Source organism: Macrotis lagotis, chromosome 4, assembly GCF_037893015.1.
Source record: "Macrotis lagotis isolate mMagLag1 chromosome 4, bilby.v1.9.chrom.fasta, whole genome shotgun sequence".
Classification (NCBI taxonomy): Eukaryota; Metazoa; Chordata; class Mammalia; order Peramelemorphia; family Peramelidae; genus Macrotis; species Macrotis lagotis.
Genome location: NC_133661.1, coordinates 256,341,846 through 256,630,203, shown reverse-complemented (window position 1 = coordinate 256,630,203; position 288,358 = coordinate 256,341,846). Strand labels below are relative to the sequence as shown.

The 288,358-nt window shown below is 36.9% G+C and overlaps 2 protein-coding genes, 1 long non-coding RNA gene and 2 pseudogenes across 8 annotated transcripts; 2 read left to right on the top strand and 3 right to left on the bottom strand.

The window, feature by feature from the left end:
• Positions 1-8,139: 8,139 nt before the first annotated feature.
• Positions 8,140-9,309, bottom strand: LOC141522894 (ribosomal L1 domain-containing protein 1-like; annotated as a pseudogene).
• Positions 9,310-48,203: 38,894 nt separating this feature from the next.
• On the top strand, positions 48,204-140,000 carry LOC141522410 (deubiquitinase DESI2-like). 6 transcript variants are annotated; one of them, XM_074235842.1, is made up of 6 exons: positions 48,204-49,456; positions 121,150-121,222; positions 123,203-123,296; positions 124,708-124,849; positions 137,449-137,638; positions 138,087-140,000. In XM_074235842.1, the coding sequence occupies exons 1-6, from the start codon at positions 49,427-49,429 to the stop codon at positions 138,185-138,187; spliced, it is 630 nt and encodes a 209-aa protein (XP_074091943.1). In that variant the 5' UTR covers positions 48,204-49,426; the 3' UTR covers positions 138,188-140,000. The 6 variants fall into 6 exon arrangements, with proteins under 6 accessions (XP_074091943.1, XP_074091942.1, XP_074091947.1 ...); XM_074235841.1 differs by having other exon boundaries at positions 48,205-49,723; XM_074235844.1 differs by lacking the exon at positions 48,204-49,456 and adding an exon at positions 60,690-62,418.
• A 9,540-nt stretch (positions 140,001-149,540) lies between these two features.
• COX16 (cytochrome c oxidase assembly factor COX16) lies at positions 149,541-264,602 on the top strand. Its single transcript, XM_074235848.1, has 4 exons — positions 149,541-149,726; positions 180,959-181,030; positions 222,532-222,594; positions 264,230-264,602. The coding sequence occupies exons 1-4, from the start codon at positions 149,658-149,660 to the stop codon at positions 264,344-264,346; spliced, it is 321 nt and encodes a 106-aa protein (XP_074091949.1). The 5' UTR covers positions 149,541-149,657; the 3' UTR covers positions 264,347-264,602.
• On the bottom strand, positions 154,129-155,292 carry LOC141522409 (endophilin-A2 pseudogene; annotated as a pseudogene).
• Positions 245,192-254,526, bottom strand: LOC141522413 (uncharacterized). The gene is made up of 4 exons (XR_012478210.1): positions 254,391-254,526; positions 250,863-251,505; positions 246,922-247,044; positions 245,192-245,451 (listed from the first exon to the last, which is right to left on the bottom strand). It is a non-coding gene; the product is annotated as an uncharacterized LOC141522413 (long non-coding RNA).
• Positions 264,603-288,358: the final 23,756 nt, after the last annotated feature.

The following is a 288,358-nucleotide window of genomic DNA, read 5'->3' as shown; positions in this document are numbered from 1 at the left end:
AGAGGGAGCTTTTACAGATGAAGGACAGGAGAAAGCTGAATTTGAAGATATAATATGGTGTAAAAATGGAGTTAATAAATAAAAGGGAAATGTAATTGGCGGAAGAAAAAGGAGAGGAAGAATAGGCTAAGATATTTCATATAATAAGATTTTTCTTTATTACAGTGAGCTATTGCAATGATATGGAAGGGGAAGGCAAGGGGGAATGAGGGAATCTTTGCCCTCATCAGAGGTGGCTAGGAGAGGAAACAGCATATATACTCAATGGGGTATAGACATCTGGAGTAAGAAGGAGAGAAGGGGGAAATGTGAGTGATGGAGGAGAGGATGGACCATGGGGGGAGAGTGGTCAGATATAACACATTTTCCTTTTTTACTTCTTGCAAGGGGCTGGGATTGGATGGCCTGTCCAGGACCATAGGGCTGGGTGGATGCTGGGCCTAAGGGCCTCTTGGCCCCAGGACCAGGGATCTATCTGCTGTGCCACTCAGCTACCCTACAGCAGAGACAGAGTGAAAGGAGAGAGAAAATACAGTACATGGTAGTGGAGAAGTAGGAATGGAGGGAGTTGCGATAAACAATGCCAACAGTAGAAAAATATGAAAGTAACTTTTGTGACAGACTTATCCTCAAGAATGTGATCCACCCGTGACAGAGCTGTTGGTGTTGGAACACAGACTGAAGCACATTTATTATTATTATTATTATTTTTTTTTTTGGGGGGGGTTGCAGGACAAATGAGGCTGGGTGGCCTGCCTGGGGCCACACAGCTGGGTGATTGTTGGTTTGTCTGAGGCTGGATTTGGACTTGGGCGCTCTTGGCTCAAGGACCAGTGCTCTGTCTGTCATCTGGCCCTCCCTACTATTATTATTACTATTTTATTTTATTTTGAGTCTTTTTTGTTTTTGTTTTTTGCAGGGCAATGGGGTTGGGGTCACATGGGGTCACACAGCTGGATGATTGTTGGGTGTATGGGGCTGGATTTGGGCTCTGGTGCTCCTGGCTCCAGGACCAGTGCTCTGTTCACTGCCCCACCTGGTCATACCTACAATTATTATTATTATTATTATTAATTTTAATTTTTTGTCTCCCCTTTATCGCTCATGTGGGTCTTTTTTTTGGGGGGGGGAGAGGGGGTACTATGTTTACTCTTAAACAAAAATATTTTAGTAATGTATAAAAAAACATTATTTGTACAAAATAAGAATAAACAAAAAAAACCTTAAAAAAAAGTGATAGCAAGCAAAGGATATTCAATAAAGTTACAACATTCAGTTAGATAAAGATCCCTGACCTCTGTATTGACCAATCAGAACTGTGAGCAAAGAACTGTGTTGTATCTACTGGCAAACTGACTTTTGTTCTTAGATCACCTTAAAAGCTACTATATCTAGTGGTTTGAACCTCATTTCCCTTAAGTTTAAGTATAGTTTAGGGAAAAACTAGCCTATAAGCCCTTCAAGTTATTTTCCCTCAGTATCACTGGAGCATTTACCTGGTCTGTCTTGATAGGTCAAGAAAATGGATACTTTTGGAGATGCCCTGGGCAGTTATATCTTGGGTCACATATGCTTTACTTTATAAGACACCATGTGGAACAAGGAGGAATATCCACCCTGATCTTGGGAATTTAAAAGGTCAGTATTATGTTCTTTACTTAAAAACCCTATGTGGTTTTTATATATAATATAGATATAACAGTGGTAGAAAGACTATAACAGGTGGTCAGGAAATTATATGGGATAACTGAGTTGGCCAATGTCTTCTTAATTCATATCACAATGAACAAACAAGCTTAGTTTGCTTTCATTTGGAAGGGAGTACTGTATATATTCACAGTTTTTCCATAGGCATGGGAACTCCCCTGCACATATAATTAGGTGATACTGAGGTATGACACTGGCTATCATCATTGCACAGATGATCTACTGGTCAATAGCAAGAATGAGTATAAACAAAGCTGGGTATAATCCCATTATTTAATTTATTCTATCAACCCCAAGTTACTGACCTCATTGAAAGATGGAATGGGTGCCAAGACAAACCCAGGGATTATATGAACACAATTACAAAACAGTTTTCATACAAATAAAGATAGATCCACACAATTGGAAAAATATTAACTATTTATGGGTAGTAGGCCAAGCCAATATAATAAAAATGTCAGTTTTACCTATATTGGTTTATTTATTCAGCGTCATACCAATCAAACTACCAAAGAATTATTTTGTAGAGTTAGAAAAATAATAACAAAATTCATCGAAAGAGCAAAAGATCAAGATTATCAAGGAAATCAATGAAAGAAAAATGTGAAGGAAGGAAACCTCATAGTACTAGATTTCAAACTATATTACAAAACAATAGTCATCAAAACAGTCTTGTACTGGCTAAGAAATAGAGGTAGATTAGTGAAATAGATTAGGTATACAATACATAGTAGTAAATGACCATAGTAATGACAAAAATTTAAGCTTTTGGGTCAAGAACTTACCATTTGACAATAATTGCTAGAAAACTGGAAAGCAGTTTGGAAGAAATTAAGCATGGACCAACATCTTGAATCATACCAAGATATGGTCAAAATACATAATTTAGAAATAAGGGTGATACAAACAAATTTGGGGAGTATGTAAAATTTTTGCCTGTCATTTCTATAGATAGGGAAGAATTTATGACTAACTATGAAACAGAGAAGAAGTAAAATGGATAATTTTGATTACATGAAATAAAAAAGTTTTTGCACATTTAAAACAAATGCATCCAAGCTTAAAAGAGAAGAAACTGGGAAAAAAATTTTACAGGAAATTCCTCTGATAAGCCTTGTTTCTCAAAAATATATGGAAATAGGTCAAATTTATATATATATATAAATTTGACCTATTTCCATATATTTTCCATATGTAGATATATATATATATATATATATATAGAACTATTCCCATTTAATAAATAGTCAAAGAATATGAACGGGCAGTTTTCAGAAGAAGAAATCAAAGCTCTCAGTGGTCACATGAAAAAATACTCTATAAGGGGCAGCTAGGTGGAGTAGTGGATAAAGCACCGGCCTTGGAGTCAGGAGTACCTGGGTTCAAATCTGGTCTCAGACATTTAATAATTACCTAGCTGTGTGGCCTTGGGCAAGACACTTAACCCCGTTTGCCTTGCAAAAACCTAAAAAAAAAATACTCTATATCACTATTGATTAAGAGAAATACAAATTAAAACAAGTGTAAGATACCATCTCACCCCTATCAGATTGACTAATATGACAGAAAAGGAAAATGACAAAAACTGGAAAGAATTTGAATAAATAGGTACACTGATGCACAATTGGTGGAGATATGAACTGGTTCAACCAATCTGGAGAACCATTTGGAACTATGTCCAAAAGACTACAAAACTATGAATACCTTTAAATTCACCTTTTAATTCACTACTAGACTGCACTCCAAATAAATCAAAGAAAAAGGAAAAGGATCTATATATTAAGAAATATTTATAGCAGTTCTTTTTGTGGTGACCAAGAATTGGAAATTGAAGGAATGCCCATCAATTTGGGGAACAGTTGTGGTATATGATTGTAATGGAAAGCTATATATGTAATATAAATATATAACAAATATATATATATATATATATATATATATATATATATTTAGTTTTTGCAAGGCAAACGGGGTTAAGCGGCTTGCCCAAGGCCACACAGCTACGTATCATGTGTCTGAGGTCGGATTTGAACCCAGGTACTCCTGACTTCAAGGCCGGTGCTCTATCCACTGCACCACCTAGCCACCCCCTAACAAATATATGTGTGTGTGTGTGTGTGTGTGTGTGTGTGTGTGTGTGTGTGTGTTTGTAAAATGCTTAAGAAATGAAAAGCAGGATGATTTCAGAAAAACCTTGGAAGATATGAACTGATGCAAAATGAAGTGAGCAGAACCAGATAACATTGTATACAATAACAGCATTATTGTAAGAATGATCTATTGTGAAAGACTTAGCTATTCTTTTTTAAAAAAAATTATTTAAGGCAATGGGGTTAAGTGACTTGCCCAGGGTCACACAGCTAGGCAATCATTAACTATCTGAGGTCACATTTGAACTCAGGTCCTCCTGACTCCAGGGCCAGTGCTCTATCTACTGCACCATCTAGCTGCCCTAAGACATAGCTATTCTAATCAAGATGATCATCCTAGACAGTTTCAAAGGACCCATGGTGGAAAATGCTATCCATTTCCAGAGAAAGAACTGATGGAACTCCAAATGCAGATTGAAGCATACTTCTTTACTTTTCCTTTTGCAACTTTAATATTATAGGAATGTTTTGCATGACTTCAATTGTATAATTTATATCTTATCATTTGCCTTCTCAATGGGTGGGAGAGGTACTACAGGGAAGGAGAAAATTTGGAATTCAAAATTAAAAAAATACTAAAAATTAATAGAAAATTTTTTTAAAAGGGTTAGAATGGGCTTTTTAGTCACAACCCTGCATTTTTTCTCCAGAACTGACTACCTAAAAGGTGTAGTTGTAGTACAGAACAACTGGAGTGTGGTCCAACTCATCAGTACTTCCAAATCACCATCTACTTACTGATGTTACCCAAAATGAGAGTGAAAAGGACTCACAGTGGAATACACCCCCTTTGGGAACTACCCAAGTCCTTTTAATTTGGGGAACTACAAAACTGGTAGATGGTTCTCATTTGTATGTTTTCTTATTTGTGAAATAGAAGCTACAAAGGGAGACAGACAGTGAGGCATGCTATGCAGAAGTATCAGGCAGAGAGAGAATAGCTGCTCTGTTTGAATTATTAGGGGGAGTAGCCCCCCCCAAACCATGAATCAATGAAGTGAAATGCAGTTTAAAAATTAATCTACTCTGTGATAATTCAGGCAGTTCACATTTGGGAAGTGGTTTATCATCCACATCATGCTCTGTGAGAATATTGCCCAAGATTCTATCCTGAGCTTTCTTCTTTTCTCCCTCTCAATCTTCCCTCTTTTTTTTTTGGATGATTTCTTCTTTTCTTTTCTTTTATTTTTTAATCTCATTTTGTACAAATTTTTTTTTTACATTAATAAAATATTCTTGTTTAAGAGTAAATGAAATACCCCCTCCCCCATGAATATAGACTTGCTTGAGCGATAAAGTAAAGGGGAGAGAAAAAAATTAAAATAAAAAAATAGTAATAATTGTAGGTATTTCCAGGTGGCTCAATGGACAAAGCACCAGCCCTGGAGCCACGAGCACCTGAGCCCACATCCAGCCCCGTAGACCCAACAATCACCCAGCCATGTGACATGCAAGCCACCTGATCCCCACTGCCCTGCAAAAACCAAAAAGAAGAAAAAAAAAGACCCAAAATAAAATAAAATAGTAATAATAGTAGGGGTGGCTGGGTGACAGACAGAGTATTGGCTCTTGAGCCAGGAGCACCTGGGTCCAAATCCGGCCTCAGACACCCAAAGATCACCCTGCCATGTGGCCCCAGGCAGGCCACCCAGCCCCACTTGCCCTGCACCCTCCCCCAAATAATAATAAAAATTGTGCTTCAGTCTTTGTTCTAACACCAACAACTCTGTTGTGGGTGGATCACATTCTTTATGATAAGTCCATCGCAAAAGTTACTTCCATATTTTTCCACCATTGCCATTGCTGCTTGCAACTCCCTCCTTTCTTATTTCTCCACTACCATGTACTACATTTTCTCTCTCCTTTTACTCTGACTCTGCTGTAGGGTCGCTGAGTGGCGCAGCAGACAGAGCCCTGGTCCCGGGGCCAAGAAGCCCTGAACCCCCATACCACCCCTTAGGCCCAGAATCCACCTGGCCCTATGGTCCTGGGCAAGCCATCCAATCCCAGCCCCTTGCAAGAAGTAAAAAAAGAAAATGTGTTATATCTGACCACTCTCCCTCCATGGTCCATCCTCTCCTCCTTTACTCACATCCCCACCCATTCCCCCTGCTCCCCGCCTCCTTCTTACTCCAGATGTCTATACCCCATTGAGTATATATGCTGTTTCCTCTCCTAGTCATCTCTTATGAGAGCAAAGGTTCCCTCATTCCCCCTTGCCTCTTCCCTTCCATATCATTGCAATAGCTCATTGTAATAAAGAAAAATCTTATTATATGAGATATCTTGGCCTATTCCCCCTCTCCTTTTTCTTTCTCCCATTACATTTCCCTTTTTTTTCTATTGACTCCATTTTTACACCATATTTTATCTTTGAATTCAGCTTTCTCTTGTGCTTCAACTATAAAAGCTCTCTCTACCTGCTCTATTAACTGAGAAGGTTCATATGAGTATCATCAGTGTCATTTTTCTATGCAGGAATACATGCAGTTCATCCTCATTAAGTCCCTCATATTTCCCCCCTCTCCTCCAATCTCCATGCTTCACCCTAGTCCTGTATGATGAAACCGTCTGTTCAGCTCTGGCCATTCCAAAAGGAACATTTGAAATTCCCCTGGTTCATTGAAAGTCCATCTTTTTCCCTGGAAGAGGACATTCAGCCTTGCTGGGTAGTTCATTCTTGGCTGCATTCTAAGCTCTTTTGCCTTCCAGTATATTATATTCCAGGCCCTACGAGCTTCCAATGTAGTTGCTGCTAAGTCCTGTGTGATCCTGACTGCAGCTCCATGGTATTTGAATTGTGTCCTTCTGGCTGCTTGTAATATTTTCTCCTTGACTTGGGAGTTCTGGAACTTGGCTATAATATTGCTAGGGATTGGATTTTTGGGATCTCTTTCTTGGGGGGATCGGTGGATTCTCTCCATTTCTATTTTGCCCTCTGCTTCTAGAATATCGGGAATTTTCCTGTAGTAATTCTTTGAAAATGATGTCAAGGCTCTTTTCCTGATCATGACTTTCAGGTATTCCAATAATTTTTAAATTATCTTTCCTAAGTCTGTTTTCCATATCAGTTGTTTTTTTAATGAGATATTTCACATTTTCTTCTAATTTTTCATTTTTTTTGGTTTTGAAGTATTGATTCCTGATTTCTGGTAAATTCATCAATCTCCCTGAATTCTATTCTTTGCCTGAAGGATTTGTTCTCCTCAGAGAGTTTTCTTATCTCTTTTTCCATCTGACCACTTTTGCTTTTTAAAGCATTCTTCTCCTCAATAACTTTTTGAACTGTTTTATCCTTTTGACCTAAGCTGGTTTTTAGCATGCTATTTTCTTCAGCATTTTTTTGGATTTCCTTGACAAAGCTGCTGACTTCATTTTCATGTTTTTCCTGCATCTCTCTCCTTTCTTTTCACAGTTTTTCTTCTAACTCCCTCATTTGATTTTTGAAGTCTTTTTTTTTCTTGTTCAATTATGTTTATTTAGAAAAGTCTTAAAACAAAAATGAAAAATATAAGTACATTATATTGACGAAAAACATACTGTCATGAGTTTTTTGATACACCGAAGAAATTTTACAGCAACTGTCTAAATTTCATAGTAGTTCTTTCATTATTTTGAATTTTTTTTATTTTGTTACCTATAAACTATGCCTAATTGAGAAATTATTCTTGAGTAGAAATTCTTTTTTTTTTTTTTTTAAGGTTTTTGAAAGGCAAACAGGGTTAAGTGGCTTGCCTGTGGAAATTCTTTAAAATAACCTTTTTACTGGGACTGTCAAAGAAAAATAAAATGAAATGAATGAACATAAAATTATTTTCCTGATTTTGATTTCAATCAAAAACAGTGAAAGCTCTAAGAATGTAAACATAATGAATTTTTACTGTTTAATGAAAAATCAAAGCCAAAACTGTATTATCAGCCAATAGATCTAGTCTATTCTGAATATACTAACTTAACTCTACAGACTTGTTTGGTTGTAAGGAAGGAATAAAGAATTGGAGAAAGGGGGAAAAAACTTTGCAAACAGAATTCTTTAACCTTTAACCTTTGTTAATTCTCTGATCACCTTGATGAATGACTAGATTATTTTAAGTTATTAGTACAGTGAACAAATGCATCATATCCGACAATAAACTTTCAGTAATAAGTTTAAATAACATTGCAAGAAAACAAGTAGAATAGACATTTTAAACACTTCATAAGACTGGCTCAAGAACAAAAGCTACAACGTATTAAGGTAATTGAAACGGTGATATGGTATTGAAAACCATTTTTTCCCCCACTGTGCGAAGTAACTAGAAAAGCAAGTAGAAAGAGACTTCATTTTAAATTCATTCAATTTTCCCTACTTTGTTATGAGCAGTAAGTGACCTCTTAACTTCGCAGGAGTCTAATGCAGGGTATAACCTCTACTGAGGAATTACTCACTTTCTCAAGTTTTTTGCGGAATTGATTGTAGGTTTCTTACTTTTGCCACTAGCTGGGGTCTTCTTCAACTTCATGGAACCTGTGTTAATCTGTTCTGGAGTCTCTAGAGCTTTGGAGGCTTCTCTCTTTCCAAGATGAGTTTTAGCTTGTGGGTTTCAGCACTGAGACTCTCTCCTGTAGACTCCTTTTTTAGGGCTGCTTTCTTTGGGCACTTCTGAGGTGTTGCTTGAATAGGGACTAGTTGTGGAATCTCATCCTCAAAATCAGGTTCAGCTTTATCTTCCTTTTCTGCCTCTAGTTCATGGCCATCCAAAGGACATTTACTTTTAGATTTCACTGCAGTCTGGGCAGCCTTGGTGGCCACTTTTTTGCCTTGCTTTAGCTTCTTACTTTTCTGAGAATCCAAATGGGAGACAAATGAAGAAAAGATTGGAAGGGAAAGAGATTTTTCTGTTTTCAGGTGTAGAACTTTTACACTCTCCCATTTCTCTGGAAACTTTTTTGAAATCACGTCTATAGCAGGAACAATATTTTCCACTAGTTGATCTACAGGCATTCCTGTGTGACCCACACGTGATGTATTGCCACAACCATGATTGGTGACCGGTAATGAAGTTCCCTGGATAATTCTATTGATGCGTTCTGACAAATTTTTAGTCGTGAGGTCTACTGATAAAGGTACTTTCTTTCTATGATAGAAATGCTTTCCTATGTGTGAGGGTAAAAGTCATCTAATTCTTTGGTCAGCAAGGAAAAGGTCATAACTGCCCAAAAGGCGTCGCTTAGCTTCATAAGGTTTATATTCTTGTTTTAACCTTTTGTATGGAATGACCTCAGTAATGCTTGTAATTCCCTTCTTTTTCAAAAGCTGCTTGTAGAAATTTTCTGTCTGTTCTGAAGTTAAATTGGATTCATCTTTGGTAAATAAACAAACTTCTTTTGTATCAGGTCTAATACCATGTGGCAAAGATCTGCTCGTGAGGCACAAGCTGAGGCTCTGCCTTCTGCTCGCCACGGCGCCCATTTTCCTCCGCTACACGTGTCCGAAGGTGCCGGAAAGGTCAAAGTCTTTTTTGATCTCTGTCATAGCCTGAGCCCAATTTCTGTTTTTCTTGGAATCTTTAGATGTAGGAACTTGTGCTTCCTCATCTTCAGACTGAGTATTTTGATCCTTCTTGGGCTCATTTGTAAAATATTTCTCAATGGTGTTCCTCTTATTTCTCTGCTTGCTCATTTTCCCAGCCTGTGCCTGGTTTTGGGGTGCTTCCTGAGCTTTTGGGACACTCCCACAAGGGTCTCAGTGTGTGAGGCTCTGTCCTCCCTCCTGGTATGTGAATGACCATATGCACCCCCCCTCTTCCACAGGGCCGAGGTGGGGGGGGGCCCTGCTGTTTTATGGGGAGGGCCTAGACTGTGATCAGGATCTGAATGTGGTCAGAGCCCCAGAATCCTGTTCCAGAAGCGGAGGACAGAGCTCTGCAGTCTCTTCACTCCCCTCCCTCAGCTCAATGGGCTCATGCCCTGGAGGCTCCTGTTTACTGGCACCGCCTGCTTCTGTTTCTGGATCTGGGCTGCTGAAAAACCAAGCTGCTCGCTGTGTGCCCTGAGGGCTGGGCTCCACGTGCTTGCTCTGGCAGAGGTCCCCCGCTGTCCTCCCACTTTGTGCCCGGTGCTCCCTGGGGTGTAGCTCAGGAGACTCCCAGGGCCCTGGGGCTGCCCCCGGGAGGCTGAAGTTCTTTGGCTCTGGCAGGCCACCCCTCTGGCAGGCCGCCTCTCCGACCCTGGGGAGCAGAGCCTTTCTGCTCTTTTCCAGGTTACCTTGAGTAGGAGAACTGCCTCACTGGGTCCGTTTGTGGGTTCTGTCTCTTGAAAGTTTAGTTAGAGTCCTTAGTTTAGAAGTTTTATCAGAGAGATACTAAGACTAGATCCTTTCTTGTCGTCATCTTGGCTCTGCCCCCTCAATCTTCCCTCTTATTAGTTCCTGTGGGTTTAACTGTTATCTTTAGGTAGATGATTTCTGAATCTATAAATCCAGTTCCATTCTCTCCCTAACCTTCTTGTTTGCCCCAGGAATTGTCTATTAGATATTTCAACTATTTTACTATCAACCACTTTAGAATGGAACTAATTATCTTTCCTCCCAAACCTACTTCTCTTCCAAACTTCCCCATTTCTGACAAAGGCACTTTCATTTTTCCATTATCTTAGGCTCATAATTTTGGCATTATCCTGGACTCCCAATCAATTTCCTATATTTCAGACAGTCAATCAGCTGCCAACTCTTGCCATTCCTATCTTCACATTATCTCTTGTAACCTATCCCTTCTACACAGTTACCACATGGGCCCAGACCTTCTTCATTTTTCATGTAGCATATCTAGTTTAGACGCATCTAGCTTAGACTTTACCTAGCTTAGACTCTCCAGTTGTATCCCTGTTTCATCTCTTTCCACTCTGGTCCATCCTCTACACTTCTGCTAAACTAATTTTCCTTAAGCACAGATCTGACTCTGTCACTCTACTACTCAATCATCTCTAGTAGCTTCCTGTTGTCTCTAGGATAAACTGGGGTGTATGGGTGTTTAGGAGGACTAGTGCCTCTAGTGTGAGGTTTTGCTGACAATTTTCCAGGGCTGCTCATCCATCTTTGGTGACCACCTATTACCCAACTCTTACCCATGGCTTCAAGGAGCTGTGGTATTATCAGTGGTCACATCCTGGTAAATCATCTTGGGTTAAACCAGGTTGAAAATAGGCTTCAAACCTGTGGGTGGGTGAGTTAGTTATCTACCCCAAGCAAATGAACATTTCCCCCAGAAGATGAAAACAATTTGTTCCAAAGCTATGAAGTTGATTGAAGCAGACGCTGTTGGAAGGCCAAGATCAGTCCCTGCATCCTGGGTCATAGTCAGTAGTCTTGACTTTGTTTTGACACAGTCACAATGACTCTGAAAAAGTGAGTGAAGTTGGCTACTTTGTGCAAATCTGCCTCACTTAAATCCAACATCACCCTATGATGTCATTGGTCCTTTTCAAAAATGAAGGACAAATGACATGTATAAGCTGTAACTCTTCCCCACTCAACCATCTTTAATAACTTCCTACTGTCTCTAGGCCATAGTGAATGGAGCACAAGGCTTGGCTCATCTTCCTGAGTTCAAATTTGGCCTCAGATACTTAATAGCTGTGTGACCCTAGGCTAGTCACTTAATCCTGTTTGTCTCAGTTTCCCCATCTGTATAATGTGCTGGATGGCAAGCCATCTAGTATCTGTTGAGAAAACCCCAATGGGTTTGAACATTACTGAAATGGCTGAGCAATAATAATACTATGCTAAATGCTTTATAAATATTATCTCATTTGAGCTTTACAATAATTCTGGGAGAGAGGTACTATTTTTACCCCCATTTTACACATAATGAAACTGAAGCTAAGAAAGGTGACTTGTCCAGAGTCCTGCAGCTAGGAAATGTCTGAGGTTGTATTTGAACTTAGGTCTTCTGGACTCCAGGCTCAGTTCTCTATTCATTGGGCTATCCAGCTCTATCTTTCTTGTTTAGCTTTTTAAAGCCCTTCACAATCTGGTGCCTATATTCCTTTGCAGCCTAATTAGACATGACTTCTTTTTCCATACTCTGTTATACTAACTGTCCTCTCTGTTGCTCTTATACACATGATACTCTATTTCCCCATCTCTGTATTTTTTGGCTTGCCAACCCCCTTTCTGGAATGCTCTCCATCCTTTTGACTCACAGGCTTTCTCTTATTCTTCAAATATAGCTCAGGTACCATTTTCTGCATGAAGGCTTTCCTGACTCCCTCAAAAGCTAGGACCCTTCATCCTAAACTACCTTGTAATTAGGACATCTATATGGTACTATGGGTAAGGCCCTGGCTCCTGAGTTCAAATGCAGCTTCAGATACTTACTAGCTGTGTGACCTTGGACAAATCTCTTAATTCCTATTGCCCTAAATCCAGGGTCATCTCCAGTTGTCTTGATTCATATCTGGCCACGGGACCCAGATGGTTCTGGAGGAGATCGTGAAGTTGGTGACTTAGCATAGCATCCCCCTCACCCAAAATTAATTCACTTGTTTGTTATAGTATCACCTCCCTAAAGTCATGGTCTTTTTTGAAAACAAAGGACAATCACCTTAATTAACTACTTTGTGTGTGCATCTATATGTATAAACATCCATATACACATACACATACATATACAGAGGGCAGTTAGTGGCACAATGGATAGAGCGCTAGGAGTCAGGAAGATCTGAGTTCAAGTCCAGCATCAGACACTTCCTAGCTGTGTGGCCCTGGGTAAGTCACTTAATCTTCTTTGCCTCATTTTCCTCATATGTAAAATGAACTGGATAAGGAAATGGCAAACCACTCCAGTATACTTGCCAAGAAAATCCCAAATGGGGTTATGAAGAGCTGGACAAAAACAACTGAAGAGCAATACCTATATATGCATACATACATAAACTGTGTGTTTTTTAATTTTGTCCTATGTATTTTTGTATATGTACTTGTCTTTCACATTAGAACTTAATCTCAATAGAAGGAATTAATTCTTGTATTCCCCAATCTAGCATAGTAGGTACTTAATACACATAGTAGGTATTTAATAAATACTTAATTGATTTAAAGTACAGCAGCATATCATCTGTCAATAGAGATAATTATCTCATCTTTATTGATGTTTGTACCTTTACTTTTGCTTTCTTATCATTATAATAAGCCTTTTTTAAAAGGTATATAAAATAACAGTGGGAAGAGGGAACACACTTATTTGTCTTGGAGAGCTTCTAGTATTTCTCCTTTCTGAACAAAATAAGCTCTTGATTTTATGTATATATATATTTTTGATCATATTAAAATCCTACCAGGCTTTTTTAGGTTTTTAAAACATAAATCAATGACTGCTTTATTTTGCCAAAGGCCTTTTCTGAATCTATTGAACAAATCATGTGAGTTTTGTCATTTTTATGGTTTATATAATTAATTATTCTAATTGTTTTCCTGATGCTGAACTATCTTTATATCCCTGGTATGAGTCCAACTTTGTCATAATGGATTGTTTAATGAATATATTGTAGTCTCCTCATGTCTACCTCCTAGTGCTGAAGCCTTCTCTTCCACCTAAAACCTGTCCTTGTGACTCTGTGTTCTGATTGGTGAAATTTCACCTTATTTTGCCTGGTCTCAAGTCCATACTCTACTTCCTGGACACCTCTGCCATAGTACTGACCCTGTACATTCCAACTCCATCTCTTCCCCCTCTACCTCCAATTTTAGTTCAGAGAATAGTAATTAAATTAAAACCATCATTTCTGGTAAGAACATAGCCATAAATGTTCCTGTTAATCCAGGCACTTTTTTGTCCAAAATATTCCTCCCTGACTATCATCATCCCTCTATATGTATTTTGTTCCCTTATTTGAAGGAAAGCTCTGGGAGTATGATTGTTTTACTTGTTTGTTCTTAATATCCCCAGTTCAAATTTCTTTTTTGTTTTTGTTTTTGCTTTTTGGCAAGGCATTGGGGTTAAATGACTTGCCCAATGTCACAAAGCTAGGTAATTATTAAGTGTCTGAGGTCGGATTTGAACTCAGGTCCTCCTGAGTTCAGGAGGTGCTCTATCCACTGCACCATCTAGCCATCTCCCACCCCATTCAATTTTTGTAGCATAGGTATTAACTGAACTTTGAATAGTTAAACTATTCTAGTGTAAATCCATCTAGCCCAAGGTTTCTTTTCCTTTAGTAGTTCATTTATTGCTCATTCAATTTTATTTCCTTAGGTTAAGTTTTTTAAAATCTCTATTAATTGTTATTAATTTAGGTATTTTATATTGTGGATATTAACCAACTTCCTTTTAATTCTAAGTTTTTTAATTACATATTTGTATGTAGTAATTTTTGATATTTCTTTTTATTTCCTTTTTGTTATGAATAACCAATGTTCATTTAATTTTTCTGTCTTTTATGAATTACTGTACCTACTTTTCTAAGGTGTTCTTGTTATAATGTGCTTATTTTTTTCACTTTTTATTGATCTATCTCACAATGTTGCTATTAATATGTACAATATTCTCTTGGTTCTGCTAACTTCACTCAGCATCAGTTCATGAAAGTCTTTTTTTTTTTTTTTTTAGGTTTTTGCAAGGCAAATGGGGTTAAGTGGCTTGCCCAAGGCCACACAGCTAGGTAAGTGTCTTAAGACAGGATTTGAACCCACGTACTCCTGATTCCAGGGCTGGTGCTTTATCCACTATGCCACCTAGCCACCCCTATGCAAGTCTTTACAAGCTTTTCTAATGTCAGGTCACACATGATTACTTATAGAACAATAGAATTCCATAACATTCATATACCATAACTTGTTCAGTCATTCCCCAAGAGATGGGCATCCCCTCAGTTTCCAATTCTTTGCCACTATAGAAAGAGCTGCCAAAATATTTTTATGTATATGGGTCTTCCCCCTTTTTTATGATCTCTTTGTGGCATATTATGTATTTCTTAATATCATATCTTTTCTCTAGCTTATTTTCACTTTCTTTTTAAAAATAAATTTATTTATTTTGAATTTTACAATTTTTCCCCTTAATCTCACTTCCCTCCCTCCACCCCCCACAGAAGGCAGTCTATTAGTCTTTACATTGTTTCCATAGTATACATTGATCTAGGTTGAATGTGATGAGAGAGAAATCACATCTTTAAGGAAAAAAATAAAGTATAAGAGATAGTAAAATTACATAATAAGATAATGTTTTTTTAAAAAAGGTAATAGTCTTTGGTCTTTGTTTAAACTCTACAGTTCTTTCTCTGGGTACAGATGGTATTCTCCATGATTGTTGCACTGATGGAATAAGCAAGTCCATTAAAGGTTTATCATCAATCCCATGTTGCTGTTAGGGTGTACATTATTCTTCTGGTTCTGCTCATCTTGCTCAGCATGAGTTCATGCAAATCCTTTCAGGCTTCCCTGAATTCCCATCCCTCCTGGTTTCTAATAGAACAATAGTGTTCCATAACATACATATATGACAATTTGCTTCATTTCCCAATTGCTAGACATTCACTCAATTTCCAATTCTTTGTCACCACAAACAGGGCTGCTATGAATATTTTTGTACAAGTGATGTTTTTACCCTTTTTCATGATCTTTTCATCTAGCCTATTTTCTAAACTGCTCTCTTTGATCCCTAGGTTGAGTCCAAGGGGCTGACTGAAGGGGTTGAGTAATAGTCACTTAGGAAATTGCTGAGGGGAGGGTACTGAGAATCTTGGGCAAGCAGACTTTTTTCCCACCTTCCTATCATCTTTCTTCTGGTTGCTCATTTCCTCCTACTATGTGAAATATCTATAACCAAATTTCTGATTTCCATAGGCTTATGCCCAGGATTCCATTCATAGCCCTCTTTCCTTTATCTCTGTCCCAGTTGGATTCATAGGCTTCAATTTTTCCTAAGTTGGGGAGACCACCAGAGGATTGTTTAGGACTGCTGTGAGAATATTATGTTCTTCTTACATTTTTTTATGGGGTGAAACAAAGGCACCTGACCTATAGATTGTAACCCTGAATTTTTGAGTGGTATCTAGGGATCCTTTTATACATATCCATGAGGACCTAGATAGGCTATATTCTGATATTTGCCAGGAACAACTTTTGGTGGGAACAAAATAGTTTATTGAGAATGATTTTTGAAGTAACCTCTTGATTAAACCTAGACCCTATAGTTTTGGACCATGGTGAACAAATGTTAAACAAGATATAAAACAGGAAGATATATGTTTACTAAAGATGTTCACTACAGTCATGGATGATGTCCTGCACATTGGAAAATGATTCTAAACAGATGGGAAGCTCTTCCAGATGTTTCTCTTTGTGGATGATATAGTGCTATTTGCTTTAAGTCCCAGAACATCATAGGGCCTCCTCAATGAGATTCATGATAATTCAAAGGAAATCAATTTAATAGTCCACAGAGGAAAAATTAAATTGATGAAAAATGTATTTTGCCTGACTATGAATGAATGAATAAATGAAAAAAAACCTTCTTTAAATGCTTACCATGTTCCAAATACTGAGTTATAAATATTGGGGATATAAATATTAATAGTAAAAGCAGTCCCTGTCCTCAAGGAGTTTATAGCTTAATGTAATAGACTGTATATGAAAGGGAAATAGTGATTAGGGAAGGGTATTTTGACTTGAAAAGTTCCCTGGATGGTAAGTGTAGTCATAAGGAAATAGATTATTTCTGGATGGGGTATGTCAATCAATGATAGTGTAGATTTGATCAGGGTTCATGATTTGTGAGAGGCTGTGGGACATAATGAAAGAAACTTCAGAGGCCACTGAATCCAACACCCTCATTTTATAGTAGAGGAAACTAAGGTACAGCAGTTTAGGTGACCTGCCCACAGACAAATAGTTAATTTGTGTCTAAAGCAGAATTCCAGGAGTGGGGAACCTTTTCTCTGCCAAGGACCTTTTGGATATTGATGACATCATTTATGGGCTATATTTTTTTGAATATTTAATAAATTCATCCCTAAAAAGCTCCTAAATTTATTGAATTTTGAGTCCTGCCTCCAATTGCCTTGGCAATTTCAGACTACCATGACCTTTGGACTGGAAGATCTCCACCCCTGAAAATCAAGGTCGGTCTTATTCCAAGTGTGGTGTTTGATCTTTTAAGTCATTCCTGCTTCTCATGGTCTTTCACCTGTCCCATCTCAGAGTCTTTTGTATTGGCAGTAATACTTGCCCTTTTGCTTGTTCCCAGGTCCATTACTCCTAATGTTAACCATTGTGCTCCTCTTCTAGAGCCTGCCTTACCTTACCTCAGCTGCATCTCCTTTCTACCCTGCTTCTCTTCTGTGGTTTGGTTGATCAAGAATTGTTAAACACAGGTAAGACTCTCTGGGTATTAACTACTTCTTTCTTGTGTGGTCATGCTCTAATGGGACAAATTGTCCATCACCTCTTCAAAATAAAATTTTTCTTGGCATGAAGAATTTTGCTTATGGTCCTTTTTATAACTAGAAAAGGAGATGAGGTAATCATGCAACACAATCAGTAATACAGGAATCAAGAGAAAGGTTTCCAACAAATTGAGCAAATCCTCTGTGGAGTTTCTATGGATAATAATTGCAAAAGATGTCATAGATGAGATAAATTGCAATCTGTAACATTGGAGGGAATATATATATATGTATTATATATATATATATATATATATATATATCTCCATGTTATCACTAATTCACTTTTAGCAAATATGTTACAGGATTTGGTTCATACTCACTTGTAAATCATTTTTTCTCTCTGACCTCCACTGGACTCATTGCTATATGTCTAATTTATTAATGCTGTGCTCTATAGTGATCTGGGGATATGCTGGATAATTTCTCATTAATAAATTTGCCATCTCCTTTCATTAATTAGTTTGCATCTCCAACTCAAATTCATTAAATTCAATGAAGCCTCTTATTCTACTAATAGTCTTGTTGATCTTTTATCAGTGATAAGATTACTAAACATATATAATTTATTAACAAATGAGAAATAATAACTATATATGTACTATTTACAATAGTACATAGTATGACCAATGTCACTTCCAAAGTTACCTCATGCCCTCAAAATATCGATTATTGATTCCTATTCACTCTTCTGAAAACTCAGTCTCAAATCCTGAAATTTTCTCTAAATAATGATTAAAATCTCTTGAAAACAACTGAAGATTTTTTCTCAGGATTAGTTCTTTTCCTTTGCTCTGTCTTCAATGAACATAGGAAAATCTTTCCAAAATATCTTGTACTTCTAACTTCTCACTGATTCTTCATACATTTCTCTTCATAAAGTTCTTTTTATAATACCAAAGCTAAAATTGTTTCAATAGAGTTGAAACCTCCTTCCTGTCTTCTCCATAGATTCTTCATATTTCCTGTTGGATCACCGAGTGAAAACACATTTTCTCTCTGACTCCTTAAGGGGAAGGACTTTACTTATGTCATTTTCACTACCAAATTTTCATAGATTTCTAAGGATCACAGATAAATAACTCACCTTTTCTCTAATTTCATAGGACATCAAGATATTTTTCTCTATAGCATATAACTACCAAGACAAGTCTTTTTTTTTGCATCATTCTAAGTTCTTAAAACTATCTTATCTTAACAGTTTTCATGGCCTCCATAAAATAGACATCCATAGCAAAGGTTATGCATTGAAATATTGAAATGTGGAAAATGTTATTTTTCTCTATTTCTTCTCTTTAATTTTAGGAGCCTATTCTCTGATAGTTCCACTCATCTGTTCAACATTTTCAGTTTGCTATTTATTGCTTCAAAATTGTCTTATTTGCTTCAAATACTGAGAGCTTCATTTGTTAACATTTTTTTAACTGGAAAATATCTGCCTTAAACCTTTCTGTTTCTGAGGGTTGCTTTTCTACTCATTTTCTCCATCTTTATCTTTTCTTACGATTGCAGAGTGTCAGAAAACAAGGGGACCTTATTTATTATCTCATTCAATATCTTTATTGTACAGATAAGAAAAATTAGGGATTCATAAATCAGGTGACTTGTTCAAGATTATGGTGAATTAGGTCATTCTGGGAATATAATCAAGTTGCTGAATTTCAGTCCTGCATTCATACTATCAGATTGTGTTGTCCTCTTATAAAACTTTCCTTTTGATTATAGTCATTATTAATATTGCATTTTGAAAGCATCCTTTGGCATCATCACTGTTTCTTTCTCAGGTTGACTAATTTCTGGACCCTTTTTAAAGGAAAAAATGGGAGAATATTAGTGAGAGAGCTAACACATTAACAAGAGAGATGACACATTAGACACTTTTATTCTGCATGGTTATTTGGTCATGTTGATGGTTCTTCTTCGTTGCAGTATTTGTCTATTCAAAAATCTCAAGGTACTTGATAGTTCTTAACTCTGAGATCTCTTACCTCTAGACTTCAGAATCTATCTCTCAATCAGAGACTTGTTAACAGAACACATTTTCCAACCAGAACATATTTTCCAGTGCTTACTGAGGGCTTTCCCCATCTGTGCTTTGGCTCATGCTGTTCATTTGGCCTGGAATGCCCTCCTCTCCCTTCTCTGCTTTCTGGGGACACTGGGGATACCAGCCAGATTGAAGCAGAGGATTTATGTAGAGGAATAGTGCAATCTGAAAGTTCTATTAAAAGAAACAGTGTCCAGAATGAGGAAGGGAATGTCCCTCGTCACTCTGCCTGGTCATCTTACATCTGGAACATTATATTTGATTCTGGGTAGTGATTTTAGGAAGGGCATTGCCAAACAAAATACATCTGGGACAGAGTAAACAAGATGGTGGGACTAAAGATTTTGCCATCCTAAGATTTTTTTTCAAGGAATAGTGAATTTTTAACCTGGAAAGAAATCTTAGGAGGGATATGATTTAGTTCTTATGAAGGGCTGTCATATAGAGATAGATTAGACATTATTTTGGTTTTCCTCTGAGGGAAGGAGTAGGAACAGTGTGTGGATGTATAATGTTACAATCAATCAACAAGCATGTCTAAAGTATTTGTACTAGATATTATTCAAATGATGGGGATATAAAGCTAAAAACAAAGTAGTCCCTCCCCTCAGTAAAGTTAGGAGTAGAGTAGAGAACACTGTGTGTGTTGTTTGTGTGTGTGTGTGTGTGTGTGTGGCATATTATGTTGCTATCTTGGTGGGGAGGGCCAGTCACTTTCTTTCACTGGTCCAGCAGTAACTGCCTCTGTCCCCCCCTTTTTTTTTCAAACTACCATGGAGGGCCAGCTAGGTGGAGCAGTAGATAGAGCACTGGCCCTGGAGTCAGGAGTTCCTGAGTTCAAATGTGACCTCAGACACTTAATGATTATCTAGCTGTGTGACCTTGGGCAAGTCACTTAACACCATTGCCTTGGGAAAAAACTACCATGGGAAAAAATAAAAATAAAAATAGCCAAGGTGCCATTTCCAAATGAATTTTAAGGAAAAAGAGAGAACTTTCAAGTCAAGGATCAATAAGATGACACATTCAAACCTTTCTGAACATCCATATTACCTCTCAAAATCTCCACCAGGAATTTTATGCATTGTATTAAATAAAGCAATTGCAAATCAGTTCTATAAAGAAATTATTATGAATCTACATTTGTTGACTCTAATTCTTTTTTTCTCTTTAGGTTTTTTTTTTTTTGCAAGGCAAATGGGGTTAAGTGGCTTGCCCAAGGCCACACAGCTAGGTAATCATTAAGTGTCTGAGACTGGATTTGAACTCAGGTACTCCTGACTCCAGGGCCAGTGCTCTATCCACTGTGGCACCTAGCTGCCCCTGTTGACTCTAATTCTTAAAAAGTAGACAGAATTTCTCTCTCACCAACTTCTACATATCTTTCAACAGTTCAAACACTGATCAATGGGTATATAACCTGTGATTCATCTTGGATCTCACAACCCCCTTTAAGAAAATCTGTCATCCTTTTCCTGCCTCTGACCCTCCAATATGTGATAAACTAACTTATTATATTTGCAAAGCTTAACATAAGTCATTGATATTTCTCTAATTTTGTTTTATTTCTGTAAAGAGTGTTTTGTGACTTATTAATATAACTCCTGTGTGTGTCTTGGTTAAGTGGACTCACAGGCATTTTATAGAATTTATAGCTATTTTGAATTCTTTTTTGTATTTCTTCCTGTTGAGTTTTGGTGGTTGAATATAGGGTGGCCATCTATAGGTCATATATATGATGTCTTTTCATCTATTTTATAACCTGTTAATTCACTGATCTTATGAATTATTTCAATAAAATTTTTAGTTGAATCTCTAGGGTTCTTGTAGATATTTTATTTTATATTTTAAAATTTGATATACAGATTTTTTTGTTTGACCATATTTTCAGAGATTTTGATGTTTCTGAAATTATCACTTTTTGACTTATTTTCTGGGTCAGTAATTTCTGGTAGTAGATACCTCACATACTCTTCCCTTTTTCTTATAGGCTTTTCTTTTTGTTTTAATCTTTCTTGTCTCAAGGAACATTGGCCTCCTTTTGCATTTTTCTATTTTTCAGAGAGTTCACTATTTTAGTAAGGTTTCATACCTTATGTTGTAAACTAATTAATTTGTTCAGTTGTTTTCCCCCCTCTATCTAATTTTGTTCCTTTCTTTGACTCATTCCTTTCTATGGGTACTACTTAATCCTTATTAAATTATTCTCTTTTCTTTGCTTAATCTTTTAGATTTCTCTTAATTATTCACTGATTCCTTGTGTTTATTGATATATGGGACTTTATGTAGGGCAAGCTTCTTTCTGTCCTGCATTTTTAGATAAGGTGGACAGGCCTATTTGGTCCTGCCTCCTCTGTATTCTGAATGCTGCTGCTGTTTTAACTCTGGGTGGGGAGGTTGGGTCCAGAGCTGAAATCCCTAGTTTCTGCCTGTCTCTCCTGGTGGGTCCAATGTAGTTGTTAGCCTCAGCCTTTCTTTGTCTCTTTTTCCTTGCATAATTAATCTTTAATTAGAAATTGGTTCCTTTTAATACTGTGATTGTTATAGGCACCAGTCAGCTGGCTTGAGATTGTGCTGGTTTTAGGTCTACTGCCAAGCCTCCTGGAATAAGTGCCCAACCATTGAATTGGTCTTGTCTCCTGCTGGGAGTTCAAGTGCTCCAAAATGTTCATGGTCCAATCTTGTCTCTCTGGGTGGCATATCATGGGGGCTGCTAGGAAGGGAGTAGAATAGGGACCAGCCAGAGTCAAGATTCCATTGGCTTCATGTACTCATTACTTTAGCTCAGACTGGCTTCCACCTTGCGCCTGCAGATCCATTTGAGTCAGTGTTTTGTCAGGTCCTGAGAAAAAAGAAGGGCCAGGTGACCCACAAGGAACACTTAAGTAAAAAAATTGGAGACTACATACATTCACCTACACTTTTTGACCTTCTTCAGGATGGAAACTGTTGTCCTAGGAACCGAATAAGCAGAAGGATTTAAATTAGTCATGCATCATCTGTAAAGTGAATGGTCTATAAGTAATAAAAAGCAACATAGCAAATCCTTACCTCCCTACCTTGCTTCTTGAATGTAAAAATGTCCTAACAACAGGAGACTAATTTATCAAAGAGCTAACAGTGGTAATAGATCCATTAAACCTCCTAGGGATAGGATAATTGTCCACTCATGAGACAGCATTAAATAAGGAAAAAGAGCTGAATTTGGAATCAGAATAGGAATTCAGACCCCAGCTTTATTACTTGTTACTAGTGTGATTTTGGGAAAATTCACTCAATTTCCTAGAATTTCTATTTTCTTAGAGACTGAACTAACCTTTCTATTTCTTAGCTCTAAATCTCCATATGCCACTTAATTTTATTTTATTTTTTCATTCTCTTAAAATTTTTCCTCATTACATGCAAAGATAGTTTTCAACAGTCATCCTTTTGCAAGCTTTTTGAGTTCCATATTTTTCTACTATCCTTCTTTCCTCTTCCCTCCTATGGCAGTGAATAATCTGACAGAGGTTATAGAATCATGTTTAACATATTTCCATATTAAGAGTGTTGTGAAAGAAGAATCTGAACTAAGGGGAAAAAAGAACAGGAGAGAGAAAGAAACAAGAAGTTTTAAAAAGTGAACATAGTATGCTTTCCTCTGCATTCACACTCCATAGTCTTTTCTCTGGAATGATGGCATTGTCCCTAACAGGTCTCTCAGGATTGTCTCTGATTACTAAATTGCTAAGAAGATTGTGTTTCTATCTCACAATGTTGTTGTTAATGTGTACCATATTCTCCTGGTTCTACTCACCATTCAGCATAAATTCATGTAAGTCTTTACAGGCTTTTCTAAATTCCAACATCTTGTGATTTCTTACTGAACAATAGTACTCCATAACATTCATATACTTGTTCAGCCATTCCCAATTGTTGGACATCCCCTCAGTTTTTGATTCTTTGCTATTATAAGAAGAGCTGCTATAAATATTTTTGTACACATGGGTCTTTCCCCCTTTTTATGATCTCTTTGAATCCAGATCTAATATCTGAATCAAAGGATATGCACAGTTTTATAGTCCCTTGACATAGTTCCAAATTGCTCTCCAGAATGGTTGAATCAGTTCACAATTTCACCAATAGTGCATTAGTGTTCTAATTTTTCCCACATCCTCTTCAATATTGATAATTTTCCTTTTTGTTGTCATTTTGGTCAGTCTGATAAGTATAGGGTAATGCCTTCGAGTTGTTTTAATTTGCACTTAACTATTTTATTATTCCTTTAGCTACTATTACTCCTTGTATGGACTTGTTTTTACAGGTGGCTAGGATACTGTCTTATTAGTGATGATCATAACCAATCCAATCAATTAATGAGCATTTAGTAAAAGCCTACCATGTATGAATCAAGTACTGTCCTAGTTATTGGAGAGAAAAACATAAAGATGAAATAGTATCTACCTTCAAGGAGTATACATTCTGTCAGAGGAGACAACACACACTCACATATATACATGTATATATATATATATATATATATATATAAATATAAATATGTATGTATGTGTTGGAGACAAGAGGAATTCACAACTGGGAGGCAATAACAATGTTATATATAAAGTGTTATATACAAACAGAGTTTTCAAGAAAACTAGGGTAAGCTAGGTGGCATGGTGATTCTGGGCCTGGAGTCAGGAAGACATCTCCCTGAGTTCAATCTGGCCTCAGATACTTCTTATCTGTGTAACCTGGGCAAGTCACTTAACTGTATTTGCCTTAGTTTCTTCATCTGTAAAATGAGTTGGAGAAGGAAATTGCAAACCACTCTGGTATCTTTGCCAAGAAAACCCCAAATGGGGTCACAAAGAACTGGACATAACTGAAAAGACTTAACAACAAGAGGAAAAAGTAAGGATGAAATTCATGATAGGCATGTGTCACTGCAAAGACATGGGGACAAAGATGTAATGTCATGGGTAGGGATGATTGGATCATACAATGTATGAAGAGTAATATATGTTAAGCAGGTGGGTTGGAACTGAGTTGTGAAGGGCTTTAAAAACAAATTGAGGAGTTTATAATTGATCCTTAAAATATCAGAGAACAGCTAAATTGAGTAGGGAAGGGACATGGTCAGGCCTGGGCTTTAGAAGAAGTGTAGTAAGTATCCCTGGGTCCATTTCCTAGTTTTCATCTCTTGGCAGAAGACAGCACCTTTGCCCCCTGCTATGATAACTGGCATTATTCTGCCTTATAAGAGGATGAGAGAGTAGAAATAGCAAGCCATCACAATATTTAGAAAAAGAATTCTAAATTCATTCAAGTTCATGGTGGGTCAAGAGCACCTCTCTCTCTCTCTATGAAGTACATGCCTACATTCCATTTACAAAGTAGGACACTGGAAAGGGGAGCAACAATGCCTACTACCTTTGGAAATTTGGCCTGGTAGTTTGGGTTCCTGGAAGCTTGATGGTTCTGCTTGGTAGGAGTTATCCAATTTTGAAGGAATATCATTCAGAACTGATTATTTTTTCCAGAATTTTTAGCATAAGAATTTTGACTTTGTGGATTTTTTTAAAGGTAGGTTAAATATTTTTTGACTAATATTTTTAATGTTTTAAAATCAGGATCAGAAGAGGAGACAGTGACATATGAAGCTAATTTTTTTAACAGTTATTTTTTTAGAAAAGCACTCTACTGCCTTCTGGGAATAGCTTGCTAAAAATGACCTGTTTTGCTGACTCAGTGTTTTTTGTTCTCTCCTTTTACTCAAGCAGGCATATTACTTCACAGGATAATTTTTGAACAAACATTATGGAACTGAGGGAGGGTCAATTAACCTAATGTATGGGGTGGCTGGTAGATAATAGTAGATCAAAAATAGTATAGTTTTTGGTAAATTTCCCTTTCTAGCTCTATTTTGACTGACAGAAGGACAGAGAAAATCCAAAACAAGTGTTTATTGAGGATCTACCATAGGTCCAGGTCTGTACTAGCTGCTGACTGGTTTGCAGAAGAAGCATTAAGCATGTATCACATGTAAGCTCTTACAGTCAAGAAACTTACACTCTGTGTAAATAATATCAATATTGGCATGTGAAACTAAGTATAATGTAGAATACCTTTAACAGATAAGTTATAGAGTCATTGAATCAAATTAAAGGGGAAGAAGGAAGTGAATAAGCCTTTATAAGCACCTAGTTTGTCTAGGAAACAGCTAGGTGACACAGTAGATAGAGCTTTGGGCTAGGAGTCAGGAAGACCTGAGTTCAAATCCAGTATCAGACACTTATCTGTGTAACTCTGGGAAAGTCATTTTAATCTCTGTTTGCCTCATTGTTGTAGTTTGTCCTTCATTTTTTTTTTTTGCAAGGCAATAGGGATTTTGCTCAAGGTCACACAGCTAGATAATTATTAAGCGTCTGGGGCTGGATTTGCACCTAGGACCTCCTGACTTCAGGACCAGTGCTCTATCCATTGTGTTAATTAGTTGCCCTGTTCTTCATTTTTGAAGAGTACCAATGATGTAATGGGGTGATGTCTTGACTTGTGCATGAATTGGATTTAAGAGAGGCAGAGTTGCACAGAGTTGTCAGTCCCTCTCTTTTTTCCAAAGTCATTGGTGTACAGGACAAAAGTTAGGATGCTTGGTGATGACCTGGGTTGGAGTGGATGACTGTGTCATCTTCAAGGTCTAACCATGTTTTAAAGTGCTCCACACATCTGCTTCAGCCACTAAGCTAGGAAAATGTAAAGGTGTTTAACATGTGTTCAATCATCAATCAATCACAAGGATTGAGTTTATACTATTTGCTGGCACTGTGTTAAAAAATGGAGTCATAATTACAAAACTTGAGACTGTTCCTGCCTTCAAGGGGCTCACAAAGAAGCATCATGTATACATGAAAGTAAATACAAATATATAAAAAAAGAAATAATTTCAAGATGGGAGTGGGGAAGCCCTCAAAGTTGGGGTGATCAAATAAGAACTTTTGCCACTTAAGTTGACCATTGAAATTTTTTGAGCAGGGCAGTGACATGGGCAAACCAATGCTTTGGAGCTATTAGTGTGATTAAGTATCCTTTTTTACCCTCTTTCCCTTTCCCTTTAATTTTAATTTTATTTTTTTCTCAATTACATGTAAACAAAAATTTTCAGTATTACTATATAAATATTTATTTTTTCTAATTATATACAAGAGTAGTTTCTACCTATCATTTTTTGTAATGTTTTGAATTTTACAAGTTTTCCCCAACCTCCCTTCCCCCCCACAAAAGGCAGTCTGATAATCTTTACATTGTTTCCCTCAGCATTCCTTTTTTTTCTTTAAGATTTTATTTATTTTGAGTTTTACAATTTTTCCCCTAATCTTCCTTCCCTCCCCCCCCAAAGATAGTCTGTTAGTTTTTACAATGTTTCCATGGTATACCTTGATCTAAGTTGAATATGATGAGAGAGAAATCATATCCTTAAGGAAGAAAAATAAAGTATGAGATATAGCAGAATTACATAAGATACTATATTTTGTCAAAAGCTTTTTAAGCATTTTTTGATAAAATCATATGATTTCTGATAGGTTTGTTATTAATATAATTAATTATAATAACAGTTTTCCTAATATCGAACCAATTCTGCATCCCTGGAATAAATTCTACTTGGTCATAGTGCATTATCCTAGTGATAACTTGCTGTAATTGATTTGCTAAGATTTTTTTTTAAGATTTTGGCATCTATATTCATCAGGGAGATAGGCCTATAATTTTCTTTCTCTGTTTTAACTCTTCCTGGTTTAGGTATCAGCACCATATTGTTGTCATAGAAAGAGTTAGACAGAGTTCTGTCTCCACCTATTTTTCCAAAGAGTTTATATAGAATTGGAAACAATTAATGTTTGATAGAATTCACTTGTGACTCCATCTGGCCCTGGAGACTTTTTCTTAGGGAGTTCAATAATGGCTTGTTGAATTTCTTTTTCTGAGATAGGGTTGTTTAGGTTTTTTATTTCTTCTTCACTTAACTTGGGCAACTTATTTTTTTTGTAAATATTCATCCATTTCACTTAGATTGTCAAATTTATTGGCATAGAGTTGGGTAAAATAATTCTGAATTATTACTTTAATTTCTTCCTCATTGGTGGTGAGTTCACGTTTTTCATTTATGATACTAGTAATTTGGTTTCCTTCTTTCTTTTTTTAAATCAAATTGACCAGAGGTTTATCAATTTTATTGTTTTTTTCATAAAACCAACTCTTGGTTTTATTTATTAGTTTAATAGTTTTCTTGCTTTTGATTTTATTAATTTCTCCTTTAATTTTTAGAATTTCTAATTTGGTATTTAATTGGGGTTTTTAATTTGTTCTTTCTCTAATTTTTTAAGTTGCATATTTAGTTCATTGATTTCCTCTTTCTCTAATTTATTCACATAAGCATTTAAAGATATAATATATCCTCTGACAGCTGCTTTGAGTGAATCCCATAGGTTTTGCTATGTTGTTTCATTATTGTCATTATCTAGGATGAAATAATTCTTTCTATAATTTGTTGTTTGATCCACTAATTTTTTAAAATGAGGTCATTTAGTTTCCAATTAGTTTTGGGTCTGTATCTCCCTGGTCCAGTATTGCATATGATTTTTACTGCATTTTGATGTGAGAAAGATGTGTTCGCAATTTCTGCCTTTCTGCAGTTGATCATTAGGTTTTTATGCCCTAGTACATGATCAATTTTGTATAAGCGCCATGTACTGAAGAAAGAAAGTATATTGTTTTCTAACAATCTCTCTATCTCTTTACCTTCCTTCTTACTTATTTTTATGGTTAGATTTATCTAAATTTGAGAGTGGGAGGTTGAGGTCTCCCACTAGTAGAGTTTTGCTGTCTATGTCTTCCTATAGCTCTTTCAACTTCTCTTCTAAGAATTTGGATGCTGTATCATTGGGTGCACACATAATTATTATTGAAATTACTTTTATTATCTATGGTACCTTTTAGTAAGATATAATTTCTTTCCTTATTTCTTTTAACACTATCTATTTTTGCAGCTGCTTTGTTTGAGATAAGAATTGCTACCCCTGCTTTTTTCACTTTAGCTGAAGCAAAATATATTTTGCTCCAATCTTTTACCTTTACTCTATATGCATTCTCTGCTTCAAATGAGTTTCTTGGGGCAGCTAGGTGGCACAATGGATAGAGCACCAGCCCTGGAGTCAGGAATACCTGAGTTCAAATCCGGTCTCAGACACTTAATAATTACCTAGCTGTGTGGCCTTGGGCAAGCCACTTACCCCTATTGCCTTGCAAAAACCTAACCCCCCCCAAACCAAAAAAACCCCCAAAACAAATGAGTTTCTTGTAAGCAGCATATTGTAGGATTCTAGTTTTTTTTTTATCTACTCTGCTATTTGCTTACATTTTAAGGGAGAGTTCATCCCATTCACATTCAAAGTTATAATTATTAGCTCTTTATTGCCCTCCCATCAGCATTTCCTTCCCATCTTCCCACCTCATTTCTTTAAGAAGGCAAGCAATTTGATATAGTTTATACATGTATAGTCCTTCAAACCTGTCCATATTAATCACATTACAAAAGAGAACACAGACAAAAAAAACCAAGAATAATAAAGTTTTAAAAAGTTTGCTTCAATCTGCATTCAGATTCTACTAGTTATTTTTCTGGAGGTGGATAGTGTTTTTCTTCATAATTCTTCATAATTGTTTTGGATCATTGTATTGCTGAGAATAGTTAAGTAATTCACAGTTCTTCATCAAATAATACTGCTATTACTGTGTATGTATATAACATTTTCCTGCTTCTACTCATTTCACTTTGCATCAGTTCATATAATTCTTTTCAGGTTTTTCTGAAACCATCCTACTTGTCATTTCTTATAGCATAATAACATTTCATTATTATTATATACCACATCTTATTCAGTCATTCCCCAGTTGATGGACAACCCCTTAACTTCTATTTCTTAGCCACCACAAAAAAGAGTAGCTATAAATATTTTTGTATGAATAGCTCCTTTTCCCCTTTTTATGATCTCCTTGGGATAGACCTAACAGTGGTAATTCTGGATCAAAGGGTGTGTGATTTTATAGCCCTTTTGGGCATAATTCCAAATTGCTTTTCAGAATAATTGGATCAGTTCACAACTCCAACTGGGTAACTTTTAATAATCCAGAAACCTCAATGAACTAGAATACTTGAGTCCCTATATGTCTTTATTATTATGTCAATTGTTAAACAAATACAGAAGTCAGTATACCCTTTGTTTTGTGTAATGGTCATGTAACTTTTTTTTAGGTTTTTACAAGGCAATGGGGTGAAGTGGCTTGCTCAAGGCCACACAGCTAGGTAATTATTAGGTGTCTGAGGCTGGATTTTGAACTCAGGTACTCCTGACTCCAGGGCTAGTGCTCTATCCACTGTGCCACCTAGCCTCTCCTCATGTAACTTTTTGATATCTATATTTTAACTTCCCACTATTACTCTGCTAAATATGTTTACATAGCAAATATAAGTACAAATATAATAAAAATTTATCCCAGCAATGTTCTCAGTTTAACCCCATGACTAATTTTATGTCATAACCTGATTACAATCTAATGATAGCTGGTGTAGTTGATAATGTGTTGGGCCTAAATTTGAATTCTTCCTCAGTCACTTATCTGTGTGACCTTGGGCAAGTTACTTAACTTCTATCTGCTTTAGTTTCCTTATCTATATAATGGGTATAATTATAGCATCTCCCTCCTAGGTGGTTATAAAGCTCAAATGTGACAATATATGTTAAGTGCTTTGTAAACTTGAAAGAGCAATGTAAATGCTAGCTATTATTGTTTATTTGTAGGCTAAGTTTTCCCTGTACCTTTAGAACTTATGATAGAAATAGAAAAATACCAAAGAATGATAATTTTAAGAGGGGGAGAGAAAGCTATTAATAAATATAAAGGTTATAGCCTTCTTCTGGACATGTTCCCACTTATCAATGTTCTTCCTAATATATAGTATCCAGAATTGAATGAAGTACTACAGATGTGATGTGACCTTGATAGAAAACAGCAGGATTCTCATTTCCCCTTTTAAATGCATCTGTTCATACTACCTAAGCTTGAATTAGTTTCTTTGACTGCCTAATCACATTGCTGACTCCTATTGAGTTTACAGTCCACTGATCTACATTGCCTCCCAACCTATCCTAGAACCTCCAGGGATGCTTGTGATGATATTGAATGTGATGGGAGATAGCAGACTTCCTGGGGAATGCTGAGCCACGGGACAGCTGTTGTTGGAACTGGAGAAGGCAAAGTGACCTTTCAAACTTCTAATAGTGACCTTGTTAAGAAACTTTGCTGTTAGGGAGGATGTCTGCTATTGGTCAGAGGGAGGCAGGTGGTCTCTTGGTTTAATAGATCTGGGTCCTTCATGCACAGGATGGGTTAATACAAATGAAATAAAGCTTCCAATCTCCATGATTATTACTCTCATGGTTCAATTTTCAGTTTGAGCATTTATACCTCAGAAACTGGAAAATACTACAAATCAGAATTTGATTTATTGTTTTGTTGATTGATGTCTAGGCATAGAAAAGTGATGGAAAAAATGTTAGTAATACAGATTAACTTAAAAATGCATCATGTGTACAATTTTTTCCACCTAGATAGTCAGTTGTTAAATATTTACCAGTATATCCCTACTTCCTACTCCCCTTTTCCTATTTAAGAACAATATACTCGAGATAGAGAAAGTACACATAGATTCAGGGAATACTTGGAACTACACTCTTGCTCGATTAGAGACTGGTCAATGGATCAGATCCAAGCCTTTTGTATGTGGCAATCTAGACACACACACACACACACACACACACACACACACACACACAGACAGACAGATACACACACACACACACACACACACACACACAAATGAAGATCAGATTAAAGATCAGATTAGGCAATGTATGTGAAAAATTTTTGCTACAGAAAAGGCCTTTATAAAGGTCTTCATTGGCCAAGAATCCTCAGGTCAATGATCAGCTCTATGATAATTATATTATTACCTTGGCCTAGACACTTCCTTGGTTCTTAGTTCTCTCTCTCTCTCTCTCTTTCTCTCTCTCTCTCTCTCTCTCTCTCTCTCTCTCTCTCTCACACACACACACACACACACACACACACACACAAAGACACATATTACATATAAAAGAGTTGTACTAGATTAGGAGTTCTTAACCTTTTCAATGGCATAGATACCTTTGCAGACTGATAAAACCAATGGATCCTTCTCAGAATAATGTTTTAAAAAATATATAAACTAAATATAGAGCATTACAAAGGAAACCAAAAATATTGAAATATAGTTATCAAAGTATCAAAGGGAAGTTCACAAATTCTGGACTAACAACCCTTGGACTAGATGATCACTAAGATCCTTTCAAACCCTCAAAAATACCTACTATGTATCTGCCACTGTGCTAGGTACAAGAGCTACAAAGAAAAATATGAAACAATCTTTATCCTGAAGGGGCTTATATTATTTTTTTCTGGAGGTGAAACATATCTGTTGGTGTTTAATGCAAATTTAAAGTAATCTTTTGATGACTGAAAATGAAGAGGAATTAAGATGTTTCTTGATGAGAGTGAAAGAAAAGAGTGTAAAAGTTGGTTGGAGGCTTAATATAAAAAAATACCTAAGGTCTTGGTAACTTAGTTCCTTTACTTCCTGGCTAATAGAGAGAGAAGAAATGGAAGCAGTGTCAGATTTAATATTCTTGGACTCAAAGATCACTGCAGATGTCAACTGCAACCATGAAATGAAAAGATGCTTGCTGCTTGGAAGAAAAGCTATGGCAGATCTGGACAGTCTACTAAAGGGTTACTAAGGTCACCTTACTGACAAAGGTCTGAATGGTCAAAGCTTTGGTTTTTCTCCAGGAGCAATATTTGTCTGTGAAAACGGAACTATAGGGAAAGCTGAGCTCAGCAGAATTGGTGCTTTCAAATTGCAGTGATGGAGAGAAGACTTTTGAGAGTTGAACAATCAGGAGGACAAATCAGTCAGTACTTAGAGAAATTAATTCAGGCTATTCACTGGAAAGACAAATACTGAAGCTGATAAGCTATAACCACATAATGAGAAGATGGACTCATTGGATAAGGTCCTGATGTTGGGAAAAATTGAAGGCAAAAGATAAAAGGGATGGCAGAGTGAACTGGATTAACAGACTTTGAGAGGGAATGGAGGATAGAGCCATGCAATAGTTCATGGAGTCATGAAGAATTGGATATGACTGAACAAGAACAACAAAATAATCTTTAGTTGAGAGAAAGCTCTCTCACCTTGTTAGGATAACTACATAGAAATATATCATTCAATGGAGAGTAACATGGCTCATTAGCTTCAGAGAACTGACAATAAAAATAATGGCAGAATATATCTGCAAATCTTGATTTGAGATCCAACAATCCAGGCTGAGCAGAGGACATGTCTGCACATTCTGAATAGCTGCTTTGATAATTTACTTGCCCTGGATTGCACTCTTGTGATTGTGTGAACCTTAGTTTTCTCATCTATAAAAATAAAAATGTTACTTGCTCCTAAATAATACATACTCAGGGTTTTGAAATCATTTGGTTAGAGATCTTGGATAAAACTGTTTTATTAGTATTCATCTTCAAGAGAAAGTTACAGTAAGTAAGGACTCTGGATCATCTTGGAGCAAGATGGGAGGGATATCCCTAAGGATTCCTCTAAATCCTCTACATAATAGTTTGCTAACCTTGTATAATGTCTAATGTGTTTTGTTACTGTTTTTTCCTGGTGTGAATTATAATGGCTCTTTTAGAGACATTACTGCATATTTTGTGACTTCATAATGGACCATATTCCACTTTCAGTCAGGTCTGAACAATTCCCACTGGCTCTTAAGTAACTGGGGGGTTAGGATTTAACTCATTAGTAGTAGAATTGTGGTATGATATGTAGAACCCACTCTGGTTCATGCATATAAAAAATGGTTGCAATTTTTACATTCTAGTCTATCTTCCAGTGCATGCTGGGGAGGTATGAAGTGCTCTCAGATTATTCTAAATCATCAAAACATCCCACAGATTGCTTGTTCCTAACCCAAGGATCAGAGATATCACTTTCATATGATGTGACTTAATACTATGTCTTCTCCCACTTCATTCCATAAAAATAAAAAATGAGTCATGATGATATCCATGTTACTTTCTAGCTCAAATATTTCATGAATTTTTTCATAGCTACTGATAATACAGAATAGAAAACTCTCATTGAAATCTGCTATAAAGGCTGCAGGCTGTCTGATGACACATGCACTGGAAAAACTGAAAATTGAAAAGACCAATATGTGTTTTAGGAAGTTGATTGAATGTGGGCCCACTTGATATGAAGTTTTAGGTTAAGTCCAAACACTGGTATGGGTCCAGCCTTCTCAGAACTTATACATACAGCTTCTTTCTGACTTCCTGAGTAAGTTTATCTTTATCATCCATGACTGATGGGCATGAAATAGTAAGATAGCATAATTAACAGTTGAGTTTGGAGAACAGGTGTCATTCTACCAACAGGGAAGTTATGTTCAATACAAACACATACATACACAATATAAACATACAAATGTACAGCCACCTAGCTGTATATATGTATGTATGTATGTGTGTGTATCTATTTATATCTATATCTTCATAGCTATATAAAAGCTAGGTGACACAATGTAAAGAATACTGGGTCTGGAGTCAGGAAGATTCATCTCCTTGACTTCAATCTGACCTCAGACACACATTAGCTATGTGACCCTGGGCAAGGCATCCTGTTTGCCTTAGTTTCCTCATCTGTAAAATGAGTTGGAGAAGGAAATGGTGAACCACTCTAGTATCTTTTCCAAGAAAACCCCAAATGGGGTTATGGAGAGTTGGACTTACTAAGAAACAACTAAACAACTATATTTTTTTGTGTGTGCATGTGCGTGTGCATGTGTGTGTGTGTGTGTGAGTGTGTAGAGAGAAACACACACACACACGATGAGACAGAGACAGAAATAGAGACAGAAAGAGACAGAGATAGACAATGTCAGAGAAATATAAGGGGTTATATCAAAATATTGATAACTTTACTGTTAATAAAATAATTTACATTATTATAAACTAAAGTAGGATAATGATAACTGAGAGTGAAGGAGGAGTGAGTTGTGTTCATGAATTTTTTTTAATAAGGTTCTGAAACTGGGGAGTCACTAAACAAATTGAGACACTATAAATACAATGGAATTTTACTGAACTACAGTTGGTGATAAAATAATACATAAGAGGGGTGGCTAGGTGGCACAGTGGATAGAGAACTGGCCCTGCAGTCAGGAGTACCTGGGTTCAAATCCGGTCTCAGACACTTAATAATTACCTAGCTGTGTGGCCTTGGGCAAGCCACTTAACCCCATTTGCCTTGCAAAAACTAAAAAAAAATAATACATAAGAGAAATCATATGAATTGATTCAGTGAAGTAAATTGAACAAGGGGAAAATATATATGATGATTATAATGATGTAAATGAAAACCACTACCACCACAACAAGCAAAACAAAAAAAAAAGATGAAAATGTACCCTATTTTTCTATGCAGAGCTGAGGGTACTATGGGTGTGGAACATTGGATACACTGTTGGCCAATTTTTTGCTTAATATTTTTCTGGAACAGCTTCCTCCTTTCCTTTGTATTAAGGAATGATTTGCTGGCTGGGGGCGGGAGAGATATATTTGACTATATATCTGTATCAGTCCTGGATCATTGAGTCCTCTTGCTTGTGTTCTTTTAGTTCCAGAGAATTTCTAGGAACGCCTGTTTCAATCCAAGTTGCAGACTACACATTTGGGTCCTTTGTCTTGCCCTGAATCCTTTTCCAGTGCCGTGAAGGCCTTTCTCAGATCAGATACATTCCCTATTGCCAGCTCCTGCCTCCTTTGTGGTACCCTCCCGCAGTCAAATCATCACCTATTTCTGTATGTTGTGAGTCCAGCCTCCAATATTTCTTGTGATTCAGCATCCAACTTGCTGTGGGGTTGGATCTTGAGGGATGATGGTTTGAATAGACTAATCACCTCCTCTGAAACTCTGCTTATACTCTTTCTTTAATGGTTAGTTAACACACTCCCATCCCAATTATGCTATATCCATTATGATTTTGAACCCCTGGTTGTCATTCTATAAACGGAATTCCTAATCCTTCATTATCTTTTTCCTTATTCTTATCTCCCTCAACCCATCCCTCCCTACTAGTTGTCCCCCTCCAAATAGGCCTTCTTCTTCCTCTGTGCTCTTTGGAATGGCTTACTCTATAGTTAATAAACTTTCTTTAATCTTAACCTTTTCCTTTCCCAGTTCTTTATATCATTTGTCACATACCAAGATCTGATGAATGACATACTTTCCAACCTCAGGGCCTATCAGTCTTGTTCTCCATCCCAACTCCTGCTCTCATATTATGGGACCTTAGCATGCATATTGATACTTCTTTGAACATATTACTACCCCACTAATTCAAAATACTCAATACTTTTCTCTTCTATGCTATCTAAGCTACTTATATAGAAGGTCATACCCTTGATATGTACAGCTGGGTGGCTATACATCCCCTATCCTATGTGTTCTACTTCCATATTCATGAATTCAGAAATGTCTTTATCTGATCATAACCTGTCTTTACTCTATCTGTACCTCTGCCTTATAACTGTTAATCCTGATTTTTGTCCTCAAGATGACTTTCAGTTCCTCCACCACTTTGTTGTTTCCCAGACCATTGCCCCATGTACTGTTCCATCTCTGTCTTGATCCCATGGTGAACAAGTTCAATTCTACACTGAAGACTCTTTGTCCTCTTATCTTAACACATTAATGCCTTTTAGCCCCAACAACAGATTTTTTCCATCATCCCTTGCTTTCCCTTATATTCATGTGCTACTGAATGCAGTTGGGAAAAATCACAAGACTTCTGAGTTCACTACAAATTTTTGCTACATAAATTTCAAAGGGATTCTCATTATAGCAAGGCAATCCTTTTACATCTCTTCATTGCATACAGTATTGCAACAGAGATGTTTCTAAGCCCTTTAGCCCTCAAACTTCTGATGGCCTTTTCTCCCTGACCCTCTTAGCTGAAAATCATGCTTCATACTTCAATAGAAATTCCAGGACATCTGCCAAGAGTTCGTCTTTCCTTATTCTCATCTCATATCACTTAGATATTTTCCCCTCACATCTCCTCCTTTATCTGTGTCTCATGTGAAGAGGTTAGCCTTCTCCTTGCCAAGGCAAGTCCCTCTTTATGAATCTTGATCCCATTCAGTTCCATACAACCCACCAGATTGCCTGCTCTCTTATCTCGACTTTCTCAATAATTTTCAAGACCCCCAGTTACTTGCATGGACCCCCTTCTATCCACTCACACAGATGCTACCTAGGTGCAGGAGTCCATTACTTCACTCCTCTTCTATTACAATAGCCTGCTGCTGATGTCCTTGCATCAAATCTCTTCCCATTCCCATTCCCACTATTCAACTGCCAAAACAACTGGTCTGAGAATGTACTAACACCGGACTCCACTCCCCTATTCATTAAATACCAGTGACTATTATCTCCAGAATTAAATATAAAATCCTCTGGTTTTAAAAATCCTTCACAACTTGACCTTTTCCTATATTTCCAATTTTTTTTAACTTTACTCTCTGTTACTGGCCCTCTTGCTGCTTCTTGTTCATGACATGTTCTCTAGACTATGCTTTTTTTTTTTTTACTAGCTTTCTTCCATACCTGGAATATTCTTCCTACTTATTTCTGCCTCATGATTTCTATGTGTTCCTTCAAAATTCAGATCAAATCTCTTCTACAAGAGACCTCTCCTGATTCCCTCCTGTCACTGCTCTAAGACTATCTTCCATTCCTACAAGATACATATAGTAGGGCAGTGAGATAGCACAATGAAGAGTGCACTGGGCTTGGAATCAGGAAGATTCATCTTCATGAGTTCAAATCTAGTCTTGGACTAGCTGTGTGACCTTAGCAAGTCACTTAACCCTGTTTTCCTCGGTTCTTCAACTGTCAGTTGAACTGGAGAAGGAAATGACAAATCACTCCGTATCTCTGTCAAGAAAGCTCCTCAAATGGGGTCATGAAAAGTCAGATGTAGCTAAAATGACTAAATAATAATAACAGAGTTGAGTTTAAGGGCATCAAGGTGGTGCAGTGCTGGATCTGGAGTCAGAAAGACTCATCTTCCTGAGTTAAAATCTAGCCTCAATCTCGCTGTGTGTCTCTGGGCAAATCACTTCACCCTGTTTGCCTTAGTTTTTTCATCTGTAAAATCAACTGGAGAAGGAAATGGCAAACTACTCCCGTATCCTTGACAAGAAAATCCCTAATGGGATCATGAAGAGAGGCCATGACTGAACAACAACAATATCTTGGCTGTATCTAGTTAACTGTATTTTGTCTCCTTCATTAGCATGTGAGCGCCTTGAGAATAGGAATTGCATTTTTGCCTTTCTTTGTAACTTCAGCACTTAGCATAATATCGGGGACAGTGTAGATGCTTAATAAATGTGTGTTGGGTGGCTGACTATAATAAAGAATTTGGAAAAATCAAAGATATCAGTATATTTAAAAAAATTCTAAAGCATAGTTTCAAATCCTGGGATAAAGTGATGGATTGATGAACAAAAAAAAATAGTAGCAGTCATGATATCTTGGGAGTTGATCAATAATGGAATGGCTATTTTTTTTAGGTTTTTGCAAGGCAAATGGGGTTAAATGGCTTACCCAAGGCCACACAGCCAGGTAATTATTAAGTGTTTGAGGCCGGATTTGAATTCAGGTGCTCCTGACTCCAGGGCTGGTGCTCTATCTACTGTGTCATTTAGCCACCCCTGGAATGGCTATTTCTTAACAAAGACATTTAAACAGGTTTTAGGTTGTTGAGGGCAGCTTGTCATCAGAGATATGAAAGACAACAGATGCTTGCAAGTATTCATAATAAAAAAAGAGACAGTTATATGTTCATGATTATTAAAATATTTTATTTGAGGCAATTAGTTTTGCAGCAACTGCCATATATATATATGTATATGTATACTTTCATATATTTATGTAGAGAGAAAGAAATCCACAACAATAATCATTTTCAATATGAAGGATAATGAAATAGAAATAGGACTTTATATGTAGCAAGTTTTGCTTTGTTTTTAGTCAGTAAGGAAGCATTTATTATGCCAAGCATAATCTATGGATGAGGGTATGTATATGTAGTATGTTCATGTGTGCATGTTTGTGTATGTATATGTATTATAAGGTAAGAGCAATATCCTTCAGGAGAAAGTTATGATCAAGTAAGAAAAAGAGTAAATCTCAAAATGGATGATTCTGGCTATATTAAATTAAAAAGGCTTTGCACTAATAAGATTAGAAGCCAATATTAGGAATAAAGTAGAAAGTTGGAAATAATTTTCACAGCTAGGGGTTCTGATAAAGGTATCATTTCTAAAATATACAAAGAATTGAATCAAATATATAAGGTTATAAGAGACTCCCCAATAGATAAATTGTCAAAGGATAAGGACGGGCAGTTTTCAAACAAAGAAATTAAATCAATGCTCCAAATCATTATTAATTAGAGAAATGCAAATTAAAACAATTATGAAGTATCACCTAACACCTATCAGATAGGCTAAGTTGACTGAAAGGGAAAATATTCCAGAGGGTGTGGGACGATTGGGACATTGATGTACTGTTAGTGGAGTAGTGAACTAATCCAACCATTCTGGAAAGCAATATGGAACTATACCCAAAGAGCAATAAAATCGATCATACCCTTTGGCTAGTAATACCAATACTAGGCTGATATCCAAAAGAAATCATAAAAAATGGGAAAAGTTCCACATGTTCACAAACATTCATAGCAGTTCTTTTTATGGTGGCAAAGAATTGGAAATTGGGAAATGGCTGAACAAGTTATGATATATGAATGTTATGGAGTACTATTGTTCTATATGAAATAATGAATGATCTGACTTTAGAGAAAAATGGAAAGAATTACACAAACTGATACTAAGCGAAGGGAGCAGAACCAAGGTAGCAATGTACACATTATCAGCAATATTATGAAATGATCAACTATGATAGATTTAGCTCCTCAGCAGTTCAGAGATCTAGGACAACCCTAGGAGAGCTGTTATGAATAGCACCATCCACACTCAGAAAAAACCAACAATAATAAAAATACAGAATCTGAATGGATACTATGATCACCATATTAAAAACTTCTCTTATGTTTTTCCTTCTATCCCATGGTTTTCTTTTATTTCCCCTTGATGCTAATTCCTCATATACAAAATGATCAATATATAGGCATGTTAAATATAGATATACATGTACAACTTTTACAGGACTGTTTGTCACTGAGGTGGGGGTGTGTACAGGGGTGGAAAAATGTAAGTGGATGAATGCTGAAAGGCTTTCATGACATGTAGTTGGAAAAATAAAAATAAAATATCAAGAGATAAATGATGAACAAGATGCTCTCAGGAAAAACCTTGAAAAACTTATATGAGCTGTTGCAAAATGAAGTGAACTGTGTACAAAGTAATAGTAATATTGTAAGATGATCAGCTGTGAATTACTTAGCCAACCTCAGCAATACAATGACAGAAGACAATTTTAATTGACTTATGATGAAAAATGCTATCTATTCCCAGAGAAAGAACTGTGTCTGAATACAGACTGAAACATACGTTTTTACTTTATTTTACTTGAGTGTTTTATCTATATTTTCTTTCATAATATGACTAGTATGGAAATGTTTTGCATTGCACACATGTATAACCTATATTGAATTGCTTGCATTCTCAATGTGGAGGAAGGGATAGGAAGAGAGAAAAGGAGAGAATTTAGAACTCAAAATTTTGAAAAAAGCATTAAAATTGAATTTATTACATTTAAATATAATTGTTGAAAAATAAAATACTAAGAAATAAAAAAAATACCTCTCAGGTGCTTTTGAAACAAACACATCAAAATATTACTGTCCATATAACAACTTATTAACAGTAACCTATAAGGCTAAGATATAAATTAATATTTCACTACTGTATCAATTATCAGAATCACCACCAGAGTCACCTTTCCAAGGACATGCTGGTAAATATGAACAATTCAGTTCTCTGAAGAAGAAAAAAAAAGTTTACATAATACACTTTTGTCTTATTAGCATTTTTTTCTATCATTTTCTTAAGTCTAGAAATCAGCACAACAATAAATCAAATCCCGATCTGTAGCATTTGCCAATTTCTGATGTATAAATGCTCACATTGAAAAATCTAACTATTGGCTTTAGCTGGTTCTAGCACACCCTTGCCTTTTAACCATTGGCTGCAATTATTGAATCCCCCAAAATATAGGCACCACAGACCAACTATAATTCTCTCAGGATAGCAGTAGAAAGTCTTTTATTAGGGATATTCTTTCTACAGAATATCTTCTCCATGGATTAAAAGCTAAAATCAGCTCTTTCAAAATGTCTTTTTTAGTATTTCTTAAAGATAGGAATGTTAATTCTCCTCAGGAAAGAAGTTTTTTTAGTTCTCTAACAGAGTCTCAGACATTTTTTCTGTGTCAGCTAATTTCCTTGGTTTCTTACAGCCTTCTGCTGTCAGTTAACTGTATATCCTTTTTTCCATCACTCACTCACAGGTTTTTTTTTGTTTAAACTTGGTTCCTTTAATTTTATTCCTTCACTTTTAATGGTATGTTATTAAAATGCAAAGTCTCTATTAGAGGGGATAAACTGAGGATTACACATATATATATATATATATTACATATATATATATATATACATATATATATATATATATATTCCCTCAGTGAGACTTAGGAAAACTTCTGACTTCTCTGTTTTATGCAAATTTACCCAAATTTGTTCAGTGATGAGGTACTTGATTAGGACTCTAAATATGTGTGGGCTGCATGATTTTTTTCTAATTTTAACAATTCTACAAAATACTATGCTTTCTTTTTTAAAAAAGTGATATATTTTACTGATATATTGCTTTCATTTGTGAACATATTCCCACTCATTCTTTGACCCAATAAACTATTGTTGCAAAAAAGAATTCTAAGAAACAGCAGTTCAATAAAACCAATGAACACATTAACTGGGTATGATAGTGTATGAAGTATTTTCTACCTGTTGTCCCTTACCTTTGCAAAGAAGGGAGGAAGATATATTTTTATCAACTGTACTCCATGATTAAGACTCTTGATTATTATAATTATATGGTTTAGTTTTATATAACTATATGTTTTAGTTTTGGTCTTTTTATTGTTATTTGCTTTAACACTGTTGTGGTCATTGTATATTTGCTTTCCTACCTATTTCACACTGCATCAGTTAATAGTTGATGCTTTTCTGAATTCCTCATAGTTATCATTTCTTACAGGACAGGGTTGTAAGAAAGGACTGACTCAAACCAATCACCTGGTTTTATATTGGAAAGAAAGGAAACACTCACAGTTTATATAAGTAAACACAAGGTTCTCTATTTGGCTATTATAGCAGGGATTCAGTGAAGACATATATTGATTCAGTCCAGTGTGCCACTGTGGTGCCATACTAAACCTGGTAAACCTTTTGTTTTTTTATATTCAAGCAACAGGAAACCACATAAATTACACTAAGTCTCAGTCCTTTGAAACAATTAAATCTTGAGGACATTTTCAATACCTTTGAAAATAGGCCAAATCACCATGGGCATATTGTTCCCCACACTTAATGTTTCTTTATTTCCTTGGACCATAATTTCCTTATTCATTTCCTAATTGATGTACATTTACTTTGTTTCCAGCATTTATCTTCCATAAAAAACGATTTCTATGAATATTTTGGTTTACGTGGAACTATTCTTTTTGTCTTTAACTAAATTGATCAAAGGTATTGACATTTTAGTCACTTTCATAGTGTAATTCTAAATTACTTTCTAGTGAGCCAGTTCATATTGATGCCATTATTATTTTCATCTCATAATTTTTGCCAAAATGCTTTGCCAGGAAAAAAGTGAATTTGCTAAGTGAGTGAAACTTTAGAGTCATTTTAATAGTCATTTTTCTTATTATTACTAATGACTTAGACCAATCTTTTAAATGTTTATTAACAGTGTGAAATTATTCTTTTGAGGCCTATTTATTCATATTCTTTGATGACTTATTGATTAGGTGGTGATTATTCATCTTATATATAGTTTTGTCAGTTTCCTAAAGATGTTGTATACCAGACCTTTGTCAAAGATATATGATAAAAATACTTATTTTCACCCTCCAATGGCTCTCCTTCGTTTCCTAGTTGCATTGATTTTGTTTTTACAAAACCTTTTCAGTTTCATGTGGTCAGGATATCTACTTTATCTTTGTATCTACCTGGAATCAGGAAGAAAGTCCTCACTTCAAACCCAGCTTCAGATAGTCACTAGTTGTATGAGCAAGTCACTTAACTCCTGTCTGCCTCAATTTTCTTATCTATAAAATGGGGATGATAATAATAGTACTCTCCTCCCCACACCCGTTAAAGTGAGGATAAAATGAGATAATAGTTGAAAAGTTTTTGCAAAGCACTATTCACACACACACACACACACACACATAATTGTTGTTATTATCATCATCATCATTATTATTATTTGACTAAGAACTCTTTTTTTTTAAAATTTATTTTTATTAAAGATATTATTTGAGTTTTACAATTTCCCCCCCAATCTTACTCCCCCCCTGCCATGGAAAGCAATCTGTCAGTCTTTACTTTGTTTCCATGTTGTACATTGATCCAAATTAAGTGTGATGAGAGAGAAATCATATCCTTAAAGAAGAGAAGAGAAGTCTAAGAGGTAACAAGATCAGACAATAAGATATCTTTTTTTCCCTAAATTAAAGGGAATAGTCCTTGAACTTTGTTCAAACTCCACATTTCCTTATCTGGATATAGATGGCACTCTCCTTTGCAGACAGCCCAAAATTGTTCCCAATTGTTGCACTGATGGAATGAGCAAGTCCTTCAAGTTTGAACATCAAACCCCATGTTGCTGTTAAGGGTATACAGTGTTTTTCTGGTTCTGCTCATTTCACTCAGCATCAGTTCATGCAAATCCCTCCAGGCTTCCCTGAAATTCTGTCCCTCCTGGTTTCTAATAGAACAATAGTGTTCCATGACATATATATATATATATATACACATATACACATATACATATACATATACATATACATATATATGTGTATATATATATATATATATATATATATATATATATATATACCACAGTTTGCTAAGCCATTCCCCAATTGAAGGACGTTTACTTGATTTCCAATTCTTTGCCACCACAAACAGGGCTGCTATAAATATTTTTGTACACATGATGTTTTTACCCTTTTTCATCATCTCTTCAGGATATAGACCCAGTAGTGGTATTGTTGGGTCAAAGGGTATGCACATTTTTGTTGCCCTTTGGGCGTAGTTCCAAATAGCTCTCCAGAAGCTGATTAAGAACTCTTCCCAGTCACAAAATAGGATGCTGGTATAAATCTAACTTTTGCACATTTCTTTCCAGTTTTCTCAGTGGTTATTTTAAAATAGAATTGCTTTCTTCAGAGTAATTTCGTTTATTAAGTTTATTGAATATTGGATTATTGAGTTTGATAGTTTCTGATTTTTCCTTATATAGATTTCTAGTTTACAGCCAGTACTAAATCTCTGTCATGATTACAGTTTTATGATGTATTTTGAGATCTGGATAATGTGTTTTGAGATCCTTGAGATCCCTTGTCATTCCAATTTTTTTCATTATTTCCCATGAGATTCTAGACCTTTTGTTCCTAGAAATAAATTTTGTTTTTATCTTGTCTAACTGTATAAAATACCCCTTTGATGCTATGATTGGTAAAGCACTCCAAGAAAATAGTAATTTTTATTATATTAGCATTGCCGAACTATGAGCAATGAATAACCTTGCAATTATTTAAGAGAATTTGTTAAAGAGATTGCACATTCACAGATCCAGGTTTATTAGTAGATTTTGGATAAACAGAACCTAGAGACTCTGTGACCCAGAGGATAGAGAGGATTGTTGCACTCGGAAGCAAAAAGACTTGAATTTGAATCTTGTTTCAAAAACCAAGTAGTTGTGTGATTTTTCTACAAGTCACTTAATAACTCCAATATTGGTTTCATCATCAGTAAATTGGAGCCAATAATGCCTATAGTAATTATCTCTGGAGCTAGCTACCTTATTTGAAGCTTTGTTTGTTGTTGTACACATTACATTTATGAACAAAGAATTTGCTCAGTAATTTGATTCAATTGATACCACCAGTGATAGGTGACCTGCAGTAAAAATTGTAGGATTCTTGACTTGTACTCGGTCATCTGTGATGAGGTGCATCATTCTAAAGTGCTTTTAAGTAGAAAGGAAGCTCAGAGATGATCTTCAACTCAACTCCTAACTCTCCCTTGTTAGGCCCTCCTCCGAAGTACCCTTAACAAATGCTCATTTAGCTCTGGAACCCTTTCATACAGTCAGTAATTTTATTAAGAGCCTACTATTTGCTTTTGTTTTTGTTGTTCAGTAGTTTCAGATGGGTCTGACTCTTCATAACTCCATTTGGGGTTTTCTTGGCAACCAATGGAGTGATTTGCCATTTCCTTTTCCAGTGCATTATATACAGATGAGAAAACTGAGGATCAGTTTCACATAACTAGTGTTTGAGGCCAGATTTGAACTCAGGAAGATGAATCTACCTCCAGGTTCAGTACTCCATTCACTGCAGCAATATGTTAGGCACTTTGCTAATCACTGAGGATTCAAAGAAATAAAAGAAAGTCCCTACCCTCAAGGAGCCTACAATCTAATGGGGGAAGTCAATACATAAAAAGAAGTTGAAAAACTGGGGCAGGGGGAAGAAAGTGTACATGGTGCTGGAGGTCTGGAGAAGTACATCAGAGAGAAGCAGGGTGGGGGAATAAAGAAATGGTTACTCTAGGGATCCTCCTTAAATGGACAATGTGGGAGTACTTCTGTGTTCCACTCTCCACCCTCTATGATGTTGGGCAAGGGGCAGGTCACAGAGAGGTGTGAGTTTCAAGCCTAATGTAATCTTACAGGATTATGAGATTTTGAGAAAGTCCAAGAGGGCAATGAAATAGAAAATGAGGAAGAACTTAACTGGGAATGCCAAAGCATTGGATGATTAGATAATCCTAATAGGTAGAAACCCTTTCCCTATATTGACCTTACTTTTGTCTTTTTGTAAATTTCATCCATTTTCTGAAGTTCTCTTGCACCACTCAGAATACATCTAATCCATCTTTCTCATGAGTGCTCTTCATTTATTTTATTTTATTTTTTTTTGGCAAGGCAATGGGCTTAAGTGGCTTGCCCAAGGCCACACAGCTAGGTAATTATTAAGTGTCTGATGCTGGATTTGAACTCAGGTACTCCTGACTCCAGGGCCAGTGCTCTATCCACTGCGCCACCTAGCCGCCCCCTCTTCATTTATTTTAATAGTTATTATTTCTCTTGGTTATAAGTTTTTAGTTTCTTAATCCATATGACATGATTTCAATTGCTGCCAAGATAGTTGACTGCCTGAATCTTGTCTAGAGTCACAAGTTTAGTAAGGGTTTGAGGTTGGATTTGAACTCTGGTCTTACTTCACCTAGAATAGGGGTAGTAAACAATGTAAATAGTTCTGGACTTGGATCCAGATTCATGTTCTAGCTCTGACACTTGCTCTGTTTTACATCTCTAAACCTCAGTTTCCTCATCTGTAAAATGAAGATAATGCCTATAGGATCAAATGATAAAGCATTTTCCAAAACTTAAATTGATATATAAATGTAAGCAATTATTAGTAATAAGAGATGTTTGAAAGAAAACTAGTTTTAGATCAAGTTGTTTCTCACTTGTCAGTTTAATCAAACCGAATAGTCCTCTGGGCTAATAATTCCTCCTGGAATTCACATATGAAGTTCTACTTTCACTCACATCTCTCTAGGATATTGTAGATTCCAGATTATTTTTTTTTGTTTACAATTCAGATTTCCCTCTTAGTCAATTAGGAAATTCTTCATTGATGATAGGCTTTGGGTGATTCATTTCTATACCTATGAAAATTTTAATTGTGAATAAATAAGCCAATGCACTGAATGTCCATATGGGGAATGTCCACATTAGGGAATAGATTTTAAAAAAATCATATACTACCAGGGATTTGTTCAATGTACAGAAAACAGAACAATTCAATCAAGATCTCCCAAGATAAAACCCTCAATTTACAAAGTCCTTTTCATTATTCAATCTTGACTACCCTTATTATAAGCTCCAAGTGTGTCTCTTAAAATATGGTACCTCAGGGGTGGCTAGGTGGCACAGTGGATAGAGCACTGGCCCTGAAGGCAGGAGTGCCTGAGTTCAAATCCAGCTTCAGACATTTAATACTTACCTAGTTGTGTGGCCTTGGGAAAGCCACTTAACCCTATTGCCTTGCAAAAACACACATACACACACACACACACACACACACACACATATATATATGTATATATATATATATATATATATATATATATATATATATATATATATATATATATATATGGCACCTCAAATTGGCCTCAGTATTCTAGATGTGATATGGCTAAGGGAGAGAGAGGAGTCTAATACCTCTCTCTTTTTGGGCCCTATATTTTTAATCTACAAAAGACACCTAACCAATTCACTACCTTCCAAGTATATTTTTATGGAGTAATAAAATGTACCAGCACACACTCCTTTAAACAAAGTATTGTATCTAAATACATGGTTTATAGCCTTGTTCTTTATCCTAGAGTATTTTTTACTACCATCCTCCAACTTGTTAAATGGATTTTTCTCTTTTTAATTGAGGGAAAAAAAGCAGTGAAAAATGTCGGTGATGTTTTCACAGACGTGAGAAATGTTCAGCACCCCACTCCCTCCCTTCTTTTCTCGCTTTCTTTCTCCCTCTTCCTTCTCTCCCCCTTCTTCCTCGAAGTTAATCACCAGCTGTATTATTTAGCAAGAATGGATGAGCAGAGGGCCTCAGTGCTGCGGGGATTCTATTCTCTTCGTTATCACTTGAGAACGGGGCAGAGAATCTGGTTGTTTCCGACCTCAGTGTGCCTCGCTTGACCCTTGCAGGCAAGGGGTGGGGGAATGCTGGGTTTTTTCTTATGTAATAGGCTCTCTGTAATTTTCATTCAGATCTGGTTGGCTGCAAGCTGGCAGGCAGCCGGAGCTACGCCTCCAACTCAGATGAGCTCATCCATCCCTAGCTCCCAGCCTATTTATTTATTTATTTATTTTAGAAAATGGGAAGTTGGGGGGTGGGGGTGGAGGTAGCAAAGGGGAGGGGTTGGGAGGGAGAGGGGAGCGACTACAGCCAAAATTCTTGCTGCTTCAACATTAAAGAGGTTTCCACCCCCTACACCCTTCCCCCACTTTAACAGTTTCCCCCCCCCCCCCGCACTGAATGCAGAGACCCTTCCTCTCCTCCTCGCCTTCTCCTTCCTCCCTTTCCTACTCTTTCCACATCCTTCTACCCCTTTTTATTCCCTTTGAAGAAGACGGAGGGGGCGGTGGGGAGGAGGGGAGGAGGAAGGAGAGGGAACAGGAAGAAATTTACCGCAATGGGTTTCACAGTTGATTCTCCTCTAGTTCAGATTTTAATTGCTAGTGGGTGTCACTGGTTAGGAATCGGCCAACGAGGGAACTCCCCCTCCCCCATCTCCCTTTCCAATTAGCAGAGGCATTCACTACCAGGCTCACTTAGTCCTGTGCTTCTGCCAGCCTCCGCCAGATGCATCAATCTAGAATCAGCTGCAAGTAACGCTTCGGCTACCGCGCGGAGGAAACTGTTCCTTCGGGTTGATCTGATTCAGAAATAGAGCTGCTCCTACTTCTTGCCCCTGCCCTGTCTTGTTCTGCCCTACGAGGCTAGGCAAGGCCAGGCAAGGCAACCCAGCCTTTGCATTCCCTCTCCTCCAGCCCTCCAGCCGCTGAAGGCAGGTGTGACTAAAGGGGCACGCGTCGGGCGCAGAGCCTCCGACCTCGGGTCGCGGCTTCTGGAGGGGTCCGGAGCTCCTTTCAGCACCTTGGAGACCTCCTGCGCCTGGGAGCTCTAGATGGCGCCTAAGCCCAGAGACCCCGGGAGATGCTAGTGAACCGGCCGCCCTCTCTACGGCTTGCCCAGAGAAAGGACCCACCCGACTCCAGCCTTCTAGAGTCGAGCAGATGGAACTGAAACACTTTGGACAGATCTCCCCATTCTACCTGGACTGAAGCTGCGGCTTCAGACCCTGTGCTGTCACCCTAGCTCCTGTAAGGGAGGCATGGAGGACGACGAAGAGAGAGACATAGACACAGGCATTTTCTCCTTTCCGTCGGTCCAGGGTGACCTTTATCAATAGGAGCAGATCAGCTTCAAATCTCCAGAGCAGTTTCCTAGTGGGCGGTTCTATCGAACCTGGAAAGAGGCGGCAATCAACAAACTCTACCCTCATGGCTCTGGGTGAAATTATTCATCCTGAAATGCGTGTTGCTTATTTGTTTAAGTTTATTCAAATACATGTTTCTGGTTTTTTTAAAGGTAAAATGCAATTGCCTCGAAATCAGAAACGATAGAAAATTTTTAGATCTCCATGAATAAGAGCCGTCTGCTTGCAGCAAGCTGAGACTTGGAACCTGAGGACTCAACTCCTGGCAGGGGAACTAGCCGCTGAGTGTAGCGCCCTTTAAACTGCACGGGTTTTTCATGCATCATTTTAAATGTGTACTTTGCCTAGTGTCTACTCCATTTTCCTATTACCATTCCTGAGAATCTCCTCTCTTCTCTCTCGCTTCCACCTCCCCCATCTTTCTCCTGGGTTCTGTGGACATACGTAGCAACTAGGGTTTGGAGCTCCCTGCAATTGCCTTGACTTTTGATTTTTTTACTTCTTCCTGGATTACAAGACTGGATGGTGCACCGTTAAGTCCAGAAACCCCGATGAGCCGCAGTGTTAGGAAGAATCCCGGTGTGAGTGTGTGTTTGTACTGTTGTGTGTGTGGGGGTGCAAGAAAAAAACAACTTTGGAACCCTCAAACCCCTCTTTCCTCCTCATGCAAGTTTCTTTGGAAGTCGTACTATGAGGAATTCTTTTGCATATAGCTGAGGGCAAAGCCCAAACAGTACCTGGGGGAGGGGGGCAACGCTGCAACGGGAAGGGGAAATAATATTTGCCCCCAGTATTCTCTACAATCAACGATGGCAAATGAACCGGTGATTTTGAATGTCTATGATATGGTGAGTATGAAACGGTAGGAGGTTGGGTGCAATGACAACATATATGCCCCTTGTGATTGGACACAGTCGGGCTAATAAGAGGAGCCCAGCGCAGAGTCCAGGAGAGACCGGCTGTCTGTCGGGACTGACAGACACATAGACAGATGGACACGGTGCTTGGCTCCTGCTACTCCCATCGCATCTCCCAGGAAATGGAAGGTAAAACGCTCTGGTTTGACTAGTTGATGCACTCTTGGGGAGGGGGAGATATAATTACCTTCTTTTGCAGGCAGCTCTGGCTTCCAGGAGCTGCAGGCTCTGGTTTCTAGAACTGAGTTGGTTTGCCCTTCAATTTCAACCCTGGGGAGCCCAGGAGTCATGGAAAACTCAAGTTCTTGTAAGGAAGAGCAATTATTTAGGAATCTTAAAAGGAGAGTTCCAGTGAGGGGTGGACGTTGGCTTTGGAATGTAGAATCAAGTTTTCAGTTGACAGTGGCTTTGTTAAGTCTTGAGTTCTGCATCCAGATGCAAAATCCTGCAAAATTCGCAACTCAGTAGAAATTTTTCCCCCACTCCTCCCTTAATCTCCAACAATGCATTCATCCCTAGTCCATTTTCTTCAGATATTCAGCACTCAGTTAAAGAACTGAAGACTCTTTGCACTTTTGCTTCAACACCTTCTAAGAGAGGCAGATTGCCTGGTTTATATTGGACATGTGATCCCTTAAACAAATCCACACACAGTAGATCAAATGTAAGAGGAAGTATAGTTCTGAACCAGAAAGGGTAGCTTTGAAACCAACTGTGTTAGCCCTTTTCTCTCTTATATTTGTGTAGACAGAGGGCTTCCCTTATTCATCCTACCACTCATGTTGGGGGGGGGATAAGAACTCCATGAATTCTGTAGGATTTTTTAGGACATCTTTAAGGAATTCAAGAGGGACACAGATTTTAAGATAACCTTATGTTGGGGGGAAATATAATACCAATAGACAAAGGTGCTGCAGAAATATCAACCTCATACTACCATGGAGGTAAAATTGGGAAATGATGTAAAAAATAGGAATGTCTAGGAAATATACAGAAATCACACATAGGGATATTATAATGACTATAAATGTACATACAATATAGGTTTATGTTTTGGCAGCACCCACAGCATGGAACCCTTATGTTTCTCCATATGAATGATATTGGTTTTTGGGGGGGCCAGAGGAAAACTGGGGGTGTATCTTAAAATAGTGATGTGGAAAAAACTGCCACAGTGATGGGAGCTCTAACTCCTACTCCTGCTTTGGTAATTACTTTTAAAATTCAACTTGCCTGTAAATGGTTTCAAATAATTATCATCAGATAAAAATCTATTTTCCCAAATTTAAACTCTTATATACAATGGATTGTAGAATCAGAGTCAACATTAGCTTTCCTTTTCCTCTAGAGGCCCCCTTTTTAGTGGGGTTGGTCAAGTCATCCAAATTTGCTCCCTTTCTTTGACTTGAGTGAGCTGAATCTGTTGCTTAAGACCTAGTTTTCCTAGTTCAACAAGGAAAGCCATGTTTGCTATTGGAAGATATGGGGAAGGTATTATCCTGGAACAAATTTTTCATGTTGCCAAGGAGGGTAGAGTCTGTCTTGGAGGTTCTGAGCTGAAAATCCAGATTGCTATGTTCTTTTCTTCTCTACAAAGAGAAAAATATAGAAATGTGGATTCAGAGCTAGAAGGTACTATCTAATCAAAACCTCCTGAATTTGTTAGACTTTGTGTGTTTCTGTTATTCCACAGAATCTCAGAATTGAAAGGGATATCAGAAGTAACTGAATTCAATCCATCTATATCTGAACAGGAACCTACTTTATAACATCCCTAACAAGTTAAGATTTCCAGAAAAGATTGTGGCACTACCTTCCTATATTCTACTTCGGAATAAATCTATATAGTGAGAAAGATGTTCCTTGTTCTGCTCTATGAGATCAACAAAGCTCTTTAAATAGTTAATAACTCATTTATTAAACACTTATTGTTTGCCTGGCACTGTAATAAGTACTGAGGATACCAAAAAAGGCATAAGATTATCCTTGTTCTCAAAAAGCTCACAGTCAAATGGGATAGACAGCAAGCAAACAAATACAGTATTTACAAGATATAAGATAAATTAAAAACTTATTAAAAGAGAGAAAGTACTAGAATTGAGGGGTTGGTAAAGACTTCCCATAGAAGACAGAATTTTAGTGGGTACTTGCAGGAAAACAGGGAAAGCAGTAGGTGGAGATAAGGAAGGAGAACATTCCAGATATGGAGATAGACTATGAAAATGCCAGGAGAGAAAGCCAGTGTCACTGGACTGAAGAGTATGTGATGGGGGAATAAGATATAAGAAACTTGAAAAGGTGGGAAGGGGTTAGGTTATGAAGAATTTTGAATTCCAAATAGGGGGTTTTGTATTTGGTTCTGGTGGTGATAAGGCACAACTAGAATTTATTGAGTGGAGAGGGTTACATGATCTGGCCTGTGCTTTAACAAAATCACTTTGCTGAATAGGGGATAGATTGGAGTGGGGAATGACTATGGACAAATATAACCACCAGCAGATTATTGTAATAGTACAGGCATGAGGTGATGAAGGCTTGAACCAGATTGGTGGAAGTGTTACAAGGAAAGATGATTGAAGGCAGCTTTCACAGAGACAAGCATGGTCCAATGGAGAGGGCACAAGATCTGGAATCAGAGAACCTGGCCATGTTATTTACTTAACTACTTGACTTTGGTCAAATGACTTAATCTCTCGAGGTCTGAGTTTCCACATCAGTGGAAAAAAAAAAACATTGGATTTGATGGCCTCTGAGATGCTTTTCAATTCTCAATATATGATCACAAGTTTTATTTTCTCTGGATTAAGCTTCTGAAATTCCTTTAACTAGTTCTTTTTTCCTTTCAACATTGTGCTCTCTAGCTTCTGGATGCTCACTAATGAATGTCTTTTCTAAAATGATACCAGGAGTGTGACACACACCCCAGATAACTGTCAGTGCAGGATAGAATATGGTGGGAATTTCCCTTCTTGTGAATATAACCCTTCTAAATGCAGCCTAAAAAAAATTCCTTCACACTTAAACCCCCATAAACTGTTGTTACAGTGCCTTCCCTATCTTGTATTTGTGCAGCTGATTTTTCAAAAACAAAAGTTCTACACTTATCACTTTTATTTTACTAGATTCAGGGCATAGTTTTCACCTTTCAATTTTTTTTCTTTTTGGATCCTGAGTGTCATTCATTATGGTAGTTATACTTTTGATTTTGTGTCAACAGCAGTTTTATAAGAATGCCATCTCCTACTGATATAAATGTTAAAGAATACAAGGCAAAGGACAGATCTCTGGGGCATTCCATTTTAAATTGATAACTTGACAAGAATCCATTAATTTAGTCTATAATGCTTCATCTTGTCCATAAAAATAGTCTGAAATTGCTGAAATTCAGGTAAACTCTGTCTACAATTGTCTCCTGAACTGCCACTCTAGTTTTTGTCAAGAAAAGGGCCCTTCACACTATCCTGCTTTCTAGTCTTCTTAAATTTTTCTCTCCTCCATATAGTCTATCATCCAGCAACAGGTCTGACTACCCATTGATCTATACTACCCTGTCTATTGATACTATGCTTTTTTATTGACTGTCGTGCATATCTAGAATGAATACTCTTTCTCTACACTATACCTTCTTAAGGATATAGATCTTTCTGTTCCCCCCCCCTTTCTTCCTCTTCTTTCTTTGTTTCTTTCTCTTTCTTTCTTTCTGATACAGTGGATAGCAAACCTACTCTGGAGTCAGGAGGAGCTGAGTTCAAATGTGGCCTAAGACACTTATTAGTTGTGTGACTCTTGGGCAAGTTACTTAACCCCAATTACTTCCAAAAAGAATTTGATTTCTAACTTTTCTTTCTTTTCCTCCTCACCTCTCTTAGGGCAAGTAATTTGATTTCAATTATACATGAGAGGTCATTCAATACATATTTCCATATTAACATATTGCAAAAACATAACAAAAACTAAATAAAATAATATCAATAAAGAAAGTTTAAAAATATGCTTCAATTTTTTGAATTTGCATTCAAAGCACATCAGTTCTCTTTCTGGAGGTAGATAGCATTTTTCATCATGAGTCTTTTGAAATTGTTTTGGATCATTTTCTCAATGAAGAGTAGCTTAGTCTTTCACAGTATGTCTTCCTTACAATAGTGTTCTTACTATGTGCAATATTCTTCTGGTTCTTCTCACTTCATTTTGCATCAGTTAATATGTCTTCCCAGGTTTTTCTGAAAGTAGTCTATTCTTCATTTCATAGCATAATATTCCATCACAATCATATACAACAAGTTGTTCGGTCATTCCCCAATTGATGGGCATCCCCTCAATTTCCAATTCTTTGTCAACATAAAAAAGAAATATTTTTTATGGTTTATTTTCATATTATTATAATGACCCCCCCAAAAAAGATACAGCAACCTCAAGGGAAATAAAGTGAGAGAAAAAAGCGTACTTCAGTCTGTGTTCAGATTCCATTGGTTCTGTCTCTGGGATGACTTGCTTCCTTTATCATAAGTCCATCAGAGAAGTTGCTCCAATATCTTTTGCTATTATTAGCTGTATTTCCCTCCATTCTATTTTTTCCCACTCCCCTTTATTCTATTTATTTATTCTATTCTCTCTCTCCTTTCACTTTGTCTCTCCTCAGAAGTGTGTCATATCTGACTACCCTCTCCCACAATCTTCCTTCTCTTCTATCATCTATTACCCCCTCCCTTTCTGTACCCCTTATCCCTTCCCTTTCCTTTCATTTTTCTCTAAAGGAAGATAGATTTCTATACCCTGTTGAGTTTTATGTTATTTCTTCACTAAGTCATTTCTGATGAGAATGAAGGCTCACTCATTCCTCCTAACCTGCCCCCCCTTCGATACCATTGCAAAAGCTTTTTTTGACTGTTTTATGTGAAATATCTTAACCCATTCTGTCCTTTCCCTTTCTACCAGTACTTTCCTTTACCATCCATTGACTCCATCTTTATACTATATTATACCATTATATTCAACTCCCACCTTTGTCTTGTCTATATATGCTCCTTCTAACTGCTCTTATAAATGAGAAGGTTAATGAGTTTTTGGTATCTTCTTCCTATGCAGGAATACATACAGTTCAACGTCATTAAATTTCTCATAATTATTTTTTCCCCTTCACCCTCTCCATGCTTCACCTGTGTCCTGTACTTGGAGATCAAACTTTTTGTCAGCTCTGGTTGTTTTGATAGGAAAGTTTGAAAGTCCCCTGTTTCATTGAAATTTCATCTTTTTCCCCAAAAGAGGATGTTCAGTTCTGCTGGGAAGTTGATTCTTGGCTATAAACCAAGCACTTTTGCTTTCTGGAATATCATATTCTAAGCCCTATGAGCCCTTAATGTAGATGCTGTCAAATTTGTGTAATCCTGACTCTTACACCACAATAATTGAATTGTTTCTTTTTTGGCAGCTTGAAGTATTTTCTCTTTTTTTCTTGTTATTTTTGGAATTTGGCTATACTATTCCTGAGAGTTTTTTCTGGGGAGGGGGAATCTCTTTTAGGAGGTTATCGGTGAATTCCATCAATTTCCAGTTTACCCTCTGCTTCTAGAATCTCAGAGCAATTTTGCTGGATTATCTCTTGAAAAATGAACTCTAGACTCTTTTCCTGGTCATGACTTTCAAGTAGCCCAATAAAATTTAAGTTCTCCTCTCCAGGCCAGTTTTTCCAATGAGATATTTCACATTTTCTTCTAGTTTTTTTTTTTTGTTATTTTGGATTTGTTTTTTGTTTCTTGATTTCTTGCAAAGTCATTAGCTTCCTTTAGTTCCATTCTATATTTGAAGGAGTTATTTTCTTCAGTGAACTTTATCTCCTTTTTCAACTGACCAATTCTGCTTTTTAAGGCATTCTTCTCCTCATTAACTTTGTGGACTGCTTTTTTACATTGGATCTAAACTGCTTTTTAATGTCATTTTCTTTGGTATTTTTTTTTTTTTTGTATTTCTTTCAGTAAGCTGCTGACTTGGTTTTCATCATTTACCTGCATTACCCTCATTTCTCAATTTTTTTCTACATCACTTACTTGCTTTTCAAAGTCTTTTTTGAGCTCTTCCAAGAGCCTGAGCCCATTTCCTATTTTTTTAATAGGTTTTTGCAAGGCAAACAGGGTTTAAGTGGCTTGCCCAAGGCCACACAGGTAATTATTAAGTATCTGAGGCCAGATTTGAACTCAGGTACTCCTGACTCCAGGGCTGGTGCTCTATCCACTATACCACCTAGCCACCCCCTCATTTCCTATTTCTCTTGGAGGCTTTGGATATAGAAGCTTCAACTTTGACATCTTTTGAGTATATGTTTTGCTCTTCCATGGAACCAAAATAATTGTCTGTGGTCAAGTTCTTCTTTTTCTGTTGTTTGCTATTTTCCTCAGCCTATGACTGATTTACTGTACATCCAAAACTTTTGGGGGTTTTTTGGGATCCCCTCTCAGGACCACAATTCCTTCAAGTTCTTATGAGAGACTCTGACTGCTCTCCTGGCCTGTGTTCTGGTCTGTGGATGACCACAAGCACTCCCATTTGTCCTGGAACTGTGAGGAGGGTCCCTGCTCCAATATGGTAGTATGGGGGGCCCAGACTATGACCTGGGTCTGAGTATGGGCAAAGCAGCAGAGTCCTGCCCCAGGAATAGTGGAGAGACCTCTGCAGTTTCTCCTCATCCCCTTACCATCTGTGGACTGAGTGTTCTGGAAACAGCTGCTGGGTGACTCTGCAGGTTCCTACTCTGCAAGTTCCTGAGCTGCAGATTCTTGCAGCAGGGCTGCTCTGAAGCCAATGCTGGTCTAGGCTCCATGTTCATTTTGATGTGGCAGAGTTCTCTCACCACCCCTTCAAAGCTGTCCCTGATGATCCCTGGGCTAAGACGTCCGGAAACTGCTAGTTATAATGGCTGAAATGCCACGAGGGACTCACTCACCCTGCTGGCTGTTCCTGGAAGGTTGGAGCTGGTTTGCTCTGACATAGTGTAGCTGCCGCCAGGCTGCTCTGCTGCTCTTTCTTGCCCTCACGCTACTGTCTTGGCTCTACCCCCACCAATATATAAATATTTTTGTACAAATAAGTCCTTTCCCCTTTTCTTTGATTTTTTTTTGAGGTACAGAACTGCTAGTAATATTACTGGATCAAGGGATATACACAGTTTTATAACCCTTTGAGCATACCTCCAAATTGTTTTGCAGAATGCTTGGACCAGTTCATAATTTCACCAAGGATGTATGTGTCCCATTTTTCCCCCCACATATCCTCTCAAGCAATTGTCATGTTAGCCAATTTGATGGGGTGAGGTGATTTTTAGAGTTGTTTTAATTTGCTTCTCCAATAAGTAGTGATTTAGAGCATTTTTTCATATGACTATTGATAGCCTTTATTTCCTTTGCCCATCTGTCAATTGGAGATTTGTTTTTATTTTTATTATTTTGGTTCAATTCTCTCTCTATATATTTGAGAAATGAGACCATTTAAAAAAATTTACTGTAAATTCTGCCCTCAATTTCCTGTTTTCTTTCTAATTCTGATTACATTAGTTTTGTTTGTACAAAAGTTTTTTAATTTTATGTAATTAAAAATATGTTTTACTTTCCATAATCCCCTCTATTTCCTTTTTTGTCACAAACTTTCTATTATCTATAGATATTAGTGGTACCCTAATTTATTTATGATTTTACCTTTTATGTGTAAATCATTTATACATTTTTGATCATATCTTGATTTATGGTATAAAATGTTGATCATTACCTGAAAAGTCAAATCGCTTTCCAGTTTTCCAATAATTTTTGTCAAATGGTAAGTCCTTATCCTAAAAGCTTGAATCTTTAGATTTATGAAATACTAGGTTACTATTGTTGTTTACTACTTTGTATTATGAACCTGAACTATTCTATTGATCTACCACTCTATTTCCAAGCCAATAGAAGATTGTTTTGATGATTACTACTTTGCAATATAGTTTGAAATCTCATACTGCTAGGATTTCTTTATATTCCCTCCCTCCCCCATTGATTCCATTGATATTCTTAACTTTTTGTTCTTCCAGATAAATTGTCACTGTTTTTCTAGTTCTATAAAATAATTCTTTGATATTTTGATTTGTGTGGCATGATAATTTAGGCAGAATTATTTTTATTATATTGGTTCATCCTGCCCATGTGCAATTAATATTTCTCCAATTGTTTAGTTCTGTTTTTATTTGCATGAAAAGCATTTTGTAATTGTGGACATGTAGGCCCTTGATTTGTCTTGGCAGGTACCTTTTCAAGTTATTTTTAAGGTCTGCAGTTATTTCAAACCCTACTGGGTTTTGTTGGTAATATATAGAAATTCTGATGATTTCTATGGGTCAAGTAGATTTTCTTAAAGTACAATCTGACATGTCACTCCTCAGCTCAAGAAGCTTTGGAGGCTCCCCGTTGCCACTGGAGACAGAGCTGCTAGTATCAGAACACAGACTGAAACACATTTTTTCTCTCTTTATTTCTTTATTTCTTATATTCTATTTCTCATGAGGGTCTATATTTTTTTTGGGGGGGGTACTATGTACTCTTTTTTTATTTTAAGGTGTTTTTTTTTTTTTTGCAAGGCAATGGGGTTAAGTGGCTTGCCCAAGGCCACACAGCTAGGTAATTATTAAGTGTCTGAGGCTGGATTTGAATTTAGGTACTCCTGACTCCAGGGCTGGTGCTCTATCCAATGCGCCACCTAGCCGCCCCAACTGCGCCACCTAGCTGCCCCTATGTTTACTCTTAAACAAGAATATTTTAGTAATGCATAAAAAAATCACTTGTATAAAAATAAAAAAAGATAAAATGCAAACTTCTCTTTTTGATATTTTCAGATCTTTACAATCTCACTCCAGATTATTTTTCTAAGTTGATTGTATATTACACTTTGTCATATACTATGTACTCCAGCAAAATGGTTTTATTTGCTGTTTTCTGGCTACAGGATTCCATGTTATACTTATGTCTTTCACAGGCTTTCCCTCTTGTATTTTAGGTGAAAGAAATCATCTGCAGGTTATGACCTTGTGAGTTTTGAAAGACCAAGAGTGTGAACTGTCTGATGTCTAGAAGTACAGGAGCCTAGTAGTTGAGATTAGGACTCATTTTGGAATGTCACAAGATGTGATCTTGATGGAACAGTGCTATGTAGAAAGTGGTCTAGATTTGGGCCCACTCTCCCAATAGACCAAGGTGGTTCAGGAAAGATTGTGCCCCTGAAGTGTTAGGAGAAATGCTTGTACTTCCGTTCTTGCTATAGCTTTAAAATGAATATCACTTTGTAAAGCTAATTTATACTAAGTGGTTAAATGGAACTGGTATATCCAGTGACTGGTAACTAACTGTGAAGGAGACCATATTAGAATGAAGTCTCAGGTTGATGGTATTATGGAAAATTTATTTCAGTTCTATCCTTAGAACTCTGATAGAGAAATATAGCAAACTTTATTCTGAGATAATGAACCAAGAGATATTAATTATTTGTTACCCTTGCAGGGAAAGGCCTGAGGCCCCTTTCCTCATAGCATTGTTATTATTCTTTTTCTTGCTCTATATATAGTATTTTATTTTTTCTAATTCCCTGTAAAGGCAATTTAAAATATTCATTTTTAAGTAAAATTTTGAGTTACCAATTTTCTCCCTTCCTTCCTCTCTCTATCTGCCCTCTTCCCTGACATGAGAAGCAATATGATACTGGTTAAATATGTGCAATCATGTAAAACATATTTCTATATTAATCATAGTAGTGAAAGAAGAAAGAGACTAAAAGAAAAAAAACTATGAAACAAATAAAGTGAAAATAGGATGCTTCTATCTGCATTCTGCATTCAAACACCATCAATTCTTTCTCTGGATGTGGATAGTATCCAGAACTTCTTAGCACTTTTTATATGGCATTTGGGAGACCATTTTGTATATATTCAAATGTGATATATGTACACCAGTTGATTCATTGACTACAGGGAGGATTGCATCAGTTTAAAAAGTTTAAAGATACAGATTCCATTCTTGATCCCATTCCATTCTCTATATAGCTCTCATCTTTCTTTCTCACCTACTGTCTCTCCATCTCTTCCAGTGAGAGGGAAGTGGTAGGTATGTTATATCAAAGCTAAAGCCCAGCAGTATTGAGTCACATGTCGTGGCAAGCAGCCAGAGGTTCATCTTCAAATTGCTTCAGTGTTGAAATCACACACATACTTGGTTAGAATCAGGAAAAATAGCTTTATACATGTCCATAATTATATAGGAAAGAAGGAATGAATTATGCTTTGAAGTTCCGAGGATCTTCAACAGGATGGAATAAAAAGCACAGTTGGAGGGTTATTTTGTCTTTGCATCTCCAGCATCAAGTACAATGTTTTGTATAGGGGTGAGGATTGATTAAATCAATCAGTCAAGCACCCATCCTCACTTAAAGTAACTAAAATGATTTGCATTTTGATGTCTATTTTGGCTAGTCAATCAAAAGCATTGCATTAGGGGCAGCTAGGTGGTGCAATGAATAGAGCAACAACCCTACAGTCAGGGGGACTTGAGTTCAAATCTAGCATCAGGCACTTAATAATTACCTAGCTGTGTGATCTTGGGTAAGTCACTTAACTCCATTGCCCTGCAAACAAACAAACAAAAAGCATTACATTAATTGCAAACAATCTAATCAAGTTGGAAAGGGGTAGAATGCTTTAAAGACATTGGATGAAATGAAATAATCCCAGTAAATGTATTGGGATGGCTTAAGGTTTCTTTTTCTATGGTTAAAGAGTCAATTTAGAACCCAGCATTCATTCTTTTTTTTTCCTTCAGCATTTTTTTTGGATTTCCTTGACTAGGTTGCTGACTTCATTTTCATGTTTTTTTTTAGGTTTTTTTTTTTTTTTTTTTGCAAGGCAAAGGGGGTTAAGTGGCTTGCCCAAGGCCACACAGCTAGGTAAATATTAAATGTGAGGTCGGATTTGAACTCAGGTACTCCTGACTCCAGGGCTGGTGCTCTATCCACTGAGTCACCTAGCTGCCCCCAGCATTCATTCTAATCTTGAGTCAGCAAAGAAGCTTTAGCCAAGCTGCTGATTGAAAATAGTTGGGAATGGAGAGAGGAGAAAAGTAATTCTATTTTTTTCTTTCCTTCCACCCCCTTTGACATGAGGAAGAACTTGTGAATTTCAAAACATTACAAGATTATGAATTTTCCATGAAGTTCCTAGTAGTATTTCACTGGAATTGCAAGAGTAAGTGGCAGCATCTGTATTGGGAGCCAAGGACAAACTAGACACACCAGCTTGAGGATTCTACAAGGGTCTCAATAGATAATTATGCCATGCTGAAGGGTAACTTAATGAGACCATTACAAAGAGGAGAAAAAGTTCTCCAGCATTAGAATCTGTGAGCAAACTTCATTCTAATTTCCCCTGCAAATTTTATGTACTTGTGAGAAAGTGTGCTTTGTGGAGAATCTGACATGGTAGTTGATATTAACTGATAATAGGGGAGCACATCCAAATGCCATAAGATATAATATAGTTGATTCTTCTATAATGTTTGAGAAATTAGGGAAAATTTGAATGTAATGTGAATTTCAGATAAGGTTATGCTTGATTTCATCCACAAAAAAACAGTGGGAATGTTGAATGCTGCATTATTTCACAATAACTCATAAACTGCAACCCTTCTAAAAGCAAACTTCAGAGCATTTTCAGGGTAAAGCTTCATATCATATATCATCTTCTGTGGTGGAAGCTGTGATTGGAGACAAGCTGGTTCTCCACTTTATCTCCACCTTTCTTCTCTCTCCCCCCCACCCCAAATTAAGCCTCACCCATAGCTTTTGTTTTTGTCACCCCAGCCCCCTAAAAACCAGTGTACAAGCTGAACAGTCATAGTTACTGCCACTATTTATTATAGCATCTATATATTTTAAAACTATATATTGTGTATAAAACTATGCTACTATTTTTTTTATTAGATTCCTATCTTTTTTTTTTTTTGATTTTTTTTTCAAGGCAATGGGGTTAAGTGGCTTGCCTAAGGTCATACAGCTAGGTAATTACTAAGTGTCTGAGGCTGGATTTGAACTCAGGTACTCCTGACTCCAGGGCCAGTGCTCTATCCACTATGCTACCTAGTTGCCCCAGATTCCTATCTTTTAAAAGAATGTGTCACTCAGGAAGCTTTTGAGTGTTATGTCTCTAACCCCATGAGCCCTGTGGTTTTTTTATTATGTAATTTTGCATAATTGAATGATTTTTAGGAATGCATATACTGCATTTTACTGCACAACTGACTCTACTAGAAAACCACCACAACTCTTCAGGGTTAACCCTTAGAGTGAAGGCACAGTTAAAATTAGATAGCATTTATTTATGGTGAATGAACACAGTCAGCATGGCTTTGTGACTTGCCACCAGCACTTAGCAGTCACCTGGGAAGTCACATGAAATGGATAATGAGAGTTTCCTATCATCAGGAATAGCAAGGTAGGAATTGTTGAAGGTCAAATGAATTCTTATCTTGCTTTCTAGTGCAGAGAAACAGGATAATAAGTATAGATCCTGGCTGGCACACTTGGTCACCCTCAAATAGAACATGATCACAAGTCTTCATAGTTATCAGGTATGTAATTTGGGTTGTGGGAAGAGAGATTTCATTCTAGCAGTGGATTGTCAGGAATGATTTATTTCTAGAATGTAAAATATGAATTTGTCTCTGTTTTGGATTAGGAACTTGTGGTTGAAGAAAGTTCTGTGTAAGTTAGTGGTGACTTTGTAATAGTGCTGCCAAGCCATATGGTTAGGAGATTCATGACATGGAACAGACAAACTAGTGAAACAATCTTCTAACAGACACATTACCTAGGCATGCATTCTTCATATTCAGTGTACTCTACAGAGATCTTGGTAGATAGAGCCCCTATATTGATGGTGGCGATTTTCTTAATCATATTAATGTCTGTGTTGGGAAGTGGCTTTCATTAGTAAGGGATGTGTTAATTAAAATAGGGCTTTAATTTAGCCATTCCAAGAAAGGATTTCTACTCACTGTTATTTTCCTCTCACGACCCTGGTTAGGTCTAGAAGCTTCAGGCTGAAAAGGACTAAAAATGTTGACAAATCATTCCTATCACTTATAGCCTGGGACAGAATTTAGAGACTAGACCTGCCCACTTCCTAGAAGGTAGTATTTATATGAGTCTAATGAGTGCCACTTCAATAAAAAAAAAAATGAAGACAACCAGGCAGCATAGGAACAAAGAACTAGACTTGGAGTCAGAAAGATTTGAGATAGTTTTCTCACCCTGGGCAAGTCATATATTCTCTCTTAGTCTTTGATTCCTTGTTTGGAAAATGATGATAATAATAACACTTCCCAGGGCAGTTGTGAGGACCAATGAGATTATACACATGTATGTATATATGTGTATGTGCATATCAATATGTATGTGTGTATATATGTGTATAGACACCTAAGTGGCACAATGGATAGAGTACTGGGGCTAGAGTCAGGAAGATCTAAATTTAAATTCAGCCTTGGGTATTTACTAAATGGGAGACCCTGAGCAAGTCATTTAACCTTGTTTGTCTCATGAGTTGGAAAAGGAAGTGGCAAACCATTTCAGAATCTGTCAAGGAAGTCCCAAAGAGGTCATATGATTAAAGAAAGTTGGAAGACTGAAGAAAGTTGAAAAGACTTGGGCATGACTGAAAATAGCCATCACTAACAAAAATATATGTATGGATATTTAAATATATAGATATATGTGTATATATCTATATATTATAATTATGTATGCACATATGCTTGCAAATCTTTTTTTCATCTTTGCAAATCTTAAAGCCCTTTATAAATGCTAGCTATTCTTGTCTTTAAGGATATTCTCCTTTTTTTCCTCAATGAATTCAGTGCCTGGTTCTAGACTTTCTTTCTACTCTAACTTGCTTGGGGACTTCAACATATGATCACTCCTCAAAACAGTCTAATCTTTTAAATTCCTCACTATACTCCATTTCCATAATGTGTTCTTTTAGCATTCCTATAGCACAGGTAAACAAAGAGCTTACTTTTGATCTCACCATCATCCACAAGGACCCCATATCTGTGTTCATGAACTCTGAAATTCTTTTATTGATCATAATTTGATGTCACTTTATTTCTCCCTTTACCTTACAATGTCAAATTCTGTTCTTCATTCTCTTTATGACCTCCAATCTCTTTATCCCTTGTTTCTTTCCTCGGATAACACTCCATGCATTGGTTACATTCTTTTTTCCTTCTATAGACATATTTAACAACTGCTCTTATGGTCTTTGTTTACTAAATGAAGAATTCAAGAATAGCAAAGTGGTGTTGCTTGGGTTGAGGTCCATAGTATAATATGGATTAGAACCCGTAGGACTGGGGCAGCTAGGTGGTACAGTGTATAGAGCACTGGGTCTGGAGTCAGGAGAACCTGAGTTCAAATTCAGCCTCAGACATAATTATCTAACTGTGACCTTAAGCAAGTCACTTAACCCCATTGCTTTGCAAAAGTCAAGAAAAAAAGAATCCCTGAGTTTCTGGATTTATTTCAGGCATTAAAAAGAGCCAGATTAAAATGTAATTAAAAATATTTAACAAACTTAAATTTTTTAATTAAAAAATTTTTAAACAAAATTAAAAAAATAGATAAAGTTAATATGACTTTTTTATGCCAATTTGCAGTCTTCAGGAATTCTCATTTACAAGTTATCAGCCCCTTTTCTACTTGAGTTGTGTAAAATTTTGGAAGAAGGATAAAAGGTAAATAATTAGGGTGCTGAAATCAGATTTCAAAGCAGTTCATGCAGCTCCATGTTTCCCTAGGTACCCCAACTATTCCATTGACATGTTAGTTTTAAGCATATACTATTTGCTTTATTATTCTGATTTTGTTTTCTTTTCATGTAAAGCATCTGTGGCCTACTCTAATGTGTGTATTGCCTTGTTTACATTTTGATCATAGGTCAATTAAAAAAGGCATTAGTTGCTAGCATATGTGTGAGAAAGCAGTAATTTGAAATTAGTCTGGAAATATAGATTAAAATCAGATTATGTAGGTCTTTAAATAGCAAACAAAGGAGTTTGTATTTGTTCCTAAAGTCAATAGGCAGTCACTGAACTTTTTTGAGTGGGGGAATGATCTGGTAAGATATGTAGTTTGAAGATATTAATATGATGGCTATGCAGAGGAGATATTGTAGATTGGAGAGATTGGATTAGGAAGCTTTTGTAATATAGTCCAAATGATGGTTTGAACAAGGTAATGGTCATGTGAGTGAAGAGAAGGAGACAGATGTAAAAGTTGTTTTAGAGGAAAAATCAACAAGATTAGGTAAGTGATTGGCTATGGGGAATGAGTGAGATTGATAAATTGAGGATAATTTTGAGACTGAATCTGAGTGACTAAAAAACAAAGATATTCTTAACAGATTGGGGAAGTTCAAAAAAGAGATGACTTTAGGGGAAAAGATAATTTTGCCCCATTTTGGATATAATGAATCTGAAAAGCCAATGGGTCAAAATTTATTTGGAGATGTTTAATAGACATATAACATAGTCCTGACACTCAGAAGATAGTCTAGAGCTGGACATATAGATTTAGGGGTCATATTCATAGAGAAAATATTTAAATCTATGAGAGCTAGTGAGATCTCTGAAAGAGAGAATATAGATAGAAAAAAGAAGTGGACCTAGGACAAAACTTTGAACACTCAAAGTCAAAGATAAGACATAGTTGATTATCCCATAAAACAGTCCTCTGAGTCTTATTTTTTTTAAAAAAATTTATTTTATTAAATATTTCTCAATTACACATGCAAAAATGGTTAAACATTCATTTTTTTAAAAAAAAGACTTTTGAAATCTCTTCCTCCTCTGGTATCTCTTATACATGTGAAGTCATACAAAACATGTTTCCATGTTAGCCATGTTGCTAAAGAAAACATGAACCAAAAAAACTTGAGAAAAATGAGGAAGGTTAAAAAAAGTAATCAGAGAGTTCATCAGTTCTCTCTCTGGAGGTGGGTAGCATTTTTTTTTTTCAGAAGTCCCTTGGAATTGTCTTGGATCATTGTTTTGATCACAGTAGTCAAGACTTAACAATTGATCATACTCACAATATTGCTGTTACTGTGGACAATGATCCTGATTGTGTTTACTTCACTTTGTAGCAATTAATATGTCATCTCAGATTTTTCTGATAGCATCTTACTTGTTATTTTTAATAGCACAATGAAATTCATCATAATTTATATCTCACATCTTGTTAAGGCATTCCCCAATTGATTGACATCCCTTTGATTTTTCAATTCTTTGCCACTCCAGAAAGATGTTACAAATATTTTTTGTACAAATAGGTTCTTTCCTCCTTTTTTGTTTATTTTTTAGGATATAGATCTAGTTGTAGTATTGTTGGGTCCCAATTTTATAGCCCTTTGGATATACTTCAAAATTGTTTTGTGGAATGCTTGGATTAATTCACAGCTTCACGACAGTGCAGTTATATGGAACATTTGAGTCCCGTTTTCCCCCCTCATCTCCTCCAGCATTTCTCATTTTCCTTTTTTGTCATATTTTCCAATCTGATGGGTTGAGGTGGTATTACAGAATTGTTTTAGTTTGCTTTTCTCAAGTCATAAAGATTTAGAGAATTTTTTTCCATGTGACTATAGGTAGCTTTAATTTTTTTTCTGAAGACTACCTGTTTATATCTTTTGACCATCTATCAACTGGGGAATGGCTCTCGTTTTAATAAATTTGGCTTAGTTACCTGTATATTTGAGAAATGAAGTCTTTATAAGAGAAATTATCGTAAATTTTGCCCCAGTTTCCCATTTTCCTTTTAATTTTAGTTGTATTAGTTTTGTTTGTGGACCTTATTCTTCTTAATTCCACTACTTTCATATGATCAGTCTCTACTCTCGGATCTTTTCAGAGAATCTGTCCTTAATATGAGGCATCTCATATTAGGTTAGCCAGATGGAGCAGCAGATAAAGTATTATGCCCAGCATCAACAAAACCAGAATTCAAATTCAACCTCAGACTGTGGGCAAGTGTAGCACCTACCTTGATGTTTTGAGGATCAAAAAAGGATGATATTTATAAAGTACTTAACATAGCACATAATAGGTACTTATTATTTTCTTGTTTCCCTCCTTTTTTTAATCATTAAAAAAAAACCTGTCACGGTATATTTTCAGAAGGAAAAAGTGTTCAAAAAGTCTTTCTTCATTTTCTCTCCATTTAGCTTTACAGGTTGCTTCCCAGAACCCAGCACAAGATAATAGGTGTCAATTGGAATCACCCAAGCCTTTGCAGAATTAATTGATATGTGCAAGGAATTGCCAGACAGTAAGTCCTCCCCCAAAGCAAGGATGTGATCCTAAGTTACTTTTCCATGGAAAACAGCCTTTAGTTTCTTTTCCATTCTGTTCATGGGTGTCTCTGGAAGGACTAAGGTTTATTTAGGTGAGAAGGAAAAAAGGATGGAGTGGTAGAGAAATATAATAGAAATTAAATGAAATTCATTATTACAGTGATGATCAACCTTGAAGGACTTGCTCATTCCATCAATGCAACAATTGGGAGCAATTTGGTGCTGTCTGCAAAGGAGAGTGCCATCTGTACCCAGTTAAGGAGCTGTGGAGTTTGAACAAAGTTCAAGGACTATTCCTTTTAATTTAGAAAAATAAAACAGATATCTTATTGTTTGATCTTGTTACCTCTTAGAATTCTTGTCTCTTCTTTAAGGATATGATTTCTCTCTCATCACACCCAATTTGGATCAAGGTACAACATGGAAACAAAGTAAAGACTGACAGATTGCTTTCCGTGGGGGGTGGGGGTGGGGGGAGGGAAGTAAGATTGGGGGGAAAATTGTAAAACTCAAATAATATCTTTAATAAAAATTAATAAAAAAAGGAAATTCATTATTACAGGAAAGAAGAGAAAAGAAAAAAGGAAAGACAGATAAAGGGAAAATGTGCATCAAAGGCAGGAGTAAAGATTGCCTGTAGGTGTCTGAAGGGTCATTCTGGGATTACTCTTATCGTAGGACACCTATCTCTGCCTCCAACCTTGGAGTTTGCCCAAACATGGAACTTTGAGCTGACAAGAATATTTCTCTGTTTTCAATGAACCTATTTTTTTTTGTTAAGAGTCTTATTCTTCTCAAAGACATAGATGCATATAGTGGGGGGCAGGGAGAGAACACTTGAAGTATTGATGTCATGAAGTCATATGTTTTGGAGATCTTTGCCACCACAGGACCAATGGATTGAAACTTCAACTCTAGTCTCATCCCTCCATAGCATAAGGACACAAATCAGTTTATTTAAACTAAAGTTTAGTTTAGTCAACTTATAGGTAGTACTCTTTCTGAGTACTGAGGCTGTTTAAGACTACAAGTTTCTCCCATAGCTACTTATTTATTCTCTTTGTTGTTGGTGTTGTTTAGTCATTTCAGTTGTGTTTGACTTTGTGACCCCATTTGGGATTTTCTTGGTAGAAATACCGGAGTGGTTTGCTATTTCCTTCTCCAGTTCATTTTATAGAGGAGGAAACTGAGGCAGACAGTATTCTGTGACTTGCCCAGGGACACTCAACTAATAAATGTTTAAGGCCAGTCTTGATCTCAGGAAGATGAATCTTCCTGACTCCAGGTCTAGTCCTCTATTTATTGTACAACCTAATTGCTTCTTATTTTCATAGGGAACTCATTACCCCCCCCCCCCATGGCTAACACATGTAATCTGACTCATCTTTTAATCTCTCATCTCTCATTCCCCTAAACTGAGTCATCTGGAACAACCATCTTATACATAAACTCCAAGTTTCCAAACTCCTTCAATCTGTTATTTCCCTCTAATTTGTCCAAACTCACTCTATCTCTGTCCTCTTAGTCTTTATCCTCCCCTCCCCATCCCTTCCATTGGGCTTCTTGAAGCTCCCTCATTCCACTGTTAACAAACTTCCCTTCCCTGGATCTCTTTCTCCTACATTTGTTCCACTTTCTCACAATAACCAAAATCAGACTTTTCCCCTGAGAATTCTATATCTCTATCTACTCTGCCTAATACTGAAACATTATTTCAGGAGAAACACATTACCTTCTAAAGTTCCCATTCCATTTTTGCAAAACTATAATTGTTAAGAAGTCTATGTGTACATCAAGCCTAAATCTGCTTCTCTACAACTTCCAACTATTATTCCTAGATTTTCTCTTTGAGATGAAGTAGGATAAATTTAATCTTTATCCATCATGAAAGTCCTTTAAATACTTACAGATAGTCATCACGTTCTTCCTATGCCTTCTTTTCTCCATACTAGCAATCTCTGGTTCTTTCAAAGGTTCCTTACTTTATATGGTATTATTTCCAGTCCCCTTATTGTTTTTTGTTGTCTCTTGATGCTTTAATCGGTCTTTCCTAAAATTCAAAACCCAAATCTAGTTCATCAAGTGTATTAAACAGTGGAATTATTATATCCCTTGTTTGATCATTGTCTCACTCAATATAAATTAAAGTCACATTAGCTTTTTTTTTTTTTGGCTGCTACATTATTGACTCACATTGAACTCAAAAATCTATTCCTGGGTATTTTTCTTTTTCTTTCCAAATATATTATTCATATTTTATAGAATTAAATTTATTGATTAAATTTATTTAAATTTAAATTTTGAAAAATTCTAGTTTCTCAATATATTCTTATTCTATCTCCTCCTAGTAAATTTTCTCTTGCCAAAAAAATTCTTAAGTAAAACCAACTTGTACATCGATCTAGGCAGCATTTCACACTCATAATCCATTGTCACCTCTCCAATGAAAAGAGGGATATATATATATATATTATATATATATATATATATATATAAATAATACCCTTTTTACACTAATTAGCTCATTAAAACCTAGGAGAAATAAAGTGGCTGCTAAGGTTCATGTAGTTCTTTCATCTTTGGCTTTAAAGGAATTTATTTAGATGAAAAACCATGGGTTCAGCCAAAATTTTTCTGAGCCCCCAGTAAGGAAAATTGCCAACATTTATTCTAACTTAATATATTTATAGCTATTTTCTAGTTAACCTCTGGCTTCTTTGTTGTTTAGAAATAATTCAATTTACTGGAATCACTTGGATAACAAAATAACAAATTATATTTTAGTTTCTAAGGAAAGATAGTCACTGGGAAAAGAAATTTGGTTGAGGGGAAGATACAAATCTTCTTAGGTCTTCTTTCAAGCTAAGTTTTCTACTCTAAGAAGTTGATTGCCTTTCTTGACATCTTCCTTCTCTGTCACATCTCAATGCTACCTTTGCTTCTGATGTATATGTCAGAAGACTAATTGGTTTTTGTCCTTCATTATGGAAGAAGACCAAAATGACATCACTATACTAGAGACAAATTAGTGTGTCTGACTGACTTGCAAAGCTCTACCACAGATTGGGCATAAATAGTCCATGTGAATACCTGGGGTGGTTACTATAAACTCATGTGGCTCACCTTTACTTAGAACTGCTACAATTTTGCCTTGCTCATGGAGCATAGCACCCTCTTAACTAACAGAGCATAGCACCTTCTGTGATGAGGGAACCCCATGCTGGGTGGTTCTGTGTCAATGTATCCCATGCTGCACAATCAATTTTTTAAAAATCAAGTTTTTAGAAAGCTCTTTAGGGTGTCCCTGTAATACTTCTTTTGACCTCCTTGTGAGCACTTGCCCTGTATGAGTTCTCCATAACATAGTCTTTTTGACTATGTTATGACATTTGGCATTCTAACAATGTGACCAGTCCATCGTAGTTGCACTCACTGTAGTAATGTTTGAATGTTTGGCAGTTTAGCTCTAGAAAGGAGCTCAGTGTCTGGTATCTTCTCCTGCCAGGTGATCTTCAGAATCTTCCTAAGACAATTTAAATGAAAACGATTCAGTTTCTTGGCATGGAGTTGGTAGACTATCTAAGTATCACAGACATATAGCAATGGGGTCAGCACAATGGCTCTGTAGACCTTCAATTTGGTAGTCAGTCTAATACCTCTTCTCTCCTACACTAGCTCTGGTAATACGAGTGTCAGCTTCATTGTCGATGTATATCTACCCTGGAAAGTACATTGCCATGGTAAATGGATTTATTCACAGTATTCAATTTAGATTCAATATGGAAGGTGTGACGCTGGTTGATGGAACCCCATGTTTTCTTAGTGTTAATTGTTAGACCAACTTCTACATTTTGTTCAACCTCTAAAATAAATCTGTTTCTATATAGCTTGATAATTGAAGTTGGCCAAGTTTCCTATCTGAACATAATTATTGTACAGCATCTCTATATTTTGAAGGGTTTTCCCACATGTGGTCTAAAATTTACAAGATTGACTGGGTATCTTATCACTTAATTTAAACAGTGTGGGAATGAGTAAAATCAATCATCCCACTCTTGCAATGTGAGATTGGACATTACAATTTCTCTTCATTTAATTTCATTTATTTTTCTTTTTTTGCTGAAGTTAATTGGGTCAATTTGGTTCATATGAATTTTTCCTTGTTTCATTGAATTGAATTTCTCTAGGTCCTTTTCACTAGCTTATTGACTAGCTTTGCCTTCCTGTCACATCTATGAAATTAATTTTTTTCCACTGCAGGTTTAGTATTTTGCATTTCCCTTTATCAGCTTTCATCTTATTAGATTTGGTGCCTGGTCCTGGATTGCTGAAACTTTTTGGATTGTGATTGTCATTCAATGGGACAGCTATTCTCTCAGTTTTTTTTATCATCTGCAAATCTGATACTGTAAATCTACATCTTCATCTAAATCATTGATAAAAATGTTCAATAGAACAAGAATAAATTAGAGACTTGTCCATTAGAGACTGCCTTCCAAATCAACATTAACTCATTAATAACTACTCTTTGGGTCAAGATATTTTAATAGTTTCTAAGAAAACTTTCCAAATCACTTTGTCTACATTTCTTTCTTTCTTTTTTTTTTTTAGTTTTTTTTTTTTTGCAAGGCAATGGGTTAAGTGGCTTGCTCAAGGATACACAGCTAGGTAATTATTCTCTACATTTCTTGATTATGCCAGGAGGAAATGGCATGAAAAACTTTCAAACATGTCAAAGGATACTGTGGATGAACCCCTCCTTCCATCAGACACTTATGTGAGCAATAAAAATTAATGAATGAAATTATGTAATCTCCTTTTTCTTCCATCAAGGAAAGCCTGAGTGCCCAGATACCTAAATACAATAATCACATTCTCCTCAAGTAGTCTTTCTTCACTGTTGCCTTTGATAATCATTTAAAGCCACATTTCACCTATTCAAAGAAGTTATTGTAGTATTATTCAGTGTTATTAATTTTATGGTCTGTATCAGTGCCCTCCTCCCTCCTCCCCCTCACCCATCCTCACCATCCAAAGCTACGGGAAGTAAGTTTGAATCCTAGTTCTACCATTGTCTTTGTGAGTTTAGTCTTTTTAAGCCTCAGTTTCCTTCTTGGCAAAATAAGAGGCTTGAATTAAATGACCTCTAAGAACTTTTCCAACATTAGATTTATGAATCTATGATTTATGATCTTAATATCCAACATCAGGGAATAAGAATGAGCAAATTAACAAATTAGAATTTTTAAAATCTTGTTTTTATTGTGAAAGACAAAACATTATTAGTTTAAATAATACTAAAAACTTTATAGAAGACAAAATATAAAAGCAATAATGAAATTTTAACTTATTTCTGATGATGTCATGCACACAAAAGCATTTTGAATGGTACAAAATAATGCAAATGTAAGGCATCTTGGTGAATTTTAAATGAAATATCATTGATTAAACATTTAATATGAAATAGAAGACCTTTTGAAATCAATAAATGGTTGGAATTTAAAATAAATGTTTAAACAGGACCATTTTAGTATATGATATGTTCAATGATATTTTTAAATTTATTTAATTTAATTTAAATAATTTAATTTAATTTAATTTATTGTTTTTTATTATCTGTAGGGTACAATGATCTGAGACATGCATATATTCTATGTCATGCATCTACTTTATTAGCTTAAAACTACATTAAGACATTTTAGGACACTTGTAAATGTCTGTACACATAAACACATCTTGTATATTTACATGTCAGAAAGTACTAATCACAAGCATGATCTAGTTTGTTTTGTAGTTGGTTTTGCCCCTGTAATTTTCAATATTTGTTTTTTTAATAGTAAAAGATGTAGATGTTATGGATGGAACCCATCTATCAGCCAAGGGAGATGATGTTCCATAACATTTGCCTGGCAATACAGCAGTAAAACTACTGGTCACCATACAAATTAATGTTTTGGAATTATTGAAAATTTATTGAAGTTGTTAAAAAGAACAACAATTTTATTCTCAATCTTAAAGTCAAAATCCATTTTTAGTCCCAAACACCTGAACCCTGAGTTCCTTATCTATTTGGAAAAGGGAAATTTTGGAAAAGGGAAATTCTGGAAAATGAAGCTTTCTTTATTTTTGACTATGTTGCCTTTAATCCATCTGTCCTCACCCACTCCTAATACACTGGAGAGCAGAGCATCTGGCATTGGGCTTTCAGAGATGCATAATTGACAATGTGACCTTATGTCCTATGCCAGTATGGTACTAATGACCATATGATAAGAGACAGCATTCCCACAGGAATTCTTCTCTTTGTCAAAGATTTCTTTTTTTCTCAGCATCACTGAAAAACCAGTCTCCTTGCTTTTCTGATTAAGAAATTTCAGTGTCTCCAAGTTGGAAGATGTCTTAGAAGTGTTCTAGTTCATCTGATTTTTGAGCAGGGATTCTAATCTGTAATATTCCAGGCAAATGACAATCTAGCCTCTGTTTGAACATTTTCAGTAAAGAGAACTCACTTCCTAATATAGTCATTCCACTTTTGAAAGTTAAAAAGAATTTAGAAAGTTTTTCCTGACATAATCCTTAAATCTGTTTCTCTTTGATTTCTACCTATTATTCTTAGTTCTATTCTCTCGAACCCAGCTGAAAAAAAATCTAATTTCTCTTCCCCAGGACAGCTCTTCAAATATTTGAAAACTCATAATATCTCTCTCCCAAACCTTTGATTTTCCAGCATAAAAATCTCTACTTTTTTTAATTGAGTGGCATATGTGATCTATATTCCTTTCACTATCCTATTAGCTCTTACCTGCTTCCTTTTCTAAATACTTGTAAGTTATCTCTTGAATAGTTCATTCTAGAAATTTTGCTATGAGTTAGAGTACAGTTTATGGAGTGATATTTCAAATAATTTACCTTTTTTTCTCTTTTTTTAAAAAATTGAGACATTCATCCATTTTTGGTAGTGAAACTAGGACTTGAACCTGGATCTTTCTAGCTACAAAGAATGTCCTTCCTGCCATGTCAGTTTTGCTTCTGTATTTACACATCCCTTTGAGTTATGGAATTAAATTCAACTCAGTAGAGATTTATTGAATATACCTATCAAGGCACAATAGGTATTATGAATATAAATATGAAAATGATATAAATGTTTTATATGATTTCACATATATAATTGATATATTTCCTGACTTAGTGGGTCAAAATTAAAAAAAAGTAAAAGAGAAATAAATAATAAATATAAAGAAGAAAAAAAAGAAATAAAAATGATGTACTCCTCATCCTTGAGAAGCTTACAAAGCAGGGTTAGACATGTGTAAAGGGAGAGTGAATTTAGTATTTGTCCTCCTCCCCCCCAACTCAGCTGATATATTCAAAAAAGAATAACAGATTGTGGGGTGTCCTCGTGTAAACAAGTTGCTAACATCCAGTGATCCCTTTGAGAAATATGAACATCTTTCTCTCTTTCTGATTAAGTCAGAGGAGAACAATGCCACAAAATAACTTCCCCCTCTCTTACTCCCTACAATCTTGCAGGGCTTTAAATAACTAAACCCTTGAGACAGTCTTCACTTCAGCTTAACCTGGGAGGGTCAAGGCTTGAGCCAATAGTTGGAAAAGAACCAAACATTTCTTTAGGGAAAGGAATGAATTTTATTTTCTCAACCTTACCTCATTAGACATAGCAGCAGAGTTAATTACCCAGAAGTAGACACTCCATTCAGAAATTAGAGCGCAATGGATAGAGCACCGGCTTTGGAGTCAGGAGTACCTGGTTTCAAATCCGACCCCAGACATTTAATAATTACCTAGCTGTGTGGCCTTGGTCCATTGCCTTGAAAAATCCCCCCCTCCCAAAAAAAAGTTAGAGAATCAATTCAAAATACTGAGTCACCATAAGAGAGAGTGAGCAGATGCATATTTTCAAAAGAGATAGGTGCAGTGAGGCACCTGAATACTTTAGTCTGGAAGCAGCTTTCAGAAGAGCTTCTTGACAGAAGAAAAGAGAGGTGGCTATAAAGCTCCAGAAATTGAGAAGGGAGCAACATGAGGACTCTACAAAGGGAGAAAGGACATTGAAATCCTGCTATACTAGAGTACATGTTGTTTTGATTACAAATGTTCCTTTGAGTGTCTCACTGCCATTGTATTTTGAGTGTACTATTCCAATGGATTGCTGTTTAATTTTATGGGAGAATAGCTAAGGTTCCTTAGTGACATATGATTTGTAGTTATGATTTTTTTGCTACATCACCTTTTTTTCCAAATACAATTGTGACAACTGGCTGATTCAATTAATGACTGATTAATGGAAATGAGTGGTGGAAGTTTATGAGCTATAGTATCAAGAGCAAGTACTCACAAACTGGAGAGGTTCTCTATCCAGAACTCTCCCTCTTGGTTACCCTAGTTTGCAGAGATTCATGGAAGAAAAATGTTATTAGTAGGTTTATTGATTTTACTGCTGTATTGTACTTTTCTACTGATTAGGCATGGTTGCATTTATGGATATGCACATACTTTCATGACATATGCATGTAATATATCCTCACACAATCTAGAAGTGTCGCCACTAGAGAGCTATCTAGAATTTGGAACTGTTGACAGATATTCAGACTGGTTGATTTTCTGAGAGCAATAAATAAGGGGAGATTGAAAGGGTAGATCTTTTCAGATTTGAGCAGATTTTACATCTTGTAAAAGATGTAAAACTTTCAGTTGAACTAGTCAAAGCTCCTTTATATATGTAAATAACTACAAAACAACGTAGAGATAAAGATTAGTTATTCCCAGAAAATCTGAATGGGCAGAGAAAAAAATTTAGGGAAATTAAGGAAGGCTTCATGGTAAAAATGGTCCCCAAACTTAACTTTAAAATGACAACAACAAAATCATATTTAAATCATGCTTTAAGGTTTACAAGTCATTCTACTTATATTATTTTTGATTGATATTTTATCTTATTTTTCCAATTACTTGTTATGAAAAATTTTCAACATTCATCCATTTGTATATTTTATGTTTCACAGTTTTCTTCCTCCCTTCTCACTCTCCTTCCCTCAGTGGTGAATAGTCTACTAAATGTTGCAAATGTATTTTTATGTATTATATTTATGTATTTTGTAAAATGACATATTAGTCATTTTATATGTGAAGAATTGGTACTAAGGGAAAAGAAAGAAAACCATGGGATAGGAAGGGAAAAATATAAGAGAAAATTTTAAATAATGAACATAGTGTTCATTTAGATTCTATGGTTTTGTTCCCCTCCTCCCCCCCCCCCCCCCCCCCGCCCCAGATGTGGATGGTGTTGTCCATAACAGGTCTCCTGGGGTTGTCTTAGACCTCTGAACTGCTGAGAAGAACTGCATCAATCATAGTTGATCAATTCACAATGTTGTTGCTAATATGTACACTGTTTTCTTGGTTCTGCTCCTTTGCTCAGCATCAGTTCATGTAATTCTTTCCATCCTTCTTTAGAGTCTAACTGTTAATGGTTTCCATATATTATTTTTTAAATAATATTTTATTTTCCCCCAATTATGAAAACTATTTTTAAACATTTTTATGTTTTGAGTTTCAAATTCTATGTTCTTCTTCCTCCCTCCAATATAGGTTATACAGCATAATCTTTTACATATATTGCTGCATCTAATCTTCACTAGATAATATTTATGAGATTGGCATTAAAGAAATGAATATACCCATTTTATTGATGAGGAAATTGAGATTCAAAGAAGTTAAGTGACATAGGTAATAATGCTTCTAAGTTTGCAAAACTGGTAATAATTTGAGGAAGTATTTGAAGTCAGATCTTCCTGATAAATTCCTTCCTACTTTCCTTCCCTCTCTCCTCCCCCTTCCTTCCTTTCTCTCTCTCTCTCTGTTTTTTTCTTTTTTTCCCTTTCTTCCTTTCATGTTAGGGTAAAGTTTATTAATTTTTAAGTATAAGATAAAACAGAGAAAGGAAAAGTCCTAACAAAGTATGTTCTTTAGTCTGTTTATTGCTTTAGATGTTTATTGCTTCCTAGATACTGTTCTTATAATTCAGGTAATTGTAACCAGTGAATGGTGATGACTACAGTAGATTATAGTTAAGTAGACCAATTATCACATTTCCATTAATCTAGATCTTGGGCTAAACCTATTTTCTACCAAACTACCTTTTAGTTTTCCTAGCAGTTTTTGTAATATAAGGAGTTGCTTCCCTGGTAGTCTGAGTTCCTGGATTTGTTGAATTATTATTCAACAGTTATAACTCACTCAGTTATAGTTAACTCATTTGGGGTTTTCTTGGCAAAGATACTGGAGTAGATCATCATGTTGACCTATCTGCTTCAGCTCTTGCTGTCTAGTCTATCTCATTGATCTACTCTTGTGTTTTATTAATTAATAACAAATAGGTTTCGATCATTTAGATTATATAATTTGAGAACTAGTAATGCTAATCCCCCTTCATTCTTTTTATTTTCTAAAAAGTAATTTATTTTGTATATTTTTAAAGCAAATAATAATTTTCTCTTCCTCCCCCATTGAATATTATTTGCTTTAAAGAAAATCCTCAAAAATATGTTTATCTCAATATGAAAAATTCCCTCATTGGCTATTTCTAGGAAGCATGCCTTATTTTGCTTTGTTTCTCTAGCAGAAAGTGAGTGATATATTTCATCTACTAAGAAGAATTTTTGGAGATAGATATGAGAAAGCAACAAATTTCAGGCATGGGAATGACATGTATGAATGCATTGAGGCAGGAGACATTCATATTAGTAGTTAATATTATATGGTGCTTTAAAGTTTGAAAAATGCTTTATGTTATGTTAACTCTGAAATAGATGAGATTTGGGAATAGCTAGTCATCTGGTTGGTAGGACATGAAGCATATTGCAGGAGAGTGAAGTATGTTTGGAAAGTAGTTGGGAGACAGATAACGGAAGGTCTTAAAACACCAAGCTGAATTTTGATACATATGTGGTCATGAAATAATTGATCACAATGATAACAAAACTCAACATATTTTAAAGGAGATAGAGTTCAATTTGCATGGGTAGGGGAACAGAACTCAGAGTCAAGAACTGGAAGAATCTTAATAACTTTGCTTAGGGGTCTGTAGAACCCTAACTTGAAAGAGCAGAACGGTAAGTTTTCAGTGTGAGCATTTACACCTTGGAAATTGGAAAATGCTACAAAAAGTGGTGGAGAAAATAATTACATGAATTAAGCAGGAACAGCTGTGGACTTCAGCATATATTAGTTTATCATAGATCACAGAATTAGAAGAACCTCAAGGGATTATCCAGCCTTTGCACAAGTGAGGTATTATCTCTCTCTTAAAGATGAGGTAATCTAGGTTCAAAAATATCTCAGACTTGATCTTTGACCCTCTTGGATATAGATCCTGGCAATGAATCTCTACCCTTCTCTTCTCCCACCCCATTAAAATTTTTCTCATGTCTCTCTCTCTGCAGGGTACATCTTTCAGTTAGCTGTCACTTAGGATTTAAAAGAGTGTGCTGCATAAGAAAGGACACTTCTTCCTTTTCCACTATTTAGTAACTGTTCAATCTTGGGCAAACCAACTTTTCTGGACTTCAGTTAGGTTCTTTCTATTCTTAGGATCTTTGATGAATGAGTTCATGCTAAGCGATCAATAGCTGAATTGCACTTTAACTTTGGATCAAAGATAATAGAATTATATATCTACAACTGGCAAGACTCCAGAAGCCATTTAATCTATGCATCCCATTTTGCAGATGATGAAACTGAGTCACAGGAAGCTTAAGTGGCTTGCCCATGGTTACATAGGTAGGTGTCAGAAACAGGATTTTAATCCAGGTCTAACTCCAAAACCATCAATGTTTCTGTTTTGCTGCTTTATGATCCTATGATTTTGAGAGTGATATAAAAATGTAATAATAGAATCTGAACTTTAAGTGAATAAGAAATGATTTTACTCAGTGCCATCTCCTCTTCTTTAGCCTTTCTTCTAAATTAGGTATATTTCTGCCTGTTCTCTAACTAGCAGATAATGCATAGACAGTTATTTCTGAAATGACTGCTATGCCAGTAAACTGTCTTTGAGGACTCAGATAATTTCATTTTTTTGTGTGTGTGATATCTGTTCAGTGAGCTGTTGTGATGATCAAATGAGAGAATATTTTTAGTTATTTCCACAGTGTCTGGCAAATAGTTGATATAATATAAATATTAATTTCTTACAATCCTCCTACTGCACACCATGTGCTCTGATTCTTCTGGAAGAAAATGTTTGTTATTCAGGTTTCTATTAATCTACAAGTCATTGAATTCGTTCAGAGCATAATCTTGTGGGATATTTTTTTGCTGCTTTTCCCTGTGCCCAGTCTTATACTGAAACCACTAGATATCAGGGCTTGTGTGAATTGGTTTCAAGGTATCATGTTGAGTTCTTTATAGAATTTGTCTACTTGATTCTCCACAACAGGTTTTGGTGCATATGTGATTATGAGATAATTGACCACACTAATACCCAAATTGAACATATTTTAAAGGTGATAATAATAAGAATTCAATTTGTGATACATCTGGGTGTTGGGACAAGATGTGGGACAGCTAGACGATAAACTGGATAGAGTGCTGGGCCTGGAGTCAGGAGACTCATCTTCCTGAGTTTGAATCTGGTCTTAGACACTTACCAGTTATATGACCCTGACCAAGTACTACAAAAGGTGACTGGAAAAATATTAATTCAGACTAGGCTTAAAATGTATGCTGAGTACATTTTGTTTTGAAAAAATCAGTTGTGAATTATTTAGCATGCTCCTGGTTCAGCTCATTTCACTTGTTGATGGACTTAGTTTCTTCATTTTGCACCTTAGTATGTTTTTTACTAGCAAAGGGATGGATAAAATAGGTAGAAAACACCATGCTTTATTTATAAAAATTATTATGAACTCAAAAAATTAACAAAAACGATCATTTTCACATGTGAAGAACAGTGAATGAAACAGTGAATTACTATAATATAGAGATTTTTTTTTTGAAAAGTATATTTTGAATTTAATGTGGTGGTATGCACATTACTAATGAGACTTTTGAAAGTTTTTTAAATAGTGTAAATAGGTATTATATTTTGTCAAATTTAATTTATGTATTTATATATCCTATGACTATAATTGCATGATTTTTATTGTTTTTATTATTAAAATGGTTTTCTGTTTTTAGAGTATTCCTAATATTGAACCAATTCTGCATTCCTATTGTAACTCCAACCTGGTTATAGAGTATAGTATGATCCTTTGACTTTTTTGTAATAGCTTCTTTGCTAATATTTTATTCAATATTTTTTCATCAATATTCTTTAGAGATATTAGTCTATAGTTTTTGCTTTTTTTCTTTCTGGATTAGGTTCATATTTGTTTTATAGATGATATTTAATAGAGAATGGTATCATTCTTTCCCAATTTTATTATATATATCATAAATAATTTATGTAGTATAGGAATTAATAACTCATTGGATGATAGAATTAATTTATAAATTTATCTGGTGTTCATTTCCCTTTTCCTTTGCCCCAACCCTCTGGCCTTTGGAAGTTCCTTTATTACTTCTTCAATTTCCTTTTATGATACTGAATTATTAAAATTATCTATTTTTATGCTAATTTAGATATTTTATAGTTTTGTAAATATCTATTTCACTTATCAGTTTTGCTGGCATATACTTGGGTTAAATAATTTCTAATAATTTTCTTCATTTATTTTATATTTTTGAAACTTATTTTTCATTTACAATTTGCCTATATAGAAAGCTTTGTCTTTTCTTTTCCCCACCTACCCAGTACAGATTATTCCTTATTCTTATCTGCATTCTCTAAAAATGTATTTAATCCAATTACCCGATAACTTTCAAAGGAAGGAAAAATTGAGAGGATATGGTAAGACCTCCCTCAAGATAGAGGCATTAGATTAGGATTGGAATGTAGTCAGACACTTGTTAACCATCTGACAGTAAACAAGAGCAAGTCAATTTAGCAAGGAAAGAATATACAAGAATACAATATTGATTCAATTGGGTGTAGCTTCAGCATTTATCATAGTTGTGCAACTATCAAGCCTGAGGGAAGAGTTCCTGACTTGCCATGAACTGACTTTTTTCCTTCTTAGAACAGGAGAAAGCTAAATCAATGGTTGAGTATTAAATCCTCTAAACCAATTAAGTAGTGAGGGTGATTTCAATGCCTTTTTTTTTAACATTTTAACATTTTATTTGTTTTCCAATTATATACAATAGTAATATGTACCCATCATTTTTTGCAAGGCTCTGAATTCTACAATTCCCCCCTTCCCTCCCCCTGCCACAGAAGGCTGTCTGACAGTCTCTACATTGTTTCCATGCCATACATTGATGTAAGTTGAATGTTAAACATAAGAATAAACATAAACCCCCTCCACCCCCCAAGAAGATGAGAAACTTCAAGAATAGAGAGAAAAAAAAATTGTACTTTAGTTGTATTCAGATTTCAATGACTGTCTTTGGGGTGAGTTGCTTTCTTTATCATAAGTCCCACAGAGAAGTTGCTTCAATATTTTCCCTTCAGTTGCTATTAATAGCTGTACCTCCACTCTATTTCTTCCCACTCTCATTTATTCTATTCTCTCTCTCTCCTTTCATCCTGGCCCTGTCCAAAAGAATGTTGAATCTGAGTACCCTCTCCCTCAATCTTCCCTCTCTTCTATCAACTATTCCCCCCTTCCCTTCCCCCATTCCCCCTCATCCTGTCCCTTTCCTCCCATCCTTCTCCAGGGCAAGATAGGTTCTTACCCTATTAAGTGTGTATGTTATTTCCTCCCTGAGCCATTTCCAATGAGAATGAAGGCTCCCTCATTCCCCCTTGCCCCCCCCACTCCATTGAAAAAGCTTTTTCTTGACTCATGTGAAATCTCTCAGCTTCTTCTTCATCTCCTTTTCCTTCCTCCCAGTACTTTCCCCCATCACCCATTGACTCCATCCCTTTACCGCATCATATCATTATATTCTGCTCCTTCCTATGTCCTGTCTATATATGCTCCTTCTAACAGCTCTTATAAATGAGCAAGTTCATATGAGTTATCAATATCTTCTTCCCATACAGGAATACAAACAGTTCGACATCATCAAGTTCCTCATATTTAGTCCCTGTCTTCCACTCCCTCTATAGTTCACTAGAGTTCTATACTTGGAGATCAAACTTTCTGTTCAGCTCTGGTCATCTCAATAGGAAAGTTTGAAAGTCCCCTGTTTCATTGAAAGTCCATCTTTTCCCCTGAAAGAGGATGTTTAGTTTTGCTGGGTAGTTGATTCTTGGTTGTAAAACAAGATCTTTTGCCTTCTGGAATATCATATTCCAATCTCTACAAACCCTTAATGTAGATGCTGCCAGATCCTGTGTAATCCTGACTATTGAGCCTTAGTAGTTGAATTGTTTGTTTCTGGCAACTTTTAGAATTTTCCCTTTGATGTGGGAATTTTGGAATTTGGCTATAATATTCCTGGAAGTTTTTCTTTTGGGATCTCTTTCAGGAAATGACTGGTGACTTCTCTCGATTTCTATTTTATCCTCAGCTTCTAGGCTCTCAGGGCAATTTTGCTGTATTATTTCTTGAAAATGAAGTCTAGGCTCTTCTCCTGGTTGTGGATTTAAGATAGCCCAATAATTTTGAAATTATTTCTTCTGAATCTGTTTTCCAGATCAGTTGTTTTTCCAATGAGATTTTTTTTTTGTTTTTTGCAAGGCAAATTGGGTTAATAAGTGGCTTGCCTAAGGCCACACACCTAAGTGTCTGAGGCCAGATTTGAACTCAGGTACTCCTGACTCCAGGCCAGTACTCTATCCACTGCACCACCTAGCTGCCCCTCCAATGAGATATTTCACATTTGCTTCTAATTTTTGGCTTTTTTGGAAGAGTTTTATTTCTTCCTGATTTCTTGCAAAGTCATCAGCTTCCTTTAGTTCCATTTTGCATTTGAAGGAGTTATTTTCTTCAGAGAGCTTTTTTTATCTCCTTTTCCAGCTGGCCAAGTCTACCTTTTAAGGCATTTTTTTCCTCATTTGCCTTTTTATTTTGCTTTTTCCATTAGGCCTAAACTATTTTTTTTAACATATTATTTTCTTCAGTACTTTTTTTGTATATCTTTCACCAAGCTTTGGATTTGGTTTTCATGATTTTTCTGCATTGCTCTCATTTCTCCTTCCAATTTTTCCTCCACCTCCCTTAATTGCTTTTCAAAATCTTTTTTGAGCTCATCCACAGTCTGAGCCCATTTTCTATTTCTCTTGGAGGTTTTGTATATGGAAGCTTTGATTTTTTCATCATCTGAGTATGTGTTTTGATCTTCCATGGGATGAAAGTAATTCTCTATGGTCAGATTCTTCTTTTTCTGTTGTTTACTCATTTCCTCAGCCTGAGACTAATTTACAGCACTTTCAAGGCTTTGGGGTTGTTTTTCTTTTTGGGACACCCTGCTGGGATCTTTATTTCTCCAAGGTCTTATGCTATCTAGCCTGTGCTTTGATAAGTAGATAGCCCAGCACTTCCCTCTGCCCTGGGGCTATAAGGAGGGATCCAGCTTGGTTATTTAGTATAGAAGCCCAAAGGGCAATATCTGAGTGTAGGCAAACAGTAGAGAAATCCCTGCAGACTTCCCTTACCATTTCTGGGGATGCAGGCTGCTTTCTCCTGCAGATTCTGTGGCCATTCTCCTTACTCCACACTTGCACAGGTGCAGCAGAGTTCTCACCCCCCCCCCCCCCCCCCCCCGCCCCTTTCAAGCTGTTGCTGGTGATCTCTGGGCTGTTCTGGGCTGCACTAAACTGTGCCCACAGCTTTTTTTCCAACCCCCCAGTCCTGGTGAAACATACTTTCCCCACACACTTCTAAGTTATCTTGGACTGGGAAAATGTATCACTCAGTTTTTCTGTGGGTTTTGCCCCTCTAAATTTTGGCTAGAGTCATCCTTTGTCTTTTTGGGGTTTAGGGGGTTGGGATATGCTGCCTTCATGCCACCATCTTGGCTCCGCCCCTCTTCAGTGCTTTTTTAAAAAATAACTTTTAGGAAAAAAAAATAGCCTTGCCTATTAGGCATATCAATCAATCAATATTTAATCAATAAACATTTATTAAGCCCCTACCATGTATCAAGCACTGTGGATGTGGAAAAAAAGAGACAAACAACAGTTCCTGCCCTCAAGGAACTTAGTTAGAAACTAAAGAAAGTAGAAATTTAGGAAAAAACTAACTCAGTCAATGTGTTAGACCTTAGGAAATAGTACTTCTACCACACATTATCCCTTAGTGGCAGTCTTAAAGTTCTTTAGAAGACTTAGAGTTCCTTTAGAGGAATTTTCACCAGTAAATGACCATAGGGCTATTACTAGACAACCCTGATCTTTGAAATCTGGCATTGATAGCACTCAAGAAGGAAGGCACCAAACTGAGAAGAGATAAGTATATCATAATTGACCTCTCAATGATGTGGTTAATGTGTATAGTGTTCTCCTATTTCTGCTCACTTCATTCAGCATTAGTTCTTGCCAGTCTTTCCAGGCTTTTCTGAACTCCAATTATTTCCAATTTAACCTGCATAGAGCTAGTTTGTAGCTAGTTGTTTTCATGTGCTATATCTACCATTAGATTGAGAACTTCTTGACAGCTATGTCTGCTTTTGATCTTTCTTTGTATTTCTAGAGCTTAGCTTTGTGGGAGCCCCAAAGACTTTAGAGGTCTTTGACCATAGAGATCAGACTGAATAAAACCTTTGGCAAACCCTGAGGTTTTGCCAGAACAGACTAAAAGACCACAGTAGTTCTGGAACTTCAAGTTCCCCAAAGCAGTCACTTTCTATAATAGCTTTGGAAAGCATCTGCTTGACGTTTATGAAATCCTAGTTGATAATAATGATAATGTTTGTCCATTTTTGAAGAAGACCATGACATCAAGGAGGTAATGCCACGACAAATTTGTGAATTATATTTGAGTGAGGGGATGCTGTGCTAAGTCACCAGTCTCACTTTCTCCTCCAGAGCCATCTGGGTCCAGTGGCCCAGAGACTGAAGAGAGCCCTGGATTCAAGGCAGTCTGGGTAGTGACTTGCTCAAGGTTACATGGCAAGTATGAGTCAAATGTCTAAGACTGATTTGAGCTCCCATCTTCTTGACTCCAAGGCCAGTACTCTATCCTTTACATCTTCCTAGTTGGTACAGAAAAATTGATACCAGATCACCCTTTATCCAGAGTTGCATATTAGGAGCTGGGTGATATCAGATAGGCCTTTCTAATGAGGTGAGTAAGATAGAGAAGGCCTCTTTTTTTGAATGAAAATGTTATTCTAAAGATTTCAGTCACCTAGGACCCTTTCACTCCCAGGACCCTGTACCCTTTATTCACCATCTAGAACCCTACCTATAAGAAACTATCTCTTGCAATTGTTCTTTAACCTGGTTCACCAATAGCACTGCCTTCCACAAAAAAAAGGTTTACAGAGAGGACATTTGGTGACCATTAACTCATTAACATGGAATACCCTGAATGATGTGAGTCCTGGCAAGTTTTCTCAGAAGGTTGAGCAGAGGACCTAATGGTTAACTTGTGAGAGATAAGGTCTTCATCCAGACTGGTTACTAGCCACAGTGGGTATAGATAAGTGGACTAGAGGGAACAGCACTAGAATATCAAAGGCTCTCTGCTTTGAGTCAAGACCAAGAGAAGAATTTTGCTGATACCCCCCCCTACCCCTTACATACAACTGTTTATAGGCCATGTTGATACACATCAGAATTATCATGTGCTTTCAGCCAAATTAAATAACTAAGCTGATACCCTTATGAGAAAAACTCTCATGTCCTAAGGTTAATATTCAAACCTCATCAAGACATAGATAGTTTTTTCCCTTGCTAGGCTGCTAATTAGCTATTTTATATTTCCACCACATTGAGGATGATTCAGTCAAACAGAAAGCAAAATCTTCCTTCTGATTCTCTCTCTCTCTCTCTCTCTCTCTGTCTCTTTGTCTCTCTCTCTCTCTCTCTTCCTCCTCCTCCTCCCTCCCCCCTTCTCTAGCTCACTCCTTCTGCTGCTACCACAACCACAAATTGCTCCAGTAGATGCATCTTGCCAGGATTCCCAGCCCTTCCAGGACATTTTGATTCCCATGAATACTACTAAAATTTTCATACCTGACAAAAGAAAGCACAAGAGAGGCAAGAGGCATATAGAAGCCTTAGTATACCCCAAGTGTAGAAATCTTGTCACCATTATATCAGAATAGAGAAGAAAGCAGTTCTTTTTTCTTTTGCTGAAATCACATTTTATCACCTGCAAAGTTGCAGTCAAAGCAAACCATTAGTTGTAATTTTTTGTCAGACACTACCTTTCAGCTAATCCAGGGGATGGAGACAACCAAAGGACCACTACAGGTCTATCACATTATTCCAAAGTACCTAAAAATCCTTTCATCTTTGGGCCACCTACATGGTAGCCTGGAGTAGCCAGGAAATTTATCATCACCAAATGCCCAAGCAAATGAATAACCTTATTATGAGAGTTCCCAGAAATTTCTAAGGAAGCTCATGGTGCTTTTTTCTCATTAAGGCTTCTCTCTAGGCTTATTCAACTTCACCACATGCATTTATAATTGGAAGAAAGTGGATCCCCAACTGACTTGGTAGCAATCTTGTGTCCCCAGGTGAAAATAAGGCAGATGAAATCCTTACAAAGCCCCCAAGGAAAAAGGAAACAGAGCCTCAGTAGAGAACATTAAATGGGCAAGATTTTGTATTCCATTCCCTACTACCATGGGGCTCCCAGAGAAGGAAAGGTCCTAGTTGATTAGTCAGAGATTATGGAGGTGGTGATGACAAGTCTTAGTAGAAACTATTACAGTGGGACAAACTATATGCAAGAGGGTAACAACCTCACTGAGTGTCTCATTTCCTTACTACCTATGACCTTGACCTATGATGAGGAACCATGACTGGGCCAAGTTACCACCTATTCAGTAGTTCTGAGTCTCTCACTGTCATTACTTTATGACAGGAGGTCAACGATGAACTGCTCCCACACTTCTTGTTGTTTGCAGTTAAGAGAGTGTTTGAGAATCTCATTTAATTACCAGTTTTGAACCTGAACTACCAGACCCACCTGTGTAAGGCCTGGCCTATGACTAGCCTTTGCCTAGGAGGGACTTTGCCCAGTTATAATGGAATTGTAGGACTGAGAGTTCATCCAGGACAGGACCTTCTATCAATCTATCCATCTAAACTCATCTATACAATATAAATGACTGTAATAGTTAATTCTCATATGTTGCTCAAATACTAAATGTTCCCTCTTTTATTTAGGGATGTGATCCTATTGAGATTTATGGCAAATTACACAATACACATAATATAACTAATTATTAGTTAGCAATCTGATTAATCAAGAAGCACATCCCAGACACTATTCTAGGTGCTAGGCAGACAAAGACAAAAAGTAAACAGTCCCTGCCCTCAGGGAGTTTATTTTCTCTTGGGTGAGGCAACATACATACTATATACTTGTGTGACTACATACATTATGAGAAGCTGGCACCATCTGTCCATTGCTACAGTGGAATTTACTGTCCAAGGTAAGGCAGTAAATCTGGAAGAGTTGGATCAATTAATAATTGCAACAGAAATGAAATATAATTTAATGATACAATTAAACTCATGTAGTCTGCAACTATAGATTTCTGATCCTTTTTCTCCCTGTATCTCAGTTCTAATATGTTACCTTTGCCAGGAATATTTGCATTTTGATGGGAGGAAAAAGGAATTGTGCAATTTCATATTAGAGAGCCATGCTGGGTCCACATAGCAGTGTGGGGAAGGAGTGGAATTTTTGGAGTGTCTTTGCAATCCTTTTATCCCAACGTCTCATAAGGAATTCCTGGGTTCTATTACCATTGTCAGCTTATGAACTCTAACTTTCCACTTAAGACAAATAGATAGTTATGCCCTTCCCAACTTGTTTCCCTCTGCATCACTGATGTCATTGTAAGGTGACCCTATAGACACAATGCAGGATCTTATTTAGCTGTTTGATCAAAGGATGTTCATACTTAGTTGTTTTCAGTCATGTCCAAAGTTTTGTGACCCAATCTGGGGTTTTCTTGGCAAAGATACTGGAGTGGTTTGCCATTTCTTTCTTCAGATCATTTTACTGATTTCAAATCAGACTCATTTCAAATCTGGCCTCTGATATCTACTAGCTGGGTGATCCTGGGTAGGTCACTTAACTCTTTTTTTGTCTCAGTGTTTTCACCTATTAAAATGGATCAAAGAAGGAAATAACAAACCACTTTAATATCTTTGCCATGGTCCCCAAAAGGGACCATGAAGAGTCAGAAACATGTGAAACCACTGAAAAACAATAGCAACAACAGTAATTCTGCTTTAATGAACTGGGGCAAGTGTTAGTAAGTGGGGGGAAAAAGTGAGGAAGAGCTCACTCAGTGTATAACTACTGAGGAAAGGATAGGGTTATACGGCAGCTTTCTATTTTAAATAATTCTTGCTAGACAGGGCATTTATCTGTTATATCACCTCTATCTCTAGAACAAACTAGCTGAATGCCCCTTGGCCAACCACTTAATTCTTAATGCTCCAGGTACCAAATCTCTAAGACTATAAGTTAAGTAAGACTTAGAATCTAAGTCTATAGAATTAGTCTAAAGCTATAGACTTACAGTCTAAGACAAGTTCCTGACCTGTGTTTAGGAAAGGAGTTTCTATAGTAGGAATTCATTACACTGATCAAATTATTGTTCTAGACCAGTATAGATCAGTTAAATACTAAGTTTTGTTGTTTCTATATTTGCAAGCATAGGAAAAAGTCTCAATACTCTCAAAATTGGGTGTTGTTGGGAAACTGTTTGGTTTACCCATAATTATGGAAAGTCCCAGTTTTACCTTAATTAAGTTCAATTAATTAAGCTCTATCCTAAAGGACCTGAACCTTTTTTCATAGCACTAACTACTTTTTCTTAGGTTATACTCCCCAAATCCCCATAACTCTGACAGCACTATTGAATCAAATAACATTGATATAAAATGCTTACTATGGGTCAGGAATTAGTTGTACTAGATATTAAAGATATAAAGGAAAAACTAAATTATATTTCCTTCAAGGAGATTACATTTTAATTAAATATATACATACAAGATACATGTGAGAACCAACATTCATATAGCATTTACTATGTACCAGTCACTATGCTATGCACTTTATGATTATTATGTATGCATGATTCACTTTTAAGTTTAATCTACATTATTAACATTTTCCATCATCATATTTTTTTCAATGCAGGCAATCAGTGTTAAGTGACTTGCCCAGGAACTCAGTTCCAGGCCTGACACTAGCTGCTGACAGCTAGGTGGTATATTGTTCTCATTTATATCTGGCCACTGCATATAGATGGCTCTGGAGAAGATATTGAGACTGGTGACTTAGCAAAACACCCCCTCACCCAAATCCAATTCATGTTGTATATTATGGCACCACTTCCCTGATATCTTGGCCTTCTTCAAGAACAAAGGAAAATTACATTACAATTACAATTACTATCTCTTTTGATCTTGACAGAAACTCTGGGAGGTATGTACTATTATTATTCCCATTTTGCATATAAGGAAACTGAGGCAAACATGACATGACTTTCCTAAAGTCACACAGTTCTAAGCCACCCCCAAAGGCATGGAAATTGGAGATAATGTGAGGAACAGCAAGTAGATTAGTATATAATCCATTGTGTTGTTTTATCCTTCATTTTTGAAGAAGACCATGACATTAGGGAGGGGATGCCATGAGCAGTACATGAATTGTAGTTGAGGGAGGGACTGTGCAAAGTCACTAGCTTCATTTTGTCCTCCAGAACCATCTGGGTCCAGTGAACCAGACATGAATCAGGTTGACTGGAGATGACCCTGGATGTGAGGCAATCAGGATTAAGTGACTTGCCCAAGGTCCCAGAGCTAGTACATGTTTGAGATTGGATTCAAACTCCTTTCCTCCTAGCTCTAAGGTCAATTCTCTATTCACTGTGCCACTAGTGTAGCCCAGTCAAAGAATATATAAGGGAAAAAGTATAAAAAAATTGAAAAGTTATGAAAAGTCACATTGACTGAGTTAGCTTTTCTGAGCTCCTACTTCCATTAGATTACAAGTTTCTTGAGGGCAGGATCTGTATTTTGCCTCTTTTTTGGATCTCCAGAGCTTAGAACAGTATTAGACACATAGTTGTTGTCCAGTCATTTTCAGTTGGGTCCTATTCTTCATGGTCCCATTTGGGGTTTTCTTGGCAAAGAAAAGAGTGGATTACCATTTTCTTCTCCAGCTCATTTTACAGTTGAGGAAACGTGAGACAAAGAGGACTAAATGACTTTCCCAGGGACACATGATTAATAAGTGACTGAGGTCAAATTTGAACTCAGGAAGATAAGACTTCCTGACTTCAAATCTGGCACTCTATTCTCTGTACCACCTAACTAATCTTTGGCACACACAAATGTTTATTGATTGCCAAATGGGCAAGGCTCTTTTTTTCCTTAAAAGGCATTGAAACCATCCTCTGTTGATGTAGCTTCCTCTTGATCGAAGCAGAAAAAGTGCATGAGGAGTCAGGAACTTTTCCTCCAGGCTCAATGGCCACATAACCATGTAAATACAGAAGCTCTACCCAACTGAATCAATGTTGTATCTTTATTATATAACTTTAACATACTAGAGCTAATTAATCTTCCTCTTGTTAACTGTCAGATGGTCGACAAGTGTCTGACTACTTTCCAATCCTGAACTAACCACCAGACTGACCTGAGTCAGGTCTAATATATGAGGAGAATATCCTTCCTGAGAAGAGTCTTCCTTGAACTTGAACCAAACTCACATGCCAAGTCTCTGCCACTTCATTACTGTTTATTATTGTATTTCTTTATAAGAGACTGGGAATTCTCTTTGATAGCACTGTCAGTCAATAGACACTTATTAAACACCTACTATTGGCTTGTTTTTTTGTTTTGCAAGGCAATAGGGTTAAGTGGCTTGGCCAAGGCCACACAGCTAAATAATTATTAAGTGTCTGAGGTCGGATTTGAACTCAGGTACTCCTGACTCCAGGGCCTGTGCTCTATCCACTGCACCACCTAGCCACCCCAACACTAGGAATATAAAGAAAGGCAAAAACTCTGTCCCTGCCTTCAGGGAGCTTACGTTTCAATGGGAAGAGACAACATGAAAATTCTCTGTACCTTACCCTATATGAGTTGTATCCAGAAGAATTCATCAGGTTGAAAGGAACTTTGAATGCCAAAGAGACTTTTTTTTTTTTGATCCTGGAGTTAATGGATAGCTGCTGGAATCTATTGACTCTGTGTGTGTGTGTGTGTGTGTGTGTGTGTGTGTGTGTGTGTGTGTGGTGGTGGTGGTGGTAGGTTGATGTAGTCAGATCTATGCCATAGGGAAACCCCTTTGTTAGCTCTGTGGAGGAAGAGAGACCAATGAGAAGACTATAGAAATAGTTCAGTACAGAGGAGATGAAAGCCTTAGCTGGAACGGTAAGTTATCTGAGCAGATATAAAGGGATATAAATAAGAGATATTGTGAAGGTTGAAGCAACAAGATAGGGAAGTAAGGAGTTGAGAATGACATGTGGGATTCTGAACTTAGGTGATTAAGAAGTTGGTAGAACCCTTGGCTCAATGAAATTGAGAATCTAGATACTGTTTAGGTGTATTTTGAACATGGTGAGCTTTAGATATGTTAGGAATCCAGTTTGACATGTCTAATAGACTGTCATGATATGGAATTGGAGCACAGGAAGGAGACCAGAGTTGGGAATCATCTGCAATGTCTCCTTGTCTCCCTGGTTTGCTGTTTAAAAATGAATCATATTTGTAGACCTCTTTTCTTTTCCTCTGATTGGTATAGCTGAAATCTGGACACTTTCCTATTGGTGGTGAATTCCCTAGGGTCTGTGAGAGGCTGGAGCTGGGGGGGGGATTGATTCTTCTGCTCTCATGTTTTTGGTGCCTTTCTATTCTTTCTCCATTATTCCAATATTTCCTCTGGGTTCAGCTGGATACCAAAACAGGAAACAGAAAGCCATGCCAAATGACAGAGAAAATTTCCCAAACTGTTCCAAATAACATTTTTTTTATCCAAAAAAATCAGAATAGTATTTGAAATCCTACAAAATTTTATCCAAATAATGGTGTAGATATTTATTGATTGATTGATTGATATTGATATTGATTGACTGTGACATTTGATATTTTCTATGTCAGCAGGTATTTTTTCCCAGGCCTCTCTCTTAGAAGAAGGAAGGAAGATAGAAAAGGGTAAAGAATTCTAATCAGACTTGAAAAGAGAGCAGAACTGTCACAGCATAAAGCTTTCACTTTCTAAGAGCATAGCCAGGTCAGGCTTTTATTGAATGGTTCTTATAGCAATATAGAAGATGACGGAGTCATTTTGTGGCTTGTAGGGCAAAGGACCAGGATCCTGCTTGGCAGACTAGCACAAAGTAGGCAGGGTATCTTCTCATGTTGGCAGGCTAATAGATATTCCCAGAGATATCAGACCATTGACCAGGGTGGGCTATGTGAAGAAGCAACTGATTTTGAGGTTTGATTTCAACCTAGCTAGGCAGATCCTCAGATAGTGTATGCCATCCATCACTTAAATCCTTTCCACAGTCTTAGAGGAACTCAGTCTGCCATGATAAGGCATTGATTGGAGCAGGATCAAGCTGAGCAAAATGTTTTTAGGGTAATAGCCTATGTAATACCCCATCAAGGATAATCATCCCCATTTTCCCCCAGAGGCATTTACTGAAATGGTAAAGTAAGGGATATAAGTACATAACCTTTCCCCTGTAAATCTGAAAGACTCTCCCACAAATACATACAATACCAGTGGGAAGAAAAGGAATATACATAGAGTATACCAAAAAAGAGTCCCCATATATAGGGAACACATATGACCAATGTAATAGCTATTTGGCACTGCAGGTCCCCCATGTTTTTTTCTTCTATGTTGTCCTCTTACTGTTTCTCCTGGGTCCAGTATCTCTACTGGGTGTGTCATTCTATTGAACTCTGTTTCTTTCTCTCCATGGCTCCCAAGACACAAGGGAAAAGGTGGAAAGAAATTTTTTCTCAAGATCTGAGTTCTTCCTCAGAATGTAACTGACTTTATTTCTCAGGGATGACTCCTTAGAGAATGCATGTAATTTTAAAATTAAAAACTTTGCAACATCTTTATTAACAAAACAAAATCCAAAACCAATATATATACAGATGGTGATCACCCTTTTTTTCAAGTATTGTCAGAGGAGACATTCAATGAGATGGTAGGATCCAATTTGAACATTCCAGAATGTTCCAAGGCACTTAGAATTACCTGAGCACCAAGGATAGGTGTCTTGGTACTACTTCCTGCTGTAGTTCAAAGTTTTATGTGAATGGTACTGATGCTTAGTTTTTTTTTTACATATCTAGACCTCTGTCAACCTTCGCCATCATCCCACTAGTATTTGGCAGATGGTTTCTTTGCCAGAGACAACTGACACATGGATAAAAGGGATCATTGAAGGAAGCAAAGCTATGGCTGACACTAAATATATTTTCTGTGTCATGAACCTGAACTCCAAGGCTAATGACCCTTTCTTCCTTCTTTTTTTTTCCTTCCCCTTGTGAAATGTAATTTATCTACTTCCTACAAGCACTTGAAAATTAGTTGGCTCGACTCAGACACTGGACACTGTGCTAACATATGCAGGTCAATTAATCTCTCCAAGGATATATTAATAATAATAGCTAATATTGATATAGCACATTAGGTAGTATCCACTGTGCTAAGCATTTTACAAATATTTCATTTGATCCTCAAAACAACTCTAGGGAGATAGATGCTATTCTTAACCCATGTTACCACTGGGAAACTGAGATGAACAAAGGTTAAGTGACATGTTCAGGGTCTCATGGCTTGTAAAAATCTGAGACTAGGTTTGAACTCAGGTCTTTTTGACTTGCAGCCCAGTACTTTATCACTGTGCCACCAGTTGTTTCAAATGTAGTTTGCTCATCTGTAAAATAAGGATAATATTTATAAAACTTAGTTCATATTGTTATAGAAGCCTTAAAGTTCTATGTAAATTCTTTTATTATATCACAAATCTTATTATGATATATAATATCATGAATAATAAGATATTTTGAATACTCAGATACTTTTTATAAATTTTCATACATATATTTATTACACACATATACATATATATATATATATATATATATATAAATGTATATATAGTGAGAGAGAGAGAGAGAGAGAATGCTGAAGAGAAAATAGATCTCTAGGGACCATGAGTCTCTAAGGTCTACTGGGCTTATAGATATCATGGAAAATAACTCCCCTGAACTGCCAAAGGAAGAATTCATATAATATATATATATATATATATATATATATATATATATGTATGTGTATGTGTATATATAAACCACCAGCTCAGATTTCCAACCAGACCAGTTCTTTTATGGTCTGTCATTGCTGGCTGGGACAGAAACAGAAAAAAAGACATCCCAGCTGTGTTGGTTCAGAAAGATGCTGCCCTTTGCAAAACTCTCACCATTTTTTTTTTTTGGTTTGCCCAAAATGATCCTTGCTGAAATTCTAAAACTGACAGTGGATGACTGGTGGTGCTTAGAAGGAAAAATAATGATTCCTAGGAACAGGCATCAATAAATACCAAAAAAACAGGAAGAAGATAATAAGCATTTCTTCTGATTACAGAGAGTAGCTAGATGGTGCAGTGGATCAAGTACTAGGCCTGGAGTCAGGAAAACCAAGCCCAGACACTTACTAGCTGTGATCTTGGGGAAGTCACTTAATCTGTTTTTCTCAGTTTCCACAACTTTTGAGCTGGAGAAGGAAATGTCAAGTCACCCCCCCACCTCCATCCCAGTGACCTTGCTAAGAAAACCCTAGGTTGGGTTGGGTATAACTAACCAACAACAAGGGCTTACAGGGTTCTTTGGCAAGAAACTGAATATATCAATTAGTGGTTCAGTTTGTTTTTTAATCACTGCTGTTTATTGAAGATAGGAACTTCAGAAGAAAACGGTGGTTATATGAAGTAAATATTTACTCAAGAAGTTGTCTCTGAAGAATGGGATTTGTACTTTTTGATCAAGACTTTAGATCCAGGAATAACAGGCTCTTGGTTAGGAATGATGAATCTAACAAGTCCTGGGAAGAATGCCTTTTTCTGGAAATTTTTTTAAGTCAGAAAAGAATAAATCAGACCTAATTTGTATCATTTACCAATATCTGAGTATAAATTACATTGAATATTTAACAATTGGCCCTCCTAAGGTGGTTCAAACTGGTTCTAGCACACTCCTTGATGCTATTCATGATTAGAATATAGCAATGTAAAAGTATTTCTTACCTAAGAGCAGGTTACAAAAACGGCTACATAAAAGGTTATATAAAAGGACTGGAAGAATATCTGGGTAGCTGGGTGTCCCAGTGGATAGGATGCTGGACCTGGAGTTACAAAGATTCATCTTCCTGAGTTCACATCTGGCCTCAGACACTTACTGACTGTGTGACCTTGGACAGGTCACTTAACCTTTTTGCCTCTATCTCCTGATTTATAAAATTTGCTGGAGAAGAAAATTGCAACCACTGTAGTGTCTTTGCCAAGAAAATCCTAAATGGAGTCACGAAGAATTAGACATGACTGAGCAACAACCGCAACTACAAGAAGAAGAATATTATGAAGCAAGACAATCCTGTGAAGAAATCCATATCTATCTCTGCTTAGACAACAGTTTGTGAAAAAAGATCTGAGGGTTTTAGTACACCAATTTGACTTAGCAGCCATTCAAACTAGTGTAATCCTAGGTGACTTAAAAGGTCCTGACTGAACTCTTATGATAGAATCAGTGTCTAGAATAAGGTAAGTAATGGTTCAATTGAACCTTATCAGACCACAGCTGGAATATGCCCTATTTTAGGGAAAAAAATAGTTGACAGGCTAGAGAGTGATTAGATGACAACTAGGATGGTGAGAGGATTAGAAACTCAGCTAGATGAGGGCTAGCTGAAGAAACTAGGAATGTGTAGCCTGGAACAGAGAAAGTTAGGAAAGGGGCACATGAGATCTGTCTTCAAGTAGATGAAGGGCTATCATGCTGTTTTTGATTCCAGGGGACTGAATGAGGAACAAAAAGGAAAATTTTGTGTATTTACCTGAAGCAAGGGGAAAAATTATCTTAAACATTTTTGGACAATTATGTTCAAACCCATTATCTCCTCTTGTTCTTTGGACAATTTTTTGTCCAAAAGTGAAATGGGCAATCTTGGGATATAGTAGGTTTCATCAATACGAAACTTTAGTTGAAAACTATATGACTATTCCTTACAGATGTTTTAGAGAAATTCATGCTTCAGGCATGACTTGGATTATATAAGGGGTAGGGAAGAAAATAAGTATTTATTAAGGATCTCCTCTAGACCAAGCTAAGTGCTTCTTAAACATAACATTTGACTTGCCCTCTGAGGTCCCTTCCAAATCTAGAGTTGTGATTCTGACATACTTTTACAGATAAACAGAGGTCTAGACATGTGGACTTACCACAAGAAAAACCTTGTGATTAGGTATTAGGACAGCAAGCTCTTTGTCAGAAAGGGACTGGTGAAAACAACATTTAGTATGTGGATCCTCATACTCATGAGGAAACTGAGGCTCAGGGAAAAGAGGTGACTTGTTTAAAATAATACAGTGAGTTAGAGGCAGAGGAAGAACTAAGACTCAAATCTTCTGATTCTAAGACATCAGGACTCTTCTTTCTTTATAAGTCTCAAAAATCCTAGATTCTGGTTTTTTCTTAAACAAAACAAACAAAAAACAAAAAACAAGGTTTATTGATTTTTATATGACAAGTCATCTTTTCCTCTATTGATTTTTTCCTGTAACAAAATGAAGATGGGCTTGTGCTCTAATCAACTACTTCTGATAACCTCATTTGGTTATCCATATAGCTAGAAAGTTCAAGTCTTTAAAATTGGTTACACTGGGACAGTTCACCCAAATTATAGGGTGCCTTGATGCTAGGAGATCTGAGTGAGCCCAGAACTATCACATCTATAGAAGGAAAACAGTTAAAACCAACTGACAAAGTGATCTCATCTGATAGTATATGCAAATTTCCATCTCTGTGCTAGGGAGCTGAAAAGATTGTTTCCTCATCTGATTTCCTGCTCCAAGATTTGTCATTATAATTAATCTGAGTCTGGTATTCTTTTCATTTACATTTTTTATAAACACTCTGTTCTTCAGCTTCGGCTTTCTTTCTTCTGCATCCACTCATGTCAGGTTCAAGATAATTCTCTGAATTCCTTATATTCTTTGTTTCTTATGATATATTGGTATTCCCTTTCATTTATATCCACAACTTATTCAACCATTTTCAGTCCACAGGAACCTTCTTTGTTCCACTTCCCTATTTTTAATACCATATGCTGAAGGGTAGGTGATTTCTTTTCTGCTGTGTATCTGATTGGTCCCCTCTCCTTTTCTTCTCTCCCCCACCTCCTTCCCTCTGAATGTCCGTTGATATTCCATATCCTCCCAGTAGACTGCGGGCCCAGCTGTCTCATTTGAGTCACAGTTCCTTCCTTGAGGGCAACTGCTCTATTCTTCCTTTGTTGAGATACTGATGTATGTGGGTGCTTGGACTAAGCCCCACTGCATTTTCTGACCTTTTATATTGACATGAACCATGTCCTAGGACTGGGGAAGCAATAATTTACGTGATGGGCAGCCCAGTCCAGGGTGTTTGAGCTGCTTTTGTATTTGGGGAAGTTAAAAGCTCTTTAGAAAATCAAATTGAAGCTGACACAGAGCCAGCTGCTGGGTCCAGAGAAAACTCTTTGCTAATGGAAGGAATGGGGACCAGGGTTAACCATTTCATCTGTGGTTAGAAGTCAGTAAAAACTTGGAAATTAAAGGAAGGAGCAGGTGTAGCTCCCCAGAAAGCTTCTTTATTGGAAAATCAGAGATAAAACCCATTCAAAGAATCCTTGATCAAATGAAAAGGGATTGGGGAAGGGAGGGGAAAGATTATAATATTCTGCTGCAGCCCTAGCCTTTCCTACCTTCCTAGGAATGGAATCCTTTAGGGCTCATGACAGATGGTGGGAAAATGAGTTATAAAAAGAGCACTCTGTATGTTTATAAGTGCTTGTTCTTTTTCTTCCCAAAGTAGCTCAAACCAATTTTTGTGTCATTCATCTTTTTTTTTCTCTCTCTCTTTCATTCTCATGGCCCCTGTTTCTTCCCTGTGTGGGTTAAGATGTGCTCTGGCCCAGTGAACACATATTTATGGAGCCTCTGAGATAAGGTATCTTTCATATTATTCTTTATTCTGCCACATGTGTCTGGATCCATGACAGAAGTTTCTTGGTCTAATTTTAACTAACATTTACTGAAGAACAATTCCAGAAAAGGTAAGTTACCTATTATCTGTTGCAGATTGGTATTTAAATGTTTAGTGCCTCCGTTCTGGGACCAATTGCTTTAAAATCAGACAGTTATTTATGACACTGAAATTAAATTAGTACAATGATATGTTGTTGTGATGATTTCTTTTTCAGAATCACTTCTAAAATGTCATAGGATGTCATGGAATAATAGCTGACATTTACCTTATACTTTACAGATACTTTACATATGTTGGGAGGTAGAGATTTGGTCCTCTTTTCTCTCTTCCCCTCTTCTTCCCCCTAGCTCAGTTGATATAGTCATAGGATAGACTCCTAGATGAAGCTTTAATGTGTCAACACCTTCTTACCCCTTCACAAATTATGGAATGAAACTGAATCAGAAGGAAGCAACATCATTGGTTAAACAATGAATCACTTCCCTTCTAGGACTTTAAAATAGCTAAAATCTAGAATAAAAGTAAGAGTTTGGAGAATTCAGGTGAATGTAGGTGGGTCCAGGAGGGACTCAGTCATCAGGTTTAAAACCGAGCTTCTAAATTTCTTGTGGGAGAAATAGAGGATTTTCTTCCCTGATTCCCCCAGCTCTCATTGGCTATGACTTGTGATAAACACACTCTCTCCAGACAGACACACATGTAGATGTTACTGAGATTTTAGACAAAAGAACACTTTTTTCCCCTTTGGGGTATTAGTTGGAACTGATTTTTCTTGATCATCCCTGTCTCCATTAGTTCCCCACTGGGAACAACCCAAGGTATGCATTCTATATTCCTTTCCTTTTTCTATCCATCTTACTAGAAAACCTGAAGTCTCAGATGTTCAATGAGAACTATCAGCTGGGAGATAAAGAGACTAGCTTATGAGGATTTTATTTTAGGACAAGCATTCTGGTTCCATGTTGATTTTTTTCTATTCAAAAAAAGATTAGAAATTTTTCTATGCAAAGTTAGAAATAGATTATTAGTAATATCCATTAAAAAAACTAACCCCTTTAGTAATCCCCTTAATCACCAGGATGGAAACATGGCTTTCCATCTGGTTAAATTTGGGGTAGCTAATTATTTTCTGACTTTCTTCCTTATGCACATATTCTATAGCAAAGACACAAATGTAAGAGGCAATAAAATTGTTCTACCTTTGTCTAGAAAAGCATCAAACAATCACTAAGCATTAAATGATCAAAGAAACAGTGGATAACAATGTTGACCATGTAAAGGCAATGATAAAACAAAAAGAAGGGAAATGGGGAGAGAGGTTATTTAACATCAATGACTTCTTTGATTAGTCATAGTTCTTTTGATCCCTGCTGGGCTTCCTTAATAAACTGAGTGAAGGATCTGCTGAAGGAAGAAGCTATAGATACCATAAAGTCTAGAGTCAGTTTCTGGGCAAACATTCTCCATCTTCTGCTGCTGCTCTTTGGTCACAGCTTTATTCTCTCTTCCTGTGTCTCTCTCGCAGAGTTTTTTAGAAACTGATACCTCTCTGTCCTCTTGTTTCTGTTTCAAGATAGCTTCAACTCAGATTAGGAAGTGTTATAAATTCTAGGGTTTTTAACTACTTAACTTTCTCACAGGGTAATCAGTCCAAATGTTCTCTGAATGACTATTACAGAGAGACAGGGAGAGAGTTAGTTGAGGTCAGAAGCAGCTTAAAGCATTTGGGCCTCTGGCCACAGAGAAGGAAAGTGGCTTTGCTAGTGAAGAGTTGGGCTATGAAGAAGAGCAGACCTATAACCTACACAGGAGTGATGATTCAGTCAGGAGGAGCTTTGTTGGGTATTAACAGGAAAGAAAGGACATTGAGACAGAGCACATCCAGAGGACCCTTGGTTCTATGCATTCCCCTCATTTGTGGGGAATCATTATACTTTATCATTATTACTTTATGCTCCTTACCATGGACAGTCACGAGAGATTATACTCTAGATTTCAAATGTAGGAATGTTTTTATAGCTATAGTTCTTATTATGATATTTTAATAAATGCTTCCCTAAGAGTTAATTATGTCTACTGGTTGACAGTCTACTGGAGCCACAAGTCCCTACTATTGTGCTTCCAATTAACAGTTAGCCAGTAGATACATTTAGCTCTTCTATATTAAGATATCCTAGTAAGAACACTAACTTCAAAAATATTCCCTGCAAAGTTTTGGCCTGTTTCCCCACAAATACATAGCATGTATGGAAAGAATGAGGTGATTGAACTTGGTGGTTTATAAGTTTCCTTCTGTCTCTAAATCTATAATCTTAAGATTTTAGGAAAATTGAAGTCTTGATAGCAGTGTTATATAAGGTATATTAAAAGAAGGATAAATTGGAGGCTCATGGATAGAGTGCTGGACTTGGAATCAAAAGGATTCATCTTCCTGAATTCAAATCTAGCCTCAGACACTTATTAACTGTGTGTGATCCTAGGCAAGTCATTTAACCTGTTTGCCTCAGTTTCCTCATCTGTAAAATGGCAGAAGAAAGAAATGGCAAACTATTCCAGTATCTTTGCTGAGAAAAAAGTCCAAAACGGGCTCACAAATATAACTAATAGCATAACTAAAAGTCTGAACAACAACAAAATTGGATACGCAAGCTTACTTCTTTTTATTTTATTTTTTTTTTTAGGTTTTTTTGCAAGGCAAATGGGGTTAAGTGGCTTGCCCAAGGCCACACAGCTAGATATTATTAAGTGTCTGAGACCGGATTTGAACCCAGGTACTCCTGACCCCAGGGCTGGTGCTTTATCCACTGCACTATCCAGCTGCCCCACTTCTTTTTATTTTTTGCAGACTTTGTGTTTTTTCTGTTTTGTTTTGTTTTTTACAAATTGAAGGTTGGTGACAACCTTGCATCAAACAAGTTTAACAGTTCCATTTTTCCAATAGTAAGTGTATCGCAGGTAATTCTCACAATATTTCAGACTTTTTCATTATGATTATTTCTGTTTTGGTTATCTGTAATCAATGATTTTTGTTGTTACTACATAATTATTTTGGGACACCATAAACCATGCCCATTCAAGAGAGCAAACTTGATTGATAAATATTATATGTGTTCTGACCATCCCAGTTCCTTGCATCTCTCTTTCTTTGGGGCTTCCTTACTCTCTGAGAAACAAAAAAAAAATAATTAAAGTTAGGTCAGTTATTAGCTTTATAGTGTCCTTTAAATGTTCAAGGGAAAGGAAGAGTGAATCAATGAAGCAAACTTCATTGTTATTTTATTTCAAGAAACTGCCATAGCTACACCAACATTCAGCATTCACCTCCCTAATTAGTTAGCTGCCATCACTATTAAGATAAGACTCTTCACCACTCAACTGTGGGCCCAGATGATGGTTAGTATTTTTTAGCAATAAATTATTTTTACAATAAGATATGCACATTCTTGGGGTGGCTAGGTGGCGCAGTGGATAGAGCACCGGCCCTGGAGTCAGGAGTACTTGGGTTCAAATCCGGTCTCAGATACTTAATAATTACCTAGTGGTGTGGCCTTGGGCAAGCCACTTAACCCCATTTGCCTTGCAAAAAAAAAGATATGCACATTCTTTATGCATAATACTATTACACATTTGATATACTATAGTATAGTATATACATAACTTTTATATGCATTGGGAAATCAAAAAATGTGTGTGTGTCTCACTTCATCATACTATTCCCTTTACTGTAATGGTCTGGAACCCAACTTACAATATCTCTAAGGTATACCTGTAGTCATTCAGCTATCACATGGAGAGGACTTGGACTAAATTGTAACAAGGGAAACAGGAAAGGCGCGATCATAAGGTCATCAGAGTGCATTTTAGATCTTTAAAGGAATCATCACTTCTGCCAATCTTTTTATTATAGACACTTATCAAATCTTTAGTGAGCTTCTTTGTAGCTTTTGGAAAGTCAATATAACTCAGTAGTGCTCTAGGATTTCGGTGGCTCAGGTTTAAATTTGGAGTGTAGAGAGAGGTCACAGGTTTTAATGGAAAAGACACTGTGCTGGGAATCAGGAGACCTGGATTCTGGTTCTGTTTTTTTCCACTAAGTAGCTTTATAACTCTGGGGAATAAACTTCTCTAAAGCTTCAGTTCTTTTATGTATAAAATAAAGGTGTTGATCAAGAGTATCTCTGAGGCAGCTAGATGGCACAGTGGGGCACTGGACTGGGTATCAGGAAGACCAGAGTTCAAATCCATCTTCAGATACTTACTAGCTAGTTATGTGACCCTGGGTAAACCATTTAATCTCTTAGATCTCAAGTTCCCTCAACTGTCAAATGAAGTTCATAATAACATCTATCTCACAGGAGTCAGAGAAAATAATAATAGCTGGCATTTAAATAACTTTATGGTTTGCAAAGAACTCGATAAATATCATCTTATTTGATCCTCATAACAAGTGAGGAAAATGAATGACTTGCTCAGGGTTACACAGCCAGTAAGTAACTGTGAGGCAGATTTTGAATTCAGATCTCTCTGACTCCCAGTCCAGTGCCCTGTCCATTGTGCCACTAAGCTCCTCTACATAGATACCATTTACTACCCTGGTAGCCTCTTGATACTAAAAGAAGCTAGGAAGCACTCCAGTGTATTGAATGGATTCTCTCTGACTAGTTTAGGAAAACACATGAATAATAATCCCATAGAATGAAGAAGTGTGTGTATGTGTTTGTATGTGTATAGGGGGAGGAGGCAAGTAGGGGGTTGCTCTGAACTAGTGGATTGATCAACAAATATTTGGCCCCTGCACTAATGAGATCATAGACTTGGCTAAGTACTGAATCCTGGTTCTGTTATTTAGTCCTTGTATGATCTTGAAAATGTCATATCTCTTTCTACCTCACTTCACCACAAAATGAGAGATGAGATGACTTCCACAGCCTCTTCCAGCTTTAAATCCTATGATTTTAAATTTTTTATTTCCACTTACAAGTAAAAACAAATTTTGACATTTCTTTTTAGAAATTAGAAATTTTCTTCTTCCTTTCCCTTCCCCCCCAAGAGAGTAAATAATTTGATATGGATTATACAACTAATTGTGCAAAACATATTTCTATATTAGTCATATTGTGAAAAAACATAGACCAATAAAAAATAAAGGAAGTGGAAAAATAGCATGCTTTGATATGTATTTAGATTCCATTGGTTCTTTTGAGGAGATGGATAATATTTTAAATCATGAGTCCTTTGGAACTGTCTTGGATTGCTTTATTACTGAGAATAGCTAAGTCATTCACAGTTGATTAACGTATAATTAAATCCTATGATCTAAGCATGGAAATATCTCTCAGGAAGAGAAAATAGCAGTGCTGCAATTTGCATGAATGAAAAAGAGTACTTACATTGAAGAAATTTTGGATCTTTCAAAATTATTGGATTAAGTAAAATAACTCACATTTTCTATAGCATTTTATGGCTATAAAGCATGTCACATATATTAAATCTTTTGATCCTTATAACATTCTTTTGAGATAAGTAATGTGAGTAGTATTAGCCCCATTTTATATCTGTAAAAGAAACTCAGGCTAAAAAAACAGTTTTCCCAAGGATATACAACTGGTCCTTACAGAGATTTTTACAATTTTTTCTTGGTATCTTTCATTTTTACAGCATTTTAATTTCCAAATATATCCTTTCCCCTAACCACTTCAGCAATCCATACCTTAGAACAAAAAAAAAGTGAGGGGGTAAAGGACAGTTCTGCAAAAGTAGCTAATATATCAGAAAAGTCTGATAAACATTGTATCCCAAAAGTCTTTCTGCAGTTTTAAGCTTCTTAAACTTTTGAGATACTCGGCATGTGCAATGTTTCACATCCATCATATCCAGTTTTATAGAGCCTGGCAAAGCCTTTTACACATATTATCACATTGGTCCTTTTCAAAACAACCTTCCAAGGAGATCATTCACATAAATTATCTTCATTTTTTTTTACAAGGCAATGGGGTTAAGTGATTTGCCCAAGGCCACAGAGCTAGATAATTATTAAATGTCTGAGGCTGGATTTGAACTCAGGTACTCCTGATTCCAGGGCCGATGCTCTATCCACTGTGCCACCTAGCCACCCCAATTATCTTCATTTTTATAGATAAATAGGGAAAGGAATAAGCATTTATATAGTCAACCACCATGCTAATATTTTTATACTTTACAAGTATTATTTGCAAATGTTACTATACAAAAATTGTTATTTGAACCTTACAACAACCCTGTGGGGTAGGTGCAGTTATTGTTCTCATTTTACCAATGGGGAAATTGAGATTAAATGTTTGCGTAGCTGAGTAAGTGTCTGAGGTCAGATTTGAATTTATGTCTTCCCAGTTCTGGGAGTAACACTCTATCCACTGCATCACCTTGTTGTCTCTAAAACCGACTCTAACTAAAAAATCAGAGACATTAAATGCTGTGCTTATGGTGACAGTTAAGTCTCAAAGGCAGGTTTGAAGCCTAGTCCAGCATTGTACCCACTTGGAGCTGGACCTGAAGTCTTCTGATATCCTGGGAAGTATTGTATGGGTGTGTGTGTTTAAACAATACTCGGCAGCTTAAGTCGTTCTCTCTAAACCATGTTGATTGGCAGGGCATTGGCATTCCAGGTTCCTACAAACACTGCCTCATACCTGCCAATGCCACTATTACATTCATCCTAGCCTCAGTCAGACACTGAATCTGTCTGTGTTCAATGCCAAGGAAGCCAACATCTGGTCACAAGGTCAGTAAAGATTTGTCCAAGCAAGATCCGGTGGGGAGGGAGGATAGATCTTATGGTATTTTTCATGGTTCTAAATGAAGTAACTGCTGGAAAGATTTCCTGGCTTGCCCTCAACCTTCTTTAATCCTATGATTCTTTCCTATAATAGCCATAGAGCTAGATGTGGAGTGGGGGGTGGAGTAGCAGAAGGGAACAGTGGTGGAATTCAGCCGGTTTGCACCAATCGGCAGAACCAGTACCTAATTTTATGTTGTTTTCACAAACAGATTGTTATTTTATTTGAATCCCACCACTGGAAGGAAAGGGAACAAGTATTTATTAAAAGTCTATTAGGAGGGCAGCTAGGTGGTGCAGTGGATAGAGCACCAGCCCTGGAGTCAGGAGGACCTGAGTTCAAATCCCTTCTCAGACACTTTTTTTTAAACTTTTTTTTTTTTTTTAGATTTTTTGCAAGGCAATGGGGTTAAGTGGCTTGCCCAAGGCCACACGGCTAGGTAATTATTAAGTGTCTGAGACCGGATTTGAACCCAGTGGATAAAGCACTGGCCCTGGAGTCAGGAGTACCTGGGTTCAAATCCGGTCTCAGACACTTAATAATTACCTAGCCGTGTGGCCTTGGGCAAGCCACTTAACCCCATTGCCTTGCAAAAAAACAAAACAAAAAAAAAAGCCTATTAGGTGGCAGGCTTGTACAAATTGTACTTTAGAAATATAGTCTCATTTGACTTTAGCAATTATATATTTAACAGACTCAGATTCGGGTCCGGAAAGTTTAATTGACTCTCCCTCAGGCAGTTGGTGGAAGGATTTGAATCCAGATCTTTAACTTCACTAACCCTTTGAACTTGCCCTTTAGAATATGTAGTTTGAGAAAGTGAGGCAATGTCATGAAATAGAGAAAGATAACCTTGGAGTTAAGAAATCTGGGGTTCATAAAACTTGAGCCTTCTACTTAAAGATTTACACCCTTAAAAAAATTCCACCTCCTGGAAGTAGGAGAGTACAACACAACATAAATTCAGATAACTAAATGCAGCCTCTTGATGGAAGTGGCATTTGAACTAAACTTTAAAGAAAACAATGAAGAAGTGAGAGTGGATTGCAGGCATAGGGGATGTCTGTGTATGAGGAAAAGCAAATAGCATTTGGAATGTCTCTAGAACATATGTGGAATGTAGTTTATCTGAGGAAAAATGAAGTGAAGTAATTCTAGAATAGTAGAACTGGAGCCAGATTGTAAAGGGTTTTAAATACTAAGCAGTTGTTCCCAGATGATCCTGGGAATCTTTAGAGTGGCTTAAGTGACCCAGTCAGACTGTGCTTTAGGGATATCAATATTGTAGTTAAGTGGAGGGTGATTTGGAGAGGGAGACAGACTAGAGGTAGGGTGATTAATTAATTAATACCTGTCATTGCAGACTTCTTGGTGATAAATGAAGAGGGCCCGAGTCAAACTGTATGAAAAGAGAAAAGAGAATGAATGTAAGCTATATTTTGGTAATAGAATCAATAAAACTTGTGTTAGTCAAAATAAGGTAAACCGAGGCACAAAGTTCTGAGTATGATTGATTTATTAATAAAGCATGATTACTAATAAATAGGATCTCAGCTTCCTCAGCAAAGCTAAAAACCTTTTATAGTTTTGGCAACTATAGAACAAAGAACAGGACTTTGTAGGTGAAGAACAGGACTTTGTAGGTGAAGAACAAGTTTTGATTGGTTATGAGCTTGACATCACGAATCATGAAATCAATATGATTAGTTACAGACTGACTAGAAATTGGGAATAGCAGGTTAGTAACAACCCTGTCCTTGCCTCCTGTGACTAAGAAATATTCATTTTTTTATGTGTGTCCAACTGTAAGGTTAGAAATATTGGATCAACTTCTTTGGATAATAAACCAGAAATCTTTAAAAAATGGTTTGGTGGTGTAAAGACTCTAAATCAGAGTCCCTGGTGTCTACCTGTATCCTTCAAAGATAACAGATTTTCTTATTAGCAGAAGTCAGCTGAGTTTCTGAACTAAATTTAGGGACAAAGAACCATGACTTAAACCAGTTATAAGACAAAATCAATTAATTGTAAATAGGATCAATGAAAAAAGACATCAGTCTGATCATTTCATTTGGCAGCTGATTAAATGTTGGAATGGAATAAGAGATAGGGAAGAGTTGGCAATGATCCTGAGGTTATGAATGGTGGCATTCTCAATTGAAATAAGAAAGTAGGATTAAGGAAAATTTGGGGGAGAAAAATGAGTTCTGTTTTTGAATATGTGTTTAAAATGACTAAATGGAAATATGCAAGAGGCAGTTGGTGATGTCCAAGATGACTGGAGCTCAGAAGAGAGATTGGGGCTAGTAAATATGTAAATACAGTTAAACTTTCTCTCCTAAGTAAAATTAGCTCCTCAGAACTGTTTCACTTTCTAATTTGGCAATTTAGGGACTGTTTGCTAGTAAGGGCTTTAGAGTAATCTTGATGTTATCTACCTACCTAATTTAGAAAGGCCACGATTATCTACTGCATTCTGGGCTATTATCACTCTCCTTGAGTTTTTCATCTTACCACTGGACTTTGATGACTGGAAGAGAGATGAGACTGATGATTTTGAGCAACTGCTTCACTTACATCCAATTCACCTGAAAGTTAAGAAATTATTCTCATGATGTCATTTGTCCTGTTCAAGAGTGAAAGACTAACAACAGCAACAATATACTTCATATAACTTCAGATAAAGGCTTGACCACTCCTTATGAGGACTACTACACAAATGTAGATATTGTTTTCCCCAATAGAATGTAAGTTCCTTGAGGGCAGTGACTGTGACACTTTTGTCTTTGCATCCTGGTGCCTAGATGACCTCCATATGAAAACTGGAGATTCAGACATTCTTTCCCTATATTCCAACTGTCCTCTTTTCCACCCCTCCCCTGACCAAAGATATTTTGTGCTACACTATTTTTTTTTATTAAGGCAATGAGGTTAAGTGACTTGCCCAAGGTCACCCAGCTAGGTAATTATTAAGTGTCTGAGGTCGGATTTGAACTCAAGTCCTCCTGACTCCAGGAGGACTCTATCCATTGAGCCACCTAGCTGCCACACTATAATTTTATAGGAAGGTTAGTATGGGGAGCATGTTGACAGGTCTAGTTTCCTAAGGATTACTAGCCCATATATATATAGGATAGAGATTTACAACAGATCATAGAGCTCTAATCAGCTCTTCATTTTATAGGGGAAGACACTGAATTCTAGAGAGATAGAGGGCCTTTTTAATGGTCACTTTGCTTAATAAACAGCAGAATTTGGAGTCAAACCCATGTCCTCTGACTCCAAATCCAGAACTCTTTCCATTAATGACACCCAAAATAGTAATAGCTAGCAATTTATATAGCGTTTTAAGGCTTGCAAAGTATTTAAATATTATTTAATTTTAGCCTCACAATTATCCTGGAAGGCAGTTGTTATTTTTATCCTCATTTTACAGATGAGGAAACTGAGGCAGACAGAGGTTAAGTGACTTTTCCAGAATCACACAGCTAGTATCTGATGCTGGATTTGAACTCAGGTCTTTCTGAGTCCAGAACCAGTGTTCTATCTACTGTGACACTTAGCTGTCCTCAAAAATATTTGTTGAATTGAATAATTAGAATATATCTTGCTTGCATCTTATTTTATACTTTGTGAATAGTAGAATAAAAAGCACTATTAAATATATATATATAAATATATATGCATACACACATATATGTTTATATATGCATATATATGTCTCTATATGTCTATACACACATATTAGAGAAAGAGAGGCAATAGCTATATCCCAAAAGTCAGATATGTCATTTTGCAGCTATTAGGGGGAAGGGTGGTTCAGTACAACACTTTGCTACTGCCTGAAAAATAATTTGACATAGCAAGTCTGTTTCATAAGTTAAAGAGAGAGAGAGAGAGTGAGAGAGTGCATATTTTAGCCAATAAAACTAAATAATTCAGATAAAACTACTAGCAGACTCACTTTGCCTTCTACATTTTTCATTGATATAGACTGGCCTCCTAGATCCATTCAAAGGTTGACAGAATTCATTTGTCAAGATCTCTACTGACATGTGATACCTAAATGCCAAGTATTATTTTATTACCAAAGCTGATTATTCATTTTTATGCTTATTCCCTTTTATTCGTATCACCCTTTTCTCTGTGCCCAACTCTACCCATTTATTCAAAGAGTCACCTGCCATGCCACTTCTGTGCTTAAGTTATTATCACCTCAAAAATATCCAGGGACCACTAGGTTGAATTGATTTGGGATATTAATCTATTAGACTGTTGGGGGTGGGACAGGGACCAGACAATAGTTGGACTGCTAAACCTTCATCTGGCATGGATTTGGCCACCTGATTGAAAACCTCTTTTTCCTTCTGGAGGACCAGAAGGCATCTCTTGTCATTTGCATATGGAGCCATAATCTATTTTCTACCTATGCTCTAAGCTCTGTAGATCTACAGGTAAGGTAATCCTAGCATCTTTGTCTATACTTCAATATGGGAAGGGATTTTACTTCTGATTTAGATAAAATTGGCTGAGCTACAAGCTATCCAGATATAGTGACTGTATAATATTAGGAAGAGAATAAAGAGTCTTTTGTTTTGGGATCAAGGATTCCCAACTCTTTTTACCAGTGAGTGTGCTTTTGCTGATTCTGTCCTCTCAGATGCTTACATCCCTAGATTTATGATTTTAACAATTATACATTGCTTTAAAGATCAAAAAATCCTTGCTATATTTGGTGATTTGAGTCTCACAAAACACTGTGAGATAGTATTATTATCCTTGTTTTATTTATATATTTCAGATAAGGAAACTGAGTCTCAGAGAGAATGAAGATAGTTTGATATGATCATCTATGGCAAAATTGGGTCTGATGAGGCAGGGGTGGTTTTGTGGCAACCATGAGGACTTCTGTCCAGGATATGGGGGTTATCTTGACTAAACTATCTGAATTGAACCCATTGTTGAGTTCTTCCTTGTTCTATTAAAATATTCTGGGATATCAGGTTTTCTGATTTTAGGAAAAATCTAGTGAGTATGAATTTCGGACTCTATCCCCAAAGTAGTATGGACCATTATTTCTTCTTCTTCACCAAAACTCTATAAAGAGAGGAGGAAGTTTTTGTAGTGGCTAGTAATTAGGTAATGAGGGGATGGATGCCCATCAATTGGAGAAATGGCTTAACAATTGTGGTATGTGTTTGGAATGGAATAATAGTGATGACTTTAGGGCAGGCACTCTACCTACTATACCATCTAATTACCCTTATTGAAATGGAATATTACTGTGCTATAAGAAATGACAAACATGGAGCAACTAGGTGGCACAGTGGATAGAGTACAGACCCTGGAAACAGAAGACCTGAGTTCAAATGTGGCCTCAGACACTTAATGATTACCTAGCTGTATGACCTTGGGAAAGTCACTTAACCTCATTGCCATGCAAAAATAAAAAAAAGAAATGATAAACAGGCTGATTTCAGAAAAACTTGCAAAGACTTACATGAACAAATAGAGTAAAGTGAGCAGAACCACTAAGTTATATGACGAACACTTTTATTATAAAATGAATGACCTAGCTAATCTTAGTAATGTCATGATCCAAGATAATCCCAGAAGACTCATGATGAAAAATGATATTCTTCTCCAGAGAAGAATTGATGTGTCTGAATACAGACTGAAGCATGTTCTTTTCTCTCTCTCTCTCTCTCTCTCTCTCTCTCTCTCTCTCTCTCTCTCTCCTTTTGTCTAAGCCATATTGAATTGGTCACCATTTCAGGAAGGGGTGAGGGGAAAGATGATTTGGAGCTCAAAACTTTAAAAAAATCATAATGTTAAAAATTATTTTTACATATAATTGGGGAAAATAAAACATTATTTTAAAAATGAGAGGATTACCAAGATTGCAAGGGGATTAGAAATCATATGAGGATTTTAGAATCACAATACCTGACTTGTTTTGTGCATAATTCAACTTCTATATGCACCAAAAAACCCAACAACAACAAATAAAAAATCCTCTCCACTGAACTGGGCATGCTGAGCCTGCAGAAAGGACTTAGGGGGATCGTAAGAACAGTTATTCAAGGATTTGAAAGGCTTTCATATGGAAGACTTAGATATACTCTGCTTTCCCTCAGATTTAAGCAATGAGTGGAAATGACAGAGAGGCAATTTTCAGTTTGAGCCACAGGAAGTTAGAGTTGTCCAAAACTGTGAAGGGAATGAGTTCCCTATCATTAGAAGTCTTCAAAAAGAGCCTGGATGACTGTGTGTGTGTGTGTGTGTGTGTGTGTGTGTGTGTGTGTGTGTGACATTTCTAAGAGCCCAGGAAGATTATCACTGGGGAATTCCCGAGGAAGTTCGTCCATATCATATGTAGAAGTCTTAGAGACTTCTGAAGGGGCATCCATTCCTCTGGCCTAATTTATTCTGAAATCAACATAAGTAGGATCTTGCCCAGTAAAAGGTTAGTACCTGCTTTTTACTACCTTGTTTCCCAACTCTGTGGACTACAGCAGTGAAAACTTCCTCTAGTATCAATCTTTGTGTCATCAGAAGAGTTCTCTGGTGTTTGGGATCAGGCTCAGTGTTTTTTCTTACCTTTTTAGCTCTCTATCTATCTATATTCTCTCTCTCTCTCTCTCTCTCTCTCTCTCTCTCTCTCTCTCTCTCTCTCTCTCTCTCTCTCCTCCTCCTCCCTCCCTCCCTCTCTCTCTCTCTCTCTCTCTCCCCTTTCTTCCCTTTCTTTCTTTTCTTTCTGTTTCTGTAATTCCGTCTCTTCCTTTCCCTGTCTCTCTCACACACACATACACACTCACTCATGTCTTGTCACACCTCTTTAAATGAAAAAGTGTCTCTCAAGGGTATCTTAAGAGTCTTATTTCAGAGCTAGTTATTTGGCTGTTTTCAGTCTCAGAAGAGATTAGAGGGTGAATGGAAAGATAGGGTTGCTGCATAGTGTAGTGAGCTATGCAAACCCTTGTGACTCTTCTAGACAGATTTGATTAATGTGATCTTTTGTCAGGAAATCAGTCCAGGAACCAGAAAAAACATGTTCAAATCCTTAATCTGATGCTTCCTAGCATTTACATGATGTAGTAGATAGAGTATTGAACTTGGAGTGAAGAAGACTTGAGTTCATATCCTGATTCTGGATGCTCCTAGCTGTGTGATCCTAGGCAAGTCACTTAACCTCTCTTTCCTAGCCTCAGTTTCCTCATCTACAAAATGGAGATAATAATAGTAACCATCTCAGAGAGTTTTTGTAAGGTTAAATGAGATAATACAAGAAAAGCACTTGGCAACGTTATAGAGCTACATCGATGTTAACTATTATTAGGGAATACTCAGTGTCATCTGTCAATTGAACACTTGAACCATTTATTGCCAATCTACAAAGACAAAGGGAGTTTCTCACTAAGAACTTCCTATACTGATGAAATCATAGGTCTTGGATCTCATAGAATACACGAAGTTAACTGAGATGATACTAGAAAGATTTAACTGGAGAAATGAAAAATGAAAAGAACTCAGATCAAATCCATACAAAATTTTAAATTTTGCAAAACCACATTCACAACAAACTTGAGCAATAAAAGGGAATGAATTATCAGAGGTATCAGACTCAAAGCTTCACCAGCAAAGCTTCCAAGGGTGCCAACCAGATTGTAATGTAGTTGGAAAATGTTTAATAAAACAAATAAAAATACATTGTAACATAGATAATGTTATGTTGTGGTTTTTCCAAGTCAATATGTGATGTAGGAATACATTTCTTTTTGAATTTGATGCTATTGAATCAGTTCATAAGGAACATAGGATAGAATAGGCTAAATAATCATTTAGTCTAAGCTTTCATTTTACAAGTGGGAAACAGATCTAGAAAGGAAAAGTGACCTGCCAGAGGTCACACAGCTGGTTAACTCCTAGCTCCCATAGCAGAATTTTTTTTTTTAACTATATATCCACCATGCTGCTTGAGGAACAGCTAGGTGATATGGTGGACTGGAGTCAAGAAGACTCATCTTTTTGAGTTCAAATATGGCCTTAGATACCTACTAGCTGTCTGACTCTGGACAAGTCACTAATCCTATTTGCCTCAGTTTCCTCCATTCCATTGTCTTTGCCAAGAAAACACCAAATGGGGTCATGAAAAGTCAGATATGACTGAAATGACTGAACAACAACAACAAATTCTTCCTCCCTCTACACAGCATTTTCCGGCTCAGGCGAATCCTTAGAGTTCACTTAGTATTTCTCTCCTCTCTGCCCTCAGTGTTATGTGACCATAGCAAGGTCCATCTGAGACGGGTTGGCATTTTATTTTATTTTTTTATTTTATTTTAGGTTTTTGCAAGGTAAATGGGATTAAGTGGCTTGCCCAAGGCCACACAGCTAGGTAATTATTAAGTGTCTGAGACTGAATTTGAACCCAGTTACTCCTGACTCCAAGGCCTGTGCTTTATCCACTAAGCCACCTAGCCGCCCCATGGGTTGGCATTTTAAACTGACTACTACAGCTTCATGCCCATTTTTTTCTTCCAGAGCTATGGGTAAGTTGCTCCCCCCCATCATCTGAGTGTTCCTTTTGCTTGGCTTTGCTTTGATGTCCTGCCTGGGGACGATGAGAGCAAGGAGGGGCAAGTGAGCCTGGGCCCACACCTGCCTGGTTTCCAGACTCCCTGCCCAGGACCTCCTTCAGTTTCCTGAATCTGCCAGCTGGCAAGACCTCTTGGTACTCCCCATGCTTCTCTTCTGCTACAAGCCTCCCCTGTGGAAAGTCTGCTTCTGGGTCAATGTTGGAGCAGGTGAACACCTTGAAGCTCTGTGGGGGAACTGGTCCATCTGTCACACTCCACCCCCCTCCACATTTGTCACTTGATTAGGCAGGATTTGCTGCTTTTAATTGAACTTGGTAAATCTGTTGTACTTGTAGATATCTCAGCCAACTTAATTCAGGCAACATTAATCTGCTTTCTCATTTTCCTCTCCCCATCTACCTCTTTTCTAAACTGTGGAGCCTGGATTTGTAACCTCTTTACCAATCCAAGACTGGTGAGAGCCTCATGTAATCTTTAAAATTGGTCTTTCTTTAGTCTCAGGCAGAAGGACTTCTTACATTTGCTAGGTGTGTGACCCTGGGCAAGGTACTTAATCCTGATTATCTCAAAAAAAAAAAGAGAAACTATAATAAAACTTCGTATAGAGTTTTTCCATTTCCTTTGATCTTTTTAGTATAAAGACCTAGTTGCTGGGTAAAAGAATATTCACAGTTTTATAACCCTTTGGACACAGTAAAAATTGTTCTCTAGAATTGGGTGGACCAGTATACAATTCTACCAAGGGTGCTATAGAGTCTATATTTTACCACATCCTCTCCCAAATATGTCATTTTTCCTTTTCTGTCATATAAATTAATCTGATAAGTGTGAGGTATTTTTCTAATTACTAATGATTTAGGGCATTTTTTGTTATGACTATAGATAGTTTTGATTTCTTTTTCTGAAAAAATGCCTATTCTCCTTTAGGCCACTCATCAATTGAAAAATGGCTCTTATTTTTATAAATTTGACTCAATTTTCTACATATTTGAGAAGTGAAGACTTTATCAGAGAAACTTGCTATAAAATTTTTTGATATTACTTCATTGTCCCAGTAACTTTTAGCAAAATATAGTTTCCCTGATTATCTCTTTTGATTAGATCTATTTTGGCTTTTGCTTTGTCTGAGATAATACTGCTATCCCTGCCCTTTTTTCTTTAACTTCAGTGATAAAACTTTCTATTTTCAAGTATGTCTCTTGTAAAGGTGTTTTTGGATTTTTGTTTCTAATTCTACTATCTACTTCTGTTTTATGGGTGATTTCAAGGTTAATAATACTTGATCTAGAGAGAGCTGAAATCTCAGACTTAGAGTAGTAGTCCTCTCCACAACTGTCAATCTGTCCCAATGAAGACAACTCAGTTCAATCGGTATTGACATCTGGCACAATGGTGGAGTTATGAGTTTTTCTATTTGACAATTAGTTGATAAACACTTATTAATTGCCAACTATGTTCCAGGAGCTATGCTAAGGATACATTGAGGTTATAAAGAAAAAGACAGTTCCTTTTCTCAAGGAGTTAGTTCACAGTCTGAGAAAGGAGACAAAGTAAAAACAACTTCATTCAAACAAGCTCTATACAGCACAGATTGAAGATAATCAACAGAGGGAAGGCAATAGAATTAAGGAGGATTGGGAGACATCCAGTAGAATGTAGGATTTAGCTGAGACTTGAAGAAAGCCAAGAGACAGAAATGAGGAGAGAGAGTTCTAGGTAAAGTAAGTATTTAATAGATGCTAGTTGTTTGGTCCCTTGACTCAGTCATGGAGAGACCTCAGAAGGAGCCACTGCAGTTATAAATGCTCTTATAACTCATGGTCTCAGGAAAGGGAAATCTTAAGACTCCAGGATAGGGAAAGGGTGTATTTTAAAAAATATCAATATTTTATTATTTTCCAATTATATACAGTAGTAGTTTCTACTTCTTATTTTTTGTACTGTTTTGAATTTTACAATTTTTCCTCCAATTTCCCTTCCCTCCTACCACCCCCTCACCACAGAAGGCAGTCAGATAGTCTTTACATTGTTTCCATGCTATACACTGATCAAATTGATTGTGTTGTGAGAGAAATCATATCCTTGAGGAAAAAATAAATTATAAGAGATAGCAAAACTATGGAGTACATAAGACAACTTTTTTTTTTTTAACTTGAAGGTAATAGTCTTTGGATTTTGTTGAAACTCCACGGTTCTTTCTTTGGATACAGATGGTATTCTCCAGTCACAGAAAGCCTAAAATTGTCCCTGATTATTACACTGAGGGAATGAGCAAGTCCCTTAAGGTTGATCATCAACAAAGGGTATGTTTCTTAAAATAATTCTAGTGTCGGGGCGGCTAGGTGGCATGGTGGATAGAGCACCGGCCTTGGAGTCAGGAGTACCTGGGTTCAAATCCGGTCTCAGACACTTAATGATTACCTAGCTGTGTGGCCTTGGGCAAGCCACTTAACCCCATTTGCCTTGCAAAAACCTAAAAAAATAATTCTAGTGTCTAGAGTTTAGGGAACCAGGCTATGAGTACTTGGGCAAGTTTGAGAGTCCTTGGACTCAACCATACAGAGAGAGACAGACACATAGACACAGACACATACAGACACACACACACACACACACACACACACACACACACACACAAACACACAGGCAGAGACAGAGAGAGAGAGACGGATGATGACAGAGATAGGCAGAGAACCAGGCAGAGAGAGACAGAGAGAGAGACTTGGAGAGATAAAGAGACAGAGAAACAGAGATAGACAAATAGAGAGACAGAGACACACAGAGAGAGACAGGGAAACCTGAACTATAGCATGTGAGGAAAAGATTATTGAGGGTTGCTGATGTGTCAGGGAATAAAGATCCATCCCAGAGCCTCAGGTTTTTTTTTTTTACATTGATAGTTTCTGTGCTGATGTGTTCAAATTTCATTAGTGTGTGTGTGTGTGTGTGTGTGTGAATATACCACTAACTGTTCCTGACAATGACAGATCATACCAATGTATAGCTAGTTCACCAGTCTTTTTTCAAAATTTTACCCCTTCCCTTGACAGTGCCCCAGTGGAGTTCATTGTAAAGGGAGTTCACCTTTGCTAGGCAAGTATGTGAAACTCTCCATCTTAGCCATCTGAAAATGGAGAGAGAGTTCAATTTCCATCTGAGGCTACTAATTATTTAACTAACTTTGCAAATGCAAATCCTCTGTGAGATTCCCCAAATCAGTGTAACTGGAAGCTGAGAGGAGCTATGCATCACCCCAATTGGACCAGGACCTCATCACAACTCATCAGAAGTTTGCCTAAACATAATCCAGTCTTCCTAAGTAGTTATTAGTCAGAGACCACATGCCCCCTCAATTTGGAAGTAGCCCTTCTAGGAGAGGTGATAAGATGAGCGCGATATTTCCTCACTATTTGGGAAGGTTCCTTTTTTTTCTCCTCACTCTCACTCCTACTATCTCCCATTAAGACTGGTTAACATTTTTATTTATTTATTTATTAATTCATTTAATTCATTCATTCACTTATTTATTTATTTTTATTAAAGTTATTATTTGAGTTTTACAATTTCCCCCCAATCTTACTCCCCCCTCCCCATGGAAAGCAATCTGTCAGTCTTTACTTTGTTTCCATGTTGTACCTTGATGCAAATTGGGTGTGATGAGAGAGAAATCATATCCTTAGAGAAGAGAAGTCTAAGAGGTAACAAGATCAGACAATAAGATACCTGTTTTTTTCTAAATTAAAGGGAATAGTCCTTGAACTTTGTTCAAACTCCACAGCTCCTTAACTGGATACAGATGGCACTCTCCTTTGCAGACAGCCCAAAATTGCTCCCTATTATTGCACTGATGGAATGAGCGAGTCCTTCAAGGTTGATCATCACTCCCATGTTGCTGTTAGTGTTCTGGTTCTGCTCATCTCACTCAGCATCAGTTCATGCAAATCCCTCCAGGCTTCCCTGAAATCCTGTCCCTCCTGGTTTCTAACAGAACAATAGTGTTCCATGACATACATATACCACAGTTTGCTAAGCCATTCCCCAATTGAAGGACATTTACTTGATTTCCAATTCTTTGCCACCACAAACAGGGCTGCTGTAAATATCTTTGTACAAGTAATGTTTTTACCCCTTTTCTTCATCTCTTTAGGATATAGACCCAGTAGTGGTATTGCTGGATCAAAGGGTATGCACATTTTTGTTGCCCTTTGGGCATAGTTCCAAATAGCTCTCCAGAAGGGTTGGATGAGTTCACAGCTCCACCAACAGTGTAATAGTGTCCCAGATTTCCCACAACCCTTCCAACAATGATCATTATCCTTTCTGGTCATATTGGCCAATCTGAGAGGTGTGAGGTGGTACCTCAGAGAAGCTTAATTTGCATTTCTCTAATAATTAATGATTTATAGCATTTTTTCATATGGCTATGAATTGCTTTGATCTCCTCATCTGTAAATTGCCTTTGCATATCCTTTGACCATTTGTCAATTGGGGAATGGCTTTTTGTTTTAAAAATATGACTCAGTTCTCTGTATATTTTAGAAATGAGTCCTTTGTCAGAATCATTAGTTGTAAAGATTGTTTCCCAATTTACTAGTTTTCTTTTGATCTTGGTTACAGTGGTTTTATCTGTGCAAAAGCTTTTTAATTTAATGGTTTACATTTTTTAAATGAGACTTCCAGTTTAGAGACTAAACTTAATTGCCCATAAGTCAGTCTCTGTCCCCAAGAGTTTCAGAACTTTTACTTGTGCTATTACTAAGTACATGAAACTGTTTTTCTGACTTTAAGGTACAGATCTTTTTTTTTAGTTTTTTTTTTACAAGGCAAATGGGATTAAGTGGCTTGCCCAAGGCCACTCAGCTAGGTAATTATTAAGTGTCTGAGACCGTATTTGAACCCAGGTATTCCTGACTCCAGGGCTGGTGCTTTATCCACTGAGCCACCTAGCTGCCCCTAAGGTACAGATCTTAAAGAACAAATAAGTGCCCTTTCACATTCATTTCCAATTGCTGCCAATTTGCTTTTGGTTTCCTTAAAGCTGGCAATTCATTTTTTCTAGGGTCATTAACAAGGCAGGAATGAATGCCAAAGAATATCTTTTTTTTCCTCTCTGTCAACTTCCTTGGAAACTTGGGGGCTAATCCAACTGTATTGTTTTTTATCTAGCTATACCTCTATCTAATCTATCATCTCTCAATTATCTATCTGGGTAAATTTTTTTTTCAAAAACATGTAAAGATAGTTTTCAACATTCATTTTTTTTATAAAATTTTGAGTTTCAAGTTTTTTTTCCTCCCCCATCCCCAAGGTGACAAGCAATCATTAGATTGGTTAAACATGCGCCATCGTGTAAACATTTTCCATGTTGTGAAAGAAGAAACAGAACAAAAGGGGAAAACCACAAAAACCCAAAAATTCACAAGAAAAGTGAAAAAATATGCTATGATCTGCAATCATACCCCATAGTTCTTTCTTTGGATGTGAATAGGATTTTCTATTATGTGTCTTTTGGAATTGTCTTAGATCATTGTATTGCTGAGTCAATTATAGTTGATTTTCCTTATATTGTTGCTGTTACTATGAACAATGTTCTCCTGATCTTGCACACTTCACTTGGCATTAATTCACATAAGTCTCTCCAGTTTTCTGAACTCTGCCTGCTCTCTATTTCTTATAGCAGAATAGTATTCCATTACATGCATTTACCATAGTTCGTTCAGTCATTTCCCAATTGATGGGCATCCCCTCAATTTCCAGTTTGATGGCCCCTTCTTGATCCCATGGAGAGAACTTGATATATGTGGCTAAAAGTACCAATCTCTTATATTAGGCCACCAATCAGATGGAGGTACTCTTCTCCTTCCCCACGAGTCACAAGATCATTTCATATCACTTTTATTTGCTATTCCAAATGTTTAGGGCCATGTGATTCTGGTGGTTCAGGCTAGGAATTAGAATAAAATAGACACTTTTCCATCATATATATATATTTTTTATATCATATATTTTTAACAAATTAAGTTTATTCAACAATAGCCTGAAAGTGATATTCAGCAAGGATAAAATGTTGGTTGGATGCAACTCAACTTGGTCTCATTACCTTAAATCCCCATAGTGGCATGATTAGTCAGAAACACATCCTGACCCCTTTTCCATGTAATAGTGTTTAAAATTTTTTTTTTCTGTTTACTAATTGATAAAACACTTTAATCCTGTAAGGGATGGGAGCTACTTCCTTTTAAAAACTGTGTTCTCCAGTGTGAACAGCTATGTTGAAAAGAAAAGCTGTGAGTAATCATGCCTGTTAAAACAAAGTGTTTTTTGGTTCTATGAAATTGAAAGGATTTTGCAAGAATCAATATAATTATAATGAGCAGAGAAACAGTCAACCAAAAAAAATCTTTATAGTAAATTTCTTTGATAAAGGTCTGCTATGCAATGTATATAGGGATTTGATATAAATATATAAGAATAAGAACACATTAGTGAATTTGTTTAACTTGATTAGGGCTTTTATTTTAGGGTGGGAGATGAGAATTAGGTCGGAATAGGTGAGCTAGTGATAATGAAGCAAGTTAAGTTCATAATGAATATATATTTTAAAATAATTTATTTAATAGGATAGGTTCCAGGATTTAAGAATTGAAAAAGACTTCTGACATTTTCTTATTTTACAAATCAATAAGATGTGAATTTAGGAAGTAAAATAATTTGGCTAAATTCATACATCTAGATAGTGCCTAAACTGGACATAGTCAAATTTCTCAACTCTCATTCCAGTGCTCCTTTGTCTGACTTATCTTCTGAAGTGACACAGTGTTAATGTATTGATTATTGATATGAAAAATTCTATAATTCCTAAATGCTTTAGATCGCTCCAGTTACTTTAATCTGACTCTGTATATGACTGCCTATCCTTGGCCGAGAGCTCTACTTAGGACTTTGGCCATCTATGGGCTGGAATTTTTTCTGGAATGGGCTCAAGAACTGTGAAACAAGAGCTTTCCTGGGATTGGGACTGCACTTCTAATGCTCTTTTCTTCTTCCTACAGTATTGGATCAATGAGTACACCTCCACTCTGGGGATTGGTGTGTTCCATTCAGGCATCGAGATTTACGGACGAGGTAGAACCCTCTAAACAGTTTACTGGGGGTGGGGTGAGGTGGGGTGGTATTGCTTTAATTTTGGGTTTTTCCATGTGGAATTTTAGGTCTAATCCCATGAGGAGAAGGTATGACAAAGTTGTGAGTTAACACACAGGTTATTGGGAAATGCAGAAGATAAGGACTAGAAGAAGTTAATAAAATCTAAAATACTCTTGGCAACTTTTAACCTGAGAAATGAAACTGATGGGGATGGTGGACAGGGAAGCAGCATGGGGAGTTCTTGAATAGGCTCATTTTTGTAGACTGTGGTCAGATGCAAGTATGTCTCCTAGCCAGAATGAGACAATGACCCCAAAGTTTTCATGATGCCAAACTTCTAGGTAGATGGTGCAGTGACTCAGACCACCACAGCATTCTGGAAAAGTATTCAAAGAGCAGACCCCTTAGAGACCTCTAGGCAGATTATAGGATGATAGATTTAGAAGTGGTAGAGACTTTAATGCTTATTGAGTATATCCCTAGCTTCCTCATTTTACAGACTTATAATCTTCTTGCAAAAAAATCCAATGTAATTTCTTTTTAGAAATTATTATAGTTTTTTGAACAGAATGGAAATAAAAACCTCATTAAAAATGATAGTCACAAGAATTCAAAATCTGTGGTCTGACTAAATCAAGTTTTAAAATCTAAGAGTTGTTAAGGAGAATAGTTGCAAGCTGATTTGGTCACATCATTTGTTTAATTGGGTGTATAATTGTATTATTTGTTTTTAAATAAAAGTGTCTTTTACAAATAAGGAAATATAATTTAGTAAAATTATACCAAAGGGCAGCCAGGTAGTAAAGCAAATAGAACACTGGGCCTGGAGTTGGAAAGATCCGAGTTCAAATCCAGACACTTACTAGCTGTGTGACCCTAGGCAAGTCACTTACCCCTTATTTGCCTCAGTTCCTCACATGTAAAATGGAGAAGGAAATGACAAATCTCTCTAGCATCTTTGCCAAGAAAACTCTATGTATAACATCCATAGGTCATGTAGAGTCAGACATAACTGAACAATAACACATTTCTATATTGCAAGAAAATCTTTAACTTGATATATGTGACTAAAAGAACTAGTCTCTTATATTAGGCCACCGAATCAGTTGTGGTTTGTTAAAAGGAGTGAAAAAGAGTAAGCTGCACACTGAAGCTCTGGTATGTAATACCTCAAATTTATATGATCCCTACACATTTGAAATGAAGGAATGCTCATGTTTTAGTAGTCGAATCATACTTTGAGATGTTCTGTTTCCATTGTGGTATCATTTCTTATGAGGTCAAAAGAGGTTTAATGATTTGTATGAGTTCATATCAGTAGAAAGTGGCAAAACTGGGAAACCAGTAATATACACTGCCTCTTGTTCTTCATTTGAACACATTTGGGGGATAGGTAGATGGATTCCTATTCATGGTGAACTTCCTACATGTTAGGGGAAAACTTTGAGTTAGACCCAAGTTTTGGATTCAGAATTATTCATGATTTAGGCTATTCCTGGTAATAGAGAGGTGTGTTCTGGGAAGGAAAACCTCTGTGAGAGAGTAGGGTCTGCCTGAAGAAATATCCAAGGAACTAGAATTACCTTTATAGTGTAGATGGGCCTCCCCTCCTTCTAGGAATAGTAAGAATCTCTGTATTCAAAAACCTTCATATCTCGTTCTCATTGAAAATATCCATTGTCTTCTCTGAAATGGATACTAAGTAGGGCCTGGGTTCAACTTTGGATACAGCTCAGCCAATATTGGAATGAAGAAGAAGAATATTGATGGAGATAGGAGGTTGGGAAGGTTGTGAGGGGCAGAAGATTATTGGGGAGAGAGATAGAATAGGAAGGTCCCAGAGGTAAAAGAAGAGGCTACTATCATGTCAATATGAGTCAAGAGGAACTTAATGGTCGTTTTCTCTGAGGTCTCTTCTCTGATTTACCTGACCTCATGATCTTTTCCTCCCTTGTCTAGAGTTTGCCTATGGTGGCCATCCTTATCCTTTCAGTGGGATCTTTGAGATTACACCTGGAAGTGCAGTGGAGCTGGGAGAAACCTTTAAATTCAAGTAAGGGCCCTTTTCTCCCCCAGTCCTTCCTCAACTCCTTTCCTAGACATCTTTTCCAGGAAGTTCCTTGTTTGAACTGTTAGTTCCCTCCCTCAAATGACTTAAACTCAAGGGTCTATCTCAGGGGACTTCTTCAATGGAGAAGATTATAAACATTATTCAGAGAATGCTGAGGTGGCAAACTGGTGACTTGGGGGTGTCAGGGGAAGTGTTCAATGCCATATAATTAGTGTATGAAAAGAAAGGAAGGAGAGAAGAAGACTTGACCCATGTCCTTAAAGTAGAAGAGTGATTGTGTATGCTTTACATGATGCCATTCAATGTCCAAAGTCATTCAGGGTCTCCAAGGTATTCTTCTGAAATGGAAAATAGGAGGAGCTTAGATGTCCAAAATTCAAATATGTTATGCTAGAAATAATAATGTTTTATGGCCTCTCATTGTTGCTAGTTCCATACTGGTAGATCCTAGGAGGATGGACAAGGAACCAGGTCAAAACCCTAGTTCCAGTCTCTATTCTCATTGCCCATCCCCGCTCAGGACAAATATGAGATTGGTTCTCTTTTGTATTCTTACTGTGGCCATTCTTCTCTCACAAGTCCCAAATGTATTGCTTTGATTCCCAAGTTCTGTCTCACATTTGCCAAACCTCTTCAGCCTCACAAGAACATAGTCATATCACCCAGGGTCACAAACTACTACTTAAGCTTGCATAGCATTTTACAATAAAACTTATTTTGTAAATATGATCTTATTTAATTCATATATATTCATATAGAGTATCAAGTAGCAAATCTATATTATTTAATATTATTTGCACTTTATAGAGGAGGAAACTGAGACTTAGAGAGGTTGTATCCAACCAAGGTCACATGTCTAGTTAAAGAGGAAGTTGGGACTCCAGTGGGTACTAATCAATATTTACCATCCCTGAATCTATTTTTTATATTTCAGATAAATATTTATTGATTGGTTTTTAAATACTCTGCTTCTCCTTCCTCCAACGGCAAGAACCTGTTTCTCCCCTATAGTCACTTTCATAATGTTGGAGAAGGGGGTGAGAGAAATCATAAAAGAGCACAGCTGCTTCTATTGTCTTCCCTCAGAACCAGTGTTTTGTGTTTATGTGTGTATGTATGTGTATGTGTGTTTGTGTGTGTGTGTGTGTGTGTATGTGTTCACACATATTGGAGGATCCATAGCTTTCCAAGTTGGGGGATGTACATTTAAGATTTTAGAATTTGGTCTGCTAAATAAGTAGAATGACAGTAGAACTCTTTTGGTGAATCAAGCTCCATTTTCCCATCTTGCTTCTCTCAGGCCTTTTGGTCAATGGGGTTGTCCCTACTGTCCATAAGGGGTTGACTATACACAGGTGGAGGCCTTCTCTCACCTTAGTATTTCCTGCCACAGAGAAGCCATAGCCCTGGGCACCACTGACTTCACAGAAGAAGATGTGGACAAGATCTTGGAGGAGCTGGGGAAAGAGTACAAAGGCAATGCCTACCACCTCATGCACAAGAACTGCAACCACTTCTCAGATGCCCTGGCAGAGGTAAGCTTCAGTGGGGACCTTGAGTGCATTCATTCTCTTGATTCCTAACCTAGAAGGGAAATCAGGAGATCTTGGTCTTGCCAAGTTGCTCTGCCAGCAACTGTGTGACTGTGTCTGAGTCACTACTTCTCTCTGGACTTCATTTATGAAATTGTAATGGGATTTTGGCACATGTTTAGGACTCCCCCCATCCCCGACAAAATGGTATCACCAACCTTGCATAGTCTAGATATATGCCAAACTCCCATAATAAAAGTAAATGGGGTTAAACTATATGGTCAGATTCAGCATGACATAGAGCAGGGTTAAGTTGGGATTTATGAATCTGTTTTTTAAAAAAATATATTTTGATAATTTTATTTCCATAGTATTGATTTCTTTTGTAATCTCATGTATTTAAGGACATTATTCTGAGAAGATATCCTCAGGTTTCATGGAACTCCCAAAGGGAGACATGATACTAAAAAATGAACAAGAAGAGAATAGTAGAGAGAATAATGATCAATCCCTGAGATCAATCCCTGCTTCTGAAATTCATGAGCTGTGTGACTTTGGGCAACTCACTTAATCTCTCAGTGATTTAGGGAACTTTCTAAATTGCAGATTAGTTGCTGATCTTCATGTTAGTTACAGTTTCCACATACAAGTTCCCTATATCAGTAGTTCACAAACTGTGAGTTTGGGAGTCCCTAAAGTCCTTTTAGGGGATCTTGAGGTCAAAACTGTATGATTATATATTGATAGATCTCATATAAATAAAAGCTCATGGATAGGGGTCCTCAATTACTTTAAAGAGAATTTCAGGGGGCAGCTAGGTGGCACAGTGCATAGAGCACCGGCCTTGGAGTCAGGAGTACCTGGGTTCAAATCCGGTCTCAGACACTTAATAATTACCTAGCTGTGTGGCCTTGGGCAAGCCACTTAACCCCATTGCCTTGAAAAAATCTAAAAAACAAAACAAAACAAAAAGAGAATTTCACCTCTGTTGGTGAAATAGTAGGTCTAGAGGAAAAAAAAATCTAAATAATTGCAATTCTAAATTCCATTACAATAACTATTGAGCCATTACCATGTTCAAGCATGGTAGAGATTTGGAGCCTGACTGCATCTCTAGGCACTGTCCAAGGTACCATGGAAGATTCAAAGGAATAGAAAAATCTAGAAATACAGTGTTGACACATAAAACAACTAAAGAAGAATTTTAAGGTACTGTAGGAACAAATGCATGGTAGCACATTGCGGGGTGGATTGATTTGAGGGAATGTCCCATGTATTCAGGATTTCTCCCATGTCTGGAATTATCTCTCTCACTCCTGTCTTCTCTTTCAGAAATGAAATAGATAATTATTAGGAGTAACATGAGCTTTTTATTGCTAAAGGCAGGGAGTTTGAATGGGTAGGGCATGGTAGGAGCCAGATGAGAAATCCTGAGCCTGTCTCAAATCTCTTTCCTGGCAGCAATTTTCTTCTTATCACAGTCTGCAGCAAATGTGAAATTAAATCTTGTCTTAGTGAGCTTTGCTCTTGTAACCACATTGCTCATCCTAGTTCACCTAAGGCAGTTGTTCTCAAGGGTAATGTTCTCAACATCTGCTGGTCCATGATGCTCCTCCTTGAACCCCATGGGCCAATTAAAAATGCAAGCCATGAGAAAATGTACTGATGATACTATTGTTGTTTTTTAAAAAGTCTGTTTTATCATTGAAAATTTGACTCTATAATGTAAAGTGCAGTGATGCCACATGTTGGGATGGAATTTGTGACAAAAAAAGAGACTGATCATTCTCTTTAGAGGTCAGAATCCCTTTAGGATTTTGGTCTAGCATTGAATGATGAGATTGGAAGTCATGGAACAATGGCCCTTAGTGAAGTGGAAGATGGAGAGTGAATTAGACCCCCCCCACCCCAAGCCAAAATTGATTTTTGTTGTTACCTTTTAGAATCCTTATTCAGGAACAGAAGTTGAGTACTTAATCCCTTTTAGGGAGCCACTTGTGTTTGGAGCTCATATGAAATGTTTCATTCTGTTTCTGTCTGCTTGTCCTATTAGATGAGTTCAGAATTCTACTTGGATTGTTCAGTGCATACTAGGGATACATTAGGATGTCCTATTTTTTTCAGGGAAGTTGGGAAAGTTTGGGGTTTCCTTTTCATTCAGGACTGTTTTGATATTTTACCTGAGAATTATATTTACTGTCAACTTTAATTTTCTAGTCTCTAAGGGGAGAGCTCCACATGTTTTGGGAGCATACTAGGGATTAGAATCTTCCCTGATAGAGAAGTTTTTTCTTCTCTTTTTCTGCTTTTTTTTCACAAATGTTTATTTGTTTGTATTTTTCTAGTTTTCAAATTTTTTTCCAATTATTTGGGTTGGGATGGGCCCTTATAAGAACTAGAGAGATTATAATCAATGATAAGCTTTGCAAAATGCAGTTTTTAAATTTTGAAAACTTTATATTTGGAGTGTTTTTAATCCTCAGACTCACCAGTAATGCTAGGCCTGGGGTCTCACAAAAGACTATTAATTTTGAAAATGTCTAAGAACTGTGCTGAATAGACTGGTAGCCTTTCCTTCTAATTTAGAAGACCATTAAGAACTTTACCTAGTTTACTGGAACTTTTTAGGACATGGCAAAGGAGATGACACTTGAAAGGATAATACTTGACTTCCCTTTTCTTCCACCATTGCCCAGCTTTCAGAGAACTTTTGAGAATTAAGGTTATGGACAACAGTTTCAATTGCACCACAGTGCCTTCACTTTCTCTCCTGTCTTCCACTTCTCAGTTCTTGCAATATGGGCTTCCAACTCACCTCTTGAATTGAAAATGATCTTTCTAGAGTTAACAATGATCTTTTAATTGCTAGATTTGATGGCCTTACCTTCAGTCTTCATCTTTAGTTATCACTCTGCAGCATTTGATTACCTTTTTCTGTGGATTATCTTTTCCTCCTGGATTTTCTTTTCTCTTTAACTTCTCATGAAACTGCTTTCTCAAGTTTTTCTCCTTACCTGTCTGACTGCTCCTTCTTTGCCTCCTTTGATGGAGTAAAGTCATCTGATTGATCAAATTATTCCCATTAAACATGTTTCTCTTTTCTCTCTCTCTATACTATTTTATCCATTCACATGGGTTCAATGTCATTTCTATACAGATAATTTCAATATAGAAAGATCTATATATATAGCCCAAGTCTCTCTCCTGAGATTCAGTTCTATAATGCCAACCATTATTGCACATCTCAAACTCTCACATCTCAAACTGGATAGAGTTATCTGTTTCTGAATCTATCTATATCTCTTTTTTCAGATGAAGAACATAGGCACTTCTTCATATTATAGTTTCTGGAGTTCAAATATAAAAGTTGATCTTAATCCAAATTACATCTCATCTTATTTAGAGTTAACCCAGGATTCTAGAATGTGAAGTTAGCTGACTTAGTCAACCACTGCTGGCTATCTCTTCAGGTTTTTTGTCACCTGCATATTTGATTAGCTTGACAGCTATGCCTTTAACATTATTAAATTGTTAGGCATCCTAGAGGCCAACACAGATCCATGGAATGCTCAACTAAAGAATTCCTTTGAAGATGACATTAAGTCTTTTGGTTTGGCAATTCAATCACTTCTTAAACCACTGAAAAGTATACACACTCTTCTAACTGCCCTCTTTTCACAAGGACCAATTGAATACTTTGTCAATTGATTTACTTAAAATTTAGGTAAGTCATTTCTATGGTATTGACCTTACCCCCCAATCTAGGATCAGCTACCAGTTGTTCCAATAACCTGAATGTTGTTTATATTGGAGTCTTGTAACTGGAATGCAAGTGCTTTCTTATTTTCTCTTTACTTATTTTGAACTTCAACTTCTTATTAATAACAGCTAGCATTTATGCAGTGCTTTAAGATTTGAAAAACAATTATCTCATTCTGGTAGATGGTAGATGCCATTATTTTTTCTATGTCACAAATGAAGAAACTGAGGCAAGGAAATGTTAAATGAATTACTCGGGATCATACAAATAGTAAATGTTTGAGGCAAATTTGAATTCAGCTTTTCTTGACTCCAGGTCTAGTGTTTATCCATTATACCACCTCATTGCTTTAAGTCATTTTTTCCTTGTCCCTTTCAATCTGAATATAATTCTCCTTGACAGAGAAAATGGAAACAAAATAAGAATTGAACAGCCCTATCTTCTCTGTCACCAAGTGTCATTGTCCCATTCACCTTGAACAATAGTTTGTGAATTTACTATTTTCTTCAATATAGCGAAAATTTAAACCCATCCTTTTTGTTGTCCTTAGCTTCCCTTACCTCCTTTAGCTCAGCTACTGTCCATTCACCCTTGAGGAATAACTCTATATCTTTTCTTTGAACTTATTTCTTTTTTCCTTAATGTAGCTAAAAAATTAAAACCTATTTTTTTGTTGTTGTTGTCCATAGCTTTCCTCACCACCTCCAGTTGTCTGGACTTTAGTATTCTTGACTTGACATTATTCTTAATCTCAATTAACTTAATTCCAATTGCTTTGTTTTTATCAATTTTATCAAATTTCAATTGCTTTGTTTGGCCAATCAACTAGGAAGTGTGAGACACTTCCCTTAAAGGGAGTAATCCCACTTTCTATTTCTCTCTCCCCATGCATTGAGTAAATCATGTACCATGCTTCCCCCTCCCCACATCCATTACCAGTACTTGCTTTGACTTTAAATCTAAGTTGTTGGATATCATTTTATATTGTGTGTTTATTCACATGATTCACATTAGACATCATTCTCAAGAATTTTCCATTCTTCCTGAACTGGCTTCCTGAGTAGTATTGTTAGCTAAGGAATAATACTTAGACTTTCTCTGAAGCCTCCATATGGCAAGTCACTTTTCATTTAAAAAATTATTTTATTTTTAATTTATGGAATAAAATATATTTCTATAATATAGTATAATAAAAAGATGATTGTACATAAAAGTACAAATCTATTATGTACAACTTCTTTTAAACATATAATAAAATTATCATAAAATTTTTTCCCTTTTTTCATCCCTCTCCAATACTCCTTCCAGATAGCTATTGTTAAACACAAAGATATATATACATATATATATATATGCATCTATATGTATATATATATAGGTATGTGTAAAATTACTCTATACATAATTCTATTTACCAATTCTTTCTCTGGATGTAGATGGAGTTTTTCTTCATATATTCTATATTTTTAATTTGTATATTTATAATAGTCAAAATGACTAAGTCATTGTTAAAACAAGTTGCTTTTACTATACAAAATGTTCTCTAGGTTCTGCTCACTTTGCTCTTCATTTTTTTTCCCTCTATCACTAAACCCAAGAAGAAGTAGTTAAACCTCCCAAGATTTCCATCCCTTCTACTCTTATTACCAGTTCCTCATTTTTGGTGAGAAAAAGAATAATAATTCCCTTTGTTGGTCTTCCACCTTTTGAAAGATGAAAATATTGAGTCAAACCAAGAAAGTTTTATCCACTTGTCTTTTTGCAGAGAAAAAACTCCAGCAAAGATATTGATAATGGAAATCTTACATCTGTACTATTCCATCTCTCTGTTTAAGGCCTGTGATGTTATCTAAATTCATCTATTTCCTCATTCTGTATTTATGATCTGTATTTATGATCTGTAGTATATACTGCAGAAAAGAGGTATTTGCTTCTGCTTTTACTTCTTTTGTTTCCCCAAATTCTCTCTCCATGCTATTTTCCCATTCTGATTACTGGAATCTTCACAAACATATATTTCCTTAATTCTACTATTCCTATTCACTCCCCCTCTTCTTTTCCTTTTCTATTTGAACACAATTTAATTATTCCAGAGCCCTATTCCAGTCATGCAATTCATCCTACTAATTTACTCTGATATCCTGAGATCACCTATGTTCAGGAAAGGAACCAAAAAAAAGGAGTTTTTCAGAGGCTCAAGGACTGGGCTCAGGTTTCTCTAGGCAAGACCTTTGCAGGCTGGCATGATAGGGGAGGATGCCAGTCCCTCTCTTCCTTCCTATTCCAGGGAGAAGTTTGAAAAGCCCTGACATACTCAACATATGGGAAGAGAGAAAGAAAGAGAAGGTGGTATTTAAGAGCCTCCTAGTATTTCACTCTCCCTGGTTGGTTGGCCAAAACTTTTGATGCAGCTCTCCTTGCCAGAATCATGGAACCAAGGGACCAATAAAAGAAGCACTTACTTCATCATGCCCCAAATGCTGAGTGTTTAAATGCTGAGCCAGCCCATGTGGCTGACCAGAAGCAGTCAGGACAGTTTAGTAAAAGCTCCATATAATGTACTCCAGTCCAACCTCTACTAATGTTCAGTATTCCTTCTTCTCTTTCTCTTCCATGTCACATTCTTCCATCTTCTAACTTCTTGACATAGGTCAGGTTGTTTCTCCTCTCCAGATCCTTTCCTTGACCTCTTTTTCACATTTCTAATAGTATAATCTTGATTTGTGTTTATTAGGCAGATTTATAAAATATATTTTGCATTCAGAGTAATTTTGCACTTAGATGACTGATTAGGAAATGAGTTACATTTATGCATATAGTTACAGAGTTAAACTTTCTAATAATGGGCTGAAGGTTGTATTTCCAGATCTGAACTAGGAAAGATCCCTTTCTCCTTTATGGCTACAATTGTATGCTGCAGACGAAAGGACATCAGATAGCATAAGGGTATATTCAGTCACAGATGTTTATGAGAAATAATGTTAAATCTGGCAAATGGATTCTTAATTTACAATTTTAAATTCATTTTAACTTAAATACAAAATGAGAAAAGAAAAAACAGTTCCATGTACACAATAGAAAATGAGAGGATTCAATATAAAATGATAAATTTCCATTTCAAGAAAATCTATGTAATAAATACATTATTTTTAAAGCTACCCAGCTTTTCAGTGCTTCCTTCTAGGTTTTCTTTTGTTCACTGCTGTATACTTTTAGCCTGTGTAGCCTTGATTCATAAATATGAATATACACATGTATGTATATACACATATATATCTACATACATACATATCTACAAACATACACATATATATGTATATGTTAAACGATACTATGTTTATATCTATTTGTCAATTCTTTCTTTGGAGGTGGATAGCACCTACCTTTATAGGTCCAAGTCTTTTCAAATTTTTCTAAATCAACCAACTCATTTCTTATATCACAGTTATATATATACCATAACTTGTTTCTCCATTCCCTAGTTGAAGGGCAACTATCATTTTAGATAATCTGATATGTGTCAAGTGATATCTCAGAGTTGTTTTAAATGAATTCTTAAACAGAATATTTTATTTTATTTTATTTTATTTTTTTAGGGTTTTTTTGCAAGGCAAATGGGGTTAAGTGGCTTGCCCAAGGCCACACAGCTAAGTAATTATTAAGTGTCTGAGACCGGATTTGAACCCAGGTACTCCTGACTCCAGGGCTGGTGCTTTATCCACTCCGCCACCTAGCTGCCCCCTCTTAAACAGAATATAAACAAATAAACATGACTGAATGGAAATAAGGCCAGGGTTAGTTCTTCTCAAATGACTTTTTTTTTTTTCTCTCAGTCCTTCTACTATTAGAGTGTCTATAATTTAAAAAAAAAAGCACAGGGTCACTCATACATTTCAGCTGGATTTTTTTTTATTTTATTTTTTTACAAGGCAATGGGGTTAAGTGGTTTACCCAAGGCCACACAACTAGGTAATTATTAAGTGTCTGAGGTCAGATTTGAACTCAGGTGCTCCTGACTCCAGGGCCGGTGCTCTATCCACTGGGCCACCTAGCAGCCCCCACTCATACATTTCAATATCTCTCATGGTCCAAAGAAAGATGTGGCAGATATTGATTACTACCACCATTGTACTGCTGTGATGCCATAACTGCCAGCTTTTTCTTTTCCTTCCTCACAAACCTTCCAACATGAGTGAAAACCTCTGTTCCACTAGCTAAGAGTTGATCTCTCATTAGTTTCTTCTTTTCCAAAACTAGAAAGAACTCTGAGTAGTGTGTGTGTTCCATCAGCTCCTTGTCATGAGTTAATAATAGTAATAATAACTTAATACTAATCATAGCAGTATGGCAGCTTTTAATAATTTAAGGTAGTATTTGTGATTTCATTGTTATAATAGAATGGTGAGGAAATATTCTCTACCAATATAGACCTGCACCTGCTCTGCAACCTATAGTGTGTGGTTTTTTTATTGTTTTTTTGGAAGGCAATGGTGTTAAGTGGTTTACCCAAGGCCACACAACTAGGTAATTATTAAGTGTCTGAGGTCAGATTTGAACTCAGGTACTCCTGACTCCAGGGCCAGTGCTCTATCCACTACGCCACCTAGACACCCCACAACTTTAATGACTTGCTTAATGAGGAGCACTGAGAGGGTAAATATTTGACTTCTGTCACAATGCAATTACATGTCAGAGGAAAACTTCAATTCAGCTATTTTTGGCTTCAGAGTCTATTATATAGCATTTATAGTTTGTAAAGTGCAAAGTAATAATATTACTTAAAACTCAAATGCTTTTTTTTTTGAAAGGAAAACATTATTCTCCTTGATAACCTACTGAAAAGAGAGACATTCCTTGGAAAGATATTGGTTTGTCCTTTGATTTCCTTTATAATCCTTTATAATCCATATCCTCTGAACATAAATTTTAGTCGCTTGGGCTTTGCATATTCTAGGAAGGTCAGTGCAATTTTCTCTTTGCTTTCCATACTTGATAGAAGTGAGATTCCACAAACCTTGTCTTTATTGTTAGTTGCTCTCCAGGAGAATTGAAGGGAAAGCAACCTGTGAGGACTGTCATTCTCTTTTCTTACTTGGTTAATATCTTAACAAGCACTAACCTCCTATCTCCTTGTCTCACTAGTTGCTTGATTTTTCTTACCAACTTGTCTTAATTACCCCTCTTACCAATTTCTTTCTCTTTCTTGTGGAGTTTTCTTTCTCCTTCAAAAGAGACACGATCAAATCTCTTGCTAACTGTATCCTTGAATTATTGGTGTCATAACCCTATCAAAACAGGAAAATATTTCTCCCTTGAATGACTTTTCCTCAATGATCCTGCACTGATTTTCTGGATAGGACTTGTGTGGCTACCTGGTAAGAATCAAGTGAAGCCTGAAGCTTTAAAAATGAACCCCATCAGGGGAGGCTAGGTGGCACAGTGGATAGAGCACAGGCCCTGGATACAGGAGTACCTGAGTTCAAATCTGGCCTCAGACACTTAATAATTACCTAGGTGTGGCCTTGACCAAGCCACTTAACCCCATTTGCCTTGCAAAAACCTAAAAAAAAAATTGTAGACTATCAGTAAGTTGGGGGTTGAGATACATTTTTGGAAGAATACCATTCTATAGGCTCCTGAAGTCTTAGATTCCTGTTCAGTAAGGTTGACTCTGCACTTACTAGTTGTATAATTCTGAGAAACTCACTTAACCATGTTTGCCTCAACATCCTCATCTATAAAATGAGCTAGAGAAGAAAATGACAAATCACCAAGAAAGCCCTAAATGGGTCACAAAGAATCAGACACAACTGAAAAATGATTAAACAACAGTTGAAAGGCTGATCCTGAGGCAGTGTGACCTAACTTGAGGAGGTAAACTTTCCCTTCCCTCTTAGTACCTCTGTCCTAGCCTGAGATGGGATAGATCAGCTGTTGCTCAGTTTCCTAAATACTGTTTTCAGTTTGTTCCCTACTCAGTGAATGGTCCTCTTGAGACACTCACAGAAGTGAATCAGGGGAAAAGTCAGTAACATTTCTAGGCTGAAAGCCAGAAAACTGGACAAAATCCTAAACAGCTGCTGCCCCTGCTTCTTCCTAATCTGTGTAAATTCTTCAAACCTGAAATTCCAGGCTATTGTTTGCCTGGCAGCTGATTTCCTCCCTTTCTCTCTTTCTCCGCTTCCCTCATTTTCAAACTCCATTAAGCTTCCAGTCCTCTTTGAAGCACTGGATTCTCACAGAAACCTAGAAAGGTTAGTCAGGGACTCTGAGAAATGTCATAGATCAGCTCTCATTTCACAGATGAAGAGACTGGGACCTAGAGAGGTAAAGTAACATATCAAAGGTCACACAACTAATTAGTGAGAAGCCAAGACAAAAACTCAGGTCTCCTGGGTCCCAGTATACTCTTGTTTTTCAGTATAATGGGCAGTTCTGAGGCTGCTTCTTCAGAATCACTATTTTTTTTATGCCTTCTCATATATTAGCATAATGAGAGTATAACCAAATCCAAAAATCCTGTGCTTTTTTATACACTGGTTCTCTCATGTGATTTGCCAGACTGGCCTATATATTTTTTTATCATTATTAATGCAGTAATGATGGTATACTTCAATACTGCAAGATTCTGTGATTTCTCATCAATGTGGATGCTCCCTCAATCATAATCTCCTCTATGTAAATTAAGAAAGGAGTTTCTAATGACCCCTAAATAACTCCCTTACCTGGTGGCTCACTTTGTGGTGATTAACCTCTCCCAATTTAGCTAGGTTAGTTTTCAGGTAACAAATATCACAGACCTTAGTTTTTCATATATAAAATGGGGTGCTTTGAACTAGATGACCTCTAGTCTCCTTGAATGCTAAATCTGTGATTCTATGATCACTGGTCTCATCATATTCAAAGTTTTTCCTTGGTATGATTCACCAGAGCATTTACTCTTCAGGAATAAATCTTCTTGAACTTGGAGTCACCTCGATGCCATGATGGGGCACTGGAGGAAGATTTAGTGAAGGAATAAAAGTTTGAACTTTTATAGCTCTTTTAACTTTTCAAAGGAACTTTGTGTCTATTAGCTTCTTCCTAGCAGAGACTATTAGATAGTTTAGCACAAAGCACAGTTTCTTACATATAGTAGATGTTTAATTTGTTGAATGAGCTTTCTTTACAACTTTCATCTTGCCAAGCATAGTTCCTTACATGTATATTAAATAGACTTAAATGTTCATATCCTTTAACTCAGAGATTCCACTGCTATCCATATATCCCAGAGATGTCAATGAAAGAAAGGTCTCATACAAATCAAAATATTCATTGCAAATTTTGAAAACAAAGTTAATGCCCATCAATAGGAAAATGACTAAACAAAATTTTCTATATGATAAATGAAGAATGAGAAAATATGAACTGATGATCAAATAAGCAGAGCAAGAAAAACAATATTAAGTTACTGTAACAATATAAATGAAGAATAAAACAACAACAAGAAAACAAATGTGATAAAATTGTAGTTACTGTGTTTGACCCTAGAGAAAAATTATATAATAAACCTCCTTTTCTTCTTCACAGATCTAGAGAATTATGGCATCAATGTCAGAATGTTGTTATGTTAATTGGCTTTGCTGAACTACTTCCCTCCATACTCTTTCTTTTTAAAATCTTTGTTGCAAGGGATGAGGGAGGGATATAATGGAAAAATATATAAAAACAAATTCATAAAAATATGAGGGAAAAAAGGTTTGTGTATTAAAAAACCCCAACTTATATCCATATAGTGCTTCAAAGTTTACAAGATAACTTTTCTCACAACTGCTTAATGATGTGGTACAGATATTCTCATTTTGTAGCTAAGAAAACTGAATTTCTTTGAAGTATAAGATATATAGAAATATTTTCATAAGAGTAATTTTAATTCTCAACAAAATATCTAATTTTTACTCTACAATAGTGTTTACTAAGAAGCAATGATCTGATAAAAAAAAATTGATTAAAATCCACCATGTTTATTTCTTCCTCTCAGCATCTGAATAAGTTTATGTGGGCAAACAGATGGCTCCAGGGACCTTCTTTTTCTAATCTGAAATTGGGATTTATAGTTCCTATTATTTCCTTTGATCCTTTGATAATGGTAAACAAACTCACTTTCAAGCCTGTCCCTCTCTGCAGAAGCAGCTGTCTAGTGAAGAAGATCCTACCAAAAATTCAGTGGAATAGTAGATGAGTGTAACCATGCAGAGGTTTTGGCATTGAGATAGCAGAAATTTCTATCTGGACAGTTTGTCCTTCCAAGTAGTTCCACTAAGATCCTGAAGATAGCTAGTCCTGATGCTGGGAAGCAGAAGACTGAATAGGGCATCTAGCATTTTGATTCAAGTCATTTGTCCTACCCTGGCAGTCATCTAGGCAAAGCCAAGCCTAAAGGGGCTCCTGTTCTTTGTCTAGATGTGAGTGCCACTACAATAAAGGAAGGTGGGGAGGGAATGGAAAAACCTTTTAACCCAATTAAGACCCCAGTCTCCCTTTCCTTAGAGTACTTCCCAGGAACTTCATTGGGTTTTTCTGGGGGGAATTCTCAATGACTAAAAGTCATGCCTGGTGTCTCCCTTGGTGGAAATAGGGGACAATAATAAGTGTGTTGGATTTAGAGTTAGAAAACCTGAGTTTGAATTCTGACTTTTCCACATATAATGTGCAAGTCTTCCATATCTTCATTTATAAAAGAGGCAAAAGGAACAGGGATTTGAACTGGGGGTGGTGATGGTTTGTCTCTGGAAATCCTTGATGATATTCACTATGTAAAATTTGTATCAACCTTGTCCTTTTCTCTGTTTGTTCTTTCTAGATCCTGTGTGGTCGGGAGATACCTCGATGGGTGAACCGTTTGGCCTACTTCAGCTCATGCATCCCTTTTCTACAGAGCTGTCTCCCCAAGGAATGGCTAACCCCAGCGGCCCTGCAGACCCATATAGGCCTTGGTCTACGCAAAGAAGAGTCTGGCAGCACCGCAGACGAGGAGGTCCCCTCCACCTCCGGTACATCGAGGACCTGCAAACACACTCGTGTCTGAGCCGGGCCCTGGTGTCCTCATCCATCTTGCATATTCTTTTGTTTAGCCACTTGCCTCACTCTTCTAGTACCTTTGACTTCTTCTATCCCTCCTCATCCTCATCCTCCTTTTCCTTTTCCTATTCTCCTCCAAGGAGGCTGGGGTGCTCCTATCCTCTAGCGCTCTTACTGACAAGAAAACTGAACCACCTCACTGTTCCTTCAGGCCACTGAAACCTTGACAACAGAGCAGCACCAATGTTACATGTGTATGGATGGGGAAGGGCTCCCAAACTGTTAAACTCTGTGGGATGGAGAATTGGGGGATTGAGTTATCTTTGAGCTCCCCATCTCAGAAAAAATTGTTCTTATTCTATAGGGTTCCTGGATGATCCACCTTACCCCCTCTTTGACATAACTTTACTGTCCTTACAGGTGAGGAGAGAAAAGCTATTTGGGGCAATGTTTCCATCAGACCAGCAGCAGCTCCTCCCCTCCAAGCATTCTCCCAATTGGGGGAATCAAGGATTTTCTAAGGCATTTGAACAACAGGGTGACACTCTCCAGATTTTTCACTGGAGGATGTATGAATGTGTATGTATGTTTTAGGTGATGTTTTATATTTAAAAAAAATCACAGAACTTCACTAACAAAGACAGAGAGAGGTTTGTTTTGGGAGTGGAGGAGTAGAATTAGGATGGTGAAGGAGTAGGGTTTAAGCAAATGAATGAATTTGGTAGAGAAACCTTTAAAAATGAGACAAAAATTTCTGGGGTGTCTCTCCTTGAGTCCATGATATAGATTGTAAAGCAATTAAAGGTAGCACCTTTTCTCCTATTAGCTGACTTCGATAACTGACCCAATAGGAAAAATGAAGAACAGACAAGAGTTGTCTCTTCAGTTCTCCTTTCCCTGGTCTAAAGAAATATTCCTAAGAGCTCTAAGTGTGAGCCCAGAAGATCTGATTCAATGATAGGAAGGCAGGAAAGATGTGCTTCCAGTAACTTATCATAGCCCTTTGAGGCACCTTCTCAGATTTCTCCAGAGGTCTCTTTGCAAGAGATTAACTCCACACTTTTCAGTGGAGTGTGTGTTTATATTAGGTGATAAAATATTATGTGCTCATAGAATGTCATGACTGAAGAGACCTTAGCAAATAGTTCAATCTTAAAATTTTACAGATGATAGCAGCCCTTGTGAGATGAAATGACCTGTTTTTAGTCACGTGGCTAATTAACAATGACAGGACAAGAATCCAGCTCACTTACCTCTCAATCTGAAATGACCCCTCCATTCACCATAGGTTTAGAATGTAGAGTAGGAAGGATTTAGTCTTATCCTGAAGTTGAAACCATCTTGTGGTATGTGTATGTATGTGTGTGTGTATGTATGTATGTAAAGGGAAATGTAATGCCCATGCATGGATCAGGAGCAAAATAAAGCATTATGTGAACATGAATGGTTGTAAGCATGTGCAGCATGGGGAGTTTAGAAGAGTATCTGTTTATACATGCAGTGTTTGAGTGTGTATGTTTAGGTAGACACTAGCAAGGATTACTTTCAGAACAAGTACCTGTTTCTCTAGGAACTGCTGAGGTCAACATTCCTTCTCCTTTTTCAAAGTAAAGCAAATGGAAGGCTCTGGAAGCCTTTGACATTACATCATGCCTCTGTTGAAAATGAAAACAATGGTGCTTGGGAGATATGGAGAGTTAGTATTCAAGTCAATTACCATTTGACATGAGATATTTGGTCTCTAAATGTCTTTTAAGTGAGTTTAAACCACTGACAATATTATCTCTTGGGTGAAACTTAGGTACCATGAAAAATCCATTCACCTCTCCTAAGGACTTCATTCCTTAGTTAGGAGGGTTAGTTTTGGAATTCTTATGGTTTTAGTTTAAGAGGGGTGTGTGTGTGTGTGTGTGTGTGTGTGTGTGTGTGTGTGTCTTTGTATGTATGTCGTAAGTCAATTTCTTGCCTCCGTCATTCATTTCTCTTATCCACAATTTTTCACTGATGTGAATACACAATTTCTTTCTAATGTTGGTTCATCTAGTAAAACACAGGAAAAAAAAAACTCTAATTAAGAAACATTGGATCCACTTTTCTGACTCTTGACAAGAGAAATAGACTGGCATGGTATCCAGGTGGCACTTTCTGGGATTCTGTCAGATTGACTGATAGAAGTCATGGAAGTCATGAGTTTGTGATTAAAGAAAATTTTAAATGCCACAATGAGGAGAAATGCCATGGCTGAGCCAGGCTTTTTATTGTTTTCTCTAGAAATGGGAGTTAACCCAACCATAATTCAAACATTCGTAAAATAAATGAAAAATAAAACAAAAATGAATTGGAAACGTAGTCTTTGTTACTCACCATCATTTGCAGTGGAATTTCATGCATCACGCACTACTATGTTCCTTTTCATGCTCTTCTCAATTTGCTATCCAATCCCCCTGATAGCCAGAGGAAGCATTCACACACCAGGTAGCTGGCCTCTTTGCTCGAACAGAACTGATAGTGAGTTTTGCTAACACAAATCAGATCTATCCATAGAATCAGAACAAAACATTTGCTCAACATGGGCAATTTTATGGATAACCCAAACCTTACTTCTTTTTCATATTAAACTCTTTCTCTACATTGCCTCTTCACCCCAATTCTATACTCTATAGCTTTCTAAATTAAATATAGGACTTTATATCTGTTCCTATTAAATTTCACTTTGCTAGTTTGGACACATTGCTTTGCCTGTTAAGGTGCCTAGAAAACACATTTAATGAAGAAGGTGTGAAGGAATTAGAATTACATAACCTGGAGAAGAGAAATCATTTTAGTCAAGTTTTTGAGGAAAATAGCAACTAGTTTTCTATGTCTATGCTTGACCAGTAATAGTAAATGGGCCTAAATTAAAACCAAAAAAAGCTCAAGAAATGACACAGTCATAGGCAAATACAACTTGAAAGGACACTGGAAATCATATCACCACAGAATCATAAATCAGAGAGATTCTTGAGAGTAATTTAGTCCAGCTGGACTCTAAAGAGGGGCAGCTATGCCTGGCACAGAGGTTACAGTATCAGACATAGAATCAGGAAGATTCATCTTCCTTAGTTAAAATCTGGCCTCAGACACTAGCTATGTGACTCTGGGCAAGTCACTTAACCTTGTGTGTCCCAGTTTCCACATCTACAAAATGAACTGGAGAAGGAAATGGCAAAGAACTCTAGTATCTTTGCCAGGAAAACCCTAAATGGGGTTACGAGGAGTGGGACAGGAATGAAAAGACTGAACAATGAGTCTGTCTTTCTACAACATCACTAACAAATAGTCATCTAGTCTCTGTTTCCTTTTTCTTAAATATTTTAATTTAATATTTATTTCACCTTAATTACATGTAAAAACTATTTTTAGTATTTGTTTTTTAAAATTTTGAGTTCAAAATTCCTTCCACTTTCCCTCCTCTCTCTTCATTGAGAAGGTAAGCAATTTGATATAGACAATACATATGCATTAGGTTGTGAAAGAAAACACAGACTAAAAAAAAAGAACCAAACAATTCAGAAAGTTAAAAAACATTATGCTTTAATCTGTAGAAAAAGAACTGGAGGGGAGACATGTTTCATCATAAATCCTTTGAAACTGGCTTGGATCATTGTACCCCTGAGAATAGCTAAATCAGTCACAGCTGATGTACAAGGGCAGCTAGGTGGCTTGGAATCAGGATGACCAGAATTTGAAGCTAGCCTTAGACAACTGACACTAATTAGCTGTGTGACCCTGGACAAGTCACTTAACCCTGATTGTCTCACATCCAGAGCCATTACAAGTCATCCTGATTCATATCTGGCCGCTGGATCCAGATGATTCTGGAGGAGAAAGAGAGGCTGGTAATTTAGCACAGCCTCCCCTCAAATCCAGTTCTTGTGCTTGTTATGGTATTACCCCTGATGTCATGGTCTTTAAGAAAGGACAAACATCATTATTTATTATTATTATGCTGTACAATGTTCTCCTGGTTCTTCCCACTTCATTTTGTGTCAGTACATGTCTTTTCAGATTTTTCTGACAGAATTTCCTTTGACCTGGTAATATCACTATTAGTTCTGTATTCCAAAGAGATCATAAAAAGGGAAAATGACCCATTTGTATAAAAATATTCATAGCAATTCTTTTTGTAGTGGCAAAGAATTGGAAAGTAAGAGGATACCCATCAATTGATTAGAGAATTGTAAATTAAAACAACTCTGAGATACCACCTCACATCTATCAGATTACCCAATATGACAAAAAAGGAAAAGGATCAGTGTTGGGGGGAATATGGGAAAACTGGAACACTGTTGGTGGAATTATGAACTGATCTAACTATTCTGGAGAGCAATTTGGAACCACACCCATCAACTGGGCAATGACTGAACAAACTGTGGTATATGGATGTGATGAAATACAATTATTATCCTGTAAGCAGTAAAATCTGAAAAGATTTACATCAACTGATGCCGAGTTAAATGAACAGAACCAGGAGAACACTGTTTACATTAGCAGCAACATTGTGTGATGATAGACTTAGCTCTCATCAGCAGTACAATGATCAAAGCCAATTTTAGAGGACTTGTGATGAAATATGCTATTGAAGGTAGGCAGGAGGGGGAATGAAGGAGGGAGGAAAATGTGAAACTCAAAGTCTTACCAAAAAAATGAATATTGAGAACTATTTTGGCATGTAATTGGAAAATTTATAAAAAAACACAAAAAGTATTTCAGAATAAACTGTAGAATTGGCCAAATGGAAAAGGAGTTATAAAAGCTTAGTAATTCTTTAAAAATTAGAATTGGACAGGTGGAAGATAATGACTCCAAGAAGCAATAAAAAAATCAAAAGAATGAGAAAGAAGAAAATATGAAATATCTCACTGGAAAAACAAGTGATATGGAAAACAGATTGAAGAGAGATAACTCAAGAATCATTGGATTATCTGAAAGCCTTGATAAAAAAAAGAGCCTAGACATAATTTTTCAAGAAATTTCAAGAAATCTGCTCTGATATCTTAGAACTGGAGGGTAAAAATAGATATTGAAAGAATGCTCTGATCAACCGAAAGAGATCCCAAAATGAAAAATTACAGGAAAATTACAGCCCAATTCCAGAGCTCCTTGGGTAAAGAAGAAAATATTGAAAGTAGCCAGAAAGAAAGAATTCAAATAACAGTCACAATCAGGATAACACAAGATTTAACAGCTTCTGTATTAATGAGAGAGGGCTTGGAATATGATATTTTGGAGGGCAAAGAAACTAGAATTACAATCAAAGATCATCTACCCAGGGGGAAAATGTGTATTCAAAGATGTAGAGGACTTTTAAACATTTCTGATGAAAAGATCAGAATTGAATAGAAATTTTGACTTTCAAATACAAGGCTCAAGAGAAGCATAAAAAGATAAACAAGAAAAGAAATCAAAGATTCAATAAAGTTAAACTTTATATTCCTACATGGAAAGATAATACAACTAAGAATTTTCTCATTATTAGGGCAATTAGACATATACATGAACAGAGGGAATGGGTGTGAATTGATGATCAATGATATCTAAGAAAATAAAATTAAGGAGTAAGAATAAGGAATACACTGAGAAAAGGCAAACAGGAGAGGTATAATTGGGTGAATTATCTCATGTAAAGGAGACTTGAAAGAACTTTTCCAGTGGATGGAAAGATGAGGGTAGTAGAGGTGAGGGAAGTACTTAAATCTTATTCTCATCAGAATTGGTTTAAAGAGGGAATTACTTATACACTCAGTTGAGTATAGACAACTATCCTATCCCACAGCAAAATAGGAGGGGTAAGGGATAAGAGAAGGGAGAGAGAAATGGTAATCAGAAGTTTTGAAGATGGACAGAGAGAGTAGGATAAATAGGGAAAATAGGACAGAATTCTCATAATTGTGGAAAAATAATTTTACAGCATATTTCCCTGATAAGGGCCTCATTTTTCAAATCTTTATTTATTTTTTTTTTTTAGGATTTTGCAAGGCAAATGGGGTTAAGTGGCTTGCCCAAGGCCACACAGCTAGGTAATTATTAAGTCCATCTAGCTGCCCCATCAAATCTTTATTTTTCCAGTCTATTTCTTGACTTTTTATATTAAAGTTGGGCTCTTCAAGGTGGAGGGGGCACTATCTCAAGCTTCAGTATTTTTGGTCAGCAGTTTTCAGAGCTAGTTCTAGGGGTCTTTAAGCTTTTAGTTCTTACAAAGTGGCATGATCAAGTAATGCATTTACTACTCTCCTGGCCTGTGCTCTGGTCTTTGAGACCAGAATTGTGGCCATGGTCCCCGCTCCTCTGTGGTCACAAGTTCTGGTGCACTAATGCTCCTTTTCACCCTAGAATTGCTACCCAGGACTGTGCCTCAGATTTGAGTATGGGTAATGCAAAAGTATCTTATACCCAGGGACAGTAAAGGGACCCCTGTAATCTTCTTCTAATGAGTTGCCAGACCTCCTTACTCTCTCTGTGGGACGAGAATTCCAGAAGTCAATGCCACCATGGATTTAGTTACCCTCAAGGTCTGCTGTTGGATTTCTCTGGCATGGCCTTTCTGGTGCAGTCTGTGCTTCATTTTCATTCTGGTATAACTCACCTTTCCTGCTGAAGTTATCTGGGGCTTGTCCTTTTGTGGGTTCTGCCACTCTGAAGTTTGTTTTGAGGTATTAAAGTTTTTGGAGGGAAATTTGAGAGAGCTCAGACAAGTCCCTGTCTTTTCTTCACCATCTTGGCTTCACCCTTCATTCAATAACTTCCATTGAAGGAGAATCTACTACAATCTGATCCTGTCCATTGTGTTGATGTAGTCCAATGTTATCAGAATTTCTTTCCTTACATTGATAAATTCACCTTTCTGGGGCCCTATAGAAGAGGCCTTTTTGATGAAAACCTTTCAGCTATTGGTACATAGCTTTCCAGTCTGGTCCCCCATGTTTTATCTTTTCCAGGTCATGGATACCTTGTTTCTTCATCTGATTGTTATATAGCATGACCTACAGTTCTTCAACCATCAATGTCACCTTTCTCTGGAAATATTTCAGCTCATTAATATTCTTCTGAAAATGTGGCATCTAAAACTAGATACAAAATTCAAGATGTGGTTTGACTAGGGTTGGTCATATAGTGGAACTATCAATCAATCAATAATAATATTTTTAGGTTTTTGCAAGGCAAATGGGGTTAAGTGGCTTGCCCAAGGCCACACAGCTAGGTAATTATTAAGTGTCTGAGACCGGATTTTGAACCCAGGTACTCCTGACTCCAGGGCCGGTGCTTTATCCATTGCACCACCTAGCCACCCCTACAATAATTACTTATAAAGTACTTATTATGGGACAGACACTGTGCTTGGTGCTAAGGATAAAGGCAAAAATGAGACTGTTCCTCCTCTCAAGAACTTGGATCAAGGAATCAACATATACACATATAAGTATATGAAAATAAAATATACAAAAATTAATGTAAAGTAGCTATGGTGGGGCAGCTAGGTGGCATAGTGATAGAGTGTTGGGTCTGAAGTCGGGAAGTCTTCTCTTCCTGAGTTCAAATCTGATCTCAGATTTGAACTTACTAGCTATGTGACCCTGGGCAAGTCACTTAACTTTGTTTACCTTAGTTTCTTTATTTGTCAAATGAGCTGGATAAAGAAGTGGTAAGCCAGTCCAATATCTTCTAAGAAAGCTCCAAATGGGGTCATGAAAAATTGGATGTGACTGAAACAATGGAACAACAGCAATAATGGTGTTAGAAAGCTATAGAAGTGACAGGAAAAGGCTTCAAGTAGAAAGTGGCCCATGAGTTTGAGCATTTACAGAGTACCTACTATGAGCTAGGCACTATGCTAAGTTATGTTATTTGATTAGCACAATAATCTCAAGAGGTAGCTACTCTTATTATCCTATTTCACAGTTGAAGAAATTGAGGCAGGCAGGATCACATAGGTGTCTGAGGCTGGATTTGAACTGTGTTCCTGACTCCAAGTCCAGGGCTCTTTCTATTGCACCACCTAGCTGGCTAGGTGAAGACCTAGAAATAAAAGATGGAGAGAAAACCCCAAGAAATTCACTTTGGCTATACCAAAGAGGTAGGAGAAAGGTTGTGAAGAACTTTAAATATTCTGGAAATGGTATCTTTTTTAAATGTAGCCTAACTCTGTGGCAGCTTTTTGGACTTCTCTATCACACTGTTAACATGTGGTCCACTAGAACCCTCAGATCTTTTTCCACCATTCTCTACCCTCAAGAAACTCACATTTTGCTGGGAGAACACAACTTATACACTAAGTAGATATAAATATGGGCAGCTAGGTGGCACATGTGTTGGGTCTAGGGTCAGAAAGACCTGACTGAGTTTCCTCATCTGTAAAATGAACTGCAGAAGGAAATGATAAACCACTCACTCCAGAATCTTTGCAAAGAAAACTCCAAATGGGTTCGCAGAGTCTTATGTGACTGGAACAATTGACTGACAACAATAACAAAAAAATGAATATAGGGGTGGCTAGGTGGTGCAGTGGATAAAGCACCGGCCCTGGAGTCAGGAGTACCTGGGTTCAAATCCGGTCTCAGACACTTAATAATTACCTAGCTGTGTGGCCTTGGGCAAACCACTTAACCCCATTGCCTTGAAAAAAACCTAAAAAAATGAATACATATGAAATAATATAATTTCAACTTAGCAATTACAACTGAGGGTTTCAAAAAAAGCTTTATGAAGGAGGTGACACATGGCTGTGTGTTGGAAGAAACTAAGGATTCAAAGAGGTAGTTATTATAAGGGGGAGAGCAGTTTTGGCATAGGAACAGTTTATGCAAAGGCATGAATGTAGGAGATGGAATGTTCTATGTGGGAAACAGCCAGAAGGCCAATTTGAATGGAATGAAGAGGGCCTAATAAGTCATAGAACTGGAAAGTTATGTGGGAGCCAGATTAAATGGTGGCCTAAATGCCAAGTGGAGGATTTATCTTTAAGACAATAGGGAACTGCTGAAGATTTTTGAGTAGGAGGTTGGCTAAATTTATGTTTTAGGAACTTAGTCTGATAGTTGTGTTGAGGATAAGTTAAAAAAGGAGAAAATTTTAAAGCAGGTAGAGCTATTAATTATAATAGGGTGAGATGTGATGAGAGTCTGAACTATGGCAGAGGCTTTATGAATGGAGAAAAGTGATAAATTCAAGATATGTCACAGAAAAAGAATTAACAAGACTTAGCAACCGATTAGATTTGCAATTGGACATCAGGATGGGGGAAGAGTCAAGTATGACATATGGTTGTATACCTGGGTGAATGACAAATAGTATTACCCTCAATAGAAATGAGATGCTTGGAGGAAGTATGAGTTGTGGGAGCATAGTTTCAAAGCTTGAGGGGACCATGGAAGTTATCAAGACTTTCTGTCTCATTCTATAGATGGGGAAACTAAGAATTAGATGGATTAAGTGATTTGTCTCTTATGATTTCGCTAGCAAGTATCAAAAGGCAAGAGGTGAACTTAGATCTTCTTGACTCCAAGTTCTTTATACTATGCACGACATCCTATTTCTTCATGGGTTTGGGGAATGGGTAGAGAGATCAGAAGAGTATGAAGAGATGCCAGGAGAAGGAATAGGGTTAGTGAAGATAAAAGCCAGGTAGAGAAAGAATCAATATCAACCTACAAAATTTAGAAGTAGTTTTATTAAAAAAACAAACCAAAAAACCAGCTAAAACAGTGAAGGTATATTTATGGGGAGTGCAGATTTTTATTGGTATTTCAAAAATATTCCCTACGGTGGTGAGGAATAAGTATTTTCAGGAATGGCTGTTCAATTCTGTATTCCAAATCTCTAGTACAAGACCAAAGGAATTGCAAAGTTGCATCAAATGGCACACTTGAATATTTTATTTAGCAGAGAGAAAGCTCCCTCTAGTGGATAGTTTGGAGCTATAAGATCCTTGCTTAAAAGTCAGTAGCTTATTATTCTGGCTTGTTAATCATGATCTTGCATGTGCAAGATCAGCCCAACATATAGCACTGCTTCAAGAAGAATGTTGAGTCATAGGAATTTGTTCAATTATCACAGATTGGACTTATTAAATGAGGTAACAGAGAGCACAGCTTTTAGGCAATTGGAGACAAGACCAGATTAATTTTGATTGAGGAGAAAGGCAGAGGAGCTAAGTAAGGTCCAGAAAATGAGCTTTTACTCAGAAAATGAACTTCAGTTGGTCATGGTAGTGAGGTGCGCTGGACAATCAAAGGTCATAATTACAATATGAGTTCTTTGAGAGCAGAGACTATTTTAATTTTCAATTTGTATCCCTACTTCTTAAACATAGTACTTAGCACCTAAAAAGTGCTTAATAGGGGCGGCTAGGTAGCAGTGTATAGAGCACTGGCCCTGGAGTCAGGAGTACCTGAGTTCAAATCGGGCTTCAGATTACCTAGCTGTGTGGCCTTGGGCAAGCCACTTAACCCCACTGCCTTGCCAAAAAGCCTTTTAAAAAAAGTGCTTAATAATTGCTTGCTTACTTGATTCATTCATTATGTGGGCTCCAGATGTTTGGAGAATGGGAAATATTGCATTTTTGAGAGGTTAGTTATCCTTCCTGGCCTGACTTCTCTTGTAGAGTTTTAGAAGATTTTAGTAATTTGACAGATTATATTTGAAATTTTGTTTTCTGATTACAAACTCAAAGAGGGAATATTCATTTCCACCTCAAGAACCGATTTTTCCCAGTTGGCAAGAACAGAAGACTAGAATGTTCCCGTATTGATTCCACCATGTTTTGAAAGATAAAATTATCCACTCTACAAAGAAAACTCGTCTGTGGTCACGAGGAGGCAAGTTTCATCTTCATTACTGTCATCATCACCATCAGTTGTATTTGGAGAGATAATTACATCTATATTATAATCCTTCTACTTAAAAATTTTTGCTTGTAAAAGATTATAAAGTGTAAATTTGTGTAAAATGATTATAAAGTAAACACACTATATATACATACACACACACATACACACACACACACATATATATATATATAAAACTACTTTAAAAAAACAACGTGCTTTGAAGTAGGCATATCTAAATTGAAAGCCCACCTCATAGTATCCGTGTGATCAAGGGCACATAGCCTAACTGCTGCAGAAACAGCTGCATAGCTGTCAGCTACTCCTATTCACGATACACATAATCATACAGAGAGGAGTGTGGCCCAGGGGGTAGAAGCCATCCTGGTTCAAGTTCAGCCTCTGACATACATTAGTTGTGCCGTCCCTGGACCAGTCGGTTTCATCCCCACGTGCTCCTAGCGAGTCTCAGAAGACAATGACGCTCACATTAATTGACTGATCTTTTTTTACCACGGAGTGTGAAATCACAGATCTGGTCTCTATCCCCCTAATTATAGAAGCACAGCCACGCAAGCTAAGCCATAAGCTCCCTGAGAGCAGGGATGTTATTTTTGCTGTCCACCACATATTACTGGATATTTATGTTTCTTGAAGGAATAGAATCAATAGGGGCGGCTAGGTGGCGCCTGGAGTCAGGAGTACCTGGGTTCAAATCCGACCTCAGACGCTTAATAATTACCTAGCTGTGTGGCCTTGGGCAAGCCACTTAACCCCATTGCCTTGCAAAAACCTAAAAATGAAAAAGAAAAAAAAATAGACTCAATAGTCCAAAAGTTAATCCTAGATTCAGCCCCTAGCCGCACAGTCTTTAGACAAGTTAAGCCGGAACCAAAATACTGAGCCCTTGCGCTTCTTCCAACTTTGATTTCGAGTACCCTGAAATTACTGCGACCAGAGTCTCGAGGGCACCCGGAACCTAAAAGTCGCTCGGTGCCTTTTCCGGTCGGAAATGGTTTGGAAGGGACCTAGTCCCCCCACCCGGAAATTCCGAGGGAATGCGGCGTGCCAGGGCTCCCTTATGTCCGGCACTTGAGCCGCACAGTCGGGCGGAAAAGTAAAGGAAGTCATGTTCGCGCCTTCAGTGAGACGCGCTCTGAAGAAGAGCAAGACGCTGCGGTACGGCGTGCCCATGATGGTGAGTGCGGGCAGAAGGCGGGCAGCACGGGAGGACTGGCGTCTCCCGCGCGAGGGGGCGGGGCTTCCGGGGGCGGGGCTTCCTGGCGCCGCGGGGAAGCGGGGCGACGCCGCTCCAAGGGCGGCCTTGGGCGCCAGGCCGTCTCCGTTCCGCTCGGCTTCCGCATCGGTGGATGGGGATAATGGCCGCACAGACCTTCCGCGGTGGTCGCGAGGACCGGCGGGGAATGGTCAGCGGCCAGCCACCGTGGCGCAGTGAAGGACCCGAACTTGGAAGGCGAGCAGGGCCGGTGCTTTCCGAGTGCCCGTCCCGTCCTGCCTCTCCTTGGGGGCGAGCCAATGCAGCCCGCCCGCACTCACGCGTCGTCTGTACTTCCAGGCACCGGTTAATTTACCTATATTGTCCGCAAAACCAGCGCCTTCTCTCCAACCCGAGATCTAACGGCGAGTTGGTTGGAGCGGCGGCGAAGTGCACAGGTTTCCGAGTCAGAAGAGCCGACTTCTCCGAGGCTTAGTTTTCTTAGCAACAAAATGAGCCGAGCGGTATTTGTTGTTGCTTGTCTGCGTTATTGTGAAGATGGAGGCTTAATGACTAGGATTACTGCAGCCTTAGAAGCGTTGAGGTGGTTGCCTTGGGAAGATAAGAGTTTGGATTCAAAATGGCTTCAGATTCTGGCTTTGTCAGGGCTCTCTGTGTGACCTCTAGGAGCCTAAACTTTCTCAGTGATTGTAAAACGAAGGAATGACCTTGGAGTGGTTTCCAGCTCTAAATCTACAGTCTTGTGAACTTGTCCAAATTTTAGGAGTGGGAGGGAAAGAGATGTTGCACATCTGTCAATGCACTCCTCCTTTATTAGAGCTGTATCCTGTAGATAAACTTTCACATACAATTATATAGAGCATATGTAGAATATAATTATGTTCTATATAATTGGGGCAATCATTTTCTAGGTGGTGAGAGTTTGGCTTTCCCCATGACTATTGTACTTATTCCCTATCTCTTCCTCTGGTATAATAGTTGATATTTATATCCAAATTTAAGATTTATGTAATAATTTACATTATCTCATTTGATCATGAATTTTCTTGCAATAAAAGAGTGAATCTCTTCTAATAAAGTACGTTAAATTTCTTCTTAAGCCTAAGAACAAGGACAATTGCATTATTTTATATTTCATGGTCTACTCCCATTGAGTAAACTCGTAGGATAAGGGGAACTGCCCACTTTCCAAGCTTGTTAATGAAGAAATCCAGTGCTCCTTGAGGACAGGGACCATTCCTTGTTTATCTTTGTTATCTCTCTCTTGTATGTACTAAACTCTTTTTTTTTCCTTTTTTAGTTTTTGCAAGGCAATGGGGTTAAGTGGCTTGCCCAAGGCCACACAGTTAGGTAATTATTAAATGTCTGAAGCCGGATTTGAACTCAGGTCCTCCTGACACCAGGGCCAGTGCTCTATCCACTAGGCCCTACCTAGCCACCCCTGTACTCAACTCTTAAATGCTTGCTGAAAATATGTAATTACTGAGTGTCTCTGTTCATATGTTATCTATCTATCTATCTATCTATCTATCTCTATCTATCTATCATACATACTCCCTCCATTCATCAAATCAGTTATTTCTGTTGTCTATATCTCAATAGAGAAATGCTTCCCTCCTAACTTCTCCCCCCCACCCCCCAGTTCTAGATTTTCAAACAGAAGGCAAAAAGATGGTTGTTAGGGAGCATTTCATGTCATATTTTTTTTTTTAGAAAGAGAAAACATTTAAAACTTTTTTTTAAATCAAGGTTACAATTCAATTTGCCTCTAGGCAAAGGAGAAACTGTAACAAAAGTTATATTGATCATCTGAAGACAGCCCTGCTCCCCCCTCCCCCCAACTGAATGCAATAGTGGCTCCTGATGACCTAGGGAATGATGATATGGCTAATCTATACCTCCATCCTCTCTTTTCATACTCTAGAACTGAGGGGATAGAAGCCAAAAGGTTTGTGGAGGGCTGGGTGGCACCACTGGACTCCAGATTGGGACTATAGGTATTCTTGCATTACTGTAACTTGGGAAACTATTTTATATTGTGACTCTTGGGGCTGGCCCAGGAGCCTTCAGAACCTTAGGGACCCAATTCAGACAGCTCAGCTGGGGCTGAGGCAGGAGATGCCGACACAGGGAAAAAGGGAGATGACTAGGGGTAGAGTGATAAACCATAAAGAAGTGATAGGGAAGAGATGCCACCATGAAGTCTGGCAGGTTTCTCAGGGAGGGTTCAGTTCATCAAACTCTTTGTGCTTAACCTTTCAAAGGAGGAGGTTGATTTGTGGGGGCTTGGCAACCCAGAGAGGCAGAAGCCTCAGCTGGCTCCTGTGGTCCCATGTTTTGTGGGGAAGGACGACTCTGGCAGTGCCAATGTAACAGCAGCTGCCATGTGAGTAACATACATCAACATGCTCAGTTAAAAGAAAAGTTAAAAGGATACATTGCTTTCTGTATCTGTCACACTGCCAGGTAAAAGGAGCAAAGAGAGGGAGGCAGTGTTTGCAAAGGAGACAACTCGAGAAGAGTATGAAGGGGCAGAAGTGCTGCTGAAGGAGGGGGCTGGGGTGCAGAGGGTAATGGGGGGGTTCTATGTGGCTCTGGCTTTTTCCAGGCCCTTCCCCCTCCCCCTCCCCCTCCCAGCTGGTCCTGGCTGATCTTCAGGATCCCAAGCAGGTGGTGTCTATGCAAAGCTTGGCCTTTTGGTCAGAGAAGCCACAAGGGGACAATGCTAAAGCTATCTGGGACCCAATTGCCTCCAATGGGCTGTGGTCAAGCCTGGCTCCTGGAATCAGAAGGTCACCAATCAGGAGAATTTAAGTCAGATCATGGAACAAATACCTCTTACTTCCACCTCAAAACTACCATAGTACAGAAGTCTGCAAAGCCTGGTTCACATTGCTATACCTAACATTAGCTCCTGTCAAGAAGAAAAGAGAGAAAGAGGAGGGGTAGAGGTAATAAGAAGGGGGAGGGGAAGGGGGAGAAGGAGAAAGAAAAGGAAAAATAAGAGGGAGAATATCAAATTTCTTATTTCAGCCAGTTAAGGCAGCAGAACCTGAGGCAAAAAGGCCATAACCTCCATAGGGATCCAACTGGTGTCTGCAGGAATAATCCCCGACCCCAGCCCAAGTCTAACATCCAACCTCCAAGAAGGCTGCAAACAAGCAAGGCATGCTAGGGACAGCCCCCATGGGTCAGGGGGGTTGGCTTTCCTGTGCTTGGGTCCTCAGACCTCAGTGATCCTGTGGCCTCATGACTCAGCTGCCAACCTTTGGCCACAGCCAGCAGAGAAGAGAGTGTCTCAGGCCAGCAGGGGGAAGAACAGAGCAGATGGAGCTATTTCCATAGTATTCCTCCTTTTCCTAAAGACCACCCGGAACATTTTTTAGGAGATTCTTGGTGGTGGCCACAGGAAATACACTTGCTACTACTTTAGTTGACATTGCAGGTCTTTTCCCAGTCTGGTTCAGAGAAAGGGGCAGAATCTTACAAGTCAATTTGATCTCAAAGAATGGGAACAAGTGATAGCTAGGGCCTCAGGTCAAGGTGAGAGGTTGAGAATTTCTATGGCTATAGACCAGGGAACTCGAGGACAGCCTCTGAAAATTCCCTGGCATTAGGCCAAAGTAGGGGAGTGATGGCTGCTCAGGCAAGGAAGCATTTGGAAAGGAAATTTAGTGTTTCAAAGAGCACCTTAGTGTTATCCCTTTGCATGGGAGCCTCACAGCCCAGTCCAGTCCCAACTGAGAGTTTGGAGACAGAGAGGGAGCATGGCTAGGAGTCAGTTGAGTAAACGAGTCCTGTCCACCCAGGCCCCTCAGAAGCAGCAAGTGGAGGGGGAATGAAGAAGGGACAAAGTCTAGAGATGGAAGAGGTAAAAGGAGGGAAGGATGTCTACCAAAAGAAGCTTGGATGGTCACTAGTGTCTTATGCAAACCCAGGTAACTCGAACAAACTGTTTCTCTGCTTCCATCACCATAAACACAAGACCCCCCCTATACTGATTAAAACTTACTGGCTCATCCTTCTTTGCCTAGACTCAACTTGTAACTCAACTAGGTAGCATCCACTTCTTGGTCTGCTCAGGGCAGGCTGAGCCTGACCACAGGTACCAGACCTAAGGGGAGTTGCTGCCTGAACCCTTGCCAAAGGGACTGAGGGTGGGGGAAGGAGGCAGCAAGCTCCTTGTGGTCTCTCCAGGAAGTACCAAATCCTTGGGAAAGAGAGAGTTGTGAGGATGCCCAGTTCAGATAATCTTATGCCCTTTGGGCATGGGCAGGATTAATACTATCCCATTTGTCTTCTTGTATCAACAGGAACAAAATGGAATGCAGGAGATCAGGCCTGGCCTTCCTCATTAGGGGGAGGAGCAGGAGAGAGAAGGAAGGGAGGACAGGGAGGGAGGTGTGGAGAGCAGCCATTTCACTGAGGTAGTGGGACCAGCACCTCCACATAGTTGAGGGGAAAGAAGCCTGACTGGCCGTTGATCATGCCTTCGTACCAGTTTTCATCAATCTGGTTAGTCAGTGTGATCATGTCACCCTCCCGGAAGCCCAGTTCCCCATCATTCTCAGGCTCAAAGTCATATAAAGCCTTGCAGCTGGGCTGGTCCAGAGGAGGCATACTCCTGACGGGGTTCCAGATGGGCTTGTCAGAGGATTGGAAAGAGGAAGAAGCTGTGATCTTGGGAGCTGGGGCACAAGGGAAACCTCCATTAGACTGGTCAGGCTCTCCAAAGTCATAGGAATCTCTAGGCTTTGGCTTGTATTCCCACTTGGGACAGGAAGAGGCTTCCCACATCCTGCGCTTTAGCTTGTCTGCCAGCTCATCCAGGATCTGCACAGCTTGCCTGTGGTAATCCAACTGGGCATCTACCAGGGCTGAGAGCTGACTCACCTGCTCAATATCAGTCTCCAAGAGATTGTGCATGCTAGTCTCTGCCACTTCCTTGGACTCTTCAAATTTCTCCATTGCTTGACGAAGCTCCTCTTATGGTATCTTTCCCTGCCGCTTCTTCTTATAGTCAAAATCCAGACGTCTGCTCTCAAGCTTTTTCAGATGATGCTGTATCTCCTTTAGGTCTTTATCACAGAGGTTCTGAAGGGGGTCCACAAAATTCTGTTTGACTTCTATGTCTAGAGAATCTTTCACTTCTGCTAATTGCTTCATGGATTCACCAGCATCCAAAAGGGTATCACCAAAGTTGGACTCATCTCCAAGCTCTTTTCCATAACGAATCATGCACTCGCCCAAGAGCCCTTCTGACTGTGGATAACCAGGATTCCTCACTTGCCCTCTAATCTTCGACACAGTGTTGAGCATGGTCAGCTTGGCTTGGGAGGCTGGGTTGGGCTGAAGGTACTCAATGGTTCTCGCCAACACCTCTGCCACAGCCTTGCTGGTAACATCCACTTTCTTCTCCATTTCTTTGAAGTCATCATCAAGCTTGGTCCCTTCAGCTCCTCCAACCTTTTCACTGACCAGCTGACTCGCCTTGTAGAACTGCTTCTTGAGCCGGGCCACCGACATGCTGCCCAGCTAGCGACAGACACACGGGCTGGCCGCTGACACTGGCCAGGCCCGCCGGCTGCCACCTCAACCACCGCCTGGCCTCGGCCCCGCCTCGGCGCCGTCTGCCTGCAGCCCGGCCCGCCCGCAGCCTGGCTCTCTGTCCCGCGGGCTCGAGCTTGCTCTCAGGATATTACCTCATGTCATATTTTTACACAAAATTGTTTAATGAAGCTGATGAAAATGTGTGACAGATTGGGCCCTTGATTTTTCATTTTGCCTTGCAACCCTTAGCCTTCTCTGCATGTCTAATTAATTACATAGATCTGTTCTATTTATCTGCATATCCACTGAAATAAGCAAAAGATTGATTCAGCTTAAGATATCATCAGTTCTTTTTTAAGTTAAGGTGCCATGGGTAAAAGAAGTCTGCTGTTCAAATTCTTTAGTGACCACACAAGGGGATGGGATTGCAGTGGTTTTCAAGTATGTGTATATATATATACATATATATATATATATGTATATATATATACACATATATATATATATATATCTGGATTCCTTGAGAATCAGGTAATTTTGGCCATGCCACATGGAATTGTGCCTTTGTCCCAATACTAACTTGCACCTTGGGGATTCTGGGACTAAAAAAAGCAGTAGGGAAAAGCATGATAGCCTTAAATTTTTTTTTTGAACAAACGATGCTTTAGAAAGGCAAATGAACATTTTTTTGTCATCATTGTTTATGGTACAATTGAATTTTCCTCCTTTTCCTGTTTCTGAAGAGAAACTTGAAAATATGTTTGCTGTGTCTGAATGACAAAGTCTTAGTGTATCTACTTAGATGTAGTCAAAAGGTTTTTTTAAGATACAAAATAAATGATTGTTGATGAATTTGAGGTTGTTTGGGAAAAGAAAGAAGCAAACAAAAAGTTTGCTAGCCTTACCAATAAATTGAATGTGCTTAGTTTGCCCTTCAGTTTACTTTAATTTTCAAATGTAATAGTCTACGGAAAAGCAATGCAGAAATTGCTGTGTTAAATTTAAAATAAAAATGAAACTTGGGCTCCCTTTCTGATTTGGAAAGCTTTATTAATAGACAGAAGAGGAAAGGGTAATTGTAAGGGAAACACAGAGATAGCAAGCCACAAAGAAAAGCTATCAAATCAAAATTAAGATAGCTACAATGCTTCATTTTCCAGCATCTAATTTGTATGTGATGGATATGAGCACTTTGAGATTGATAAGTGATAAATCCACAAACCTGGAACTTCTGGGTAATTGAGACAAATGCCTAGGGACTTGATTGGCTAAAATGTTAATTTTGGTTTGTCACGTTGATAGAGGTGCCATTTCACAAAGAAGATTCTGATTGGGAATGAGAGATTTGATCAAGAACAGTGCTCTGAGTGCATCAGAACAGACCTCAGAGCTAGGACCAAGCAGGGACCTCAGAGCTTGCCTTTTGATTTGCTGCATGGAAGAGCTGACTAGAGAAACAAAGGCCTTGTCCTGTCACCTGCAAGAGCTAAGTGGAGGAAGAAGAAGCTTTGCTAACTGCTGCCTGGATTTGACTGAGCTTAGGGCTCAGATTTCCATTTGGGTTTGGATATAAACTCTAGAGTTTGCATTGCACTTGCCACTCTGAGAATCTAGTCAAAGGAGTCATCTGGGGCTTAGGATTTCTGTTTTGCTAAAAGAGCTTAACACTGCTTCAGCAATCTATAAGAACAACTAGCAGTGGAACAGCCCCATTCAGCTGGAGAGCCTCCAAAGAGGATCAATCTACCCATTAGTGAAATGTTCTGCAGACTGTCCCTGACAGAACCAATGGGCATCAACGCCTGAAATTTGGAGCTGTAAATTGCCCCAGCCACTAAGTATGTGCCACTCTGTAATGATCCTTAAGGATCCCCTCCATTCACCCTCCCACCCCCACTTCATGTGCATCCTTGGGCGAATGTGTGTTTATAGGGAAATATTTTGTTATTATTCTTGCTTTGCTTTCTCTTTAGTTTTTGTGATTAAGAATTAATGGGTAGAGCACTGGCCCTGGAGTCAGGAGGACCTGAGTTCAAATACAGCCTCAGACACTTAATAATTAGCTAGCTTTGTGACCTTGAGCAAGTCACTTAACCCCATTGCCTTAAATAAAATTTTTAAAAAAGTTAATGGGTTCATCTTGACTATTTATAAAATGGAAAAAAATAGCAGTGGGGGCTATGTAATAATAACCCCAACCTGGGTTAGCCCTAAGAGCATGAGAGAATAAGTTTTAGCAGTATGGCAGAACTTCTGGAAACTCTTAACCTTTCGATATGAATGTAGGCTGGTTAAAGAACCAGCTTAGAGACCCAAAGAATAAAGGTTATCACATTGCCAGAGCAAATGGAGTGGGAGATGCTGTGGTTCCTTTTAGGTGAAGAAATCATCAAACTCTACTCAGAGGGTAAGAAAAGGCTCAGATTTTAATTCACAGGTTACTGCAAAAGGTTCACAGGTTATTACAAAAAATTCATGTTACTAAAAAGTTTAAAGTTAACAGCAAAGACAGTTAAGAAAGGGGAAAAAGGGGGTAGCTAGGTGGTGAAGAGAATAGAGCACTGGCCCTGGAGTCAGGAGGACCTGAGTTCAAATTTGCCCTCAGCTATGTGACCTTGGGCAAGCCACTTAACCCCATTGCCTTGCAAAAACAACAAAAAAAGCCAACAAAAAAAAAAGAAAGGGAAAAAAGAAAGGGGAAAGGAAATATCCAGGAGGTGACTGGATCAAGACGGATCCAGCATAGAAGATGGGGTTGACCAAAACTTCAGAAGGAACCTAGCCCACCTCCTGTGCAGGGAGCAGTTGGGGGGTGGGTGGGGGGGAATCAAGGAGTGACCCACCTGGATGTGACTGGAATCAGGAATCAGGCATCCACTTTGGAAAGCTAAAAACCAGACAAGTGGAGGAGGGGTAGGGGGAAGGGCTGAAGTGGCCTTCTATTATTTTGGTGAATTTACATTTGAGAAGAGCTTTAAACTGAACAATGAAGAGGGAGTTAGAAGCTTACAGAAAATATTAGACAAGCACAGATAATAGTTCCTTAAAATTACAGGAAAAGCTCAACAAATATTTCTCCACCAACCAGACCCAGTACTACATATAAAGCAAAACAAAACAAAAATCTCAGCTGTATATATTTAATGGAGATTCACAACTTCATATGCTGTTTCTCTTTTCTTCATATAAATGTTCTTATTTGTTGATGTTTGTTAAATTCATAAGAAGAAATTTTTTTTAAAAGATAGAGTAATTTCATTGCACAATGAATGCCTTTCCCTAATGCTTGTCCTATGGGGAAATTGTGAAAACTAAAGAGATCACAATTCTGGAGCATTATTTCTTTAAAAGGAAAGATGTTCTGGAAATAAAGCCATTAGAACAAGTTTCAAACATTTTGCTATTCATAGAGGAAACATCATGGTACAAAGCTCTTATGATGAGATGTTACAGTGACTAGATTTCGCTAATTAAGTGACAGAGCACTTGTATTTTGTCTAATCACTCCTATCATTTTGGAAGCCTACAATTTGAAAGGACTCAGTTTTGTAATTGAAATTAAAAGTTCCAATCTGAGACTGCTTGTGTGCTCAAAATCTTCACGTATGAGAACCAAGTTAAAAAGGCTTTCAGCAAAGTTGGTGATATCAAAGGTTCTAGCTCCTTATAAACACCCAGCAACAATCGTAAGAGGAGCCAGTTGGAATCAGTGTCCATAAAAGAAAAGAGACACCAGTAAATTCTCTCATCTAGTATAAACATTGCAATAGAAGATGGCTGGAATCCTGAGGAGTTCCTGGTCTGAAAGAGTGGATAGGAGGTGGCATAAAGCCACTGGGGTCTTATAGTAGGGGACAAAGTGAATCCTTGGTTGGTTGTTTGTGATTAAGTCAGGCCTGAGGTTGGTACTCTTGTACCAACAGGACCCTAAACAGAAACCAAGAATGGTTTCTTCTCTTTTTGTCATTGACTTCCTTGGGGTAAATGCCTAGAAATGATGGTCAAAGAAAAGCATGACATTAGGGAGATGATGCCATGCCAAGCAAATGAATTAGATTTGAGTGAGGGGGCTGTACTAAATCTCCAGCCTCACTTTCTCCTCCAAAGCCATCTAGGTCTAGTGCCAGATATGAATCAGGATGACTGGAAATGGCCCTGGGTTTGAGGCAGTCAGGGTTAAGTGGCTTGCCTCAGATCACACGACAAGGAAGTGACAAGTGTCTGAGACCTAATTCAAACTTCCATCCTCCTGACTCCAAGGCCAGTGTTCTATCCACTGCACCACCTAGCTGCCCCCTAGAAATGAAATTACTGGGTCAAAGGGTATAGCTATTTTACTTTCTTTGTGCAGTGCAAAAGTGCTTTCTGGAATGGTTAAAACAGCCCACAGTTATACCATCAATGCATTGACCTGTCTTTCAACAATCCCTCCCAGGTGGCCTTTCCTTGATCTTCATCTTCTCTTTAATAACATTCAGATGCATCTATGATTGTTTCTGTTGGAAAGTTCCCATCAATGACGCTGATCATAGACTTGTGTCTGCCCAAGCTTCACAGCTCTCATCAGCATCCTTCTTTACATTTGTCACAGGAGGGCCATCTAAGTCCATCTAGTGCCAGAGGACTTCCTATCTTTTTCCTGTCCTCCTGTCATCTCTTCCCAGTTATGGAAGCTCTCTGGACATTTGTCATAAGACTCAGTTCAGCCTAGGATTTTTTGACTTTGTTGGACTCAAGGACTTCTCTTGAATTTGTTTTCAATTTTTTTCTGTTATATGTCATGATGCCATACTCTGATATTCAATTCAAGAAACATTGATTAAGCACCTATTATGTGTAAGATATAGTATGTGCTAGAGGCTGGAGATATAAAGAAAAAGCTCTTGCCTTCAGAGACTTGAATTTTACTAGGGGTAGTATGTATACGTGTGCTCATAGTTTGCATGCATATGCATGCCAATGGGCAAATAAAAATAAATGTAAAATATTGCAAAGTATTTAAAGAGGGAAAGACAAATTGGAAAATGTGGGAAGTTATCTTTCAGGTGGCATCTGAACTGTGCTTTGAAGGGAATGAGGTATTCCATGTGGGTGGAGGTAAGAAAGGATTATATTCCAGTCACACTGTACCATTTTGTGTAAAGATATGAACTCAGAAGATAGAGAATGAAATATATGGGAAATATATGGCAGACAGGTTTGATTAGAACAGGGAATACAGGAAGGGGAATAACTTGAAATAAGACTGAAAAAGTGGTTTAGAGCCAAATTAGGGAAAGTTTTTAAATGCCAGGCTGAGAATTTTGTATTTTATCCTAGTGGCAAAAGGGAACCATTGAAAAATTTTGAGTAACTTCTTCCTCTTTTTCCTAAAAAAAAAAAATTGTTTGTTATGGTGATTAGTTTTCTGTGAGAAGGTAGTAGAGTGACACTGGGAGAAATCTAGGAAATAACAGAAGATAATTTATGTAAGTAGCATCAGCATTTCTCCTATCAATTGATACTTTTTATACTAAGCAATTCTGTAAATAACCTTAGAGATGCAAACTGTCCATTTGTTCTTTTGGATGTGATTTTTGAAAAAGGGGGGTTTTTTAACTTATGAAAAATAATTTTATCTGAAAAATTCTGTTTTTTTCAAGATTTGGAAAAGTTGCTTTCAAATAATCTTCAGTTTACTTTCATCTTACTCATGCATCTAAAGCATTCATATATATGTATCAAACCCTAAAGTCTTTACTTTATATCAGTAACATTTATAGATGCTAATGATGAAGTGGACTGCATTTTCTGGATATGGTATTTTTTACTTTGAATTTCCAGTACATAAACACTTTCTTTTATTCATTAGAAAGCATGTTCCTTGTTGTTACCTTTCCTTATATCTCCAGCCCTTAGCTCTCTTTCTCTCTCCTGGAAAATAAAAATTAGGAAAATAGGATATTTGTGTGTGTGTGTGTGTGTGTGTGTGTGTGTGTGTGTGTGTGTGTGTGTCTGTGTGTGTGTGTGTGTGTGTGTGTGTCCCTTGATTATTCTTTTTGGTTTAGTTATAGGAATAAGTAAGTATATCTTTCTGGAGTGTTTGTTGATCAGGTACAAAATATTTCCTCAACATGACTCCTATAGCATAACTCATGCTTTATTTGGTTTTGGAGTGGCTCTAGGCAGTGGACTGTAATGTATAATAGCAATTACTTCCTGTTAAACTAACTTAATAGAATTCCAGCTCCTTAGCACTTTAACTAGTGAGGCAGATGCTAATGTTAACACAACCATTATTAACTACTACTAAGAAAATACCTTTCTTCTTTATCTTTAATCCCATCACTGCTGGAGAAGAGCTTAGTCTGGGTGGGAAGTATCTGTTAGCAGGAAAACTCTCTGATCCTTTTAATTAATCTAACCTTAGTGTGGGCAGTGCCACTTTCCCCCAACTATTTAGACTTTCCCCTTTACCTGGACCCTTGGAGAGAACAACCATAGTAAATTTGTTAGAGGCTGCCTCTTAGGAGGCACCCAACCTTGTGCTCAGAGAATCTTGAGGTTCTGATGAAGTGATTTGTTATTCTGCTTTGTTACTCTTACAATCTATAAGATTAGATTAGATACCCCCAGCTGAGAACTGCTCTACCTTCTGGTTTAGTCTTCTTTGGCTCTCTTCCTACGTGCATAACATTCCCTATTGTTTCTGTCTCTTTTTGAAACTTATTCACAATTAATAAATCATTGAAATCAGAAGATAGATCAAAATTTTATCTAAGAGATAAAACTAATTAAATAGAAAATACAAAGAAACTTAGTTTAAAGAATAGAACTCTGAATTTAACATATCTTTTCTTTCCCTTTCCTTCTCTCTTATCTCCCTCTCATTCCCCAGGAAGATGAGGGGCAGGGAGAGATAGCTAGGCTACCATATTATATCATATCTTTCTGAAAGACAATTCTTCAATAATCAGTACCATTGTGCTGATGGAAATGGGTCTACAGCCCTGTAGTCCTTTCTGCTGTTCATCCTCAGTCTTATTAGCTTCTGCAGGCTCTACTCTCTCTCTCTCCTCTTTTGAATTTACAGCCTGAATTCAAATGTTAATCACACCCTTGGGTCCCTGTTCTCAGTTTTTGTACTATTTCTTCTCTAGGATGCATTTGGAGAAAGCAATACAGGTTTCTTTAGATTTCACTCAGTTCCACTTTGCTCTGACACCCTAAATTGATCCTCACAAGCTAAAGAATTCTATTTTGGACATCAGAATTTTATTCTTTACTACTTTTTTCCATGTCATAAAGAAGTACTATGTTACATTCAAATGTGTATGTATTTTGTATGTAATATATTTCTGTACAGGCATAGTTTGTTTTATTGTGCTTTGCTTTACTGCAACACACACACACACACACACACACACACACACACACACACACACACACACACACATATTTTAACAATTGAAGGAGGTTGGGGGCAGCTAGGTGGTGTAGTGGATAAAGCACCGGCCCTGGTGTCAGGAGTACCTGGGTTCAAATCTGGTCTCAGACACTTAATTACCTAGCTGTGTGGCCTTGGGCAAGCCACTTAACCCCATTTGCCTTGCAAAAAACAAACCAAAAAAAACAATTGAAGGTTGGTGGCAATTCTGCATCAAGCAAGTCTGTTGGTGCTATTTTTCCAACATCAAAATCTTACATTGTGTCTCTGTGTCTTTGTAATTTTTGCAATATTTTAAACTTTTTAAAATTATTATTATACTTGCTATGGTGATCTGCGATTAGTAATCTTTGATCTTACTAATATATAATTGTTTTGGGGTACCATGAACTGTAACCATGTTAATATGGTAAACTTAAATGATAAATGCTATATCTGTTCTGACTGTTCCACTGACCAGCTGTTCCTTATGTCCCTCTTCTTGGATTTCTTTATTCTTTGACATATAACAATAATGAAATTAAGCCAGAAAATAACTCTACAGTGGCCTCTAAGTGTTCAAATGAAAGGAAGAATAAATCGATTTGGCAAACTTTTTTGCTTAGATGATGGTTAGCATTTTTAGCAATAAAGTATTTTTAATTAAGTTATACACATTTAAAAATATATAATACTATTGCATACTTAATATACTGTAGTGTGTATAACCTAACTTTTATATGTATTGGGAATGTATTCATGATTCACCTTATTGTCATGGTCTGGAACTGAACCCACAATATCTTCAAGGTATACCTTTATGTAATATTTATAAATAAACACATGTACATACATGTGTATTTATGTATTTTTGTGTATTTGTACACATATGTGCATTTATGTGTATATACACATATACACCCACATATTGTTAATTATTGTTGTTCAGTCATTTTCAGTTGTGTCCAACTCTTTGTGGCCCCATTTGGGCTTTTCTTAGCAGATTCTGAAGTAGTTTGCCATTTCCTTTTACAGTTCATTTTATAGATGAGGAAACTGAAGCAAGCAATTAAGTGACTCACATACTAGTCACTCAGCTAGTAAGTATCTGAGGCCAAATGTGAATGCAGAACTTGAGTCTTCCTGCCTCCAAGTCTAGCATGTATGTGTGTGTATTTTATACACAGATATGCATGTTCCCTGAACTTCAGTCTGATAGAAACACTTGCTTATACATTTCAACCTGGATGTCCTAGAGAAATCTTACATTCTAGATGTCCAAAACTGAATTCATCTTTCCCCCTCAAATCATCTCTTCTTTCAAACCTCCTTATTTCTATTAAAGACACAACTATCTTTTATTCTTCATGGTTTCTAATCTTTAAATTATCTTGGACTCTTTATTCTTCAGTACACATATCCAATCATTCATAACATCTCTTAGATCTGACCCCTTCTATACTCTCATACAGCTACTACTCTATTATAGGCCCTCATCTCCTCTTCTAGATTATTGCCACGGACCCCAAGTCTCTTACCATTCTGGTTTGTTCTATACATTGCTGCCAAAGTAATTTTCCTTAAGTACAGAACTGATCATGTGATTCTATTTAGTCATTTCTAATGACTTCTATTACCTTTAGGATAAAAATATAATCCTTCTTTAGCTTGTAAACCCCTTCACAACTCTCTGCATCCAGGGCCATCTTCAGTTGTCCTGATCCATATCTGGCCATTGGAACCAGATGACTCCAAAGGAAAAGTGAAGCTGGTGACTTTGCACAGCTCTCCTTCATTCAAATCCAATTCACTTGCTAGGTATGTTATTGCCTTCATGATTTCATGGTCCTCTCTGAGAACGAAGGACAAATACTAACAGCAACAACATAGCTTGGTCCTTGTCTGCCTTTCTGACTCCTTCTGTACTTTGCCAGTGAGACTGGCCTGTCTCTGAAGGACACACACCACACTCCAGTTTTTGTCTCTGAGTGCTTGCACTGTTCATTTTGTAATTCTGGAATCCTCTTTCTCTTTACCTCTGCTTTGTAGAGCTGCTTTCTTCTTTAAAGATGCAACTTGAGCATTGTCTTCTGCACAAAGCATTTGCCATCCCCCTCAAATGCTAGTGCTCATTCTCCCAGTGTACTTTGTATCTTTGTGGCTGATATTTCTATTTTCTTTATTTTGTATTTGTGTTCTAAATTTACATATGTCTGTTTCTACTATTAGATTGTAAGTTCCTTGTGAATAGCAATTTTTTTTCATTCTTTGTACTTGTATTTTAGCTCATAGTACAGGGATAGGAATATAATAGGAACTTAAATAATTATTTATTTGATTAATTGCCTTTATTTCTAGTGATGGTATAAAATTATCATTTTTGATAATGAAATAGCATTAATGGTATTAATTTGCCTAATAAATGTATAAAACCAAGGGGCATAGTCAGTCTTACAGGAAAAGCACTTCTTTCATGATCATGGATTGTATCCCTAACCCTGGTAAACAGGATATATGTGTATATATATATATATATATATATATATATATATATATATACACACACACACACACACACACATGCATGTTCATATGTTTATATGTATAGCTGTGTCTATTCATATGCACACATATGTACTTTATATATGATATGTGTATTGTGTATGCTTATGTACATATGCGCACAAAAATGTATATCTCTTTGTCTACCTATCTGCACTTGTAATAATCAGAATGACAATGTGAACAATCTGTTTGAAAGAAGCAGTATAGTGATAGACTGTTGATCTTATAGTTGAGGAGCTGAACTCAAATTCTCTGTATTATATTTATTAATATTGTGACTGTGACCAAGTCATATAATCTCTCTGAACCTTAGTTCCCCATTTATAAAATTAAATTAATAATTCCCATAGGACCTACCACATAAAGCTTTTTGGGAAGCTCAAAAAAGATGATGTAGGTAGAGCACTTTTATAATATTAAGGTGCTTGTGTGAGTGTCAGTTATTGCTTGATAATATTATCATCACTGCTTTGGAAAATAATTTAGTACTTCATTGTTCTGATAAATGAGCTGCCATGTAATGGTTTTAAAAATGTATTGGGTCTTATTCTTAGCAAACTAAGATTTCTGAATTGAAAATATAATTTCATGTTTGCCAATTTCAATCCAATCAATAAACATTTTTTTCAAAATGAGCTCATTGTATTTCACTTGATTCCCCAGAATTCATCAGTTAATAATATTCTTTGAAATGCTTGACAATTCCTTTCAGATATATAAAATACACAAGCCTGTACGAGTTGATTTGCATCATCACCATATTATTAGAAAAGACTATTTTTCCTCATTGTTTCTCCAGACTAATATAATCTGTCATGACACCAAACATCTGTCCAGAGCTGTGCCATAGAGATTGTGTTTTTCATTTGAATGATTTTGAATGACAGCATTATCTCTTTTAAAGTGAGGGGTCCTTTAAAACAATCCTGATTTCTAGAAGCTGTGCTATATGCCACAACTTTCTTAAATATAAATGAGTGGTAGCAACACTAAGAGACTCTTGGGTTTTATGACATTATTTGCTGAGATAAGAATGATTTCATATTTTAGTTCCTGCTGATACGTGAATCACAAGTCAGTGTTTGCCTTGCATATACTGCATTTATTATTTTCATAAGCTTCACTTGCAAAATAGGATATGCCACACAACTAATGGAGCAATAATGAAGACCCAGGTGCCAAAAGTTTGATTTCTGAAGCCTGGTAAGTCTTTTCTGCTGGATTATTCTAAAGCTTTAATTAGGTCTTTTATATAGTGATTTTGGAATTAGCCAACAAGATGTTGTTAGTTTTCCATTAAGAATTTTGAAAATGGGGAAAATAAATCCTACATCTAGGAAATTACAGGTCCCCCAATGCTAGGAAATCTAAAAAGGCAAAGGGAGAGAATTATTGGGTAAACATAAAACAAGAATGAAGGTCTAGACAAAAGCTCGAATTTGAAATCGCTCAATAAAAATGAGAAACTTAGAAACCTCTAATAGATAAATTACTATGTAATATAAATTGTGTCAGATAATCACAAGCCAGCATGGTTATTTGGTATCCTTATGTTATTTTGGCTTTCCAGGTTATTGCATAAGTCTCTTATTGAGTCTTCTCAGCTCCTCTTATTCTTGGTATAACTCAAGGCTGCAAGTAAAATACTAAACTCAGATAGTATATAGATGAACACATATACCACATAAGATGGTTTGAGGAAGACACAAGCACCAAGAAATAATATGGTATGAGAATTGTCTTTAAGCAGCAGGTTATGGAAGTTTTGAATCTGATTTCTTTAGCCATCTATTTCTATGGAAACTTTATGGCTTAATAATGATGTATAATACCAAAATCACCAAATGAGATTTCAAAACTTGATCTACTACTAAATAAATGTTTATTTAAATACAATGGTCTTTGAGTAATAGTAACAGTTAAGCTCAGGGGGTTATTTTTTTTTTGGCAGTTGAAGAGGAAATTTGTTTCTTTTTTTTATTTTCAAGTTTTTGCAAGGCAATGGGGTTAAGTGATTGCCCAAGATCACACAGCTAGGTAATTATTAAGTGTCTGAGGTTGGCTTTGAACTCAGGTCCTCCTGACTCCAGTGGGGCTGGTGCTTTATCCACTGTACCACCTAACTACTCCTCATTTCTCTTATCCATTTCCCACCATTTAGTAGCAAATGCTGTCAGATTGGATAGTTATGTAATATCTGTCAGCACTCCAGAAAAGTGAAAAGATAGTTGCCTGGCAACCTTAAGTGTTCTAGCAAGATCATAGATTCTGAACTAAGGAGGAGGTGTTGGAGGTTATCAAAACCAACAAGCTCTTTTATAAAATAAAGAAATGTAATCCAAAAAGGCAAGTGACTTTCCTAAGGTGACCCAGGTAGAAGTGGCAGACTAACTGAGACTTAAGTAATAAGTGTCAGACTACTGAGATTAACTCAGTATTGCTGATTCTTAACCCAGCACTGTACCACTCTGGTACAGCTGACTTGGTCTTTACTGAAGTACAAGGGTTAAAAAAATTCCTATTTGACTCTGAAATCTGTCACATGCCTCTCAGTTGTGGCCATGAAGATGCCAGGGTTCATAGATTGTGAAGTGCTAGTAGCTAGTAACTCAACTTCCTTGGCCTTTATAACTTAAGAGCCTTGCTTTTTGGAGTTTATGTATATTCTTTCTTGTTTCACTTCAGACTTTCTAGGATTTTAATTAGTGGAGAGACAAGTTGTCATTTGTTTCTTCCTTTCATATTTTGGGATTTAGTTGGGGAGGGGGGTGTCATGAAAGGTAAAAGTGTGATGTATGACCTATCCCATCTTATAAGTTTATCATAGACTGAAGAGAGGATATGTGCTTAAGGCCTTGAGTTAGAATTTCTGATCCTCCATCTATGCATTCTCTGAGCTAGGACCCTTACCGTTTGCCCAAAAGAGCTTTATCAATACTACTGCTATGCTTGGAGCATTTGTTCTAGGATCTCTACATAGGAATGCATGGATAGGAAAGAAGAAAGCATGTAATGTAAAGAGTATTACAAGTGTAGATTGGGGAGTGGCTAGGTGGCATAGTGGATAAAGCATCGGCCTTGGAGTCAGGAGTACCTGGGTTCAAATCTGGTCTCAGACACTTAATAATTACCTAGCTGTATGGCCTTGGGCAAGCCACTTAACCCCATTTGCCTTGCAAAAACCTAAAAAAAAAGTATAGATTGGAACTAGGGTAGTTTTTTCAGGGGATCAGTTGAGTTTTTCCAACTCACATGTTAAAATTACAGATGGGTAACTGAGGTGTCAAGATTTTAGCCCTTTCAATCTTTCAGTGGTTGTATACATAGCTTCTAAACCTTAAACTACTTTGACTGACTCACTGAAAGTAGCCATATTGTAAAGTCTAGGAAACTGGGAATAGCCCATTCACATCTTTTAAAGGGTGCCCCTCTTTCAGACTTTGATGGACTAGTGTATAGAAATATTTAGACTCCTTTAGGAGGTATGAAGTTTCTCAATCAACTTGATGGTGTTATAGTATAGATGGATTAATTCACTCCCAATGGTACTTCCTACTTCTCTACCATGCCCCAGAATCTTCTTTGTCCTAGAAGCCTACCTCTTTTACAAGTAGTCTCTATGGTCCCTCTTTCTGATTGTTTGTTTCTCCTAGAAGCTCACTTCAGTGAAGGCACCTAGGCCAGCCAGGTCTGTCTTTCTCACCAGGTTGTAGTCTCTCTGACTGGAGACCTCAGCACATCCCTCTTCTCTTTTTATCTTATTTTCATGTGTGTCTTTCCCCATTAGAGTGTAAGCTCCTTGAGGGTGGGAACTGACAGGTATTTTTTCCTATATTTGTATTCCTAGCATTTGCACTTATCTCATAAGTGCTTAATAAATGATTATTATCTGATTGATTGAATAATAGGTAAATTTGCTGTTCTTGGCTGTCTGATCAGGAGTGGTTTCAGTGTGAGTCCTAACTTTGAATTCCTAGTTCTATGTCCTTAGATTTCTTATCTATGCAAAGAAGGTCTTTCTTATCTTTGGTTAATTGTAATGACCACTGTAATCAATTCATTGTGACCAAATTAAACAGTAACTGAAAAAATTGAAAATCTCAACAGTCAAAAAAATATACAGATGAGCAATGAGTTGAAGTGAACATATAATATTAGAAGTTGTTTTATTAGCATAGAATATACATGACTTCAGCTCCCTTTACACTTTTTGCCTTCTCTTTCTACTTATTTTTTCCTTAATTTATAAAAATTGTGCCTATTGTACATATGGGTCTGTTGTTACTTAAATGAATGAAATGCAGCTCTCAACATGAATATATATATATATATATGTATATATATATATATATATATATATATGTATATATATATATATATATATACTTGGTTCCTAGTGACTTTGTAATTATGTGAAGTCATTGTACATAATAATGACAAGTATGTCAATTTGCTAGTCACTTAAGTGAAATCCAAGCTTTTCTTTCTTTTTTTCCATCTCCTTGTTCACAGGACACTCAAATTTAACTTAAAAAAAAAGAGTACCTGACATTTACTGACATTTACTTCATCAAATACTGAGTAAATATGAAGCTTATCATTTGTCAATCTATTTTTTCCTCAAAGGGGAATGAAATCGCTTATAATAATACTGATCATTGTGTGGGTGACTTCTGTTGTGGATGTCGTTATAGAAGCCTGACAATGCTATATGATCATTGGAACCTATGGCATTATCTCTTCCTTGACTAAATTTATCTTGAGCAGAGACCATACCTCATTTGCTATGAACCTTAATCTCTGCTAAGTGGGAATAATATTTTATTGCCAATGTTACAGAATTGTTTTGAGGAAATACTTTGCAAACCTTAAAATTCCATTTGAAATATGAATAATAATAATTATTTTATTTTTATTAATCTTCTGACCCTTTGAGCTCAAGGCATCAAAGATTCCACACTTTCCAGCTTTAACCATTCCTTTCCTTTGCTTCTCTTCTTTGTCTTAGCCAATTAAGGAAGGTATGATCTTGGCTTTTTTTCCTTTTCTTTCTATATATTCTATATATAATATTCCTTAGCAATCACATTTTTTCCCCCTTACAGCTTCAATAATCATTTCTATGTAGGTAATTCCCAATCATTTAACAAGCATTTTTTAAGTGCTTATTGCTGGACAGATACTGTGTAATCACCGGAGATATAAAGAGAGGCAAAAGCAATCCTTGTCTTCAAGGAGCTTCTAAAGAGAGAGACACAACAAATGATATAGATACAGATACAGATACAGATACAGATACAGATGCAGATGCAGATGCAGATGCAGATGCAGATGCAGATGCAGATGCAGATGCAGATGCAGATGCAGATGCAGATGCAGATACAGATGCAGATGCAGATGCAGATGCAGATGCAGATGCAGATACAGATACAGATACAGATACATAGTTAATTATATAAAGATATATATATATATATGTATGTGTGTGTGTGTGTGTGTGTGTGTACATTTAAATTACATGCAGAATAGATATTCCCTGGACATCTAATTTGAAATATTTAATAGGCAATTAATAATGCAGAGCTGAAACTCAGGGGAGAAACTAGGGATGGAAATAAAGATCTGGGAATCATTCCTATGGAGATGATAATTGGATTGATGGGAGTTAATGAGATTGTCAAATGAGGTGATAGAAAGAGAAAAAGGCCTGAAACAGAGACCTGGAGTTACCATATTATTGTAAAACTAATGATAATGAAAATATATCACAGGAGACTGAGATGGAGCAGTCAGGAAGAGAAACAAAAGAGCAATATAGCGATATCCTAGAGAGGAAAGAGTATTCAGGTGGAGAGTCTGGTTAACTATGTCAGTTCTACAAGAAGGTCAAGAAGGATAAGGATTGAAAAAAAATGTCATTATATATGGAATCATTGATGACTTTGGAGAGAATAATTTCATTTGAAAGATAAGATCAGAAACCAGGTTGAATGTAGAAGGAGGTGAAAAGAGGAAGTTGAAGAAAGATGTATAAATTAATTTTTCAAAGAATTTTTTTTTTTTAGTTTTGCAAGGCAATGGTATTAAGTGGCTTGTCCAAGGCCACACAGCTAGGTAATTATTAAATGTGAGGTCGGATTTGAACTCAGGTACTCCTGACTCCAGGGCCGGTGCTCTATCCACTGTGCCACCTAGCCACCCCTCAAAGACTTTTTTGCAGAGAAAGTAAGGGAAGACATAGGATGCTAGGATGGCAGGATCTAGTGAGGTTTTTAAAATTTTTTTTTTTATTAAGGATCAGGGAGATACAGATGTATTTGTAGGCAGAAGGAAAGGAGCCAGTAAATAGGAAGAGATGGAAGATTAGAGAGAAAGGGGAGATGAGAGTGAGGTCAGATTCTTCAGATGATGAAAAGGGATGGAATCCCTATCTCATATAGAGGGGTTGTCCTTAGCAAGAAGAAGGGCTACATCATCATCATAGAGTGAATACAGAAAGATAAACAGGTTAATATAAAAAGGGTATGAGATGAAAAAAGAAGAGGGAGCTCATGGCCATTGGCTTCAATTTCGATGTATGTACAGTGTTTGCCTGCCTAAGGCAAGGGCCACCTTTTTATCAGATTCTGGAATGAAGTCAGTAAGCATTTATTAGCACCTACTATGTGTCACACACTGTTTCTAAACACTGGGGATGCAAAGAAAGGAAAAAGGCAGATTCTGCTCTTGGGGAAACAGTCTGATGGAGCAGACAACATGAGAACTCTGTACAAACAAAATAGGTACATGATTGGAGAGAATCTCTAGAAGGAAGGGAAGGAAAATCAAGAAAAGCTTCTCCTAGAAGGTGGAATTTCAGCAGGAACTTGAAGGAAGCCAGAAAGTAGAAATGAGGAGGGAGAGAATTTTAGGTATATGAAACAGTGAAAATGCCTAGAGCTAGGAGATGGAGTATCTTATTTGAGCAACAGCAGAGAATTGTAGAGTGGTAGAGGGCAGGGGAAAGGAGAGAGATATAAGATCACTGGAAAGTAGTGGGAGGGGAAGCATTTATGAAGGGCTTTGAAAGCCAGAGTTTTATATTTGATTCTGGAAGTGATTAGGAGATGATTGATTGGGAGATGATTCAATAACTTTATTAGATAGGGGTAATGATATGGTCAGCTTTGCTTTAGGAAGATCACTTTAATGGCTGAGTGGAGAATGGAGTGAAGTAAGGAGAATCTTTTGTCAGGGAGTGGTCAGCAGGCTATTACAATAGTTCAGGTATAAGGTGAATGATTGACCTGCACCAAGGTGATGGAAGTGTGAGAGGAGAGAAAGGGACATATGTGAGTGATGTTAAGAAGGTAAAATTGATAAAACTTGGCTGCAGATTGGATATGGGGGTGGTGAGAAAGTGAAATTGGAAGCCTGGGTGACTGGGAGGATGGGTTTGGGGAGGAAAGATAATGAGTTCAGTTTTGGATATGTTGAGGTTAAAATGTGTACAGGCCATCTAGTTTTAGATATCCAGCACTCAGATGCAAGTCTAGAGATCAAGAGATTAGGGCTGGATATGTAGAGCTGAGTGTCATTAACATAGAGATGATCTTTGAATCTATGGGAGCTTATAAGATTACCAAGTGAAATAGTATAGACTAAGGTCAATAAACTGAGGGAGAGGACCAAATTCATCTTGTTTTTGTATGCCTGCAAGCTAAGAATGATTTTTATATTTTAAAAATACAATAAAAGTTTTAAAATGTAAAAAGCATTCTTAGCTCACTGGCCTGGAAAAATAAATAGGTTGGATTTGGTCTGTGGGCAGTAGTTTGCTGACCTGTGATATAGAAGAATAAAAGAAGAGGACCTAGGACAGAATCCTGTGGGACACCCACAATTAGCAGGCTTAATCTATCCCAAGATCCAGCAAGAGACTAAGAAGGAATAGTCAGATATAGGAGGAGATGTAGGATTGAGTAATTTCATGGAAACCAAGAAAGAAGAGAACATAAAGAAGAGTGATTTACAGTGTCTCAGAGGCTGCAAGAGAGGTCAAGAAGGATGGGGATTGAAAAAAAGCCATTAGATTTGGAAAATGAGACATCATTGGTAACTTTGCAGAAAGTAGTTTCAGTTGAATAATAAGGTTGGAAACCAGACTGTAGAGAATTAAGAAGAGAAATGAGATTGGAGGCACATATGGTAGATGGCCTTCTCAAGAAGCTCATTTGCAAAAGGGAAGAGAGCTATAGAATGATAGCTAATGGAGTTGGATGGAACAAGTGAGGATTTTTTTGAGGATGGGGGAGACACATTTTGTAGGGAAATAGAGAGTAGAAAAGAAAAGATTGAAGATAAGTGAGAGAATGAGGGATGGATGCTAAAGGGGGACAATCTTCTGGAGAAGATGGGATAAAATGGGATCAATTTTGCATGTTAAAGAGTTTGACTTGGCAAAGAGAAGAGCTACCACTTCATGGCAAAGGGTGAAGTTGAAGATAGTGACAGAAAAAATATCAGCAAGTGACTTCAATATTTTCAGTAAAATAAAAGGGAAAGTTCTCAGATAAGAGAGGGGAAGGAAGGCATAGGAAACAACTGGAGGTTTGAGAAGGAAGGAAAAGATTTGGGAAAGCTGCTCTGGTGAGCAGGAGAACAGGAAATGATTACCTAGCTAAAGTGAGGGACCAGATTTTTAAAAATATATTTTTCAATATAATTTTGTAGTGAACCTACCCAGTTTGGTTTCATTATTTTCTTTCTTTTTTTTTAATGGTAACAATTTTTTTCATTTCACTTTTATTTGCATTCTAATGTCATATTTACTCTTGTGCCATAAGCTTTTGTTTCTTCAGTTTCTTCTGGTATATCTTTTTCTTTTGAGCAACTTCCTCTTCTGGTTTAGGAACAATTTGTTCCTTTTCAGTATCATCTCAATATGGCAAGGAGAACTCATGTATGGGTTGATTCAGCCATGAGCCCTGTAAGTATGCCGTCTCATTTTGGGATCCTTGTTAACCTGGATATGCTCAATGACCAGAGAATCCACATCCAAACCCTTTAATTCAGCATTGCTCTCTGCATTTTTAAGCATATGCAGCAAGAACTCAGCACTCTTTTTTGGCCAACGACCCCACTGCTTAGCCTGGGCACACCTGCCAACGCTACCATTATATCGACAGAATGGAACACATTGTTTCTTCAATGTGACATCTTTCAAATACTTGGTAGCTTTTCGGATGTGCATGCCCTTGATGGCTTGAGCTGTTTCATGGGTGTTCTTGAAGTGGACCTGGAGATTTGAACCCCTTGACTTGCATGATTTTGTGGGGTTCTCTGGATCAAGAGAATACCTCACCATTTTAAATGATTACCTAGGACGGCTCAAGGGAAGAGCTGGTTTCATTATTTTCTCCAGCTTATTTCAGCAGCATATGAGTAGGAGTGAAGGTAGTAAATGGTAGGAATAATCTAAGGTGGAGACTTTTCAGGGCAAGATCAGTGATAGTATATAGGGATTTAGGGACTTGAGAGAAGAGAACAATATTGACTGGTTCATCATAGGTTCTAGATTTAGAAGAGAGGAGATTATAGTCTCTTTACAGGTCAATTAAGGGTAACCCTGCACCCATGAAGGTGAAAGCAGAGAATAATGGTAGGCAAAAGGTAAGTCAAAAGGAGAGATAGAATGAGAAAAGATTTTGGCTGGATAAAGGAATTTTGGTACTTGGAAGTAGAACACTTGTGGATATTGATTATATGGCCCTATATCTAGTGTAGGGGACCCAATGTATATAGCTGAAGGGAGGTCATAAGAGTTGATTAACAGAGAATAAAATTTTTATTATTTGAAAAAACATTTTATTGTTGGAGAGAAACCATATCAGTGAGTACTAGAAGATGAAACATGAGATCCAGAAGAGTTTTAACTTTAAAAGGACTAGAATTTAAGAATAATTCAAAGAAACAAGCTGCTTTAATAAACCCAATATATTTTTAATATTTGTTAGAGAAAGAAAATAGAGATAATAGTATAAAACTTATATTTCAAAGTAAAACTGTAATTATTTGGTATTGACCTGTTTTATATTTCTGCTGTTAGATGGGAAATTTGTTAATTTTGCAGCAGGAATTACTGAGGGGAATAATGAAAGAAGCAGACAGATCCAGAGGGTAGACGTGAAATATTTTGCATAAAAGGAGCAGAAATCTGGAATCCAAAGAGGATAATTTGCTCTTTAGCAGTCAGAACGTCAGTATCACTGGAATCAGGAGAGTAATAAAGGGGTGGGTATATGCTAAACTTCTGGATATGAGTTCAGGCAGAGTGTCATTGAATGGGGTCAGGTTCACTGAGAGAGGGTAGGTGATTATTAAATTCAGGGTCCCTTTTGACAGGTGTCATTTTTCTGTCTTGTGAGATGTCAGGAACTCCACCTTATTGCAAGCATAAGCAGTGGGTAATGTGGTACAGGAGGTATCAGGGCTCAGGAGACAGGAGGTAGCTCGCCTTTTAGAGTTACTTTCCAACTACCAGTAAAATATCTATTCATAGATCTTCTAGCATGTTAGAATCACTATGTCTGAAACTGTGCTGATAGTTTTTCTCCAAAATTCCCCTTGTGAATCTATCATTTGATTTGGTGGTTGAGCTCAGTAGGATTAACTTCAGTACTTCCTTTTGCTTTACTTATATCAGATAATTTATCATGTACTGTCAGTTCTGATTTAACCAGATCTCTACCACCCAACCTTTCTTATATTTTCAAGGCTACAACCATTGTTTGGGCTTTCATTAATACTTGCTTGTACTGTGGAGCTCTTAATAGATCTTCCTAATTTTACTTTCTTCTCTCTATTGCCAGATTTCTCTTCCTTATGAATATCTGGTCCTGTTATTTTGTAAGAACCCTTCAATGTGGGGCAGCTAGGTGGCGCAGTGAATAGAGCACCAGCCCTGGAGTCAGGAGTACCTGAGTTCAAATCCGACCTCAGACACTTAATAATTACTTAGCTGTGTGGCCTTGGGCAAGCCACTTAACCCCATTTGCCTTGCAAAAAAAAAAGAAAAAAAAACTAAAAAAATTAAAAAAAAGAACCCTTCAATGCCTGTCTATTGCTTACCAATACTCTTTGACTTCTTTGATTTCCTATGTGATTGTCTATGATTTGATACCATCCTACTTTTCTAACCTTACCTCATACTGCCATCCATCCCTGTGTGCTAAACTTCAGATAATTTGAAATTTTTGGCATCCACTTATACACCCTACATTTTGCTCCATCTCTTTATGCCTGAAATTTCTCTATTGAATCCTTACCCATCTTCTAAAGCTCAACTCTCATGTTACCTACTCTAGGAGATTTTTCAGTGAGTCCACTTGTTTTGTTTTTAGAAAAATTTTATTTACTTTTGAGTTTTACAGTTTTTCCCCTAATATTGTTTCCCCCCCCCCCCCCCCACCCCCAAGGCAGTCTGTTAGTCTTTACATTGTTTCTATGGTATACATTGATCTAAGTTGAATATGTTGAGAGAGAGAGATCATATCCTTAAGGAAGAAAAATAAAGCATAAGAGAGATAGTAAAATTACATAGTAAGATAACAGTTTTTTTTTTTTCTAAAGTAAAGGTAATAGTCTTTGGTCTTTGTTCAAACTCCACAATTCTTCTCTGGATACAGATGGTATTCTCCATTGCAGATAGCCCAAAATTGTCCCTGATGTTGCACTGATGGAATGAGCAAGTGCATCAAGGTTGATCATCACCCCCATGTTGTTAGGGTGTATAGTGTTTTTCTGGTTCTACTCATCTTGCTTAGCATCAGTTCATGCAAATCCCTCCAGGCTTCCCTGAATTCCCATCCCTCCTGGTTTCTAATAGAACAAGAGTGTTCCATAACATACATATACCACACTTTGCTCAGCTATTCCCCAATTGATGGACATTCACTCAATTTCCAATTCTTTGCCACCACAAACAGGGCTGATCTCTTCAGGGTATGAATCCAGTAGTAGTACTGCTATATCAAAGGGTAGGCACATTTTTATTACCCTTTGGGTGTAATTCCAAATTGCTCTCCAGAAAGGTTGGATGAATTCATGACTCCACCAACAATGTATTAGTGTCCCAGATTTCCCACATCCCTTCCAACATCAATCATTGTCCTTTCTGGTCACATTGACCAGTCTGAGAGGTGTGAGGTGGTACCTCAGAGAAGCTTTAATTTGCATTTCTCTAATAAGTAATGATTTAGAGCAATTTTTCATATGACTATGGATCACTTTGATTTCCTCATCTGTAAATTGCCTTTGCATATCCTTTGACCATTTGTCAGTTGGGGAATGGCTTGTTTTTTTGAAAAATTGACTCAGTTCTCTGTATATTTTAGAAATTAGTCCTTTGTCAGAAATACTAGTTGTAAAAATTGTTTCCCAGTTTACTAGATTTCTTTTGATCTTGGTTACAGGGGTTTTATCTGTGCAAAAGCTTTTTAATTTAATCAAAATCATCTAGTTGTTTTTAATAATGTTCTCCATCTCCTACTCCTTGATCTTCTAGTTTTATTTATAATATTGCTTTTTTATGTCTGAATCCTATATCCATTTTGATCTTATCTTGGTATAAGGTGTGAAGTGTTCTAATCTAAGTTTCTTCCATACTAACTTCCACTTTTCCCAACAGTTTTTATTGAAGAGAGAGTTTTTGTCCCAATAGCTGGACTCTTTGGGTTTATCAAACAGCAGATTTCTATAATCATTTCCTGCTATTGCACCTAGTCTATTCCACTGATCCACCACTCTATATCTTAGCCAATACCAGACAGTTTTGATGACTGATGCTTTATAATAGAATTTTAGCTCTGGTAAGGTTAAGCCACCTTCTTTTTTACTTTTTTTGTTGGAAATTCTTGACTTTTTATTTCTCCATATGAATTTACTTAAAACCTTTTCTAACTCATTAAAGTAATTTTTTGGAATTTTGATTGGTAGGGCACTAAACAGGTAGTTTAGTTTTAGTAGAATTGTCATTTTTATTATACTGTATAATAAATATATTAACATATCTATTTTAATATATTATATAGATTATATTATATATTATTTTATTGTCATTTTATTATTTTTATTACATTATATTATTATATTGACCTATCCATGAGCAGTTGATGTTTGCCCAGTTATTTAAATCTGATTTTATTTGTGTGAGAAGTGTTTTGTAATTGTTTTCAAAAGGTTTTTGAATTTGCCTTGGCAGATAGACTCCCAGGTATTTTATATTGTCTGAGGTTACTTTGAATGGGATTTCTCTTTCTAGCTCTTTCTGCTGTATCTTGCTAGTCATATATAGAAATGTTGAGAATTTATGAGGGTTTATTTTATATCTTTCAACTTTGCTAAAGTTGCTAATTATTTCTAGTAGTTTTTTTAGATAATTTTTTGGGATTCTCTAGGTATAGGCATCATGTCATCTGCAAAGAGTGAGAGATTTGTCTCTTCCTTCCCAATTCTAAATTTCTTTTTCTTCTCTTATTGCTGAAGCTAACATATATTGAATAGGAGTGGTGATAATGGACATCGTTGTTTCACCCCTAGTCCACTTGTTGATAAAAACCTTTCCCCCCTTCTCCCTTTAGATAGAATACTAACATTTTGTGTATGATCAGATGAGATAGGTATAGGAGTTCATGTTTATAAATGTTAACCTTTTTTGGGGTAGGGTACCTCTTTTGGAGTAATTGCATTAAGATATGTTTATTCTCCACTAAAGTCTGCCTTGATACCACATCATAGCATGGAATTTTTGATGGTGATTCCCAAAAGCATAAGTCCTTGTGAAATGACTTTAGAGATCTTGTAGCAATGGAAGGTTTCTGTAGTTAAGCACCAGGCTAAGTACAGAGAGGCTTATCACTACTTTTACCACCAGATGGCTCCTTTCTTTGGCCACAGTCCTTTATAGCAAAGGCTTCTAAGTTGTGGAAGAGTCTGTGTCAATTAGGGGTGTTCCTATGCTCATGAAATAAGCAATTGTAAGTGTCTTTAATTACAGTTATTTCCATGTTATAACCAGCCTCTAAGCTCTATGATCATAAGGACTAAATCTTATATAAACTTTAAAATATCTTACATTAATGATGTTTTTTTGAAATGAACTGAATTAAATAAAGTACATATTGTACATAGGTATAGAAAGGGTACAGAGTAAGAGTGACCTTAGCCTGATGGAATTAACTATAAGGCTTCAAGAAGAAGCAGAATTTGAGAATTACCTGAACTTCTTATCGCTTAATGAGTCAGTTCCAAGCTTCTGGACTTTTATTTTTATATTTCTCTGTTTTATCAATTACTTATAAAGCAGCAATTGTATAGAGTGGCTTGAAATTATGCTAAGTATGTGGATATGCACACTGCTTGGTGTTTGTTGTTTGCATTTAGCAAATATAATAGTTGAAATGCCTATTTTTTAGTGAATTGATAATAAAAACTTTAGAAATTTAATATTTGGTGGCCGCTAGTTGGTGCAGTGGATAGAACACTGGCCCTGGATTCAGGAGGACCTGAGTTCAAATGTGGTCTCAGACACTTAATAACCTAGCTGTGTGACCCTGGGCAAGCCACGCAGGGCAAAAACCTTAAAAAAAAAAGAAAAGAAATTTAATATTTGCAGAGTGCTTTTATATAAATAGTTATATAATAAAGAGAAATACTCAAACAAAGGTCCTGTTCTGAAGAGCTCAAAGAACTTTATGTATTCAGGCTTTGATAGATTCTATAAAAGGAAATTTTTTTATTTACTTGTCTGGCAGTAGAAAGTACACAAAACTTTAGAAGATAGACTGTCAGTAAAGTTACTGAAGGACAAGAAAAAGCAAGTATTTTCATAAGCAGCATCCATGATGGAGTGGGATATGATGTTTAAGGCAAAATGCTGAAGAGAACTGTGACTTTCTCCATGTGAATCTCATAAGCTTTCATGAACAAGTAAATAAGATAATATCTGCTTAGGAGATCTGTGTGTCAGGAGTAAGAAAAAGGGATACAAGGAACTCTCAAGGTTTCTCTTAAGAACTTTGGAATTGATTGTACAACATCAGATTCACTGACACAGGACTACCCAGCATGGCATGCCCTCATCAGAGAAGGTGTGTTCTATGAGCAAGGCAGAAAGGAAAAAGCTCAAAAGAAACAAGACTCAAGTTTAGAGAATCCTCAGGTGTTCAAATGGATTATTTGTGCTCAACCTGTGATCTTTACCTCTACATTATGAGTTTCTAATAGCCCAGTCAGCCACAATTGGGCATACTTTAAGAATCTAACATAATAATGTCATATTGGTCCTCTTTGAGAACAAAGGACAGCAACTATTCCCTGATTGATAAGTATCGTCTTAGTTTTCAGTTTTTTGACACTACAAAAAAAGTGACCATAAGCATTTTTTAAGATATGAGCCCTTTTTATTCTTTCTTTGATCTCCTTAGGGTACATACTTTGTAGTCTAAGAGTACTTCCTAAAAATTTTTATAATGAACTGAAGGAACAGACTCAAGCTGGAAAGATGGATAAAAACTTAACTGAAGTAGTAGTAGTAGCTTATTTATTCTAATATTATTGTCTTTTCAGAAATGCAAAGAGAGATTGTCTCTCTACATTTCTAATTGTGTTTTCTCTTTTTATTTTCATATTTTAGGTACTCATCATTGGAGGTTCTTTTGGTCTCCGGGAGTTTTCTCAAATTCGTTATGATGCAGTGAAGATCAAGGTAAGAGTGATTTGTTCAGAAAAAAGTTATAATTGGAGGTGACTCGTGTGTGTTTGTGTGTGTGTGTGTGTGTGTGTGTGTGTGTGTTGAGAATATGTGAACTAAGGGAGGAATGATTTTTTTAACACTGGAAATTCTGCTTTTATAACAGAAGTCTTTTTATCAAGGACTTAGTGGCCTTGCTAGCTCCTTTCCCAGCAGCATCATGTCTCCTATGGTTTCTATTCCTGCTACTTCTGAGTCACTGGGTAGCCTTGGGTTTCCTAATCTTCAAAGTGACAATAGTTATCACACACAAGGTCATTATAAAGATTTATGATGTGTTTTAAGGTATTCAGCAATTCTGTACTCTATTTTTTGAAAGAATCTAAGTATGAAAGTATTTTGGTATAAAATAAGTCTCAACTGAGTTGGTATAAGGTTTTAGTGAAGACCAAAGAATTTAATTCCTAAAATATAGTTGCTTAAACAGTTCATAGCAATTGATTAAGTAATCATAGATCTTTACATCTTCTATAAATTGTTATACATAAGTATTTGATGCAATTATTGTAAAATTCAGACCAAATTTCATATAAGAATGTTATGTTCCTTAAACAGAGGTGCACATTTGATGTCTGTAAGATAGGTAGGAATATTTCTGAGTTTTTCTTTCTAAGAAGCTTTTTTAGCAAACTTCATTATTGTTGGTGGGAAAGTAAAGTTTGAGTTTAAGAATGGAATCATCTTTGTTCTCATAGATTAAAAAAAAGTGCCTTATTCATTCAACATTAAGCCAATATTTATTAAGCTCCATTGGTATACTGAAGAGTATGCTAAGGCTCTAAGAGATATAATAAGTTTGAAGAGATTTTCCCTGTCCTTGTAGAACTGACAACCTAGTAAAAATTTAAGAAGCAAATGGAGATAAGGACAATACACAATATTACTTGATAAGTAGATTAGAATTCAAAATAAAGTACTGGATGAGGACCCTGGGTGAAATTTGTTACTAAAGTTAGAGATAAGGGAGAAATGGTGAAAGAACATAGAGCCTGTTAGAGGAATTTGGTTTAACTAGGACATAGAATGGGTGGAATAGAGTAGGGGATATCACCAGAAGACCTTGCTTGCCAAGATAAGGAATTTGAGGCAGCAGGGAGTTACTGAGTAGAAGAATGATATAACTAGAAAGAGATGTAACAACAATGATGTTGACACATGTTAAGACTAGATTGGAAAGTCAGGGGAGAAAATGGAGGTAAAAAAGATCTATTAGGAGATGATTTTTAGTAGTCAGGAAGTGAAGGAGAGAGCAGTCAAAGATAAAATCTTAATACCTTTGGCATTCCTCTAAGATTCCAAGTTACAGAGGAGTTGCTGATTTGCTTTGGTATATATTCAAAGTCTTAATGCAATTTTAAGCTTAAAAACTCAACCAAACCTTTTGGGACAATCCTGTATGACCTCAAGGTTTGGAATGTAGGAAGCAGAGTAAATAATGTTTTCACTGGACAAAATAGTAAAGTCAGATTGATGAGCAAGCTTAGGGAGGAGGCAATAAATTGTGTTTTGGATGTGTCCAGGAATGCCCAGGTTGAGGTGATGGTTTGAAGCCCGTAATAGAAGTCAGAATTGCAAACATTGATTTGGGCCTGAGTTACTTAGAAGTGGTAGTACAAATTGGGAGAGTGAATGATATTGCTAGGGGAAAGAGTGGAGAGAGAAGAACAGAGAGCCAAAGACAGACTCAAGGTCAACATCCACATGAAAGGGTTGTGAGAGGGGGAGGATTCCACAGAGGAGACAGAGGTATGTTTAGGGGGATAAGTGAAGAACCAGGGACAGGGTGTTGACTCAAAAAACCAAGGGAAGAGGGAATATTTCAATAGAAGGAGAATGGTATGATGTTGGGGAAAAGAAGACCTCAAAGAAAAGGTTGTTGGGTATGTTGATTAGGTGACCACCTAATCACCCATACTTGAAGAAAACAGATTAAAATTGAATGGATGGCTCAGAAGTTTAGTTGGAGGTGGAAGTGTAAAGAGAGTGGATAGGGAGGAATTGGACAGTGGGGGTAAATAATTTAAGAAGTTGGTAGAGAAGAACGAGATGGATGATGGAAGGGTCTAGAAAATATTAAAAAAAAAGTATTGTGGAGGGGGCAGCTAGGTGGTGTAGTGTATAGAGCATAGACCCTGAGTCAGGAGGACCTGAATTCAAATACGGCCTTAGACATACACTTATTACTTACTTCACTATATGACCTTGGACAAGTCACTTAACCCCATTGCCTTAAATAAATAAAATTTTTGAAAAGAGTATTGTGGAGACTTGAGTATATATTTTTAGGTAGATGAGAAAGAGTCAGTGAATAGAGATGAAAGAGGTATGATTGCTAGATCAAAGTCCTGGCAGAGGCAGTAGAGATGGGGCCAAGGGCACAGGTAGAAGAAACAGCTTCAGTAAGGAGTAGTGATGTCTTTTTTGTGAGCAGAAAATGTAGAATTTATTGCAGGGAAATTAGTAATGGTATTGGGAGGAATTCTATGAGTATTTATTATATAGTGTAAAATACATTGGTCCCTAAATCACAGTTCTGCCTTTTTTTAAATGAATGATACTGTGTAGGTTATTTAGAAGTGACTTATCAAAACAAATGAATCAGTAAAAAAATTAAGGAGGAAAAGTTTATTTATTAAAAGAAAAAGAAAAGAAATAAAGTTCTAGACTCCAGTAATACTATAGGCAATCACTTACTATCTGTATTATATTGGGCAAAAAGACATTTAACTTAGTTTCCTGAGCCAGTTTCTTTATCTGTAAAATACTAATTTAAAAACTTGCCTTGTCTACCTCACAAGGTTTTTTTTTTATGAGACTCAAATGAGTTAATTTATGTGAAAATATTTTATAAGACATTATATAAATATTCCAAGTGAGTTTTATTGCCCTTGCTCATACAACTCCTATCATACTACTTTTCCTAGTACTTTTATCTAATACTACTGTCTTCCACATACTCTATGCTCCAGATAAACTGAAATAATAATAATAGTAATAATAATAAAGATTATGATGATGATAATGATTCACAGTTGTAGAGTGATTTAAAATTTACAAAGCACTTTTCTCCCAATAACCCTGAGAGGTACCCAGCAACCTTTTATATACCTTCCACTTTTTCAACATGCTTTTGCTTTTGTTTTTTCCTAGGCTTAAAATATCTGCTTGTTGAATTCCTACTTGTGAAGTACAGCCATTTAGAGGAAGTAAATAATGTCCATTCCCCAACAGACCCCACATAGCACTTTCTTTGAACCACTTTGATGTTATATATCTCAAATTATTTTTCTTATCATTACTTGTGTCTGTGTAGTTCCTCAAATTCAATAATCCATTAGGCTGTGTGCTATATGAGAGCAGAGATCATGCCTTAGCTAAATAGTTTATCTTAGCCAATGTCTAGGTGAATGCTCTGCATATAAATAGATGTTTAATAAATGTTTATTGATTTATTGAAAATGAAAGATAATATCATTAGGGGTTGGGACATTTGGGCTCTCTTCCTAGACAAATTTTACTTGAATTTTCTGATTTGAAACTACTTACCTTCCAGAAGTGAGAATTAATTATTTGGTAAGGTAAGTTGCTGCCTAGAACACATTAGCATATTAACTTTGGGGGGGGCCTCTTACTAATGAACAATAGAAGTAAAAAAATACTTTTCACCTTATTTCAAAAAGTCAAATTTAATTCTAGAAGGAAAACATTACATACCCCTAGTTTCTCCAAATTTTTGTTGCATAAACTTCTGCTTTTAAAATAGGAACCCAGTGAAACTGGTCATATTCAAAAATGAACATTTTATATGTTCTTAATGTTCTTATATGTTCTTTTAACTGTTAAAACTTTAAATAGTGGTTATGTTGGTCTCCCATCTTATTAGCAAGGGAAGACTTCATTCTTAAAAATGCTTCCCTCTGAATGTCAGAGAATAATTAAGCCATTTTTTTTTGTGTTGTGAGGACTTCATCTCCTTAATTATTTTGAAGGAAATTAATCATATTCTTATTGTTCAGTAGGAGGATTTCTTTTAGTGCATCCTTGTGATTCTATTGGCTTAGGATAAGCTCCTTCTACCAATCCTGATTGGCAACTTTTCAGCAACTTGTAATCTTAGGAAGTTGCTTGGAGACTTTTTTGGGAAAAATGGCCATGTGAAATGTTCCAGTCATGTTCACCTTCCCTAAGAGATTACCTAGCAAAGATGAATTAGTCAGCAAAACCTAAGTGCAATCAGGTATCTCCTCCATCTAGTCCAGCACTGCACAATGACAGAGCATGAGCCTGGGGACCATGAAAAGGGGTTACAACCAGAGTGATTTTCAATAAATGGAGCCTGAAGCCAGTAGAATCTCTGTCCTAGCCTTTCTGAGCCACAGCAGAGAGGAAAACCAGTTCTAAGTAGGAGACCATCCTAGGAGAGGAGGTGAGGCAAAGGGATGCTTCAGGAATACTCATCAGCATTCAGAGGGGACTTGTCAGGACTGCAGCAGGGAGCAAAGTCAGCTGTTAGTGGATGCTCCTACAAGGTAGACAGAGATGGGATGAGGTGGGGCTTCACAGTGAACCTCCAGGAAACAAAGAAGCCAGAGGGTGAGAAGTTTTATATGAATTGATAGAGAGTAAAATGGCAGAGTAAGAATAATTTATGTAACTATTAGAACATTGTAAGGAAATACAACTTTGGGATATTTAAGACTTCTAATCAATGCAGAGACCAAAAGACTGGTGTTAATCATACAATCCATCTCCTAAGGGAGAGGTAATAGATTAAAGGTGCAGAGGGAGATATGTTTTCTGAGTTGACCAATGTATGAGTTTGTTTTGCTTGACAAAACTTACTTTTTAGAAGAACTTCTATACTGGAGAGGAGGAGGAAGAAGAAAGTTGGTGGTTAATGATAGTGAGGGTAAAAAATAAAATGAATAAAGAAGTAATGAAACTTTAAAAAATATACAGACAAGAACAAAGGGAAATTCAGAAGTGGGTATAGACAAGTTGTTTCTTCTAGGATGAAAGGGTTGTCTTTAGCTGTTATGTTAGGTGATCCTCATGTTTGCTGCTTCATAGCTACCAAAAGGAATCAATAGACTTGAGGAATTGGATATGTTCTCTTTTTCAGTTATAATTAGAGCTGCTCTTCTTTTCCCTCTTCTTCTTCTTCTTCAATACCACCCTTTCTGTGACAGAAAGGTGAAGCAAGAGAAGAGAAGCCCAGGCTCACCATCTTTACCCTCCATGTCTTGCTCTCCCTAGAGAGATTGTGGGACAGCCATATAGTCTTCTTCCTGAAGAACCCTCCAGGCTAGAACCATGGTCATCTACAAAGCTCAGAAGAAACGGTCGCTGCCTTTTAACGTTTCCTATATACAAGCTGGTTCCTGGCAGCCGGTCTTATCTTACTTCAACCTAATTGTGACAGCATAAATAACCTTTCCTCACATAGGGTCAATTATAACTATATAACAGAGTTCTGTTTATAACTGGGAATTAGGCACTCAGGTTGGCGGGCAATTTCCATACTTTTCATCACCAGCAGAGACATAGCAGCTACTTTGATATACTCCAGTGGTGTGCTGGAGGCAGCTTACTGGAGAGCTGATTGTTAAATTTTCATTGTGAGCATTTGTATCTCAGGAATCAACAAATTCTACAAAAAGTGTGGTATAAAATATATGTGTATACATATATATGTATATATATATATATGTATGTGTGTATCTGTGTCTGTGTGTAAACTCAGAAGTATGGTTTATATTCAGACTTAAAATTGTGTTGTGTGCATGTGTATATATATATATATGTGAGTATAATTACATTAGCTTATATATCTATCTTGCATATATATAAACTTAAATGTCTTTTTGTGTCTGTGTGTTTGTGTTATTATTATTATTTTTAGAGAGCAAGTTGTTAAATATTTACCACCATACTTTTGACATATGCCCTTTTCTTACTGTGAACCCAAATCACAGAATCCACACAAAAATCCCAGATAACTTCAACAAATCTGTAATATGTTTAGTATGTTTAGAATGCTCTGATGATAGAACCTACTGTTTTTCTTAAGTAAACTGATTCCAAGGGCCAGTTGTCCTAGGTGCAGCCTTATCATTTTACTTTCTATTAACCCAAGATAAGGAAGCCCAACAGAACCAGTGTAGTATAGCAGAAAGACTATTGGTTCTAGAATCAAAGATCTGGGTTCATATTCTATTTCTGAAGCTTATTACTTGTGTGATCTTGAGTAAATCACTGAACCTCACTTTTTTAAATTTGTGAAATGAGGGGATTGGACTAAATAGTCTCTGCCCTGTTCCCGACCTGGACTTGTTTGCACCTCCTTACACAGCATGGTGGACTTCTGTTTTGGGAGGCTCACCATATTGGGACTAGACTTGGTGTGTGTGTCTAATACTTTTCAGCCCCATGGCAGCTCAGAACTCTTGAAGTCAGTCTCTCTACCAACCGCAACCTCTCCAAGTGAAAGGGCTTAAAGAAATGCTTCACCATTCCTGGTTCTTTCTACTTTTAATTTTATGATCCCAAGAGCTATTCTTTGTAAAATTCTTACTTCTAGAAGGCAATATAGCACTCAAATTAACCTTTTATCAGTCCTTCCTGTTTCCTTTTAAATCACTAGTGTTTTAGCAAATGATTTTAAGAAATTCCTTACTAATATTACCCTCTTTAGCTAAAATTGATGATGATTTAGCTATATTGCATGCCTGAAGTAACCTTGGAGTAAGGTGTGTATTATCTTCATTATACCAATGGGTAAACCGTAGGTAAAATGAGAAATTTAATGCCATGCCATGTTAATTGTTAGAAAGCAGTGGTGTTGATGAGTCCTTTTAACTCAGAATTATAAAATTTGAGTTGGAAAAGAACCTTTGATATCACTTAGTCCAACCCCCCTAATATACTACTGAGAAAATTAAGGTCTAGAGAAATTTACTCAAGTTCATATAGTTAGTTTATATCAGAGTTGAGACTGAGACCAAGGTCTTCAAATCTACTTTTTCTTTACTTTTACCATATAACCTTTCTTAGGCTAATATTAAGGAATGCTTTACACTTATTATTTTTTTTTATTTCCAGTAACTCAAACCATCTCTAAGATTGATGGGAGAGAAGATCATGCAGGTCTTGTATTGAGAAACAGTCCTAGGCAATCTTAGGAAGGTTTTATACTCAAGAGATTCACACAATACCTAGTCAACCAGGAGATTTCACATGTAGCTATAACCCACAAGATATCCAAGAAGAGGGAAAGCACAAATATATGTATAGTTCCTTAAGGTCAACTTCTGAGAGGTTGGCATCCCAGGGGCTGTATAAAATGACATGCCAGAATTGGGGAAGTTTGGTTACTGGTGCCTCTCAATAGTGCTGATAAAATTCACTGTTCTCAGCCCTCCCATCACCCATTCAGGGTCATGTTGGCTCACACTGCAAAACTCAAACCACTGCAAAACTCAAACCACTGAAAACTCCAAAGCTTCTCAACCACTACAAATCTCAAGACAAAGCTATTCTTAGACTTGCCTTCTCAGTTTCCAGTTTCACTGTAAGATGCTTTATTTCTGTATTATTGATGATGTAATCTTCACAGGAAGGACACCGCTTCTATTTAGACAGGTCTGCAATATTAACTCCTTACCATGTTTACCTTTAATCATTTGGGTCAGTTTATTTAATAATCTCTGAATCAATATAATTTTAAAGTTTTTATTGACATATTTTTTCTTATATCACCATAGTATCCCATGTATTCCTCGTCCCCTTCCCCTAGAGCTATCCCATATAAATGGGATTTTTTTAAGAGAGGAAAAAAAAAAGTATTTTTTAAGAGAGAGAAAAAGAGTCAATGTAACTGATCAATACATTGAAAAAATTCAAAAATATGTGCAATATGTAAAATACTTGTGGACCTGCTATCTCCATGAAGGAATTGATTGGGGAAATCTCATGTTTATTTGAGTCCCCTTGATCTTTTACAATTTTGTTACATTTACTTTTGATTTTTGTGGTGTGTCTCTTTCCTTTAACATTGTCATAATTATTGTATATATTGTTTTCTTGCCTCTGCTTACTTCACTCTGCATTAATTCAAGATCATATAGTTCTTTCTGTTCTTCTCTGTATTAATCACACACATCATTTCTTTTTTCTTATTTATTTTATTTAAAAATTTTTCCCCCAGCTCCATGCAAAAGCAAGTTTCAGCATTTACTTCAAAAACTTTGACTTCCAAATTCTCTCCCTTCCTCCCACCCCACTCACCCTGATTGAGAAAGCAAGTTACTTGGTGTAGGTTAAAAATATGTAACCATGAAAAACGTTACTATTGTAGTCATATTGTAAAAGTAAACATAATCCCCTCCCCCCTCAAAGAAAGAGAAACCTGAAGAAAAATAAAGGGGGGGGGAGGGGGTTGAAGTATGCTTCAGTCTGTATTCAGACACTATAAGCTCTGTCTTTGGGATGGATAGCATTCTTTTTTTTTTTTCAGGTTTTTGCAAGGTAAATGGGGTTAAGTGGCTTGCCCAAGGCCACACAGCTAGGTGATTATTAAGTGTCTGAGACTGGATTTGAACCCAGGTACTCCTGACTCCAGGGCCGGTGCTTTATCCACTGCACCACCTAGCCACCCCCTTGGATAGCATTCTTTATCATAAGTCCATCAGAGAAATTGCTTCAATATTTTCCCCCATAGTTGCTATTGCTAGCTGACATACATAATTTCTTACAATACAGTAATATTCCATTCCATTCATATGCCAGAATTGATTTAATCATTCTTCAATTATGGGGCATCTGCTTTGTTTATAATTTTTCCCCTATAACAAAAAGTGCTGCTATAACTATTTTTGGAGTATCTGGGGACATTTATCTTATATATGACTTCCTTGGAGTATAAGCCCAGTAATTCTACTCTATTCTTTTTTAGTCAGATTAGGTGAGGGTCCATCAATTTTATTTGTCTTTTCAAAGAACCATCTTTTAATTTTATTTATCACTTCTGTGGAGTTTTTTGTTTCTAATTTATCTATTTCCCCTCTAATTTTTAGTTTCCTTTCTGCTTATTTTAAATTTATTTTCTATCTTTAAATGCAATTTTAGTTCATTAAAATTCTCTTTTCTAGTTTATTTTTCTATTTTTTTCAGTTCCAAATTCTCTCCCTCCCCTTGTCTCTCCTCCTCCCATTGAGAAGGAAATAAATACAATGCCCATTTTACATATGAAATCATGCAAAACATTTCCACAAAGCCATGTTGTAAAAAGCAAAACAAAAACAAGAAAATTGAAGAAAGAGAAAAGATGCTTCAGTTTTTCTATTTTATTTATGTATGATGGTAAGAATATGATTTTGCCTGAAATACTGCTTTAGCTGCATTTCAGAAATTTTGATATATTTTCTCATTACTACCATTTTCTTTTATATAATTATTTTTCTATGATTTATTCTTTGACATATTCATTATTTAACTTTCATTGTTCTGTTTGAATCTCTATCTTTTATTTGTGTGGGCCTTGAAACAATTTCTATTGTTATTGTATTATGGTCTTTAAAGGCTGTATTAATTTCTGCTTCTTTTTACCTTTGGGTGCTATATTTCTGTGCCCTGGTTCATGGTTGTGAAAGTTACATTTGGTACAGAGAAATAGGTTTATTTTTGCTATTCCAGTTAGAAGTCTTTGACTTCTAGAGATCATAAGTCTTTTGACCATGATCTCTCCAGAAATTTATTCTGTTCCGTAGTTTCCCTTCTTGATTATTTTCCTGTTAGATAGAGATATATTAAAATCTTTTGACACCATTGTGTTATTGTCACAATCTACTTAAAGCTCAGATAATGTTTTCTTAGTGAATTTAGATGTTAAGATAATTTGGAGCGTATATGTTTTATTATTGATACTGGTTTGTTTTATATGGTTCTCATTGTGCATGATGGTGTTCCATGTCCTTTTTCTTTCCTGCCACAAAGGGCATGACCTTCAAGTCTAAGATGGCAGAAGATTACATCATTTCCCTGTTTGTAAGGGGTTAATAGATAGAGTATATGGCCGATGAGGAGTTCATCCTGAGAGTCATGAGACTGGGGACAACTGGAATGTCCATACCAGAGTGCTCTGAACTCAGGAAGGAGCTCTAGCCCTTCTCTCTGTTCTCTGCCTTTCATCCTTATCTTGTTTAAGATTCTCAGGAGGGAGCTTTGGTCCTTATCCTTTCATCCTCATCCTGTTTAAGCCAGGATACACACCTTTTGTGACATGCCCATTACTCTTTCACAGTGCCTGGAGATGAGGAATGCTGATAACAGGGGGACTAGGCTTATATGTACCCTTACTCAACTATGTGAGTTAGAGATGTAGAGATGTAGAGATGTAGTGTCCTGTTAATAAAACCTGTTACGCATCTCTCCTTGTTGAACTCTTATTATTGAACACACAGGTGTCCAGCGCCACGAAGACCTTGGAACAAAGGTATAACCCAGCTGCCCAAAAGGAAAAGTCAAAGGATTTTTCACCTGTGCCCTGCTTCAACTTTGTTTTCTGTTTTCCAGTGCAATATTGCCATAGCTTTTGCCCAATGATTGAAACAAATAATGTGGAGTGGTCACATTATTTAGATTTATACAGTAATATTTTGAATGCATTGGACCAATAATTATAACTTCTATTAGTATGAATGTAAATGCATGTGACCACTTTGTAGGATTTATTATATGTACTAATCAGGACCCAACTATTAGAAGAAATGTGATATTAGTAGAAGAAATTCTGGACTAGCTAGTTTACTAGCTCTATGACCTTAATCATCATTTAAATTCTTTGTGCCTTAGTATCCTCAACTGTAAAATGTTAGATTAATAAAGTCCCTCTCTGCTCTGAATCTTTAGTGCTATTTGCCTTTCAGTTTTAATATTCCATATCATATTAGAAAGAGTACTGAATTTAGGGAAAAGGATTCAAATTCTCCCTTACTTCTTATGTGATCTTGAGCAAATCAGCTCACTTATGAAAGTCTCAGTTTTTTCATCTTTTGGGAACTTTCTAGCTCTAAATTCTATAATTAATATGATAATTTATAGGAACAGTCCTTCAGTCTTAGAAGGATTTAACATTTTTTTTAAATCAGGAAAGTAATTATTTCTGGTTTTTATTACAGAATCTCTTCCCTCTTCACCAATAATGAGATCTACCTAAGTCTCCTTTAATATTTTACTTCCTTATCTGGTCTTCAGCTGGAAAATGTACTTAAAGTATCTTGGGTAGCTAGGTGGCACAGTGAATAGAGCACTGACCTTGGAGTCATGAGGATGGGAGCTTGAATCCAGCCTTAGATGCTTACCACTTACTAGCTGTGTGACCTTGGTCAAGTCACTTAACCCTGATTACCCCACATCCAGGGTCATCTCCAGTCATCCTGATTCATATCTGGCCACTGGACCTAGATGGCTCTGGAGGAGAATGTGAGGCTGGTGACTTAGCACAGCACCCCCTCACTCAAATCCAATTCCTGTGCTTGTCATGGCAACACCTCTTCTTTGCAAATGAAGGATAAACATTATTACTTAAAGCATCGTTAATATAATTTGGAAGATTAGGGGTAGATAGAAAGAAGGAAGAAAGGCACTCATCCTTTTTGGGATTTGGACCTTTCCTAGATCCCAGAAAATACTTTTCAATCTCTATATCTACTTCCTAGACACTTCATTCTCTTCCAAGGTGAATCATGAGAATATCCTAGAGTAGGAGTTGAAGAGGGATCATAGCAATAGAATCATAAATTGGTGAGAGGAAAAGACTAAGAGAGCCAGAACAATATCTCAAATAGACTTTCCCCTTTCTTCTTCCCCTTCCCATTTAGTCAGACTTATATTCTAAAATTGATAATAATGAATAAGTAGACAAGAGAGTGAGGGATGTGTTATATAGCCTATCCAAATTCTGTCTCTTCTCTAGTCAAGTAGCCTAAGATATTCATCTAAAAATAATTTTGGTGCAATTTGTCCCCTGAAAAACTGAGATAAAATTGAAATGTTCCCAATGAAAGTATAAAGGCTTTCCCATTGTGCATTAATGTATGAGAATAGTCCCTATGACTTGGGATCATAGGATTTAGAGCTGGAGAGAACTCAGTGATTTAATATAATCAGAGCCTCTTAGTCCTAATGTATGTAAATAGTAAGGAAAGTGTTAAGGAAAAGTAAACCTTAATGCACTAGCTTTATTTTATCACATTTGATACTGTAATAGTGTAAGGAATTATGAGTTTAAAAAGCCAATTTAATACTAAAACAACTAAAAATAATTTTAGTTTTGAAAATGTGATGGGAATTTGACCTTGTTGAGAATAGCTCATGACATTTATTATCAAATTTTCTAGGATAGAAAGCATAGAACATGAAGTCTTGATAGCCAGAAAAAAGATTGTGGTTTATAGTGCAGCTGTGGCCCTGAAGGAAACTAGGCAACTGAGCTGACCTGGTAGACTATGGAATTATGTTATCTCATCACTTTTTCTTTGTTTTGTTTTTTTAGGTTTTTGCAAGGCAAATGGGGTTAGGTGGCTTGCACAAAGCCACACAGCTAGGTAATTATTAAGTGTCTGAGACAGGATTTGAATCCAGGTACTCCTGACTCCCGGGGGGGGGGGGGGGGGGGGGGGGGGGGGGGGGGGGGGGGGGGGGGCAGTGCTTTATCCACTGCACCACCTAGCTGCCCCTCTAATCCCTTTTTTAAAAAAAATTAATATCTATTTGTTTATTCTCATTTTGTACAAATAATGTTTTTTTACACATTAATAAAATATTCTTGTTTAACAGTAAATAAAATACCTCCTCCCCCCAAAAAATATAGACTCATTTGAGCAATAAAGTAAAGGGGAGAGAAAAAATTAAAATAAAAAAAATAGTAATAATTGTAGGTATGGCCAGGTGGTGCAGTGGATGGAGCACCAGCCCTGGAGCCAGGAGCACCTGAGCCCACATCCGGCCCCATACACCCAGCTATCACCCAGCCATGTGACATGCAAGCCACCCCAACCCCACTGCCCTGCAAAAACCAAAAAAAAGAAAAAGATAAAAAAGACCCAAGATAAAATAAAATAATAATAATAGTAGGTGTGGCTGGGTGGTAGACAGAGCATTGGCCCTTGAGCCATGAGCACCTGGGTCCAAATCCGGCCTCAGACACCCAAAGATCACCCTGCTATATGGCCCCAGGCAGGCCACCCAGCCCCATTTGGCCCTGCACCCCCCCCAAATAATAATAATAATAAAAAATGTGCTTCAGTCTTTGTCCCAACACCAACAACTCTGTCGTGGGTGGATCACATTCTTTATGGTAAGTCCATCACAAAAGTTATTTCCATATTTTTCCACTGTTGCCATTGCTGATTGCAACTCCCTTCTTTCATATTTCTACACTACCATGTACTCTATTTTCTCTCTCCTTTCATTCTGACTCTGCTGTAGTGTAGCTGAGTGATGCAGCAGGCAGATCCATGGTCCTGGGGCCAAGAGGCCCTGAGCCCCCCTACCACCCCTTAGGCCCAGCATGGCCCTATGGTCCTGGACAGGCCATCTAATCCCAGCCCCCTGCAAGAAGTAAAAAAGAAAATGTGTTATATCTGACCACTCTCCCTCCATGGTCCATCCTCTCCTCCATCACTCACATCCCCCCTTTCCCCCTGCCCCCCCCCCTTCTTACTCCAGATGTCTATACGCCATTGAGTATATATGCTGTTTCCTCTCCTAGCCACCTCTGATGAGAGCAAAGATTCCCTCATTCTCCCTTGCCTTCCCCCCCCCCCTTCCATATCATTGTAATAGCTCATTGTAATAAAGAAAAATCTTATTACATGAAATATCTTGGCCTATTCCCCCTCTCCTTTTTCTTTCTCCTATTGCATTTCCCTTTTTTCTATTGACTCCATTTTTACACCATATTTTATCTTCAAATTCAGCTTTCTCCTGTGCTTCGTCTATAAAAGCTCCTTCTACCTGCTCTATTAACTGAGAAGGTTCATATGAGTATTATCAGTGTCATTTTTCTATACAGGAATATATGCAGTTCATCATCAAGTCCCTCATATTTTCCCCTTCTCCTCCAATCTCTATGCTTCACCTGAATCCTGTATTTGAAGATGAAACCTTTTGTTCAGCTCTGGCCATTCCAACAGGAACATTTGAAATTCCCCTGGTTCATTGAAAGTCCATCTTTTTCCCCTGGAAGAGGACATTCATTTTTGCTGGGTAGTTGATTCTCGGTTGCATTCCAAGCTCTTTTGCCTTCTGGTATATTATATTCCAGGCCCTACTAGCTTTTAATGTAGTTGCTGCTAAGTCCCGTGAAATCCTGATCGCAGCTCCACGGTATTTGAATTGTGTCCTTCTGGCTGCTTGTAGTATTTTCTCTTTGACTTGGAAGTTCTGGAACTTAGCTATAATATTCCTGGGGGTTGGTTTTTTGGGATCTCTTTCTCAGGGGGGGATCTGTGGATTCTCTCCATTTCTATTTTGCCCTCTGCTTCTAGGATATCAGGGCAATTTTCCTGTAGTAATTCTTTGAAAATGATGTGTAATGAGTCCTGATTTCTCGTAAATTCATTAATCTCCCTGAGTTCTATTCTTTGTCTGAAGGATTTGTTTTCCTCAGAGAGCTTTCTTATCTCTTTTTCCATCTGGCCAATTCTGCTTTTTAAAGCATTCTTCTCCTCAATAACTTTTTGAACTGTTTTATCCATTTGACCTAAGCTGCTATTTTCTTCAGCATTTTTTTGGATTTCCTTGACTAGGCTGCTGACTTCATTTTCGTGTTTTTCCTGTGTCTCTCTCTTTTCTTTCCACAGTTTTTCCTTCTAACTCCCTCATTTGATTTTCAAAGTCTTTTTTTGAGCTCTGTCATAGCCTGATCCCAATTTCTGTTTTTCTTGGAGTCTTTAGATGCAGGAGCTTGTGTTTCCTCATCTTCAGACTGAGTATATTGATCCTTCTTGGGATCATAGATAATGTATTTCTCAATGGTGTTCCTCTTGTTTCTCTGCTTGCTCATTTTCCCAGTCTAAGCCTGTTTTGGGGTGATTCTTGAGCTTTTGGGACACTCTCACAAGGGTCTCAGTGTGTGAGGCTCTGTCCTCCCTCCTGAATGACCATATGTGCCCCACTCTCCTATGGGGTTGAGGTGGGGGGGCCCCTGCTATTCTATGGGGGAGACTGTGATCAGGATCTGAATGTGTTCAGAGCCCCAGAGTCCTGTTCCAGGGGCAGAGCTCTGCAGTCTCTCTCTCTCTCTTCACTCCCCTCCCTAGGTTCAATGGGTTCGTGCCCTGGAGGCTCCAGTTTACCAGCTCAGCCTGCTTCTCTGGCCATGCTGCTTGCTGTGTGCCCTAAGGGCTGGTAGAGGTACCCCCCATTGTTCCCCCACTTTGTACCCGGTGCTTCCCGGGGTGTAGCTCAGGAAACTCTCCTGCTGCTGTGAGCTGTGGCTCCCAGCACCCTGGGGCTGCCTCCGGGAGGCTGAAGTTCTTTCGCTCTGGTGGGCCACCCCTCTGGTGGGCCGCCCCTCCAACCCCACGGAGCAGAGCCTTTCTTCTCTTTTCCAGGTCACCTTGGTAAGAGAACTGCCTCCCTGGGTCCTTCTGTGGGTTCTGTCTCTCGAAAATTTACTTAAAGTCCTTAGTTTCAAAGATTTATGAGAGTGCCTAAGACACGATCAGCTCTTGTCGCCATCTTGTTCCACCCCCCTCTCTAATCACTTTTTAAAGAAATTTTTTTTTTTATTTTTATTCTGAACTTAATAAATAAGATAAAATTTCTATAACATCCAGGTGGGGAAAGGTACCCAAGCTGAGGGAAAACAGACAGCTAGGTCTGGAAGTCTCAAGCCAAGCCCCATCAGGTGGCAGTGATGATGGTGTCTAGCTTTCTACCCTTTGTTCTTCTGGTAGTTTTTTGGTAGTGGAGGTGGAGGTGGAGGGAGGAAGGCCCTAAAGTACTGAAATGAGGGGAAGAAGCAGAGAGAGAACACAGGACTGTACAGTAAAATTAACAGTTTTGTTGTCTGCCTGTTTATTTGTTTTGGGAATGTGGATCTCTTTAAAAATTCTTTACATGAAGTTGAATTTGCATAATGCTAATTTATATAAAGTGAGAACTGTTTATATTAACAAAAATTCATATCCAGGTATTATATGCTAAAATCGGGGAAGTCATCTAGGCTTTACTGTCAGGTTCTTGTGACATAAACTCCGACAAGTTCCAGAAGACCAGTAGAACACCAAAGGTGTTGGTAATTTTGAGATGATAGGAATATGTTAGTTGTAAAGTTTAAGTGACAACTTTGAGATGATTTGGATATGTTAATGAGCTAGCTCCCCGGTGGCACTAATAAAAGTGTCTGTTCCCCACAAAATCCCTATAAAAATGAGACCTCAAACTCCTGCCCCCTGAGCACTCTTCCATTTCTAAGGTGTCCATGCTATTTAGTGCTCCTGGTGCTAATCCATGTTTAGGTCAGCTAGCCTCTGTACCTCTTCCCTCCTCATCCTCTTCCTCACTCTGCCTGCCTTCCTTCACCACCCCACCACCTGTATCCATTGCTTCTATACCCTTTTTAGCTGTTTGTCTTTGTACTTTTTGTACTATTTACCTCAATTACCTCTCCCTTTTTCCCTGCTGCTGTTGTGGTCTTTCTTGGTAAGTCCTCAGCCATATTTCATAGTTTCCATAAGTGATCAATTCAGAAGGGAATGTGGGAGAATTGTAAGCAATAGAAAAACAAAAGTTATAGATAAAATCTACTTTAAAAAATAAAATGAAGGGCTTAGAGATGATTTATAAGAATTCTTCTAATTATAAATCCCCTGATCCTAAGCATTTTTATTGTGGTAATAGCATTGATGGAGAATTCTAGTCCAACTCCCTTATTTTACTGTTAAGAACAATTAGAATTAGAAAGGTAAGGTAAGTGAATGAGATGTATTCAGTGAATTATTGGACATCAATCAAGAGCCATCTGAGAAACTCCTACCAGGTACCAGGCCCTGTGCTAAGTTCAAACAGTCCCTGCCTTCAAGGAATTTTCAATCTAATGAGAGAATAACAATATGCAAACAAATATATACAAAACAAGCTTATATGCCACATGAATAAGGAATAATTAACAGAAAGAAGATACTGGAATTAAGAGGAGTTGGGCAAGACTTCGTGTAGAAGAGTGTCTGTACCCTGAGGAGAGTGATTTTTTACTCCATCCTCTGCTTCTTCTCTGTCGGTAGAGAAGGAGGATGGAAGACAGTGTCACCCAGGGAAGCTACACCCAGCAATTAGACTTGAGTTTTGTTGATAAAACTTAGGTCCATTTCCCTGACATGAGACTAGCTTCCCTGACGTGAGACTAGCTTTATCTGGGTAGAAGAGGGTGATTGCAGACTTTAAGGATAAATAATATTTAACATATATTTATGTTCTATCTTGGAATACTCCACAATTATGTGGTTATATTGGAACAGTTCTAACTACTGTGCTTTTGGGAACATTGGCAGAGTCTGCCATAGTCAAAGCTTAGTGTCTTCCGGAATGTGGAGGTCATGCTGTTGTGATAGCAGAAATTTGGAGCAAACAGTTCTATCTCTATCTCTATCTTTTTTGTGAGAGGTTCCATATTGAAAGGGTTTTTATCATGGTTATGAAGTGTATTGTTGAACTGGATTATCTTTTTCTGATAGATTTTGGTGGGAAAGGAGAGGTTATCCAAAAAAGACTATTAGCATTTTAGGGCTATTAATATTCATTTAGAATTAGGAGGAAGATTGTTTCCAGGAATTTTTGAAGACTTATTTTCTTAATTCTTTGGTTGTCATAGAGACATTAAGAGATATAATATATGTCTTTGGGTTAGAATTCTCCATACGGTCTGGCAAATTGGGGTGATTGTCCTGAAACCTTTGCTTTGTGGAGGAAAATCTCATAGATTATAGTAGAAGGGACCTTAAGGTATCATCTACTCTAACTTCTTCCAATTTAATTGGAGGTCCAAAGAGATTGAGTAAACATGTCCAAAATCTCACAGGTGATTAAATGGCAGAAGCAAGGTATAAACTCTGGGCTTTGGACACTAAATGCAATACTCTTTCTACTGCACTATACTGCTTTTTCTAAGAAAGGGTTATACTGCCTATGGAAGGAGGTGACTGAATCTATGGTGAGGGGACAGTTTGTAGGAGGTAGCGAGAAGGAAGTTCTTAGCAGTTGGAACTGCCAAAAAATAAAAATAAAAAAGATGGCAACCTTTACAGACTTGTTCCATATAATGTTGCCCTGACCAATATAATACAATACAATATACAATACATTATCATCAAACATTACCATGAAGTCAGAAAATGTTACTATGGCATCATTTGGCCAGTGATCCATTTATAGCATTTCTAACTGATTTCTTCTATAATATCATTTTATCAAGATGTTTTCTTGGAATTGGATATGTATGCCTTTATTTACTATCCATTTATAAAGGGTGTGACACAGTGAAAAACCAAGCTATGATATCTTCTCCTACACACACACACACACACACACACACACACACACACACACACACACACACTTCTCTCTTTGCCTCTGTCTCTGTTTCTGTCGGTCTCTGTCTCTCTGTCTCTCATTTCCTCCCTCCCTCTCTTTCTCTCTGTCTCTGTCTCTATCTCTCTCCCTCACTATGTCTCTGTGTCTGTCTTTGCCTCTCTGTTTCTCTCTGTCTCTGTCTCTTTCTCCCTTCTTCCCTCTTTCTCTGTGTCTCTCTGTCATTGTCTCTGTTTCTGTCTTTCTCTGTCTCTGTCTGTCTGTCTCTCTCTTTCTCCCTCCCTCCCTCTCTTTCTCTGTGTCTCTCTCTTTGCCTTTGTCTTTGTTTCTGTCTCTGTCCCTATGTCTCCTCTCCTTTTCAATCTATATAGTTGTTCTTTTCTATTATCTTCTCTTTTCCCCCTTAAGGCTGGCCTTGGCATCCACTTTAATTATGTTTTGCCTTGATGAGCATGTTAAGGGCTGAGAGACTGACACCTTATGATTTTTTTTTGGATTTGAGACTGCCCTGCCTCATTTACCATTTATACCTCATTTACCATTTATATGTGAAGTTCTGAGCTCTTATGGATCAAGTCCATTTCTGAGAAGCTATTCTAAAAGGGTCATTTTTCTCTTTTTTTGGCTTATCACCTTTCCCTGGAGTTTCTACAGGAAAATTTAGTACATTTATAGTAGTTCTCAATCTAGATTTTCCAAAAATGTGGGGGAAATGGAATCTCCAGCTTCTGTATAAATACTCAAGGTGGTAGATGCAAATTAGGTACAGGACAGCCATTATTTCACTCCACAGAAAATATATAAAGTACAAAGAACTCATAAAACCCCATCATTAGCTGTAGAAAATATATAAAGCACTGAAATGAAGCTCTGACCTCCAAGCTGGGAAGTGAATTTGAATTTACTATTGAAGCATCAACCTGACATTCTAGTATATTCTCTCCAGCATTCAATTCCTTCTGAACTCATAATATAGGCCTATAAGCTGCAGAATAAGAAATTTCCTTCCTCCATCTTACTTGTGCTGTCCAAGGAAGATGCTGCACTGAATTATTTAAATGATCCTTTTCTTTCTGTAGGAAGCATCAGGAAATCTTCTTATCTGTATAAAAAGTTTAAACTTAGAAACTCTCATAGATATTACCCAATGAAACAAATTCCAAAGTTAGTGCTATATAGAAAAGCTTCCTTCTCAAAAGAACCTATTCATACAAAAATATTTATAGCAGCTCTTTTTGTGATGGCTTAGAATTGGGAATTGCTGGGATGCCTATCAAATTGGAGATTGGCTGAACAAATTGTGATATATGATTATAATGGAATATTATTGTGTTAGAAGAAATGACAAGCAAAATGGTTTCAGAAAAAACTTGGAAAGCCTTCTGTGAACAGATCCAAAATGGAGTGAGCACAATTAAGAGAACATTGTATACAGTAACAGCAGTGCATTTTATCCCTTCTACATAGTGGAACTCCCTAAGGCACCGAGCAGTGCCTCCATTGATTTGGAAAATCTGTGCAAAAATTTTTGGCCTTCTTTCATACCAGAGAAAAAGACTGAATTTTTTTCTTTTTCTATTATGAGGGATTTACAGTACCATTTAAAATTTGGGTTAAGCATTTGATCCCAGCTTGGGTCAGTGTTTAAATGAAAATACCCTGAAAAAAAAGTTTTTTAAAAAAATGAAAATTCTAAAAAAAGGAAACATATTAGGAGGAGAATACTGAACATATCACATGTATGATGAGACATTTCTAGCCTTTGTGTGTGGTCTACTGGCTTTTGTGTTCTTTTTAACATTTTACTTAGTTTAACTTTAAAAAAGAAATTGTGTATATTTATTATTAAAGATAAATATGTTGATATTATTCAACAATGTATAAATATATATATATATTTCATGAATTTCTTAGTTTCTAAATTTTTATTGTGTCATCTGCTGACCCTTGCAATGTTATCAGTGTTTTTTGTAAAACTCTCCAAAAATTCCCATTTAATTTCTTATGCTGACCTGTAATATATTGAAATTGTGATGGGGAAAGTCCCAATGTGAGAGGGATAATTTTGAATTGTATGATGAATAGCTGTTAATGACTTAGTTATTCTCAGTAATATAGTGATCTAATATAATCCCAAAAGACTCATGATGAAAAATACCATCTCTGAGAAAGAAATGATACTTGTAAACCAATGGCTATGCCCTTTAATCTTACCAATGAGAACTCTTCAAATTGAGAAGGAATCGTTTCCCTATCAACTGTTTTTATTTGGTAGGCAGAGAAGAGACTGTGCCTCTAAATTTTGTCCAGTGCAACTTTAATTCCCTTCAAGTTTATGAGAAAACTTAAATATCACATATCTTAAAACTGACATGAATACAAACAATGTAATTCTGTGATTGTAGGATAAATATCTAGATGGGATGTAAGATGTTTTCTAGTCTAACTTCTCATTTTGTAAGCCCAGTGAGATAAGTTGCCCAAGGTTACATAGCTGGTGACAAAACTAAGCTTTGAACCAGTCCAGTACTCTCATTATACCATTTTGCTTCTGATATTCTGAAATAAACATTTATTTACCAAATCTTTAAAATTTTCTTTATGCATTAGTGCATCCTCTGATCATCAAAATGTCTATAGATCCAGATGTCTGTTATGTGATACTGTTTTTTGATGGAGATAGGGTTTTTAAGTTCTTTTTTTAAAACATAAATAAAAATTATTAATTAGAGTTGATGATGAAAATTTTTAGTTATGTTTTAAATTGAGGCATAAAGAAATATTGCATGATCTTAAATGGTTAAGATCAATTAATTCAGTACTATGAATCTAATGTGGCCAAGTTCGTAGGTTTGATCATCTCATAATTTGGATCTGTCTTTTGGGCACAGACTAAACTTATCTAATGGCTCCATCCTTACCACCTAAAAACATATTTCTGTCTCCCTCTTCTCCTTGATACTCTATGCTCTCTGGGTTTTCTTTACCCTGTTGTCTTCTGGTTATCCTCCTACCTATTTGACCATTCCTCAATCTCCTTTGATGGTTCTTTGCTCACTGGTGGTGAGTTCCACAGTACTCTGTTTTGAGCCCTCTTCTTTTATATTATCTTGTTTGATGATTTCATTAGCTCCTCTATATTTAGTTAACATCTCCAAGCTGAGGATTCTCATCTCTGCTTCTCCAACCTACGCTTCCTGCTAAGCTCTTGTCTTGCATCTCCAACTGTCAGACATTTCACACTGAATGTTTTGTAGACTCAACATTAAACTTGTTATCTTTGCCTTAAAACTCCTTCCTTCCTACCTTCCCTATAACTGTTGATGGTAACATTATCCAGTCTTCTAAGTTTGAAACCAAGGTGTCATCTTCAACTTTTCATTCATCTCTTTCTCTCAATCCCACTTATTCACCCCCCCCCCCCAATATCCAGTTACCTTCTTAAATCTCTCAAATATGCCTTTTTTCTCTCCTCTGACACTACCATCTTGGTGCAGGCCTATAAAACCTAATGCCCGAATGATTACTGTAGCTTGCTGATTGGTTTCAGCCTCCTCACTCCAGTTCATTCTCGCTCAGCTGTCAAATTGATCATTTTGGAGTCCAAGTCTGACCATGCCCTCTTATTCAATAAACTCCAATTGCTTTCTTTTTACCTCCAGGGTCAAATATAAAATACTTTTAGCTTTTTAAAACCTTTTGTAACTTGACTCTTTCCTGTCTTTCCAGTCTCCTTACCCCTTTTCACTTCTTACTCTTTGATTTCAGGATCTCCTTTCTGTTATTCCCACAAGCTATTCTGTCTTCCAGCTCTGGGCATGTTCTCGTTCTCTCTCTCTCTCTCTCTCTCTCTCTCTCTCTCTCTCTCTCTCTCTGTCTCCCCATACCTAGAATCCTCTCCTTCCCCATTGCCACTTCCTGGTTTCCTTGACTTCTTTCAAGCTCCAGGTAAAATCCTACCTTCTATCTATAGGAAGACTTTTGTGATTCCCTTTAATTTGAGTTCCTTCCCTCTGTTTTTTCTCCAATTTAGGCTGTTTTGTAAGTAGTTGTTTACTGAATATCTCTTTCATTAGACCATTTACTCCTTGAAAGCAGGGACTAGGGACTGTCTTTTGCCTTTCTTAATATCCTCATACTTAGCACAGTTGAGAGGCACATAATAGGGACTTAATGTTTATTGATGGTTGTTATTCAGTTGTTTCTGAGTTGTTTTGATCTCACTTGGGGTTTTCTTGGCAAAGATATCAGAGTAGTTTGCCATTTTCTTCTCTGGCTCATTTTATTGAGTTGAATAAAACTGAATTGAGTAAACTGAGTTGAGTTGAGTAAACTGAGACAAAGAAGGTTAAGTGACTTGCTCAGGGTCACACAGCTAGTAAGTATCTGAGGCTGCTTTTGAACTTAGCAAGGTAAATCTTGTTGACTTCAATCCAAGCCAATGCTCCATCCACTCTACCACCCAGCTTTCCTGTGCCACCTAGATGCACCTTGACTGCTTGCTCACAAATGTGTGACACTGGTCATAAGAGAGAGGCAAAGAAAGATTTCTCACTACACTTATTATGAATACCACTCATTTTGGCATTTCTTCAACCAATATTTAAATACTTCATCTGTATATCTCTAGTCTTTATATCGTGCACATGTCCTTACACTTCTTTTATATCCTTTAGGGTGCTCAATAGTGACACTTTGCTTAAGCATGTTGTCATAAAAGTCTTATGCAGTGTTAAGCTTTGATAGTTTAAATAGCTACATTTTTAAAATTTTTATAATATAACTATATTTGTATATATAGCATATTATTTATACCATTTAGAATATAACATATATATATGAACTAATTTATTATTAATTTATTTTAAACTTTAATAGCTTAAAACTTCATTCAAGTTTTTGGGAGACCGTTTTCTCATGTATTTACCTTGCTCTTCTGTATACTTTTGTTTGTGTTTGTGCCTAGTCTTTCCTTCCAAACTGTAAACTCCTTGCAGGTAGTAATCCCCTCTTGTTATCTTCTTTATATTCTTAGGCTTGCAGTTCAACATTAAAAATTCTCATTAAATGTTTGTGGAATAGTAAATCTTGGCTCTGTAATTTGCAAGCTGAATGATATTGAGGAAGTCATTTAAACCCTTCTAGATCTCATTTTCTTCATCTCTAAACAAAAGGTTTCAACGAGTTAATCTCTAAGAACCCTTCAGCTCTAAATCCTATGATTTTGCTAATCCCTGACTGAATGAATGCCCTGATGATGTTGGGCCTATTAGTGTTATCTTCATATATGAAAGAGTGTATTTCATAACCTTGAACATTTCAATTTCAATTTATGGCAGAATGTTGAAATTTATCCATATCTCTTGATCCTCTGCTCAGTATTATATCCAATAAACTAGGCAGAATTTTGCAATAATTTTATAGTAGCAATTCTTTGTAGCAAGAAATTATGCATCTACGATATTAACTCAATTCTTATATGTCTATGCCTGAGAATACCCTGAGCTGTAATGAAAGCAATTTGGAAAAGTAAATGTAGGATCAAAATTAACATCAAAAAGCTGAAAGACAATTTTGATGGTCCCAATAAACCAACCTGTAAAGTCTATTTATAAGAGAAAAATAAGGATATATATATATATATATATATATATATATATGTATGTATGTATATATAATTTTCTACCCTTTAAGGAATTCAGTTTTATAACAGAAAATATCACTATCTTTCAAATAATGACCCATTTAAGGTGGAAGAAAAGGAGAAAATTTTATATCCAGAATTACATAAAGGTTTCCTCTATTCCAATTCTTGCCCTAAGAGTAAGAGTATTAGGATAAATGTAGCCCTTCAGTCTTTTGAATAGTTTAAAACTGGACAAATAGAGCATATTAAAAAATGCCTTGAGGAAGACTTCTTTTGTTCTTTTTATTGTCATTATCATCATCATAATTATTTTTTTCATCCATAGTGACAAACTGCCTATTTCAGTAGGTACTCTGGTTATTTAGATTTGAATTCAAATCCACATTTATTTAAGAAAATCTGTGCTCTTGGGCACCTGTCTGCTTTACTTTCTCATCTGTAAAATGAGAATAATAATAGTACCTACCTTCCAGGGTTGTTATGAGAATAAAATGAGGGAATATTTGTAAAGTGCTTTACAAACATTAAAGTACTACTATTTAAATGCTAGTGGTGATAGTGGTGGTGGTAGTAGTAGTAGTAGTACCCTATATAGAAGATGCTATGCAATATGTTTCCCATCCTTCTATCGCCTGAGATATAGCTGGAGAGCTGAGATATATACATATATAAATAATATACATACATACATACATACATACAGTTTGAAAATCATCCTGTAAAGGCCACATTTGTTGGTTGTTCTGAATATTATAGTCAAAAATGCTATAGAAGAGGGAAAAGGCCTTTTTCCTCTAAGAGGAACAGAAAAGAATTTTGTGAAAGGAATGAGAATTTAAATATCATTTCAAATTGGGGTAAGATTTCAATGGCTAAAAAGGGTCAGAATTGTCTTAGTAGTATGTGTAAGGTGGGGAGAAGGTGATTGCACACATAAATAATTGTATAGGGCCAGAAATTTCCAAGTCATATTTGGGGGATGACAGTGAAAATCAATTTGGCTAGAATGTATGGTTGGGAAATCTAATCCAAATCAGTTTTTCTTTTTGACTTCCCTTTTCCTTTTCTTTGTCTAACATAATGTTAGAGCTGGAAGGGATCTTGTTGTTGTTCATTTGTTTCAGTTGTGTCTTTATGAACCCATTTGAGGTTTTCTTGGCTAACATAGATACTGAAGTGATTTGCTATTTTGAAGCTCATTTTACAGATAAGAAAGCTGGGGAAAACATGGTTTAGTGACCTGCTCAGAGACACAGAGCTAGTTAGTGTCTGAGACCAGATTTGAACCCAGGAAAATGAATCTTCCTGACTCCAAAGCCATCCCTCATGATCTAATCCTGTCCTCTAATTTTCAGATGGGGTGACTCAGGTAGACTCTCAAAGAGATATTGTTTGAGGCCATTTAGCAGGTTGTTAGAGTGGGGACTGAAAACCTGGTTAGCAAATTAACAGTTCAGTGAATATTCCAATCTAGCATGCCACTTCCCTCAAGTTTCTAAATCCAATCAGCTGCTGAGTCTTCACATGGCCTATTTGTACCTGATCTGTGGTAGTGCATTCTGAGCATATTGGTCTGATCAGCAATAATTGGATATACTGTACATCTCTAAAATAGTGATGTCATTTTGATATTCTTTGATAATAAAAGGCAAGAACCAACCAACTAGTTCCACTTCTGTACATATATACATATATGTATATATATATGTATATATATATATATATATATACATATATATATATATATATATATATATATATATATATATATATATATATATATATATGTATATGTCTATATTACCATCTCAGGCCCTTACTCTCTCTCACTTGGATTTTGCAATAACTTCCTGAATGCTCTCTTGGTTTCTTTCTGCTTCTCCACCAAATTAGTCTTCCTCAGGCATGGTTTAGACAGTGTTACAACTCAACTGAAAAATCATCAAGGTTTCCCCATTACTGATAGAGTTTTTAAAGACCTTCCATGCTCTGGCCTCAACCATCTTTACTGACTAGTTCTTTTCTTCTATTTTATTTTAGTTTTTGCAAGGCAGTGGTAACTAGGTTCTTTTCATGTACTCTAGCAAAACTGGATTACTTTTAGATTTCTGAATATGCTCAGTCTTTTCCAGCTTTGTGCCTTTGATCATATTGTTTTTTTTTTCCTGGAATGTCTTTCATTCCATTTTAACCTTTGGAAATCCTTCCAATCATTCAAGGCCTAACTTAAATATCACCTCCTCCATGAAAATTTTCATTTCAAACCTTCCTTGTGTACATGATCTCTAGCTCCTTTAAAAGATAGTGTCTCATTTTTCCATCTACCTGAAACGAAGGGAATGAACCTGAGATGTCAGTGATATAATGATGATACTCACTTTTCCAATGTAGATTGGTACTTCCTTTGCAACATAGAGGCTTGGAGATTTTTTAACAGAGGTCCATTGCCTCACAAGGTAGTGTGCTTCACAGAGGTAGCACTTAAACCTGTGCCTCCTGGCTCAGAGGCCACTCTCTATCCACTCCACCCTACTAACTAATGAACTTATACATGGTATTTGTCTGGAGGGGAGTAGTTAGTCTTTGGGCAATTGATTCCACTCCCTCTCACCCTGGCCACCTAATCGATGGAATCAAAAAAAGTGAGGGACAGAAAATGAGGTATTTAAGTATTTAGATGTGGCCACACTCAGTTATCCCTTTATGGAGTGTGAACAGGTTTCTCTTTTGTTGAATTAGAAAGGACACCATCATTGGCCAGGAATAGTTGACTGTGACCCCTATGGCCCCTTAAAAGCCTAAATTTCATCAGTTGGTCAGTCAGTGTTACAGACTGCTTTGTAGAGGTTATCTTTGTACCTGTACCGGGGAAGGGTGCCTTTCTCTCCTCTCTTTTTCTTCTGCCACATCAGCCATGACATTTTGTAGTACAACAAGAGATACACATTCCCTATCTAGAGAGATAGAAACATAGAGGCTGCAAAGAAGATGTGACCATGCCACTGGCCTTTGAGAATTGAGTATATAGAGTAACAGACCCTATGACTGCAGTGTGTGTGTGTGTGTGTGTGTGTGTGTGTGTGATCTAGGCATGACTGAGCAAAAGGGAAAGTTTTAGTGAGTAAAGGAGATTGTAAATTAGGGAGAGAGAAAGAGAGAGAGAATAGTTAAAGGGGTAAACTCATTTGAGACAACAATTTGATTTGTTTGGTATCTAGAAGTTTGGCTCTCCTTGGAAGATGACTAATACATAGGCTTCATATCATCAAGGTATATTTAGCTGTGTATCTGAACTATAATGTTGGGAGAGATCCAGTCCCCATTAACATGTGAGGAAACTGAGGCCATTTATCCAACTGATACAGTGAGCTCATGGATAAAGCAGAACTGTAGCTCACACATCCTCATTCTTAATCCATTGCTCTTTCTATTATCCATGATGACTGTGTATTGGATTACTGTTTCCTTTTAATCAAGGGAGTCTGTAGGTCCAATCTTGAACTCACCTTCCCGACTCCAGGCCACACTCTGTCTACTACACTATTTTGCTGCAGAATTAGAGCAACACTGTGGACTGACAGTAACCATGCTGCTAAAATAATGTTTTAGCATTTCTCAGGAAATTTATTTTTTTCAAATATCAAGAAAATCAGTCAAGAAATCAAGAAAAATTATTGCAATTCTTCTGTAAGAATTAAAAGCACATAGTCAACACTTTTATGTTACTAGTTCGAAGGAATCAACTAAAATCAAGTTAAAAGGAAGAGCAAGAAACTCTGACATGTGGAGTAGAAGGTTAAGGCTGACATTTCTGGGAACTAGTCCAGGAATACGTAAGAGAAAAGCAGTCACATTCCAATCAGTCAGTCTTATAACTGTTGCCATGTTATGTGTGTTTGTGACCTTGTCTGCCGTTATGGCGAGTCATTCTTGCAATAAAATAAATATTGATAAGTTTGTAGGTATAATGTGTTCCAAGAAATAACAAATTTTGGAAGCAAAGAAGTACTTAAATTGGTAATTTTGGCATGTAGTTCTTTCTGTATAGATGCTGTCAATCTTGCTAGGATATCTTAATGTTAGATTATTCACATGCTACCCAATCATATTTCCTGGCATCTTCTAGTATTTGAATATTTGCTGTAGACTGCAATTCTTTGTAATTATTTCTAAATATAATATTTTTTATTTTTCAAATACTTTTTAGATGTCAATAATAATAAAGTATATGAAGAATATTAGAGGTATCTTAAGAAAGAAAAAGAAAATCAGTCAGCTTGTTGCCATATATATTCTGTCATTGTAGCAATAAATTATATAATAATGATAATAAAACATGCATTTGTTGTCATTTTTAGAAAACATTTAGTATAATCCTGACAGAAAAATGATTTGCTGTTTATTATTGTCATTCCTTATTATTTAAACACATGAGAATAGCATATTTTAGTAATTCCAATTTCTTTTTTCTGAAACTTTAACATCAATATCTGACAGATATTTGGTACTACTAAGCACAAGGGAATTCACCCAGCCAAAAGTATTGTTCACTGATAAAGAAGAGTTATCACTAAACTCTGTTGCCCTTCTAGCATACTTTCCAACAAACTGTACTACTTGCTATCATTTGTTCACACCTTTCATATTTTTGTTCCTCTGTTTTAACTTATGTTAAGTAATGTATTTCCAGAAATCTTGCCCAATCTTTAAAGGCTAACTCAGATAATTGTGTCTTCACCATAAAGCCTTTATTTTCCCATAAGTTGGTAATGGCTCACTTGTCATGTAGACATGTTCTACATATATATATATGTATATATATATGTATATATCCCCATCATATATTTCTTTGTATTTTTATTGATGATGTCAAATTATTCTGTGTATCACGAGATGGTCCTTTCAATTCCTTCTTCCCTCCCTAATTTTCATATCTTGAAATTTGTCCTAGTAGGAAGAGTTGTGGATTTAAATACTGCTTAATCACTACTGTTATGCTGTTTCTTAATGTCTATTACCCTGAGGGTTAGGCTTGTTCTGAACAAAGAATCCATGAGAAGAATTTATTTGAAATTAGGCAAGGAAAATGGGAACTAAACTGTAGAGAGTCCTCTGTTCAAGTCTGGGGGAGTTTGTATTTTATCTTATAAGCAACTGGGAACCCATAAAGATTTTTTTTAGAAGAGGAATGGCTGTCAGTTCTGCAAGTGATTAATTGGAAAGGGAGATATCAGAAAAAGAAAGGCAAGAAATGATAAGAACCAGAACTATGTACACGAACAGGGATAAAGTAAAATTATTAAATTTATTGGGTTTTGTAATAAATCTCATAGCTTTTCACATCTTAAAATTTTTTTCAATGTGCTGTATGTCCCCCTTTGTTATCATCACTTTTTCCCTGCCATGTGATTTGGCCTTGAGATTATAAATTTTGACATATTCTTTAATTCTTTATCATGAAACCATAATTTTATAATGTTGGCCATTAAACATTCATCTCCAATGAATAGTCCATTTTTTCAAAGTTTAATCTTAATTATAATAGCCCATAGGTTTTCAGTAGGGTTTAAAGCAGGTGAATTCTGAACTTGTGCTGCAAGTTTATCTCCAACTTTTGGAGATGTGGCATGGAACAAAGCTATACTTTACTCCATCCCTTTTGTAATTCTGGTAACTTTATGGTTTTGAGTATATCATTTCTGTTTATTACTAGTTCTTCTCAAAGGAAAAACCCACTGGAAGTAAAAAAAAAAGTCGCCTAATCATAGTGCAGGTTTTACAGTCATATGAAGATGTCTAGCTCTCAAAGACTTACCTGGGCTACTTCTGACAATGATTTTGAGATAGCCTTGAATGATAAAGTAAGTTTCATTAGTAAAAATTATTCTAATCTTTAGTAATCCTGTCTCTGTATTGTCTTGTTCTTGACAGGTATTTTTATAACACTGGTTAGCATCTATTCTTTAATGGTCTTGTTTTTCTTCCTTCTTCAAGATACTTATGTCTTAATATAGAGGAATCAGTAACACTCTCTCCAGCTATAAGTTTCCTATATTCTCCTGTCTTTTAGAGGAATAAACAATTTTCAGAAGCCTTTCTGTGACCTTTTAATGAAATTTTCATAGACTTAAGGTGGATGGCCCAGGAGTAAATGTGAAAATTGTCTTTACCTCTCCTGCAAAAAAAAAAAAAACAAAACAAAAACTCAAAAGTTCTAATGTAATACTCAGAGAAACTGCACAATCCAGTGGGAGTTTGAAAGGGTGTTGGACAATTCCTTTTTGGAAATTCTGTCTAGTCAGTAAATTTTCTATAGTGGGAAGACATAACATTAGGATATAGTATTTAGTGGGAGGCTGTAGCAGTTAATAATATAATGATGATGGGAAGGAGGGAAGGGCTACATTGCAGAGAATTGAGGTAGAATACAAATAGTAGTGGTTGGGACAAGGCAGAAGAACGAGTACCTGTATCCCCACTCTCCACTTCATATCACCACCTCTGTACCAACTGCTGTAGGATGGATGAGATGAAGGGGAAAGACTGAAGCATACACTTAATCATGAAGCAATTCATTTAGTTTTTTGCCCTTAATCTTTCACCATTTACTCAGTACTGAACATGTGATTGTAGTAAAGCAGAACGAATAAATGCTTGAGAACAGATGTACTTTTTTTCTAACATTCAAACCAGCCCTGTTTATAAATTCTGCCAGTCCCATGAACTGCTTCAAAAAGCCAACTGACTTTAAAAAAATATGTGGACCACAGTAATAAACTTTGAACCACTGAACTATATTTGATAGTCTAAGAGAGCATATGCAAAGTACAGTATAGTCCAGTGCAAACCTTCCCCATAACTTAAATTACCCAGTGTCAAAACTTGGGTTTAGAAAAATAAGCCCTGGAAGGCTTGAAGACATTCAGGAATCAGCACTGTGCAATAAAGATTCTGTTTTTACATGGTAAAATAACCACATTTCATATAGGCTTTTGATCATGGCTAACAAGCAGTTCACAAATAGAGTTGTATCTATTCCAGTTCTGTGGGCATCTACCACTAGAAAGGTCATAATTGTTCCTTTTATTGGTTCCATTTTCCCTTTTCTTTGAAGCACTGAGAATATATGGAGCACAGTAAAATATGCACTGGGACATTTTGACCTGTTTTCCATGACATCAAAATATTTTAATTCTTTAATTCATAGACTCCTACTAGGCTCTCCTTCCTGGAAATTCAGTCTTTTATTTTTTTTTTATTAAAGATATTATTTGAGTTTTACAATTTTCTCCCAATCTTGCTTCCCTACCCCCTACCCCCACCCCACAGATAGCACTCTGTCAGTCTGAAATTCAGTCTTTTAAAGAAAAAGTAAGAAAAAAAATTTGAGTGAGAATTAGGAACAGTTAAACTTTTTTTGGGGGGGGGGCATGGCAATGGGATTAAATGACTTGCCCAAGGTCACACAGCTGGGTAATTATTAAATGTCTGAGGCCAGATTTGGACTCAGGTCCTCCTCCGGATTCTAAGACCAGGGCTCTATCTACTGTGCCACCTAGCCACTTCAGGAACAGTTCAACTTCTGAAGGGCAAACAGTACTCTTAATCTTACTAATAAGAGTAATGGATTTGAATATAGTTAGAACATCAGACATTTCCTTCTATAGGGCCATTTTTAGAATACTCTGAGTAAGTAGAAACAATAACAAAAAGTATGATTAGTCTAATGTACCATTAACATTAGACTTAACAGATGAATACATTGGAAAACAATAACTATCAAACTGAATTGCTAGATCTTTTTTTTTTTAGCCACCTAGCTGCCCCTTGAATTGCTAGATCTTAAGGGATTGATTCTTTTTTTTTTTGAGCACCATCCTCAATCTTGAAATTGGGATGATATGTGTTCCAATTTAACTTTATATTGGAAGATTAGAAAAAGTTGAACAATCAAAAAACATTTATTAAGCTCTTACTATATGTCAGAAACTGAACTAAGCCTTGAGAAAGAAAGAGAAATAGGGCTTCATAGTGTACTAATAAAAAATTCAGATGCATTACAAAAATAAAGAGTAATAAATTTGGAAGCAGAAGGACCTTGGCTCAGTTTCTACTTGCTAATAACTCTGGACTTAATGAAAACATCTCTAAATTTGTATTCCTATGAATGAGAAGAGAGAAGAGCAAGAAAGAAAAAGGAATCATTGTTATAGGTGATTTCTCAAATATTTAAATCTAGATTTTTCATGTTAGTTTTTTCATCTTGATGCACTATTAAAATTTTCTTGGCTTTTTGGGAAATGAGATTTTTTTACTCTTTTTGTGCTTTGAACAATAGCAAAATGAATACAAGTTGGAGACCAGAAAGATGGAGAATCAAATCAGATTTTCTATTTGTGTTCTTAATGAATATTGAAATGCTTTATAAACCATAAAAGTACAATAAAACCATAAGCTATTGACATATTATTAAAGCTAGTATATAGTATAAGATAACTTGCTTTCATTGTGAAGATATATATGTGTTATTAGTTTTAAAGGGAGAAAATATATTAATTCAGTTTGATAGTTACCATTTAAGAAAGTGGCTCTATAATTGAGAACAGATATTTAGACAGACTGAGCAGAGCTGAGCAGAATGAATATAATTTTCTTTGAAAACAGCCTAGAGACCTATGTTGAATCTCAAGAGGGAGAATCTCCCTACTGTCAGTGTTTGACACATTTAAGTAAGAAAAGAGCTGAAAAATATTTCCGTGGAAAAATAGCTTGTGACATGAAAGTTCATAGAGGAAGCCATCTTTCCTGAATATACACCATCAAAGATCTAAAAAAGGTCATTCAGTAATTAAGAAATAATAGTTAATAGCTAACATTTATATAGATCTTTGGTTTACAGAGCACTTACCTATGTTTTATCCTTATGACAACTTTGCAAAATAGATGCTATTGCTTTCATTATTTTATGGTTGAGGAAGTAGAAACAAAGTTAAGTGACTTTTCCAAGGTTGTACAAATAGAAAGTTTCTCCTGAGATGTGATTTGAACTCAGGTTTTTCTATCCATTGCACTATCTAGGTGCCTAGAAATTCAAAGATTATAAATTCTAGGTTTTTCTATGAAACTTAGCTATTTAATGACAAAATAACAAGCAAACCTGCAAGGGTATTTTGAAATAATTTGCATTAAAAAAATCTCTATAAGCCCAGTAATGTATTCTTTAAAATTCTGCAAATAGGTTATATAATAAATTAAACATGGACAATAGGGATGGGCCCTTTACTTTTTCTTTTTTTTTGGTAATAAGATTCAAGTAGGTTAATATGGCTTGGGACTTTGTAAGACTTTTCACTATATCAACAGTGTGCTCCTCCATCCATTTTAGTATGAGTGGAATATTCCCAATAAAACCATTTCAGGGTTAATATTTCTAGTGAAGTCCTCTCAGGGTTAAGAAATGTTAAAGAAAGAACTATTATTCTTAAACTATTTCTAGAAGAAAGCCCTTTGTATTCCAAATAGTTGGCTCACTCTCCTAACTTTTGATAAAACTGATTTTACTCTACTAGAAGGATAACAGACTTTTTCCCATGAGAAAGACCTTGCATTCCAGAGGAGACTTGTAAAATCACCTGTTTTCTCAATAAGGAACTGGGAGGATGGAAGACTGTTCCTAGACCTTGCATTCCTAGATAAGTTACATTACTTCAATAAGACAGTTATAATCCTGAAGGTTATTCTCACCATCTGGATGGTAAGGTAATATTTTATGAAAATCTTTCATTCTTTTCTTTGTTGCTGGAGTAGATTTTCACAAGTAGAATGTAACTCTGAAGACTAACCAATGAGTCCACAAAAAGAAAGGATAGGGAGGAGGAGGGGATCACATTAAGCCATATAATCTTGCTTGACTGTCAATTTGGGGCAGCTCCTTGATCTTCACTACCTTTGTGAGACTTGGAGTGTGCCCTTTTTTGAGAAGAGCCAGAATAAACTTTTTGCTCAGAGGAGTCTCTTTTTTTTTTTTTTAAGTTTTTTTGCAAGGCAAATGGGGTTAAGTGGCTTGCCCAAGGCCACACAGCTAGGTAATTATTAAGTGTCTGAGACCAGATTTGAACCCAGGTACTCCTGACTCCAGGGCCGGTGCTTTATCCACTGCGCCACCTAGCCCCTAGTCTCTATTTTTTTAAAGTGAATTTTTTATCCCACACAAGTACAACACAAAAAGACAGCAAAAAGCATATGAGCACAGGAAGGGTAACATCACCAAAAGAGCCAGCATGAGCTCAGGTAAAACAAGCTTGAAATCTGACTGTATTCTGAATAGAGATACTCAAGGCTGACTTCTGACACTGATCAAAGAAGCTCCAAGAGGCCTGAATTCTGCAGCAATACAACTAGAGATGTTCCAGTGGTGCCTGAAGCCAATATCACTTGGCTAGGGGTTGCTCCCAGGAGGCTGGAGGCCTGTACTACTCTTAGCAGAAATGCTTTGAAGTACTGAGGATACAAGGGGCCCAGTAAAATATGCACTGGGACATTTCAACCTGTTTTCCTTGACCATGACACCAAAATATTTTAATTCTTTAATTCATAGACTCCTACTAGGCTCTCCTACCTGGAAATTCAGTCTTTTAAAGAAAAAGTAAGAAATTAGAATTAGGAACAGTTCAATTTTTTTTTAAAGTTTTTGCAAGGCAAATGGAGTTAAGTGGCTTGACCAAGGCCACACAGCTAGGTAATCATTAAGTGTCTGAGACTGGATTTGAACTCAGGTCCTCTTGACTCCAGGGCTGGTGTTCTATCCACTGTGCCACCTAGCCACCCTGGACAGTTCAACTTCTGAAGGGCAAACAGTACTCTTACCAATAAGAGAGTAATGGAATTGAATATAGTTAGCATATCAGACATTTCCTTCTACAGGACCATTTTTAGAATACTCTGAGCAATAACAAAAAATGAATGATTAGTTTAATGTTACCATTCTAACCTACAGAGGTACCTAAGTATGCATTTCCAGTAAGAAACTTTCCAGTACCTTGAGCTCAAACGCACTGGGTGAGATGAGACTCATTGATGAGAGCCCTAGAAGTAAAAATCTGGGACAGAACCAAAAAGATACTGATCCAAATGTATGGAAGGAGACAGAACTTGGCTCTGGCAAATAGTTTCAAAAATAGGAGCTGAGGCTAAAGATTTGAGTGAGCTGATGAAAATGCTGAACATAATGAAGAAATTCTTTGGGTAGAAAGAATCCCAAGAGACAAATCTAGAAGAAGAAAGAAATTCCAGAGGTATAGAGAGCTTCTGGCCTTGACTTGGCCATAAGAACTCTAACAGTGGCTGGAGTAAGTAGAACAAATGATAAAAATTATTAGTGAAATAAAAATTAAATTAGTGAAATAAAAATCAATTAAAAATAACATTGGAAGCATGATTAAATAATTTTTAAAAAGTAAAAGAAAATAAAAGATATTTACTAGCAAAAACAACTGACCTGGAAAATTGGTTGAGAGAGATAATTAAGAATCCATCACTCTATAACCAACTTTCCCCCTGTCATCTTTCCCACCCACCTCCCCCAATTTAATACCATATTTCAAGAAAGCAAAAATTGCCCAAGTCTACTAACACCAGAGGGCAGTGAAATAAAAAGATTCCAGACTCCTGAAAGAACCCTGGATTGATTGATACCCAGGATTGTCAAAGTTAAAAACCAGAACTTCTGAGTCAAAGATGAATAGACCAAATCTGAGCAGTACTTTGCATTGCAAACACAGCATTCAAAGAGAAACCTAGAAAGCCAAATAAAATTGATCAATTGGAAGGGTTACATTCTGTATACTTACATTCTTTTGTATGCTGAACTGATTTCAGACCACTTTATTGCTTCAGGTTTGGAATTCAGGCCAATCTAATAGGCCCCTTTAATTTGGAGGCTTAGCCCTGACTTGTGTGGGGATCTGGTGATTGCACATACCCCTCCCCCCTCCCATTCCCCCTGAACAGTCCTAGATTATTTACACACTCTTAGCTATGCTAGGGCTGAACAATCCTTATGTTCCAAGATGTTGCTACTCTTCCCCTTTGCCCAGGTTCCTAGTCCTGTTGCAGGTGCTGAAGCAATTGGATCCTCAGCCCTGCTCCTTGTGTCTGGCAGAACACTCCTGGTAGGAAGAATATATCAGGATATGAGTACTGCTGTGGGCACTTCCACTACTCCCTTGTACCCACTCTGAGGACCACTGCAGTCCCTGCAACTAAGAATCTGAGCTCTTCTCCACTTTACTGAGCTAATCCTTGCTGTGAGGGATAGCCAGTGATGAATATTATGACTGGGGCTGCTATGGGTGCTGATTTTGTTGCTGGGCCTTGTCCTGTGGCACATTCTATAGGGCTCTCTCACCCACCACTCACTGGAAATCAGAAAGGAGACTTAGAAAGAAGGAAAAAGCCCATCTCTTTTTAAAAAATTTTCTAAACTAATACAGTACCACTCTTGACAAAAATAGATTTTTTATTGCTATCTTTTGTTACTTTATTGCCTATATTTTTCTTGGCAAACAGTCCCTCTACTCTCTAATCTAGAGAACCATCCCATATAATAAATTTTTTTTAAAAGGAAAAATGCTGAAAATCGATTAATACAGAAACAATTATGCAGAATTCTTCATGTATAGAACCTTTCTTTCCTCCATCCCTTTAGCTTCCCTCCCACCCCACTTTGAACAAAGGAGATAGAGGAGAAACCCTGCATCTCTTCTTTGGTACTAAACTTGGTTTTTATAATTTTACAATATTCATTTTTGTTTTATTTATGGTTTGTTCTTACCAGATACATTGTTGTATTTTCTGGCTCTGCTTACATCACTTTGCTTCAATTCATAGAAGTTTTTCTGTGCTTCTCTATAGTCATGATCATCATCATTTTTGTAGAAGAGTAATATTTTATTTTTAAAATTTTATTTAAGGCAATGGGGTTAAGTGACTTGTCCAAGGTCACACAGCTAGGCATTTATTAAGTGTCTGAGGGTGGATTTGAACACAGGTACATCTGACTCTAGGGCCAGTGCTCTATCCACTGTGCCATCTAGCTGCCCCGGAAGAGTAATATTTTAAATAAATTTTGATATCTTTTCTTTTTACATTGCCTAAATTTCTCAAATATCCACCCCTTCCATCTCCCAGAGAGCTATCCTATATAAAAAAGAATTTTTTAAAAGAAATGAGTGAAAAAAATTAGTAAAATTGATCAATACATTGAAAAAGCTTCACAATATATTTAAAACTCTACACTCTTGATATTCCCACCTTTGCTAAGGAGTAGGAGGGGAAGGTATCTTGGGGGCTGTGCTTATTCTTTGCATTATTTTCAGGATTAACTTTGATTGTTTTATGATGATTGTCCTGTCCATTTACATTGTTATGGACATTGTATTTATTATTTTTTGACTATTTTACTTTTTTCTGCATCAGTCCATGCATATCTTCCCCTAACGTCACTAAGTCACCATTCTTGTCATATCTTACTGAATGGAAACATTCCATTAAATTCATATGCCAGTCTTTTTTAGTCATTCCTTCAATCAATAGGTTTCTGCTTTGTTTTCACTTGTTTGTTATCACAGGAAAAATTGCTATAAATATTTTGATACATATGAATCCTTTCTTTTTGTTAGTGAACTCCTTGGATTATAGGCCCCACAGTGAGAATCCCTGAGTTAATTAGTATGAACATTTTAGTAGATTTATTTGCATAATTCCAAATGAATTCCACTTCATTGTTCATATCATTAATTCTGAACACAGATCTTTAGGTTCCTAGAGAAGATCAAGAATTGTCCCTTCCAGTGATTCCCTTACTGTTTTGCACTGAAAAGTCCTAACAGAGTCTACTTGGTACAGGTCCCACCATCCTCTCAAATGCCATGTAAAAACACCCAAATAACTTTCCTTCCAAGCCTGAGATAATCCCCAAATTCCTATTTAGAACAAGTTTTAAGTCCTCACCTCCCTATCTTTGGCAAGGCCATTTCAATCCTATTTTGTTAATTTACCAAATGATGTAGGTCTGACCTGATTTAGTCAGTTTGGTATTTCAGTTTGAGAACTGGAATGAAATGAGACACTAATAGACTGTCTAACAGTTATTAAAAAATTTACTTAGACATAAGAAAAGGATTTTCAGCAAGGAAATAACATTGATTTGATTGGCATTTCTGAGGAAGGAGCTTCTGACTTCTGGTGGGCTGTTCTAGTCCTCTGGGAAGCTATACAAATGATTTGTGCCTTAGTCCACTGGACTGATGAAATCTGAGGGCAAATTTCACTAAGTTTTAAGGAAAAACCAGTCTAGTTTCTATGTTCCAGGGCATTAGACTATTGGTCATATCACACATCATAATGGGTAAGAAGAAACAAGTGTTGTTGTCTTCAGGAGTCACAGAGGGAGTTAAAGGCAAATACAGAGCTTGCAGGAAATGAGGGAGAAGACTGAGGAATTTATTCCTATAGTCCAGGCATAAGATGATAAGGAGTGAGGGAGTGGGGAGGACTGTGATAGACAAAAGACCTGTTGTGAAGGTGGAATGAATAAGACTTGGATAACAGATCAAATGTTTGGAGGGAGGTTCACCTGAAGATTGCATGCTGAAATTGTAGACCTGAGTGACTGGGGAGGTTGGTGGTGCTCTTGACAATGACAGAGAAGTGTGGAAATGGGGACAGTTTAAGGGGGGGGAAAGTGAAAAAAGGAAAGAAAAGGGAAGGGAATAAGCATTTATGTAGTGCCCACTATGTTCCAGTCATAGTACTATGCTAAGATGAGCCTTCTTTGGAATCTTTTGAGTTTGAGATTTCTCTTGGATATCTATTTCTTAGTGTTCAAGCAAATGAACATAGAAACACAGTGTTCCATAAACCCAAGGACAGTAAATACTGGAGTTAGCATTCATCATTTAACAAAACCTCCTGGAACACAGGAAAGTAGTCTGATGAAATTTAGGTTTAGATCACTATTTCAAACCAAATACCACAGTTAAGTTCCAAATAGGTATCATAAACAAATTAGAATAGCCTAGAAAGAGATACCTTAGAAAGTTTTAGATAGGGGAAGCAGTTTGACCAAACAAGGGATAAAGAATACACAATGAAGCAGTTTTAATTGCGTAAAATTGAAAAGTTTTACACAAAATCAGGGCATTTAAAATGCAAGGCAAACAGTTCATTGGGAATGGCAAACTTCCCTGATAAAAGTCTGATTTTCTTTTTTTTTAAAGATTTTATTTATTTTTGAGTTTCACAAATTTTCCCCTAATCTTACTTCCCTCCCCCCACCCCCCACAGAAGGCAATTTGCCAGTCTTTACAATGTTTCCATGGTATACATTGATTTAAATTGAGTGTGATGAGAGAGAAATCATAACCTAAGGAAGAAACATAAAGTATAAGAGATAGCAAGATTAGACAATAAGATATCAGCCTTTTTTCCCCTAAATTTAAGGTAATAGTACTTGGTTTTTGTTCAAACCCCATAGTTGTTTCTCTGGATACAGATGGTATTCTCCATTGCAGACAGCTCCAAATTGTCCACTGATGGAATGAGCAAGTCCATTAAAGTTGGTCATTGCCCCTATGTTACTGTTAGGGTGTACAGTGTTTTTCTGGTTCTGCTCATCTCAATCAGCATCAGTTCATGCAAATCCCTCCTGGCTTCCCTGAATTCCCATCCCTCCTGGTTGAACACAATAGTGTTCCATGTAAAAGTCTGATTTTCAAGAAATATGGGGAATTGATTCATATATATATATAAGAACATACACTTCCCACTAAATAAATAAATGATAATTCTCAAGAGAAAAAATTGCAAGTTACCATGCAGCCTGTAAAAATATTATGGGTTACTTCTAATAAGAGAAATAAAAATTAATATAGCTTTGAGGCACTCCCTTAAATCCATCAGTTTGTCCAAGATGACAAAAAAAGGAAAGTGAGTGTTGGAGGATAAGCCCCTACTGGACTATTGATAGAGTTATAAAATGATTGGTCCAGTCATATTGGAAAAACCACTTGGAGCTATATTTTAAACATCACTAAATTAATTATGCATACCTTTTGACATAATATTACAGTATTAGGTAGGTCCTAAAAGAATCAAAGATAGGGAAAGGATGCAGAAGTATAAAAATCTTTATATCAACACTTTTTTTGTAGTACCAAAATACTAGAAACTAAAGGGGTTATGAAATGTAATAGAATATTATTGCTCCATAAGAAATAACGAAAGGGAAAAATTCAGAAAAACCTAGCCAAATTGTGATAATTGATGCAAAAATGAAGTGAGCAGAATCAGGATAACAATTCTGCAGTAACTCTAATATTATGATGGAAAACCACTTTGAAAGACATAAGAATGCTGATCACAGCAATGATTAATCAAAACTTCAAAAATCCAAAGATAAAACCTACTTCCTATGGTATTGAGGTAATCATTTAGAAATAAAGAGTGAGAGATGCATTCTCAGACACAAGCCTGGGTGTGGATTGATTTGGTTAGCTGTGCATATTTATTACAAGAGAAAACTATTCTTTGGTGGGGGTGGTAGTGATACTAAGGACACAAAAAAGCCAAAAAGAAGCAAATTCCATTAATGAAATATTTTTCAGATACATAGTAGAGAGCTGAAGGAAGTTCAGAAAGATAAGTGGAACTACTGTGTCATTTATTATTTACTTAAAGAAAAACAAGCTCTAAGTAATAAAGATGTAGATTCAAGAGAATGTAAAATTCTCTTTTTTTCTTTTCTTCAGTGTATATGGAAATGATCAATGTGTTGGTGGTTATTAAGGTCATAGTATTTTAAAAAATAATTTAAAAAAATAGTTTTTCCTTTCCCTCCACATTTTGAAATCACTGTGTGCAAATAAACTTTTCACAACATCACAGTGGTTATGATAGAGGTGATTTTCTTATAAAAGTATGCTTTATCCTTTCATTCTAAAAAAAGAAAAAAGCTTGCTGGGTACATTATTTGTTTACCTGGAGGGTAATAATAGATCAGACTGGAAAAGAACAAAATTATATAGCACACAGCATCCCACCTCAAGTGCTCTCCACTCTCACCCCTAGAAAACCACCCCATCCCAACTTTTACAAAATAAAATCATTTCTTTCAGGCTTAAATAACTCATGTGGTTCCTTCTCTGTTTGTCTACAGCTTGATCCAGAATTTGAAGAAAAACTGAAAAGGAATAAAGTGTCATTGGAATCTGAATATGAGGTACAGTATGATATTTATTCAGAAGGGCCATTGGCCTTTTTTTGACTGTCCTTTTTAGCCAGCATCTGGGGGGAATCTGCTGCCTATGGCTAAACTTAGACTGTGTCTACTCCCATGAGCTTATTTTCCTTCTAGCAAAACCTCTTTTTTTTTTTTCTCCTGGGTACAGTTTTGATCATGCAGTGCCTCTTTAAATGCAGATCTCTTTTGACGTCTGATGACTGAAGATACAGTTGCACTTTACTGGTACCTAAATGTATTTATTACCAGTTAATGAAGATATTGGATTTTGCATTTGCACATTTAGCTCTGTTCTAAATCCCAACCAGATTCTCCTATCTGGGCAAAGAAAAAAAATCAAGAAAACAATTGCTGTCAAAATAAGTTGAGAGGTAATTTTTTCATATGCTTTCCTTTCCCTTCCCTTCTTGGTCTTTAGATGGTTTTGACCATATTTCAGGCAAATAGAAATAGCATCTCTTTGAGTAGGAATGGAAAAATCCAGCCTGAAATCTGCAGAATACTTATGTGACATTATAGTTGTGTGGTTTTGAACTGATGGTAAAAGGGAATAAAAAAGTTTCCCCTTACCCCTACCTTTGGAATGTGGGTGTTACCAGCCAGGAACAGCCACATGTTTTCCCTTCCCATAGGACAGTTATTATTCCCTAGTTACTACCTTTGACTCCATTCCTGCAGAGATTTGTCACTGAACATGTTTGGGTTAGGAGGAAAGGCTGAATTAGTCCATGGGACCCAATAGTTCAGCCTTTATCCCAGTCTGCAAAAAAAAAAGTATTCCAACCCAGATCCAGTTTGATTCTTTCTTTTGGGAAATTTATTCAAAATCAAAAATTTTATGATTTTTTTCTTGATTTCCAAACAGGAGATAGCCTGGTACTTTTGGATCAGTCTAAATCCTTGGTCCTTTCTTAATTTCTTCATATTAAAACTAACATTGTTCCTTAAGTACTCATTCACAGTTAAGAATAAATATGAATCTGGGGCAGTTACATGGCATAGTGATAGAGTATACAGCTTTGGAGTCATAAGAACCTGAGTTCAAATTTGATCTCAGATGCTTACTACTTACTAGCTCTGTGACCTTGGACAAGTCATAACTCCATTACCTCACAACCCCCCCCCCAAAAAAAAGAAAGAAAGAAAAGAGAATATATCAATCGAATGAAATTATCTCAGTTTTCATATACAGTGAGCTAATTTTTAATAATACTACTTTATCAGGGTAGCTATGTGGTGCAATGAATAGAGTTAGAAGAAAAACTGGGAAAAGAAATGAGAGGGATGCAGTAAAAACATGAAAATGAAGTCAGCAGCTTAGTCAAGGAAATCCAAAAAAATGCTGAAGTAAATAGCATGTTAAAAACCAGCTTAGGTCAAATGGATAAAACAGTTCAAAAAGTTATTGAGGAGAAGAATGCTTTAAAAAGCAGAATGGGCCAGATGGAAAAAGAGATAAGAAAGCTCTCTGAGGAAAACAGATCTTTCAGACAAAGAACAGAACTCAGGGAGATTGATGAATTTACCAGAAATCAGGAATCAATACTTCAAAACCAAAAGAATGAAAAATTAGAAGAAAATATGAAACATCTCATTGAAAAAAACAACTGATATGGAAAACAGATTTAGGAAAGATAATTTAAAAATTATTGGAATACCTGAAAGTCATGATCAGGAAAAGAGCCTTGACATCATTTTCAAAGAATTACTACAGAAAATTGCTCTGATATCCTAGAAGCAGAGGGCAAAATAGAAATGGAGAGAATCCACAGATCCCCCTGAGAAAGAGATCCCAAAAAACCAACCCCCAGGCATATTATAGCCAAGTTCCAGAACTTCCAAGTCAAAGAGAAAATATTACAAGCAGCCAGAAGGACACAATTCAAATACCGTGGAGCTGCGATCAGGATCTCACAGGACTTAGCAGCAATTACATTAAAAGCTCATAGGGCTTGGAATATAATATACTGGAAGGCAAAAGAACTTGGAATGCAACTGAGAATCAACTACCCAACAAAACTGAATGTCTTCTTCCAGGGAAAAAGATGGACTTTCAATGAACCAGGGGAATTTTGAGTGTTCCTGTTGGAATGGCCAGAGCTGAACAGAAGGTTTGATCTTCAAATACAGGACTCAGGTGAAGCATAGAGATTGGAGGAGAAGGGGAAAATATGAGGGACTTAATGATGATGAACTGCATATATTCCTGTATAGAAAAATGACACTGATAATACTCATATGAACCTTCTCAATTAACAGAGCAGGTAGAAGGAGCTTTTATAGATGAAGCACAGGAGAAAGCTGAATTTGAATATAAAATATGGTGTAAAAGTGGAGTCAATAGAAAAAAGGGAAATGTAATGGAGAAAGATAAAGGAGAGGGGGAATAGGCCAAGATATTTCATATAATAAGATTTTTCTTTATTACAATGAGCTATTGCAATGATATGGAAGGGGAGAAGACAAGGGGGAATGAGGGAATCTTTGCTCTCATCAGAGGTGGTTAGGAGAGGAAACAGCATATATACTCAATGGGGTATAGGCATCTGGAGTCAGAAGGAAAGAAGGGGGACAGGGGGAAGGGGGGAGTGATGTGAGTGATGGAGGACAGGATGGACCATGGGGGGAGAGTGGTCAGATATAACACATTTTCTTTTTTACTTCTTGTAAGGGGCTGGGATTGGATGGCCTGTCTGGGACCATAGGCCCAGGTGGATACTGGGCCTAAGGGGTGGTATGGGGGCTCAGGGCCTCTTGGCCCCAGGGCCAGGGATCTGTCTGCTGTGCCATTCCGCTACCCTACAGCAGAGTGAAAGGAGAGAGAAAATATAGTACATGGCAGTGGAGAAATACGAAAGGAAGGAGTTGTGATCAGCAATGGCAACAGTGGAAAAATATGGAAGTGACTTTTGTGATGGACTTATCATAAAGCATGTGATCCACCCATGATAGAGAGTTGGTGGTGTTTGGACACAGACTGAAGCACATTTTCTATTATTATTATTTTTTTGGGGGGGGGGGAGTGCAGGGCAAATGGGGCTTGGTGGCCTGCCTGGGGCCACATAGCAGGGTGATTATTGGGTGTCTAAGGCCGGATTCCAAACTGGGTGCTCCTGGCTCAAGGGCCAGTGCTCTGTCTGCCACCCAGCCACCCCTACTATTATTACTATTTTATTTTAGGCCTTTTTTTTTATGCAGGGCAGTGGGGTTGCATGTCACACAACTGGATTGTTGGGTGTATGGGGCCAGATATGGGCTTGGGTATTCTTGGCTCCAGGGCTAGTGCTCTGTCCACTGCGCCACCTGGCCATACCTACAATTATTACTATTATTTTTTTAATTTTAATTTTTTTCTCTCCCCTTTACTTTATCGCCTAAGTGAGTCTATATTTTTTGGGGGAGGGGGTATTTTGTTTACTCTTAAACGAGAATATTTTATTAATGTATAAAAAATTGTACAAAATGAGAATAAATATTAAATAAAAGAAAAAAAGAAAAATAAATTATGGGTTATATATCTGTTCTTTTATACAGAAATAGCAGTAGGAGCAAAGTGACTTTCTCAGCCAAGGGAAAGTTCACCAAAGATCAGATATTCCCCAGGCTTTGGTTATAGCTCTCCCACATGCATTAGTAGACAAAGGATGCAACTACCCAGTTGATCTTCCCATAGCTTCATGATTTTAGAAATGCTGTTGCTGCAGTCACTTCTGTTACTTACCACCTCTTCCTTTGCTACTCCCACAAACTCCCAAATTCCTTGCTTTGAGTTCCACTCCTATGAAAGTCTTTGAATTTCTTCTGGAGTAAAAAGAAATCAAGCTATATTTCCCATGAATCCGGGCATCCAGACTTCAGCTCAAAAGTCAACTGCATTCACCCATGGTGTTTGAAAATTTGCAGTTCCTTGCAAATCAGCTACAATATACTTGACATTGTAAATTATAAAATACAGTATCAACATGAATATCAACATATAATAGACAAATATGATTAACCTGTCTCAGGTGCTATTCATAGAAAATAAATATTAAAAGATACAAAAGACCCAGCATAGTATAAAGAGGCTAGCAAGGTAATTAGCATTTATTAAATGTTCACTTTGTGATAATTGATGGGGATATACAAAACCCAAACATACAGTTGCTGCTTTCAAGGATCTTATGTCCTAATTAGGGGAAAATAATACATTAAAAGAGAGCTAAAGAGGTGAGAGGTTGGGAAGAGGTGAAGATTATTGCAAAGACCAGAGATTCAGAAACATTGTTGGAAAGGCAATGAAGTAGCTTAGGCCTATTCTCAAAATGGAAGTCCTAGAAAGAACTCATCAATGGGAGAAGGGAGCCAGCATGGCGGAAGGTTGTTTGAATCTTTTCGAAATATCTGTTTCTCAACTGTTGCCTGGGTTAGGAAGTCTTGGCAGAAGAGCAGAGTCCATTTTATTTAAAGGATTAAGGTAAGCGCCTATTGTCTATATGCTCATTATGATTTCTAGCTCGGTCACTATGGTCAATAAGTGTTTGTCAGAGATTATCTCTAAAGGGCCCATTCTGGTCTCTGGAGCGATTTTGCATGTTGTCCAGGCTCTCCACAACTAGAAATGGAGTAGTTTTGCATAAGTTGGATAATTTGTGTGTCCCATGGACATTATGATCATTCAGTAAAACTTTCATCTAATAGAAGGTCTTGATAATGAACTTAGGTATCAAACTATTTGCTTTTGTCAGCATACTTTTTTCTGGCTAACACTGAGCTAGGTGGTAAACTTCATCTAGCTTTTCTCTTAGTTGAGAGCTGTCTTCAGTCTCTCCATTACTTAGACTTCAAAAACAAGTCAGGAGGAAGACTTGGCATATTCCCAACTATCAGCAGGTAGAATGTGATGCCAGTTGTGGTATTCCTGGTGGAGTTGTATACATGTTCCAGGAAAACATCATGTTGAAATCAACTGAAATTTTTATTCTACTCTCAGTTCCTCAAATATGTTCAGCAATATTCATTCAAACTGTTCAAGTTGGAGGTCCTTTTAAGGGTGGTATGGTATTGTTCTTGATTGTTAGATACCAGGAAAAGTTAAAAATCTTCTCTAGTAATGTATTATAATTGTCCCAGCCTTAGTCAGAAGGTGTCTTGGGAGGAAGTTGACGCACTGAGAAATACTTCTTTATCACCTTTGGAAGTTTTCTGTTTGTGGTTGAATATGCCATTATAAGAGGCAGATAGGTGTTAATACTCCAGGAGATGGATTACAAGCAAATAGCAATGTAGACAACAGTTTGGGACATACACCAGACAACTGCCCAATAGGATATATGAACTTTACTTCATTCAAAGGACAGTAGGATCTCGATAAAGTGGATAAAGGGCTCGGCCTGGAGTCAAGAATACTTCAAATCTGCCTGGGCAAGTCATGGAATTCTTTTTGTCTTGATGTACTGAAGAGGAAAATGGCAAACCACTCCAATATCTTTGCCAAGAAAACCCCAAGGATAGCATTGACATATTATTATCCAAGGGGTCACAAAGAGTCAGACACAACTAAATGACTGAACAATAGCAGTGCCTTTTCAAACCTTGTGAAGAGCTTGGTTACCACCAATATATGAATTATGCTGTTCTTATCTCCTTCTAGAGATAGGAAGTCACTATAGACAATTTCCAAAGGTTGACTATTGTTAATGTATCAGAACTATGTAGTACTAGTTGTAGTGCTTTTCTTTGTTTAGTACAAACACAAGTCTCACACTTCTTTGTGACACTTGTAGACATATTGGGTCAGTAAAACCTGTTTCTTTTCAGCTCTAGGATTTTTTTTTTTTGATCCAAAGAAGGAAGCTGGGTGATACAATGACTAGAGCCCTGGACCTGGAATCAGAAAGACCTAGTTCAAATTTTGCTTCAGATTCTTACAGCTGTGTGATCCTGGGCAAATCACTTCACTTCTCTCTGCCTCAGTTTCCTTGCCTGCAAAATAGAAATAGTAAAATCTTCTCTCAGGGTTGTTGTGAGCATCAAATGAAATAAGACTTGTAAAGTGCCTGGCACACAGTCAGTATTATGTAAGTGTTTATTCCCTTTTCTTTTCTCTTTTCCTCATGGTGAAGTTTTGTGACCTTAGGGCACTATGCCCTGGGTAGTACCAGCTACTTCCTGGTATTGTTGGGGGATCAGAAATGATCCAGTCTGGTGCTCTGTTGCACTATTCTTCATTTCTGCTATTGTCTCAGCAATAGCTGTTGCCTAAACTTCCATAGGCAGTTTAGACTGCCTTTGGAAAGAGAAACTGGGTTGAAATCTCAGCACTTCTACTTCCTACCTATATAACCTTGAGTTATATAGCACTTCACTTCCCTGGGTCTCAGTTTCCTTATCTGAGAGGGCTTTGAATTAGGTGAGCTCTAAGATCTTTCCAACTTTAGATCCTACTGTCCTTTGAATGAAGTGAAGTTCATGTATCCTATTGGGCAGCCATCTGATGGATGACCCACTGTGGTCTGCATTTCTATTTGCTTGTATTCCATCTCTTAGAGAATTATATGTGGCTTTCACTCCTTTCTGTGTCACCATAACTTCATTGTTCTGTGCCCTCTTGGACAGGGCTTCTTCATTCCTGTCAGTGATACTGAGTTCCCATTTGACCAGTGTTGCTACCCATCTCTGGCAAGCCACATCTAACTTGGCATTGATCAAAATATGTCTTATCATTGACAACCTACTTAAAAGCCAAGCATTTCAGCTTGTGTTTAGGCTCCTTGTCATTGATGCCTCTGTTTTTACATTCAGCTGGTTTCTGGTGACTATCCCATTCTTGCAAAAGAACGGCCTCTAAGTTCTTTAAGTTGACATTGGTAGACAGGGAAAAAGTCTTACTTAGATCTTTATGCATCAACACTGGTGCATGTATGAGACTTTGAACTGTCTTTGAAAGTATGTTCACTTCAATCTATACAACAATCTCTGAAAAACTTTATGGGTTTTAAATAATGTTGCATTTCTTGCTCTTCTGCTTTCTGTAACGCTTTAATTATATATTTATGTATATCCATTTTCCTCTATCAGATCCAACACTATCATCAGTAGTTCCTCTTTTTTTCCAGGGTCTTCCCAAAGACAATGATATTATCATTGTTACAGTAACACTTGTAGGTAGCTCATGTCTCCAAATTTGGAAGGTGGTAGATGTTCCCAAGATTCCTGGGATATATACCCAGATTGATAACATTTAATCAATTACAAGCAAGTAGGGGCAACTAGGTGGCACAGTGGATAGAGCCCTGGCCCTGGAGTCAGGAGTACCTGGGTTCAAATCCGGTCTCAGATACTTAATTACCTAGCTGTGTGGCCTTGGGCAAGCCACTTAACCCCATTTGCCTTGCAAAAAAAAACAACCTAAAAAAAACACAATTACAAGCAAGTAGCAATGCACACAACAGTTTGGGACATCCACCAGACAACTGGTGGATCAATTAATCCAATCAGTTAATAAGCATTTATCAGGCACCTGTGCTGCATGGACAGTTGAGGTATGCAGATATTGGGGTTCAGATCCTTGTTTTACAGTATTTGGCTAATATTTTGAACAAATGTCAATTAGTTGCAATAAAAACTGACATTCCTTTGATACATGGTGGATCTGGATATAGCAGCACTAAATTATCTATTGTCTTGTTAATATTGGTGATCTCTGGAAAATTTCAAGGTTATCTTAGTGAATTCCAAATATGATTAGTTTTTATTCTTCTAAGGCCAAATCCTTAATGGTATTTGCTTCAAGTGTGCCTTTTTAAATGATTGAAAAATGAGGATCACTTGTGTTCCACTGTCTGGACCAGCAGTACAGTCCACATACTCAGTGCTTTACTATTCAAGATTATAGATCAAGAGAGCATAAATTTAGAACTTGAAAAGACCTTACAGATCTTCAAATCCCTCCCCTTCCTTTAACCTATGAGGAAACTGAGGCTCAGAGTTCCATGAGACCAGGTGGAAGAGATATGGAAAATGATAAATATTGGAGGGAATGTGGGAAAACTGGGATACTAGTGCACTCTTTGTGGAGTTGTAAACTGATCCAACAATTCTGTAGAGCAATTTGAAACTATGTTCAAGCAGCAACGAAACAGCATATACCAGCAATACCATTACTAAATCTATATGCCAAAGAGATTTTTAAAAAACAGGAAAAGAACCTATTTTTACAAAAACATTTATCACAGCTCTTTTTTTTGTATTAGAATGGAAACTGAGGGGATATCCATCATTAGGGGAATGACTGAACAAGTTGTGGTATTTAATTATGATGGAATGCTATTGTGCTTTAAGAAATGATAAGCAGCATGCTTTCAGAAAAACCTGGAAAGACTTACATGAACTAAAGACTTACATGAACTGAGGCAAAATGAAGTGATCAGAACCAGGAGAATGTTGTGCTCAGCAATGTGAATGACTTAGCTATTCTCAGCAATACAGTGATCTAAGGACTTGTGATGAAAAATACTATCCACATCCAGAGAAGGAACTGATGGAGTCTGAATGCAGATCTAAACATTGCTTTTTTTTCACTTTCTTTATTTTGTTCATGACTTCCCCCCCGCCCTTTCTGTCTGTATCTTCTTTTACAACATGACTAATATGGTACTTTGTTTTGCATGATTGAACATATATATAGCCTATATCAGATTATTTAATATACTCAGGGAGCTGGAGGTGAGGGAGGGAAGGAGGGAAAAAATTTGGAACTCAAATTTTTTTTAAATCAATGTTAAAAATTGTCTTTACATATAATTGAGGAAAAATGTTATTTTTAAAAAAAATCTAAAAAACAAAGCAAGAGAGAGACATGATTAGGGAGGAAGAGAATTGCTGATGAGCTCATCCCTGACCTCTCTGTTTCCTGTTGCTGGTCTTGTAGACCTCAGCTTCTGCATAATGAATGCTGCATTCTCACAGGTGCATTCATCCTGTTGTTTTCCTCTGTTGTAACAGAAGGTGGCTCTGCCATCTATTTTTCTCCTGGCAGCAGCATTCATGCATCATTTTGTCATGGTGTCCATTTCCATGTTGGCATATTTCCAAGGGGAATTTGCTCACAGCACTCTCCTTCAGGTTTCTTGTGGGTTTCTGACTTGGAATCTCCATCTCTAAGTGTGTCATGCCTTGTTTCTTGAGCTCATACTTTGGCAGATGTTTCTGAGATAAATGCAAGTGGAGCTTCCTCAGGGAGAATACTTCCTTTTTTCTCTTTTTTCCCCTCTTTTTGGTTTTTTTTTGCAAAACTATGGGGTTAAATGACTTGCCCAAGGTCACACAACTAAGTGGGCATTAAGCATATGTGAAGTCACATTTGAACTCTGGTCCTCCTGACTCCAGGGCCCGTGTTCTATCCACTGCACCACCTAGCTGCCCCAGTGAGAATACTTCCTGACATCTTTGAGATTTCTTTCTATTTCATGTGTTCAGTTGTACAAGTCTTCAAAATCTGATAATTTTTGTGTAAAGTCTGGGTTATTTGGTGGTGTTCTCTCTCTCTCTCTCTCTCTCTCTCTCTCTCTCTCTCTCTCTCCCTCCCTCCCTCCCTCTCTCTCCCCCCCCTTCCTCTCTCTGTCTCTCTGTCTCTCTCCCCCACTTCTTCCTTTTTACATATCTCTCTCTATATATATCCCTTCTGTCTTCCTTTTTCCTTCCCTCCACCTCCTCCTCCTCCTTTTCTTTCTCTTTGTCTCACTGTTTCTTTCTCTCAGTCCCCTTCTTCCCCCCCACCCCTGCCCTGTGCTGCTCTGGCTGGAAGTCCAACAGCCCCTCATGAGCCCATTCCCTTAGCTCATCAGCAGGAAAGCTTATAGCTACTTTACTTCTGACCTGGGCCTGATCTCCCTTCTTGGGCAGCCTGGGGGCCCTCTGCTCCAGACACCTCACCCTGCTGATTGCAGACTGAAGGAGAACCCCTGTAGGCTCTTGCTCTACTGCAGTTTATAGCTCTCTAGAGCTCAAGGGTTCATTGTGTCTCAAACCCATGCTCACTCTCTTCTCCCCTGACCTTCTATTTGTATTGTACTGGGCATATTAAGCTCTCGGGATATGAAGAAAGACAACAAACAAACATAAATAAATGTTCTTGCTCTTAAGGAACTCATGGTCTAATGGGGAGAAAATATGCAAACAGCTTTGTACAAAAAAAGATCTATGCAGTATTAATTAGAGATGATCTCAAAGGAAAGGGGACTAAAGTTAAGAAGGACCAGGAAAGGCTTTTTTAAAAATTAAAAAAAAATTTTCCTAATTTAAATTTATTTTTATTAAAGATATTATTTGAGTTTTACATTTTCCCCAATCTTGCTCCCCCCACCCCCAGAGAGCACTCTGTCAGTCTTTACTTTGTTTCCATGTTGTACCTTGATCCAAATTGCGTATGATGAGAGAGAAATCATATCCTTAAAGAGAAGAGAAGTCTAAGAGGTAACAAGATCAGACAATAAGCTATCTGGTTTTTTTTTTTCTAAATTAAAGGGAATAGTCCTTGCACTTTGTTCAAACTCCACAGCTCCTTATCTGGATACAGATGGCACTCTCCTTTGCAGACAGCCCAAAATTGTTCCCCATTGTTGCCCTGATGGAATGAGCAAGCCCTTCAAGGTTGAACATCACTCCCATGTTGCTGTTACGGTGTTTTTCTGGTTCTGCTCATCTCACTCAGCATCAGTTCATGCAAATCCTTCCAGGTTTCCCTGAAATCCTGTCCCTCCTGGTTTCTAATAGAGCAATAGTGTTCCATGACATACATATACCACAGTTTGCTAAGCCATTCCCCAATTGAAGGACATTTACTGGATTTCCAATTCTTTGCCACCACAGACAGGGCTGCTATAAATATTTTTGTACAAGAAATGTTTTTACCCTTTTTCCTCATCTCTTCAGGGTATAGACCCAATAGTGGTATTGCTGGGTCAAAGGGTATGCGCATTTTTGTTGCCCTTTGGGCATAGTTCCAAATAGCTCTCCAGAAGGGTTGGATGAGTTCACAGCTCCACCAACAGTGTAATAGTGTCCCAGATTTCCCACATCCCTTCCAACAATGATCATTATCCTTCCTGGTCATACTGGCCAATCTGAGAGGTGTGAGGTGGTACCTCAGAGAAGCTTTAATTTTCATTTCTCTAATAATTAATGATTTAGAGCATTTTTTCATATGGCTATAGATTACTTTGATCTCCTCATCTGTAAATTGCCTTTGCATATCCTTTGACCATTTGTCAATTGGGGAGTGGCTTTTTTGTTTTAAAAATATGACTCAGTTCTCTGTATATTTTAGAAATGAGTCCTTTGTCAGAATCATTAGTTGTAAAGATTGTTTCCCAATTTACTACATTTCTTTTGATCTTGGTTACATTGGTTTTATCTGTGCAAAACTTTTTAATTTAATGTAATCAAAATCATCTAATTGGATTTTGGTGATGTTCTCCAACTCTTCCTTAGTCATAAACTGCTCCCCTTTCCATAGATCTGACAGGTAGACTAGTCCTTGATCTCAGGAAAGGCTATTTGAAGAAGGTAGACAATAGCTGAGATTTGGAGAATCCAGGGAAACCAAGAGGTAGAGATGAAGAGGGCAAGTGTTCCAGTTATGAGGGACAGTTAGGGAAAATGACTGGACTCAAGACTCAGGAACAGCATCCTCCAACTTTTGTATGTCATCAAGACTTTTACAATATTTCAGTGAACACAATATTTATCCCTAAATATCAGTAATCCCTGATGGATGTTAATATTCACAAGATGTTGCGATTCACAAACAAATCAAGTGCCAGACTCGTATTTTCTTTCTCTTTTTTGTTTTTTTTTTGCAAAGCAGTGGTATTAAGTGACTTGCCCAAGGTCACACAGCTATATTTTTTCAAGTGTCAGTGGCTGAATTTGAACTCAGGTCCTCCTGACTCCAGAGCCAGTGCTCTATCCACTGCACCTCCTAGCTGCCCCTAGACTTGTATTTTCACAGTATTGATCCTTAATACCTATATTCAGTTATCAAAGAAAACTATACTAATTGATATATCTGATATAATACAGAATCAAAGAAAATGCTCTTAGACAATTGACATGATAAATATGAGGCACATATGCAAATTTTAAGCAGTAATAGCAGTGATATTTCTTAGTACACTGAGAAGCAATTACTAAAAATGTTCACTTTGACACTATCAAATAACAACATTTCATATTGCAAATGAAGATCAGAGGTATAGCTGATTAAGTATAGTGAAAGCCAGTACATCGAAAAGGAAGCAAAACAGCTTCTAAATAAATGAAATTCCAAAATAGAAATAGTATTCAAAACAACCAAGCAACAAATAATTCAGCTGATAACTTCAGTGAGAGAGAAGAAAGTAGAATAATAACAATAAATACAAATATGTATCAAAATAATAAAATTATGTAAAAAAGCAAGACAATAAGAAGCAGATTTAAATTTTGGAGTGGTAAAATACTAGTCCAAGTAAATGCTATTTTCACTGAATCTTCATTTCAGTGTAGGTAGCTACCTTTTAATTTCATATAGAAGATAGAAATTTAATAATCTTCAATTTTCCTCAAAATAAACAAAAATGTTTAACTATAACTTAAAACACAAAACTTTTAAAGGAATTAACATTATAAATTAACATCAGAGCATAAAAATAAAAATCCAGAAAAAATTAAATTCCATTTTTAATAGTAGCAGCAATAATGCTGAGAATTTTACTATTAAAGAAGAAGTAGAATTAAAATGTTACCTAAATTCTCATAGAAAAGACAGAACCATAATTTCAAGAGAAAAATTACCAAGGACATGAAACAGTAAGAAAGCATTGCTAGGTCCAACAGGCTTTGATCACTATACCTACTCCCGCCTAGATGGCTCTCATCTGTGCTCTGGACCCAGCCATGCAGACTAGGCCTGGATCTGGTCCTGTGTTGATTGATCTTTGGCAGATCTTCTAGAAACTGGAAGTGATTTTAGTACAATTGACTATTCAAAGAATCTGCAGAAAACAGTAGCATAACCCTGTATGTCTATCTGTAGAATGAAAGAAATTTGTCATGAAAGGCCTCTCATAACAAACTAAAGCAATGCAGTGACCTCATCAGAAAGAATATTCCACTTCTATAGCATGCTTCCCCTTATTAAAAAAATGAACAGAACCTCTAATCCATTGAAGAAAAAGGGAAAAGAAATTCCTTATAACAAATATACATTTTTAAGCAAAACAAGTTCAGTCATTAACTGTATACAAAAATATATGTCTTATTCTGAAACCTAAATCTATCACTTGGCTGACAGGAAGTTGTTTATCATGGGTCTTCTGGAATCATGGGTAGTGATCATATTGATCATATTTTTTTCACCTTTGAAATTTGTTTTTACAGTGTTGAAGTGTAGCTTTGTGATACTAGGCAAGTCACTTAATCTCTTTCTGCCTCAGTTTGCTTAACTGTAAAATGGGGGTGTTAATCATAAAATCTTCCTTCCAAGATTGTTATAATGTTCAAATGAGATATTTGCAAAGCACATAGCATAGGATGTGGTGCACATAGTAAGCACTTAATTAAATAATTCTTCTTTTCTCCCATGCTTCCCCTCCTATAAATTATTCTTCTGGTTCTGCTCATTTTATTCTTAATTAGTTTATTTAAATTGTTTGTTTTATAATATTGATATTCTACTATAAACTGTCTTGTTCTGCTTTCTTCACTTTGTATCAGCACATATGTCTTTCTATATCTCTTTCAAATCATCTTTTCCCTCATTTCTTTCTACGCAATAGTATTCCATCCCATTGACTCACTGCAAGTTCTTCATTTTGATGAGTATCTCATGTAACGGTACATAGAGGATTTTTTTCCTATTTCTTTGATGCACTATTAAGTAATTTTTTTCTGTATAAATTCAAATTGCTTTACAGGATGGTTGTATTCATTCAGAGGTCATCAATAATATATCAGTGTACCTGATAGCCTCTTTCAAAATGTATCATTTTCAGTCATTTTTGCTGTTCTTACACACACACACACACACACACACACACACACGTGTGTGTGTGTGTGTTAGAATCTCATAATTTCTGAAATTTGTATTTCTCTAATTAGTAATGATTTGGAACATTTTTTTCATATGACTATGGAAGACCAGGGTTTCTTATTTTGAGAACTGCCTGAACATGTATTCTTGGATCATTTATCAACTGGACAATGGCTCTTAACTCTTTATATTTGAATCAGTTCTTTGCATAGCTTGGAAATGAAACCTTTATCAGAGAAATTTGCTTCAAAGACTTTCCCCCCCTTTACTCTTAACTTTTTTGACTTTTTGAATTTGTGAAAAAACTTTTAATTTTATGTAACCAAAATTATATATTTTGTCTTCTTTGATTTTCTCTGTCTCATTTGGTCATGACCATTTTTCTTAACCATACATAGGTAATTTCCCCCATCTTTGTTTACAATGTTATTTATATGAACATGTATATCTTTGAAGTTTAACTTGGTATCAGGTGTGAATTCTTGGTCTAAGCTAAATCCAATTTCTTATATGCTGATGTACAATTTCCCCAACCATTTTTGTCAAAAGATGAGTGCTTAGATTAGTAGCTGGGGTCTTTTTATGTTGTGTAGCTAATCTGTTTTTTGACCAGTACCAAATTTGTTTTAAGAATTGTTTGCTTTACAAAGTTGCAGGATATAAAATAAACCCTCATAAATCCTCAACTTTTCTATATATGTCTAGCAAGATACAGCAGGAAGAGCTAGAAAGAGAAATCCCAAGGGCGGCTAGGTGGCGTAGTGGATAAAGCACAGGTCCTGGAGTCAGGAGTACCTGGGTTCAAATCCGGTCTCACACACTTAGTAATGACCTAGCTGTGTGGCCTTGGGCAAGCCACTTAACCCCGTTTGCCTTACAAAAACCTAAAAAAAAAAAACAAAAAAAGAGAGAGAGAGAGAGATACCATTCAAAGTAACCTCAGACAATATAAAATACCTGGGAGTCTATTTGCCAAGACAGACTCAGAAACTTTTTGAAAACAGTTATAAAACACTTCTCACATAAATTAAATCAGATTTAAATAACTGGGCAAATATCAACTGCTCATGGATAGGTAGAGCTAATATAATAAAAATGACAATTCTACCAAAATTAAACTACCTGTTTAGTGCCCTACCAATCAAAATTCCAAAAAATTACTTTAATGAGTTAGAAAAAGTTGTAAGTAAATTCATATGGAGAAATAAAAAGTCAAGAATTTCCAGGAATTTAATGAAAAAAAAGTATAAAAGAAGGGGGCTTAGTCCTACCTGATCTAAAATTATATTATGAAGCATCAGTCATCAGAACTGGTACTGGCTAAGAAATAGAGTGGTGGACCAGTGGAATAAACTAGGTGCAAAAGCAGGAGATGATTATAGTAATCTGCTGTTTGATAAACCCAAAGAGTCCAGCTATTGGGATAAAAACTCTCTCTTTGATAAAAACTGCTGGGAAAATTGGAAGTTAGTATGAAAGAAATGTAGATTAGACCAACACCTCATACCCTTTACCAAGATAAGATCCAAATGGATGCAGGATTTAGATATAAAAAAACAATACTATAAGCAAATTAGAAGATCAAGGACTAGTTTACCTGTCAGATCTATGGAAAGGGGAGCAGTTTATGACTAAGGAAGAGATGGAGAACATCACCAAAAACAAACTAGATGATTTCGATTACATTAAATTAAAAAGCTTTTGCACAGATAAAACCACTGTAACCAAGATGAAAAGAAATGTAATAAATTGGGAAATAATCTTTATAACTAATGATTCTAACAAAGGACTCATTTCTAAAATATACAGAGAACTGAGTCATATTTAAAAAAAAAATTCCCCAATTGACAAATGGTCAAAGGATATGTAAAGGCAATTGACAGATGAGGAGATCAAAGCAATCCATAGCTATATGAAAAATTGCTCTAAATCATTAATTATTAGAGAAATACAAATTAAAACTTCTCTGAGGTACCACCTCACACCTCTCAGAAAGGACAATGATCATTGTTGGAAGGGTTGTGGGAAATCTGGGACACTATTACACTGTTGGTGGAGCTGTGAACCTATCCAACCTTTCTGGAGAGAAATTTGGGAGTATGCCCAAAGGGCAACAAAAATGAGCATACCCTTTGATCCAGCAATACCACTACTGGGTCTATACCCTGAAGAGATGATAAAAAAAAAGGTAAAAACATCACTTGTACAAAAATATTCACAGCAGTCTTGTTTGTGGTGGCAAAGAATTGGAAATCAAGTAAATGTCCTTCAATTGGGGAATGGCTTAGCACACTATGATATATATGTCATAGAACACTATTGTTCTGTTAGAAACCAGGAGGGACAGGAATTCAGGGAAGCCTGGAGGGATTTGCATGAACTGATGCTGAGTGAGATGAGCAGAACCAGAAAAACACTGTACACCCTGACAACAACATGGGGGTGATGATCAACCTGGATGGACTTGCTCTTTCAATCAGTGCAACAATCAGACAATTTTGGGCTATCTGCAATGGAGAATACCATCTGTATCCAGATAAAGAACCATGGAGTATGAACAAAGTTTAAGGACTATTCCCTTTAATTTAGGAAAAAAACCCCAGATATCTTATTGTCTGATCTTGTTATCTCTTATACTTTGTGTTTCTTCCTTAAGGATATGATTTCTCTCTCATCATACTCAGTTTGGATCAATGTACAACATGGAAACAAAGTAAAGACTGACAGATTGCTTTCTGTGGGAGGGTGAGGGGAGGGAAGTAAGATTGGGGAGAAAAATTGTAAAGCTCAAATAGATTCTCTAAATAAATAAACAAAATAGAAAAAGAATTACTTCACTAGGGGTGGCTAGGTGGTACAGTGGATAGAGCATCAACCCTGGAGTCAGGAGTACCTGAGTTCAAATGTGGCCTCAGACAGTTAATAATTACCTAGCCGTGGGGCCTTGGGCAAGCCACTTAACCCCATTTGCCTTGCAAAAACTTTAAAAAAAAAAAAGAATTACTGCTTTATAACATAGTGAGATCTAGCAATGCTAGACCTGCTTTATTTCCATTTCTTTTCATTATTTTGCTAAAGATTCTTGTCCTTTTTTGCCTTCATATGAATTTCATTATTAATTTTTCTAGTTCTATAAAATGATCCTTTGGTAGTTTGATTGGTATGGAAATTGAATAAAGAAATTAATTTAGGTACTATTATTTTTATCACATTGACTTGTCTTAGTCATGAGCAATTGATATTTTTTCCAATTGTTTAGTGCTATTTCTACGAACAGTGATTTGTAGTTGCATTTTTATAGTTTTTGTGTTTACTTTAGTAGGTAGACTTTCTAAGTATTTTACACATTCTGTAGTTATTTTAAATGAAATTTCTCTTTCTGTATCTTCCTGCTGGCTTTATTGACATTATGTTGAAATTCTAATGATTTTTGTGGATTTATTTTATATCCTGAAAGTTTGCTGAAGTTATTATTTCAATGAATTTTTAAACTGACTCTTTAGGAATTTTTAAATTCACCTTTATTTCATCTGAAAAAAGTGATATATTTTTCTTTCTTTACCTATATTTAATCTCTCAGTTTCTTTTTCTTGTCTTATTACAATAGCTAGCAATTATAGTACTAAGTCAAATAGAACTAATGACAATTGATAGCCTACTTTACCCTAATTTCAAAGGAAGGGATTCTAGTTTACATATATTACATATAATAGTAGCTCTTGGTTTATGTAATAAGATCATATTTGTGTCATGGAAGAATTTGATAGGATTAAGAATTTTACTATTTTTTCAAACAGTTTATATAATATTGATATTAATTGTTCTTTAGAAGTTTGATTGAATTGATCTTTGAATTCATGTATTTCTGAAGTTTTTCTTTGGAAGCTCTTTTGTGGCTTGTTATTTCTTATGAAATTTCTTGCTCTGTTCATTTGAATATTTTATATTTTTATAAATATTCGTTCATTTTATTTATCAGTTTTGTTGTCCTATAGTTGATCAAATCCACTGCTTCACCTAGCTGCTCCTTTCCCTTTTTCAAAATGAGATTAGCTTATGTTTAATTTATTTTATTATTCCCCCCCCAATAAAGTCTGTTTCTAGTTTTATTCTTTAATTCAATCATTTTTTTAAAAAACTCAATTTTGTTAACTACTTTGATTTTTAGGATTTTTATTTTGGCATTTATTTTTTTAAAAATTTGGTTTTTAGCTGCATGTTCAGTGCTTGATCTTTTTGATTAATAAAATGTTTCAAAAAATACATTTTCCTCAAACTTTTGCTGCATCCTAAAATTTTTGGTATGTATTGTTGTTATCTCTAAACGAGTTATTGTTTCTATTATATATTCTTTTTCTACCAGTTCTTTACAATTGTATTATTTAGTCTCTTGTTGATATTTTTATTATTTTAGTGGTCTTTCATTTTTAATTTTTATTGCATTATGGTCAGTAAAGGATATTTATGATAATTCTCCAATTTTGATTTGTTTATGAAATTTTTATCTCTTTAGACATGATCAGTTTTTCTAAGATGGCATGGTACAGCTGGTAAATGTGATTACTTCTTTCTATTTCCAATCAGAAATTGTCAGAGGTCTAACATATCTAATTTTTCTAAAATTTTATTAGGTTTTTTTTTCCTACCTTTTTTTTGGTTAAATTTATCTAGGACTTGTAAGGATATATGCTCACTATTACAGTTTAACCCTTTTATTTCTCCAATTAATGTAGCTTTTTCTTTAAATATTAAGAAACTGTGTCATTTTGGTACATATATATTAAGTATTGAAACCAATTTGCTAGTTCTGATACGATTCAGTTAAACATAGTTTCCTTTTTTATTTCTTTTAATTGTCTATTTTTGCTGTTGCCTTGTCTGAAATCATAATTGTTGCTTGAATTAACAACTATTACCCCTTATTTTAAATCTGTTTCAAATATGTTTCTTAACTGTATATTGATGGAGCATTATATTGTTGGATTTTGCTTTTGAATTCATTCTGAGAATCTCTTATGGGTAAATTCATCCCATTCATAGTTATGGCAGTATATTGTTTATTTCTACTATCATGTTCTCTTAAACTTTATTTTCTTTAGTCTTTGTTATTTCTGCTTCAAGTTGTTACTTCCTCCCCACTTTTTCCTCCTTTTAACTTTTTCTTAACTATTCCTTCTCCATTCTTAATGTTTCTTTTGCTATTACTATCTTTTTTGAGTTTTTCTTCCCTCTTTTAATTTCCTTTACCCGCTTCCTGTTATTTTTATCCTCTCTGATTTGAATATATTTCAGTACCAAATTGTTTTTGTCTTTTTTCTACCCTCTTTTTCTGCCTTAGATTAGATGTTCCCTCCATTCCATCCATATTTGTATATAATTCTACTTGCATTATATAACAATTATGTGTTAACAAATTCTTCCATCTTATATCTCATTTATCCTAATGGATCCTTTGCCCCTTCCTTCCCCTACTTTCCCCATTTTCCACTTATCTTTTTTTCTTACAAGATTTTTAAAACATAACAAAATTTTTTATAGGATTTTTGTTTTAGTTTAACACCTTGATGACTTCATATGATTTTAAGATTTTGAAATAACTTTTGTATATCCCTCCTCTCCCATTAGAATATAAATCATTTGTCCTTTTAAAATCCCTTCAATTGCAGTTACCATTTTATTTTTGTTTTTTCTTAACTCCTTTCTTTGTATTTCAAAGTTTCTTTTAAGCTCCATTTTTTTCCCATTAGAATTGTTTGAAAATCTTCTAATTCATTGGTAATCCATTTTTCCCCTGGAAGGTTATATTCATTTTTTTTCTGGGAAAGTTATTCCTAGTTGTAGAATTTTGTTTTTGTCTTTTAGAATATCTTATTATATGTTCCCTACTTCTTTTGGGGGATAACAGTTAGATCTTATGTGATCCTGATTGTATTTCATCAATATCTGAATTCTTTCTGACTACTTGCAATTTTTTGTTTGTTTTACTTGTAAAATCTGAATTTTGGCAATGACATTTCTGGGGGGTTTTCATTTTGGAGTACTTTTAGGAAGTGATTAGTGGAGCCTTTCTATTTTCTCATTGCTCTCTTGTTCTATTATATCTGGGCAGATTTCTAATGATTTCTAATGATATCTTGAAATAAGATATCTAGATTGCTTTTTTTTTTGGCTGGAGCGGGATATGGTTTTCAGGTAATCCTATGATTCTTAAGTTATCACTCTATCAGTTTTCTAGGTCAGTTGTATTTAATATGAGATTTCTTGCATTTTCCTTTATTTTCTCATCTTTTGAATTTTGTTAACAAATTCTTATTGTTTATTGAAATCATTGATTTCTATTTGGACAATTCAGATTTTTATGGTTTTGTATTTCTGCTATTAGCTGTTGGTCCTTTTTCCAAGTTTCTCTCTTTGGCTCTCATTTTATAATATCTTTTTAAATCTCTTGTCATTTAGAGAATTCTAATTATTCTTAAAAGCAAGCTGTTTTTTTTTTTCTTTGAGGTTTGGATTTTAGGTATCTTTTAGTTATTCTCTTCTGGAATTGTGCCTTGGTCATCTCTTGCATCATGAAAGTCTGTTATTTTGTTTGTTTTTCCTCATTTTTATTGCTAAGGCCTCAGGAAATGAGTTCTAGGTCTTCCTTACTCTGGGGATTAAATTAAGTTGGAGAACTTCCCTTTGTCTGAGGAGACCTTTCTTTTGACCAGACTATCCTCTTTTCTTGTATTGGAGTTTCAACCTGTTCCTTTTCTTTCACCAAGGACAACAAAACTCTCCTCTCCTATGCTTGACCTTAATGGAAGACTTTTCTTTGGTTGAGAGCAAGAAAAGAAAAACCTTTTCTTCAATCTTCAGATAAATCTTGGGTTGCCCTCCTTTGGAGAAATAGACCTACTTGAGGACTCTACCTTGAGAGGGAAGAGGTAGAAGAGGGCAACTTTTCATTTTTATTTATCTCAAATATTTTTTCTATCACATTTAACTACTATATATATCAACTAGTCAGTAATTAGAATCTGGAGACCCTCATCTGACAGGAAGCATTAGAGAGGAGAGAAGTTCATCAGAAATACTATATCTTACCAGTTTGGATTGTCACAAGAAAACGAGGTCAAAAATATACTCTTTTGGACAAAAAATACCAAAAAAGAAACAATCAGGTTGGAATAGAATAAATCAGGTTTATATCAAATATAAGCTAGGCTCAAAATTATCAGGGAAGTTAGATGAGTGAGCATAGTTTTTAATTGCCAATGACAGTTTGTTATACTCAATGAAAGCCATCTATTTTCCTTTATAGTGTTTTTTGGGGGGGGGCGGGGTGGAGTGGGCACAGACCTACCAAATGTGTTTACTCAATAGGCAAAGCCAGAATAATAATTCTGTGACATTTCGTCCATAATCATTCTTTCATTCTCCCATCTCTAGACATGCACTTCTCCTGTTCTTTACAATCTTTCATATTTTACCTAACAATTACATCTAACAGTTCTTTCGTTGCCATGAGCTATATAGTGAATTTCAACAAAGTCTTGAGCTCATTAAGGGCAGTGAGGTCCTTTCTTACAATCTGCCCTCCTTATCTATGAGTATCAATTCCCTGTTTGCTTTTTATTCTTTTACTTTCCAAATTTCACTCTTCTTAATAGAGAAAACAAAAGGAAAATAAGTTAAATAAGCCTTTTTTTCTTTTCATTATCCTCATTATACACCAAGTAGTCATCTTATCCCTTCTATGAGTTTCTTTTTTAACTGTATAGGTTGAAAAACATACCCCTTTTTTCTCTTTAGGTTTCTTCTCCAGTCTCAAATCATTCTGAATTTTAATATTTTTGAAATTGTGTATATAAGATCATGTCTTGCTTTTGCATTCCTCCTCCATTACTTACCCCTGCTTCCATTCTCTGTATATAATTTTAGAATTAAGTCTTTTGGAGAAAACTCAGGGTGTCTCTTTAGACATATCAAAATTGTTTTTTTCTGTGCCATCAGAATTTCATGTTTTAGAGCTTCCTAATTTTTGGCCTGTCTTTTCATTTAGAATTTTTTAAATCATGGTTTTCTTCTCTCTAGTCTTTCTCTGAAGTCTTTAAATATACATACATACATACATACATACATACATACATACAGGCCAATATGTAAGTATCCTATACAGTATGGATAATATAGCACTAGATTGTAAAAATTCTTGAAATGAGAAACTCATCTTGAGTTTCTTGAGATGAGAAAAGAGCTTAGGCCAGAACCTTGCCTTGTACAATAAGTTTCTGGTGAATGAGTGAATGGATAGATGACTGGATAAATCCAGAAAAGGGAGAAATACTTTCACATGGGGATGATGAGGGGAGACTTAAAGAATGAACAACTTGTAGTATATTGTACTGCCCAACAGCCAAGGGACTGACCATTAACTTTACCTTTTCCTCACCATAAGTTTTTAAGTCAGTCTATAAGGGAAACTTTTTCTCATACATACAAAATTTTATATCAGAAATCTGTGAAAAAATAAAATGCCCTTTATATTAACATTTATTGAAATTTCTCTTTTGAGGCTCTAGGAATATCATATTTACACTTTTTTTTTTAAAGTCTGTGCCTTAATTTCTTAATTTTTTTACTTGGAGATAATGGTACTTTCCTGGGAGAGATGTGATAAGGTTAAATCTCTTCAAAGTACTTAAGGATTACTGAAATAGAATCACCACACATTCACAATATCATGACTTAGTCTCCTTCTGAGTGTTTAAGCAGCTGTTGATGATCCAAGCCTCTGGCAGCTGTTGTATTCCCACAAAGAATGAGGAAAGTCTTAGTCAGAACCTTTGCAGAAGCTGCAGTCTTAACATTTTAGTACATATTAATATATGCCAAATCAGTTTGTTTAATTATATCTAGCTGCTCCCCTGAACTCCCTCTGAATTTTCCTAATGTGTCCTAAAACATGCTGAAGGATGAACTAGCTTCACACATAACCATTTGCCTTATTTAGGTACTCCTCATTTATAGCCCAACTAGACATTTCAGAAAATTCCTGTTATTTCCATTTCCATTATTAATCATGACCTTATTCATAACCAAAACTAATGCTAATATCAATGGAATTGGGCTTTCATCAAGTACAAGGACTGTTCACATAAAATATATTGTCAATCAATGTTTTAAATGTTTTAAAAACATAAACTTGCCCCCAAATTGTGATTTTTTCTTTTCTTTTTTAAAGATTAATTTCAAGATAAGATTTTCTTTTAACCAATACTGTAAATAATACATGTATATTGTCATACTGAAATAATTTTAAAGTTATGTAGCCTGATTATAAAAGCACTATTTTAGGGGCAGCTAGGTGGCCCAGTGGATAGAGCAGCAGCCCTTGGAGTCAGGAGTACCTGAGTTCAAAGTCGGCCTCAGACACTTAATGATTACCTAAGTGTGTGGCCTTGGGCAATCCACTTAACCCCATTGCCTAGCAAAAACTAACTAAAAAAAAAAAGCACTATTTCACATTGATGAAATTCCTTTAATTCTGGTGAGGGACAAAACAATCATTACCAGTTTATAAAAGACTTCAATTTTTTTTTTTTACTGATAGTAATAGCAACAAATAATGAATGATAGACATAACTTCTGTCTTCTCTGATGTGTGAAGAAATGCCAGTATTCAAGAATTCTTTGAAGGGAAAAATGACTTTGAGATATTTGATGGCTAACAAATTATCTAGATAAAAAAATTGTTTTGTTTCTGCAACTAGGACAATACTTGTCACTCCCACATTACTAGTATTTTGTGCCACAATTCTGGAAATGTGTTACATTTACCTCACTACTTTATACCTTAACTGTGGGAATTCCATAGAATTCTCACTTTTTTGTATATGAGATATTGTAGCTGCTGGATTGATTACTTTAGGTATTATTGAGTCTGTCTCTTTGACCTTAAACCAGACAATATAAGCCTTTTCACATGAGAGGGTGCTTTCCTTTAGTTACCTGGTCAATATAAAGTGATTGTCTAAGCTGTATTCACATTAGCATTAAGGCTTATCTGAAGACTAAAAAGTCAAGAAACCTGGATTCCAGGCCCTTCTCTGCCACTACCTGCCTGGGTAACTTATGACACATCACTTAAACTTTGTGACTTTCAGATCCCATATATAAAATGAGAGAGTTATACTGGAACAAGATGTTTTCTAAGGACCCTTCTGCCACTAAATCTTATAATCTTTAAACTCCTTCCCATATTTACTCACCTGTCAGGAAAGTTTTCTGTGATCCCCCAAAGAGATAGTATATGCTGACTGCTTCTCCAACTAGTTTTTCACACTTGAATCTCATCTTTTTTTCCCCCTCTTCCATAAGTCCAATTTGAAGAGCTTAAAAAAAAGGTGAAAGAAATCCTAGAAGTACTCCCTTTAAAGTGGGTAGAGGATTAATATTCCCTTTTTATTTATTTATTTATTTTTGGTTTTAACAGACCCCATTAGTCCAATCTCTCTCTATTTTGCTACTCTACAGTGCCACCCTGAAGGTGGCAGCATTAACTTAGACAGAGTAATCCGAGGAGGTGTCCTATGATTGTGAGACAGGATGTCTTCATTAAGCAGATCTTTATGGTGTAGGGGTGACCGGGCAAAGAAAGGAAGAGCAAAATGTCTCTAATGTCATCCTGTCGTAAGTGATGAAAAATGTATTAGTAGTAGTCTTTCATCAGTCTTCACCTGTCATATACTTGACATTCTGCCAGGCTGGTAGCTGGTGAAACATCAAGTCACAAAATGGGCCAACCACTTCCCATTATAGTATTACCTCTCAAAAAAAAATGGAGATGAGAATACAACAGCCCCTTTCTTCTATACTCTCTGTCCCTCAGATTGCCATCTTTAATGCATTTTCAGCCATATAAGAGAAATTGTCAGAAGTTCACAGTCTTTTTATTTTGCTTAGTGGCGATGGATTCTTTCTCAGATAAGGTTAATAACAACCCAGAGGGATGGAAACCAGGTTGAAGAATTTTTTTTAATTATCCTTTTGTAGTATGTTTGAATTCACAAAGTTTTAATTTCCATCTGAATTAAATATCCCTAAGGGTTTAATATCTTGATAAGATTAAACTGAGACCTAAAACATGCATATTTGATTAAAAGCAGAGCATTTTAAATATTTTAAAATTTTACCTGCCTGCAAACTTATTCAGAAACACATTCAAAGGAGAGAAGTTCAGAGATTCAAATCTAAGCTGAAAATGATTGATAACTCTTGCCACAGAGTTAGTAGACTGTTCTGTGAGAGGGTCAAAGTCAAGTGAATTTGTGAAAATAGAGAAATGACCATGTCCAAAAATTGTAATCACAGTTTGACTCACTTGTTACTCATTTTGTCAGACACAGCAAGACTTAAAAACCTCATTCATGTCAGGGTTCAAATTGAGGTATAATTCTACAAGGAAGAATTAAGACATTCAGTCACCATATCCTTTTTATTTTTAATATCTGACCCATCTTTTCTGTCCTCATTGCTGCCACCTTAATCTAGGCCTAAATCACTGAATAACGAGCTTATTGCAGCTTCAGCCCCTTTCCTCCCTCCCCTCCCTCACTAGGCCCTCTCCCTTATACTAAAGTCAGATAAAACAACACTTTTATTATGTTATCTCCCTTCTCAAAAACCTTCAATGATTCCCCATTGCTGATGGAATAAAGTTCAAACTACTATTACTAACCATTTAAGGATGTCTTCTGTCTGGCCCCAACCTACTTTTCAACTTTATCTTCCTAATTCTACTTACTGTATCTGTATTCAACTTCCTTTTATTTCCCTAGATTTTCCATCCCTATAATTTTTTCCCTATAGTTATCCATATCTGAAACATTATTTTGTTCTCTTCTCTCCACCTGTCTAAAACCTTCGTTCAAGGCTTAGATCAAACCCAACTCCTGAATGACATCTTTGCTAGGTTACTCTGACTACATTTGTCAGGCCTTTTAAAAAATTCTTATATGTCTTGTCTTTTTTTTCTAATTATCTTGTGATATTCAACATCACATTATTTAGCACCATAATGTACATTGTCTTGTTCTTAATTGTTTCAGTTATTTGCTTTATCTCTTTAATTAGATTATAAGGTTTTTGTATGCTAGGGATAGATCTCATACTAACTTGGCATCATCAAAGCATCTTACATAGTTCTGGGTACATAGTTGAACTTCAATAAATGATTGATTGCTAATATTTTGCCATCACAAAAATGACTGCTATAAATTCCTTTGTGTATATGGGACCTTTTCCCTTTCTTCTGATCTCTTTGGAATATAGACCAAGTAGTGATATTGTTCTATCAAAGGGTATGCAGTTTGATTGCCCCTTGGGCACAGTTCCAAATTATTCTCCAGAATGGCTTGATCAATTCACAACTCTACCAACAATGTCTAATTTTCCCACATCCTCTCTAATATTTATCATTTTTTTTGTCATATCAGCCATCCTGATAGGTATGAGATTGTACTTCAGAGTTGTTTTAATTTGCATTTTCTTTTTTTTTTGAAGGGGAGGAAAAAAAACCCACTTATTTTCAATTTCTTCCAAAAAATGTCTAGAAATAGATTTCTGAATAAAATCATTTCACTGTTCATCTACCCTCACTCAATTGGATGGGCCAAGGAAGGGAAAATCTTTGTTCTACTTCCTTGGTCTCTCCCCACCCCACCCCACCATCTCACATCTTTCAATCTATATGGGGGGAGAAAAGCCTAGAGCAAAGAGCAAAGAGGTTGGGGGTGGGGGATGGAGTAGGGTTTGTTCCAGGACAACATCCCACTCTAGATATGGGGACCTGAGGATGGACTTCTGCTGGTGGGGGTAGGAAAGGGCACCAGGGTTCCTCCTCTTTGTCCCTAAGATCTGCTCCAGTCCCTATTCTCTTGCAGATGAGAAATCAAGAAAACTGTAAACATACAGGAGAAACAGGACCATGTGAGTAGGAGGGAGAATCAACTATAGGTCCTTGCCAATTATAGCCTCCCCTGTCGCTCCTTGGCAGTAAGAATGGATAGCAATTCTGGGTCCCTGTCTTCAAGTCTCATCCTCTTCTGAGAAATCAGTCTTCCAGAGATACAATCTAGTGCCTCCCAGTGATAAGCACAGGGCCAGAGCTGGACTTCAGGTGGAAGGTCACTGGAGGTTGGAGTGGGAAGTCATCTAGGCTGAGCATGGGCTGGCAGGACAGTTTCAGGTTGGCCACTGGCACAGCAGTTTCCTCATTGTCATGGTTTCTGGCCACCACCTCCACAACATTGCACTCCTCCTTAGCATCTTCTGTGAGGCAGAACATGGTTGAGGCCAGCACATGTTCTGCATTGTCATCCTCTACCTTGAAGGTATAGGACCTGGCCTGGCTGGACAGTTCACAACCGAAAAAGGTGTTCATGGTGACTGGATCAGGCCTCGCAGCCCGGAGCACCAAGGAGGGCAGATTGGCCACCATACTACAGGGACGGTCTGCAAGCCAATTTGCATTTTCTGATCAGAAGTGGTTTGGAGAACTTCTTCATATGCCTATAGATAACTTTGATTTCTTCATCTGAAAATTGCCTATTTGTATCCTTTGACCATTTAACATTAAAGTAATGGTTGAACAAACTATTGTACATGAATGTAATCTTATTGTGCAATAAGAAGTGATAAACAGGCAGATTTCAGAAAAACCTGGGAAAACCTGTACAAACTGATGCAAAATGAAATGAGTAGACCAAGGAAAACAGTATAACAGTATCAGCAACACTATGATGATCAACTTGAATGATTCAGCATTTCTCAGCAACACAATGATCCAAGGCACATACAAAGGACTCTAAAGGAAAATGTTATGCATACCCAAATAAAGAACTGATGGACTCTGTTTTTTTTTTTTTAGGTTTTTTTGCATGGCAAATGATGTTAAGTGGCTTGCTCAAGGCCACACAGCTAGGTAATTATTAAGTGTCTGAGGTCGGATTTGAACTCAGGTACTCCTAACTCCAGGGCCAGTGTTCTATCCACTGCACCCCTGTACTCTGAATACAGATTGAAGCATATTTTTTCAATTACTTTATTCTTTCTCATGGTTATTTTTTCCTTTTGATCACTTTCTTCTTCCACAACTGAGACTAATATGTTATGTTTTTAGCGAATGTATAAACTGTATCAAACTACTTACCATTTTCAGAAGAGAGGAGGATAGGGAATGAGGGAGAAAAATTATCTCTAAAGCCATATTATAGACTTCCTCCCAAACTGATTATTTTATTGCCCATTTTTTCAGTTTTATTCCAAGAGTCTCATGTTTTCCTCTTCTCTGGAATCAAAAGTAAATAATAAAAGGCATGGTGTCAGCTTCTTTATTTCTCTCTCAAAAGTAAAAAAAAGGAAAATACCTATTCTCTCCACTGCTTTCAAGTAGCAAAAGTGGGATTGGGATGGAGGTGGGTTGGGAGGTGAGCCAGGAGGTAACTCAGAACTAAAATGTAAATGGATTATTTATTGCCTTTTATCTATTGACCAGAGGATTAACTGTTAATGGAAACAAACCCTTTTCTCCTTTACTTTGTCACCTCAGTATGCCTCCCCAATACTTGGGAATAAAGTTGGGAAAGGAAGGGGGCTGCTATATCTTTATGCATCAGGGTTTGACCTGGGCAATATCATTTGCAGAGTTGTTCAGCAGAGAATATGCAGACTTGGAATAGGATGACCTTAGTTCTCATTCCTACTCCTGGACTTTCTAACCATGATGCTTTCTGATCCTTGGTTTCTTCATCTGTGAATTGGGGGTTCATGATGGTACCTAATTCTTGAAGTTGCTGTAAGGATTAAATGAGATAGTGTATCTTAAACAATTTGTCAACCTTAAAGGGTTAGAAATAATTGTCAGCTAGGAATAGTAATAATAATATTTGTATAAATTTATATAGTCCTTCCCATTTTAAAATGCTATATTTGTCAAATCTATTCTAATAAAGCTACCCTGTGAAGGAGTCCAAACTCTCAAATTCCTTACTCCCTTAAGATTAGGGTTCTTTGATTTGCTTTTAGCCTGAAATGAATCACAGTGGTTTAGCACATCACAGCCAAAGATATTTTCATGTTTAGCCAAAGGTCTATCCACATTTTTTCTGGCAAGCATCATTCTCACTGCAGATGGGTTAACTTATCAGCATATGTCAACCTTACTTTCAGACATCCAGGCAGAATTCAAGGCAAAGTAAAGAAGAGAACCCTAGTTCCTTGGCTTAGAACCAAGTGTTCCTAGTTCTTGATGCTTAGCAGAATCCCGTTTGTTGATAAAGCTAACAATAACATTGCTTCTAATTCTTCTCCTGTTTCTGTAGAACCAGCAACCCAGCGTGGAGTGAGAAAGGTGACATTCTGTAATAAAGATGCAGCATGCTGTATTTATACTTTGTTCTAAGTTTTCTCCATAGCACAGGCTCAAAGGTGAAAATTGATTTAGTTCGTGAAATATTTCATTGCTGAAAGAATTGGAGTCACTGTGGAGTTGAGCCCTGCCAAGCTCAGTTACTACAATGAGCAAAAATTGTATTGTTTGGACTTAAGATTGGGCTGTATATCCAGCTGGATGTGTAGAAATACTTTATGAAAATAAGGATAAGGGAAGCTGCCTGGATGAAAGGATCAACTTATATTACTTTAAATAAACTAATATTGGACACTTACGTATTTATTCAGGAATGAAGTAGAGCAGTGTTTTTTGCTTTCTGGATGTATTGGACATCACTAATTGATTTACGTCCTTAATATAGGTCAGTAGTAAAGGACAATCCTGGGCAAGAGGTCAGTTGTATATCTTATTTTTCACTTCACAAATCGAAAATCCAAAGTACAGAAGAATAAAGGAAAGTACAGGAGGGCACATCTAGGAAAGATATCTGTTTTTATCTGCAAAATTATGGCTTTCAGGAGACACTTTGGTCTTATTTCTCCTCTTATTTTGTTAGACTGGAATCTAAGAATGAACTATATTTTTTCAGAGCCTAAAGATCTCTAAAAGGGTTAAATTATCTTTTTTTTTTTTAGAGCAGTGTGTATGCATTTATGTATATAAATGTCCTCAGTGAAAAGCTGAGTGAATGAGTGCCATCTCCTGAGCAGACTTAGAAGGCTAGTTCATAAATTGCACACATATAAACAGAAACTATATATCCAGAGACATAATGATGCTAGAGGTAAAATGAAAGATTTTTCTTTTGTGGGCTGGTTATGACATATTTTTCAAGCCAAGATTATTTTGGGTTTATAGTGTTGATGATACTCCAGAGAATGGAAACTTGGGCCCAAGTTCTGTAAATATTTTCCTAGCAATAAGACACCTTATTTTTGGACTCTACAAAGAAGGCGAGGAAGCTTCATTGTTGGAAAATTTTGAATCAAAAACATAGAGAAACTGAAAAGTAAACTTGGAGGATAAACTGGAAAATCTAAATAGTAAGATTTTTATGAATCTGCAAAACACTTCTAATTTTATATTGACATTGGCTTCAAAAAAGTTATTTTTGCATATATGTTAATTCTTTGGGGAAATATTTGAATATTTGCTATGTGCAAGGACATATAAGGACTTGACTCAAATCAAGTCTTTCTTCTCCCTTTCTCCTCTGGACTTCCAGTTTTTTTCATTAGTTTTATTTTTTTTACCTTTTCCAGACTAGCTCTGCCATACCACTTGCAACTTATTTTATGGAACTAGAAATCAGAATGAATGGATAAAGGGTTTGATTAAAATTTCATAACACTAGTGGGGAGTTGATATAAAATAGATGGAGTAGCTACTTCATGAGAGGCAACAGAGCCTCAGAGCCAGAAAGTCTTACTTGGGTTCAAATCCTACCTTTGGCATATCTTGACTTTGTAACTTTTAATATCCCAGGTAGCCATTCAAGATTCTATATTGCAGAAACTGTGCCAGTCTGTATGCTCCTTGAGCATAATGGGGAAAAATAATATTTCATATTCAAAATCTAGAATACCAGACTTTCATTTCTTTGGGCTTCTCTTTCCTCCAATATGATGAAGGGATTAGACTGGATTATACCTTTACACTAGGAAGAACTTTTAAGGCTAATAAATCCAATATCCCCATTTTATAGATGAGGTAACTGAGGCACAGAGAGGCAGCTTGTCCTGGGTCACGCACAGAAGTGTCAGAGATTTGAACCCACATCTTTCTGATCACAAGGCCAGCACCTAGTTTGCTACACTGCATTACTCTAGTCACTCTGAGATACTCTTTGTCTTCTAGCACTGAAGTCCTATGCTTTTGAAAAGTCTTTGGCAAAATTGAAATAGCAAAACTAAATTAGTGGAAAAAGTGAAGTGAAATGGTTTTAACTTTAAACTCAGGAAACTCATTGTCAGGTAGAACCTGGGGTTCAAATTGCTTGGTCCCAAGCCTGGGCTCTTCTATGCTTCCCTATAAGCACAATTTATTCCTGGTCTTTCTGAGTTTAAATCTAGAATATATGTTAAAATCAACAGACCCTCTTAAATGTAAGCATAGTTTTTTCTATTTCGTAATATATGAAATAATGAGTTGGTATTATACATGGTTTAGACATAGTATCAATTCTCAGTTGATTATAGTATAGGTAACTGGGGGAGGGGGAGTATAGTGGGAATAAATAAAATGACCTGAAACCTCTATCTCCTCTCCTTTTTCTTTCTCTCCTACCTTCTTCCATATTGACAAGTGCTGTTGACAGTTATAGCATATCTGATAGATTTTGCTTGCTTTGAATTTAACCTCTTTTTCTTGGTCCTGCTTCTTCTATAAGTGAAGGGTCTCAAAAGAATCAGATGGTTGCTATGTGAACTATAGAAGTGGAATCATAGGAGAACCCTTATTAATGGGGGGGAAAGAATCTTGGAACTCATCTCAGCTGGCCCCCTTATTTTAAAGATCTAGAAAATGAGACTCCAATTAATTCCCCCCCCCCCCCAAAAGTCACATAACTAGGCAGGGTAGAGACTAGGACCCGTGTTACTTTCCTACTCAATAAACTCCAGGAGCTCCCCGTCACCTCCAAAATCAAACATAAGAGACATAGTTTCTGGGTAAGTTGATCATTTTGTTAATAAGGTTGGCATGTTTATTAATAAAAAGAAGTTAATGGCTTGACCTTTCTCAAATCTAAAAGACCCCCATGGTGGTGGAGCTTACAGTTTATATGTTCTTGAAAGAATAGGTATTCAGGAGAGTTAAACACTGTGATTGTTTAACAGTTAATGAGAAAATGAATATTATAGTAAGTGACTGAGCTTCCCAAGTCCAGGTCACTTGGCCTAGGTAAATATTTTATAAAGATTTTCCACACCAGTTGATTTCTGGATGAGGAAGTAGGGAAAAAAGGGGGGAAAAAAACCTTGGTCCCAAGACAATAATTAGTTTTTAAAAACAAGAGAAAAATAATAATTTTTCTCATTAATCTCCTCATCTTTCTTTTTTTTTAAATCTAACCCCATCTAACATCTATAATCTTTGATCCAGTGACCATGGCCTCCTTTCTCCCCAGAACAAAACACTCCATCTTTCACTTCTGAACATTTTCACCGACTGCCCCTCACACCTGGCCCACAGTCCTTCCTCATCTCCAACTCTTAGTTTCCCTGACTTCCTTCAAGCCCCAGCTAAAATCCCACTTTCCACAAGAAACCTTTCCCTATCCCTCTTAATTTCAGTGCTTTCCATTTGTAAACTTTTTCTTATTTCTCATATATATATATAACTGGTAGTATAGGACCAGTTTCTGGAAAAGATATATGGGTTGATTGAGATGTATAATTGTCAAAAAAAACCAAACAAACCAAAACAACTCCTGTATCAGTCTTCAAGTCTGATTGGGTTTCTGCTCAGCATAACCTAGGTCCTTAGCTAAGGGTTTCTAAGTTGCAGCCATGCAGGTCCAGGTTCAAACATTACAAAAAGGTTTTTTCTTAATTCCCACAATTGATAGCGTTTTCTATAAGATGGAAATTGGGTTAGACCCCTAACTGAATAGAAAGGAAACTGAACTAGCCCCAGAATTGAGTCATAAGATGGAGTCTGTATGGTTCCCCCAATCCCCACCACTACTTATTGTTCTAGCGCCCTCATGGTTCTGTAGATTTTAGTATTCCTAGATCTCCTCGCTAAACGAGGCAGCAGGAATATTTCAGGAAGGAAAGATCAGGGAATCTTTTTGTACTTCACACACAGAAGCTACTTCATAAGTATTTGTTGAATGAATGAATGAATGAATGAATGAATGATATGCTTTAAAAGTTCCTCCTGTAAATTAAATTCTAGAAGAAAGAAAACCCGTCTTTTTCTCTGACTCTGCAAAGCCTTGTGAGGCATATTCCCTCTGACAGAGCATTCCCAGAGATGTGCTCCTATATTGAAATGAAATCTTCTGTCCTGTACTTTGAATTTTCCTTTTCATCAATATTTCAAGTCCTTGTCAATTCAGATATAGAAGAAGAACACAAAAGCGTAAAAAAGAAATGCTTTGGTAGGAAAATAACTCATTTCATTATCCCTTGTGCAATTTGGACCATTCTTAGGCTTGTGGATTTAGAACTGAAGTCATCTAAGAGTCAAAATCTCTTATTTTACAGGGAGGAAACAAAGTCACTTTCCAAAGTTGATAGGTAGTAAAATAGTAAAACCAGCTTTTTGAACCCTGTGTTCATTCTTTCTTTCTTTCTTTTTCTTTTTCTTTCTTTCTTTCTTTCTTTCTTTCTTTCTTTCTTTCTTTCTTTCTTTCTTTCTTTCTTCTTAATATTTTATTCATGTTTTTTCAACTATATGCCCAATAGTGGTTTTTAACCAATCTTTTTTTTGCAAGGTTTTGAATTTTACATTTTTCTCTCTTTCTTCCTGTCTTCCCCCAAAGCAATCTGATATAGGCACTACATTTATAGTCATGCTAAACAATGAGTCCATATTGATTATGTTGTGAGAGAAAAATCAAATCAAAATGGAAGAAAACATTAGAGAGAAAAAAAGACATAATACATAATACAATTTTTAAAAATTGAAGATGGGGGGACAGCTAAAGTGGCACAGTGGATGGAGCACTGGCCCTGGAGTCAGGAGGACCTGAGTTCAAATCCAGTCTCAGACACTTAATAATTACCAAGCTGTGTGACCTTGGGCAAATAACTTAACCGTATTGCCTAATAAAAAAACAAAAAAAAATTGAGCATGATAAAATTTGGTCTTCATTTAAACCCCACAGTTCCTTCCCTGGATATGAATTGTATTTTCCATCATAAGTCTTTTAAAATTGTCTTTGATTGGGGTGGCTAGGTGGTGTAGTGGATAAAGCACTGGCCCTGGAGTCAGGAGTACCTGGATTCAAATCCAGTCTCAGACACTTAATAATTACCTAGCTGTGTGGCCTTGGGCAAGCCACTTAACCCCATTGCCTTGCAAAAACTAAAAAAAAAAAAAAATTGTCTTTGATTATTATATGACTGAAATGAACAAGTACATTATAGTTTATCATCACCCCATGTTGATGTTAGTGTATATAATGTTTCTGATTTATTTCAGTAGGTATATTATTTTATTAATATTGATATATCTTCCATTGGTACAAATCACAGCCATCCCATATTTCATCACATATGATTCTTGCCCATATTTTCTTGTACAACTTCCACAGAGAATTTACCCATCATGCCAGAGAACTTTTAGATCTTTTTATATAACATGGATATTATACTACTTTTTCATCTTTTATCCCTTCTTTCTTCTGATCATATATTCCTTTAATAATATTCCTTATTGGGGACTATGCATTCCCACTTGTGCCCACCAAACTGTCTCCATTTTCTCTGGGTCACTTATAACTTTGATTCATCATAGTTTGAAGTGTTCTAAGACTTACAATCATAAAACATCACTAGAACACTACTGGTGTTAACATAGGTGGGATGACTTAATTATCATGATCTTAGAAATGTAAACCCCTGTTGAAGAATAGGAGTTATTTCCTACTTAGGATTTATATTCCCAGCAGCTAGCATGGTACCTTAATGAATGCTTGTAGATCAATTCAAGAGTTTCTGGTGAAAAATGTGTGAGCCTAGAGCCAACCTGGTAATGCCTCTCCTGTGATTAGCTTGGCTGGTCCATGGATTGATACAGTTTGTCTGTGGGCCTGTATGGAAAGCCTTCCAAACTTGGTAGAGGCTACTTAGGCAGGCACTACACTGGCATAGGACCCAAGTTGACTTCCATGCCATGATGAAATCTTAGAGTAAGACTTTAATGGAGGTACTCTAGGTTTAAACTAAATGGAATGAAAACTAAATGGAATTAATTGTGCTTAACATTAAACTAATTTTATTGTACTCAGATTATGACATCTTATAGACAAAAGCAGAGCAAGAATTCTTCCATAAAAGCAAAGGGATAGTGAGAACCTTGGGTTTCATCTGGCTTCTCCCATTTCTCTCATCTCTCAACTTTTTTCTGTGGTACTTAGCCATTCCTGTTACCTCTCCTATTCCCTGGTTACTGTTAATTACCATCTCCTGACTCCTTTTGTCAATTGGGAAGATGGAATCTCTTAAAATAATATTAAGGTAGGAGTTCTTAATCTGTAGTTATAAAACTTTTTGGTGACAATGTGGTGATGTACATGGATCCTTTTTCAAATAATTCTTTTAAATGCATAAAACAAAACAAATAGGATTACAAAAGAAACCAGTTTCATTACAATATAGTCATCAAAATATTTTTTTAAAATAAATTCATAAATTCCAGATTAAGGACCCCTCCTTTAACACAATTGTTGCTACTCTTCTCTTTTACCTTTGCCCTTCAGTAATGGTACTTGAGCAAGGGGTAAAGTAAAAAAGCACATTAGCAGCCTATGGTTATCCTTAGTCTAGTTGTTCCTTTCTGATTGCTTTCAGAAATGATTCCAACCCAAGAACTGTTTAGTACTAACCTAATTAGTTAGCTGAAGGAAAAGAAAGGAAGATAAATACAGTATTTGCACTCTCCATTTGCTTGTATGAATTGTAAGGGAATTTTTCATTTCTTTTAATAATTTGGGAAATGATTCTAAATATCCCAGAATAAAGGTGATGCTTATAAGGTTCTTTCCTTGCTGATATCAGCCTGGAATTATTCCTCAGTGCCTGTCAACTAGAGCCTGTTCTAAACTCTCCTTCCCCTCTCCCCCTTCTCCTAATGTGGGAGAAAAAATTGAAATTGAGAAAAGAATTGAGAAAGAATTGAAAAAGCCTTAGGAAACTCAAAGTAACTCAAATGGTCAGTAATGGTCCTCTGTTCCAGTAAAAGTTTCTCAAGTATATCTTTTATACTTTAAATTCCTTTAAATTTAAAAAAAATATGGCAATTATTGATATTTCTTCTTTATTATTTCTATAATAAGGAAGGAAATTGTATATTATTGCATCTGATTACTCTTGTCATTTGGCATCATCTGAGTGATTATTACATGCAAAGCATTTTTCTAGGTTATGTAGAATGGGAAGAAAAAGAAACTGTAGACATCAAGGACACAAAACCAACAGAAGCGAAAAAACCCATAGATTTAGAAATTTGAATTGCATCATTTACAGTACATTAAAGTAAACATTATTGAAAACCATCTATAGGCAAAACATTGTACTAGGCACTGGAAAGGAGATATAAAGTCTACTTTGAAGAAATTTAATCTAGTAAATTTATAGTGTTATCAATTACTTAACCTCTCAGCATCTCAATTTCTATATCTAAGTGAAAGAAATAATCTCTTCCATAAGAGAGAGCATGTGGACCCCAGGTAAGAAACAATTCTAAATTATTAATTTACCTACAGCTTCAGGCATCAAATAGGTGATCATTGCTGCCTATATATATACACACATATATTTTTCTTAAAATGATAATACTCTAACCTTAATTACCATACTTTGCAAGCATATTTTAGAAGTGATTTCAGTGATCAATAGCTATAAAGAGATGCTTCTCTCTCTTCTTTAAGGAGAGAGAGAAAGAGAGAGAGAAGGTCCAAATATGCAGGAGCAAAAAAAATTTCAAAGTTTAGAAAAATAAATAAAATATGCAGCAGTGGTGTTTATTGGTAACGAGGCTAATAGTTTCATTCTGTAAAGTATTTAACTTTTTTTTTTGCAAGGTGGTGGGGTTAAGTGACTTGCCCAGAATCTCACAACTAGATAATTATTATGTATGTGAGGTCACATTTGAACTCAGGTCCTCCTGACTTCAGGGCTGGTGCTCTATCCACTGCACCACCTAGCTGTCCCATCATTAGGCTTTTTTTCATGATTGTCTCCCATTTTGAGTCAGGAGTGTCTTTCTGGCTCTGGCTGCTGCTGATGGTGGGTAAATTTTATTATTTTCCTTTCCTTGTTATTTATATACCTTCTGGTGGAAATGAAAGTTCAGCTTAATCAGAATCACAGAATCAGAGAATTTGGAAGATGAAAGGGATCTCAGCATTTAAACCAACCCATAGTGCCCACCAAAACAGAACCTGCTTTCCAGCCTCTACTTAAAGACCTTCAAAGAGGAGGAATCCACCATCTCTCAAGGCAGATTTGATTCAGAGAAGTTTTTCCTGACATTAAACCTATTTTTTTTTTGTTTTTTGCAAGGCAGTGGAGTTAAGTGACTTGCCCAAAGTCACACAGCTAGGTAATTATTAAGTGTCTGAGGCCAGATTTGAACTCAGGTTATCCTGGCTCCAGGGTTTTATTTCTTTTACTCCTTGCTCCTGGTTCTGCTACAAGGACAAACAGAGTAAGTCTAATATTTCCTCCAAATGTCATCCCTTAAAATCCTTGAACATGCCTCTCATGTCCCCTCAGTCTTTTCTCCAAGTTAAAGATGCCCAATTCTTTTTTGCCATGAACTCAGAATGATTTACCATTCTGGTTACCTTCCTCCAGACAATCTTAAGCTTATCCATGACTTAGACTATAATGTAAGACTTTTAAAATATGTAACTACATGTTGTTGAACTTTCTGCCCCTTCAAAAAATTCTTTTTTATAAGAAATGGTTCTCTAGGAGGCAAAGGAAGATCAACAAAAATTTATTTTAAAAATAATTATGAGTAATCACATCAGTATTTTCCAGGTATGCAAATAATATGGAAACTTCATATACTATTAATTATCAGCAACCTTCCTTTTCTAAGTGACAACTGCATAAGGAGATAACTCACTGGATTTAATGGTTTATTTCTCAAGGATTTTAAAAATATTTTCACTCTTTGTTTTCAAAATGTTGAAGACATCCTGAGGACAGGAATAATTGACATTCCAACTCTTTTGTTCAGTAAGGTGACTTAAGGGATCCTCATATTTAGAATCATCATTTTGAAAGGAATTTTAGAGTTCTTCTAGTTCAAGCCTCTTGCTTTTTTATACCTGAGAAAATGGAAGTCTAGAGAAGATGAGCCCAAGACATTAGGTTAATTAATAGTAGAGCCTGGTGCTTAATGCTGTATTTTCCCACTATCCCTCCCAGTATAGCCAGATTTACTAAGCTTCTAAAGGCTAATTTTATTGATGATGTCAGGAAGTCTTATAAAATCAGAGCTTTTGCTGTTGCCTTTTTTCTTTTTCTCATGTCTGACACATCTAAGGTAGTTATTTTGAAAACCAGATGGAGCACATACATGTAATTCTGGTTAGTGGAAGTAAGGATTTAAATTCTGTACTAGTGACAGCTTAGGATGTGAGAAAGCAAGCCTAAACAGAGTATAGGATAAGCACCCTTATCAGAAAAGGTCATGTTTGGGGGAAAGGTCTTATTTTATTCAATTAATATGGATATCAATGCACCCTCTTTGCCAATCAGATAGCCTATTCAAAATAAATAAATCCATTTAAAAAAATTTTAAATATTTATCTGATTTTATTTATAATGTTCTATATACAGCGTTAATTATGTTGTTATATAGCAGTTATTGAGTAAAACTGAAACAAATCATAATTAACTATAAATAATACTCATAGGTGTTTGTTCAGGGTTTTGTTTGTTTATTTGTTTTAAGGGGAGAACCCTTACTGAGCTGCTTCTCTCATTTTTACTATTGATCTCTCCAAAGAATCATGGCAGTTCCTATTTCCTCAGATCACCAGGCAACCATCTTCCCTTGTTCTTCTGATACAAGAACATGAAATTCCTCTCTAGGTAGGGATTCAGTATCTGTACCTGAAATAATTTACCCTTGAATTGTCAGTATGAATCAGTGGCATGGTAGTTATCCACTGTGTGTAACAACAGATCCAGTACCAAGTGATGGAATTATTATTATTAATAAAATAATGCTTTATGGCTTTCTCTTTGCACACCTTTGTTGCATTTGATCTTTATGATGACCCCACAAACTGTATAATCCTGGATAACAGTGGTACTTACTATTTCATCATCTTCTGGTTTGGAACCTTAGTACATGCTGATGGGCAAAGATAACACTGTTCTAGGACAACCGTCTGGCAAACAGTCAGGTCCTGAAGAAATAAACTGCAAAATCTTCAAGCTGGAAAGAGCCTAGAAAGTATTTGCCCATCATTTGTTACAGGGATTACTCTTTGGGTATGGAAGAGGGGGAAGGATATATTTGGAAATGAAAGTGATATAAGAACATAAAAATAAGAACTAAAAAAAAAGAGACCAACCCTAGTGAAGAGATTGAAACCTGAAGAGGGTAAGAGTGATGTTGAAAGAACTGAGGAAATTTATTGTAAAGAAGAGAATACTTAGGGAGGTTTGAATCTTATCTTAAAATATTTGATATGCTCTCATCTTGAACAGGGGTTTAGTTTATTCTATATAGGTCCAAGTTACAGGGAAGTAGATTTCAGTTCAAGATAAGAAAGATCTTTCATTGTCTCAGAATGGAACGGACTTATTCAGAAGTGTTTTAGCACAGGCTAGGTACCAACTTTCAAGGATGTTGTAGAAGGTGAAGAAACAGACAAGATGGCCTCTAAAATCCTTTTTTACCTCTGAAGAGTCTCCAGTTTAATAAAAGTTAGCATTTATAGCTTAACATATGTTGATTATATAATGCATTTTTATAATAGCATTCATTTTTATCCTCAAAATACCTGGGAGGAGGTAGGTACTATTATTCTCTCCATCTGACACTCGAGGAAATTGAGGCAGAGGCACTAGGTGATTTCTAACTTACTCAGAGTTTCAGAACTAGGATTAAAACTCAGATTTCTTGGTAGCATTAATTGTCTTGTATTTCTCAATGAGTCCACTTGTACCCACTGTTAAAAAGTCTCATCCTCTTTATACTCCTTTTTCCTTCCCCTTCATCCTACCATGAAGACTAAAGATGTAAGATAGGGATAGGTAGGTGATCAATCATGCTTGGTTCAGAAGTAATAAAGGAGAAGGAAAGAAACATTATCATTTTTTTTCTTCACCTCAAGTCTTGTACTGCTCAATCGATTAGAGATAGATGATTCAAACTTTAATATGGATTAGGTCCAGTTGTAAAAATTACTAAAACTTTTGTTATTTTGTTGGAACACTGTCTTATTTTTCCATGCAGAACAAGTATCCCAACTAGACCTACTTATTGCCCTAGTGCTGGTTTATGGAAAGCCATATGGTGGTGGTGGCTACTCTTGTTTCTCGAGGTAACATTGACCTTTAACATATGAGAGCCTCACCTTTGAAAACCATTGTAGGAAAAACTTCATTCTATTTTGTTAGCCAAACAACCATTCCAACCATGGGTCCAAAGGGCCCATTGTTTCCCTAGTCAGTTGGAATTCTTTATAACCCAAGTAATTTTCACTTAAATTTGTAGACATTCTAAAGCAAAAAGAATCATATAGCAAACTAAAACAAAAGTACATGGTTTAAGTTTTCTTTTTAGTTTACCAAACAATAATCAATTGATTGATGTTTGTCCTTTGTTCTCAAAGAAGACCATGACCATCAGGAGAGTGATGCCATGACATCACATGATTTGAATTTGAGGGGGTATTGTGCTAAGTCACCAGCCTCACATTCTCTTCTAGAGCCATCTGGGTACAGTGGCCAGATTTGAATCAGAATGTCTGGAGATGGTCCTGGATGTGAGGCAATCAGGGTTAACTGAATTGCTTAATATTCTGCAGATAGTAAGTGTCTAAGACTGGATTTGAACTCAAGTCCTCTTGACTCCAGGGTTACTGCATCACCAAATAATAATAAGATTAAGGTAGCTCACTCTTTAATTACTTTTCTTTCAATTTGTCAAAATTGAACCCACCAATTGCATTAAATAAAAACATTCCCACCTTCAGCTTGATCACAAGACTAAATCTCTGAGTTTTAGGGAATCACACCCCTTCCTGAAATTAATTTAGTCATCTGTTCATGGATTCAAGTGATTCAGGTGAGACCAAGGACATGGACTCTATCATATTATTATTTCTTAATAGTTTATAATACATTGGCAGAATTACTAGTCTATGCTTCCAATCCATTGAGTTCCTGAACTGATAACATATTATCATTTTTACTTTCTTTCAGAAAATAAAAGATTCTACCTTTGATGAATGGAAGAACATCCGAGGACCTCGACCATGGGAAGATCCTGACCTTCTCCAAGGACGAGACCCACAAACTCTTAAGTCCAAGCAAGCCTGAGTGTGCTGACTCAGATTGCTCTTTTTAAAAATCAAAATGTCATTACCTGGCTATCCCTGTTTGCTATCGTGCCTAAAGAGGCAAATAACACATGCCAGAACAAATCAACACATGAGTAATTGAATGGCAAACATACCTAAAAAAAAATCAAACAGCAGAACTCTTTGTACCCATTTGCATCTGACTTATTTGTAAATGGAAGTAACTATACTGAATGGGTACTTTTCAATAAAAATAAGTCTACTTCATTGAGAAAGATGTGGACTCTTTTGGCTTTTTCTCCATTTTTCCCCTTAAGAATTGCTGGGACAATATTTTGACATTTCAGACTTCATAATGAGAATATTCTGGGTACTAACAAATACCAGGATGGCATGACTATTCCTATCTGTGAAGTACCACTGAACACTTTTTTTAGTTTTTGCTTTATTTTTAGAACTTGGCTTATTTATCAAATTGCAACAGTGTCAGTAAATGATTGTTTAATGGCAATCATTTAAATGCCATCATTCTCTGTGACTACTTGATCTACAGACTATTTCAGGCTATACATTTTCCTATAGAGCTTCTTAGTTTAATATTTAGAAATGAGAAATAACTTTGGGAAAGCTTTGCATTCTTGAGCAAATCTCCCCAAGTTTTTTTGCTAATTGGGATGAAATGAGGATCAAGAATTCAAGAAATTAAATGTAGATATTAGTATTAATTTGGTATTAAGATATAGTCCCTAAACTTCATTTACCTTTAGAATCTAGAAAGATTTTTGTATTTTTGGCATTCATTATCAAGTCAACAAGCATTTATTGAGGTCTGTACTGTGCTATGCTCTGTACTAGTATGGAAATGCAAAGAAAAACAAAAAACCAGTCTCTGCTCTGAAGGATCTCATGGAGAAGATAACATGCTAACAATGATAAAACAAGATATATGTGGGGCAAATTGGTCGTAACCTTAGAGAGAAGATTCAGAGGGAGGATTGGGAAATGTTACAGAAGATAAGATTTTATTTAACTTGACACTTAAAAGGAAGGCAGAGGGTGGGGATATAGAAAGAGGTGAGTTCCGGATATGGGGATAGCCAGTGAACATGCCATAATATGTCTTTGTGAGAAGTAGCAAGGAAGCCAGTCTCATTAGATCAAAGAATTCACAGAGGATATTCAGGTATAAGAAGACTGGAAAAGTAAAAAGGAGCTAGGTTATGAAGGGCTTTAAAAAAGCAAGCAGGTGGGGCAGCTAGGTGGTGCAGGGGATACAGCACTGGCCCTGGAATCAGGTAGGACCTTAATTCAAATCCAGCCTCAGACATTTAATAATTACCTAGATGTGTGACCTTGGGCAAGTCACTTAACTCCACTGCCTTACAAAAAAACTAAAAAAAAGAGAGATAATAGGGAACCATTGGAGTTTATTGAGTGACATAAGACCTGATTTTTGGGAAGATCAGTTTGACAACTGAGCAGAAGATGGACTGGAGTGTGAAAAGACCTGAGAGAGGAAGACCAACCTTCATGCTATTGCAATAGTCTTAGAATGAGAGGATGAGAATCTGCATTGGGCTGGTGGCAATGTCAGAGGGCATAAGGGGGAATATGCAAGACTTGGGCCATGGAGTCACCACTAATATGAGTGAGAAAGGTTTATATTCCTATATGACTATGCATTCTTGCTGTCCTCAGAAGTCATGGGGAAGTTTGGAAGTAGAGGTGGAGGTAGTGAAATGGTTTGAGGAAAAGATAATTAGATCATATTTGGACATGTTGAGTTTAAGATGTCTATAGTATGTTTGGTTCAAGATGTTTAATAAACAGTTGGGGATGAGAGAAATGGAGGTCAAGAAGAGAGCTGAGACAGAGCCTTGGGGGACACCCACAGTTGCTTGTTTTGGTTTTGTGCACTTTTTTAAAAATAGGACTTTTTGGAGTTGTTCACTTAGACCTGGAGAGTGTACAGAGCTCAGGGCTTCTCAAATGCAGGAGAATAGGCCCTTCACAGCTGAGAGTGCTGGCCCAAAAGCCAAGTGGTACAGTGGATTCAGCCTCAGACACCTGACCCTAGCTGTGTGACCCTTAGCAAGTCACTTAACCCTGATTGCTTTGTTTAGAAAATAAACCAAACAAAATCAAACCAGTGGTGAGCAAGCAGTACCACAAAAACTTAGAAGAGAATATCAAGAAAAGATTGATCATTACTGTCAAAGATACAGAAAGGTTAAAAAGGATGAAGGTGGAGAAAAATGATGAGATTAGAAGCCAGATGGCAGAGAATTAAGGAGAGAATGACAGAAAGCCTGACTTTAGGTTGTAGTAGAGGAAATATTGAATAGAGAAACATTTTATAACTAATCTGTTTCCTCTGCACTGACCAAGTACCTTACTTTAACACTGAACAACTCCCATTGTCAATGCTATCAAGATGAGATCAATCAAAGTTTCAGTAAAGTACCTTGGGAGTAAATCCCTGTCCTCAGGCACAAGACAAGCCCCTTATCAACAAAGCAATGGATAGCTGCCCTAGCCTAAAAGGATTAAGTAGGGGTGGCTAGGTGGCAGTGGATAAAGCACAAGCCCTGGAGTCACCTGGGTTCAAATTCAGTCTCAGACACTTAATAATTACCTAGCTGTGTGGCCTTGGGCAAGCCACTTAACCCATTTGCCTTGCAAAAAAAAACCAAACTAAAAATAAAAAGGATTAAGTCTTTGAGCTACTGCCCCTCTTCTACAGTCTTCTACAGATCTCTCTTTACCTCACCTCTACTCTCTGAGTTACTTATACCTAATTGCCTCATCTTCCTGTCCCTTGAAAAGTTCCCCTTTCAGTTGAATTGTCTTTTTATAGGAGGCCAGCTTGCTCTGGGGGAGTATGACCCCCCCCCCAAATAATCTCTCATGTCCCTATACCCTTTCTTTATTACTTAACTTCTCATGTTGACTGCTGTTTTTGCTGCTACTAATCTCTCTCTCTCTCTCTCTCTCTCTCTCTCTCTCTCTCTCTCTCTCTCTCTCTCTCTCTCCCCCCCCTTTAGCATCTATTGTTAACCACAGTAATACATAGGCTTTTTTTTGTGTGTTTCTTCTGGGTCAGAGTTGGTCTTTTAAGTGAACTTTTTCATGTTCATGCAACTCCTGAAGCCTTTAGCTGGCCACACATCATCTCATAACTCACTTTTGGTCCAATTTGTTAATTTTGTAAAGTTCATTTCCACCAAATTAGAAGCATTTCATCCACAATTAGTGGCTCTAGCTGGATATCAACCTCTACACAACTCTGGAACCAACTCCCCTTGGATGCTGCCTCAGCTGATTTCTGGATATACCTTGACTCCCCCTCAAATGGGACCTGCTAGGCAGAGCCAACTCTATGTCCCATTCTCAGAAGAGACCTTCATCCAAACTCCCAAATGAAGTTGGTCCAAAATTGTTTAAGTGGGGAATATATAGAGGAAATGTTAAAGAGAAATATGTTCTATAATTAATCTGTCCCCTATGCACTGACCATGTATCTTACCTTTAACTCACTTCTATCCCATTGCTCAAGGCCATTGACCTATACAGCCCTAGTTATCCAAGTTATCAAGATAAGGTCAATGAATTTTTTTTTCTTTAAGGCAATAGAGTTAAGTGACAAGGCAATAGAGTTAAGATCACATAGCTAGGCAATTATTAAGTGTCTGAGGTCAGATTTGAGGTCAAGTCTTCCTGACTTCAGCCACCTAGCTGCCCCAGGTCAATGAACTTTTAGTAATACCTTGCCCCTCCCTGGCAAGAACTCAATAAATCTCTATCCCTAGGCACAAGACAAGCCCCTAACAACAAAAGCAAAGGATTCCTGTCTTAGCCTGAGAAAATTAAGATTTTAAGTTTCCAACCCTTATCTTATATCCCTCACTACCTCATCTCTGCTGTCTGAGTTACTGCTCCCATCAACATATTTCTTAATTATCTCAACTTCCTACCTCTTTAAAAGCTCATCTCTTTTCAGATAAATTGCACATCTTCCTTTGGGAAGCCTGTTCTTGGCAAGCATGTGTCTCCTAACTAAACTCTCTTATTCTCTCATGGTTGTCTGCTGCTGCTGCTGCTACTAATCTTTCCCTTAACTTCTGCTAACCACAGCAATATGTAAATAAACTTTTTTTTGTCCCTAAATTTTACTAGGTCAGTGTCTGTCTTTAAAATGAATTCTTTCATGTTTGTTTGAACCCCAGAAAGCTTTAGCCACACAGTTTTTTTTGGCAGCTAGGTGACGTTCTTGAAGGAGTTTATTCACTAAAGGGAGAAGAGACATTGGAAAATAGCTAACAGGGGTGGATACATCAACTGAGTTTTAGAGTTTTTTGTTTTTGTTTATGTGAATGAAGGAGACATGGGCATTTTTGTAGGAAAATAGCCTGTAATTTGGGTGAGCATAAATGTAAGTGAGAGAGAGGGTCTTTACAACCAGGCTCCAGGTTCATTTTATACATTTACAATCCACATTTATACTATTTACAATCCAACTCAAGTCAAACCAGTTTTTCTCACCCAATTCCATCTCCTGCCTAAATTATTTAGTTCAACAAACCTATTTGTTCAAAGCAAGGTGGTTAAACCCTTGATTTAGGATATCAAAGTCTCTTATACTTCTGCGTGAATAGCATGTGGGCTATACCTTCCTCAGGGCTTTTTTGCATTTTTAAAAATCACTTTATACAAATGTATGCATTAATTGTTGGAAAAGGTTCAAGTTATTTCATTCTTAAAAGGGTTAGAAAACTGTCACTGTTATCCTATTCTGTTCCTCCTATCCACTGTTTTTCTCAAGAATTGAAATCAACTATAGGACAACTAATTTCTTAAAGATTGCCTACCCTAATATGCTTTGAATTCCTAGTAGTGGTAATCAGGGTCCCTGAGAGAAGTTGGGCCCTCACAAGGTAGGATATTTATGGCAAGTGCCAATGGCAGTTCAATGCCACATGCATATACTAAAAAGTTTATATTAGATTCAACATACATATGTTAAAGGCACACATTTTAAAATGTGTAGAAATCTCTAGGGACAAATGGACAAAAAAAGAAAAACTAATTACTCTAGGAACTTACATTCTATTTGACTAAAAGTGGGTATGGTATTTGTTACTCAGATTAATCCTCTTCCTGCTTTAAGCAATAAGGTTGCACATCAATATTATTATTATTACATGAAAATAGGCAGTCTCTCTCTCTCTATATGTCATAGCCATAAGTCTACAGTTGCACCCTATCAGTCTTACAAACATAACCTCCAAGGTATAAGATGATTTTTTTGACTTTGTTGGGAACTGGCAAAATTTAACTAGATTTCCAAATTCTTACTATTAATTAAAGGAGACTGAATCACCTACTAGTAATATTTACCCTCTAATGGTATGTTTGCAGACAGATTTAACCATTGGGGTCCCAATTATTGTGAATTATACATAAATCCATTTCATCTTTTAACTTTGCTGAAAGGTGGTCTCTTTAGATTCTACTCTTCCTCCTGAGGGAGGAGATAGTCTTTGCCCCCAGGCATTGTCTTTTAGAAAGGGAGTTACATTCTGCTAAGGCAACCAAGTTTATACCCCTAGGATGTGTCTAGATCTTTGAAGCCTTTTAACTACCTGTTCCAGTTCAGACTGACAAATCCAGGTCTGTAAAATAAAGAAATTGCCTCTTCCTGGCTTCTTGGCAGGTGGATGGCTGAGCAACAGTCTAGAGCAGATGTTTATTTTAGACAACTTCCAAGGAAATTTCCTTCACAGAGCAAACAGTCCCTGTTTCCACTGTCCTCTTTAAAGTCCTTTTTAGTTCTTTTCCAAAGTTAAGAAATGGTCAAGCTTTGATGGTAAAATAATGTTCTCCCATCGTTTGTCCCACCTCTATTCGCGTCCACTTTCTTTTTTCTTTAAAATTATAAATAGACTGAATTCCAGATAGAACCATCTGAGGGATAAAGAATGAAAGGACAATTGAGAATTTAAAGGAGACATTAGATTTAGAACTGGGAAAAAAAATGCTTTAGAGATTATATAGGGGTGGTGCACAGTGTATAGGATCAGGCCTGAAGGCAGGAGGATCTGAGTTCAAATTCAATCTCAGATGCTAGCAGTGTGACCCTGAGCAAGTCACCTAACCCTCTTTGCCTTAGTTTCCTCATCTATAAAATGAGCTGGAGAAGGAAAAGATAAATCATTCCAGTATTTTTGCCAAGAAAACCCCAAATGGGATCATGAAGATAGGACTGAACATCAAGAAGTCCAAGACCCTCCTTTTCAGATAAAGAATCTGAACTCTGGGGACCAAATGACTTCAACCTAACACACACACACACACACACACACACACACACACAAACACACACACGTATTAAGGACTTACTGTGTCCTCTGGTACTGTAATAGGTGCTAGGGATATAAATTTAAAGAATGAAAATACTCCAAAGTTGCTTACATTTTAATGGGGGGAGACAAGTACATATATAAAAAATCTTTAGGCAAAAATTTTGAATGATAAGCACAAATATAAACAAAGTAACTAAATACAAGGGAATTTGGAAGGGAGGACCCTAGCAGTTGGGGAGTAGAGAGGGGGATTCATAAAAACTACTAAAAGATGGTTTTTGACTTGCCTCTTAAATGAAGAAAAGTTCTTTGAGTGAGGAAGGAGTACATTCCAGATGTGAAGTCACATCTGTGATTTACCAATCTAAAGTCATAGAGATGAAAGATGAGTTTGTCCTCTGTGAGGAACTAGGGAAGATCAGGCATTTCTTGTCCTATGAGGCTAGAAAGTTAGATTGGGGCCAGATTGAATAGTGCTTTAAAAGTGAAACAAAAGAAGGTTGTTGACTGGTCAGATCTGAATTTAAGAGAAAGTTACTTGGTGATTTGATTGTTATTCTCAAAGTCAAAAAATCTGCTGGGGGATGGTAGAACATAGGTTTGGCAGAGCAGAAAAAGACTTGGGTGAAGAAGTATGGTTGGATGAATGTGGAATTATTTAGATAAAATGAGCTGTCATCTGTCAAGTCAGGAGGGAACAGCAGTAGCAGCAGCAATGATATCATAATAAGTTAGAAAATGGTAATGGTGAAGCATCGTGAGTTTAAGACCAGCTAGATATAGAAGCAGGTATCACCAATGTAACACTCATTCCCGCCTGGAGGAAATGGGAATGTCCTTTCCCTTCACAACTGATTGTAGAGGCATTTCAAGAGAGGGTTTTAAGGTTATTGAGCCTGAGACAGACAGGTGGGAGCTCTTGAGTAGTTTATATCTCTCAGAGCACAAGACATTTTTAGGAAACTGGCCTCCTCATGTTCCTGAACTCTAGAAACTTCTGAGAATGGACCTTGGGGAGATGGTTCTCTTTACTTGAACTTAGATTTTTATTTTGCTCCCAACTGAAGAACTAATTTATTCTTTTTTTTTTTAGGTTTTTGCAAGGCAATGGGGTTAAGTGGCTTGCCCAAGGCCACACAGCTAGGTAATTATTAAGTGTCTGAGGTTGGCTTTGAACTCAGGTATTCCTGACTCCAGGGCCGGTGCTCTATCCACTGCACCACCTAGCCTCCCTGAAGTAATTTATTCTTGTTTATTTTTTGATATATTCTAATCTGTAGAATTTCTAAAATTCCTATTTACTATTTTTGCTTGAATAAATTAACTCCTATTCATGAGGAGAGAGAGAGAGGGACAGAGACATTAAGAATCTTGGAGACCTATTAGGAAGCTTTAGGAATAACCTAGTGAGAGGTAATGAGAAGGCTTGTATCAAAGGCAGAAGATTTTTATGAAATTAAAAACAATAAGATTTAACAATTGATTGAATATATGGGTGAGGGAGAGTGAGGAGTCAGGAATAATGCCTAGGTTACAACTTAAGAGGCAACAGTAAAAATGGTTCAGTAGGCTTTGACAGAAATAGAGAAGTTTGGAAGAAGGAATGGTTAGGAGGGGAAAATATGGACACTGAGTTTGAGATGTCTCTGAGACATTCAGTTTGAAATGTCCAAGAGGCAATTGGTGATGGTGGACTAAAGCTCACAAGAAAGATTGGAGATTGAGATATAGCCAGCTAACTAGTAGATGTTACATATATACATATATACATAGAAGTCATCAGCATAGAAATAATAGTTAAACCCATGGGAGCTGATGAAGTTAACAAGAAATTGGAGAGGTAAAATGCAAGTAGCAGACTCAATATTTGAATCTTGGGACTTGTAACTCCAAATATAATTTTGGACACTGTCCAATCTCTCTCTCTCTCTCTTTTTACTGAAGTTAATATTTATTTATTATCATTTTGTACAATTTTTTATACATTAATAAAATATTCTTGTTTAAGAGTAAACAAAATACCTCCTCCCCGCAAAAAATATAGCCTCACTTGGGTGATAAAGTGAAGGGAGAGGAAAAAAAAATTAAAATTAAAATAAAAAAACAGTAATAATTGTAGGTATGGCCAGTTGGCACAGTGGATGGAGCACCAGTCCTGGAGCCAGGAGCACCCAAGCCTATATCCGGCCCTGTACACCCAACAATCACCCAGCTGTATGACATGCTAGCCACCCCAACCCCACTGCCCTGCATAAACCAAAAAAAAGAAAAAAAAAAGACCTAAAATAAAATAAAATAGTAATAATAGTAGGGGCAGCTGGGTGGCAGACAGAGCACTGGCCCTTGAGCCAGGAGCACCCGAGGCCAAATCTGGCCTCAGACACCCAACTATCACTCTGCTATGTGGCCCCAGGCAGGCCACCCAGCCCCATCTGCCCTGCACCCCCCCCAAAATAATAATAATAATAATGTTAAATGTGCTTCAGTCTTTGTTCCAACACCAACAACTCTGTAATGAGTAGATCATATTCTTTATGATAAGTCCATCACAAAAGTTACTTCCATATTTTTCCACTGTTGCCATTACTGATCACAACTCCCTCCTTTCATATTTCTCCACTACCATGTACTATATTTTCTCTCTCCTTTCACTAACTCTGCTGTTGGGTAGCTGAGTGGCGCAGCAGACAGATCCCCTGCCCTGGGGCCAAGAGGCCCTGAGCCCCCATACCACCCCTTAGTCCCAGCATCCACCTGGCCCTATGGTCCCAGACAGGCCATCCAATCCCAGCCCCTTGCAAGAAGTAAAAAAGAAAGTGCATTATATCTGACCACTCTCCCCCCCATGGTCCATCCTCTCCTCCATCACTCACATCACCCCCCTTCCCCCTGTTCCCCCCCCCCCCTCCTTCTTACTCCAGATGTTTATACCCCATTGAGTATATATGCTGTTTCCTCTCCTAGCCACCTCTGATGAGAGCAAAGATTCACTCATTCCCTCTCACCTTCCCCCCCATTCCATATCATTGCAATAGCTCATTGTAATAAAGAAAAATCTTATATGAAATATCTTGGCCTATTCCCCCTCTCCTTTTTTCTTTCTCCCATTACATTTCCCTTTTTTCTGTTGACTCCATTTTTACACATTTTATCTTCAAATTCAGCCTTCTCCTGTGCTTCATCTATAAAAGCTACTTCTACCTGCTCTGTTAATTGAGAAGGTTCATATGAATATTATCAGTTTCATTTTTCTATGCAGGAATATATGCAGTTCATCATCATTAACTCCCTCATATTTTCCCCTTCTCCTCAAATCTCTATGCTTCACCTGAGTCCTGTATTTGAAGATCAAACCTTCTGTTCAGCTCTGGCCATTCCAACAGGAACATTTAAAATTCCCCTGGTTCATTGAAAGTCCATCTTTTTCCCTGGAAGAGGACATTCAGTTTTGCTGGGTAGTTGATTCTCAGTTACATTCGAAGCTCTTTTGCCTTCTGGAATATTATATTCCAGGCCCTACGAGCTTTTAATGTAGCTGCTGCTAATCCTGTGAGATCCTGACTGCAGCTCCACGGTATTTGAATTGTGTCCTTCTGGCTGCTTGTAATATTTTCTCTTTGACTTGGGAGTTCTGGAACTTGGCTATAATATTCCTGGGGGTTGTTTTTTGGGGATCTCTTTCTCGGGGGGATCAGCGGATTCTCTCCATTTTTATTTTGTCCTCTGCTTCTAGGATAACAGGGCAATTTTCCTGTAGTAATTCTTTGAAAATGATGTCAAGGCTCTTTTCCTGATCATGACTTTCAGGTATTCCAATAATTTTTAAATTATCTTTCCTAAATCTGTTTTCCATATCAGTTGTTTTTTCAATGAGATGTTCCACATTTTCTTCTAATTTTTCATTCTTTTGGTTTTGAAGTATTGATTCCTGATTTCTCGTAAATTCATCTATCACCCTGAGTTCTATTCTTTGTCTGAAGGATTTGTTTTCCTCAGAGAGCTTTCTTATCTCTTTTTCCATCTGGCCCATTCTGCTTTTTAAAGCATTCTTCTCCTCAATGACTTTTTGAACAGTTTTATCCATTTGACCTAAGCTGGTTTTTAACATGCTATATTCTTCAGCTGTTTTTGGATTTCCTTGACTAAGCTGCTGACTTCATTTTCATGTTTTTCCTGCATCCCTCTCATTTCTTTTCCCAGTTTTTCTTCTAACTCCCTCATTTAATTTTCAAAGTCTTTTTTGAGCTCTGTCATAGCCTGAGCCCAATTTCTGTTTTTTCTTGGAGTCTTTAGATGCAGGAGCTTGTGCTTCCTCATCTTCAGACTGATTGTTTTGATCCTAGTTGGGCTCACAGGCAAAATATTTCTCAATGATGTTCCTCTTATTTCTCTGCTTGCTCATTTTCCCAGCCTTAGCCTGTTTGGGGGGTGTTTCCTAAGCTTTTGGGACACTCCCACAAGGGTCTCAGTGTTTGAGGCTCTGTCTTCCCTCCTGTTCTGTGAATGACCATATGCACCCCCCCTCTGCCATGGGGCTGAGGTAGAGGGGGGCCCCTGCTGTTCTATGGGGGGGCCTAGACTGTGATTAGGATCTGAATGTGTTCAGAGCCCTGGAGTCCTGTTCCAGGGGCAGAGCTCTGCAGTTTCTCTCTTCACTCCCCTACCTAGGTTCAATGGGCTCATGCCCTGGGGGCTCTGCTTACTGGTTCCGCCTGCTTCTGTTTCCTGGATCTGGTCCATTGTGTGCCCTGAGGGCTGGGCTCTTCAGCTGAGGACCCCGCTGTTCCCCCAATTTGTGCCCAGTGCTCCCCGGGGCATAGGTCAGGAAACTCCCCCACTGCTGTGAGCTGTGGCTCCCAGCACCCTGGGGCTGCCTCTGGGAGGCTGAAGTTCTTTCGCTCTGGTGGACCACCCCTCTGGCGGACTCTGGGTGGCCACCCCTGTGACCCCGGGAAGCAGAGCCTTTCTGCTCTTTTCCAGGTTACCTTGAGTAGGAGCACTGCCTCATTGGGTCCCTCTGTGGGTTCTGTCTCTCGAAAATTTAGAGTCCTTAGTTTCAAAGACTTATGAGAGAGTGACTAAGACACAATCCTCTCTTGTCACCATCTTGGCTCCGAGCCATGTACTAATTCCAATCTCTCTTTTTTTTTTCCTGTGGGAATGCCCATTATGGAAGATCACTCCATCAACATAGACCAGTGATGCTGTTGTAGCTTATCATCTTAGAGGAAGGAATTCTTAAACCTTGAGTCTATACTTGTTTTTGTTTTTTAATTTTATAACTGCAGTTATCATTTCAATATAATTGGTTAATTATATACATTCCAATCTAATTGGTTTCTATTTGCTTTTTTCTTTTTTTTAATTTCTTTTTTATTCTCATTTTGTACAAATTTTTTTACATTAATAAAATATTCTTGTTTACAAGTAAACAAAATACCCCTCCTCCCCCATGAATATAGATAGACTTGCTTGGGTGAAAAAAGTAAAGGGGAGAGAAAAAAAAATTAAAATTAAAAAAAATAATAGTAATAATTGTAGGTATGGTCAGGTGGCGCAATGGACAAAGCACCCGCCCTGGAGCCATGAGCACACGAGCTCATATCCAGCATCGTAAACCCAACCATCACCCAGCCGTGTGACATGCAAGCCACCCGATCCCCACTGCCCTGCAAAAACCAAAAAAAGAAAAAAAAAGACCCAAAATAAAATAAAATAGTAATGATAGTAGGGGTGGCTGGGTGGCAGACAGAGCATTGGCCCTTGAGCCAGGAGCACCTGGGTCCAAATCTGGCCCCAGACACCCAAAGATCACCCTGCTATGTGGCCCCAGGCAGGCCATCCAGCCTCACTTGCCCTGCACCCTCCCCCAAATAATAATAACAAAAAATGTGCTTTAGTCTTTGTTCTAACACCAACAACTCTGTCATGGGTGGATCTCATTCTTTATGATAAGTCCATCACAGAAGTTACTTCCATATTTTTCCACTGTTGCCATTGCTGATCACAACTCCCTCCTTTCTTATTTCTCCACTACCATGTACTCTATTTTCTCTCTCCTTTCACTATGACTCTGCTGTAGGGTCGTTGACTGGCTCAGCAGACAGATCCCTAGTCTTGGGGCCAAGAAGCCCTGAGCCCCCATACCACCCCTTAGGCCCAGAATCCACCTGGCACTATGGTCCTGGGCAGGCCTTCCAATCCCAGACCCTTGCATGAAGTAAGAAAGAAAATGTGTTATATCTGGCCACTGTCCCCCCATGGTCCATCCTCTTCTCCTTTATTCACATCCCCACCCCTTCCCCCTGCTCCCCCCCTCCTTCTTACTCCAGAAGTCTATACCCCATTGAGTATATTTGCTGTTTCCTCTCTTAGCCATCTCTGATGAGAGCAAAGGTTCCCTCATCCCCCCTTGCCTCCCCCCTTCCATATCATTGCAATAGCTCATTGTAATAAAAAAAAAATCGTATGTTAAATATCTTAGACTATTCCCCCTCTCCTTTTTCTTTCTCTCATTCTATTTCCCTTTTTTTCTATTTACTCCATTTTTACACCATATTTTATCTTCGAATTCAGCTTTCTCCTGTGCTTCAACTATAAAAGCTCTCTCTACCTGCTCTATTAACTGAGAAGGTTCATATGAGTATTATCAATGTCATTTTTCTATGCAGGAATACATGCAGTTCATCCTCATTAAGTCCCTCATATTTCCCCCCCTCTCCTCCAATCTCCATGCTTCACCTGAGTCCTGTATCTGAAGATCAAACCTTCTGTTCAGTTCTGGCCATTCCAAAAGGAACATTTGAAATTCCCCTGGTTCATTGAAAGTCCATCTTTTTCCTTGGAAGAGGACATTCAGCCTTGCTGGGTAGTTCATTCTTGGCTGCATTCTAAGCTCTTTTGCCTTCTGGTTTATTGTATTCCAAGCCCTATGAGCTTCCAATGTAGTTGCTGCTAAGTCCTGTGTGATCCTGACTGCAGCTCCACGATATTTGAACTGTGTCCTTCTGTCTGCTTGTAATATTTTCTCTTTGACTTGGGAGTTCTGGAACTTGGCTATAATATTCCTAGGGGTTGGTTTTTTGGGATCTCTTTCTCTGGGGGATTGGTGGATTCTCTCCATTTCTATTTTGTCCTCTGCTTCTAGAATATCAGGGCAATTTTCCTGTAGTAATTCTTTGAAAATGATGTCAAGGCTCTTTTCCTGATCATGACTTTCAGGTATTCCAATGATTTTTAAATTATCTTTCCTAAGTCTGTTTTCCATATCAGTTGTTTTTTCAATGAGATATTTCACATTTTCTTCTAATTTTTCATTTTTTTTGTTTTGAAGTATTGATTCCTGATTTCTGGTAAATTCATCAATCTCCCTGAATTCTATTCTTTGTCTGAAGGATTTGTTCTCCTCAGAGAGTTTTCTTATCTCTTTTTCCATCTGGCCAATTTTGCTTTTTAAAGCATTCTTCTCCTCAACAACCTTTTGAACTGTTTTATCCATTTGACCTAAGCTGGTTTTTAGCATGCTATTTTCTTCAGCATTTTTTTGGATTTCATTGACTAAGCTGCTGACTTCATTTTCATGTTTTTCCTGCATCTCTCTCCTTTCTTTTCCCAGTTTTTCTTACAACGCCCTCATTTGATTTTCAAAGTTTTTTGAGCTCTGTCATAGCCTGAGCCCAATTCCTGTTTTTCTTGGAGTCTTTAGATGCAGGAGCTTGTGCTTCCTCATCTTCAGACTGAGTATTTTGATCCTTCTTGGGCTCATTTGCAAAATATTTCTCAATAGTCTTCCTTTTGTTACTCTGCTTGCTCATTTTCCCAGCATGGGCCTGGTTTGGGGTGCTTCCTGAGCTTTTGGGACACTCCCACAAGGGTCTCTGTCCTCCCTCCTGGTCTGTGAATGACCATAAGCACCCCCCTCTGCCACGGGGCCGAGGTGGGGGGGGCCCTGCTGTTCTATGGGGGGGCCTAGACTGCAATCAGGATCTGAATGTGGTCAGAGCCCCAGAGTCCTGTTCCAGGGGCAGAGGACAGAGCTCTGCAGTCTCTCTTCACTCCCCTCCCTCAACTCAATGGGCTCATGCCCTGGGGGCTCCTCCTTACCAGCTCTGCCTGCTTCTGTTTCCAGGTCTGGGCTGCAGAAAGACCAAGCTGCTCCTTGTGTGCCCTGGGGCCTGGGCTCCACGTGCTCGCTCTGGCAGAGGTCCCACACTGTTCCCCCACTTTGTGCCCGGTGCTCATCGGGGTGCAGCTCAGGAGACTCCCCCGCTGCTGTGAGCCGGGGCTCCCAGCGCCCTGGGGCTGCCTCCGGGAGGCTGAAATTCTTTGGCTCAGGAGGGTCACCCCTCTGGCAGGCCACCCCTCCGACCCCGGGGAGCAGAGCCTTTCTGCTCTTTTCCAGGTTACCTTGAGTAGGAGAACTGCCTCACTGGGTCCCTTTGTGGGTCCTGTCTCTCGAAAGTTTAGTTAGAGTCCTTAGCTGATGAGTTTTATCAGAGAGCTCCTAAGACTGGATCCCTTGTCGCCATCTTGGCTCCGCCCCCAGCTCTATTTGCTTTTTAATCCTCTGAATTTTATTTTATGCATTTAAAACATTCTGAGTTGGGATCCATAAGCTTCACCAAACCTATGGGTTAAGACCTGTGTTTTAAGAGAATTATTTAGAAAGAGGCACTTAGAGGTTAGAGATTCCTGAACTAGCATGGTGATTTTAAGAGTGGAGAGCAGTAGGTAGAAGTGAGAGATGTAGAAACAGAAATGGTAAGATTTGGCAATAGATTGTCTAATTGAGAGCAAGGAGTCATAATGATAATAAGGTTACAAACCATCAATTGGGAAATGGCTAAACAAATTGTTATATGTAATGCATAATACTTTACCACAGGAAAGCGCAAAGAAACATGGAAAAACATATGAACTATATATAGTGAAGAAAGCAGAACAAGGAAAACAATATATAAAGTAATGAATGAAGAGAACATAACTACAAAATTGTAGTTATTATAACTCAAATTGACCCTGGAAAAGAATTGACAAAATGCACTTTTCTCTCTTCTTTGCAGAAGTTGGAGCTCTGTGTTGTTGGGGGCAGCTAGGTGGTACAGTGGATAGAGCACCAGTCCTGGAGTTAGGAGGACCTGAATTCAAATCCAGCCTCAGACACTTAATATTTACTTAGCTATGTGAACAAGTCACTTAACCCCATTGCCTTGCAAACCCCTCCCCCCAAAAAAAGAAATGTAAATACTATCAAAGATTGTGGAGCTGTTAGTTGGTTCTACTGAATTGCTTTTTTAAAAAATCTTTTTTTAAACAAAGGATGGCTCACTGTGAACTGGAAGAAAGTGGAATATAGTCAGAAATGAAGCTTATGTAAAACAAAAGATATCAATAAAATATAAGATTAAATATTAAATTATTAAACATCAAATAAATAAATATCAATAAAAATAAGATAAAAAAATCCTGCTAAGAGCACTGATTCTGTTAGTATTACTGTACTTTGTGACTTGTCAGATTAAAGACTCACATGGCACCATGCTATGATAAGTTGTGTGAAAAGGGCTGATGACCAGGCTGTTAGGAAATGTCAGCAGCCCAGTGATTTTTTGAACCTGTCTATAAAACTTTGGTATTTTCTTCCTGTACACATGTCATGACTCATAGAAAGGAACATTGCTCAGAAGACAGACAACTCATCTGCACCAAGCTGCAACTGCAAATCTTTTATTAACTTGTAAAGCCCCTTTACCTATATGAAGGGGGATAATCAAGTCAAGAAATAATTACTTACATTTATGGAGACAGCATGCCATGATGTAATCAGAAGGTATGTAAGAGCCCTTTTAATGGCTTATTTTACAAATGAGAAAACTGAGTCCTAGAGAGGTTACATGATTTGTCCAGTGTTGCAAGTTACTCACTGGTGGAGTTGAAGCCTGGGCCTAATGACTCTTGTTTAAGTCCCTTTCCGATTGTCAAAAACAATTAAGTTTTAAATTTATATTTCTGTAGCAAGTGACTGGCCATTTCCCTGTTTCAAAAAGGCTCCTTTTGATCAGAGAACAGAGGAGTGGATGAGGCCCCATTCCCTTAGATTCTTAATCTAGTCAAGCCAATTAACTATTACCAAGTGTGCTTAGAGAAGACTCCCTTAATTGGAACAATAAAGCCTCCTTCCTCCTCCCTCTCCTCTTCCTGAGTTTCACCTCTACCTCTTCTTTGATTGGACAAATGATGATGTTTCAGACTACACTTACCCATGGACAAGGATTTTTAAGTCCTCCAAATGGGCCCAGATAGGACAGGTAGGACTAGCTCAAAACTCTGTGCCAGTTCTGTAGAAGCTCCAGAAGAAGAGGAATATGGTCTAATTCCCAAAAGAATTCAGGCCTAAATTGTCTGAGTTGGGGAAAAGTTGAAGGAGCAATATTTGTCTAGTCTTTCAATATTAAGGAATCTTAATCTATGCTTGCCTGTTATTTTCTGTGAGCTTCTGACTCCATGGTTCAGCATAATCCTCTTCCCAAAGGTAAATCCAATTTAACCCTCCCCATTGTTAAATGTAGATTCACCAAGAAAGCAAACTCAATCCATTCTCCCTCTACCTTCCTGGCTCTAAGTCTTCCAAGGTGGGTACCTGACCCCAGTCATGTCCAGGTGAGTCACTCTTTGACCCTCCCCCAACTGCACTGGAACTAACCAGACTCTTGGATCCTCAGGGGTCTAATCTCAGTCACTTCTTGACTGCTCTCCTTTTCCTTTCCTTTCCCCTTAAGCATTTTAGCTTCAACTGTGTTAATCAACCTGTGCTTTAAATGAGCTCACTATCTTGCTGCCTCACCAGAGTTTAATCTGTGAACTGTTTGAGGTCACCTGTGAACTTTCTGAAATACAAGTGAAACTTGCAGGTTTGTAAATTAAAGTCTGAGCCTTTCTCACCTCCCTGAGTTAGAGAGACAGCTGTCCCTCTCCCCAGCCGTGGGCAAGTGTGGGAAGTTTCATTGGGGAAACTCTCTAGCAGATGAAAACCAGAGATTCCTCCAAAATTTACAGGATTAGAAAGTTGCCTGGGGCACTGAAAGATTAAGTGATTTGTATGCAATATATATCATTTAAACTCTCTGGGCCTCAGTTTTTTCATCTGTAAAAAATAATACTGGGTATCTTATCTATTTATCTATCTAAATGACTTCTCATGCAATTCTTAACTCCAGGATTTAGACTAGCAGAAAGGATGGAGGAAAGAATGAATTATACCAAGGAGCTGACATGAGCAAAGCTATAGAAGAAAGAATGAGTATAAGGGACATGTAGAAGGTATGGCCTTTAAACCCAGGGATGTGGGACTCTGCCTATGCCTTGCCTCAGGCCCTCTCTTCTTTGGAGGAGTGCAAAGCAGAAGCATGACAAAATTATTAAGAGGTGGGGACAGTCTATCCCCAGGAATTCTCTGTCAGGAAAAGATTTAGTTAGGTCCAGTGAAATTCCCCTGGGAAGTGGGAAAGGAGGGAAATTAAGTGCTATAATTTATCCCCATTTTATAGGTGAGGAAATTGAGGAGGAAAAAAAGTTTAGTGATTTGCCAAGGGTCACAAAGCCAGTGGGTTGAGGCAATATTCAAATTTAGATCTTCCAGTCCCCAAGTCCTGCCTAGATTAGACATCTCAATCACTATCTTTTAAACCAAGGACGGGGTACAGTGACACAGTGGATAGAGCACCAGCCCTGGAATCAGGAGTACCTGAGTTCAAATCCGGTCTCAGACAAAATAATTATCTAGCTGTGTGGCCTTCGGCGAGCCACTTAACCCCATTGCCTTGTAAAAACAAAAACAAAAAATAATAAATAAAACCAAGGACATAGTTAATCTGATTTTGGAAATGCATCTTTAGGGGATATTGAGAGGTAAATTAGTTTAGAGTGGATCAGGCCTCAACATATACTAGTTCTGTGATTGTGGGCAAGTCACTTAGACAGTAATTCTATTTTTGACCATATACTCCATCAATAAAAAATTTTGTTTATAAATTATACATGTAAAGATTATATGTTTATGTATATATATATATATATATATATACTAGTCTATTGATGTTACATTTCAAAGCACAATGACAACCTTATACAATTTGATATGTTTATAAAACAAAATAGAATTAAACTAACATGTCTTAACCTACAGAATTAGTCCTATTAAGGAACAAATATAATTAGGCTAATAGGTTAGCCTCTAAAGTTTAGTTTAGTTTAGTTTTTTTTTTTTTTTTTTTTTAGTTTTTGCAAGGCAATGGGGTTAAGTGGCTTGCCCAAGGCCACACAGCTAGGTAATTATTAAGTGTTTGAGGTCGGATTTGAAACTCAGGTACTACTGACTCTAGGGCTGGTGCTCTTATCCAGTCCTGTCTGTTGTCTCCTGCCTTTGTGTGGTTCATTCCCCTGGCCTAGAATGCTCTCTTATCATCTCAGACTAGTCAAAAACCTTCTTTTCTCTTAGGGTTTAACTTAGCTTCATCTCTTCTCTTGCTGTAATCTCTCTTGCCTAAATTTTTCTTGAGCTCTTTGTATCTTGACTTTGCACTCATCATAACCTTCCCTGCATGCTAGTTATCTTTATACAAGTCATAACGTATAAGCTCCATGAGGGCAGGGATTGTCATCTTTCTCTTTGTAGTGCCAGTGCCTAATGAATGAGCATGTACAAAAGAGCATCAAGTTCTGATTATGCAACATGCTGGACAGAAAAACCCTCATCCTTATGTTTTACCAGGGGCAAATCTTATTCCCAAATTAGTAAATACTGGTTCCATACAAAATAAAGTCATTTGGAGTTAGTCTAATAACTGGGGAAATCAAGAAAGTACTGTTAGGTTTGAAGGGAAATAAAGGTTCACAAGATAGAAGGGGAGAGAATATTTGAGGTATAGGGTTATGTAAAGACCCAGAGAAAGGAGCTGGGATATCACATATGACATTGTATTGAGAGAATATTCATCTTTAAATGTTAGTATCAATAGTATATTCTCTATGTTCTAAACAGTTCACTGCTTTTTATGTCCTGTGCTTGCTTCTTAGAATTTCTAATAGGTCCCACATTGGCTGCCCAAAAATTCTGGGTGCTTTCCTTTTTTTTTTTATTGAAATTTTATTGTACTTTTCCAATTACATGCATTGGTAACTTTTCATCATTCATCTATTTGCAAATTTATGAGTTCTTAATTCTTAATAATTCATAAAATTAGCCACAATTTCAAATTTGTTCTTAAAATATATTCTAATGTTGTTATGTTACAGCAGTAACAAATTTAAATTTAAAAATTTTCCTACTTGAGGAAGCAAAAAACTACTGTTCTTCATTCAGTTGTGTCTGACTTTTCATGACCTCATGAACCTCCAGGCCCTCCACTCTTTCTCAAAATATATCAAAGTTCATATTTGTTGTTTCCAAGGCATTGCCTATTCATTGGCAGTTGTAATTAGAGTACACATGCTTGTTAGTTCATTTATTGTGTAGGATAAGGTCTTCTGTTATGTTATAGGTTTCATAGTTTGTACAGAGAGTGGAATATTTTAATTTTGTACTTTTCATGTTTGCATATATGTTTAAACTGTCTTAAACAGTAATTTCTCCCAAAAGGAAGGTATAATTTTAATATGAAAGTATTGTTACAAGAGTGTATTAGTATTTGAAACATAAGTTCTACATGATTTCATTTTCTTTGTCATAATTTTAATGAGTTTTTGTACATTTAATACAAATGATTATTATTTTTGAGAAAAATAATTATTGTATCTGAAGTTTCAAAAACCAAGGTATGGTAAAATTCAAAGACAATATCAGCATTCCATCCCCTAGCTTATTTGTACTGCACAACACAACGAATAATATTAAAATAGAACACTTTAAACTTTAGTGTGAGACACAACAAAAATTATCATTAAAATGATCTATTTCATGAAAACAAATATTATCAGGACATTCTATGAAATCATCCCCCCGCCCACTAATTTCACTGAAATTAGTTTTTTTTCCATGAAATGTAACAAAACATAGTTCTCATCTGTGATGATTTTTATTCACTGTGTTTTATACTTTGGTACATGCTGTGACAAAAAAGGGCAACATTTTCAGTTTTTCTTGGAATGTATATTATTGAGGAGTGGTAGAGGGTTGTTTGATATAATCTAACTCCCAAGTATCAGCTATTGAGTGTTAAGAAGGAATTCTGAAAACCAGGTTATGGATATTTGTAGCATGTAAAGCGACAATGGACAGGGTAGGAGTAAGTGAGATCCATCAAGGCTTAAACTGTTTTCCTGGGATATCTGGAAATAGTGCTTCATATAGCCAGGAGAATGGATGGGGGTATTGACTGTCAGGGTTCATAATATATATGGAATTGTCTTGTGGTCCAGAGGGTTTCAGTAGTCTTCCAAATTTAGTTGCTCATTTCAGATTTGTAATTTCAGATACTTCTTAAGAAAAGGTGAATGTTTTAAGTAAATTCTTCTAAATCTTTATTTTTTTTTAGGTTTTTTTTTTTTGTAAGGCAAATGGGGTTAAGTGGCTTGCCCAAGGCCACACAGCTAGATAATTAAGTGTCTGAGACTGGATTTGAACCCATGTACTCCTGACTCCAAGGCTGGTGCTTTATCCACTACGCCACCTAGCTGCCCCTAAATCTTTATTGATTAACTCAGTATACCTCACATGAATTTTGTAATACATTTTAAAAATCAAACTGTTTATATAGATAGGACTCTCACTCTCACACATACACAAATTGACTGAGGCTCAGTGCATCTTAGGGGCAGCCCACCAACATATAGATGTGGGACTTAAGTTCAGTGGTACTGAAAAGTATAGGAAGCAGATTCTCTTTCTTGTAAAGAAGTCTGTTTCCATTGACCATGATATATAGCTTAGGGCTATAATTATACACCTGAAAGGGAAAAGTAGAATTACTATAGCTTTTTTGATACTAAGTAAAAAAGGCAAAAAAGAGTACAGAATAGGGTTTAATTCCTACAATTTCTTAGCCATATGTTCTTTGCCAAGTCATTTAACCCTTCTGAGGTTCAGTTTCTTCATTTGTAAAATGTAAGTGAAAATAGCACCTACCTCATAGGGTCGAAATGAGGATCAAATGAGCTTATGTATGCAGTGGGCCATTTGGAGACCATTTCTGGAGTGATATCTCCAGCATTTATCCACATAAGACTTTGGAGATAGCACTGTCTAAGAGGGAAAAGTAATCTGGTCTTTCTTTATCCTGATAAAAGGGAAGAGAGAAAACTTTTCTAACTTTTCTAACTTTCTAACTTTTCTTTTTTAAGAAGAGAGCAAACATGTGAAGATTTTGACCTGTGAGCTGACATGAACCATTAAAGTTTCAGTTTTGTTTTCTGTTTTATTTGTATAGCAAATGGATAAGATATTCAGGTGCAGGAGTCAAACATCTAAGGCTGCAGAATGTGATGCTTAAAAAGGTTTGACTTAAAAAGGGTGATTTAATAATTTTATTTATAATTTCAACATTTAATAAAAGGATGGTCATTTGGCTGTCTCTTTCTTAGATCAAAGATAATCATGGTGGGAAAAAGGCTTGTTTATACATTATAATTTGTTCAGCCATATAAATTGAAGGCATCTACTTTATTTCTACTCATTTTTTTGATTTGTTTGCTGTAAGTGTTATGATAAATATTTTTGTATTTTACCTCTGACTTGACCTCTTTGAGGTATATGCTTAATAATGACACCTTTGGGTTAAAAGGCTTGCACAGTTTAGTGACATTTTAAGGTATGATTCCAAATTGCTTTCTGGATGACCAGTTCACTGTTCTATCATCAATGCATTTGTAGGACTGTCCTTTCACAGTTCCCCCCACCACTTGTAATTTTCCTTTTTTTTTTAAATATCTTAATCAATTATAAGGGTATGAGGTGCAACCTGAATTGTTTTAATTTGCAATTTTCTTATTTTGTGATTTGAAGTGAATGGTCATTGAGAACTCTTAATTTTTTTTTTTTTGGAGAGCTGCATTATTTTGAACGTATTGGAGAATGCTTCATATTCTTACATTGTATTAATTCTCTCTATATTTTGAATTTCAGATATTTATAAGAGTAAATTTGGGGCAGCTAGGTGGTACAGTGTTTAGAACACTGGCCCTGGAATCAGGAGGACTTGTGTTCAAATTCAAACTAAGACACTTGATACTAACTAGCAGTGTGACCTTGGGCAAGTCACAATTCTGATTGCCTCCAATTCAAGACCACTCCAGTTGTCCTGATTAATATCTGATCAATGAACCTAAATGACTCCAGAGGAGAAAGTGGGGCTGGAGAACAGTACCCCTTCTCTCAAATCCAATACTTGCTTGTCATGGCATCACCTCCCTGAGATCATGGTCTTCTTTGAGAATTAAGGCCAAACATCACCATTTATCAGAGAAATTTCCAGCAAGGTCTTTCCAGTTAGTTTTCTGCAGTGGTATATGATATAGAGAACTGCTGTTGGAGACAACAAAACCTGGTTTCAAGTCCTACATCTGACATGACTGTGTGATGCTGAGCAAGTCATTTATCTTCTAAGTGCTCTAAGCAACTCTATAAAGCTCTAAGTTGCAGAAAAGGTGCCAATCTACATTGGTAGAGGAAATTTCCTTTTTCTATCATTTTCTAGTCTATCTTTAGTGTGCATGCCTTCCTAAAGCTCCTGCAACATCGACTATTTTGTTTTGTTAATCACATTTACCAATTTACAGGGTATAATGTTCAAATATAGGGAATTCCCTGGATCAATGATCTAGCTCCTATCCCAGTATCTGCTCATTTAACTATGAATCAGTTCAGACAGATCTTAGTGTGTTTCTCTAAATTCCTATATTTGTCATTACCCAATAATATTTTGTTTTATTTAAAAAAAAAACTGGTCGTTCTTTATTCAATGGCACCCATTTTTCTTTCAATTTTTTGCTGCTATAAAGATATTTTGATACATTTTGGAATCTTTGACCTATACACCCATCTTTCCTTTCACTTCCGCATGGGAATCTTGACCTTCAAACAATGTTAGTCTCTGAAAGATGACCTTTCATCTAATTTTGCCCTGATAAAAGCCACTCTCTCATTTCCTTGGCAACCAATTTGAATTCTATAACATCTCTTTTAGCTACACATTTTTTTCCTTTCTTCCATTAGAATATGAGATTCTTGAGGTCAAGGACTATTTTTGCTTGTTGTATTTAATTGTTAGATGCTATTATTATCCCCATATCACAGATGAAGAAACTGAAGCAGACAGATGTCCAGTGACTTGCCCAGGTCAATAAATGTCTGAGGCTAGATTTTAATTCAGGTCTTCCTGACTCCAGGTCCAGTGCTCCTTTCAATGTACCACCTAGCTGCTTCTCATTCTCAGCACAATGCTTGTTACATTAGAAAGCCTTAATAAATGTTCCATCTATCTTTATCTCTTTCTTTTTCTACTCTGTCATCTCTATATGTATGCATCTGTGTATATGCATCTATCTATCCATCCATCCATCCATCCATCATCTATCCATCCATCCATCTATCTGTTACCTATCTATCTGCTCTGTACTGACGGCAGTTGGAGATTGCTAGAATAAAAGCCATTAACATTTTACTCCCTTTTCTTTCC

Coding starts and splice junctions, on each gene's coding strand:
- LOC141522410 (XM_074235841.1), top strand. CDS start 49,685: ATGGCAAATGAACCGGTGATTTTGAATGTCTATGATATG. Junction 49,724..121,149: donor TTTTGAATGTCTATGATATG/GTGAGTATGAAA, acceptor TTCTTCCTACAG/TATTGGATCAATGAGTACAC. Junction 121,223..123,202: donor CATCGAGATTTACGGACGAG/GTAGAACCCTCT, acceptor TCCCTTGTCTAG/AGTTTGCCTATGGTGGCCAT.
- COX16 (XM_074235848.1), top strand. CDS start 149,658: ATGTTCGCGCCTTCAGTGAGACGCGCTCTGAAGAAGAGCAAGACGCTG. Junction 149,727..180,958: donor GGTACGGCGTGCCCATGATG/GTGAGTGCGGGC, acceptor TTCATATTTTAG/GTACTCATCATTGGAGGTTC. Junction 222,595..264,229: donor CATTGGAATCTGAATATGAG/GTACAGTATGAT, acceptor ACTTTCTTTCAG/AAAATAAAAGATTCTACCTT.